Below are 276,416 nucleotides of genomic sequence, written 5' to 3'. Positions count from 1 at the left end.
GAATTATGCTGCTGCCAGTCATTGGAGAGCAACTATTTTATTCATTCATATTTGGCACGCTGATATGATGATCCTTGAAAAGACGTACTTCTGCTGATAATGTCAGGCTTGGGTACCTGTTGTGGAGAGAATCACACATACATTATCATGTTCTCTTATTTTCTTCAGAAATCAAATTGTGTGCAGTAAATTTCATCAGCTCGTTTCAAACCGAAGCACTCCTACAGAAAAGTCCACGTGCCTGTGTTCATACCTGTTTCCTTAGGACTTCATTCTTCCTGTTTTTCTGAAACATTTGAACAATGAAAGATGCTTGGGAGCTCGAAGCAACTGAGCACCCAACAACAGTGGGACACACACACACCACACATATAGGTGTTGCACTTTCCTCTTTCAAGCACAGCATTTAAAAGGTGTTGAATAGCTGCCAGGAGTGTTAAGCAAAAGCAAATGCTAACTCAGCCTTGGGAGCTATATCTGAAGCACACAAAGAACGGAAAGGGGGAAAGTTTCCTCAACAGTGGAGAAAATGGAGTAACCACAATAATGATAGATGTTATGCTCCTAGCTCCTAAGCAGGAAAATAGCATCAAGCACAATTTGTCATGCATTGCGATCTTTGGCCACATGACCTGGAACAGGGGTCAGCAAACTTTTTCAGCAGGGGGCCGGTCCACTGTCCCTCAGACCTTGTGGGGGGCCGGACTACATTTTGGAAAAAAATATGAACAAATTCCTATGCCCCACAAATAACCCAGAGATGCATTTTAAATAAAAGCACACATTCTAATCATGTAAAAACACCAGGCAGGCCCCACAAATAACCCAGAGATGCATTTTAAATAAAAGCACACATTCTATTAATGTAAAAGCATGCTGATTCCTGGACCATCCGCGGGCCGGATTTAGAAGGCGATTGGGCTGCATCTGGCCCCCGGGCCTTAGTTTGGGGACCCCTGACCTGGAAGCTGTATGCTGTATCACGAGATGAGCTCCACAACCCCAGAGTCAATCACGACTGGACCTAATGGTCAGGGGTCCCTTTACCTACGATATTTGACCAACTTTTACTATTTTCCCATATGATCTGGGTCTGGGTTTGTATAATAAATGTATTTCCAGTTTTCTGTGCACAATACCGAGAATTGTACCCATAGGTGGTGCTTATGTTTTGGGGAGATAATATTTTCAGAGCATTAAAAGTGCCAAACTGTGTGTGCTTGGAAAGTGCAATCCTTCATCCAGAGAGCGCATGCGTTAATATTGCGACTGCTGTGAGGAACGTCATTGCTTGAGTGTCAATAATGCAGTTTGAGTGGATTCATATGGTTTATGAAGCAGTTAGCGATGAGCAACACAACCCAAGCCTTTGTTTTCTCTATTGCATTCTGAATTATCTGGATGCTCCGCAGTTGCCAGCTGCACAGCCCTCCTTCTTAAGGAAGGGCCACAACTCAACAATAGAGCTCCTGTATTTCATGCAGAAGAGCCCCAGTTCAACCACTGGCATTTCCAGTTAAAGGGATTAGGTATAAGGTGATGTGAAGGGCCTGATAATACTTTGCTAGAAGATTGATATATAGTATAAGACAGCTTTTTACGTTTAGCTCCCATGCAAGAGTCCAGTGCTCATCTACCTAGAAAAGTACCATAGTTTTTCCACCAGCTTTTACACAGGGCTACCAGGAGGGTACAGCAAGGACCCAAGAATATGAGCTTTTGTTTTGATTTTTAAAGTAAGTTTCTAGTCTGTCTAGAAAGAAAGTTATGAAGCAAAATGTGCTAGTCTGGCAGCTCCCACCTATCAGTGCTTCTAACCAATGAGTGGCGTGATTGACAAGTGAGTCATTTGGATACAAGACAATATGAATTCCTGGGGTCCTAAACAGCTGTTGTTTGCCTAGTGCACTTTTACTGCTTCTGTCTTATTTTCTAGACGTTGGGATCTCTGTAGTTTGGTTTCCCTCTCACTAGCAACCAGTATGCATCTTTCCTAAGGTATACTTTTCTGAGATGAGGTACTCTCTATGCAGTTATTTTCTGCATATCCTACTTAGGCATGCCTGTGCTGTGCACTCATTAAAAACTCAATGTATCATTAAATTACAGTACAAAGGTAAAGGTAAAGGACCCCTGGGTGGTTAAGTCCAGTCAAAGCTGACTATGGAGTGTGGCATTCATCTCACTTCAGGCTGAGGGAGCCAGTGTTGGTCCACAGACAGCTTTCCGGGTTATGTGGCCAGCATGGCTAAACCACTTCTGACACAACAGGACACAGTGATGAGTGCCAGAGTGCACAGAAATGCCGTTTACCTTCCCGCTGCAGTGGTACCTACTTATCAACTCGCACTGGTATGCTTTCGAACAGCTAGGTTGGCAGGAGCTGGGTCAGAACAATGGGAACTCACCCTGTTGCAGATTCAAACTGCTGACCTTCTGATCAGCAAGCCCAAGAGGCTCAGTGGCCACCCACTCTCTTACTTACCGTATAATGGTGTATATGTCTACTCAGAAGTGACTCTTTTGTGTTGGACTTCCTCCCAGGTAGGTAGGTACAGGATTGTAGCCTAGGATTGTCACTAGGGGAAAAGCAGAGTTCTTGTGCCTTTAACAGGTGTGTGGTAGACAGAAATACGGCAGGTTAAGCCTTTCCTGCCGTAGTATAAAAATACAGTTGGGGGGGGGGGACTTAGAATCATAGAATCATAGAGTTGGAAGAGACCACAAGGACCATCCAGTCCAACCCCCTGCCAAGCAGGAGACACCATCAAAGCATTCTTGACATATCGCTGTCAAGCCTCTGCTTAAAGACCTCCAAAGAAGGAGACTCCACCACACTTCTTGGCAGCAAATTCCACTGTCGAACAGCTCTTACTGTCAGGAAGTTATTCCTAATGTTTAGGTGGCATCTTCTTTCTTGTAGTTTGAATCCATTGCTCCATGTCCGCTTCTCTGGAGCAGCAGAAAACAACCTTTCACCCTCCTCTATATGACATCCTTTTATATATTTGAACATGGCTACGGTATCATATCACCCCTTAACCTTCTCTTCACCTGTGTCTGTCAGGCATTTTATTACATGTGTAGCCACTGATTGTTGGTTCCTCCACTCCACCTGCAAAAGAAAACACAAATTTGCATATGTAATTGTTATGTAAATCTGCATCCTCTTTTGCAAGTAGGACAGAGGACCCGATCCTTATACAGTGCACTGGGCCCAGAAACCCCTGCTGGTGCTTTTACACGCGGGTATAATATTGCAGTATTGCCACTGAAAAATTACTTACATTACTTGTCACATTGGATGACAAGTCCTTGTGACACACTTTTCAAGATTGTGTGGGAAGAAAGCCCTTGCTATTTGTTATGTACTGAGCTGAATCCTAGAACAATAGGATTCAGAATCAGCGGGAGCTACCCAATCCAACTCCAGGTGGAAGTGAATCCGCAACCTGATTGGCCTGCTGGAGCAGCCAATCAGGCGGCTGGCAGAAGTGAATCTGCTACCTGATTGGCCTGTAGGAGCAGCCAATCAGGCTGCAGGCAGAAGTCAATCCACAATATAATTGGCCCACAGGTGTAGCCCTGAAGTAGCCAATCACGCAAGGCCCATTGTGTAAATAATGTATATAAGCAGATGGTTTGGGGAAAAGAGCTATTCGTCTTCTCTTCTCCTCCTTGATGACTATGAGCTGAATAAAGAGCATGAAATTCACTCTTGACTCCGAGTATATTTCACTGGCGACGAAGGTGGGATCCTGCTGAGCTGACCGCCACCACGCACTGCACCGCAGCACCGCCACCTGCTGCACCGCTGCATCGCACCGTGCATCCAGGCTTCAGCTCCAGGACCCAAGGAACCCAGAATGGCAACCGACAGCAGCTTCTCGCCATTCAAACCAGCATCAGGAGACTGGGAAGGGTACGCCGCCCATTTCAACTTCCTCCTGCAAGCGAAAGAAGTCACCAACGATGCCATGAAGAGGGCAACATTCTTCAGCGTCTGTGGAGAGGAGACGTTTGAAATCGCCCGGGCTCTCCTTGCACCTAGAGATGTCGCTACCGTCTCTTACAAAACAATAATGGAACGGCTGAAGGAGCACTTCTCACCACAGCCCTCGGTGGTAGCTTGCCGAAATGCCTTCTACGCAAAGCGGCAAGCCCCGGGGGAAACCATAACTGGGTTTGTGACCTCCCTCCGCCAAGCCGCCCGGTTATGCAACTTCTCAGAATTGGAGAACATGCTTCGTGACCGCCTCGTCGGTGGCCTGAGGGACGAGATGTTGCAACGACGCCTCTACGCCAAAAAAGACCTCACGTTCCAGATTGCTCTGGAGGAAGCCCTGGCAACCGAAGCCGCCGAGAGGTCAACGCAAGAGGCACGACCGGCCCCGCCATCCCAACCGAGGGTCTACCACGAAGACCTCACCGACGAATCCGAATCTGACAGGGAGGAAGTACACCGAGTACAGCGGCGCACTCAAGCAGCACACACACCACAGCAGCCTCGACGAGAAGGAGGGAACTGTGCAAGCTGCGGGGAGAACCACGAGAGGAGGACCTGTCGTTTCCGCAACGCAGAGTGCAGGCAGTGCAGAAAATTGGGACACATCGCCCGGGTGTGTCGGGCTCGACTCACCCGTCGACAAGCAGGTCACACGGCACCATGCACCAAGGCAACTCGACGGAGATCACGGACTACCAGGTATTCCAGTTGCCCCATCCCAGCACAGAGAAAATTTATATAGAGGTACAGATAGAGGGAGCCCCATGCCGCATGGAGCTGGACACGGGTTCAACTCTATCCATAATCTCGGCCCGAACATTAAGGGAACTGTGCCCTAATGGGGGTCCCAAACTAAGGCCGGCCCCATTCACCCTCCGGGACTTCCAGAAACGTAAGGTCCCTACTATGGGGGTGGGGACCTTCAGGGTGCAATATCGAGGGCGAAAGCAACAATTGGACTTGCTGGTAGTTAAGGGCCCCTACGTTAGCTTACTGGGACTGGCATGGTTTGGACCTCTGGGGCTAGCCGTTACCGGGGTGAACCGCACTAGCTTACAAGTGGACGTGGACGCCATATGCAGAGAGTTTCCAGGGGTTTTCGATGGGGCATTGGGACGATATACAGGACCCCCCATTGCCCTACAGCTAGACCCCGCTGTACGACCCATCAGGCACAAGGCCCGCCGGGTCCCGTTCGCCCTGAAACCCCGCATAGACGAGGAATTGGACCGGCTCGTGGAGCAAGGAGTGCTGGAGCCGGTGCCCAATGCCCCCTGGGAAACTCCAATTGTCACACCCGTCAAGCCTAACGGTTCGGTCCGCATCTGTGCAGACTACAAATGCACCATAAACAAGGCTCTCACGGCCCATGCATACCCAGTGCCAGTGGTCAGCCATGTCCTCGCCACCCTGGCTGGGTCAAAAATCTTTGGCAAACTGGACTTGGCCCAAGCGTATCAACAGTTGCCTGTGGACGAAGCCACAGCAGAGGCTCAGACGATTGTGACGCACAGAGGGGCATTCAGAGTTAAGCGGCTGCAATTTGGCGTTAGCGTGGCACCAGGCATATTCCAGAATCTAATGGACTCTCTCCTTAAAGGGATTCCTGGCGTCACCCCCTTCTTCGATGATGTACTGATCGCCGGGCCCACACCAGAGGAATTTGAGGACCGCCTCCGCTCCGTCCTGCACCGTTTCCAGACGGCGGGCCTCAAGGTGAAGCGGGAAAAGTGTTTACTGGGAGTGCCGCAGGTGGACTTTCTGGGATTTAAGGTGGACGCAGAAGGGGTCCATCCAACCGGTGACAAGGTACGGGCCATTTGTGAGGCCCCAGCGCCCAAGAGCAAGCCCGAACTTCAGTCATTCTTGGGACTATTGAACTTTTACCATGCCTTCCTTCCCCATAAGGCAGCGGTAGCGGAGCCCCTACACAGACTCCTAGATAAAAGGGCCCCTTGGGTGTGGGGCCAGCGACAAAGGGCCGCATTCCAGGCAGTCAAGGACTTGCTCATCTCGAACTCGGTCTTAGCACACTTCGACGAGAGGCTGCCAGTGGTGCTGGCATGCGACGCCTCTCCCTATGGCATCGGCGCTGTCCTGGGACACCAACTCCCGGATGGAAGAGAGGTGCCGGTGGCATACTTCTCCCAGACGCTTGCTGCAGCCGAACGAAACTACTCACAGATTGACAAGGAGGGTCTGGCAATCGTGAAGGGCGTAAAAAAATTCCATGATTTCTTGTACGGGCGGCCCTTTACCATAGTGACTGACCACAAGCCGTTGCTTGGCCTGTTTGCCCCTGAGAAGCAGACCCCCCAAGTGTTGTCTCCACGTGTCCTCAGGTGGTCAATTTTCCTTGCCGGCTACCAGTATGCACTAATCCACCGCCCTGGGAAGGCGATGGGCCACGCAGACGCCCTCAGCAGGCTACCACTACCAGAAACAGGCCCCGACCCAGCGCCTGCGCAAGAGGTTATGACACTGGAGCTGCTTCCCGACCGACCCATTCAGGCACAAGAAGTTGCGCACCATTCCACAAAAGATAGGGTCATCTCCCGGGTCCTGGACTGGGTGTGGCGAGGATGGCCCAGCAGCAGCCCCGGGCCAGAATTCGCTGGCTACACAAACCGCAAACATGAACTGTCGGCCCACAAGGGGTGCCTGTTATGGGGAAGCAGGGTTGTTGTTCCCCAGCCCCTCCGCAAAAGGGTCCTCACAGCCCTACACGAGACACACCCAGGGGTAGTGAGGATGAAGGCCCTTGCCAGGAGTTATGTGTGGTGGCCGGGGATTGACAGAGAGATAGAGGCCTGGGTCCAACACTGCCAGACCTGCCAAGAATCCCGCCCGGATCCCCCAAGGGCCCCAGTCCAGCCCTGGGAGTCCGCCCGACATCCATGGTCACGCTTGCACGTGGACTTCGCTGGCCCCTTCCAGGGAAAAACATTCTTCATAGTGGTGGATTCCTACACCAAATGGCTGGAGGTCGCACTGGTACCATCCACTTCTACGGCGGCAGCCATCCGGGTACTCCGTAAGCTGTTTGCGACCCACGGGCTCCCTGATGACACCCTCGTCTCGGACAATGGAACCGCATTCACGTCAGAGGAGTTCCAGACCTTCACAGCGCAGAACGCCATCCGCCACATCCGCTCAGCACCATTCCACCCTGCCACCAATGGCCAAGCGGAGCGCATGGTGCGGACCACCAAGGACAGCCTCCGCCGCATGACACAAGGGGACTGGGAATACCGCCTTGCCGCATTTCTTCTAGCACAGCACAGCACCCCAAGCACAACGACGGGCCGGAGCCCAGCTGAATTACTAATGGGCCGGCGCCTTGCAACTAGACTGGACCGACTTCACCCTGACAGAGCTCAGGATGAGGTAGTGGTGGGGAAAGGCAGGAACCCCCGGACATTTGTGGCCCAGGACCCAGTGTATGCAAAGAATTTTGGGGCAGGCCCAGCATGGGTACCCGCCACAGTCACCAAGGTGACCGGTCCCGTGTCGTACGAGGTACTAACGGAAGGGGGGCAATGTTGGCGCCGCCACTGTGACCAGCTACGGCGACGATTCCCAGGAGGAACCCGGGAGGAGAGCGGGACAGAGGGGTCCCAAGGGGACAGCAGGGCAGTGAGGCCTGTAGAGCGAGAGGGGTGGGCAGGGGAAGCAGAAGCAGTAGGCACAGAGGGGCGCCCCGAGGCTGGAAGGACACCGGAACCAGAGCTACAACCTAGTGGTTCAGTGGCGCCAGACCAGACAGCCCTGGCACAGCCAGCAGCCTCGGAACACGAGCCAGAACCAGAACCCCTGACCAAGGAACACCCCAGGCCACAACGCACACGGAGGCGGCCAGCAGACCTTGGGGACTACGAATGCAACTTCCCGGGCAGGACTGGAACTTAGAGGGGAGGGGTGTTATGTACTGAGCTGAATCCTAGAACAATAGGATTCAGAATCAGCGGGAGCTACCCAATCCAACTCCAGGTGGAAGTGAATCCGCAACCTGATTGGCCTGCTGGAGCAGCCAATCAGGCGGCTGGCAGAAGTGAATCTGCTACCTGATTGGCCTGTAGGAGCAGCCAATCAGGCTGCAGGCAGAAGTCAATCCACAATATAATTGGCCCACAGGTGTAGCCCTGAAGTAGCCAATCACGCAAGGCCCATTGTGTAAATAATGTATATAAGCAGATGGTTTGGGGAAAAGAGCTATTCGTCTTCTCTTCTCCTCCTTGATGACTATGAGCTGAATAAAGAGCATGAAATTCACTCTTGACTCCGAGTATATTTCACTATTGCAACCAAATAATTATCATTGTTCCTAGATGTATGTGGAACATCCTAAGCTCATTATAGTAATTGCTACAGCTCTATATCATTCCTGCCATACAAGAGCACAATCTAGGGCTTTGAAATTATTTTTCCCTAGGTTGAAAAAAAGTCAGATTTATACTCAGTAGGCCTATTCTAGACAGCAGTTTCCGGGAAAAGATTGACATTGGATCATCATACCTGCTTTCAGTGTCCAATAAAGCTGTCACCTTTTCTTACCAAGGTTCTTAAAATCTATTGGCGCTTGCCAGTCAGAAATCCAAAAGGAAAAGCTTCTTCTGCTCCCCCATTTTTTCATTTTCTTGTCATCCCATCTCCACCCTAGGAAAAGTAGCTAAATTTCTGTAGCAGGTTTGCCACTGGAGGCTTATTGTTACCAAGTCAACAGAAAAAGACTGTGGCTCTGTACACACTTTAAAGTGGTTTTGGCGCATCCCATGTGAAGTGTAGGTGGGTTCCCACAAGGCAAGACTGTGTGATAACAGCAAGAACCTTTATTAACAGAACTGGACAACAGGGGCAAAGCAACTGCTTATATGCATTTCTGGAGGCCTGGGCCACTCCCACTCCCAACGTGATTGGCTGTCCAAACTTCCAAGCTGCGAATCATGACTCAGAGTTTAAGGGCCAATGGCAAAGGGCCAAAACTTGAAATGTTCTGTGATTGGATATCATGTATCGAATCAGAACACAGGGGCTCAGAATCCTTAGTTGAGACTCAAGGTCAGGCAAACATAGATCACCTAATACGTAACACCACAAGTGCACCTTTTTGTGGCATCCACAGGACAGTGTCCTCATCCAAGTGTCGGTCCACACTTCCCACCCTTTTGATTCAGATTTTCCTGATCAGTGAAGTTATTTGGTAAGGAAACAAAATCAAATTCACTATCATATATTACCCAATTGTGGGTTTGCTGAAGTGCATTTGTGTGGTCAGTTTTTGGGTGTGTGAATGAGGACTGTGTCAGGGACAGAAAGAGTTTAACTCTCTTCCACTATCCCACCTCCAAGGTTGCTTGGGCCTCCTTCCAGCTGCTGTTTACCTAACAAAATCTGTTGCATGTTTATTGCAAGTGTCACATCCAGCTCAGTGCTAAAAAGTGCCAAACTGTGGTCTTAACAATGTTATTTTTTGATACGAGCTTTTAGACATTGATTCAAAGAAAGCTTTCTCAATTTAAATTAAAATCATCTAGGTAGGTAAAGGTAAAACCTATCTAAAAAGAACTCAGACCTATGCCCAGTCTCCTGAAGTGTTTGTGGTAGCTCAGAAACTTAATTGAGGTACTAGCATTCACCATGTTCCATAGAAATGGAACAGGCAGTTGCAAAGTTCATGCTGAAGCATCTTGGTATTCTGAGAAGCGTGGGCAGTAGTTTATTGCTGAACAGCGGCTGCTAGTCAGTAAAAGGGGGGGGGAGAATGCAAGTTTTCACATAATGTCACATATCTTAATAAAAGAAATAATCTCAGTGCACAGACCTGGGAGCTTCAGCTTGCCCAGGTTTCATGGCTGAATACAGATTAGAACTCATTTGATACTCGCCAAGATGTTGTGGACTACAAGTCCCATTAGCCGTAGCCAGCATGGTCAATGGTCAGGAATGATGGGTGTATGTGTGTGTGGTTACCCTTGGTAGAGTGTCAAATGAGGCGCCTTTTTCCTCATCCCCACTCAGCTGTGAAAACTCACAGTCCCGAGGCTACTGTTCAGCTTGATAAACCTCACAGAATTGTTGTGAGGATAAAAACGGCAGGGAACCGTGTAAACTCGAGAAGAGCAGGAGAAAAGATGGAATGTAAATGTAATGGAAAAAGAGGAAGAAGAAAGCAATAATAACAAACAAGCTGCTTTGAGCATGCCTAGAACAGCTTTCCCTCGTTCTGGGAACAGAACCAGCCTTCAAGCATTAGATCCCAGGCTGTTGGAGATAGCTCAGTCAGTAGAGCATGAGACTCTGAGTCTCAGGGTTGTGGGTTCGAGTCCCATGTTGGGCAAAACATTCCTGCATTGGAGGGGATTGGGCTAGATGGCCCTTGGGGCCCCTTCCAACTCCACAGTTCTATGATTCTAGGATTTCAAAATAAAATCCTAGATGGGGCAAAGTAAGTACTCTAAGCTGGCCATCCCTCCCCCTGCTGGTCTCATCCCAGCTATTGCCTTGCTGGGCCTCCTATGTTTCAATGCATAACGGATTGAAAAACACCACCCTGAAATGTACTGCTTTGGGTGATTATCTCTTTATTTATTACGTTTTGTATCTCACCGTCTCTCTGATAAGCTCAGAGCAGCATAGAACATCCCCTATTTTATTCTCGCAACAACCCTGTAAGGTGGAGAGAATGTGACAAGTCCAAGGTTATCCAGTGAGTTTCATGAGTTTCTTTGGTCCTGGCCCAACACTCTAACCATTATAATACACTGCCTCTCTGATTGCCCAGTTTCTTGGGATCACTCTCAGGGGAGTTCTAAAAATCTCGCCTCTTTGGCTAGTCTTTCTGGTTCTTTCTTCACCAGAATCATCGCTAGGACTTCCTTAGAAAGTAAGTTTAACAAGTTGTCACGACTGATTTTAGCAGCTCTTGTTGACACGCTCCTGTAACGATAGTGACATGTCTTTAGAAATACAGTGGTACCTCGGTTTATGAACACAATTGGTTCCAGAAGTCTGTTCATAAACTGAAGCATTCATAAACTGAAGCGAACTTTCCGATTGAAAGTAATGGAAAGTGGATTAATCTGTTCCAGGCGGTCCGCGGAGTACTTAAACTGAAGCGTTCATAAACTGAAGCGAACTTTCCCATTGAAAGTAATGGAAAGTGGATTAATCCATTCCAGATGGGTCTGCGGCGTTCGTAAACCGAAAATTCATAAACCGAGGTGTTCATAAACTGAGGTTTCACTGTAAAGAGAAACTATTTGCATGCACACACACCTGTCCTTGGGATAAGCATTTATTTTGCCACTGATGAAATAAATATTCTCACAACACTTCAGGAGTGACATTGTACAAATATTTTGTTCATCTCTGTGCTGGAAAGCAGCCCATGTAAGGAAGGCCTGGCAATCAGCTGGCTCCCTGACCTTGAGGGCTCTCAGAGACATTTGGGCACTTGCACCATTGGGCAGGGTAACTTATTAACAAAACCTTTAGACTTTAAAGCTTTGCACCTGAGCAACTGCTTTGGACATGTAGGCCGATCTCATTCACCAAAATCCCAGCAGGTCAACTGGCTGTTTGCCCTCTAAGAACAGGGTTAGCAGGATGCAAATGGGCATGCTACATTTGGTGCCATTCATCAGCCAGAGGGGAAACAAGATATTATATTATGTGCCACAACACAGCCATCATTTGGACTCGAGGTACACCATGGCATTAATGCCTGACACTAGCTGGGGATCACTGACTTCCTTCTATTCTGTAGCTAATTTTTTTAAAAAAACTACATTTACATTTCTTAAAGTGGAAGACTGTCTCATTAAAATTATGCATGATGTGGTTTTGGCAAAAAAAAAAGCCTGCCATTTTGACAAGCAGGGTGTGCATGGAGGGAAGTTCTATATATTTCAGGAGCTTTTATGTGTGGAGGAAAGAGGATTCAATGGGTTCTGGATTTTCCCGGATTTCAAAGGCAGAACTGATGTCAACAATTTGGGGGTTCGTCTAACAAGCTTCGGGGTGTCCTGGTTTTTACTTTTTGAAATATGGTAACCATCCCCTGTACACAGAAATGCCCTCCATTTTCATGGGGTCCCTGCTGGCGGCATGCCTTATGAGGGTCGGTTCTGTCCCTATTGCAACATTACCCCAAAGTTTAGTAACCGGAGTACAGCTCCAGCTGCAAGCCCTCTCCCTCCAACTACCAGCTGTGATCACTGAGGTCACTGGAGGGAGGAGAAGAAGCAGGCCTGCCATTTACCTTAGATCCATCTCTGCGACCTGCTGAACTTTGTAGCTAAGAACAAGTGCCTGGGTTTTCTTTTTGCTTCCACCCAATCCTTTTATGTTGGGTCTTTCAGATTGTAAAACTGAGGGCAGGGACTTTCTTATTATTGATATTGTTATTGTTATTGGGATGGGGGATAAGCCTGTTCTCTGCTTGTGGTGGTACCTAAATCTGGAGTGAAGGATACTTCCCCACCCGTTCGTTACCCATTGCCCCTGTGTACTTATTTCGCTTGACACATAGAACTCGGTTTCAGAAGCCACTGAGAAGCACCCCAGTTCATATCTACACAATCCCATGCCTTTCCACTAGCTTCATCTGTTTTCAAGTGGGCACACTGTGGAGTAATGCAGAGTCCCCGGAATAAAAACAGTTTCCCGAGAAGCACTTTTCAGGGGCGAAATATATGCATTAGATCTAGATTGTGCGTAGACCAGGCATCCCCAAACTGCGGCCCTCCAGATGTTTTGGCCTACAACTCCCATGATCCCTAGCTAACAGGACCAGTGGTTGGGGAAGATGGGAATTGTAGTCCAAAACATCTGGAGGGCCGAAGTTTGGGGATGCCTGGCGTAGACTGAATAGGGGAAAAAACCCCACAAGTATCCATAGTCTCCGTTGATTCTAGATTAAAATGCCACATGTATGCAGCCAAATATATTTGTTGATGATTGCGTTTCTGTCTTGGGCTTCCAGTGAGAGCTTAGAGCAGCCTTTTATTGTCTGTGAGGTAAGTTAAAGGTAAAGGGACCCCTGACCATTAGGTCCAGTTGTGACCGTCTCTGGGGTTGCGCACTCATTTCGCGTTATTGGCCAATGGAGCCGGCGTACCGCTTCCAGGTCATGTGGCCAGCATGACAAAGCCGCTTCTGGTGAACCAGAGCAGCACATGGAAACACTGTTTACCTTCCCGCTTGGAGCGGTACCTATTTATCTACTTGCACTTTGACGTGCTTTCGAACTGCTAGGTTGGCAGGTAAGCTAGATCCGGAAATAACAGCCTGCCCAAGGCTACTCCACTAGCTTTATAGCTGAGTGGGTTTTCCCCCTATAAAAGGTACCAGGCTTGCTGTTCCACTGCAAAGTACCACTGCGAAGGCACCTTTGTTAGCCTAAGTTGCACTAGCACACACAAATCTATTTTAATATCAAAGTAAAATAAAAAAAATTCCTTCAGTAGCACCTTAAAGACCAACTAAGTTTTTATTTTGGTATGAGCTTTCGTGTGCATGCACACTTCTTCAGATACCTTCTTCAGATATCAAAGCTTTGACTTCACACTTGTCATGTGCTTCAGCAGATGTTTCTCCACCAGCATCAATCTGGGGATCACTGGGTAGATTTTGCCATCTCTTTACCTTCCACAAACCTTTGAGCTCTTTTGTTCTGTTGCTGAAAATCACAAAGCCAAAATCAGATTCTTAATAGGTAGGCCTGGTAGGCCTCACCTTTTAATTTATCTCACATTGGGAGTTCTAATTAAGGATGGGTGAATCTGTCAGTTTTGAGCTGAACCAAATTTCTCCTTCATCCCTAACCAACACCCATATGTTCATGCTAAACATATGAAGACACACAAATTCACATGTGGCATTTAATACAGCTGGGACTCCTGCGTGCATGGGAAGCCTGATCATGTGGAATGCCTATGGGCAACCAGCTCCTCCCATTTATGCGCCCCTTTGTAGACGTTTGGCATGAGTGCACAGGTGCAGCGGCTGGACTGGGCCAGGGGTGCAACCTTTCTTTTCTCTTATCCACACAGGGGTGAAGAAAGGGGTGTGTGGTGGGGGCGGTCTGCCCCAGGTGTCACCACTGGGGGGGTTGACAAATTGCCGGGGACACTCACTGCGGGACCTGCAGCGCGCCCGAGCCATGCGTCTCTCCTGGGAGTGATGCGATGGCTTGAGCGCCAGCAGGCTCCGCACTGCCCCAAATGGTCCGCCCACCGCCTCCCCCTCAGCTGTAGGGTGGCTGAGTGGGAGGAGGAAGGCAGACTCTGGAGGCCCCGTGGAGCGTTCTGCCCTGGCTTGCCTCAATCGGCTTACTCTGCCACTGTATCCACGCATAGGTTTTATGGGTGATTTAACAAGTCAGTAGAGCTTTCCATCCGTTCCATTAAGCATTATGCCTTTGGTTCTCCCACCTCCATGTATCAAACTATATTACCGTCAGTAGTTTAGACCAAATAGCACCCACTCAAAGGAGTTAAAAATAGCCTGCGTGCCCCCTGCTTTGTTACTTGGGAAACCAACATGTTGCTGTACATCTGTGTCGGTGGAATTTCAGCCTGCATTACCCTGCTTCCTAAACTCGATGTGATCGAGGGATCCATGGTTCTGTTCTTCTCATGCATATATAAATAGGGAGATTGGCCCCGCCCGCCGCTCTGGTTTCTTTCTTTTTATTAATTGCTTTTCTTAAAAGCTTTTCATGGATAACAAAGGTACCTATAACATCGCTGTTTTCAGTTCATAGAGTCAGTGACAATTGGTGTGTGGGACATTGCTATCATGAGAGGTGGGAGAAAAGAAGGTGGGGTTAAGATGTTTCCTTCTTTTGCATAGCGTATGTGCAGGGGTTTTGAGTCTGTGTCCTGTGAAAAGGTTCTTCATCTATTCATTTATTAGTTTACATCAAATTAGCCATATTGATTGCAGTGGGGCACATGGACGAAAGGAGCTGAACCCTCTCACTCTGTTATTCTGGGTACTTAATTCCCACCCCTATTCTGAACCCTTCCCCTGAAAGACCCTTTCAACGCATTCATTTATAGTTGGACAGGGCAGGTACATGAAGAACCATACAGGTTGTCCTCTTTCCATCTGTCTTAGGGTACATCACAAGGTTGCCCACACCCTCAAGTTGTACAAGCTGAAAGGTGTCTCAAATCTAGAAAAATGATTTTCATCTCCCCCCCTCTATTATTATTATTATTATTATTATTATTATTATTAGAAATGATATACCACCCTATACCTGGAAGTCTCAAGGCGGTTCACAGAATAAAATCAAGATATAAAATAGGCATAGGCAAACTTAGCCCTCCAGATGTTTTGAGACTACAATTCCCATCATCCCTGGCCACTCGTCCTGTTTGCTAGGATGATGGGAGTTGTAGTCCCAAAACATCTGGAGGGCTGAGTTTGCCTATGCCTGATATAAAACCACAAAATACACAATAAAAATAAAAACAACAACCCAAAGCCCCTCCCTCCCCAAAAAACACATTTTAAAAGGGCATAGGATGTAAATCAGATCAACCAAAGGCCTGGTTAAAAAGGAACGTTTTTGCCTGGCACCTAAAGGTGTATAATGAAGATGCCAGGCAAACTTCCCTGGGGAGAGCATTCCACAGACAGGGAGTCACTGCAGAGAAGGCCTGTTCTTGTGTTGCCACCCTCCGGATCTCTTGTGGAGGAGGCAAACAAAGAAGGACCTCAGAAGATGATTTCAGGGTCCGGGTAGGTTCATATGGAAAGAGGTGGTCCTTGAGGTATTGCGGTCCTGAGCCGTTAATATAATTAACCACCACGGCAAAAGAATACTTGCCCTCTGTAGTCTCCACAAGAAGATTAGCAGTATTTATTTATTTATCTACAGCATTTATATCCCACCTATTTCTCCAAGGAGCTTGAGGCGGCTCTCCTCATTTACAGTACTTTTAATTTTTCTCCCCACTCCAAAAATTATATAAGGAAAAATTACCCAACTTGAGAAATAAGTATTATTTTTCTTTGTCTTCAAGACAGCCTGCCCCCACCCCACAAAAAAAATTATTTGCATGTGCAGTGGGGAGTAATATTAATTGAAAGTGGAGACCAGAACAAAGAAAAAGAAAAAGATTTGCAGTGATGGAACATTTAGATATCCCTGCTCTGCTATTTTACCTTCTGAACATCAGAGGGAGCCAAAGGAACAGAGTCTTGAGCTTCTTGCAAAAAAGAGAGAGAAAAGATATGAAAATAATGACCTGGTTATCCCGTGCTTTTAAGAAAAGGATGACACAAAAGTGATGCAGCACATATGTGATTCATGAAGACTAATTTGAGACACTTGTGTTGATGAGAAATCTAATCTTTTCTGAAACTACAAGCAAAACCGCAATGCTGGTACTATTTGTCAGTGCCCAAGTCTTTTAGGGCTATAAGCCACCATGTCTATGTTAAGTTTAACTCTGATGAAATAAGAGTTTATAAGATGTCTCTATAAGGCATCCAATAGGGATGGGTACATCCAACTCCTGTTTGCCCAGGAGGAAAAAGATGCCTTTTTGGAGCATCAGAGTGAATACTCAAGAGTCCCTGTGTGCTTGGATTCATGTTAGCATCTCAAATGCATATTGTAAATGGTCAATTGCAAGAGCTGTAGAACTCTGCGATGTCACAAGCTTGAGGCATTTATTTTCAGTTGGTACAGTTATGGCATATGGTGCAACAGACAGACCTAGAGAGCATCTTAAAAAGCAGAGACATCGCCTTGCCGACAAAGGTCCGTATAGTTAAAGCTATGGTTTTCACAGTAGTGGTGTATGGAAATGAGAGCTGGACCATCAAGAAGGCTGATCGGCGAAGAATTGATGCTTCTGAATTATGGTGCTGGAGGAGACTCTTGAGAGTCCCATGGACTACTAGAAGATCAAACCTATCCATTCTGAAGGAAATCAGCCCGGAGTGCTCACTGGATCCTGAAGCTGAGGTTACAATACTTTGGCCACCTCATGAGAAGAGAAGACTCCCTGGAAAAGACTCTGATGTTGGGAAAGATGGAAGGCACAAGGAGAAGGGGATGACAGAGGACGAGATGGCTGGACAGTGTTCTCGAAGCTACCAACATGAGTCTGACCAGACTGCAGGAGGTAGTGGAAGACAGAAGTGCCTGGTGTGCTCTGGTCCATGGGGTCACAAAGAATCGGACACGACTAAACAAGTAAACAACAACAGTCTTAACAGTTAGAGCAGCAGGTACATTGTGTTGCGCTGCTGTCTGCCTCAGAGTTAGGTAGTCTGTAACAGTTTAATCTATGTAAGGGTGAATCTACACAGATATAGATATATAGATATATATAAGACAGCGTTTCTCAAACGCTGTTCCGCGGCACACTAGTGTGCCGCGAGACGCTGGCTAGTGTGCCGCGAGACGCTGGCTGGTGTGCTGCGACGTGCCGCGACGAGAAGGGCGATTTGCATTGTCACGTGCCTGGCGGTCGCCAATAGGCAGCGCTGACCCGCCGGAAAGGAAGCTGGCCGGGTCACGACGCGGAGCGAGCGCAGCTCTCAACAGCCACCACCACGGGAGGGTGGTTTTAGACAAACTTAAAGAAGCTGGCTGGATGAGCTCAACCTGAAACTTGCTGAGCAAAGGATTGTGCTGGCAGAGAAATCAGCGGCTTGTGAAGCCTTATTACAGGAGATTGCAACCAACACAGCAATTGGCAAGTGTTTCTTACAGTCATAATTATATAGTCAATATAGGGCGGCACAGAGTTAAATTTTTTAACTTTTTTAATGGCGGTGTGCCTCGTGATTTTTTTCATGGAACAAGTGTGCCTTGGCCCAAAAAAGGTTGAGAAACACTGATATAAGATACCGGTATATACACGCTGTGAAATATATATGAAATTTGTCATTAGCTCATCACTGCCATCTAGTGTCACATTTGTATAATGCACATAAAACATTATATTTGCAGTTGTATAGCTGAGTCCTAAGACATATTAGCAATTAAAGTATCACCCGCCTACACTGTATATTTAATCTGCAACTGCAAGTACACTAAGTAAAAGACGCAAAGGTAGACACACTACCCCAGAGGAGCATGACATGTCCCCCTCCAGAGGTGTTAAGCCCTCCACTAACACCCCATACACCCCAATCATTGAGGCAACCTATTTCAGGCAATTTGGGGCTTTAAACATTATTACTGGCTCTTTAAATTGAGCTTGGAAGCAAATTGGTATCCAACACAATTATTATAGGACAGATGTAAAATGCTCTGGACCAGCATGTTCCCATCACCATCTGGTGAACAGCCGTGCATTGTATCTGAGCTGTCTTTAAAAGCAGCTCCACAGAGAGAGCATTGCAGCAGTCCAGCCTGGATTGTGCATGCGGCCAGATCTTCCAGAGGGTCCCTTGGCATCCCCCCTGTTGCTGAATGAACAATATTGATTTGCCTTATTAATCCTGTTTTGCTTTTTTGTATGTTATGGGTCAGCATAGCTCTGGCTGCAACATTACACAAGTGCCTCAACTTTTTCTCCTCGAGGAATGCTGAGGACAGAAACAGCAAAACTGTGCCAAAGGCAGCTTTGCGCCTACTTTGAATTTTGTGCATTTGCTGTAGTACATAGTTGTTGTGTTTTGTTTCTCCTCCCTTCACAGATATTTTGCAGGATGGGGCGTGCGTTGGCTTCAGAGAACTCAGTGGAAAGAACATGAGAAACCAATGACCACAAAAATAACACTTGGGTGAGGCTGAGCCAGCCTGAGATTTGAGATGACATGTCACTTAAAACCGTGGAGTTTTCTGTCATGTTGATTTTATTTGGGTGTTCTTTTTACACTTAAGAAAACAACAACAACCCTACTTGGCAGGTGTATGCTGTGAAGAATGCAAACATAACCGTTTAAAGTGTCTTTGATATTCACGTAAATTGCAATAAATTGGTGTCCAATATTAAAGTGGCTGCTCAGACAGAAGCAAAGTTCTTAACCTGAGGTACTATTTCTGGGTTAGCGGAGTCTGTAACCTGAAGCGTCTGTAACCCGAGGTACCACTGTACATAGGGGGGATCAATTGTAGTGAGTGTTTAAATGACATGCAATGAAAGAAAGAAAGATAACCTTAAAACAGGCAATTCCTTCTCTCACATGCAGCAAGGAGTGTCTGTTCTGGGAAGATGCTTGTGTGTGTGTGTGTGTGTGTGTGTGTGTGTGTGTGTGCGCGTGCGCGCGCCTTTTGTTTCAGAACAATTTTTACTCCAATGCAAATTCAGGCAAATTTAACTGATTGATTAATCAACTGAAACTCATGAAATTATATGATGAATTTGTATTTAATAAGGGAGCGGCCCTTGTGTACTCTAAAGCAAGAAATTTTTTCGATATGCTGCAAGCAGCAGTACAGGTGAAATTTGGTCACAAATCTGTGGCTCTGTGTGATGAGGCCTCCAGTTCCCTGCTCCTGGAAAAGTTAAGGGAAGCATCCAGTGGCACACACAGATTCCTAAAACACTACCATCAAGAAAAGGGAGAGCAACTGTTTATCTGGGCATCTAAGGGGACAATGCAATGCATAGTCTCAAATTGCAGAACAGCAGATTTAGCCTGGATAGCAGAGGGAAAATGTTACAACCAATTGGCAGTGGAAGAAGTTTCCCAAGGAAGTGGTTCAATCAACTTGCTGACTAAAACATATCACTCACATGCAGATTTTGAGTCTAGACAATTTATCGGGTACAGGGGTCGGTTTGATGACCACAAAGTCTTTTCCAACTTTGCAGATTCTGCAGTTCTATATTTGTGGGAGAAATGGCTTTCAAATGATAACTCGATCATCCGGTGCGATATTATCTTTATCCTAGTGTGCACTAACCAACTGATCTGGACCTGGGAACTTGGCTTGTGGGCTAGAAAGCTTCCCCCCACCCCACAAGCAAATCATCGAGGGCAGCCTCAACACCATATCAATCCTGATTCTGTACACTTCATTGGATACGATGACAACTTTCTTCACTTTCAGTTGCAAACGGGACCTTGGAATCGCACATGCTGTCAGACAATCGGTGGGTGGCGTTTCTCCAGCCCCAGAGCTGGTTATGGCCATTGCAGGAGAACCTTTCAAGACAAGGCCCTGGAAGGCCTATTTCACAGAAGCAGAAAGTTGAAATGAACTAGTTACTCATCAAATCTAATCCCTTGTCCCTAGTTAGGATCTGGCACATGTTATCTCCCCTATAGACTAAGCTATTAAAAAATCCAAACATGGTGCACAACAAGGACTGAGCAGGAGTGTGTAAAGTCTGGTTAAAAACATAAGAAGAACCATACATGAACAGACCAAAAGTCTGTTCTGATCCTATTTTCCAATTTTCCAACCAAAAACCCACAATAGAGCATGAAGGCAATAGTGATCCACAACTGCTATCCCCAAACATTAGACATTCCCTATAGTCTCTGTGACCAATGGCCCTTGAGAGTCCTATCCCCAATTAATCTGCCCAACCTCCTTTTAAAGCCTTCTAAGATGAAGGCTATCAAAACATCTTATGACAATGAATCCCATAAATTAAGCATGTCTCATGTGAAGAAGTTCTTACTTGTATCATTATTTGTCACAGGAATGTGCCGGTCAGTAATCGCACAGTTCAAAGATGGAGTTAACCCGTTATTAGCAAAACACAAACTCTACAGGCTTGGCTCTACAAGCCTAATGAGCAGAGCAGCTCATTCCTGGTGGTCTTCCTCCATGAAAACCAGTTGTTGAGACTAGAAATCCCACCACCTCAGAGTCACCTAAGTCCTCTCCTAAACAGGGCTTTCCCCAAGCAATCTGAGACTGCTCCTGCATAAAGCCCAACCTCTCCTTCGCCCTTTCCATGCCTGTTCAGGTTCTGGGAGATAACCAGGGGTAGGAGCTTGTTGCAGCAGGAGGGGGAGACACCCGTGACTCTTCACCAGCCTGACTCATCCCTGCCTCTTGGTCTCCTTCAACCCACTCTCCTGCTTCAGCTTCTTCCTCTGATTCCGTACTTCTCTCTGCCACAGACTCTCCCAGCTCACTAAGCCCTGTTACCTCTTCAGCTTCTGACACCTCTTCCTAGTCTTCTCTTGCTTCTCCCTGTGACTGCTCATCACTGTCCCACCACAACTCCCTGGGCTCTGAGCATTCTTCCCTTGATGGTTCCCCAGCTAGACCTCCCACCATTTGTCTGTGTCCAACCAGCCCCTGACATTATTTACCAGAATTTTATCCTGCCATTCCTCCCAGAGGATAAAAATTCACTGTGATAACTTGCATAATCAGAGCTTCCAGAAATCTGTATTGCACCCTTCCAAAGGGCTGTGCCTTTTAAGATTAAGCTTGGTCCCAAAACAACATCAGCAGCAACAACAACAAAAAGTGACAGAGGAATCCAATTCAGCATCTGCTGGGGGATCCTCAGGCCCCTGGGATCAGTAACTTTTTCAAGAATGGAGATGCAGAAAACCATGGCTATTTCGTACTGTAAATAATTTTCTTTTTTAAGTGTATGCATATACAGTTTTTATTTTTAAATCCTTGATTTAGGAATTACCGTATATTATGTATTTTATTTTACCTTCCATCATTTGTTCTGGATTTTTACTCCCAAGGGAAGACTTTCTAGGGAGAAATATAGGCAGCTTGTGCTACTGTAGGGTAAGTCTATTGATAAGACTTGAAAATCTTTTGAATAAATTCATGGAGCTTCGCAATGAATACAAAACCAACAAAGAGTACTTAGGGAAGGGCTTGTGAATGTCTAGGTTGCTGCAGCTATTCAGCCCCTGAACAACGATCAGACATACATCAAGAACGCTGTGTTTGTCTACCAAGGCTGGGGAATTTCTTTCATTGCATTCTTTTCAGCCCTTTCGAGAACAAAAATCATGGCTATACAGAAATATTCCAAATAGTTTCTGCTGCAGGTGAAAGTTGGCACATACTGTTCTTGCTGAAACTGCACACAAACTCCACTCCACATATGAACAATCAAAGTGATTGTAGATGCCCCGACTTGATGTTTTAAAGAAAGTACATTTTGGGACAATGTAAAAAACAAAATCTTTAAAGGAAACTTTTTTAAAGGCAAGAGTATCACATGGCTATTATACTTTTTCTCTCTCTCTTCACATAGATGATCTACCTAAAGTTGTAGCAAAACAAGCGTTTCCATCTCATTTCTTGAATGATGTCATACTTGGCTTTTCGCCACACAGAAATGATCTCTGTGGGGAAATCATCAGGTGTACAGCATGTTTATTTGAATTCCAGTAATTTGCAACATCACTTCACAGTTCTGCTCTGCTCCTTGATTTCAGGTCTAACTTAGTGCCCTCTTTTATATCCTAGCAACTTCCATGAGATTTGTCTCTCACACAAAAACTATTGCTTAATTTGAGAAGTCTGGAGTGGATGAAGTGAATAATGTTTATATATAGCGGTCAGATGAAGAATCAGTCATTCTTTAGCTTCTTAATCTTTCTCTCCTCTCGTTTAAATCTTTTTCTGTTCCTTTTTCTTTATCTCTTACTCTTAATTTCTTAATTTCTTCCATTCTCTTTTATTTCTCCCCCCCCCTTTAGAATAATGTTTTAATTTGGACAAAATAAAAAGATAATTGTATTTTTCTTTACCATAGTGGTACCTCGAGTTAAGAACTTAATTCGTTCTGGAGGTCCATTCTTAACCTGAAACTGTTCTTAACCTGAGGTACAGTGGTACCTCGGTTTATGAACACAATTGGTTCCGGAAGTCTGTTCATAAACTGAAGCGTTCATAAACTGAAGCGCACTTTCCCACTGAAAGTAATGGAAAGTGGATTAATCCATTCCAGACGGGTCCGCGGAGTACCTAACCTGAAGTGTACTTAACCCGAAGCATGGGTGTAATTGGTTCCGGAAGTCTGTTCATAAACTGAAGCGTTCATAAACTGAAGCGAACTTTCCCATTGAAAGTAATGGAAAGTGAATTAATCCGTTCCAGATGGGTCCACGGCGTTCGTAAACCAAAAATTCATAAACCGAGGTGTTCATAAACCGAGGTTCCACTGTACCACTTTCTTTAGCTAATGGGGCCTCCTGCTGCTGCAATTTCTGTTCTCATCCTGAATCAAAGTTCTTAACCCGAGGTACTATTTCTGGGTTAGCGGAGCCTGAAACCTGAAGCATCTGTAACCTGAAGCGTCTGTAACATGAGGTACCACTGTGTGTGTGTGTGTGTGTGTGTGTGTGTGTGTGTGTGAGAGAGAGAGAGAGAGAGAGAGAGAGAGAGAGAGAGAGAGAACTGCACAAACATTTCAAGACTCCTGTCTCTATGGGATGTTACATTGCCTCTCTACCTCTCTTCTCACCTGGATTTGTGGCTTCCCATGGCTACTGGGCCTTTGTATCCTACATGCAACTAAGGATGACTTGGAATGGGATATATGCGTGTGTTTCTGTCTTTTTTCAGAATAGTTTGAGGGGCTTGCAAAGTGGAGTGAAAATGTTCCCGCATCCAGAATGAGGGCAGGAATCTAATGTCTTAGCCAAATCTGAATGGTTGTGTGATGATGTGAGGTCAACGCATTGTCGGTGAGATCCCTTATTGACTTGGGCTGACTCAGGACGAAGGCTCTACTTTTTTTAATTCATGATGCAAAACCTGCACATTTGGAAAAGAAACTGCTGCAAACAGAAGTGGAAAAACATGCAGAAAAGGTAAGCAAGGTTGTGTGTTTTTGCCCCAGCCAATCAGGGATCCAACTGACAGTGTATTGACATCACATCTTCACATAGCTAATCCTTGTACATGCAGTTCTATAACTTTCAGACCAGAGCAAGCATGTTCTCACCAGAGAGCAGATAGTTTTCCAGTTCCTTTTCCTTTTATTCTTTTTCCTGTTGCAGGAAATTAAGTTGGGAACGAAGTGTGCACTAATGAATAAGTGACAAGGGGATCTAGAGTTCAAGGACTTGAGCCTTATGATTGACAGCACCCAAAACTATTTTTCTGTGAGAAGCAAGAGGAGAGGAAAGGTTGACATGTCATTTAAAAAAATATTATCAACCCATCGATTAAAATTATTATTATTATTCCCTCAAAGAAGCACCCTAAAAAGTGCTGGTGACTCACAGGCATAACTCCACTAAGTGGGTGGGTGTGCCAGCACTTTAGCAGCTTTCCTATTAATCTCTTGCTTCAGAGGACACAACCCTTGTCTAGCTGCTACTGCCAACCAGACACATTTCTTTCCGATGAAAAATGTCTCCTTCATCTAGGCCAGCCTTCCTCAACTTGGTGCCCTCCAAACCCTGTTGGCCTACAAGTCCCACCTTCACTGATCATTGGCCATGCCAGCTGGGGCTGATGGGAACTGTAGTCCAATAACATATGGAAGGCATTAGGTTGAGGAAAGTTCATTAGAATTCCATGGAAATGTCCCTCTCCATTTTTTGGCTGGCTGTACCTTTGGGGCGCAAGGAACAAAAGTAGGTTGACCATGTGGAATCCAAGACTTAGTCTTTCCTCATCACTGGCTTCTACCAGGATTGCTATTTTTCATAAGAGCTGCAGCTGGCTTGTGGACAAGCCGAGAGCAGTGCACTGTGGGTGCATTTGAAGAAAAGCCTGGATGTTGTGGCCAGAGGCGGAGCTAGTTGCTCTGGCGCCCGGAGCGGTGCACATGCTGTTCACCCGGGGGCAGGGCGAGCGCCCCAGGGGGGTGCCACCCACTGCTATCCTGGATTGTTAGATATATTGTAGACTGTCCCCGGGACAGGTGAGGCTGCTGATCCCTTATTTTCAAATCCGAAAGTTGACAGCTATGGTTGTGGCCACTTCCTCCTCACCTCCATGACCCCACAGTTTTCTTGAATAAGGTCTAGATGCTATTGCTACTTGTTGACAGTGTCTCTCTTCCCAACCAAGTCCAGGTGGAGTTCTGGCATCCCACAGTAAGCAATGAGCAAAACAAAAGGAAGCGGATTGTGGACATTTCTATTGCCCTGGAACATAAATCAGGCAGATTGCAGGCATGATGAGAAGACTGAAAATGGGAGCTGGATGATTCAAGAGGAGGAGAGTGAGTGATGAGGGGAAGGGATGGGGTGGAAACAATCAAACCTGGTAAATATGTACCACTTGGCATAAAAAGTTTAATCAATGGGGACAGAATTCCTTGGCAAAATAACCACTATTTCAACTGTATAAAATACTTCCACATTTTATCAGGCTGAGCAACGCTGTATGCATCGGTTATTGCAAATTCTTTGACACAAGCTTGTTTCTTTTTGTTCCTCTAAATTCTGCCCCTCTGCTATTGCATTTGATCTCTCCACACTGGAAAACAAACAAAGGGTTTTCAATGAGTGCCATGCCAAATCACTGTGAGGTTTCATAGAAAAAGAGAGCTGGAAGGGACCTCAGGGTTCATCTAGTTCAACCCCATGCTGATGCAAGAAATGGACTATAGTACTACTACTGCGTTCTTGGCTAGGTCTACACAGCTATAACAAACGCTCTGGAAAAAACCGTTATAAAGCTCACAATTGAAAATATTATTGAGTTGTGATTTCAGCTCCACAGCGCCATCTGGTGTCACAATGTTATAACACATTTATAATGCTGTATTTTGACGGAGTCCCTTGACAGCTGGCCCCTGCAAGTCTGCTACTCCTCTGGACTACCACAACCAATCCTTTAGAAATTGTAAAGGAACAATGTGTTCTTACAAACCTGTTCACTTCTAAGTGTAATGCAGGACTCAAGAGTTTTGGTAGATGGATACAATTCTGCAGGTGGTGCCTTGGGAAGGAACTATATACAGACAACAATATGTGCTGTGCTATTGGATGAAGAAAACCTCACTTGGTAAAGCGAGATTTATTTCATTCACATGCTAGTGAATTAGAATAGTGGCTTAACACAGACTGGCCTGTATTGGTGGTGGTGGAGGAGGAGCACAACAATATTTGGCTGGGTCAAAGTTTAGCTGGCTGTAGCAATCAGTCAATGACAGCGTTGCAACTGGTGCGATTCATGCTCCTGATTTAGTGCTGTCTTTTTGGCCATCCTTGTATAGGTTTGCCAAGAGAAAGGGGAGATTGTGCTCCCTCCTCACTCCTTTATTGACTCTGCGAGAGACAAAGCAAAAGACCAACAAAGGGGGCTCCCTAAACAGAAATCCTGGCTGCAGCAGAGGGATGCTTGTTCCATCTGAGTTCCACTTGTACGAGTATTTCAAGCATCCCACAACTCCCTCAAAGTCTTGAGATTCTGTTGTTATGGACTTAAGCTTTGCTGGGTTTATCAATGTATAGTTTCAGTATTATTTAGGAAGCACTGAAATTGGTTTTGATGAGCTCCACTTTGGTGTTGTATTGGTAAGGAATGAGTAGGGGAGAATCATTGAGCATACCCTTCAACATTTCTCTGATGAAAATAGAGACTTCCTATTTCATAATAATAATTTTACTATTTATACCCCACCCATCTGACTGGGTTGCCCCAGCCACTCTGAGCGGCTTCCAACATATATAAAAACGTAATAAAAAATTAAACATTAAAAAAACCCTCCCTAAACAGGGCTGCCTTCAGATAGTTCGGGGGCTGGATAACTCCATACCCTCCAATATTTCTCCAATGAAAATAGGGACGTCCTAAGGAAAAGCGGGACATTCCGGAATAAAATCAGAAACTGGGACAGCTTCTGTAAATCCAGGACTGTCTCTAGAAAGGGACACTTGGAGGGCCTGTTGGAGTCCATGTTTTATTGTTATTGATAAACATCGTTGCAAAATTATGTATAAACATCAAAATATAAAGCAGGCGATGATAAGCAATAGTAGTTCTTAAATGTTTCTTTTTATATAGTTTAAGCCTCAAGGTAGTTTAGACAATAGGCGAATAAGAGGAGGCTGGCAAAATTGTGGATAATGTGAAGAAAATGAACAGAGAAACGTTTTTCTCCCTGTCTTATAACACTAGAACTTGGGGACATCCAAGTCTATCAATGGCTTCTAGCCACGATGGCAATGTTCTTCCTCTGCTTTTGGAGATAGTATGCCTCTAAATGTCAGTTGTGAGGAGAATGCCAGACCCTCTAAGTGTCCCTGTTTTCCAGTTTCCCTCTGTTTTCAGGCTCCCTTTGGGCCTCCGGTTAGCCACTGTGAGAACAGGATACAGTACTGGATAAGATGGGCCATTGGCCTCATCCAGCAGAGTTCTTATGTTTTTCATGTCTTAAAGATTTTAATTGGATAGCATTTTTCTTAAGACCAAAGTACAATGGTACCTCAGGTTACAAACACCTTGGGTTACAAACACTTCGGGTTACAGACTCCGCAAACCTGGAAGTAGTACCTCAGGTTAAGAACTTTACCTCAGGATGAGAACAGAAATCGCGTGGCGGCAGCAGGAGGCCCCATTAGCTAAAGTGGTACCTCAGGTTAAGAACAGTTTCAGGTTAAGAACGGACCTCCAGAAGGAATTAAGTTCTTAAACAGAGGTACCACTGTATTACTAGCTGTGTGTATGCAAACAGTTCAGCTAGCAGGTGCACGGTCAAGCAGTTACAGGTAGGTAGCCGTGTTGGTCTGACGTAGTCAAAACAAAATTTACAAAATCCATCCAGTAGCATCTTAGAGACCAACTAAGTTTGTCATAGGTATGAGCTTTCGTGTGCAAGCAGCTCCAGCTGGTAGGAAAATTATGTACAGCAACAACAGAGCATATTTATACCATTTCATACTGAAGTTTTCTCCAAAATGACCTGTTTGTCCCTAAATTAGGCTCACAGCATCACTATATCGTTATCCGTAAATAAGCAAAGAGAGACATGTCGTTCTAGATTTTTTAATTTATGAAGAAATTCAGTTTTTAGTTAGATGTTGAAGCAATAGTTACCAGTAGAAGCATGATGCTAATCATGCCAGTGTTGTGGGTTCGATCCCCGTATGGCACAGCTGCATATTCCTGCATTGCAGGGGGTTGGACTAGATGATTCTCAGGGTCCCTTCCAACCCCACAATTCTATGATTCTAAATTTTGAATTAGAAATTTTGACAAATCTTAGCTTCTGCTACCACCTGATTATAGCAAACATACACAGTACTCGGCTTATCATATTTACACGCTTCCTACACAAAATGTATTGACCATTAACTGATTAGCAGAACTTTAACCTTGAGTTATAGCTTGAACACCCACCAAACGTCAGATAAACATCTGACCTCAGGCAGTATCATTTGTACCTCACCATTTCTCAGATAGCTCTCTAATCTTTAAATGGAAGGGTTTTAACTCAACATTTTTCTCTGTTTATAGAAATTATAAGTTTGCAATTTAAGTTTAGATAAGCGCCCCAGAATTCATTATCAACTTACTTTGTGTTTCCTGGATGCAATCACTGCCTTGTACTTTTCCACATCTCAAAATTATTATTAAATTGTTTTAAATGGCACATGCTTAGAACTGCCCATGTCCCTTTGATTTTTATTTTTTTAAGGCAAAAGCAGTTTGGGAGGATAGAATCTGGATCCAGGATATGATGCAATGGGAGAGAGTTTTCCTGTGTCATTTTTCTGCCAAAAATTGCCCCCTCCCCAAACCTTTGAACGCAAAGCTACCTTATACCACTTTTGACTTTCTTGGGCTACTTTAGAAATGCCTTGCTGGCTTATTATTCTTCCTAACTGGTGTGCTGTTTTAAAATATAAAATATTTTTAAAAATCTCAAACCAGGCTGAGAGTATAAAATGTCTTAAGGCCAGTCATAGTTTGCCACATGAAAGAGAGCTTATTTATTTCAGTGCCCTGGCACAAGAGTACAAGGCTGTGCCAGGGTATAAGACTAAATGTACTACACCTGTTGCAAAACCAGGGAGAGTTTAAAATTACGTTGGATTAGACTCTGTTTTCTTCGGGAATCTTTGAGTCTGCTGACGGCAGGAGTTATGAAAGAGAACACTTTCCTGGAAAAACGCTGTTATTCTGGAGTCTGAACTTTCTCTGCACTCTGTTCCCCTTTTAAACTTTAATAATAATAAAAATAACATTCGAGCTGCCCTGAAATTATGAACCTGTTGGATTAGCAGGGCTTCTTGAAACACAAATTAAATCTCTGCCCCAGATGCCTAACCTCCCAAGTACCTGTCACTATGACTGGTGAGCCCCAGTACTGGCCTAGGTGGTCTATCTGCTTGGTGGGGCAACTACAAAGTTTTGAAGATGGCTTCAGCCTCTTCCTCAACACCCTGGTCATTTTAACGGATTGAGGGCCTAGCATCACTAGGAGGTAACTGATGCATGGTTATGGGGAAGATATGGAGGAGATAGTGTTAGGAAGGGGATAATAGGACTGGTAAGATGATCTGTAACCTGGAAAGTAGGTCATTGGTTGTGTTTTGAGCCTTACAGTATCACAGGGGTGAGGAAATATTTCAGGCCAAGGGTGACATTCTCTCATGAGTAAGGATGTCAGGAAATTCTGTTGGGAATGGAAATGGAAATTGCCACAATTTGCATGTTCGTTCGAGGTCAGAAACAGACACCATGCAAGTGACTATGAGGGGTGCGACGAAAGTCCTTTACTTTCCGTCTTATAACTTTGACCTCTCAATTATTAAAAGCACTAACAGGGATTTCTGAGGTAAATCAAACCTCCCACTTATCCCTCTAGCCTTTCTTTAAACCCTCTAGCACTCGTGGGTTTACAAAAATAAAAGAGAGTCCTCTTCCAGCCTAAACGTGGCCAGGTACCTACAGACTCGGGGCTCTAAGTAAGACTGTTCCTATGTGTACTCAGATAAGGGTTTCACTTCACTAGAAACTCCCTTACTGTAAAGCTAGCCTCCTTCCTGAGGTAACTTAATTATCATCCAGAACTTGTCTCCTCCTTTAGCCCCCCCCCTTTTCTTGGTGCACTCTCAGCCACAAACTAACCTTTCTCCTCTAAAAGGCAGTTTTGACAGTTTAAAAGAGTTCCCCACCAACTGGGTTCCTGGATACCTTAGCTGGAAAATGAAATAGACGATTACTGGTATGACACTTTAAAGATGGATATTTATTGGCTTGAATCTTAATGGTTGCTTTCTGGTATCATTTGTACAAACTTAATTTCACAGGTAACGTTCTTGGTAATCAAATAACAGAATACCTATCAACTACTTCATCTACTCTAAGTCTACCTTCTTCACAACCACCCAAGCTCCCACACAAAAAACAACCCTCAACCGCCCACTGACATAACGGTTCCCCTTTCCATTTCCGATAGGTCGGTTGCGAAAAACAAAAACATAAAATAACAGTTTCAAATTCGCCACAAGGGGTATTCATATTTTGTACAATGAAACATACTATGTGCACTGAGAAGCGAAGACTTTCCAGCATTGCTTTAAGGACAATGTCATAACACGCAGAGCAGGGCTGGGGAGCCTTTTTTCTGCTGTGGCCCATGTTGTCTTGTGCGTATTCTGTTGTTGTTGTTGTTGTTGTTGTTGTTAATTGTATTTGTACCCTGCCCATCTGACTGGGCAGCTTTCAACAGATATAAAACCATAATAAAACATCAAACATTAAAAACTTCCCTATACAGGGCTGCCTTCAGATGTCTTCTAAAGGTTGTATAGTTACTTATGTCAGGGGCTGGACTGAGGAGGAATGGTGGAAGTCACACATGCCTCTCTCTGCACCTTCCCGGGAAGAGGAAGACAGTATAGATTTAGAACAGTAGTTTGCAGAAGGGCATAGTTCAGAGGCTGATGAGGGAAAAAGCTGGGAAATATTGGAGGAGCAGGGGGAGCAGCAGGAAGAAGAAGCACAAGGGGAGAGTAAGCTGGCAGTCTCAGGGTCTTTGGAGAGCATTCCTGAGCCCCTCCTCTCCCAGAACTAGGTGTGCACTGAGGGTGATAGAACAGAAATCTCAGAGACAGAAAGCACTGACCAACTGGGGCAGGAGTTACGTAGATTAGGAGGGGCTGAAGGGGTGGGACTTTACTTTGAGCAACGCCATCATTAACGGAGACAGCGTTCCTTTGTCTCTCTGTGTGAATACTGAATAAATTACATGGTAAGAACTCTTTTCGGTTATCTGCCTTTTGACTGCCACCAGGGGAGGAACTGTAATTCCTTGAAGCCTCGATAGAGCCTTGACACATAACTCCATACCCTTCAACCTGCAAGAGATCGGTGCCCCAAAAAAGGACTTTTGAGGGGGCAAAATCATGAGATCGGGGTGCCCCAAATGGCCGCTGTGCTCTCGTGTGAGAAAATGGGATGTCCCAGTTTTCCTGGGGCAGTTGAGGGGTATGAGAGAGTCAGGCCCCCAAGTGGTGCCACAACTCTCCAGGGTAGGTGTGAGGAGGAGGAGTATTGTGAAGACCAAGGAGGCGGTGTGTGATGTTGGGTGAAGGTGCAGCAGAGACACCTGGAGTAAGGTGCACAGAGGGACCATCGCACACTGAGAGGAGGCCAAGGCCAAGAGGAATGAAGAACTGCTAAGAGCACCCAGATCCAGGACAGGTGCTTTGGGTGGAGGGAGCTGGAACTTTCTTGAATTTGGTGCTGGGCCACAACACAAGGGCTCCCGACTCTTGATGTAGTGGCATGCTGCCACATCCACGTTATACATTTAAAGCCAGTATAATATCACTTGTAGCAGTCGTGGCTTATCCCACCCCTAAGAACCCTGAAGACTGTAGGCTGTTGAGAGTTGTCAGGAGACCCCTACCCACCCTCACAGAGCCACAGTTCCCAGAGTGGTTTAACAATCCATCTCTCTTCCCACAGAGCTGTTCCAACTCCTTGCACTACCGCAGACTTAAGCTGGCAACCGGCCTTGTTCCTATAGATTGAGATGCTGCACTCGTGTGAGGTAATAGTTTCCCCACTAAGGTCAACGGTGTTTTCACAAATCATAAAGCGGTGTTGCCATTGGCATTGCTCAATGTGGATTTATTCAGCACTGACATCTGGGCTTTCTTGGCTTATGATCATAAAGGCGTAGATCCTACTGATGCCAAATAGCTGTCCAAATAGCTGTAGATAATTGGGCACCATCTTTTATGGGTAGTTCTTGCACTTATGAGAATTTTCTAAATTGGGGGGGGGGGGGAATTATGTATATATTTTCCTCCAGGACCATTTGCTGGGCAAGCCAAAACACCTATTTTGGCATTATTCTGCAAGATGTGCTTCACCATTTTGTAAAATGAGATTTTCCTTTGGAAAAAGAAGATCAGTGAAGGCAATCAACATCAGCCACAGGTTCCTGTACCTCTTTTCTACACAGCCAACACCCCACAGATTAGAAATCCTGCTTCATATATTCCCTCATTGTAGCTCTTTACCAGACATACTCCAGTTGTAACTTTATCCATTATAATTTACAGCTATAATCAGAATAATAATTTAACCTCATTTGAATGTTCCTTTTAGGCCCATAAGAGTAATTATAGAGAGACTTGATTGCTATTTTTTACCACAGTCTTGCAAACTACCTGTGAGAATCTAAAACAATTTTTTTCTTTCTGTTTTTCTCCTGAAGGTGGTTTAATTATTGGTGTTTTGCTGCTGCTGGTTGTCGAGTTTAATTAATTCTGAGTGGGTCAGTTGTTTTATTAGTATAGATAGATGCATGTTTAGACCTTTAAACCTCCCCCTTAAATAAATTCAGACAAGACTCAAATTTTGGTTTGGTTTTTGGCAGAATTTAGGCCACAACTTTATTGATTACAGCAAGTGAGTGGTTGCATAGGCTCTGGTTCGACTAGCTCCCTGCATCATTGCAGGTAGCGCTGACCCAGGGTTCCAGCATAGGTCAGCCTAGGGTGAACACCCAGCTAGGCAGAAAGCCAGGAACAGGCTATGTCCACCACCCAGATGTCCCCCTGGACTCAGGCACGGGCACAACCCCCTCACAGGGTTGACGAAACCATTGAGTCCCTGGATTCCTTTAATGGAATACCCTCCACATAGGGATGGCGAGAGCATTCCCCCATCCCTATCACCTGAACCAGAGCCTATTCACCACACGAGCCCATGCTTGCCACCAACCACTCACACCTGTAACCAATCCCTTAACCCCACTGACATGGAGGTCAGCCAAAAATCATTCCCAATCACAGACAGATGAACCCCATCAAGCTGGTAAAGGGACGCATTGCGAAAGGTAATGCCCGGGTGGTGGATCACCATCCCGCCCAAGGCCAGAACCTTCTTGGCCAATGCGCTCTGGCCCTCTCAGTGGCAGCTGGGCAACAACTTCCTCTCCATTCACGTTGCTGCAGCAGTTGCGACCAGAAAATTTTGAGTCCAGGAAGGGCTGCTTTCACTCCTCCAAGTCCTCCTGCATGCGGGTCTGCAGGCTTAAGCTGGGAGCTTCTGGAAAGGTTGTTCTCATCCAGCTGCACCACCATTGCCACAGGCATGCCTTCCGCAAACACCTTCGCCTGCACCATTAGAAGAAGCTCCTCCCAACGCATTCCACATCTGGACACCCAGGAGATGCACACGTGGTCGGGGAGCCCGAGCCTGTGTCCGAATCCAGACTCCACCGCCCTCCTGCCGGCCCAGTGGACAATGCTGTGCCCGACTATCCAGACGTGCAAGGTGGGCGGACCAAGGAATGAACAAAACATTAGCAACTGCACCTCAATGCCGCTTCCGAACATAACCCTTGTATGCTTTAGATTTCCAGCAGCCCAGATCTTTAATCCTGTCGACGGACAGGCCCCGATGTGCAGCAGTGGTAGCTTCCCCAATACGGAAGGAATGAGGTGCGAACTAGCTTGCTGACAGGCCACATGCTGTGATTGCCTTACGCATAGCTGCAGCAAATTGATGCCTCCTTAATAAGGACCCATCCTCATGGACCAGAAAGGGACCATCCCCAGGCGGGCGAAGTGACAGATATTTCTTGGCATCCTTAATTGGACAAGGGCCGGGCTTACCAGTGGCAGCCAGCCTCATCAAGGCGCCTCTGCCCAACTGGTCAGTTTTTGAATTGCGAATAATGAGCACCAGCTCAGCATCAGACAGCTGAGCATAAACAAAGAATTAGAAAATACCGTACTATGAGATTACAGGTGTAATGTAGTGTGATTACATATTATCATTAGCTCTTTTTTCCCAAAACATCAATAATAAAATTAGTCTGCCTTCCTTCACATGCTACATAATAGTTTAAATGAACTACTAAAATAATGTTTCATGTAACCAGTTAGTTATTGCAGACTATTTTTCTTGCCACACTACAGCAATCTTAGCCACAGGCAAAAGTTGGGTAATAATTTCTAAATTCCCAACACAGAATTAGACTGAAACACACTGTCTTGGACCAGGGTTCTTCCGTGGTTTTTTTTGGTGTGTGTATGTGTGTTTATTATTAACTAGCTGGCCAGGCCATGCGTTGCTGTGGCTCATCCCTGTGATTCCCCCCACCCTGTCCCGATCCATGACCTATCCCATCCCCTCCTACCCCAAACCCACACCCAGGTGAGTCCCCACCTCCATTCAGCCTAGTCTGTAAAGGTGAGCCTCCATTCGGCCTAGTCCGTAAAGGCGAGCCTCCATTTGGCCTAGTAGCTGCAGTACCAGTGTAGCCTCCAATAGAGGGCCAAGGTTTTCTAGCTGTAGTACCAGTGTAGCCACCCACTAGAGGGTGCTGTGTTGCAACCACTTCTGCCTTCTATTTCCCAGCTTCCCCAGATGTCCACTGGAGGGACCACTCTTTTGTACAGAAATCCAGGTTTCTACCTGTGCTAGGTGTGTCATCTGGTCAATGTAAGTGGATGGTTACATCCCCACATGTGACTCTGATGTTGTGGGCAAAGTTGAGGGCGATCAGGCAAGCGGTTGTGGAGAAAGGTGCGGAATAACAAACACACACCATATATATATATATATATATATATATATATATATATATATATAATTATATAATTATATATATAATTATATATATATATAATATTTTCCTCGTTTACATTCATTGTAACACACATGCGTTGTTTCTTTCTTCAGGTTGTGTTTTCTACAGACCAGTTACATTTGTTGTAACACATTCTATTCATGTAAAAACACGCTGATTCCCGGACCGTCCATGGGCCGGATTGAGAAGGCGATTGGGCCGCATCCGGGCCCCCGGCCTTAGGTTGCCTACCCCTGCTCTTGGGCTTGCTGATCAGAAGGTTGGTGGTTTGAATCGCTGTGACAGGGTTATCTACCATTGTTCTGTCCCAGCTCCTGTCAACCTTGCAGTTCAAAAGCACACCAGTGCAAGTAGATAGCCTGAAAGCAAGATGCGCGCCACAACCCCATAGTCGCCTTTGACCGGACTTAACCATCCAGGGGTCCTTAGTTTAAGGAGAAATTTTAACGGGGTGGGAGTGGGGAGAGAGAGGGGTGGATTCCCTGCCACATCTGCAGCCCTGCCATCTCTTCCTGGCTAGGGAGGCAGGTGGAAGGCAGTTTTGTGTTTATTGTGCAGGGCCAATTCTAGGCTAGTACAATGTAGGGCCCCAGATCGGAGCAGCCCCCAGGAACTGGGCTGGCTTTGGCTCCATCGGCTCCATCACCAGCTTGGCTCTGTCACTGCCCCACCAATAAATCATCCCATTTCAGGGCAAGATGTCAGCTACCACAGAGGAGGTCCTGGTGGCGGTGGCGGTATGTGGTCAACCATGCTTTCGGTTGTTCCATGGTGGCAGATCCCTCACTAGTGGAGTCCGACACTTGCACCAAATCCTAACACCTGTCAGCAGCGCAGATTCGGGAATAGGATTGCTCTGCCTGCCTGGATTCAGTACAGTGAAAATAAATCTAATTCAGGCGTCCCCAACCTGCAGCCCTCTAGATATTTTGGCCTACAACTCCCATGATCCCTAGCTAACAGGACCAGTGGTCAGGGATTATGGGAATTGCAGTCCAAAACTTCTGGAGGGCTGAAGGTTGGGGATGCCTGATCTAATTCATAATCATTATAGTTTTCATTCACATTCGTCTTTTATCAATTGCAGTGGATACCTTTACTATTGCCTTCTTTCTCGCTGTTTTCTTCATTTCTTGCCAAGTTCATGACACAACATAATGCTCCTTGGGCTCATTTCATTACTTTAAAGCAAATAAATTATCTGAACTTGTCAGGGTTTATTGCACTGAGCGAAGGTGGCGTCGAGAGAGAAACTAATGGGGGGGGAAAGACGCACTTTGGGGACCCTGTACATGACTTAGAAACTATCAGAAATTCTGCTGGCTGTAAACTGATACCTGTTGCCCTCCCAACACCTTCCTCTTTACATAATGGAAACTAACAAATCTGCCAGCAGGTTCACATCAACAACGGGAATTAGCCAAGGAAACCACAGCAGAATAAACTCCAAAAACACTGCAGCTCAAACCACTCTGCTGAGTTGCTTTTTCAATCAGGGAAAGGATTTCTTTGCTGAAGGCTGGTGTTCTTAAAAGCCCACTAAAACCTTAAATCACAACAAAACCACATGTTTTCTCTAGTTCTTTTCCCCCCCAAAGCAAATGTCTTATGGGAAATGACCTTCCTTACCATGACTCATTGGGACGTTTGAAGCTTTCCCTTTTTCATATTTTTATTTTCCCATGGTGCTATCAAATCTAAACTACTCTCTTTTTGGGTAGATCTTTGGTTGCTATAATGTAGTCATATCCACACAACATCATGTGCAGATTGACTTGCTGGAAAAAAATAGTAATATCCCAGACAAATACCCTGTTTGGGCCCAGACTATAAGCCTGCAGAGCACAAGGCAAAGTCAAGAGGAGCCTGCCTAGCCTTGCAGTGAAAAGAGGTAGCACAATTCAGAGTCCAGAAGGTTAAAAACCTAGCGCTCTTAGACTCTCAAGCAGAGCCTGATGACTGACTACTGGTGCTCTGTCCTTCATGTGAAATGATGGAGACTTTAAAGTGGTACCACTCTAGAGTTCTGCCTTGTACCATCAACTGAATGGTTTTGGCTTGTATTGATTTGATTTGATTTGATTTATATACCACCCTTCATCATAAGATTTCAGGATGGTTCACAGAATAAAATACAGGAAAAAAACAAGTAAATAATTAAAAACAAAACAGCAAAACAATTACAACCCTCCCTTCCCACAAACACATTTAAAAGGTTGTAGGATAAATCAGCCAAAGGCCTGGTTGAAGAGGAATGTTTTTGCCTGCTGCCTAAAAAGCTCTCCACAAACGTGGAGCCACTACAGAGAAGGCTTGTTCTCATGTTGCCACCCTCCAGAAGCACACATGGAGGAAGCACACAAAGAAGGGCCTCGGATGATGAATGCAGAGTCTGGGAAGGTCTATATCAGGAGAGTCCTTGAGGTATTCCGGTCCTAAGACTTTTGTCTTCTCTGATGGAGACTTATTATTTTTTCAGCATGCAACTTTGCACTTTATTATATAGAGAGGAGCCCAGCTGATAGATGAGTTAATTCAGACCACATCTGAGGTGCAGTTTCCAGACCTGGGGGTCTGGTAACTTCATCCCTCCTCTTCAGAGAGATGTTTGTGAAGTTCCATCTCAAGACTAGGTTCAGTGGTGTCATGAGACCTCCTGGACAGATGATCCTCTGTAGAGATAGATTATTATCACAGGAGTTGATACAACAAATCCCCTTAGGCTAGGTCACAACAACAGATCTGCTACAAAATGGAGAAGCATTGATAGAGTGAGATTAAGTTAGGACAGACTTGGCAGTTACTCTACTAGGGGTGACAGAACTCTTCGGGAATTTAGTGTGGTATGTCTGGCACCAATTGCTGCCCCTATTTCGCCTATGTATCTGCATAGATGGAAGAAGGAAAGGTCAGAATCACACCCCAGCTATTCTATATTCAGGCCTCATGGGAGTTGGAGTCTAAAAACACAGGTTCCTCATCCTTGATACAGGGAATAAATGTTTTCAGACTCCCCCCCCGCCCCCCATTTTGTGTCTGTAATGAATGAATGAAGTTTGGATTGCCTGACTGCAACTGTAGGTATAAGAATTTCTATTGCTTATAACTTCATTCTGGCCTTCCTTTTGTGATTTGGGGGTGGGGGTATAGAGGGATATCCTTGGTTCATTGCACGCAGCAGCGACCTGCCTCTGGAAACGTTTCCCAGCATATTTCGTCTTGGCTTTGTTCCACCTCTACAAGTCAGTTTCCCCGTTTCAATATCTTTTATTGCCATGCTTCCAAACACACTACACAAGCCTCAAGAGGTGATTTATAGGGAAAAATCATTAGAAATTCAGCTGCAGCCCAAATGAGCGTTCACCTCCTACAAGACATTTTCTCATGCAGCAAGTCGTTACACGGTCATATGCTTGCATGCTTAATGTTTTGTTCAAACAAACAAATGATTCAATCTGCACAAAATCCCTTGAAAACCATTCAGTTCTTGTAGTCATGCTAAAACGTATATCCTGCTGGAGGAAGCAGACGGTGAAGACTTTTCCCAGAGTGCCTGAGAGAGGGTTATATATGGATGTGTAATATTTGCACTGATGGCCAAATTGTACCAGCTGCGTGTACGTCATGCCACTGCTTTGATTTTTACGGCCAGAGGCAGTACCATCCGAAGGCAGCATGAGAAGATGTTAACCCTCCAGAATAATAAACTGCCGGGGGGAAAAGATTTCTGTCACTGCCCTAAAGGAGGTTTGGAAAGCATACAGCAGGGATGGGAAACCTCAAGCCTGAGGGCTAAATAAGTGTCATGGACTGGTTGAATGCAGAGAAACCAAGAGAAGAAAGCTCAGAGCCTGGGGGATGATGGTGGTGGGACAACCATGAGTGGTCAGAGGAAGAAGACAGGGAAAAGGAGGGGTCAGAAGCAGAGGAGGCAACAGAGCTTAGTGAGCTGGGAGAGTGTGGCAGAAAGAAGTCCATAATTAGAAGCTGAGGCTAAAGCAGGAGGGTGGGACGAGAGATGCCACGAGGCAGAGATGAATCAGGCTGGTGAAGAGGCACAGTTGTCTCCTCCTGTATAAGCTCCCCTCCCCTCATCTCCCAGAACCAGAAGAGGCATAAAAAGGGCAGAGGAGAGATTGGTGACACACAGGCACAGTCTCTGATTGCTTGTTAAAAACCGTGGTGTGGTGAGGAGGGGACTTAGGCCGCTGTGAGGAGGTGGGGACCTTCAGTCTCAGCAACTGGTTTTCATGGAGGCAAGACCTACCAGTGATGGGTTGCTTTTTCTTTTCTTTTTTGAAAATGCCTGCTCTAAAGGTCATATCTTACTAAACTAGGGATTATGTAGCTATATCTGAAATTTCATGCATATCAATTAATATCTTGACCCTGCTCCACTGAATTGAAATTTCAGCCTTCACAACATAGGAAAATGGCCAAGTAAACAGCTATTTTCATGGAGGAGGGTCAAGATATTAACTGATATGCATGAAATTTCATAGAAGGGCAGTAATTGCTCCTTGATAATTTGTCACCCCCCTCCATGATGGCACCTGGGGCAGACCAACCCCCCTTCCTACCCCCCTGAGTGTGTGTGTGTGTCTAGCCCCACCTGCATGTGACTCCTGGAATCTTGACCAGAAAGAAATGTGGCCCTTGGGCTGCAAAAGGTTCCACACCTCTGACAAACAGCCTAGGGATTGTTTGGGTGGTGCCCTTGATATTACTAGAGTAGGGTCTTTTTGTGTGTGTGACTCATGATTCTAGTAGCACAGTTGTAGGCAACCTGGTGTCCTCCAGATACTCTTGACTACAACATCCACCGTTCCTACCCATTGGCCATGCTGTCTGCGGTTTATGGGATTTGTGGTCCAGAACTTCTTGAAGGCACCAGGCTGCTCACCCCTGATAGTAGCACATCTTCTGCTGGTAAGAACTGGTCCATGGCTGGCTTTTTGCAGCAGGTGACTGATGCACTCATATTTGGTTCCTCACAGCATCATTAATCTTTTCAACATAAACAGGCACAGATTGTGAACTTTGGACTTCTTCAGATTGCTACTATATTCTGTGTTGAATAAGGAACTAGGAACCAACTTTGGCATGGCCAAACACCACATATAAAGCTTTTGCAGACTCAGCAATTGTGTCCTTTTCTTATCTGATTTAAGACCTTGTCTAATCAAGGTCAAGCAGGGGTGTGTGTGTGTGTGTGTGTGTTTGTGTTTGTGTGTGTGTGTGTGTGTGTGTGTGTGTGTGAATTCAAAGCTATTTTCCGAATCCAAACATTTCACTTTCTCTCTAATAGAATATATTTGTATTATATGTCTATTCCTCTCTTCATCTAATATCACATGCCATCAGACAAATACATGAGGACATTTTCCTGGACTATGTTGTCCTTCTGCTTACTGGAATGACCACAGAATGAAAAAACAGAAAGGCATTTGCTGAGTACTTGTGATTTGCAAGGGGGGAGGGAACTATTACTGGAATGACCACAGAATAAACAAGTGGGAAGGCATTCATTTGAAGCTATTTATGATCTTGAGAGAAATATTAGCCTGGCCTCTTGCCTCTGTGATGTGATGCTTGTGATCAAGAGGTTCACATACTGAACTTTGTTTACAAGGCATCACATCAGATGCACAAGAGACGACAGACTCGGGAATGGGGTTTCTTTTATTTCCCTTTTCTCTTCCAAATTCGCTGTTGGTTAAACCACAGAGCCTAGGGCTTGCCGCTCAGAAGGTCAGCAGTTCAAATCCCCACGACGGCGTGAGCTCCCATTGCTCGGTCCCTGCTCCTGCGAACCTAGCAGTTCAAAAGCATGTCAAAGTGCAAGTAGATAAATAGGTACCGCTCCAGCGGGAAGGTAAACGGCGTTTCCGCGCGCTGCTCTGGTTCGCCAGACAGAAGCAACTTAGTCATGCTGGCCACATGACCCGGAAGCTGTACGCCGGCTCACTCGGCCAGTAAAGCGAGATGAGCACCGCAACCCCAGAGTTGTCCGTGACTGGACCTAACGGTCAGCGGTCCCTTTACCTTTATACAACAGTCTGGATCCCTGTAAAGTTGCACTTTGCATCTCAGTGGAACCTTGCTACTGTATACCTTTAATCCCTTAATCCTCGGCCTAGGACAGGGATGTGAAAGTGGCCCTTCAGATTTTTGAACTCCAACTCCCCAATTCCAAGGCCAGTGGTCAGGGATTATGGGAACTGTGGTCCAACAACATCTGAAAGGTCATAGTTTCCCCATCCTTGACCCAGTGGGTGCACGTCTTCCTGCAGGTAGTGGAAATGCAGTCTGAAGAGAATAGAATGTCAGAGCAGCAGATTCTTCATTAGGCGTTTATTGTAGTGTTACAGGCCACCCCAATCTCTGTCGCATGATGCAAGATTCCAGGAGTCTTGGCACTTAAGCAGGGTTTGCGTTTCCTTTGGAATGAGGCACAGCAGAGACTGTAGTGTCTTTAAGATATATGGTTTCAGTTACACCTGTGTCTACTGTGGAGAGAGTTCAGAGCATTCCCATCTCTAGAGAGGCTTGCTTCCTGCAGGAGCGCAGTTTTGGATTCCAGGGCAGCCAAAATGTCACCTCTGTGTCTCTGCTCCAGCTTGTCTCGGCCAGCCGCCAAGAGTCTGCCGAGCCCCACTTCTCCCGCTTTTTAAGCCTATTGCAAAAGGCCACAATTTTTCCTGCAGGTTGCCTCATCACCCTTGTAACCCTGGAAACCCCTGTTTTCACAGACTCAAGGCTCTTCCTTTGATGGGTTGATGACTGCCCATCATTTCCTTCGTTCTCCTTAAAGGCTTCTTTACCAGGAAATGCTCTGGTCAGGGGGGGGGACAGCTTACCCTGCATTTTTGCACTGCTAAGGCGTCTCTCACTCAGGTGAAGACTCAAAGCATTTAGTAATTCCAAATATTTAGTACTCTTTGGCATTTGCTAACTCCAAGAATTATGGGTGCCTTTGCACTCACAAACTCTGGGATTCAAACACACAACCAGGGCTGTCTTTAGCGCTGGGGTGCAAATATCCGCCCAGTGTCCCCAAATTACCACGGATAGTGTTGGGGTGGCCATAGCTGCGCACTGCCAGCCATCCTGGAGGGGGGCGCAACTCTCCCCTATGCCGCTGTGGGAGAGCGATCCCCACAGAGGCTTGTGAGTGAAGTTGCGCCCCTCCCAAGCCTCTGCAGGAGGAGAGTGATCCTCGCAGAGGCTTGGGAGACTTGGGAGGGAAGCTGTGTGCCCGCCAGCCATATAGTTGGCGGGGCGCAGCTTCCATCCTAAGCCTCTGCCGGGATCGCTCTCCTCCCGAGGATGTTTGGGGGGGAAGCTGCATGCCCGTCGGCCTTATGGTTGGCAGGGCGCAGTTGCCGGGCATGCAGGGAAAGGGGATGCTGCTGGCAAAGCCGCGCAGCTCCCCCACTTGCTGGGGCTCCCCTGAGAGGCCGTCACCCTGGCGCGACGCACCACTGAGCCCTATGGGAAAGACGACTCTACACATAAAAGTATCGTAAAGAGGGTCCCTTCTTCTCCCCTCATAATAATGCACCTACAATGTTACTTTAAAAGATCTTCAATGCACTTGATAAGCCAAGTATCTTGATGATGATGATGATGATGATGATGATGATGATGATCACAGAATGAAGTGTGGACAGTCCATTATAAATCTTCCACTAGTGCACTTTTACTGCATACATTACATGTTGCAGAATACACTTGCCAAAAGCACCCCAAACCCTAGTCTGAAGGAACTCATAGCCTCTCCAATATTCTTCCTGCGGCCAACTTTAGATGAATAGTAGCTTCAGAGGCAGTAGAGGTCTGCATTGCCAAATCTTCTAATAATGTTGCTCTTTCCCCTTTTAATTGCTTTTAAATATTTCCCCACAGGGACGACTGGCTGACAAAACAAAGCTTTCTGTCTCTACAGAAATCAGTTTTGCAAAACAATTAAACATGGCTTGGTGGTCCCCCTCCCATAAGGCAGACGGCAAATTAATAGAACGATTCAGTATTTTCATTTCAGTGAGTGTTGAGCAACATGCTCCCACACTGTTCAGAAGAACTGGGCAAGCTTGTCTCATTTGTCATTTTTCAGCACTGATTATATTTTGCCCCCTGCCCTGGTGTTATTAACAGGGTCCATGTTTATTAATGCAGCCTTGCTCTATAGAGAAGAGTTTACTGTCCCGCAAGTGCAATTCATTCCACCCTCCATTTTCCCTAGCCAGCTCTTATTCTAGCTTATCAAATATATGAGCTCTTCCACCATCATGTCCAGCAGTTGATAAATATGTCTGATTTACTGCTCGCCAAATATTCCCACCGCCTTTTCCATTTCAGTGTTTTCTCCCATTTATTTTCAGCCACTCCTCTAGTTCACTTTTCCTCCCCCTTAGAATACTGCATATTAACGGTGGGGGAGGGGGGGTTGGCTTAAACTTGAACCAGAACAGCAAATGCTTCTTTCAACCAGCCAACTAAAGAACATACCCAGTAGAGCTTACTGTAACATTTTGGGGTGGGAATTTAGCACAGAGCATCACTGATCATTCCACATTGAGCTCTCGCATGCAATGTACATGTCTAGAGTTGGTAACGATAAAGGCCTCTCCCTTCTTTCTTTGAATGTGACATTTATTTGAAAATGCCTCTTGAGATCGTTAAAAAAAAAAAGTGCAGTTGCAATGAACAATCAATCAACCCAGGAAACATTTAGCTAACAGCTTATTATAAATAGGGTTTTTTTTGCTTGAAGTTCTTCTTTATGCTGAGGTAATACATAAACTATGTAATTAATTAAGATGTACATGTTATTAAAATATTTTAGGCCACCCTTTCAGTGGTTCCACCAGAATGTAATAAAAATAACAGGAATGTATTGATATGCATTTAAATAAGTACGATTTAATTATTCATTTTAGATTTTAAAGGCAAATGTAAGCCTAACAGAACTATTTCTATAAATATTTCTATAAATAGTTCTATAAACTATTCAAAACTGGAGCAACATTTCTATAAAGCAAACATAAGGGGGCAATTAATTGTGGCATCCTATTTCTATGACTGCTATCCTATGATTATTTAGGCGCCAATGATTTGTGGCCATCAAGAAGTGAGTGGGATACTTTTAATGTATTTTGGCTTTTTGGTTTTAATGTACCTATGCGGGAGTTTGTTTGTTTGGCTGTAAGTTGCTTTAGATTGCTTTGGGCAGGATAAAGCAACTAACAAATTCAATTAATAATCATAATCATAATACCATTCAGAACTCACCTAACAGCAGCAACAAAAACTGACCAGCTCTACCCCCTGCATATGAAGCTTTGTGCAAATCTTCCTCTGTTGGGAACATTCATTTATTTTATTGAAATGGTTCGTGAAGTTAAGACTTTTCTTTTTAAAAAGTGTACGGTAACTCAACGCAGGATGATATAAAACATTTACGAGACATACTTAATGCATCCGCACAGCAGGTACAGGCTACCTGCCAAGTCTTACCTCAGTTAGACTGGATTTATTTATTCTGGCTTGAGCTTTCTAGATTGTTCTTTTCCCACCCATTCTAGAGCAACATTGTTTTCCAGATCCTGACTTTGAAGTGTAAATGGATATGATTTTCTGGTTTCACCCATTGCTTAACTCAGGAGATCCAGATGTTTGAACTGGGGATAGCAGCTGTTCTAAAACGTTTCCCTCCATGGACCTCTTGAACACTGCTGTGGGACTCAGCAGATCCCTTAATAAGCTGCTGCATTATGATCATCGCTACAGACCCTGGGCCAGGCTGCTGGGGATCCTTGAATAGCAAATTGTTTGTACATTATCAGCAGTGTCTTATTCTGAAAATCAGGACCCCTGAGCCAGGGCCTTGTCAGTAATCTGGTCAGAACTACAGTCGTACCTTGGAAGTCAAATGGAATCCGTTTCGGAAGTCCATTCGACTTCCAAAACGTTCAGAAACCAAAGCACTGCTTCTGATTGGCTGCAGGAAGCTCCTGCAGCCAATCGGAAGCCACGGAAGCCCTGTCAGACATTCAGCTTCCAAAAACAGTCACTTCCGTGTTTGTGGCGTTCAGGAGCCAAAACATTTGAGAACTAAGCTGTTTGAAAATGAAGGTACGACTTTACTCTGGTCTCTTATCAAGGACACATTGATTTATTAACTTAATTTTTACACTGCTTCATAACATAAGATTACTTTATATAGTTGATAACTCATGGTAGTGCTCTCCTTGATTATTTCATATCCGTTCCCACAGGCCACATGAATGACACATCCAACTACAAAACTTCTAGGTAGATAAAATATTGTTCAAAACTATCAAGAACTTGAACGAGCATCATTCTGATCTTCTTCCTAGACTCCTATGGAGGGTGGGAAATGGAGGAAAAATTTGGAAGCTTGGTTTCCCCAGATCTCTACATGGCTCCCCATTCCCCCTCCCAGTTGGCTCCTCCCTGACTGGACGAAAGCTATAAATGCTCCCATTTCACATGAGCACATAGCTTGGATGTTGCATGTCTCTGCTCAGAATACGGAATTAGCACAATTTTGGTAACAACGGCAAAAAGGTACTAGCCAAAGATAGTTAATCATGCTTAAATCCCACTAAAATCAACAGGACTCTAAGTGTGCCTGAATCATTCTGGATGACACCCAATGAGTGCAGAAAGGACCCATAAAACTGCCTGCAGAGCAAACATTATTGTTTTGACTCTCATCTAGAAGGGTGATGGGTAAAGGCAAATAATATCTCCAAATATTCCCAACTAAGGAGAGCATAGGGAGACAGTGGTATTTGATCACATGATGAATGTTTCCTCATCTGTCTAGCTTATAATATATCATTGAAATGGCAGCATGCCTGGTCTTTGGAGAAAGCCTAAGTTGCACAGAAAATGGTTTATATCTCTGACTTGTGGCCGCCACATTTATGATGTGCCAAACAGTAGTGTGGGAATGTTTGCAGTCTATTGGCACTTGTGCAAAAAGAGCAAAACAAATGTGCAAGAGGACCACAGGAGTTTTATGTTTTGGCAAACCCAGATGCTGATCTTACAGACCCATTAAAGGTCTTGGGGCCTTTACAGAACCATCAATTAGCATTCCCATATATTTCCATTGTGTGCTCCAAAGTTCAAAATGGATGTACTCAAGTTTACCTTTTCATAACCTCACCCACAACCCTCCTTCTAATCCACACATGCAATAAACACTTTGCTGGAATATTCTGATTTTAACAGCGCACCTAATCTAGTCTTTGCAATGCAAAAATATACTTGGTATAAATGTAATGGACAGTGCAGCTAATGGGAAACAACTAATTCTGCTATGAAAGGAAGGATTTTGTGTTGTTCAGAATGCTATTGCTTAAACAATTTCAGTTGTTAAAACGAAACTGAAGCTTTGTTGAGACTGAAGAAAACCATTTAACAATTTCATTATAAGCTATCATCAAACAATCAGAATCCTCAAACACATTTAACTTGCATGCCAAATGGAACAAATTGGAGACTATGGACTCAACCCCATTGCCAAAGAAAAATCACTCTATATGTGTTGTTTATGCATTCTAACACTGTGACACCAGATGGCACTGTGGAGTTCCGTTTTTGCTAACCCGATTTCTCATACGTTTGCAACGCATTTAACTGAAATGCTTCTTTGATGTGTCTAAATCCAGCCTATGTATATCCACAATAAATAGATACATCACTTTACCCACATGATCATTAGCTATTGCTCTGTTATCACATGTAAAAAAATCATCACTTTAAAAATAACTTCACAACAGATGTCATTTTAATAACGCTAGAGTAACAGAATTATCAATGTTCTAACAGCTGAGCTCTTATGTAAACCTCTTAAAGGTTTCTTATGATTAAAGCCGTATACAAATTCTGTTCAATAATACATAAATAGCATTGTCTAAGCATCACCAACCCCTCTCCAGTTTCCATATACAGTTGTACCTTGGATCCCGAACACCTTGCAAGTCAAACATTTTGGCTCCCGGACGCTGTAAACCCGGAAGTGAGTGTTCTGGTTTGCAAACGTTCTTTGCAACCCAAATGTCTGACGCAGCTTCCGATTGGCTGCAGGAGCTTCCTGCAGCCAATCAGAAGCTGTGCCTTGGTTGTCGAACGGACTTCCAGAATGGATTCCGTTTGACTTCCGAGGTACCACTGTATGTGCTCACCTAGCATTGTGGAGATGGTCAAAAGACCTGGTAGTTACTGATTCCCTAGGGCTGCAATCTAGTATCTTGTTAATAGTTTTTTGGGGGGAGGGGGGAATAGGCTATACTGTATGCCCTTGTAACCCCTGGATCCAGCAAGTGTTAAAATATAAGGCTAGCTTCCTGAAGAGGCAATCGCCTGGGTGATGGGCCATTAAGGTTAAACAAAGGAAAGGGGCTGTGGTGTTTTCATTTTGTCATTTGATGGCCAGTTTTCCCTTGTTAGAACAGAATATCTGACTGAAGATCAGAATATGGAATATAACAATTCATTTATAAAAAATGAAATGGATAACATTTTTTACACAGAATAGGCCACTGCAACTGACCATACAATCCTGGGAAACGACGATAACAAGGTTGCTGTCTTCTGCCGGGTGTAATATTGTGCAGAGTTATTCTTCCCTTGTACAATTTGAACCGAAATCGATGGAACAGATGGGTAAGTACAAGCATATTGCAAAATGTAGGCGGGTGAGATTGTGAAATGCAACCCTGTTGTAATTTCAGAGTTCCTAAATAAAGATTTTTTACAGCCCACATTGTTTGGAGATATGAAGGTTAAAAACGTTTTAGTTACATGCTTGAACCTTTACCTCTATAGAGCTCTTCTGAAATGCAACAAACTTGTTTAGGTAATAAAAACGGGCCTACAATGGGTGCTAGCATTTTGTGGGTCATATACTGTACTAAGGCTAGGAATTCATGGATCAGTCTATTTCTGATCCATATCACTTATGTGTCCACTCATAGGTTTGTTCTGTCCCCTTTTTTCTTTAATCTGCCTTTTTAAAAAAGAAAAGAAAAACACACACAGTACTATCAAAAAGTCAAAGTGGAATGTACATTTTCATATTTCTGCTCTAAAATGCACATCTCTAAACATATTTTATCTCAAAACACACTTTGCTAAATGCATTTTGATACTTATTTGTGTTTTGACCTTTATTGGTTTTTAAAAATACATCACAGTTATCACTCTCCATCAGAAATGTACACAAAGGAAATAGTGAAGTGTTGGAAATAAAGTAAAGTTATATCATGAAGTATTGAGACTTCCATCCACCCTAACATGGGTCCTCTACATTTCTTTATTAACTGCATATTGAATAACATCTAGTTCAGGCACCCCCAAACTTCAGCCCTCCAGATGTTTTGGACTACAATTCCCATCTTCCCTGACCACTGGTCATGTTAGCTAGGGATCATGGGAGTTGTAGGCCAAAACATCTGGAGGGCCGCAGTTTGGGGATGCCTGGTCTAGTTTATATTTATCCAATATTTCCATAAGTTATGTCACATTGCAGTGCAATGTGGCATTTTGACACTTTTTAGCCACGAACGGTGTCTCAACATTCAGAAAAGTGCAAAATCTGAAAAATAGGTGTGTTCTGATCCACACATTAGTTCCAACCTGTGCATCAGGGGTGTGCAGTTCAGGTTAGTTCACAAAAACCAAATTCCTCAAGCAGCGCTGTCTTTAGCATATGCACCGTCAGGGTTCAAAGATCTGCCCAGCACACCCAAATTTACTTTAGCGCCCAAATTAACTTTTATTATGCTTATGTCAGACACCACGCTTACGCCTTATCTCTTGTTTACATCCTGACAAGTGCCGCCGCTGTGAATGACAAGTCTTTGGTGGATGAGCGCACAAAGTCAAAAGTCCTTTAGTGAAACAGTAGGTATACATTTCAGTAATCCCTAGGTATATATGTTTTTTGTTTTTCTTGATCAAAATTATTTATTATTTCATAAGAGGTAGATAGTTAACAGTTTAGGCGGCTTCAGTGGTGGGCGCTGGGCGCCCCCCAGAATTTGGCACCTGGGTGCCCCGCACCCCTTGCACCCCCAGGGTAAAGACGGCCCTGTCCTCAAGCATCCTTGGGTACAGTCATATAGAGACATCCAGGCTTCTGCACCTACCTTCTGCACGTGCCTTATGGATCAGTTCATGTCCCAACTGTGCTTTCTGCCATCGCCATCCAGCCCATCCGCCATCAGAAGCTATTCAGAAAATGCCAGGTGCCCTTGTGAATGGCTGGTGGAGCCATAGTTCAGCTATCAGAATCCTCTAGTCTTGTGTCTTCCAGGTTAGCATCTGGGACAGTTCTAGATACCAAATCTCACCCTCCTTCTAAGTCAATGTCACCCTCATAAACACTAATACTTTAATTTTAATAATCAATTGGCCAGTTAGTTTTATTCCATTTCGTGGAATCTCTCACCCACCAAAACACCCCCGTTTTCAAATAAAAGGATGCAAGGGAAATGCTGCAATAATACTTTTGGCTGACCACATGCATATTGACATATAAATACAAGTTTATCCCTAGGTAATTAATTCAATGACCCTTATCATAGAACGATTAACGTGGCGCAGTAATTTACCCTGTACAGTATAAGGCCTCAGGGGACCATTGTGGCTAATTAAGGAACTTTGAGTCTTACAAGATATGATATTACAGAGATTAAGTTCACTGATGCAGAGATCAAAAAGAGGCTGTTAGATGAACAATTCCTGCCAGTGCGTAAAATGTCCCCCTTCTCTCTTTGTTCCCAAAACTCTTTGAAAAGCTCATTCCTAGACACTTCTTTTTTTATATTTTTTTTGCAGAGTCCTAAATTGTGCTCTCTTTTCCTGACAACTTTTCAATCGCTACAAGGCTGCTATCTATCTCAATTGTATTTAATGTTTTAGTCTTGAGATGTGGCAATGGCTATCGTTACCTCTGGCTGGATCGCAGATCCTGAGTAATCTGGCGCTGTCAAATGGGGGTGGGGGGGTGGGACCATTGAATGGTGAGGAGCAGGGGAGAGAAAGAAATGTATACAGGCAACCTGTGCGCTCCCCCCACTGCATGCTTAATTAATGTTTAAAATTTGGTTGAAACAGTCAGTTATATCATAACTCCGTTGTAAAGATGCGACGCCAGATGGCGCTGAGGAGCAAAAAACTTTGTCTATGTGATTTCACATAGGGTTTTTTTCCTTTTGTTATAACGATCTAATTTTTGAGTTATTTGTAGCGTGTTTTTTTCCTGTCTGTAGATCCAGCCCAGGTCAGGTTGACTTGGATTGTTCCGGGTTGAATCAGACCCAGAATCAGATCATGCACAGCCCTTCTTGCTCCTATTGTGGAACCATCAATGCTTAACAAAGTATTTAGAACAGAAGCTAGTTGTCTGGCTCTTCCAGTGTACTTACCGTAGCATCTACTTTTGGCACACTGCTGCAAGCACCTGAAAGGAAATATTAGTGTGGATATGCCCTAGACTGGATCGTAGTATATCTGAAGGAATATCTCCACCCTCATTGTTTAGCCCCGGACATTGAGATCCTCTGAGAGTCTACTAGCAGTTCCCTCACTGTGAGAAGTGAGGTTACAGGGAACCAGAGAGAGGGCCTTCTCAGTAGTGGTGCCCTCCCTGTGGAACACCCTCCCATCAGATGCCAAGGAGATAAAGAACTACACAACTTTTAGAAGACATCAGAAGGCAGTCCTGTATCGGGAAGTTTTTAATGTTTGATGTTTTATTATGTTTTTATATGTGCTGGAAGCTGCCCAGAGTGGCTGGAGGAACCCAGCCAGATGGGCAGGGTATAAATAATAATAAAAACACTATCCACTTGTCTTGAGGGACCATGGAATGTACCTCTGGGGGTGAAGTCAAACCGCTGCCTTAGTAGCACCAAAGTGACCTCTCTAGGACACATGCCTGGGCAATGTGTATGGAAGTCCTGGGCTGCCCAGACGACAAAACTATATTCTTGCCTTATCCTCAATGATGTGGTCCAATGGAAAGCAGAACAATACATTTGGCACCAGCTTGGCTGCAGGAGTTGCCGGAAGGTGGCATACAAGGTGTCTTATGGACTCCACTCCAGACTTGTGTAGGGTTTACTCCTTAGCCTTTTCTTCTACTGAAGATGTCTTGCAAGGCAGTGGAGGTTTAAGACCAGTGCTTTCCTTCTTCTATATGGGCTACCTTCCCTGGTTGATGAGCTTCATCTGCCCCTCACTTCCCTTTACAGCATGTGCAGAAACTGCCTTCTTGACCATTGGACCCACTATTGGTCTCGTTGACTCAATCCACCAAAGCCTGTCCTCGTATGGCAGAGGAAGTCCCTAACTCGCCAAGGGTTTGAGACACATCGACTACCTTTACCTGGTTTAGGCAACTAGTCAAAGCCATTTTGGGGCTGTGGCCGCTGTCACATGCTGACAGTTTCTAGGAGCCACAGGTGAGAACTGAGTGCAGCGTGCGGACCAAAGGTAGACAGACTACCCCAGAAGGAGCATGACATGTCCCCCACCAGAGGTACTACCCATCCCCTAACACCCTCCACACCCCTTAGTGATCATAGCTGTGCATAATTGACTCATGTTCAGCTGGATCTGCCATGCACAGGCTCTCTCCTTGTGGGCACTGAAGTGTAGGTGGGTTCCCACAAGGCAAGACAGAGTGATAAAAGCAAGAACCTTTATTGAACTAACAGAACTGGACAACAGGGGCAAAGCAACTACTTATATACATTCCTGAAAGCCTGGGCCACTCCCACTCCTGACGTGATTGGCTGTCTAAACTTCCAAGCTGCAAATCACGATTCAGAGTTCAAGGGCCAATGACAGAGGCCCAAATCCTGAAATGTTCTGGGATTGGACATCATGTATCGAATCAGAACACAGGAGCTCAGAATCCTTAGTCCAGACTCAAGCTCAGGCAAACACAGACCACTGAATGCATAATAGCCACCACACTGCCAAGTACTGATGTGACTTGAAGCTTGCAAGCAAAGCCTATCAGTCGGTAGAAGAGCCTGTTAATTAATCCAGGCTTCTCCTTCCCGTTTTGTGGATGTGCCCAACACGGAGACCGACTGTGAGGAATATAAGCAATTGTGATGCAATTAATCCCACTTAATTACATTGTTTTTAGATGTTAACATAGGCTGCCTCTCTTATTAGGCAAAACGTCGCTACGTAAAATTCCAGTCACACATAATAAGGCTTTCTCCTTCTCCCACCGAGGCTGCAAATGTACTTTTAATCATACAGTGGGTGCTAAAATCCTTGTGAGTCATCAAGAGTTCTGAACATTGAGCTCCGATAACATCAGACATTGTGTTCTGAGCAATTCTGTTCTAATTTATTATTAACACACTACTAGAAAATGCCTTTGAAGCTCCCAAGCAGTAAATCATGCCAAACACACCAAATAGCAGCGACCACAGCAAATAAATTACAGTTTCCAAGTTCCAAAATATTCATCATGGTGCTGTGGGAAGAACGAGGAAATAATTGCATTACAGAGCCACCCAGAACCCTTGGAAGTCGTATCACCAGCCACAGGGTTTATATAGATTTGTTTTATTCTCGGCTGAGCACAGGAACACCCAGGTGAACATTCTTGATCAGTTGTGCCCATCAATTGCAAATTTTAAAAAATGTAAAAAAAAATGTGTATATGAGAATGAGTATATTTGTGAGAATGAAGAAACTGGAGAATGTTTACTATTTTTAAGGGTGATGGTTCTTTAAGTGGTTGATGCTGGGATAAAGTGATTCTCTGCCCTTCCTCCTTTGATGCCACAAAATAACATTCCAGAACAAAAATGACATTTTGACACTTGTTGGACTAGAGAGGAACTGAACTTACCGGTAGAGGGACCAAAACGGACCTATTCACCCAGCTCTATGCTTAATATTGGAGCAAGTCCCATGGAATGCAATTGGTCTTACTTCTGAGGAGCATAGCTGCCAAGTTATCCCTTTTTTTAAGGGAAATTCCATTATGCTGAATAGGCTTCCTCACGAGAAAAGGGAAAACTTGGCAGCTATGCTGAGGAGACATGTATAGGATTGCACTGCTACTCTCTATGCCCCAGATGCTCCGGGGTATCGAGGTTCCATTATTAGTATTATTAGCAATAATAGCATTTCTACTATTATAGACTCCCTCCTCTGGCTCAATGGCTCAAATCATATTACCTGCGTGCAGAGGTCAGGGTTTGAGTGGCAACATTAATTAAGGCGGTTATTGCTGCTCTTGTGGTCTGTGGAATAGATACTTGCACTAGCAACTATCTGATTATTTTTTCAATCACATTATGCACTTGCATGCCTATACCCCGTAACCTGGCTCCATATAGAAATATCTGCTCTGCAAACCTTCAGAGCAGAATCAATGACTCTTTTAACCATTTTCTTCAAGGAATGTTGTTGTTGTTTAGTCGTTTAGTCATGTCCGACTCTTCGTGACCCCATGGACCATAGCACGCCAGGCACTCCTGTCTTGCACTGCCTCCCGCAGTTTGGTCAAACTCATGTCCGTAGCTTCGAGAACACTGTCTCCAACCATCTCATCCTCTGTCGTCCCCTTCTCCTAGTGCCCTCAATCTTTCCCAACATCAGGGTCTTTTCCAAGGATTCTTCTCTTCTCATGAGGTGGCCAAAGTATTGGAGCCTCAGCAATTAGAGTGTAGCAATTAGATTAGAGCTGGGGAGTTCTAGTCACAAATCCTCATGCAGCTTTTAAGCTTGTTGGGTGATAGCCAGTCACCGGCTCTCTCATTCTAAGCTACCTTACAGGGATGTCGTTGTGCAATCATAAAGGGAGGGATCTTTGCTGCCCTGGCCTTCTGAGAAGGAAGGACCGGATACAAATGCAATACCAAACAAACCCAGAATGATTTTCTCCCACAGCCTGTTTTATTTGCATGATTCTTTGATAGTGTAGCAATGCATCAAAAACATTCTCAACTCCTGGAACAAAATGTGCCTTTTTCCTTTTTTACAACAGACACTCCCTTGTTTAGGAAGGAAATTCTGAATGAGCATAATGAGTTGTACATCCTGATTGGTTTTCAGCTTCAAGATCCCCCCCCCCGTCCCCTCCGGATTCAATGGCTTGCAAGGATCTGATTTGATAGGTGAAGAACAGTGAGGGCATTAGGACCAAGAAAAAAGACACACACACACACACACTGCTCTGTTATGTCTGGCAAAGTGTGTACTTATGTGTGAAACTCAGCCTGAGTAGTTTGCATCAATTGATCTTGAAGCATCAGAGGAGAGGGAGAAAAAACTGTCAACTCTGCTTTCAACAGAAAGTCCTTTTCCTCTGCATCTCTGACAACATTTGGAATTTATTTCTGCTGTTGCAGCCAACCCGTGGAGGAAAACCATCAAGACAATTTGGAGTTGTTGTTTTCCCACCCCCCTTTCAGAATTAGAAGGAAATCAGTTCAACTTTTAAGATACTTTTAATGGACTTTTTGGCCGACTCGTCGCATTTTCACCACAAACAGAAACAAAGCTGGAACTCTGTACAATGACAAGAGATCATTCTTCTGCTAAGCGAATCCATCTAATCTGTGAGGTCTCCTTCCCAAGTAAATATAGCCATTCTAAGAGCTAGGGTTTTGTTCTCTCTGGATGCAAGTAAAGGAATGAAGCATCAGCGGTAATATCCAAAGAGGATGGAAACCTGTTGGCTGGTCCCCCAAGGGGTTGCAATGAAACCAGACAACTGCTCCACGAGGCATGTGTGACTGGCTTTTAACATGACAATCTGTGTGACTTTGCTACTGGAACTATGTACCCAAGGACAAGATGCAGGTATGGGCCACCGAAACTGCAGTTTCTCTTGCTGGTGCTAATGCTGGCCTTTCTGCTGATGATGGCAACAATGCTGAATCCACCCGTTAAAGATCTGAACAAGGAGATGATACTCCAGCTTGCAAGGTCTGTCCCTAAAGAAGGCTACCGTGTGGATTTTGGTGAAACTCAAGAGATCTTAGATGCTCAGGAGGACAGCCAGCAGAATTTGCCCCTGGAGGGGCTGTCGCCTTTCATCTCCCTAAAGGAAGATGAGCTCTTGGTGGCTGTAGAGTCACTCACAGCCAAGAGAAACCATAGCAGAGCCATGAAAGGATACCGAATGGTCGGGCAGCAAAACAGAAGGCAAGAGGAGAGCAAACAGGTGCGAGGACCCGAGTTCCTGCTGAAATCTCTTTCTCTGCAGGGTGGAGAAAGGACTGGGGCAAGTGAGCTGGCAATAGGTGGCCTGGAAACTTATGGGTTTAATGAAGCACTCAGCAAACAGATCCCTCTGCACAGGGAGCTACCTGAGGTACGGCATTCTTTGTAAGTAAAACTTCCTAATTAACCTTAACCTTTCCAGATCTCAAGAAACAAAAATTCTTTCGCCCCTCTCTGGAATGCAGATCTCTTTTATCTCAGCGTGAGATTTATCCCTCCCTGTCCCCAAAACAGTAGGATTTCTTTCATAATCTGCACCCTACAGAGCACTGTGTGTGTATGTGTTTGCTTAATAGTAATAATAATAATAATTTATTTATACGCTGCCCACTCTGAGAGGCTCCCAACAGAATATAAAAAAAATAAGATAAAACATCAAACATTAAAAATATTCCCTAGATTAGAATGGAGGTTGTGGCAGAAAGTGTCACCCAGAATGAACAATATAAAACTTGGAAGGAAACAGCTTACATTTTGTCGCATCACCCATAACAAGCAAAAATAAATTTAAGAGCAACTGTGGAATTTAAGTCATTGATACACTGTGATGTGGGTTTTTTGTAATTCTCTTTTCTGACCCTTACATAATACTGGCAAAACTTATAGTTTCCGATATGTCACCTTGGATATACCAGTTCAGACACAAAGGAATGAGCAACACACTGTTTGGGGAAAGTTAAAGAATTCACCACAGCTGCTTCTGCTCCACTTTCTTTAGCAACTGAAGGAATTGTACTCCTTCAACCAGGTGCATAACAAGTTTTAAATCTGAGTGTGCAGTTTTGCTGTTTAATTAGGTGGGCGGTGCCCTCTACTGGGAAATGTGGGAATGGCAGAACATTTTGAAGAAAAACGCTTTTTTTAAATAGCAGGTGCACGATTTGGGTGGTAGTTCTTTCTTGCATCTAGCAACCAGTAACTATAGATGTGAGTGGCCAAGGTGTGCGCGCATGACATCCACCTCATATAGAAAATGAAATGAGTTTATTCTATTACTAAATGACACTTGTACAGGAAGTAAACTGAGATATTGTTTAAACAGCTTATAATCCGGTTTTACAATATATTTAATTCCCCCGCAGGAATCCTTGGCTTATAAGCAATACGGCTACTTAGTAAACGTATTATGCAAAACAGTAGAAGGATTGTATGCATCATATATAATCTTTATTAAGTTCTGTAATGCCACAATTAAGGACTTCATGGTGGAACTAGCACAATACATGAAAGTCAGGAAAACAAAACAGATAAACTGATACCTTTTAAGAACCATTTCATGCAAACTTTTAAGTTGCAAGAACACTGTCAGAGAAAACTCAAATGGGAAGAAACCTAGAAGCTCAGATTCCCCAATCCGCTGATACCTGTAATGGCCATACAATGTTTTTGAAAAGGTTTCTCCTCTAAGTTATCTCAAAATGTGATACCTTTGACTGCTGATGCAAGGCCATCCCTAACATTAGGTAAGAAGCAGCAGATTGCAGGTTTTATCAGCTCTACTGTTGCATAAGAGCATACATGCATGTGGCCATCTATCTTCCATGAGTTCTCACAGGTTATCCTGAGTCATACAAGCCAATTTTCACATCACAAGGCTAAAGCGGAGCCACAAAGGCATCTCCACCCATGAAATTGTATATTAATAAGGTGTAAGGTAAAGGTAAAGGGACCCCTGACCATTAGGTCCAGTCGTGACCGACTCTGGGGTTGCGCGCTCATCTCGCATTATTGGCCGAGGGAGCCGGCGGATAGCTTCCAGGTCAGCATGACAAAGCCACTTCTGGCGAACCAGAGCAGCACACAGAAATGCCGTTTACCTTCCCGCTGTAGCAGTTCCTATTTATCTACTTGCATTTTGACGTGCTTTCGAACTGCTAGGTTGGCAGGAGCTGGGACTGAGCAACGGGAGCTCACCCCGCCGCAGGGATTCGAACCGCCAACCTTCTGATTGGCAAGCCCTAGGCTCTGCGGTTTAACCCACAGCGCCACCTGGGTCCTCTTTAATAAGGTGATATTGTCCTAAATGAAAAAGGATAAGCTTTGATTTTTACAGGAAATTGAAAACAGTCACTTGTTTTAAGTAAAGCAATATATACTTGCTGGCTGGCATCCATTCACTCACAAGGGGTGAATAATGGCAGCATTATAGCTGTCTTTGCATTACACATGGCATAGGATTCTAAGGATTTAATTATGCAGATGCAGCCAATTTCTGTTTGGCTGGCACATGCTGGGATCAGCACTGATGCCTGAAACAAAAAAATACTCCACACACTTCCTGTTTAGTACAGTGGTTCCAACCTAGCAGTTCAAAAGCACGTCAAAGTGCTACAGCGGGAAGGTAAATGGCATTTCCGTGTGCTGCTCTGGTTCACCAGAAGCAGCTTTGTCATGCTGGCCACATGACCTGGAGGCTATACACTGGCTCCCTCAGCCAATAATGCGAGATGAGCGCGCAACCCCAGAGTCGGTCACGACTGGACCCAATGGTCAGGGGTCCCTTTACCTTTATGTATAAGGTAAGATAGCCAGGCACAAGCCTGGTTCCATGTAATTTGTAGGGCTGTATTTAACAGTGAATTAATAATAATAATAATAATAATAATAATAATAATAATAATAATAACAACAACAACAACAACAACAACAACAACAATAATTTCCAGTGTTTACATTTTGTCCTTTACACAGGTGCTTGAAGCAAGAACCCAGCCTCAGTCGGCCTACAGCAAGTGTCATTATCGGCTTCCATGATGAAGCCTGGTCTACTCTCTTGAGAACAGTGCACAGTGTCTTGGATACAGCCCCGAAGGACTTTCTCAAAGAAATCATCCTCGTAGATGACCTGAGTGAGCAAGGTAGATCCTTTTCTTGCTCCCACAGCCAGACTCTTCCTAACAGATGTCTGCAGAACACGGTATTTAAAGGGCCATGTTGGATAAATCGGGTCCTCCCTACCAAGAGGGCACGGTGTTGCGGTGGGACCTGGCAATCAGGCCTTGTGTTGTGGGTGGGAACATTGGAGCAGCCACAACACCCTATTGGTGGTCCTTCGATCTTGGGAGCAATTGGGCAAGAGGGATGCCAGTCAAAGCGATCAAGGGACCACTATATTTCCAGATGCACGTGTCCCTGAGCTTCCTCTTTTGGGCTCAGTGCATCGGAACACCCGCCCACCTCTCCCTATATTTAGGGCTTGCACTTGACTTTGCTATGCCGTCGTGTGTTGCCTGTCGTTGGGACAGGGGCACAGCAGAAATTTTCCCCACTTGGCTGATTGGCTGGTGCCATTTGGGTTTCACCTGCTGCGTAGCAAATCGTCACAACTTGTAAGGTTGCAGATAGGTTCATGTGGATAGGGGTGGCAGGATGCCTAGCCATCCCTATCCATTGGGTATTCCTTTAAGAAGGAATCCACGGACTCATGGTTGGTCTTCCCCGTGCGGGGTTGTGCCCTGAGCCTGAGTTCCTTCTGGGTGGAGGCCTAGCAGACCCCCCTGCTTGCCACTGTCCCAGGTGTTCACCCGAGGCTGACTTATGGTTGGTGCCCAGAATCAGCGCTGCCTGCAAGGGTGCAGGGAGCTAGTCGAACCAGAGCCTATGCAACCACTCACTTGATTTGTAATCAATAAAGTTGTGGCCTAAATTCTGCCAAAAACCAAACCAAAAATTTGAGTCCTGTCTGAATTTATTCCTAGGGCTGGTTAAAAGGTTTCCACACGCAAGCAGAGGAATGGTTTGGTGTGTTCATTCCTTTAAAATTCACATTGGCTTCTTTTACTTATTGCATTTAATTATAGTGTCTATGGACCCCACCCCCCACAGAAGGATATTCTGTGCAGAGTAGCACTGCTAGGGTGATGGGCCTCTTGTGGTTCTTGGTGCCTTGGCAAATGTCCAACCTTCCCATCCTCTGAAGCTTCCATTTTATTTCTTCAGTGAAGGCAGTTCAAACTCTCAGTTGCATATCATATATTTTGTATAGTGATTTGTTGCTGACAGTGATGTACAGGCATGTATGAATTAGTCCAACAACTAAGGAAACGATATAGAAATTAGTAAGACAGACAGGTAGATAAACAGGCAGACCAGCAGGCCTAGACATTAAATAAAGCTCCTCTGTGCTTTGTTTTCTTCCGACTCTGTAGATTTCTGGGTCAAAAAGAAAAAAGAAAAGCTAGCCTCTGGAAACATTGCAAGCTTGGTTCTTAGAGAGACCTCTTCAAACTCTGAACTAAAATCCAAACCCTTGCTATTTTAATGGCAGGATTTCTGAAGTCATCCCTGAGTGACTACATCTCTAAGCTGGCAGGTGTGAAATTGATTCGGAGCAACAAAAGGCTGGGGGTTGCCCGAGGCCGCATGCTTGGTGCTGCCCGAGCCACAGGGGACGTTGTGGTCTTCATGGACTCCCACTGCGAGTGTCACAGAGGTTGGCTGGAGCCTCTCTTGGACAGACTAGCAAGCGACAGGTAAAATGATTGTTTCTCTCCCCCTGTTGTCTTGGTTCATTGTTAGGGGACAATGGTTGCAGCCTAAAGGGTTGCCGTGGTAGAATGACTGATGCTGATCACAGAACACACCCTCCAACATTTCTCCAATAGAAATAGGGACATCCCCAGCCACTCTGAGTGGCTTCCAACCTATATAAAAACATAATAAAACTATACAGGGCTGCCTATCTTCTAAAGGTTGTATACGGTAGTTACCCTGCTTGGCTCAGGGGTTGCATAACTCCATACCATCCCAACATTTCTCTGATGAAAATAGGGACGTCCTAAGGAAAAGCGGGGCATTCTGGGATCAAATCAGAAACCGGGATGGCTTCTATAAATCTGGGACTGTCCCTGGAAAATAGGGACACTTGGGGAGTCCGGCTAGATCAAGCCTAAGGCCCATTGAGTCCAGTGCTCTGTTCTCACAGAGGCCAACCAGATGCCCTTGGGAAGCCCAGTTGTCACAGCACTCTCCCTGCCTGCGCGATCCTTCAACTGGTATTAAGAGGCACACTGCATCCAACATGGAAGAGGAGGGGAGATTTGCTTAAACCTACCCAGGCCTGCCAATTTTCCTCTACAGATGCCCCTCTGGCTGTTTTTTTCTGAAACTAGGTTTGCTTCCCATTTGAGAACCAGTCCCAGTGATTCTCCTGTGAAAGTGCCCCTCGTTAGTCTCCTAAGAGAAATCTGGGGTTGGCAATCACCAGTTTCCTTTATTACATTGCATTCTGCCCTCTGCCTCAAGTTCTGCTCTCTTCCCTGGCTGCCATTCCCTCTATAAGCACCGTTGCTTATAGAGCCCAAATGCTCAATACAGGAGGGCCAACAGACTAGGGGACCCTGAGGTTTGAATAAGTACAAAAAATCTTAAGGGGGGTAAACTAAAACGGGGGGACCATTGAGGGCCAAGCATCTGTTCAGTGGTCATGGAATGCTGGCTGGCTGTTGAGGAGGTAGCAGAAACACAGCTGGAAGGGGGAATGGAATGGAATGGAATATGATGGTGGAGGGTGTGGCTGGCTGGAACACTGAACAGGAGAACTCCATGCTGTAACATTTTGTTGCAGGCCACATATATGTCATTTTTAAAAATTGTTTTCTACATCTAGTATTCACTCATTTCAAATTACGGTGCCTGGAGATGTGAGGTGCTTGGCTGCATTTGGTGTTCAGAGGGCTGATAAAATTTTAAAGAACTTGGGAAGCTTCTTGACAAGCAAAACACCCACACCCTGCACACACACATATATTATGTTCAATAATAATTCCATACTGTACAGGCACACTATAGAATGGGAAACCGAATCATATATTAACAAAATTAATTAGCATAATACATGTTACCAGAAGGGATTGTATGCGCAATGATATTAATTCAGAACATGAATCCAGCAGGAGTTTCGACTTTTGTCCAATTAGCATTTTGGGGGAAAACAAAATTGCAGGCTTGTTGCATCATCATCTTTTAGATCTCTCATTTCCAAGGCTTATGAAACATTCATAAGCAAACAGCCTCAGAATTTCTGAAAGAATGCATTAGTTCACATACAAGACACTGCTAAAGCAGAAAAGAAAAAGCAGCAAAAAAACCCAGCTTCCTCATGTTATACACTTGTTAGACACAATTTGTTCGTGCTTCTGCTTCTTTACAATATCCCGAGAGACAGTTCAGGAGGTAAGCATGGAGTGCCTACGTTGCTTGACCTGTTAATTGTAAAATATTTTTTTCCATTGTCTGGTCCAGAAAGGCCACACATCTCCCAGTCGAGTGTCAGGCCTGGGAGACTGGTGTAGAGCCACACTGCCCCAAGCTTGGTGCTTAGCAAGATGATTTCAAAGCGTCTCAGTAGAGAATCAGGTTCAAGAAGGATGGAAGGCATCCAGCTGGGGCCTGCTGCGTTTCTGTGCTTGAGGCTCAGCTGGGAAGCCTGTAAACACCATCTCTGGTGTGTTAAGCTTGGGAGGTTGACAAAGAGCCACATCAGTTGTCTTTCTCAGTCTGCCATCTACTGCTTGCGAGGTTTCCAAGCGCAAAAGTCTCCCAGCTGCATCTATGGAGAGAGTGAAGAGTGCCCTGTTGTTTTCCTCTGAGAAATGGAACCCTCCTAGCTGAGTGTTAGGACAGGGCAGCAGGCTGCCTTTCCATTCTGACATACCAGAGATGGGGAATGTGTGGCGCTTCAGATATCCCTGTGACTTTTCACCAGCCTGACTCATCTCTGCCTAGTCTGGCCTCACTCATCCTATCCTTTTGTTTCAACTTCTGCTTTTCATGCCTCTGATTCTGGACTTCTCTCTGCCACAGACTCTCCCAGCTCTCTGAGCCCTTGTCACCTCTTCAGCTTCTGAAACCTGCACCTCCCAATCTCCTGCCTCTTCGTTGTCCCACTACCAATCCCCAGGTTTTGAGCTCCCCCCCCCCAAGTGGTCACCCGGATGGTTCCTCCCACCATTCCTCTGTGTCCAACCAGTCCATGACCTATGGCATGGCCTATCCAATGGGTAGACAGAAATCCTGGAGTGGTACCTTAGTTCCCCAATGGCTTAGTTGTTGAACAAATCGGCTCCCGAATGCCACAAACCCAGAAGTAAGCGTTCAGGTTTGCGAACGTTTTTTGGAAGCTGAACGTCCGACACAGCTTCCGATTGAGTGCAGGAAGCCGCGCCTTGGATTTCGAACAGTTTCGGGAGTCGAATGGACTCCCAGAATGGATTAAGTTCAAGAACAAAGGTACTACAGTCATACCTTGCTTTAAGTATGCTTCGGTTTGAGTACTTTCAGTTTAAGTACTCTGTGGACCCGACTGGAACAGATTAATCCAACTTCCATTACTTTCAACGGGAAAGTTCGCTTCAGGTTAAGTACGCTTCAGGTTAAGTACAGACTTCCGGAACCAATTGTGTATTTAAACTGAGGTATTTGGTCCGTCTGTCCCTGGCCTGAGCAGGTGCTGTCTAAAACGTTTTGGAAGCACTTTTTTTCTTTAATACAGTAGAACTTGCAATTGTCACCCCCTGACAAAGACACTTGCCAAAATGCCCTGGGCTATTTAAATACAGTATATTCATAAAATGTGTTTTGGCATCTGCTGAGGTTCAAGGCCTCTCTTTCCTTTCCTTTTTTGGGTGGAAGGGGGAGAAATTTTAATGCTGCCCTGCTTTTGTTTTGGTTTTCATACATTTGGCATTTCTTTGCAATGTGTCCCTATGCAAAAAGAGATCCTACAAAACATCGGCTTTATGTGGTTCCAAAGGATGTGGTCAGTTTGCCCAAACAGCGAGCTGCATCTGGTTTTAACAATATACATACCAGAGCCATATGAGAAAATCTACTTTGAAAAACAAATTGAGGACAACAGATATGATTTATTGGGGAATGTTCTTTGTCCTTTTCAGAGTGTTGTATAAATCAATAACAATAACTATTAAAGTTTATTTAAGCTTTAAAAAAAGATGAATTAGTTAACTTCAATATTTATATTAAACCTCTAAGAATAATGGACAATGTTCATGCTTATGTAAAAACAGGGGAAGTCATTTCATTGCCAATTATTTTTGATTAAAAAAACCTTTTTTTTTTAATGAACTTCCATGTTGCTGGGCTAGGTAAAGGTAAAGGGACCCCTGATCATTAGGTCCAGTTGCGGACGACTCTGGGGTCGTGGCGCTCATTTTGCTTTATTGGCCGAGGGAGCCAGCGTACCACTTCCGGGTCATGTGGCCAGCATGACTAAGCCGCTTCTGGCAAACCGGAGCAGAACACGGAGACGCCGTTTACCTTCCCGCCGGAGCGGTACCTATTTATCTACTTGCACTTTGACGTGCTTTTGAACTGTTAGGTTGGCAGGAGCAGGGACCGAGCAACAGGAGCTCACCCCGTTGCAGGGATTCGAACCGCCGACCTTCTGATCGGCAAGCCCTAGGCTCTGTGATTTAACCCACAGAGCCACCTGACCATTTCACATGCTCGCTGGGCTGCTGAAACTAGTAGTCCAACGACATCTGGAGGGTCCTGGCATATTCCAAAGCAAACGTTTGAAACAGTCCCTCATGATCCAAACTCCCAGCTCAGTTGCCTGGAACCAGTGTTGCTAATGGCATTTTGAGATGGGGGGAGTTAGAGTCCCCCCTCACACTGCCTGATTCCATAGAGTAACATTAGCAGATACTTGCCAGTATTTTGTGCTCCATTTTAAAGTGTTGAGGAGCTGTTGATTGCCTGCCAATTTTGAAGCAATAAATAAATAAATATGAAAGGAATTTAAGAAGCACCTGCCAACTTTCTTCTTATTTTCTTTTGGAAATGGATGCCTTTGTAGTAAATTCACTATGAAAAGATTATATTCTCCTGCAATTATGACAAAAACAGATGCTTTCAAAAGAAGCACTTAAGTACAAACAAGAGGTAAGATAGCACAGCTAATTTTATTATTCATTTTAGCCCTTTGATTCTGTAAAGTTTCTCTCTCTCCCTCTCTCTCTCTCTCTCTCTCTCTCACACACACACACACACACACTTTTGGTTTTGCTCTATAAAAATCCATAATCATTTGTAGCCAGACTGGACTTTGAATCTTAACTGGTGTAAATTTGTTTTGTGTTCATTTTATTTCCATAGGATCATGCTGATTTACAACCAGAAGATTTAATAACGTACATCCCCCCCCCCCAGCTTAAACATTGTTCCAGCTATGCTATCACATTGACTCTTTGGGAATTTGGCAAATGACATACAGAGAGAAAGATTAAAATACATTCATTTTCCATTCCTTTCTTGACAACTCATCCTTAAACCTTACAATCCTTTCATAGCTATAAACCATGGGAATCTGGCAATCTTACTATTCTTGTAGCATTATCTTCATAAGAACATTTTAAATCTGTAATTTAGTGCTTTCCCCCCTAGAAAAATAAGTTCTGGTACTCACCATGAAGTTGTTGCAGTAAATGCCACACTTGTTAACAACAAAAAGAGGAGCCCGTACTGTGTGTGCTTTGGATACCCCCAGAAAAAAAAGCAGAAGAAGGAGATATGATATCCGCTGAACTATTTCTTCCTACAGTCTCAGGGTTGTATCCAGCTAAGTGCTACTCAGCCCAGACCCAATGAAATGAATGGTCCTTCATCATGTTTATCTATTTCAATGGGTCTTCTCTGAGTAGCACTAACTTTATATACAACTCTCAATGCTTTTCAAATGCAATTTGTTTTCTTGCCCAATGGTCAATCATTAAGTTATAGCCTTTTTACCGTGTTTCTCATATTTTAAGGCATCCCCAAAAAATAAGCCATGACAGGATTTCTAAGGGTTGGTGAAAAATAAGACATACCCCGAAAATAAGCCATGTCGTGTAGCCCCGACCGAGCGAGAGGCGAAGGCGCGGGACCCAGCAGGAGCTCCCTGCCTGCTTCCCCGAGCCGTCGCGCATCGGGGGACAGAGCCGAAGATCGGCGGGCGCTCCTTGCTGGGCTTGACAAGCCCGGCAAACAGCGCCCGCCGATCTTCGGACCTGTCCTGTGTGACAGGCGGGGGTGGGGGGGGAAGCGGAGATCGTGCTCCGCTCTCCCCCCACCCCCGCCTGTCACCAAAGATCGGCGGGCGCTGTTTGCTGGGCTTGACAAGCCCGGCAAACAGCGCCCGCCGACCTGTGCTGTGTGACAGGCGGGGGTGGGGGAGAAGCGGAGATCGTTCTCCGCTCTCCCCCCATCCCCGCCTGTCGCCGAAGATCGGCGGGCGCTCCTAGCTGGGCTTGACAAGCCCGGCAAACAGCGCCCGCCGACCTGTGCTGTGTGACAGGCGGGGGTGGGGGAGAAGCGGAGATCGTTCTCCGCTCTCCGCCCACCCCCGCCTGTCACCGAAGATCGGCCGGCGCTCCTAGCTGGGCTTGACAAGCCCGGCAAACAGCGCCCGCCGACCTGTGCTGTGTGACAGGCGGGGGTGGGGGGGAAGCGGAGATCGTTCTCCGCTCTCCGCCCACCCCCGCCTGTCACCGAAGATCGGCGGGCGCTGTTTGCTGGGCTTGACAAGCCCGGCAAACAGCGCCCGCGTGCACTTTATTAAAAAATAAGACATCCCTCAAAAATAAGCCATGTCGTGTTTTTTTGAAGAAAAAATTAATATAAGACATGACTTATAATATGAGAAACACGGTACTACAATTGCTTTTGCATTTTTTAAAATATTCATGAACAGTAATTACATTTCATGCACAACTTTTGGCTTAAAAAAAAGTAACAACAAATCATGAGTACATCATATCAAATGGTCAAAATATAGCCATCAGGGCAGAGTCATTTGGCCTATTTATTAAAATATATAAGGCATGTCCCATTATTCTGAAACAATCTCTGCTGTGTTCTTTTTTCCTCATAAATTTTTATATTCCGTAATCTTATTCATTAGCATGGAATTCCATACTGTATTTTCCTTTTCCACTGGCTAGAACTTGGTAAAACATCTGGTCTCCCCGCTCTAGACAATGACATGCATCTGTGGTAAGTGCAGTCATAGAATCATAGAATCGGAAGGGGCCCCAAGGGCCATCTAGTCCAACCCCCTGCAATGCAGGAATCTCAGCTACAGCATCCATGGCAGATGGCCATCCAACCTCTGGTTAAAGTCCTTGATTAATACAGTATGTTCTTTCGTAATCTGCTCTTTTGTTGCTTCTAAGAAATGTGGTTCCATTTTTGATAATAAAATAAAAGAATCTGTCATAACAATCATTATTCTCAATACTGTTACCCATTCATTAATTTATATACTTCCTAATGTCTGGACTGCATCTGCATGTGCTTGAGAAGAGACCAACATTGACCAGGGTGGGCTGACTCCTGTTGGTGGCTGATGGCCATTGTCCAGAGGCACCATTGTATAGGATCTTGTCAAGCGTCAGAGGATCCAACCCCCATGGTTGCTTTTACCAGTTGCTTTTTATTCAATGTTCACAGAGAGAGGCTTAGAAAGGCAGCCTCTTGGAATAATGGCGTTGCTCCAAGTAATTCCCCTGTCCCCTCCTCTCCCACATCCTCATTCGTCATCCCTTCTACGGCTGGCGCTGAGAGCCCTTTGCTCTCCTATTTTTAAGGCTCGTTGGGTTCTGGGAGATGGTGGGTCTAGAATGCTTTCTAGTGATAACGTGTCAACCAGCTGCTCCGGCTCTGCCTCCTCCTCCTCTCCCATTATTCCCCAACTTTTCCCCTCATCTTCCTCTGAGCTGCGATCTCCCTCAAACCTCTGTTGTAATTCTGAACTGTCTTCTTCTCTGGAAGGGTCAAACTGGGGAGGCGGTCTCCATCATTCCTCCTCTGCCCAGTCCCTGTCAGATCTGCACCATGGTGACCCCCTCTTTTCTGTCACCACAACCCATAATAATGACCATGATGCTTTGCATGATGCTGCGTCAGCCGAACGTAGGGATTCAGGAACAAGTTGAATGCAGAAGCAATTGCCTAACGGTACAGCTGCCTTCTGCCTGTCGCATGCCATTATTCCTGGAGCAGGATGACAGCAATGAATAGTCTCTGGTCATGACTTGGGGAAGGGGACTAAACCCACCTGGGTGTTTACAGAGATGCTCACTTTCAGACAATACCTCTCAGCGCACCAGCAAATCGTCAGTGTCATCTTGGGATTCATCCTGAATTCAGTAGGGATAGAATTCTAATTAACCGGTTTTTCGGTCCCATCCCCAACAGTTAAGTCAGCATTCTGCGATCACTGACCTTGCTCAATTTGTATTGGGCTGATTTTTTTCTACCCTGGTTTTTTTTTCCTTAAAGATTTGTTGCGCTTCAAGAAACCCAGGGGGTTCCCCTGAGGCTGCTATCTTCCTCTCGCACATGTTCAGCAAGTTCAACAAATTATCCGTAAAAATGAACAGGACATTTGTCTCTTTCCAGAAGACGGATTGTCTCTCCTGTCATCGATGTCATTGACTGGAAGACCTTTGAGTATTATCACTCTGCGGGCCTGCAAAGAGGTGTTTTTGACTGGAAATTAGATTTCCACTGGAAGCCACTGCCAGAACGCGAAAAGAAGGTACGACAGTCTCCCATCAGTCCCATCAGGTAATGGTTCACCACCACCTATTGCTGTTACCTCTAAGAATCAGCTAGCAAATCTCTCCCTTAGCTGCTGGGGAGAAGGTCATCTTAGAATTTTGAAGTGTCAGGCATAGCTCTAGTGTCTTTAGCCCAAACGTAGCAGAGTTTTCCTGCACAGCGCAGAAGCTAGTTGAGGTGGAAATGACTAGTTGGCTAGACGCAGAATAACTATTTACAGGATTTATTAAAAGAAAATAAAACCAGCAGAGTTTCTGCATACAAAGCAAAGCAAAATAAATCCTTTCTCTCTCTCTCTCTCCAACCATATACACAGCACTTCTACTCCTAACACCTAACGAGAAACAACTGTGCTAGCATTCCTAGATAACAGAGTTCAGTGCTGGTCATTAACCAATGAGAGAGCTGTTTCCAGGCCAGGCAGACCTTGGCTTCCTGCCAAGAGTAAATTGACACTGCCTTGAGTTAATTGTGTGAAGCAAGAATCTGTAAGTTTCCCATGAGAACCAATTAACAGAAACTGTTGATTGATCATATATCTTCTGACTATTATTTTGAGGCTTTTAAGGTGTTTCTTTGTGCTATGCTACTTCTCTATGCATTAGGAAATCCAGCAGAATGAAATATTTAAAAATGAAATAAAATAAATCTAACACATTTAAACATTCTCTAGGAGTCCAGCAATACCCGGGATAGTAGTAGCAGTGGACCGACATTATTTCCAAAATACAGGGGGTTATGATTCTGACATGACCCCGTGGGGAGCTGAAAATATTGAGTTATCTATAAAGGTAAGCACTTGAGATAAACACGTCTCATCCTTTTTGATAATCATGTTTTGACATGACATATCCCTCAACAGTTGTCGGGAAAATGGGACATCCCTTTCTTTATTTTTCGTCATCATCATCATCATCATCATCATCATTTATTCAACCGTCAGCCAGAAAAGATACAATTCTCAGTACAAAGTTAAAACATCTAAGACATTTAAAAACTAAAATAAAACATGGGCAGCACTAATAAAGGCTATACAGATAAACCCGCATCAATGCAGCTTTCTTTATTTTTGTGTGACGGCATGGCAGCCATTTTGAGCGGTGTGGTAATCTTGCACGGCGCCCTAAAAACTGCAAAAACCTGCAAAAAAGCACATCTTTTGGGGCCGCGATCTCGCATAACGCAGAATAACTGCCGTAGGGCAATCGTAACACAAAATGGCTACTTTGAATGCATGGCCATTTACTGAAAGGATGAACTGAAGGGAAAGTGCCCAGGGATCACTGGCTTCCTGTCACCATCTTCTTTCAGCTAAGCCTGGGGCTTAAAGGGCATTGTTGGACATGAAACATACTCTCGGCAGCAGCAGTAGGTGTTGCTGAGCCTTGCGGCAGCTACTGCGCAATGGGCTCCCCAATGTTGGGTGGAACTCGGCGACTCTGTTTACATCCATGCCAAGACAGGATCATGTTTTTAAATCGAAATCAAAAACAAAACTTCACTTCTGTTTCAGGCCTGGCTCTGTGGTGGCTCCGTAGAAATCCTTCCATGCTCCCGGGTGGGACATGTCTATCGAACAGGCATACCATACAACTTTCCTGCTGAAGAAGCTGTAGAGAGGAACAAAATCCGGATAGCTGAGACCTGGCTGGGTTCATTTAAATATCTCTTTTACCAACAGGACAAAATGGCACGCTTAATTGAGAAGGTAAATTCCTCAGAAGGAGTTGCTCTTGAAGGAGAGCCAAGTTAAAAGATTAAATTCTACAAAATATTGTACCCTTCAAATTTTGGAAACTCCTTTCCATGCTCCTTTGTTTTTTCCTACTTTCTTTTGCTTCACTTCATTTCTTTCCCATTTACTTTAATGAAACTTCTTCAAAATAAATGTTCCCAGAAGATCGTTCCTTTTACATGATTTGTTCCATTTACATGATTTGGGCAAATCATGTATTGATGTGGCAGTCACATAATCCAAAAATTCATGTTAAGGTCTCATTTTTAAGACCATGGCTGGATCTACACTGATCTGTAAAAAAAACTATTAAAAGATGTAAAAAAGTTATATAGCTCTCAATGCAATTTCCCATTGCCGATGGATCGCTGCTCTGCAGTGCCCTCTGGTGTCACATTTTTATAACACATTTTTAACGTTATAACCAACCAGTTCAAATTCACCCCAGATATTTGTGTGTGTTTAATTGAAAAAAGAATCTGAGTTTTCATAATTATAAGAACAATAACAGTAATGTTAACTTGCGGTGTTCAATGAAAGGTAGAAATAAACTACAATGCAGTGTGAATTACTAGTGCAGATATTCAAATATATATAAGGGTGTTTAATAACTTCAAGGGACGTGGGTGGCACTGTGGGTTAAACCACTGAGCCTAGGGCTTGCTGATCAGAAGGTTGGCGGTTCAAATCCCTGTGACGGGGTGAGCTCCTGTTGCTTGGTCCCAGCTCCTGCCAACCTAGCAGTTCGAAAGCACGTCAAAAATGCAAGTAGATAAATAGGAACCGCTACAGCAGGAAGGTAAACAGCGTTCCGTGCACTGCTCCGGTTCGCCAGAAGCGGCTTTGTCATGCTGGCCACATGACCTGGAAGCTATACGCCGGCTCCCTCGGCCAATAATGTGAGATGAGCACGCAACCCCAGAGTCGGTCATGACTGGACCTAATGGTCAGGGGTCCCTTTACCTTTACCTTTTACCTTTAATAACTTCATAACTATTCTATGTACTCTCCACAGACTGAGAAGCTGAACTGCACAGAGCGTGTTCTACTGCAAAAGAGACTGGGATGCAAAAGTTTCCAGTGGTTTATCTCAGATGTGTATCCTGAACTATACCCACTCCAACATGGACCAAGATTTTCAGGCAAGGCAAGTGAAATCTATACTGCTGTTGAGGCTCATTATTAAATCGAACTTTCTGGCAACTGAACTTTTTAGTGTTATTATTTATGTAAAGTAGGGGTCGCCAAAATTCTGAGGCCAGTGGACCCCTTTAAATTTTTGAGAAAGTGCCATGAGTGGCTGCCATGGAGGTGCAGCATAACATTAGTTGGCTACCACATCTAAAAGAGCAGAAAGACAGACAGGACACAAAATAGTGCAGGGGCACCCCTAATCAGCTCTCCCCCCCCCCAAATCAATGGAAAACAACACTACATCAGTCACTGCCATACATGCATAATGATAATCACAATTTTTCAGCTGTTGATTTTTTCAGTGTAATCCAATTTAAAGATGAGCCCCACTGAGGTCAATAGTACTCTGACTTCAATGGTACTCACCTAGAGGAAAATTGCTGGATGGTACAAAAGTATGAAATCATTTGCTCCAAGTTGATGAAGCTCTGTCCATAGTTGTCATACCAGATTGCAGCCTAAGTGAAATTGTGAGACTAAGTCTGCCATTCTGTACACGCTTTCCTGGCAGTCAGTTCTACTGCACGCAACAGGGCTTACTTCAGAGCAGACATGTGTATGATGTTTGGGATTTCACTGTTAAAGAGAGCAGATGAAACATCAGCCATTATACTAAGAGGTGGAAACATAATCAGGTTTTGGAAACAAAAATATGGTATTGAGAAGGTTAATATTTACAATCTCAAGAATTAAAACGCAACACTACTTTGTTAAATTTCCATATTTGAAATGAGATTCCACTGTGCCTCTCTAATTTTGAAAAAGCTAATTGCACACTATGTTTAGAGGTGTGTATCAACCACAAATTGCCCACAAAACACTAGCGGGTGCATCAGCTACCACTGTGGTCTGGCACTTTTGGCCTGTGAACCAAAATAGGCCAACTAGACCTTCTCATTTGGCCCATGAAGCCATGCCACACCCACCTGCCCTACACCTGTTGCCATATATGAAGCCTTCCAAGGAACCCTGATTCAGTTTGGGATTCATCTGAACGTAATGCACACTCTTATTACTTATGTTAAAATACAAATGATTCTGTTCAGTCCTTATCATATGAACTTATTTAAATTTGCCTTGGTATGCAATGACTTTGATCAAAAATGTACATGAAATCTACAATCCTATACACACTTACCTGGTGGTACGTCCCATTGAAGGCTATAGGGCTTACTTATGAATCACAGACATGCACATATAAATTGGATTGTAAAACTGATGCACAAACACACACACAAATGATAAATGTAAAGGGGAAATAAATATCTTTTCAACTCAGTTTTTGCTTTATTTCATATCAATATTTATTTACAGCTGTACAATACCGGGGTTGGACTCTGTGCAGAGTACAGAACTCAACAGGATGCTGGTGGTGGTTGTCTTGCGCTGTCACCTTGTAGTGATAATATCAACCAGGTAATTTGAGTTTTCAAAGCATGCACACAATTATATCAAGTCAGAAAAAGGTTCCAAGATGGGGCCTTTCAAAGGTACAGTATTCCTGGCCTCATTTAGCCACATGGGATTCTTTATAGGCATAAGGACTTCCCATAAATTTTGTAAATGTGAATTCTGAATCCACCTGAAGGAAGATTGCAAACATGGCCTTCAACAGTTGCTACTTCACTAACTGGAACTGGGCCCCTTCTCCCCCCACAAAAGCCAGTAGAACCAACCACCTGGTGAGCCGGAGAGAAAGACAAAGCCCATTGTCATCACTGCCTCTTTTATGGTTGCAATGTTATGTCGTGGATTGCAGTGATCCTGTATTAGCTTTTCTAGGAGACTTTGTAAGCTGAATAGCAGGAAACAGACTAGGATTACAGCAAAAAGTTGCAGTGTGAAGTGCTGTTGTTTTGATTCTGACCACTACATTTCACACCTTCCTCAATAAGTCAGCCAACAATTCTCTGTAACTGAGCGCACTCCTTCCACATTGGGCTGCTTTTATTTTGGTATTTCCACACCCTTGGTGCCATTTTGGCCATATCTGCAACTGCATTCACAACCCAATCAATCACCAGAAACAAATAACAACAATGTGTGTTATGTAGAAAAGTGTGTTAATGAAGCAACACTAATAGGATTGTAGGAGAGGAACTCATTCGAAGTGTGAAAAAAGGGGATAAAAACATTATAGGGAACAGTTTCAGAAACGTAGTGCGAGTCCAAGAAATAATTGAAGGGAAATTGGAAGGAAGACTCAGACGAAGGCCCATATATAATCATATACCGTATTTTTTCGGACCATAACATGCACCGGACCATAACACGCACCTAGGTTTTTGAGGAGGAAAACAAGGGGGGGATTTCCCTGGTTTTCCTCCTCTAAAAGGCTGGGAGGGGGGCGCTGGAGGGGGAGCGAAGGAGGCAGCGGGGGTTGGCGGGGAAGAACGAGCAGCATCCCTCCGCTGCCCTCGCTGAACCCGGCGGAGGTGGGGGGAGGCTGATACGGTATGTGAGGTGGGGCTTACCTGCCCCCCCAAATTTTATTCAAGTTGGAAGAGGGAGGGAGGGAAGGAAGGGGTGTGTGTGTGAGAGAAAGAGAGACAAGGAAGGGAGGGGTGAAAAAGAGAGAGAGAGGAAAAGAGAGGGAAGGAAGGAGGGAAGGAAGGGGTGAGAGAGGGAGAGGGAGAGAGAAGGAGGGAAGGAAGGGGTGAGAGAGAGAGAGAGAGAAAGGGAGGGAGAGGGAGGGAGGGAAGAGAGAGATAGAAGTAAAGAAGGATGGATAGGAGGGGTGAGAGAGAGAGAGAAAGAGAGGGGGGAAGGAAGGGTGGAAGCTGGGAGGGCCCCCTTCTGTCTCTACTCTCACCTCACTCACTGTCACAGAAGCAGCCCGAGAGCCAGTTTCCCGCTGCTGGGCGGCTCTGGTGCGGGGCTCTGGCTCTCGCATTCGCTCCATAACACGCAGCGAACTTCCACCTTCCGTTTTAGGAGGGGGAAAGTGCGTGTTATGGTCCGAAAAATACAGTAAAGTACTGTATATTAGGGAGGCTGGGAAGCAGGCAGAGATATACGTGGAGCTGAAAAGAATGGAGAGTTGTCAATGTTCAATAATGGGAAAGGAAATGAGAGTGATTCACCTAAAGTTACTTCCATAGGCTGGTTAAGCTTACAACTGGAGTCTTTCCCCAGCTCTCGCCATTATTCTATGAGAAGTTATCTGTACCACCACAATAAGCTGCAACATCAGTTAGTGTAAGACAAGTGGTTTAGAACTGCATGACTTGCTGCTAAATCTCCCTTTGTTTTGTGCTAGTTTGTGACTGGTTAAAAACAAACCCCCACAAAATTTTGCTATCTTAGTGGCTGAGATCAGCACGTACAACTTCTCCAACTCCTTATATCACCTTTTTTCTAAGCTAGTGTTCCTGGCTTCAGGTTTTGGTTCGCCTGCCCCACATCTCACACCCCAAAGGGAAACATCTCATCCCTTTCATATTGGCTTGGGTGCCATGCGCAAAAAAAGGCATTTCCTTTTGTCATTTGGTGCCTATTTTAGCAAGCACAAACAGGAAATTATGTCTTTTAGCTCCCCCACCCCACCCCGTTCTCCAGTTGTGTTGTTCTTTTGCTTCTTTAGCACGTTGAATACAATGGCATGAAGGAAATCTGTTTTGGTTCCATGCCCCAGCTTTGCTTTGATGTCGAACATGAAAAAGTTGTCCTTCAAAACTGTACGAAAAAGATGGAAAACAGCTCACAGCACTGGGATATGAAAGAGGTAAGTGCCAAGTTTGGCTCAAGGCTATATTAGCAAAAATAGCTTGATGGGTCAAGGCATCCAGAGGTTTGCAAACATTTCTATTTTTATGCCACAATCCTTTCATCGGCTGCATGTAAACTATGTGTCCCAAACTAGACAAAGGAATGCTGCGCAGATCAAAACTGGGATGGCGTTTTTCAACCTGATGTTTGAGTAGATATGAGCATATGCCCTCATCACAGGAGTGATAAGGTGTATGGCTTGACCACACCAACCAATCAGCAGTGAAACAGGCCAACGCACTACAAGCCACTGCAAATCCATTAAGAGCAATTCCTACATTTCTTTGGGACTCTGGCAATCATGCAGAAATACAATAAACAAGGTGCTTACGCTATTGTTTTATTGTATTGACCATTGTTTTATGCCACATGCTGTGCCCCGAGATCAGTTCATATATGATGGGATAGAAATGTCATAATTGAAAACAAAAGATAGTGATTTTACGTGACTGATAAATAGTGTTGATGATAAGCCTAACATTATTTGGTCTTTGTTCATGTGCAGAATGGAATGATTGTCCATTTTCTTTCCGGTAAGTGCATTGGGGTCATGAAGACAGACTTTTGTCTACAGAAATGTAACAAAGAGGCCAATCTGATGTGGCGATTTGATCATTCATACCATGTCGATGAGAGATGACTATGAAGACCTCCCTGAACCCCATTATTGCTTCATCCATTTGATTCCAAGGTGCAAGAAAAGGGGAGCTGAGTATGTTTTCTTGGAACAAAAAATGGACAACATAGCAGATGCCTAAGTCATGCATTCCCACCAAAATTTTACCATAGTGTTTTGGTATAGCAGTGAATGCCGGGTTGATTCCAGGAAACAGGAGATACAGAAGAGAAGAAATTACTTTTGTTTATGCTGCTTTCAGGTTGCACAGAATGCTTCACTAGGCAATATGGAAAGATATCATAAAGACCAGCTACACAGATGCAAGATACTGAGATATTTTTCTTTCAATGAATCTTATGGAACAAACTGCCAGAAGGCACATGTTTAATTTAGTATGTTGTATAATTTATGAAAAGTAGGTTAAAACTATTCTTCTTGAAACTGGAAAAAATATTTTCTGGAGAGCACCAGTAGGACTCAAGTGGAGGCCTCACGAGCTAAACAAACATTCCTGATCAATATATTGAAAATTACTGCCAAAGGTTCCTTAAATGAACATCTAAAAACAATTCTGTATATAAAAACAATTAAAACAATTCCAACGCAGATGTATAACAGGACAAAGGTATGTACTTAAAAGGCTTGTTGAGAGAGGAAGATCTTCAGCAGATGGTGAAAGACTAGAGACAGTGCTTATGTAATGTTTTACAGGAAGACATTCCAAAGGTTGGGGGCCCCCCACACTCAAAGCCCAATTTCTATAAGGAATGGAAGAGACCACCTGAAAAAAAATGCCCCAATGAATTTTCTCATGTTAGTCTTTGTTTGCCACTGAGCCCAAGGAACACAGTGGGAGAAATCATGTCCAAATACTTAGATGTGGGAAGATTGTGGTCGTAGCTTTGCCAGGTCAATGTCAAACACCAAAGCCAAATGTCTGGGAAGGTTTTTATGCTGATGTAAAACTAAATTAATTCAAATGCATAAGATGATTTCAGATTTAAGCATATATTGTTGTGTGTGGCAAATAGGTCCCCACTTACTCCATAATGGGAGTTCAAGAGAACCTGCAGAATGCTTGTACTGTTCACATCATGGATTGCATATAGTCTTTGGTTAATTTATCAAAAGTAAAGCCCTATTTTTGCAGGCGAAGATGACAAAACTGACTCAACCAGTGAATGGGAGGGGCGAAACCAATGAGACAAAATACGCTCCTGCTTTGTTTGGTATGGAAAAGAACCAAGGACACAGCACGGCTACTTTTCTTTATTAAGGAAAATACAGTGAGCAAGGAAAACTCGGCTTTCCTGAGTGGAAATTCTACATTTGGGTGATCTTTCACGATCTGTGTGGGGCTGGCAAACAGAACTGCTGAACGAAGTTTGGCTTAACTTGGCAGGCTGACAAATCCTCCTCTGAAAAGAACTTTCAATTTTGGTAGCATAGTGACAGAATTTAACTGGTTCAGATCACTGAATATATCAACGTATTTTATGGACTTCTAAAATGTTTTCTCAAAAATGTACCAACATCTGAAGTCTGCGGTACTGCAATCTTTAGCTTTGGAACTTCTTAGATTAAGAACCCTGTAGAGATTCAGAGAGAATTTGCTCGTCAGCTTGGGAAGTGAGAGCTAATCAAAGTGAAAAATCCATCTTTTCTGGGCAGGCTTCTATGCTTTTGCACAGCAGGCCAAAATGTATCTGGTCAGTCTAACTACACATCTAACTACATGGGGAAAGCCTGGTCCCACGCATGACAGTTTAGATGAGATTCCCAAGCTTGCTTCACTTTTACTGCCAACACAGCAAGCAGAAAATCAAAGTAGGTACTAAATAGTTCTGCCACTATGATATTCAAGGGTCAAATAGTGCAACAACTATTCTGATGAACAAGATCCTTAATTTTATAGCTGGAGCAGAATGTATGATGTTTTGTAAAACCTCATTTTCTACACAAATCCATCACATTAAAGCAGAAATATTAAAACAATTGAAGAATAGCAAGTTAAAGTTCATTTAAAATGCAAAATAAATATTTTTTTACTTTTCAAACGTACAGTATTTGTACTTTAAAAGTATATCAGTCTACAAACTTTCAGTGCCACCTATTGGCCACCAGAAGCAACTGCTGTTAACAAATGGAATTAACAGCAAAGAAACATATTTGATTGATGACAAGTTGTTGGTCAGAAAGGAGATCTCAAAGTCTTACAAATGCACAATGTCATTCTGCGTGATTGCAAGTTAATAGATTGCTTGATTCTAAAGATTCTTCTAACTCCGCTACTGGATTATTAGTGAAAAACAGTAAAAATGAAATCAGTGTGTGCCTGTCCACAGCTCCAAGATTAGGAATTTAAATATTAAATTGTAAGCCTGAAGGATTTACAGTTGTGTGGACAGGACATCTAATAATTTAAAACCTGATATTTAGGTGCACTTATAGGAATTCAGGAAAAACAGATTGAAGTGGAAGTCATCAGGGTAGATATTTTTCAACTCAGAAAGTGTCACCAAAATCTCACATCCTGAAATTGCAAGCCCAACTGAAAAGTCCACTCACAAATCAAGTAAGGCAGTGATGAGGATTATAGATACAAATATAAGAAGGAGCAGTAACTGGATCTCTCTCTAGGGAGACTAGCTGATGTGGCATATATAAGAACTAACAGTTTACATAAGTTTAAACACAATTAAGTCAAGCCAACTGAAAACAGGTACGGGGAACCTGTGGCCCTCAGATGTTGATGGATTACAATTCCCATCAGCCCTAGCAAGTGTGACCAATGGCCAAAGATGATGGGAGTTGTAGTTCAGCAACACCTGAAGAGCCGCAGGTTCCCCACACCCGCTGTACAGAAAGATTTGGCTCCATATTTGAAAATACCAGGTCTGGTGTTAAATTTTTTTACAGCAACCCACTAAGGAAAATAGAAATGTCATTGTAAGCTATTCAGTTTGGCAAGACAAGAGAGTTTAGCATGATGCAGCTTTGCAGAAAACAAAAGATCATCAAGACAATTGGTATAAGCTTGACTTTAACAAATTTGGCCTCTAATACAGAACCCCTCTCTTTTTTTAAAAAAAGCAGCATAGTCTTCTTGCTCATATTATAGGATCTAGCCATTCGATCTGTACACCACATAGAATAATCCATTGTCCGAGAAGTGCGACAAGCACTTCTAACACTTTCATGTACTGTGGACTGTCACCATTTTCAATCTCACATGTGGAAGATTACTCCATGTATTTAAATATATTAAGAACTTATGCACACAAATACATGAAATTTTTTGACACATCAGTTCTTTTTCTCGAGCTGTTGATGAAGCTGATGAGAAAGAGCAAGTTGCTATGCAGAGTCTCTTCAGAACAGGTGTGCTTACATCTTTCTGCCCAAATTTTCCAGGAACAGCAAAGTTCATCAAACGATCATCAGCATTTAACCAGTTCTTTGTTTGCTGGTGGTGCAGAGACTTCTTCGCCACACATAAACTGTTCCTAAAATAGATATTAAAAAATAGGTGTCATATATTTTCTCAGCAGTCACTGGCACCCTCGACTAAAATTCATGCTGAATTTGTGGTCTCCCAAAATGATTACAATTATATTTTGCAAGCAAATTATTTCGCCAAGTGCATGGATGTCTCAGAAGGTGAAAACTAAAAATAATGGGTGATAACAAGTGTCACACGAGTCTCATGCCATTAGACTTCCTCTTCCTCTACTTCCCACTGTAGCCCCCTATTCACAAAATCTCCCAACCCGTTAGAGCAGATTTTGGGTGTGCATGGGAAACTGCCGAGATGAGGAAAGAAAGGGAAAGCCCTGTAGGCTAAAGGGTAAAATCAGTTCTGATGGCTGGTGAACACATTCAGATGTCTCCAGATGACTCCAGATGTCAGGATCCTAGGGCTTCCATACATTTGTGATTTCAAAGGCAGAATTGATGTTTGGGGGGGATTTCTGAAAGGTACCGCTTTTTCCCGGATCATGGCAAGTGAATTGGGGGTGGGGTTACATTTTTTTTGGTGTTTTTGTGGGGGGGAAATAAGCTGAACAACTTTGGGTCTTCCTTTAAAAAGTTCAACAGCTTTCAGGGTGTCCTGGTTTTTACTTTTTGAAATATGGCAACCCTATTAGATCTAGACCAGCTTAATTACACTTAGTTCCCACTGAAATTAACGGGATTTAAATGAGAACAGCAGTCTAAAACAGGGTGATTTAAATCAAATCGATTGAAATCATGATTTAAATCTCTAGTCAGTACGACTTGATTTAAATCATTATTTTTTTACAGAAAAACATTCCTGCTGGTATAATCTTAATATTTACAACCAGATGAAGGTTTCATTTTTGGAATAATAAATTTTCAGAGTAGTTTTTACAGTTATATCAAAAATTACTGATTTGGTTATACTATTAGAAATGCATAGACAGATAATTATGAAATTATTGTGAGGTTTAATAAGGTAGCTGTTTATATTTGGACAACTTTTCTGCTGTACTTTATTGGAAGGAGAAAAAAATCATTTCCTTAACAATTTAAACAACTTATTTAACTAAAACGATAACATTATAGCATATGTATATCCATGTTTGTTAACTGATGTTGTTAAACATTTTTTTTTAAAAAAAAAACAACTTAGACTGAGTTTCAGCACACATGAAAAACTTAAAACAAATCCTTATTTCTTGATGAATAGCCTTTGGACTATAATGTAACTTAAATAGAAAAATATCTTTAGAAAGATTTTTCCCTCCAAAAGCATTTTATTTTAAAAAATCCGGCTCCCTCGGCCTATAGAGCAAGATGAGCGCCGCAACCCCAGAGTTGGACACGACTGGACCTGATGGTCAGGGGTCCCTTTACCTTTACCTTTATAGCACAGTTTACTATAATTCTCCAATACTTTACATTAAGAACAAGAATAAATTCATACAGAAGTAAATAGGGAAAGGCCGTAGCTCACTGGTAGAGCTTCAACCTCTGGCATCTCCAGGAAGGGTTGGCAGAGACTCGCATCAAAAATTCAGGAGTGCCACTGCCAGCCACTAGATGGGTCACTGGTTCACCCATCTAGCCAGAGCTAGATGGGCCACAGGATTCGGCTCAGGATAAGGCAGCTTCTTATGTACACATTTATGAGGACAAGCACCTCAGGTTCCCCAGCCGATTTCTCACCTTATCGTAGATGACTTTTACTATGAGTGAGCAGCTTGGACAGGTGGCTACATCTTCACCATTCTCCAGATCCTCCTGCAATGACACACAAGTCTATCATCGCCTGGACAGGGCAAAGCAGTAACCAGTCATTCTTGAAGGAGACGAGCACTTCCTTGTTTGTGCTAAGAGTATCAGCACAATTCAACCCTCTTGTCAAAGGCTAGTTAGATCCAAGAGGCAGAGTAGAGAGCCATGTAGAAGAAAATGAAGGGTAGAAGCAGGAGTAACACTCTCAGAGGAAACAGCCCCGTCAATAATGCCAGATCCAAACCTTCTCCCTATGGACCATGTATGAAGGCACTTCTGAATTCAGAATATAGTACACGCGTGCGCACCCCACTCCGCTTACCCGCGTGATGAGGAACCGGTCCCCGCAGGGACACGGGTAGCTGTAGGTCTCCGTCTCCTCATCGAACTCGAAGTCCTCGATCTCCACTTCGTCGTGGAAAACAGACATGCCCCAGACCGGATCTACCGTCTCTCCGATGACCAGCTTTCTACTAACGCCGACCGGGTGCCGCTGGAAACAGGAAAAAAAAAACTACACGCCGCCATCTTTGTCCCGGGTTGACGCCACACAGGCTCGCTGCACCAATCGGCTGTCAGGAAGAAGAAGAAGAAAAGCGAACGACGTCACTCTCGCGATGTCTTGGAAACCAATCGTAGATCGTTTGCACCCTAGAGCAACACATGTTCAGAAGGAAAAGGAAAAAACCTATATCGGCTGCACGTGAGTTCGAAGCACCCGGTTAGTGTTTCCGCCTAGTTTCCTGTGAGAGCGGAGTAACGTCGCTCTGTCCCTCGGCGTATCTATGGTGAAGCCCTTCTACGCTTTCTTAAAGAGCGGGAAAGCGAGTTCCGATACTGGGCCGGAAGTGCCGAAATCATTGCGGCGGACTTTGGAAGCAAGATGCCGTTGCTCCGCTTGTTGTGCCGGAGAGGAAGTGGCGGTGCGGGGGCCGGTTGCTCGTGACTGGGCCTATTAGGCTGAGGCCTTCGCTAGGCCCGGCGGAGCGTCCCGAGGAGTCTGCGGGCGGAGCCTCCCTTCGCGGGTGAGTCTGAAAAAGGACCCGCAGGAGTAATGAGGTTGTGGCGACCCGCGCCCTGTCACGCCGGAGCGAAGCCCCTTCAGGGGAACTTTTACTGGGCTTACTTTGGATGTGTTTATTTATTTTATCGCATTTATATGGCACCATTTTTTTTAATCCGAGGAGCTCGAGGTGGCGTACATGAGTCTCCCCGCCCCATAACCAGCCCCTACAACAACCCCGTGAGGTAGGATAGAGCGAGGGAGTGAATTATTGGCCCAAGGTCACCCAGGAAGCTTGGTAGCCGAGTCAGAGTGTAAACCTGAAGGAGTGTCTCCACCCCCATCGTCTAGCCCAGGCACTGAGGTCCAGCTCCGAGGACCTTCTGGCAGTTTCTCTTACTGCAGGAACAGGGAAACAGGCAGAGGGCCTTCTCGGTAGTGGCGCCTGCCCTGTGGAACACCCTCCTATCAGATGTCAAGGAGACAAACAGACTTTTAGAAGACATCTGAAGGCAGCCTTGTATTGGGAAGTTTTTAATGTTTGTTGTTTTATTATGTTTTCATATGTTCTGGAAGCCGCCCAGAATGGCTGGGGAAACCCAGTCACATGGGCGTGGGTATAAATAATAAGACAGTAATAATAATAAATTATCTGTTTGTCTGGAGGGGCAATGGAAGACATCTGAAGGCAGCCCTGTATCGGGAAGCTTTTTTAAAAAGTTTGTTGTCTCGCTGTGTTTTTATATTATGTTGGAAGCTGCCCAGAAGGATTGCGGCAACTCAGTTGGATGGGTGGAGTATAAGCAGTGCTCCCCCCCCCCCCAGGAAAATACAGTCATACTCGTACCATACTCTGTTTCAGTGTATCTGAAGAAGTCTGCATGCACATGAAAGCTCATACCAAAATAAAAACTTAGTTGGTCTTTAAGGTGCTACTGAAGGAATTTTTTAATTTTGTTTCGACTCAGACCAACACAACTACCTACCTGTAACTCGTACCATAGTTTGTGAACGTTCTAAAACGTTTTGGCTCCTGAACTCTGCAAACCCGGAAATGACTGTTCTGGTTTGCAAACTATTTTTGGAATCCAAACGTCCGACAGGGCTTCAGTGGCTTCCTATTGGCTGCAGGAGTTTCCTGCAGCCAATCAGAAGCCGCACATTGGTTTCCAAATGTTTTGGAAGTTGAACGGACTTATGGAACGGATTCCGTTCAGCTTCCAAGATAAGACTGTAGGTGCACCGGTACTCACCATGAAGTTACAGTAAGTGCCACACTTTTTAACAACAACAAAGAGAGCTGCCGTAACCTTGAGTACCCTCTGAAAAAAAGCACTGAGTATAAGTAATAAATTAATTAGAATTAGAACCCTGGTCTCTCCCAGGTCCCAGACAAACACTAACCACTACACTGCCACTGGCTTTTTCAGACAAAGCTTTCCTCCCCCCCCCTGCTCCCCCACACTGACACAAGAAGAACCTTGCTGTGTCAATCTGTAGGTCCATCCATCCGTCTGTTTGTTTGTTTACATAGTTTTTTACCCCTTTTCCTCCATCCCCAATTTATCCTCACAACAACCCTGTGAGGTTGGCTAGGCAGAAAGATAGTTTATGAAGGGGATGGCTGAGTGGGGATTTGAACCTGGTTCTAAGCACTCCATACTGGCTCTCCCATCTACTCCATCATTCTTCTTGCCACAGTAGCCAATCAGATCCTGAAGGCAATTGGTGCCCCCCTTCTGGCTACTCCTGCCGAAGCTGGTATTTATTGGCATTCTTTGTGGTTATTGCTGGGTTTTCCATATACCCCACTCCCTGTTCAAAAAGCACTTTGTGTTTGTAAAGTATGGCATTGTGAATAGCTTTTATTGTGTTCGCCTTCAGGAAAACTTTGAGGGATGAGCCAGTATTGGATGAAGAGCCTCTTTTTTATCTCTTAGTAAGAGTGATTTGTCCTCCAGTGGGCTGTAAACTGAAAATTGGAACTGCAGGTTGGTTAAGTTTAAGCAGCTCTTGCCTACATTTCAGCCTGATAGCAGATCATTTTCAGTGTCTTGTCAGTCATAGTTGTTAATGAGCCATTTCAGGTGATAAAATTAGTCCAGACATAAGAGATACATGAGTGTTGTGGTATCTGAAATAAGGTGCATCTGTGCAGTTCAAAGTTTGGTGTTGTGGCTGCACTCATTCTCTCTCTCTCTCTCTCTCTTTCGTGTGTATAAACTCAGGGATATACTTCTGAGTAGACGTACATAGGATTGGGGTGCAAAATAGCTTTGTGGAATGTAGCCTGAAAAATAAACTAACTGAGCACACACAACATAGAATCAGAACATTATTATTTTTAAAAAATAAACACGGCTCACCTAGTCAGTTGTAGTTCTCAAATGCATCTGTACCAGAAAGGTTCTGACTGTCTCTGGAAAAATGTTTAGGCTCTGATCATATCTTACCTTGACATCTGGCAGGTTTATTTTCCAATATATTTCTTTCCCATTATTTAAAATAGGCATCTCAAGTGACTTCATTTGGCAAACTCTCTTCTTGCATCTGTCATATTTTGATGCAAACAAGTAGGGCTTTGCAGAACTGAAAATAATACAAAAGATGGCTGTCTGCAACACTGTCATTGAGATGTGTTACTTTCAGCCTGCAATCCTGTACAAATATCTTTATGAGTAAGCCCCATTGAAATTAGTGGGGGTCTATTCTGAGTAAAGATACTTAGCGTTGAGCAGTATGTACACTACATTCCCACAAGTGAAACAAATATTTTTCTATGTATGTGTCCATAGTACATTGTTCATTTGCTTTCTCTGATTCCCAGGACAGATATAGTGCTCACAATATGCTATCTATGGTTAGGAAATTTTTAGCATGTATTGGAATCATTAGTATCTTATCCCTTCTTTTGCATGGGTTTGCCCCCCCCTTCCTTTTTCAGACTCCGTGATGCATCACTGTTCAAGATAACCATGCTCAGACCACAGTTGGTATAGTTGTAATGTTGCACCAAGGAAAGGAAGATTTATACATGAGATGAAAGGAGGGTGGTGAGGCAAGAAATATATGGGTCCCAATCAGCTCCATTGTTGCAGTCATGATTTTGAGATTAACAGCATTACATCAGTATTGAGCCTGAGCACAGATGTTGGATTATTCTTTGACAGTGCAGTCCTATACATGTATCTACATAGGAGTAAGTCTTATTGAGCTCAATGGAATTTAGAATTGTAGAATCATAGAGTTGAAAGGAACCCTGGTAATTATCTAGTACAACCTCCTGCAATGCAGGAATATGCAGTTGTTCCTTGGGGATTGAACCTGCAACTTTGGTGTTATCAGCACCATACTCTAACCAACTGAGCAATCCTCTCGAGAAAATGTATATGGAACTGCAACTTGAGTTACCTATTAGTTGAAACTAGTTTCACATACTGTATCTTAAAATCCAGGAAGAAGAATAGGATTCTGTTCAGCGTTTATCTTAGAAAATAAACACTGTTTTATATGATCTACCCATCATTCTTGTAAATGCATAGCAAGATTGTAATTATTTTAGCTAACTTGCAGAGCCAGTATCTTTTGTCCTTGCTTACTTAATTTAGCAATTTAGCAACCACATGTGCCCAGAAGTGGTGATAAATGTATACATGCATCCCCACCTGTGTTTGAATATATCTGTAACAAAGTGTTGTGAAAGCTGCCAGCATTCATGAAAGAGATAGAGGAAAATGTGGGGGAGAACCGGACAGGTTTGTTTGTTTTATTAGCCAAATGTGTTTACATTATAAGAGAGCTCTGGAGATTTGATGACTTAAGGAGACAAGGAGTCAACCACTAAGCTATTCCCAATGACATAATGACTCTAATACATGTGTATATGAAAGTTCACAGGAATGGATCTAAATCATACAGAAGAGAAACCTCGTCTTGGTTCTTGAAGTGGCTGGTTGTTCTAAACTGCCTCCTTAATGTCATGGAAAGAAACATTTGGGATTTTGGGTGGTTATTGCTTCTTAAAGTAAGAGAGGTTAGCCACCAGCAGATGTCACTAGTTGACACAAAAAGTGTTGCACAGCATGTTGCAGCTGTAAAGGCCTATACAAACGATTGCTGTGCACGTAACACACTTGAAAATAGACTACAAAAAGAGTGGAATATTAAATGCAGTAGTTGTGTCTGTGTTATAAAGCTGTGAGTTGGAACACTATACAAATGTTGTGATCTTAAGCATGTTGGCTTTGCACTAAGTGCTATTGAACTTAGTGGAACTTTTCGAAAAGTGAAGAGGATTGAGTCCTTAACATCTGAGGGCTCGTTTTGAGGAAGGCTGCACCAAAAACACCATAAATGAGCATTTCTCATGAATGCTCTTCCTCAGATAATTTTGCAAGGTAGAAACCATAATGACCTTTAAACAAATCTTGAAAGGATCTTCACTGGCTGGATCCCAGTACATTTCTAAGCACAATTCAAAGTGTTGATACTGACCTTAAAATCCCTAAATGGCCTTGGCTCAGTATATCTGAAGGAATGTCTCCACCCCTGTCATTCAGTCTGGACACAGGTCCACTTCCAAGGGTTTTCTGGCAGTTCCCTCACTTGCGGAAAGTAAAGTTACCAGGAACCAGGCAGAGGGCCTTCTTTGCGGTAGCACCCTCCCTGTGGAATGCCCTCCCATCAAATGTCAAGGAGATAAAGAACTACTGTACAGAACTTTTAGAAGACATCAGAAGGCAGCCCTTTTTAGGGAAGTTTTTAATGTTTGACATTTTATCATTTTACTGGAGGCCACCCAGAGTGGCCAGATGGGTGGGGTTGAAATAGGATAGTAACAGTAATAGTAATAATGACGTATAATCTTTAAAAATGAAAATGAAAAATTGAGTTCTCCATTAATACCTGTGCTATGAATCCTCAAGGAGTCGGATTTTGTTTTAGTAAGAGGTGGACTACTGGGCTTGATTCATCTCCATGTGGTAGTTCTTGTGTGCTTTTCTATTGAATTAGCCCCATCTGCTCTGGGGGTGACTCTGAAAACACACTGGATTTAGCGTGCATCGCTCAGTGTTTTATGATGAAAGCACATGCACTACATATGTATTTTCATGTGTGAAATCTTCTTTGTGCCGAGAACCCATATCAGAGCAACATGATGCTTGCTAAACAACTCTTTATACCAGTTGTGGGAACCTGGAGACCAGGTGATGCATTTGGGCCCCCCTCCCCAATTTCACAGCCCTCTGGGGGTTGTGGCACAGAGATGGAGAGATGGGGTTGCATTGAAGTTATGTTAGCCTAAGATGTTCGACTTAATGTTTTTTAAAAATATTTAAATAAAAGGATAGTCGCCATTCAGGAGCCTCCACCTCCTCAGCAAGGGTGACACGAAGCAGTGGTTGCCAGCATTTAATTGGGTTTGCCTCTGTGTTCAAGAATATTCAGTGGTATCACTCCTTGGCCTTTCCCCTCCCAGTTCTTGTGCTCCATTGCGCGTACACAGACTGGCTTGTTGTACATCAACACACTCCCTAGAGGCTTTTGTTAACTTGGAGACACACACATAGTGATGAGAAGAATCTTGTCCCCTGGCTAGGTCTTTGACTGAAGCAGCTGTAGTCTAAGAGATGTGTTTATGATGTGAGTGCCTGTTTCATGGAAAGTTTCTGTGATGTCAGCACTTGTCCAGGAATGAACTCATTTCATTTAGATCACCAAGCCAGCAGCATACTTTTTGTGATCAAGGTAACTCCTTTTTTAAATATATGGAAAATATGTTATTTTTTCTCTCCTTAGAGTTGTACAGGTCTGCTGTTTGACACTATTGTCAATACTTGCTACTTGAACAAGTATTTTTAGAAACTGAAAAATCAAGCGTTTAAAAAAACTGTTAAAGAAAACTACAATGGTTAACTGTGCCATTTTTTTTAAATTGCAGGTGCTTATAAGACTAGAGAACACTATGGTCTGTGCTGCTGTTTTTGCTATTCCTGCATTGCTAAGAAGTACTGCTGGAGTTCTTCCCATTTGTTCTTCTGTCTTACATCTGAAACATGCGGCGCTATGTTATTGCACAGTAAATGGGTAAGATACTTGTGTCCTCTAAATACTAAAATACATGTGGAGAGAAATGGAAATATCCCCATAATACATTTACTACATTTCTTTAAATTTATATGTCACTTTTAATTTCAAAAAGCCCTGAGGGGTTTGCAAATCACACTGTCATTTACATAGCAGAGCAAAATAAAACCATAAAAACATATTCACCCTTAAAACAGCAGCATATGGGAAACAATCCCATGGAGTCTTCTACAAGCCAGTTTTTCCAGAACCTAATTGGTGACAACCTCAAGAAAGCTTGAAGGGATACATTTTTAACACCCAGTGAAACCGGAGTAAATATTATGACTTATGGCTTGGTACGTTTCACAGAGGATGCTGCAGCCAAGAAGGCCCTCAACTGAGTCGTCACCCCTCGGGGCTCAGCTGGCAGTGGCACCCCAGGAGGGTTTTCCTCCAGAGATCTCGGTGGCTGGGCTGGCACATGGCAGGGGATGAATATTTGGGTCATTTAGGGCTTTAAAAGCTCATGGCAACAAAATGGGTTTAAAGGTGAACAGGCAGGGAGTGCAGATTGTGGAGAACAGGTGTTCCGATGACTCTGAAATGGCATGCTGCTCAGTAATCGATTGGCAGCCTTCGACACCAGTTGCCGTTTCCAAGCCATTTTCAAAGGCAGCCATGTGTAGAGCACATTGCTGTAATCCAGGCTCGAGGTTATCAGGGCATGGATCACCATAACAAGGTCCAGGAATGGTCGTGGCTGCTGAATCACCTGCAACTCAAAAAAGTGTATTTGGAACTTCAAAGATGGATCTCAGAGTATGCACTCTTGCTTCAGGCAACCCCATAACAGTTTGTCCAACCACCTCCTAGATTCAGGAGCGGCCCACCAGCAGTACCTCCTCTGTCTTGTCAGGAGTCCGCCCTCAGTCATCCCATTATTGTTTCCGGGTACTCATTAAGTATTTTCATAACCTGATTCTGATTGAATGAAGTTAAACTGTACGGCTGGGTGTTGTCAGCATACTGATGGCACCTTGCTCCAAATCCCTGGATAAAGTCTCCCATCATCTTCATACAGATGTTGAAGATTAGAAAATCTTATGGATGATAAGTCTATGAACCGTGATAACTAAATGGAAGCTCAATATTCAGAAGTTCTATACCTCTGAATGTTGGACCCTAGGCACAAAATGCCCATTGCCTATATATTTGTTGACTTCCAAAGGCATAATGATGGTTACTGTTGGAAATAGTGCTGGATTTGACGGACTTTGTCTCTTCTGGCAGCTCGGTCTGTTCTTGGCCTTAGAATTTTGCTCTTAGTGACTAGCGACAACTGAATCTTAACTTTAAACAGGTCTTCAATGAGCTTTTTTATTTAAGCTATAGAGTAAAATTGGGTAATGATGGGTCTTAATTTGTCTTTTATTCGAAGCAACATGAAGTCAAAAAGAAAGCCAGATCATCTGGAGAGAACAGCACATGACTTTCGGCAGGAGGTTGGTATCATACAGCCATGTGGCAAGGAACTTGGATAGGTTTGATGGAGACTTGGCCCTTCTCTCTGCGATTCCATTTTGTTTATCATCTTTTTGTGATTACACGGTTTCAAGATGGCTTATTTCTAACAAGCAGTAGTCAACATTAACACAGTTTGTCACATCAGACAAAGCGACAAGCTGCGGTTAAGGGAAAACGGAAGCAAAAACTCCCAGACTCCTCATGACTATGCTGGAGGAGCATAGTCGGTTAAGGGAAAACGGAAGCAAAAACTCCCAGACTCCTCATGACTATGCTGGAGGAGTATGAAGGGAAATAAGGGACAGTCCTATTCTGCTTCTTAGCTCTAGCTTAAACCTGTTTCCCATAGCAACTTTGCATGCAGGATCTAGTCATGGCTATAATATTTTTGTCCGCAGATTAGGTCACAGGTTAATGTGAACAGGGTAAGGCTAGTCATTTCCTACCCTGGGGCTTCACTGGGGCTAGCATGAAAGCCGTAAATGATTTAACTAGCGTGACTGTTCTTTCGTTGCTGTTGTTTGACATTGTCTGTTAAAGTTATATTAAAAAAAAGTGTGTTAGCTTTTAACTGGCAAATGTCCTGTTGTTTTACTGGACAGTAGACATGTTCAAATATTTTTTTAGGGAGAAATTCATTTCCTGCCATGTGTTTTAAATTAAAATGTAGCTTGGTTACATTTCATTTGTTAGACGCCAATCCTGCTGGATGGGAAATGACAGAGTCTTAGCTGAAATTTGATGAGATTATGGTATTGTTGGTTTTTTGTTTTGTTTTGTTTTTTAAATCTCTGTACTTTTGGACCTGCACGAGTCATCTGAAGAACCTGGCTTTTCAGAATATTAAAATATCTGTAGTGAACACAATAATTCCAAATAGTAGTTTAGAGTGTGCAGGCTGTAAAAGTCAGGAAAACGCAGCAGAGTTAAGGAGTGATCTAGACTGGGGCCTTTGGAGAGCCCCGTGGTGTAGTGGTTAGTGTTCGACTAAGACTTGGGTTTAAAGCCCCATTCAGCAATGAAGCTTCCTGGCTGACCTTGGATCAGTCACTGGACCAGTTTGCACACAAATTTAAACCATAGTTATGGTTTAATGAACACAAGTGTTTTGCTTTACCACTTCTCCTGACTGTGTCACATGGGGGAAGAAACAAAGTGGAGTCAAGCAAACCTAGGCTTGTCAGGGCTTGTGGTTGGTGCAAGAGCCTAGGCTCAGACATTACTAGACTCTGGTTTGTTTAAGTGACACAATCAGGAGCAACAATGGAGCAAAGCCTGATGGTTTGATGTTACATGAAAAATAGCTGAGCATTTCTCAGCCTAAGCTACTGTACTTCATTGTGTTGCTATGAAGTTAAAATGGGAGAGAGGGGAACTGCCCAGAACTTATTGGAGGAAGGCAGAGGGTCTTCTCAGTAGTGGCACCCGCCCTGTGGAACACCCTCCCATCAGATGTCAAGGAAATAAACAACTAGCTGACATTTGGGAGACATCTGAAGGCAGCCCTGTTTAGGGAAGTTTTTAATGTTTGATGTTTTATTGTGTTTTTAATATTTTGTTGGGAGCCGCCCAGAGTGGCTGGGGATCCTCAGCCAGATAGGTGGGGCATAAATAAAAAAATTGTTATTATTATAAATAAAGTTAAACTAAATTCCCACTATTATTACCGATTTGACCATCAACAAACTTGGTTTCCTATCCATAGAAGAGCACAGTGATGCTGAGATCTTAAAATTGATACAGGACCCCCCCCCCGGGTTATGAGAGTTAGCCAGAGAAAGGCATCAGAATGAAATTCCTAATCCTTGGGAATAAAAGAACTGCAAGGATACAATCCTAAACGCTTCCTGGGTAATAAGACCACTGTACATAGACTTACTTCTGCATAAACATGCTGAGGGTTGTTCTGTAGATGTCTGAGTCATTGTAGAACCGGGGGGGGGGGTGGATTGAGACTCCTAGTTGCCTCATTTCAATATTGGTAATAGATGACTGGAAGGAGGTTTCGGCATGTGGGATATTCTCACTATTGAAAATATTGGGATTCTTTTTTGAAACAGTAGTGGTGGTGTATTGGTAACAGTGATTTTTGTATTTTAGATCATTTCCAAAGCAAAAGTGTGTGGAATCACCAGCGAATCTGAAACAGTTAAACGGCTTCGCCTGGCAGTCACAGATAAAGAATTTACTTTTAAAGCAGGACAATGGTAAAGTTCCTTCTTCTGGATTTATTAAACAAGAGGGGAAACTTTTGAGGGCAAGCCTAATTTTTCGAGACATTTTTGCAAATTAATCCAAGCAGTCAGCTTCTGTGGTATTCACAGAGACATGGGTTTTTCCTCTTCTCAGTTTTCTATGAAACAGCTGGTAAAAGTGGTTTGGGAATTTGTCCAAATTTTATCTGTATGGAAAACATGGCCCTGCTCATCAAATAGAATAAACCTCAATTATAACTCTTTTTGCATCACCCCAATTTGTTGCTTTGTGCTACATTTTCCCCCGAGAGAGCTGTATCTTAAGAATTCCAAAAGCACACTTCACATATAAATCTCCTGGGCGACAGAGTGCTTTCTGTGCGTGTTGCAAATGATTTTAGTTAATATCACCACGTGTTGCAGGAAAAACCTCTTTTGAAGACTTTCAAAAGCAGGTTGCATTACAGCATGTGGGAAGCCACTGTTCAAAAAATGAGAAAGTCAGCAGTTTCACAGGGAATGCCCTGTGCATGTCTCATAGAATCATAGAGTTGGAAGGCACCCAAGGGTCATCTAGTCTATCCCCCCACAATGCAGGGATCTCAGCTAAAGCATCCATGACACATGGCCATCCAACCTCTGCTTAGAAACCTCCAAGGAAGGAGAGCCCACAACCTTCTGAGGGAGATTGTCCTACTGCCAAACAGCTCTTACTGTCAGAAAGATTTTCCAAATGTTTAGTCGGAATCTACTTTCTTGTAACTTGAATCCATTGGTTTGTGTCCTACCCTCCAGAACAAGAGAAAACAAGCATGTTCCTTCTTCCATGTGACAGCCCTTAAGCTATTTGAAGGTGGCTATCATAACTCTATTTAGTCTCCTCTTTCCTAGACTAAACATACCCGGCTCCCTCAACCGTTCCTCATAAGGCTTAGTTTCCAGACCCTTGATCACCTTAGTTACCCTTTTCTGCACACATTCCAGCTTGTCAACATCCTTTTAAAATTGTGGTGCCCAGAGTTGGACACAGTATTCCAGGGGTGGTCTGACCAATACTTTGGATCCTGGCTACAGAGTTGGATCTAAACATATACTTCTGCACAGGGTTTTACACACTTTGCGCACTAGAGCATTGTGCAAGAGAAGTGAAACTGAATCCAAATACATTAGTCCACATTTATAAGAACTTCCAAAACTTCGTGTTCAAGTGGAAGCATACGAACCATCCTGGACTCTTACTGTAGTTTTGTGCAAGCTGTTTTGAAAAATCTTGTTAGAAAAGGACTAATGATTATTTTCCTTCTGCTCACATTTCCTCGGATCCAATTCACAATTTTGGTCTCCTTATTGCCCAGTGCACATTAGAATTAGATGTTTGTGGTGTATTGTGCAATGTTTTCAGGATCTGTGAGTTTTTTTCTCTAGACAATTCATTTGACACTTTGTAGGCTGAATTGGATTCTGCGCTTGTCAGGTTGAGGAGTTCCTTCTCCCCCCCCCCCCCCGCCCCATTTTACTTTATTTTTGTTGCTCCATCTGGCGAACAAGTTTCATAGGAATCGAACTTTATCTGTTAGGATGCTAATAGCATGAGCAACTAGTTCAATGTTAATTTTGCAGCCTTTTACATTTAGAACAAGAAAACAAGATGTTGATTGCAATAATTCATGTTTGTGGAGCAATTTGCAGCAGCCTTTGCACATGTGCACAGATGCATACTAAATTTGTGCTTGCTGGTTCTTGGAAAAACATTTACCCTTCAAAAATGTTTTGGTAATTATCATACTGAAAACTGGATTCTGTAATTATAATTACTCTTTTCATTATCTTCCTTTTAAAGTATTCTAATTCTGTTTGGCATGCTAACTTTCTGCCAGTGCAGCCCGTAAGTGTGATTGTGTTCTAATGAGAGATACTAAGAACTAGGCCACGAGAGAAAAGGTTAATCGGCCTACTTTTGTAATGAAGTGGCAGGGTTTCTCTTCGTAATGCAAACATGCACAACTCCTTTGCATAATATAAAAGTCACATAGCCGCTTCCAAGGAGCTAATATTTTGTTCAAGATATGCCTACTTCGAAGATATGTCTGCCACCACAGCTGCAGCTTGCCAGAATCTGCATAGCCGTATCTCTTAGACTGTTGCATGCTTCAGTCTCTCTTGAATAGTAGTCTAGGGAGATATATAGTGAAAGATACTATTCTTCTTTTGCTTTAAACTTCCCAGCCTACTTATTATAAAACTCTACTGCTGTTTGACTTAACAACTGTTTCCTTCTTAAGTAGCTTTGTAAATAAGCCTGCAAAGTTTATGGGCCCAGAAAAATGTTTATTAGTTTGCCTGGGAGGCTAACAGATGAAGCTTGCTGCATTTCTCTGGAAGAAGAGCTTCCCTTCACTGGTAGCCCACTTGGTTTCCATACTGGGTGTAGAGGAGGCACAAAGCACTCCATCCCTCTTCTGCTAGCCCACTTGCTCACTTGCATGCAGTTCCTTGTCACCTATGGCAAGCAGGTGAATGATTAAGCACAGGGCTGCTCTAAAGATTAAAGAAGCAATATGAGTGTTGGTGTTTCATAGAATCATAGAACTGCAGAGTTGGAAGGGACCACGTGAGTCATTTGTCCAACCCCCTGCAATGCAGGAATTATTTTGCCCAGTGGGGTTTTGTTCTTCAAGTCTTTCATGCATGGATTTTATAATCCACAAAGAAAAACCGAAAGATGGGATATCTTGTGGTATGGTGGGTAGGTGGGTGCAAATTAAGACAGCAGCTTGATCCACACTCAAGTTGCCATTATAGAAATCTATGGTGCAACCGCCTTTGGAATACTGTGTGCATTTCTGGTTGCCTCTCCTCAAAATGGAAATTGTAGACTTGGAAAAGGTTCAGAATAGATAAGCCAAAATGATCAAGCGGATGGAGCAAGGAAAGGTTGCAGCGCCTGGGCCTTTTGAGTTTAGAGAAAAGGTAAGCAAGTGTTGTCATGATAAAATATTCATATGATTAAGTAAAAGGTAAAGGACCCTTGGATGGTTAAGTCCAGTCAAAGGCGACTATGGGGTTGCGGCGCTCATCTCACTTTCAGGCCAAGGAACCTGGCGTTTGTCCACAGACAGCTTTCTGGGCCATGTGGCCAGCATGACTAAACTGCATATGGTGCATGGAGGACTGTGAGGGTATGCCACTTACCTTCCCACCACAGGAGTACCTATTTATTTACTTGCACAGGGCATGCTTTCGAATTGCTAGGTTGGCAGAAGCTGGGACAGAGCAACGGGAGCTCACCCCGTTGCGGGGATTCAAACAGCCGACCTTCTGATCGGCAAGCCCAAGAGACTCGGTGGTTTAGACCACAGCGCCACCCGCGTCCCCTCATGTTATTGTGTGTGGGTGGCATGGAGAAAGTGGATAGAGATGGGTTTTGCTCTCATAACACTGGAACTCATGAACATCCAACGAAGCTGAATATTGGAAGATTCAGGACAGGTAAAAAGAAAGCACTTCTTCACACGGTGCATAGTTAAACATTGGAACTCACTCCCACAGGAGGAAGTGATGGCCCACCAACTTGTAGAGCTTTAAAAGAAATTCTCGGAGGATCAGGCTATCAATGGTTCCACTTAGCCTTCAGGGTCAGAGGCAATAATGCCTCTGAATACCAGTCGCCGGAAACCAAATGAGGGTCTTGTGCTTGGGTCTTGCTTGCATGTTTCCTGCAGGCACCGGGGAGAAATTCCATTCATACTGATTTTCTCACCATGCAATCATTGCATGTATAAGTCCCATGGTTGTCAGTGATGTTTACTCCCAGAAGCGTGCACAGGGCTGCAGCCTTAAGTATCCAAGCAAATATGAGCAGGATCGGATCACACAAAGTAGCCATTGTCCTTGCCAATTTGCCAGCTTTAAAATGTAGAGGTCCTCGGGTGCCCTGAAAGATTTTACAAAATCCCAGCATTAACCTCTCTGCTTGGGTGATACACAGCTTCATGTAAATAAATGTTGGAGGAGCCCAACTTCATTCAAGTTAAGGGGAACCTTGTGATTCACTTTCATGAAAAATTGTGCAACTATTTGCCCTGGACGCAAAGTTGACACAGAAATGAGTTTCTGCACATAGATTCTGTTTTAAAAACTGTGCAACAGGCTGTGTGTAGAGCAGGGAAAGCAGATACCAATCATGAAATGCACGTGGGGGAGAAACATTTGAAAGAAAAGCGATTTTTAATGGTCCTTGGGAGGCGTTCCAGCATATATTATGAAGAACCACTTTCCTCCCCTCCTAATCAGGTTTCTGTTCATCTTGGGTTGATAGGCTGTTTTATATAGCACTTGTTAGGTTTAATTATGAATAAATGCATATAAATATCATTTATGTGCATGCAATTATATACAATATCTATAGCTTTCTGTGTGGAATATGTTACAAGCTCTTGCTGGTATCTGTAATTAGTGAAGCGCTTCCGTGATACAGTCTAGCAGGTTAACTGTTAGGGAATTCGCTTAAGCTTGAAACTGTTTCGCAGGTAACTTAAACTGCAGTATCTTAATAAGACTAAATGGGTCTTGCTTCCTCTGTTTATCACTGTCGTAGGCAAACATAGGGTTTGATGCACAGGTTAAGAGCCTCTTGAAGCAAGATTCTGGAGCATCTAGGTGGGCAGGTGCTTTTCAGCAACCTTAGTTTGGTCATTGTCATATTTTAAATAGGCTCTCGTTCTCCCAAGGCTGCTTTAATGGTCCAATTTGGCTATTTAAAGGGACCTTGTAACAATTAGTACCAGTAAAAATGAATAACCAACTGAGATGAAAGAAAATGCAGTAAAGGGCATCAGTACACCAACAAACTAAAGCAACGAAAGAATGCAATGTTTTTGTTTGCTGGTATAACTAAAGATGCAATACACATTTTGAAGTTACAATTGTTGAGTTACAAAGAAAATAACTGCATGTTTAAACCCCTATGAACATACCTCAGCATTGTAAAGTAACAAAAGCCACCAAAATGATCTATAAAAGATTTAAGACCGGTTCTATTGTACAGAACCACAGTGGTGAAACAATGGCATGGTTTGCACCAGAGCCAGTGTGGTGTAGTGGTTAAGAGTGGTAGACTCGTAATCTGGTGAACCGGGTTTGTGTCTCCGCTCCTCCTCGTGCAGCTGCTGGGTGACCTTGGGCTAGTCACACTTATTTGAAGTCTCTCAGCTCCACTCACCTCACAGAGTGTTTGTTGTGGGGGAGGAAGGGAAAGGAGAATGTTAGCCACTTTGAGACTCTTTCAGATAGTGATAAAGCAAGATATCAAATCCAAACTCCTCTTCTTCTCTCACACATAAGTACAACCTTCCACGAATAGGGCCTCAGATGGTTTTTTAAAATATTATTTTATATAATAGTTGCCCAAAGTATGCACATATACACACTCTCACAGAGGAAATTTCTTAAAATGAGATTGTGAATTAGCTAGCGAAAATACGCTCTCTAGCTCCTGCCTTTATGGAATTGGTAAAGTGCCAATGGGCAAATTTGCACAAGAGCAGCTTTGAGGCATTCCAGTGATAATTGGGAAGAGTATTTGTCCTTACGAAGGGGATGGGAGTTGTTGGTTTTAATGAAGTACTAGCTTTTGAACAAAACCCAAGCAAGTAGGGCACTAAATACAGTCACAGGTTAAATACCCTGCCCAATTTGTCCTAAATTAAACTGTTCAATCATACTGTATAGTGTTAACATTTAGCAGGTGAATTATTTTGCCACTAGAGGGTGCTATAATGCAGCTTGGAAAGTATCATTTATAAAGGGTATCTTTTTTTTTAACCTCAAGGTAACTAGACTTCATATCCTGTGAACTCCTGTATGTAAAAATAAATAAATTCAAAGCTCCTCGCTACTCCTAGTTGCTGGTTTAGAAAAATAATTGAGTAGTGTTGATTTTGGCAACATAGTGAAAAATTTGCCTTTAAAACTTAACTCGTCCAAAATGGTTGATTATGATGTGGAAGCAGACTTCTGTAGCTGAATGAATGTAGTAGTGTGGACTTGACTTTACAGAGTAAAATGCATACCACACTTGGGTCTGTACACACCCGTCTCCTTGGGAGATCTCAAGAAGGCTAAAAGATGGGATGTTAATACCATCTGTGCTACATCAATAAGTTCCTTTCAATTATACATCACTACAGAAGCATTCTATCTGGCTGCACCTGAGGGGCAGGTAACACCGCAAGGTCCATTCGGTTGGCTCGGCTGGGACCAACTACCATTTGCTTCCTCCCTCCCCTGATGAAACTGTCAGCTCCAGTGGCCCTCCCTTCTGGTCATTATTATGATGTGACATTTTGTAAGAATTGGAACCAGAAAACAAATAATGTGTAAGATACATTCAACACTTGTCTTAATAAATAAAACTACTTTACAAAGTTGAAGAGATAACAAATTGGAACTTTAGTTTTAAATGGAGGATAAAAAAGAAATTTGCTTTAGAAGACACTGAGTAGAGGACTTTTCTTTCTTGAATCTGTTTTTTCTCATAGGGTAGACTTCTTTATACCTGGAGTTGCTGTAGTTGGCGGATTCTCAATATGTTCAAGTCCTGGTCTGCTGCAACAAGAGGGAGTTTTGGAACTAGCAGTAAAGCGAACTACACACCCTCCAGCTCATTGGATTCACACTCAGGTATTTATAAGCTAGTTAGTGCTGTTAGTTGTCCTCATTTTTTAGTGGTATTTTAAAAATTATTCCACTGTTTCAACTGTTCTAACTCCCCTTGAGATCAGGTGAATGACAATCGTTTAATAGTCTGTCCAGACTAGCATTCAAGTCAAATTTCATTTCAGTTTTGTACCTCCTTGTCACATGCTGCAGTGGGAGCTTTAAGTTCTTCTACAAAGGTTTCTCGTCCTTCAACCGATAGGTGTAGTTTCTCTGCAAAAGCATTTCCTTTTCTTTGAATTGAAAGCTTTACCTTTTTAACGCAGCCCACTTTTGAAAACTAAGTTTATGCAATTCCACACACCGTTCTCCTTCCTTTGTGCATCTGGTCCAGTATGCTGGGAGTGGGGAGCCTTGAGACTGGTTTGTAAAATAGCCACCTTTAGCTTGTGTTAAAGCAAATTGGCAGGTGACCAAGGCACATAGGTGTGACCCAGATTTGCAAATAATAAAAGTGCAGTTCTGAAAATAAGGAAGAATGTTGGGACATTGGCCAGGAGAAAGGGCAGCTGTAGGATTCTGACCTGTATATAAGCGTGTATCTGTATATAAGCTTGTATCTGCTGGAAATACCAGAAAGTAAAGAAAAGTGACTGGTGTCAAGACGTGTGGACTCCTGTCTAACACGAGTCCCTTTAACAGAGCAAATACAAAGGTCTGCTGTGGTGGTCTGGAGCTACACTTACTGTGGTTATGTTTGTTGAGTATATCATACTTGAAACATCTCTAAGCTGCTAATCAGGGCAAGCAAGCCATCTTTCATAAAAGCATGCTTCAAGAGAATACCATTTTTTATTCGGGGGATTACTTTTGTGCTGTTGGAATCAAGAGAAATATGCTTCTCTCTCGCTGACGATTGTATTTGTTGACTAACATTTCAGTGTAAAATCAATGCCGTCTGATCACTTGAGCAAAAAGCATCCCCGAGTGGGCCCTAATCCATGTGACCATAAAAAGTGCTCCTACTGTTCTTAAATAGGTTAGTTTCATGCGCCATTGGAATTTCAATAAAATAACTCACTTTGAAAGATGTACTGGGGAAGTATAGAGCCAGTGTTACTGGACCACACATGCTAATACAAATCCTTGTGGAGATTTCCTATTGATTTCCCTGTTGCTCATTAGGGACCTCTCAGAACCTAACTTCATAATTATCTGCCTCTGAGGCATCTCTTAGGAGTTTTCCTTCCTTCCTTCCTTTCTCTACTTTAATTTTTTAAATTAAATTCATAGTGGCAAAGCACTGAAAGCAGTTAAAGGCATTAGCTAGTTCTGGGGAGAGCATGTCAAGACACTGGGATTAATGGTGATCTAGAATTGCTGATTATTATTCAATGTTTTTTATTATTAAAAAATCTATGTTGTATCAATTTGTAGCTTTTAAACTGGGCATCTGTATCCCTAAAATGAGCACTGTCATCTGAAGAGATTGCAAGCCTATGCCTTTTAACAAAAATGTGGCATGATTATAGAGCCAGTGCAACTAACCTTAGATATTTCCATTGCATATGATTATGTGGTACGCTTTTCTTAAATTACCTATGTAGTGGATTGTGAGATCTAAACAATACAGTAAGTGGTTTTGACTCTCTAGGTAGCAGTAAGGCATCTATCTATCATCTATATCTATCTATCCATCATTTTATTATACTTTTTATTGTTAACTTTGAGATATTTTAATTTTTTAAAGGGGTGTATACTGTGCATTTGAAAATAGTTATAAAAAGAGTGGCTGGACTGGTTTAGAAATCATTGAATTATAGACAAGGCCTGAATCAAAGAGAGTATCTGAATAAGTGTGCATGTACACAAAAGCTCATACCAATGACAAACTTAGTTGGTCTCTAAAGTGCTACTGGAAGGATATTATTATTATTATTATTATTATTATTATTATTATTATTATTATTATTCAGGTAGTTTGCATGTCTAATGGGCTCTTGTCTTAATCTGAGCAATTTTTATTGTGTATGCAGATAAATATATAACTATAAATTTCAAAGTACTTTTTTAATGCAAGATGCAGAAGGGCACAGTACTGTTCAGTTTTATTCCCCTTTCTGTGTGCAAGTAGAACATGTTTAGCCTCGCTGATTCTCTGGGAGTGTTTCCACTTCTGATGTTTTATTGGGTGGGGAACCTTGGCATCTTAACCCGTGTGCAGAGTTCCAGTCATACAACAGGGCTCCCCCCCTCCCAATGCAGTTTCCAGAATCCCTGAAAATGGCAGGGGACTTTGCATAATGGTGTGGGTTGCAGAAGCGGTGAAAATTTATTTGCTGGTGCAAGGGACAGCTCCCCAATTTCTGCTTCCACTTGTGCTATGCCTATTGATTCCCAACCAACTATTTCAGTGCTCGAGTCCAACATGACAAAATTTAATTTTCTTTTGACTTCTCCCACTTTCAGTAGTTAGAAAATGTCAACTTTTTAAACAATATGTTCAACAAATATTTGGCCATATCTTTTAGAAAAACCTTCATGTAGTTCATCTGTTTCACCCCAATGAGGTCATTCCACATAGTGCTTACTTAATGACGTGACCCATGTTGACCTGAGCTGCGTCAGTCCAGATTTTTTTTTCTGCATAATTTGATTTTCCCTGGAAAGGGTGTGTGCACTTTTTTATCCCAGATCCACTCCCGTGTGGCTGTGATTGGTAACCCTTTTTGGCTACCATGTCGCCATAACAGCTGCAAAGATTGATTGTTATGATTGTAAGCTAAACACTGAAATGAATGCAGGCTTGCTTGTTACGTTTTTTTGGAGAACACGGACAGCATTTCCTTTTAAAAACCCATTACCACTGCAGAATAATTTCTTCCCACTCTCTAACATTCCTCTTGGGAGCATTCATCTAAAAATTCAGCTGCTCAACTCCTGGGACTTTCGAATCCCTTACTTGCGGTCCCAAGATCTCTGAACATCACGCTCCTTTGTTTTAAGCCAGTATCGTGGAATCGGCGGAAGAATGTAACCATATATCGTTATCACTTGGAGCAATCTGCCAAATGACATTCTTAACTTTGGAGAATTTGTGTATTAGAGAAACCTAACTTTTTCTTCAACCGCGAGGCATGTAGGAATGACTTTTCGGACACTGCCCTGTCTGATTTACTTTCAAGCCCTTAAATCTCTCTCTCTTTCTCTCATTTTCTTTTCTCCCTTAGTGTACACTTGGCTCAGAGGTGGCCTTGCGAGTGGGAGGCAACTTCTTCTTTGATCCTCAACCTGCTGACGCCCCTGCAAACCTCGTGCTGGTAGCCGGCGGAGTTGGAATTAACCCCTTGTTTTCTATACTGCTCCATGTCGCAGACCTTCAAAGAACTCGAGAGAACAAAGGATCTGGCTACAAAATGGGAACGGCAAATCTGTTCTATTGTGCAAAAAACACTCATGAGTTGCTCTTTAGGGTAGGTTGCATTAGATGATGATGAGCATTTGTACCCTGCTGTTCAGCCAAAAGGCTCCAGAGCAGCTTGCAATCAATTAAAACAAGATAGCCGCGAGCTCAAAAAAAAAAAAAAAAAAGCACGCAAGGGAAATGGACAGGGAGGAAAGAGAGGAACATGCATAACACACAAATATATATATCCATCATTTGCTTTACCCCAGAGTTTGCTTGGGTTAGCTCTGAGACTGATTGGGTAGAGATGAGCAGAGAGGGGCATCCTTTGCTAAGGTAGCTGGTCTCAGTCTCTGCTGCCTATTCCTCCCTTGGCAGAAGCGGTCATAGTCTGCCACTCCTCAGTCAACACAGCCACTGGAGTATGAAGGCCAGCCAGGGGAGGCCGCTCTGGACACGAGCTGCTGCTGCTCCTCCTCTAGCTGCCCATCAGACCTTTGCTCCAGAGGCAGTGGCCTGTGGAGAAGTTGAACAGAGTCTGGGAGGGGCATTTCTTTCCCACTGGGCATGAGAAGCCATGTTCTCCTGCCAAGGTTTCCATTTTCCTTTTTCATCCCTGCTGCCAGGTCACATGTACGTGTTTCCTCCCTCTGCATCTGCAACTGCGCTAAGGGAGGAGAAACATTCACGAGAGTGGGGCAGAAAAAAAGTGGCCATCTCCCAAAAGCTTTTTTATATGTTTGGATGACATTGTAGGAAGTATTCCCCAGCTCTCTTGGGCAGTAGGAGATGAGAAAGTTCCATTACCCTTTGCTTGAACAGAGTGCTGTGTTCTTACACTCGTCTTCAAATCTGTGGGGTTGGGACTATGGCATAGAAAGCATCTGCTTTGATTTATCGGGCTGTGGCTTGAGCAAATATCATTCGCATTCCAGAAACATATCCTTGGTTTGACGAACACATTTCCTGGAAGAATCACATGCAGTTTCCATGTTACTGAGCAGAGTTCACCAATCTGTGAAAATCTCCAGCCTTACATCAAGGGTATGTACTGTACATTAAAAAAATTCACTGCATTGTGAGTTAGCATTAAGGGGACATAACTCAATTTGATTCTCTGGTTGCCTTTTCATGTACATAATTCTGGTCCGAGACTTAATAAAGAGTCTCTATAATCCCTGTTTTATTTCTTCAAAGGTAATTCCCATTTTTGTCAATGGGCTTTCTCCCAAGCAAGCTTATATGGGATTACAACCTAAGTGAGAATTTTGTACACAAAGTTGGACAGCTTCTCTACTACATTCAGTGATCTTGTGTCTCCTAATTCTCATTTACCATTATTTCCCTACAACTTTATATTTTTCTTGGTAGTAACTAACTTGATCGTGTTTCACCTTGTTTCACCTTATGCCATAGCTAGAAAATTTTGACCTCTTCCTGGGGTTTACTGTTAAGGAGAACAGACCTTTGTCTTAAACAATAAATCTAGTAAGGACTGCAGTAAATTTGTTGTAAACTGCCCCACGTAGCTGAAACAGACCTAGCTGTTGAATAATAGTGGTTTCTTTTGAGTTATTAAATAGCTTCATAATTTCCTGTGTTTCTTGTGTTCTGTATTAGAAGGAAGAATATCTGCAGATGATCTAGAAAAACATATCTCCACGGATACTTTGTGGTATATCTGTGGTCCACCTGCAATGATTGAATCAATCTCCAAAGTGCTAGCAAACCTTGGTGTGACTCAAGATAAAATTTTCTTTGAAAAGTGGTGGTAGCACACAGCAGTTCTTCAGCAGAAATTAAAAAGAAAGAAAATGAAATGCATGCGCGCGCGCACACACACACACACACTATAATATATACACCCTGATGAATGCTGAGAGTTTGCACAAAGTGTCCTTTCCCCTTTGCCCCAATGAGATCTTTATCTATGAAATTATGTTAACTTATTATAAACCTTTATAAAATGTACTGTGTTTATTTTTGTATCATGACAAACTGGTGTGTGTGTGAGAGAACTGTAACCTCTAAAAGTAAATAATATATTTCCTTACACATTTTCTGAACTTTTTATTATAACTATAATGTTTGGGGCAAGATGGGACAGACGTGGGCTGAAGGCCAAGGGGAGACTCAGGCATATCGAGAGAGAACTGCACACAGGGGTAAGATCTACCTTTGATGGAGGGCTTTTTCTTTTGTTGTTTTCTTTTTTTAATGTTTACTTAGTTTTTTTTAATTGTATCATATGCTGAAAAGTTTCAATAACATTTTTTTAAACTACAAACACTGAAGTTCTGCTGTTTGTTTCCTCTCTTGATTGCTGAAGAGAGAAGCCCACTGCTTTAAAAATGGCTTGTCTTCTCAGCAGCATTGAAATAAGCAAAACTTTGGCTACACATTCCAGTTATTGCATGCTACTTCTTCGGTGACCTCTTAAAGCCATGGCCTTAACTCATGTGAGTTTATTACAAGCAGTGCAGGGGGTAGCAGTGCAGGGGGTAGCTGCTGTGCATTTCTGTGTGCCAACAGTGTGCAAAGTACAACTCATGGAATTGAGCGTACTCAGATCCTGGATTCTCTGCTCATGAAATGGCTATTCTTGTGAAGTCTTCAGGAGTGTACCATCATAATAGAGAAGAGCATAAGAAAACCGATTACTTAGAAGGAAAATCCATTGATTTATGTGGGATTTGCTTCCAGCTAAGGTGTTCAGAACTAAGTGACTTGGGTAAACAGGTCTGCATGCTAAGCTACCTAAGACTATTGTATCCTTATGACACTATATAAACCAAGAGGAAAGCAGCTAATTTAAAGGCTGCTGTGTCACTTCATATCCATGGCAATTAGGGACTAATTATGTAAAATGCCTTGAGGCTACCAAAGGTGTTAAACTGATACCATGATTTGGTGTTCTAATGCTTAAGCATAAGCCTAATTACCTTGATGTGTTTTCTGTTTCCTCTGTGTAGAATGCTATATGTCAGCATACTCCCTTTCCATGAAATGGAAGGGAACTTCTGTCTGTTCAGCTTTGGTGGAAAGAGGACTTTTTAACAGAGTTGCAAACTCTGTTGGCTTTTGCTGCTTTGACAGACTCCTGTAGCCCATCGGGCATTCAGTTGCCCCTTCACGGACACTGTGCCAGGGACTCCCCAGCCAACACGTTATCAGCATGAGTTTGAAGTGGCCTACCTTACTCGTGTGTTACACTAAAAGAGCAGCCCTGGTCATTTGACAAAGGAGGTAGGCTCACTACCTCCATATATTTAGATTGAATGTCTGGAGGCTTATTATGGAACTCCCTGTCACAAGGTTCCATAGCGACTAGCCATCTATCCATGGTTATTAGTCATAATAACCTCCAGATTTGGAGAGTCATATTTCATTGTATACCATTATATACCTGCCTCTGGACTTTACAGAGGCTTTTGCTTGGCCAGTGGGGTGAACTGGATTTGATGGACCTTTGGTCTAATTTGTTGGAGGGGTCTTATTTTTTATACATTTGGTTATAGAATGTTAGTGGTCTTTCTTGGTGTAGCTACTGTTAGTTCTCGTTAAGTCCTGGAAACTGATTATTTATCCCATTTAGTTTGAAAATGTTAGAGATTCTGTGAGCGCAGACCACTAAACTTAAATTTGTTTATAATGTCAGTTTTAATATTTTTAAAAGTCCATCTGCTATGTCCTGATTTTCTTCCTTACGTTACTCCTGTTAATCACTTACGTTTCTTCAAGTCATTTGGAATGACTAATATACTTGTTGTAGGTGAAATGAATGAGATGCCAACTGGTCAGAGCAATTCACACAGTATGATTATCACAGATAAGCCTTCTATAAATGATGAGTTCAGGAAGGGAGCAGTGAACTTTTGACATAGATTGTGGCAGCTAAATCATTAATAAATCTGACTATATCTTGATGGTATAAACATCTCTGGAATTTAGTTATTGCAGAAAGAAAATGACACCTAAGTTATGGGTCTCTAAGGAACAGGAAGAACCTGATAATTTCCATTCATTATGGTGGGTTTTTATTTCATATAGTTTAGTTTCAGGTTTACAGGTATCTCTGTGCCACCTAAATAAATATGGCTGTCATGATTTTAGATGGTTATTATTTAATATATTTAGGTTTTGTATACCCTGCCTTTAGTTGGCTATATTACTGAATTTTTGTTACTGTTTACCGGTAGTTGCCAATGTGGTTCCATAATAACTAATTTAAAAACATACTTTTTTAAAAAAAGGGGGGCTGCAAGCACAATTGAGAAATATTCTGGACATGTTTTGTGTAACATGTCCAGCACTGCGAACACAGCCAAGGAATTGTTTTGTAGCGATGGATGTCTGATCAGAACCTTCTGCCCCAAACGAAAAAGGAATCTACACATTAGCTGCATGCAAGCCTTTTCCGGACGCTTTGCTTAATATCAGAGACATGTCCCATTCTTTAATGTTGACCAGTCAGTCTGATCAACTTGCAGGAACTCATGGGAAGGAGGCCTTGCGGTACATTGTGCCAAATTCTTTCGAGTATTGTGGTTGTTTCAATTCTCTAGAGTTCACCAGCCAGAATGGAAACTTAATGGGGCTGATGGCAATTATTCCAGGCACTTCAAGTTGGGTTAGATTCTAGTAACAGGCCCTTTGTACACTAAACAGTGCTGATGACTACTTTATAGCATGCAATTTAAAAACTTTTTTAAAAAATCAAACTTGAGGGTGTTAATATAAAAAAGTCTGCTCAAACTCAAGAACCAGTTTAAAACATTGGACAAACTCATGATCTCCATGTTCCAGAAGTTCCTACCTCCTTTGGATCTAAAAAGCATTTTGCCATATGAAAGATGGAATTCTGAAATAAATTTTCAGCCCCCCCCCCTTTTTTTACTTACACATTGCACCATTCCATAGCTGCTGGCAGACTTAAATGGCAGTACTTGCTCTCCACTGTTAGGCTGTGGAAAGAGAATTTATTCTGATAGCATTAGCTCTCCTTGATTTCCAATGAGCCAGTGTGACATGTCAGTACCCCTATTTGAAAAGGGGGGAGAGGAGGAAATTGCTTGGCTCAGTGCAAGAGCATGCAGGGAGTGGAGCTCTTGTCAACTCGTATAAATATTGAGGGTGCCTTTTTCTTTGAAATGCCAATTCCGATCTTTTTAAATTCTCTGAGCCGGAGGGAATTAATCTTCCTGAGAAAGGAGATTATCTATGACAGTAGCAGTGTCAAGCCTAAAGTGGAACTATAAACCAATGTTCTGTAGCCACCTCTTAATACAACTCCTTTACCTGTGATTTTAAACAGTTGAAAGAAAGGTGGAACATGATGGCTGACCCATTTGGGCTACAGTAGAGCAATGATGAAGCAGTGGGTTCCTGCACAGCCCAGCTTTCTTCCAAAATGCCAACAGATACATATCCAAAAGACCCCACGCTTTTTACGGCCAATTTCTCCCCTCCTCCATCATGCCCCTGCTTCTGTCAGTCCTTATACGGACTGACTACTACAGGAATAATGGCTTGTCTCTTTAATTGAGGATGTCACACACACCTAGGAGTCTGTAAAATGTGTCAGCGAGATGACACTAGGAACAGGCGCAGGGTTCAAGGACTCTTAATTACGGAAATGGTGTCTTCTCTTGCGAATTTCAAGCCTGCTATCGTAAGTACTGTACTGTATAAACTTTAACAACACAAGTATTTCAAATAAGGTGTTAACAACCCTATTTCATCTGGAATATTTTCTCCGAAAGAAAAACAAGATCCCCATGCAATTGCAGCACTGACTTGCTTTCTCTGGGCTCCTCACTAACTAGATATTTTCCATTGATGCTTTACTTATGAATCTTTAGGGATTTCTTCTGCTTCTTAATGGTCTAATAGAGTAAGCATTTTTTAAACAACTGCAGGCTACTATAATTCATTTGATGTGAAACTTCCTTGATTGGAGAGGATGCAAGATTATTCATACAGACTAGTACCGTGACTGCTCATTTATCCTACAAGAGAGTCTGATGCAAGTAAAAGCATATCATGTGTGAGATAGCAACAGTCACCCTGACTTGACTTGGACTGGGGTTTACCAAACATAAGCTTCATCTGTGTAATAGCAAAATGCATTGATAGTTCAAAAGCAAGAGTATTTTCCACTTTGATGGCAAACCATGACTTGGGAATGGAGTGAATGTGCCCTGCTAGTGTGAAGCAGCCTTCATTGAACCCCCAAAATGCATTTTAAGCTCCTGAAAACTAATGTGGCCTGTTTAGCATAACAGCTGTTTTAAAGGGCAGCATCTGATGGTGCTGTGTGCTTGCACACACTCTCATTCTGCTTCTCCCTCAATTCGTAAGACTTCACACTACTTTTGCAGCTGGAGAATTTGGGCAGACGGTGCACACCTATCTGCTAATAGCAGGCTGAGTGGTGCTTGCAAAAACTCCTTAATGTTTCTCCCAAGACATTCCTTATTTTTACCTTGCAATGCAGAAGCCACGTGCATTTCACAAGTAGGAGCAGATGGGAGATAAGGAATCCATTGCTCGCTGGTCGAGAACATGAGTTGCATTGCGGAGGTTAAAGACTCAGACCTCAGCTAGGATTAAGAAAATTGGAATCTTGCTCCCTGAGCTCTACTCCTTTTGGGTAGATAATAGCATGCCAGTTCTAACTTTATGACCTTCAAAATATAGGAAGTTGCCTTATATAAACTTGTGCCCTTATATTCTAAGGGCACAAAGGAATGGAGCCTGTACTCAGTAACATAGCATAAACGCCATCAGTAGTGGGACCTTTTCAGCTCTTCCCATCTTTCCACCTCCCTTCATGTGCTGCTTTTAGTGCTTCAATCCTGGTTAGTTTGAACCACCTGTTGTACCTGCATTGCGGCTTAATGTCGGCTTGCTAATCAAGAGCAAAATTAAGAGCTAGGCTGGTGAACCATAATTAAACTACATAACCCTTTTGGAGATGCAGTGGGGAATTGTAGTTCAAACAGCCCAGGATAGAAGCATCAAAGCCAGGAAATAGAGGAACAATGGGGACTGCACTTGTTCCTGGCCTCATAAATAAGGAACTGAACTGGGCTTAAAAAGTCCCACCTAGATTTCTTTTATTTCAGGTACTTAAGAACAGCTGCACACATAGCTTCCATTTTCTGTACAATGAGGACTCTCTGACAGTTATAGCAGCAGCTGACCTAAGGCAACATCCACCATCAATGGAGAGATACAGGTAGCTAAAGCCAAAGATAATATAATTACTAAGTTGAACCTTTTTCATTTTCACTAGCAGTATCTTGGCAACTACAGCTATATGAAGTTGATGTGGAATTAAGGAAACTTACATCAGCATCTCACTGCAGACTCTCTACACCACTCTTGAGACACAATCAGTACAGGCACACCTAGGCAGGTCTGCATGGAGTAGGTACCATTTGTATGAACTGTTTTCCACCCTGTGGGGGCTGGGAGGGCAGCTCCTTCAGTTTGCTTGGTTGTGGTGGGTCAAACACAGAGAGATGCGATTGTGAACATCATGCTGGCAGCGTATGCAGCAGTCGCAGAGGCATACTGATTCATACAAACAGCATCATTGTGCTATTGGCTGGAGCATGAGCTCTCTTAACAGAGCCGCACACTCCCGCAGACAATTGTGGGAATCTAACATATCAGTATAATTGTCTTCATTAGTAGTTACGCAGTCACGTAAATATCACTGGCTCTGATGCTACCAACACAGGCTGCCTTCATAAAAATTAAGGATATGGTATTGGCTCTGTCTTCTGTCTGCATCTTGCCCTTTTCCGTGTGATGTATCAGTTTCATAAATTCAGGCACACATCTGCACCTGTGCAATAATTTCCATCTAGACAGTAGGGGTGTGTGTGTACACATACATACATAAATGCATACATACAACATTGTGACCCCACTCCCATCACAACAACAAAAGGCTTTAAGCGTCTCATTTTCAGTGTTATTTGCAATTATTTATCGTAGGATTTAAGAGTTTCAGATGGTCATCTTTAATAGTACTTTTGTTTTTAAACCAGGACAGCTGGTTGTCCTCCTCCAGTGAGTGTAAAATGCAACTTATTTGTCACTGTATTACTATAGATGTATTTCTGCAGGGGTGGTGCCCATTCTCACTGTATTTCCATCTATCATATTAAAACAGACATTTGGTCCATTACTGTTCTTCAAGAAAACAGACTTCTGAAAGTCTGATTCAATCAGTTGTTATTGCAACTGCCATGGTTAATATTCAAGAATTAATTTATACTTTGCCAGTTAAAAAATGAGGTGTGGTCCCAGTGCAGTGATCGTGGGACAGAAAATGTCAGCAGCCTTTGAAGTATGCATTTTTAAAAAGAAAGTTTTTCTATCTAGTTAAATTAAGATTTAAAGGGAAATAAAATTTTCAAAACTCCCATGAGAAGGCAGGCAATGGTTGGTGTTATCTACACACATTTGCACTGGTTACTTTATTGGGGATTGTATCCACAGTAGCATGTGTAACTAATTTTGGGCAATAGAGCATTCCTGCCCTCTCCCCACTGTAGCCCCCCATGCCCCTCAGGACTTGTAGGTATTCTGGAATGGAGAGTGTAGGCTGCAATTTTTTAGGATGCAGTAAGAATAAGCTTGGGACGCGGATGTCGATGTGGTGAGCTCCCGTTGCTTGGTCTCAGCTCCTGCCAACCTAGCAGTTTGAAAGCATGGCAAAAAGTGCAAGTAGATTAAAAGGTACCGCTCCGGTGGGAAGGTGAATGCGTTTCTGTGCACTTAGTCATGCTTGCCACATGACCCAGAGAAACTGTGCGGAGCAGACAAATGCTGGCTCCCTCGGCCAATAAAGCAAGATGAGTGTTGCAACCCCAGAGTCATTTGCAACTGGACTTAACCGTCAGGGGCCCCTTTACCTTTACCTTTAAGAATAAGCTTGGCCATCATTCAGAATAGACAAACTGATATTTTGCATCTATCTGTTGGTAGAGCATGAGACTCTTAATCTCAGGGTCATGGGTTTGAGCCCCATGTTGGGTGAAAGATTCCTGCGTTGCAGGGGGTTGGACTAGATGATCCTCAGGGTCCCTTCCAACTCTACAGTTCTATTATTCTGTATATGACTTTTCAACAGTTGGAAGTAAAAGAATGCATTTGTGTTTTTACCTGTTTCTTTTGTTCACAGTCTCCCTTCTGAGATCCTGATAACTTAGCAGAATAGTAAGGTAGAGATATTCTGGAGAGTGTTTGTAGATAGAACCGTAGCTTGTGTTATTAAAATTCTAAAATGGACCTTTAATACAGAAGGTTAGACATCCTTCCTGTACTTTATTTTAAGGCATCTATAAACTTGATTAAATGTTCTATAGATGTCTTAAATAATTAGCCAATAATAAATAGAATCTGAATTCTGGGTGTATTTATAGGGAGATAGCCATTTTGCCAAAATGTTTTAACACGGCGCAGAACCTCTACCTTGGGGGTGTCTCCATGGCAGATGAGGGTGTACAGTCATACCTCGGTTTACGACCACAATTCGTTCCGGGGAGCCGGTCACTCCCCAAGAACGTCGTAAACGGAGTGGCTCTTCTGTGTGGGCGCGAAGCGCCGATAGAGCGCTTTTGCGCATGTGTGCGCTGCGCAGATCGCTTCTGTGCATCCGCGCGCTGCAGAACCTGGATGTAAACACTTCCGGGTCAGCGGCGGTCGCAAACTGATCGGTCGCAAACCGCGGCAGTCGTATGACTGTAGAACAGAAGGAAAAAAGAGTGACAATATAGTTGTTGTAGGAAAGAGTAAATAATAAGAATGAGTGGGACCAAAGTCAGTAGAGAAAAATGACAATGGCATTGCTGAGGCTACAAGCCTATAATAATAATAATAATAATAATAATAATAATTATTATTATTATTATTATTATTTATTATTTATACCTCGCCCATCTGGCCGGGTTCCCCCAGCCACTCTGGGCGGCTTCCAAAAAAACAGAAATTCTAAAATACAGAAATCCATCAAACATTAAAAGCTTCCCTAAACAGGGCTGCCTTGAGATGCCTTCTATGCGGCTTGAGACCCTCGTACCTACAGGACGCCTCTCCTGGTATGCCCCGCGGAGACCTTAAGGTGCACAAACAACAATACTCTGGAGATCCCGAGCCATAAGGTAGCTAGATTGGCCTCTACTAGGGCCAGGGCCTTTTCAGTATTGGCCCCAACTTGGTGGAACGCTCTTTCACAGGAGACCAGGGCCCTGCGGGATTTGTCATCCTTCCGCAGGGCCTGCAAGACAGAGCTGTTCCGCCTGGCCTTTGGGTTGGACTTAGTTTGACCCCTGTGTTTTCCTCCCTCATGGCTTGGATTTATGGACTACTTAAAATGAGGCTGCACTTTAAAATTTTAAAATTGTATTTTAATCTGTATTTTAATTAATTGCTTTTTATGTTTTATTGTAATTTTATTGGTGTGAGCCGCCCTGAGCCCGGTTTCGACTGGGGAGGGCGGGGTATAAATAAAATTATTATTATTATTATTATTATTATTATTATTATTATTATCCAGCTAATAGACCACAGGAGCTGATAGGGATATGCTCTCCATTTGGAGCTAGCAAGGGTTTGCAGCCCAAACCATTGGTAAATACTTGACAGTTAACATAGCTCTTAGCCTTATGTTCCTCTCCTAAACCAAAGACACAACAGTCACGTCTCTTGGGGTTGTGCTATAGGCACCCAGCGGCAACCACGAGAACCACTGCGAGCAAACAAAAAATGCAAAATGAAAGAACTAGAAGAAGCTAAAGAAAGGTAAATGGGATGGGGGGATTTTGAACAGGGTAGATCTAGCTTGTTTAGATTAAGAACCAGGAAGTTAGCCTTGATGCTGCTACTGTGTTGGTCAAAGAAGGGGTTGTGCACCTTAGGATGCATTCACAGGACTAAAGGGTACCTACCCTTCCACCAAAATCTGTAGACTAGCATTCTAGAAGGGTCTTAACAAAGGCTCTGTGCTTCTATACAGAGATCATGAAGAACAGTAAACTACTGCAGGAATTAAAAGATTCACAGCTTTTAAGAGTATCTAATTTTGTAGTGTCACTGATATATATTTTTATAGATTATGGCACAGGCTTATAAAAAGGTACCGGTAGACACAAAGTTATTTGTATTTAAGCAGCAATTAAATGTAAGATTGGGGCATGGATATTTCTTGGTTGCTTCAGGGTGAGATACCCCTATCTAGAATTCCAAGAGTAATTAAAGTTATTTACAGTCCTGTTTTTCTAATATTCAGCTAAGTTGCTGAAGCCAAAGTAAACATTCCGCAATTACTTGGGGGAGAGATTTAAACTATCCTTCCATTATCTTTTATGCAGCCATTTGAAGTGGTACAGCTTTGTTTTAAAGTGTTCTGCAAATTGCAGTTTCTTGCAGATGAAGCTGACAGTTTAAAAAATAGCTTAAGTATGCATGATGTGTACCTAGAGACCATGTTTTATTGAGTCAAAATACTTTACAAAGAAACTAATGGGAACTATCAAACATAAATCAGCTGGTAAAGAAAAGCAGCTGTATTGTTTATAGACTTGTGAGTTTGAATTTGCGAAAGGACAGAAGGCATTTTCAAAACACTTTACAGATTCTAAACATTGCCCAAATGTGAACCCAGGTGGGTTCTCAGTAATGCAACTACAATGTATACATTAAAGGTGATTGAGAATTAATATATATTCGAGAGCATTTAAAAATTCCAATAACACAAGTTTTATTGTAAAGATTAATATGCCTGAAAAAATGAGAAAAATAAGTGATTTTACGTCATGTACTATCAGTAGGGATGGGCTGAACAGCAAATTCCAACCTGTTTCAGTCTCATTGAGGCTCCATAATAGGTTTTATGCAGATTTTTTGAAACAATACATGGGAAGTCTGCATTTAGACCATGTGCACTTTACTACGTGAAACAGGCCATTCTCTATGCAATGCATTAATTTCTAAAATGTGTGTTTCTGTGTCCACCTTTTGCAGACTAAAACTGCATCACAAAATCTGGAGAAACACATAATCAGGCTGAGTTGCCTTCCAATCTGCAAGTAAATTTGGAACTGTTTTATTAGGCCAGTCTGCTGTGAAAAGTGGACCAAATAGCTGACAACTAGGGATGGGGAAGGCATTTGAGAAAATGGTGTATTAGTTTGTGCATTTCAAGACCACAGTGGCTTCTACTCACCTAATGTTTGCTAGCAGATAATTTCCTTGAGGAAAATTCTCAGTAAGGACTCACCTGCTTCCAATACAAGTAGGTGATAAGTGCCCGGGATCCTCCGGTTTATGAATATACACAAGTTAACCAGGTTGTCTTTTACATGCATTTTGTTTTATGATCTGTTTTATGTGACATGTTGATTAGCAACATAATCTTGATTAAATGGTAATCCAATACACTGAGTATGAATGAGATTCTTAAGCATATAGAAAATCATTGCGTTCTCTTCCTCTCTCTGCCACTAGTGGTTTCCCAGACAAAAACACTTTATTGCTTTAGATTTTTTTTTGCAAGAGATTAGTAGTTCCAAAGGCATACTAATAAATGTGTTTAAGACAAATACAATTTATAGCCAATTCTTTAAAGCTTCTTATATCCTGAACTCCCATTTCACAAAACTGAATAAAAATATGGTGCACACAAATTATACTTTGTTTAAAAATTTGAACATATAAAGCACAGGACATAGTTTCTGTTTGGTTGAAAAAGCAGCTCAACACAGTTTCCAATATCCATGGGTTTTCCAGGGTGCAGAAAAAGCCTGAATAGGTTTGCATACATTGCCAAGTTGAAAATGCAATAGGACTAACATTTCCACTGTGTACCTGTAGAAAACCAGCAATGTGAAATCAAGTGAGTTCCTTACTTTGGCAAATAATTGCCTCTTTCAGTCGAAACTGGTTTCTGTTGCTACTGCCCCACAGCTCCAATCAGTGTCAGTTGCAGTGCAATGATCTTGAAATATTTGGCCCTCACAGTTTTCATGCATGCCTGTCTTCTCCACACACAAGCCTCCTCCATCTTGTTCAGCATTATGACCTGCATTCCACTTTTCTGCAAACACTTCATTGTTGTAGAGGGGCACGTCTCCGTACCCAAGAGTTTCGGTTCCTCCGTCTTCAACAGCAGCCAGCTGTTGATCTGAGATTACTGGGAACTGCAAGCCACTTTCAGTTGTGCAGAACTGTGTTTCTGAATTTCTTGCATTTTCTGTAACTTCTAACTCTTGCATTTCTCCTGTCTGGTGCCGCTCTTTGGCACTTAGTTTTGCCTTCAGAGATTTCTTGGCTTGCTTCTGGTGTCTATCTTCTTTGGAGAACCTCCAATGAAACTGCAAACAGATACAGTGATAAAGGTTATGTTAAAAGAGAGAGAGAGAGAGAGAGAGAGAGAGAGAGAGAGAGAGAGAGAGAGAGAGAGAGAGAGAGAGAGAGAGAGGCACCAGCAGAAATCTGTTTAAATTCAATGCTGAATGTTAATTTAATAAGTGTGATGAGACGAGACAGGTTGTGGGTTTCTATTTTTAAATAGGAGCACTTTTTAGGAAAGTGAAATAGCTTGGCTTGTTAGCTCTCCTGTAGGTACATGCTAAGCTTCTCTTAGAAAACAGCAATCTTCTTAAACAGCACATTTTGATCTGCATTTTAAAAATGTGTTAACCTCCCCAATCTCTTCTATGAACTAGAGAAAGTTCAGTTCACAGAAAGCATATGTAGGGTGTTTCCTTCATATATGGGAATGGGGAACTATTATGCACCCAGTTTTGTGCATCTTGCCCACAGTAAATGAATGAACAGTTGCAGCACAAGGTATTGTCCTCCTGCATCCTACCCTCCAAACTCAGACATGCTGTTATATTTTTATTTTTTTTTTGAAAGCAAGCCTGGGTAAGGCACACACACACACAGCCATGTTGATTAAGACAGCATTGCTTTTGGAAAAATATGCTTGTAAGAGGAAACCTTGCCAGTTATGCAAACAAGTGTTTGAAAAGTTCGGTATGTACACTATTTTCAAAAACCAACATGCAAGCCCTCTTTGAAACCATTTTAATATGAAGTTCACTCAAGTAAGTACACTGACTGTATCTCATGAGCATGTCACATCTGGCAACTGGAGATGGTAGGTACACGGTTATTTCACTACAGTGGAACCTCTACTTACGAATTTAATCCGTTCCAAATGCACATTCGTAAGTAGAAACATTCGTAAGTCAAAACGATGTTTCCCTTAGGAATGCATTGGGAATGGATTAATTCGTTCCGGGGCCTTTTTAAAAAGGCACTTTAAAGGCCAGCGGGAGGCAGCGATGGGCCCGATCCGGCCCTTGGCCGGATTGGCAGCTGGGGGGGTAGTGGGAGGCCAGTGGTGGCGGCTGCAACGGCCCGATCCGGCCCTATGGCCGGATCGGCAGCTGGAGGGGCTGCGGGAGGTAGCGCGAGTGGCGGGAGGCCAGCGAGGTAGCCCAGGATTGGGCCCTCGCCGGCTCCGCTACCACCACCGCTGCTGAGCCCTGAATTGCAGCGCGGCGGGGGCTTTTCGCCGTTTGCCTTCCCCTTGGTTTGGGGAAGGCAAACGGCGAAAAAACCCCGCCGCGCCGCATTCGGCTCCGTCCCCCAGGCACTTTGTCTCGGGGAAGCAGGCAGGGAGACGGCAAAAGCCGGAGAAGCTGCGGGCTGTTGCCGTCTCCCTGCCTGCTTCCCTGAGCCGTAGTGCATTGGGGGACAGAGCCGAAGATCGGCGGGCACTGCTTGCCGGGCTTGACAAGCCCAGCAAGCAGCGCCCACCGATCTTCAGCTCTGTGCTGTGTGACAGGCGGGGGTGGGGGGGAAAGCGGAGGATCGTTCCTCCGCTTTCCCCCCACCCCCGCCTGTCACACGAAGATCGGTAGCGGAGCCGGCGAGGGCCAGATCCCGCGCGAGGCTGGCAGCGGAGCCGGCGAGGGCCCGATCCCAAGCGAGGCTGGCACACATTTGATCGTAAGTCGAATAAATTCGTAAGCCCGCCCCCATTTTTTCCCTTCATAACTCAAAAAAATTGTATGTCAAGTCATTCATATGTCGAGGTGCCACTGCATTGCTATTATTATTTCACTATTCTACCATAGCTGGCATAAGGCATTAATTTATCCACATGGGTGGATCAGCTCACCCATGTGCGTGTGAAGCGGGTGGGGTGGGGTGGGGGTTTCACATCTATAGGAAATGTGCTTTCATTTTGTTTTTTTAAAAAAAACCCAAACACAGGAAAAATACGGATGAAAAAGTATGTCTGAAAGTATGCTAAGACTTCTGCTTATTGCTATGATAACTAACCTGGGCCAACATCATGCCAGCATGTCCACCTCATTCCCAATCACATAATCTCTCATTTCATCGCACAGAAATGCTGACACTGACTTAAACCAGCACACAGATTATATATTTCCATTGCACTGTTACCATTTCATCAAGATTGCTTCCTTCTGTTTATCTCCAAAATACCTTCAAGCTACAGAAAGATACGTGTGTGTGCATGCAGCTGCCCAACTTACATCTATATAACTTCCCTATCTATATAAGTCACTTTTTAAAAAGATTGTTTTTAAGATATAGTTAAACCATGCACATTTAATAATTAGAAAATAACATTATTGAGGCCAGAATGAACAGAACGACACAACAGCACTATATATAGTTGGATGCAAAGTCAACCCGGTGTGCTTTGGTTCTTTTTTGAAGGTTAAAAGTCACAAATGGAAAAGTTTGTTAGCTTGTAGTCCTACACTACACCTAAGTATATATTCTGTGAGTGACAGCAATTGAACTACTCAAGAGTTATGTGGAAAATCAAGAATTATGTGGAAAATCTAAAGCTGAATCCAAGTGGGGGTGGAGAATCTCGTATACCACACAGAATCCAGCTCTCTTGCTGTAATGGGAGAAAGGAGGATGGGACCTCTCACTTCTTTTTTCTTTAGTTTAACAACTCAAGACATAGTTCAAAAGTGTTCCGCAAATCTTTTAAACCACAGCAGTGTTAAACAAGCTGTTTCTACTGATGTGGAAAATCAATTAGGCTATGGCAGCTTTGCCAAAGCAAACACACAGAGCAATACAAGGCCATATACCTTAGACTGTTTCTTCTTGGTTTTCTGGGGCAGGAAGGGTCTCTGAAGAAAGACAATCTGCTTAGTAGCCAAATTCCCATCCCTATATTAAACAAAATATATATATAAAAACACAATTCTACAAATGACTTCCATTTATCCAGAGCGTCCTTTAAAATTCAAAGAACATCTCATAGCCATCCATTGAAATCAGTGTTTAACAAGATCCTGAACACAGTGTCCTTTGCCAGACTAAAACACCTAGGATTGGCACTTAAAACATTCAGCTCTCCAGAAGCCTCTTTTTCACTCATGTTTATTGCGTTGTGATACATTCCGACCATGGTACAGTATACACTTTGTCTGCCAAAATGTTTTGGAGTTGAGGTACAAGCCCTTAATAAATGAGTCAGTCCACGTGAGGGATGTCTTTGAACTGCAATGGATCTTAGCAAAGAAACTACAAGGCCTATTATACTGCTGATTATCATATTACATAGCTGTGCAACAAAACTCAAAATAAACTAAATACATAGATTGACCCTTAATTCAACTGAGCTTAAAGGCTCCATGGGCAGGTCCAAGAGACCTTGTGGGCCAAGGAGGGAGGAGAAGAAACACAAGCCTGAAGAGCAAAGATGACAGACAAGGAAAGGCTGTTTCATGTGCTATTTCTGCATGTTTACATTGGTGGATTTGACAAAAGAAAATCTATTCCCACTACAAGGTGATTTACTGCATGAAGGAGAGCTATGGGAGATACAGTCTTCTTTATATATCGCCCAATGTGTATTTTTATTATTGTCGGACAACGCAAATTCAGTGGGCCTTGCCAAGACATGGGTTAGCTCGCAGCTAGAATGCATGATTCATGAACAAACCAGGATCTGTGTGAATCTGTACCAAGAGGGAACAGCCTAAATGAATTCTAGATAGCTGTGCTAAGCTCTTGTATCAAGCACAAACGAGAAAATAAGTGTTTCATGACACCTTAAAGACTAATGAACATTCAGGGACTAGAGCAGGCATCCCCAAACCGGCCCTCCAGATGTTTTGGCCTACAACTCCCATGACCCCTAGCTAACAGGACGAGTGGTCAGGGATGATGGAAATTGTAGTCCAAAACATCTGGAGGGCCAAAGTTTGGGGATTCCTGGACTAGAGTCTTCTTTGTCATGTGCATAAAGAACAGGTAACATCCCATTTGCGCGGGGATTGCATTTCTGGCCCCCACACGTGTCTGCGGAGCACGCATAAGCCCATGCTGTATTTGGGCCACTTCCAGGTCTGCAGTGATGATCGTGTGTGTGGTTGGCATCAATCAGACATGCGTAAAATGGTTGCTACCTGTACATGACAGACCAACAGATGTCTCTGCATTTCATGGCCTTTAGGCTCCACTGTTCACACTCCCCCACTGCCACAATAGGCATGTATCTGTCAACCAATAGACTTCTTCCAACTGATGAAGTGGGCTTTAAACTTGTTTGTTTAAACTTTGGTATTTAAACTTATGCTGTAAAGTGGCAGGCGAACCAGGTCACTGAGATGAAACAGCATCTGAGAGGTGAAAGGGAATGCTCAGCGCCCACCTTCAGCAGGAAAGGAAAGTTAAAACCATTGGTTAGCATCAATTATCTGAAACGGGACTTGCGTCTGAAGCCCAGATACTCTGCACAGCCTGCCAAACACCTCCCGTAATCGCCCTGCTGGGCAAACAAAGAGGAGGAACTGAAGCATTTCATGCTCGTACCATGATTCTCACAGTTATGGGCTGCTTTAATGCACACAGATAGGGACCCCATGCTATGAGCAAGGATGGCTTTTATGACTGACTCCCAAAGGCTTTTTCTGCACTGTACCTGTTTGTCTTTACAACTGGAGTGGGAAGCACACAAGTCAGCTGCCAGCCATATATGGCGAGAGAGTTCAGCAGGGGAACGTAATCTGCCTGCACTCGAGCCCCCTGGGGAAGAGAAATTAAGCCGTTAAGAGTTAAATGTGAAAAGCAAGGCTATTTTATAAAGGTTGTTTATTTATGGGTGAGGATAATTTCTGCCAGTTCAGCAAAACAGGAGAAGAAATAAATACTGGAAAACAAAAGGAATGAAGGGTCATTTTTCAGTTCTTGCTGAAGGGTTAAATAATTTTGTTTAAACAGTAGAAACACATTTCTTTCCATGCTCCAAAACCTTCCGTGTGGCAGCTGATGAATCAGATCAACAGGACTAATTCATTTTGTTTTGTTGGAGATCCCCTGGATGAATGGCCTCCTGCAATATTAGCTGAAAGAGAACAATTACCTCCTTCCAGACAAAAGGGTATTCAAGCAGTACAAAAATCCAGCTATGCTAACCAGGGCTAATTCTGCTCTGATGCTGAGCAATTCTGTTAAAATAAAGCGAGCAACTCTTTAAGTTTACACCAGTTGAGCCCAGAGAATAGCTGCTCCTTTGATTTCCAGAGCATCTCATGGTGTGTTAAATGACATTATGGTGGTAATGAGTACAGGTCATTTGCATCCAGCAGCATGAAAATATGGATGCGATCCATTTTATTCCTTTTGTCATGCACACAGACACAAGAGCACAGCCTGTTTGTTATGTTTCATCAGCAAATGCACGGGTGAGATAAAAATGGTACCTTTCACTTTAGAGTCTGGCTCTGCCAATTGTCTCAGCTAATATACAAGACCAAATAATTCCCTGCAGTGAAGGACAAAATGGCAGCTATGACAGACCACTCCAGAGAGAGGACTAATCAACAAATTTTCGTCTTAGCTTTACAAAATATGCTCCAGCTCACTTACAGTATTATAGCTCTATATCAGTCTTTCATTTTTTTAAAAAAGCTGGGAAAGCATTTTAGTGCTACTTATCAATTAATTTTTTTAAAAAAACATGCCAAGCAATGTCATTTGCACTGCTGTGGATGGAACATAGTGGGATGTAAACATAGAAAACGCACAATATCCCCAACAATGTGAAAAGTCAGTTGCAATTCTACTTGTACCTTATAAGAGAAGAGCAATAGTGCTAGAAGCTATCTATCTGGAAGCAGTCACAATTCACTGCATTAATCCTCACAACAACCCCCTGAGGTAGGTCACCATTACTCCTATTTTACAGATAGGGAGCTAAATTTTGAACCAGTGGCTTGTCCTGGGCTACTTGTCGCTTCTGCTTTGCTATCATGATTTTGGAATGAAGCTCCAAACCCTTCCCTTATTTTCACTCTTGTTCTCTCTCCTTCCCCAAAATTCATTTTGCCTATCACTACCTGCTTTGTCCACCTGATCATAGAATCATAGGACTGTAGAGTTGAAAGGTATCCCATGGGTCATCTAGTCCAACCTCCTGCAATTCAGGAATCTCAGCTAAAGCATCCATGACAGATGGCCATCCAACCTCTGCTTAAAAACCTCCAGTGAAGGAGAGTGAGTACATTCCACTGTTGAACAACTTAAGCTGTCAGACAGTTCTTCAGCCTATAATTGTATTAGCTTTTTTTGCTGCTGCATCACACTGTTGACTCATGTTAAGTTTGTGATCTACTAAGATCCCTAGATCCTTTTCACATGTACTACTGGCAAGCCAAGTGTGGTGCAGCTGGTTCTTCCTGCCTGGAACCTGACATTTGTCCCTATTGAAATTCATTCCATTACTTTGGGCCCAGTTCTCCAACCTGTTAAGGTCATCTTGAATCCCAATTCCATCTACTGTGGCATTAGCTACCCCACCCATCTGGTGTCATCTGCAGACTGGATGAGCATCCCCCCCAATTCCTTCATCCAGGTTGTTTATAAAGACATTAATGCTCAAAAGGAGTAACTTAAGGAGTCCAATTTAAAGACCAGAAATACCCAGAACCTCACTGATCGCAAGCAGCACACTGGATACAGATCTGTTTGGCTTTCCATGAAGATGTAATATAAGACTCCTCAGAAACAGCTGGCAGGACCACCATTTATAGGCAGGTCTATGAAGAAAAAGGGGGTTGGTGAGGGACGATCAGTATCAGCATAAATATGACCCATTTCCTCTAGAGCATAGCAGGATGCGTCTGACAGCTATCACAATCACAACAGGATAACACTGCCTCCTATATCAAGACCCCGTAGTATCTTGCTGCCAAACAGATTTCTTTCCTCTTGATAAGTTTTTCAAATAGCCCAAAGCCCAAGGGTCCTAGTTACAAGGGAGCACTACCCATTTCTGTCACGGCACACAACAAGATGTCAAAGCCTGAGACTAAGCCATTCTGGCAAATTGGGGCATCCTTTTGGCATCTGCAGAAGCTGAATCATTTCAGTGCTGCACGTTTTTTTCTGCCACAGACTTTTTTTTTTCAGTGACACAAGGCTGTAAAATCCAAACTGGTCTCACTTGTCAAACCAGCACTCTCTTCAAGCAGATGCCGTCCTAGACCTTCGTACAAATTCAGGAAGAAAAAAAAGTCAAGCGCTGAGCTGAGCTGAGCTTCAAGTTCTTTGAACATCTATCAGCTCGAAAAAAGAAAGCAAAGGTCAGTTTAAAAGAGCAGTGAGCAGATTTCTAGACAGCCAAGTGCTGCTTCTCTCCACATTTTACTACAAAGTGTTGCTGCCATTACAATTGTCAAGTTGCCCAGCCTGCCCTGTAAATTGGATCCTGTTACAGGCAAGGAAGTATATTTTCATTTGGTTCAGATTAAGGACCTTCCACAACCCTTGGGAATCATCAGCCTCTCCTTAGCTACAGTGCCAAATTGCTGAGGAGCCCTTACTCCTGGAGCTATGTGCCATCTGGTGAGTCTGCCTCCCCTAAAAGTAATGGGACTTTGGGGGCTTACGCCACAGCAAGGCCACTGAGGATGCCCAGCTGGGCCAGTTGCTGATGGCAGCCATATTATTTCACTCACAATGCCTCAGAAGGCAGCTCAACTTAGGGCCACAGAGAAGAAAAAACACAGGTGTCTTCAGGAGTCCAAAAGGCAGCTGTCTGCAGTGGAACCTGCTGAAATGCTAGACCCCATCAGCTGCCTAGAGGTGCTGTGGGGTGGGATGGGATGAGGGCTGCATCAAATTGACTAAAATACCACCCAATAGCTGAACAAGGGAAAGTGCATTACTTAGGAGCATGAAAAGTTGCCCATATACCTATCTGTCCATCAAATTCATTGGCAGACTGGCAGTGGCACCCCAGGATCTCAAGCAGAGGATCTTTCACATCACCTGCTGTCTGATCATTTTAAATGAAGCTCTCGGGGACTCTACCTGAGACCATCTGAATGCAAAGCATGCTCTCTGCTGCAGAGCCATGCTCCCTTCCCAAGTCTGAACAGGTCAACCAGTTTTGTCCAGCGACAATGTAAATGTGAGAGGGGAAAGACTGAATTGCTTCCTACCAGAGGGCAGTGCCTTTAAGCATTTATCCTTACAGAAAGTACCGTTTTGGCCTCAATATAAGCCTCAATTTTTTCCCAAATTCCAACCGTGGAAAGTTAAACTGCGGCTTAAATTCACGATCTTACAAAAATTGGCTTTTACAATATCGCTGCTGAAACAGACATACGGTAAAATGGGTGTGAGTGCTTGCAGAATTTTAAGGGAACAGCTTATATTCGGGTATTGTATTTTTCTCTCCCCCAAAAATTTTTTTTAAAGGTGCGGCTTATAGTCAGGTGCGGCTTATATTTGGGTCAATACGGTAGCTCCAGGTAAGGAAAGTAGAGAAAACTGTGTGTAAGTTGCCGTGTACATGTCATGAAGCAGCAGCACATGGGAGCATCTCACAAAACTAACTACATGCGGTTTTCTTGAGTCCTCTGCACAACCCCGCCACATGCCTAAGTGCCTTATGTCAAGGAAACTACCTATAAAAGTTGTATGTATGTCTTTCGCATTTATTTCAGGGGAAATAAAAATGGAAGCTTGATCAAATGCCGCCAGCAATGATCCTTGGAGTAACTAGAATGACAAATGAAGAGGGCAGAAACAGCATGTAGAATACACTGCCTCTGGAAACTCAGCAAAATATGTGTGACTTGCAGCTACGATGATTCACTGTGCATTGTACCGAAATCTGAAAGGTGACAACGTGACAGTTTAGGCGGCAGCGCCCCCCCCCTTACATAAAATTCCAAACTCTACCATGCGCTGTGGTTAAACCACTGAGCCTAGGGCTTGCTGATCAGAAGGTCGGCGGTTCGAATCCCTGTGATGGGGTGAGCTCCCGTTGCTTGGTCCCAGCTCCTGCCAACCTAGCAGTTCGAAAGCACGGCAAAATGCAAGTAGATAAATAGGAACTGCTACATCGGGAAGGTAAACGGCATTTCCATGTGCTGCTCTGGTTTGCCAGAAGCAGCTTAGTCTTGCTGGCCACATGACCTGGAAGCTGTACGCCGGCTCCCTCGGCCAATAATGCGAGATGAGCGCGCAACCCCAGAGTCGGTCACGACTGGACCTAATGGTCAGGGGTCCCTTTACCTTTACCTTACCATGCATGTAGGACCTAAAATAAAATGCTAGGGTATATCCTTACGTCCTGGAAGGAGGACCTTCCCTTATGATTCCTGCCAGCTTGCCATGCCCTTCCTTCAAGATGCCTCCTCTTATCCCCAAATTCTACCTTTTTTAAAATTTATGCTGTGAACCACCCTGAGATCTACGAACGAAGGGCAATATAATAATAATAATAATAATAATAATAATAATAATAATAATAATAATAATAATAAATTAATAATAATAAATTGACAGTTAACATTATATGGCTTCTCAGTATGCCCAGTTTCCATTGTTTTCTTTTTAAGTATATTTGTTCTTCTGAAAACCTCAGAGCATGTCGGGCATGTCTTTTTGTTTTTTGCTGACTCCATTTTGGCTCCATATTTGTCTGTGCTCACCACCTGCGTTTGCTATTAGAGGAAGTGATTCAAGGGCACTAACAACCCAAACATTTAAAATGACATTTCATACTTATCATTGGAGACAGCAGAAATGTTAAGTTGTAACACAATCAACACGTAAGGTGAATCTATAGCAAAAGCGTATGATTATTATTTTTTTAAAGCTCAAGTAACAAGAAATGGTCAAAACCTCGAGACAAAAGATTTTTTCTTTTTCGAAAAGCATAGTTGCAGGGAGTTGAGGGGGGGAAGATAGTGTGGGCTGATCTACAAATCAAACTGAAAGACGTTTCCTTCTGTGAGAGAGCAAGCGAGCAAAAATTTAATGAACTCATTCTCTCATTCCCCATTCTCCTGCAGTTGATAAGTAATCTCTGATCACACCTTGAGTGTCAAAAACCAGAGCATGTTGAGATGGCTGTTTTCCTGTCTTGCAGCAGATAAAAAGAATTCAATTTTACTTATGATTTTGTAGGTTTTTTTTCTTCTTCTCTCACTCAGCAATAGTCTAGCTCATTAGGAAAAACTAGAAAGCTCTGCAATTTGAGAAATAAGAGGGGGAAAATATCTAGGCCAAGTCACTAGAAAGGAAAACAACCTGCATTAGCAATTTTATCTTTTTCCTTCTGCTGCAGATATAAAAATAAAACAAAATCGAGAAACAAACAAAATAACAAGATCTAGAAGCCATACAACACAGGGGGAAGCTCATTTGCAGCAATTAATTCCCCATGCAGGTAGACTGAAATTATAATTTTAGAGTTTGAAGCGATGTAACTAGCTATCCATCCACCTCGACCACTTGTTTGTTGAAGAAAGATAGCAATTCCGCAGCGTGATGCTCCCCAGACATTCTGGACTATGACTCCCATCATCCTTTACCATTAGCTAAACTGGCTGCAACTGATTAAATTGTAGTCCAAAACATTCTAGAGGACACCACCATGTCGGAGAAGGCTATGGCAGCATATGACAACATAAGCAGCCCTGATAAGTGCCTGATAACTTCCATCTTTGAAACCACAAAGAAAGGCACAAACCACAAACTAATACAGGCAGTGGGGCCTATGGATTAAACATCTCTCCCCCAAAAGCTGAAAAGAAAATAGGTTCTGACTCAAGTTTCCCCCCGTTCTTTATGATGTTAGGGAATGCTCAGCACACACAGATGCACTGGACGCTCAAGGCATTTCCTGAAATGGAAAGGTCAGTTCTTCATTGTGTCGAGCTTCTTTTATCGATCTCAGCTTTTCCACAACAAGAATCTGTAAGGCTGTGAGCACACTAACAAGGGAGTAAGTCCTATTGAGCTCACTGGAACAGCCTTCTGAGTAGACATCTACAGGATTGTGCTACAAATCCGGCGTGGGGTGAGTGGAGCAGAAAACCAGTGTGATGGGTGGGAATACCAATGGAACAAGCACCCTGTCTCCAGCATCAAACAGATAATACTTTTAATACTGGCAGTGTGCCAGACGGTGTACTTGGAAAGAAAGATAGAGTCACAGATATGCTACAGCAGGGGTCAGCAAACTTTTTCAGCAGGGGGCCGGTCCACTGTCCCTCAGACCTTGTGGGGGGCCGGACTATATTTTGGGGGGGAAATATGAATGAATTCCTATGCCCCACAAATAACCCAGAGATGCATTTTAAATAAAAGAACACATTCTACTCATGTCAAAACATGCTGATTCCTGGACCATCCACGGGCCGGATTTAGAAGGCAATTGGGCCGCATCTGGCCCCTGGGCCTTAGTTTGGAGACCCCTGTGCTACAGTGACCTATCCTTTGCACCGCACCACGCTGCCTCCAAGCAAATGGGTCTACGTTGCTACAACACCTCATTCACTGCCCTGGCATTCAGCAGCATACTATTAAGACAAAATGAAGATCCTGAGTGGGAGAAGGACCATAGGGAGCTAGGGCTTAAGTCAGTTAATTTTAGCCTCTGGATTCAATTATCTTACTGGTGATGGTTCTGGTGGGGAGGTGGACTACTTCACCTACTTCAAAATGTGGCATCTGATTCCTCGTGCATTTTCGGCCCTGCTTGCTTATGCTACAGAGTGTGTAAACAAACCTTACACTAGAGAAAAGCTCACCAGTTCTGCCCCCCCCCTTTCATTCCAACAGAACCAAACCTAAGGTGTATGCTCAGATTCTTGAAATCTCTCCCTGCTAGGAAATTAGGATGTGCAGAACATTAAACTGTAGAAAAATAGCATCTCTCAGTCATTTAGATTGCAGTTATTAAAGAATTTGGCGGTAAAAAGCTATACGCAAAACCATGCATTTCAGCTAGGCTACTTCCAAAGGCCCCAAATCCAGCCAGTTCAGAAAAAATATTGGCATTATCTTTGCTTTGTACACTGTATCTTGAGTGTATTCTGCTGAAGGACAAAGCTGGCTTGGTGTTATTTGCTTTATGAATTAAGTAGAGGGCAAGTCCCAGTTTCCCAACACACACATTTGCTATTTCACCCCAACACTCTTCCTACATGGATTCACACACACACAAACTTCTTATCAAGTAGTTGCAGGAATATTAAACTGGAGTGTGCCTGAATTTGTGCCAGGGTAACCCTTTACCCTTTACCTTTTTAACCATGCTTGGTAGTAATAAAATTCTGTACATTTATGTAATTCCGACATACAAATTATAATGCACTTTTGCATTCAGTTGGGCCAGTGTTCACAACATTCTGTTTTACTTAGCATTTTAGTTTGAAAACCCAAGTTCCACTATCTCTGCACTTCCTGCAAGATTGTATAGTTGAAGGAAAGAGCCTCTAAAATGTATGATAAGCTCAGAGATAAACAATGGCGAAAACAGCTTGAAAAGGGAAGTTCTTTTTATTCAGATGTCTGTTTACTTTCATACCCCTTACTTAGTACAAACACCATACAAAAATGGTGTAAGAAATGATCCCTATGTTCAAAGTGCAGCACTTTCTAACATTAAGGACTGAAACTGCTGCCAAGCTATGCTGTTACATCTAACAGCCGTTTCTGCAAAACCTGATACTTGGCATTCTGAGTATTTCTAAGCTAAACAGAAACACGCACACATCAAAAAAGCCTTTTAAAGGAAAAAAGCCCCAAAACACATTGCTCAACAACCCCTTTCTCATCCATATAGAAAGAGAAGCCCAAAGGGCACCTACCAAAATCTTCTCCCACCTTCTTTCTAGGTCACCTTCAAACAGCATCCACGACCTTTCAAAGGGCTGCATTTCACGCTCATCACTTTTGGCCCCCTGTTGCTTTAAGCATGCGTAGTTTGTTCAGCAGCAGGCATCAAACTGTGTTGCTCAAGCCCAAACTCACCACACATTTAACAGATCAAGAATGAAGGCCAAATCAGAGCTGGCTCTTCATAGACACTTCCAGAAAGAACAGCAGATCATCATATTTACCGGTACATCACTCCTGCTCACCCACCTCGCAAACCCCAAACCCCTCGTCAGTAAAGAGCTCTGCTTTATGAATGCTCCGCAGCAAAAACATGGCTACACAGTGGAATCATTTCCACTAGGCAATCTGCCATCTCAACAGATTGAAACTGTGTACTCATAACTTCGTGTCAAAATGCTGAAAATGCACAGCAGCAGCAACCACAAAAAAAGCACTCCAATGTCTCCAGAAGAGCTAGAGAGAGACAACTGTCACCACCACCTAAATTCTCTAAGTCACAGGAAGTATTTCCAGAGGAAACCTTCACTCAAGAAATAAAGTTTCACCAACATCGTGCAGCCAGTGAATTATTTTGCAGAACTTGCAAAAGAATCAGCTTGCAAAAGAATTATCTTCTCTTTTTTTGGTGCAAAAACATGACAACAGGCAAGATGTGGGGAAGCAAAGAAAGGTTGTGTAGGCTCTGGGTAACAAGGGACTTTCCTATGCAAAGAGAATTAAAATCAAAGAGGTTTCAATGCTAGATCACACGAAGTCTAGTGGAATTAATGCAGCCCAACATTTATAGGGTAGAAGTAATAGGGCAGCTTAAGGCATGTAATCATTAAGAGGCTCCTGCTCAAAAAGGCAAGAATGCCACAGTTTGTTCTAAATTTTAAGAGTTAAATAACTCAGCACTACTGCATCCTGTCTATTACTTGGCAAGGACTACATACTGTGACAGCTGGAAGCTTTACATTCTCTCCTCAGTGACATTTTGCACACATACCGAGCGCATCAGAGTGTTGAACATGTTCCCCTTGCTTACACTTGGGAGGCTCCTCTGTTGTTAGAAATTAAGCACGCTGTGCTTTTTGTCCATATGGAGATGCCAATTCCTGCTCAAACTTGATATAATGCACACAAACACAGTTAAATGAAGTTGTGAACGAAAACACAACCGAACTTACACGGCTAAGTGCACTCTTACGGCAGGACACACACACACAATTATTTGGGAGAATCCTAAGGGGCACTTAGGTGTTTCATGCCCAAGAGGAAGGGAAAGGAACCTTACGGAAAGATTTCACATTTAGCAAAAGCTCTACTGTGCAACCTATGCAGACTGAGGGTTTAGTCTGAAGGAACACAATGCACCCAGCTTGCTAATGCTAAGCAGGTCTGGGTCTAGTCAGTGCCTGGAAGGAAGATGACATAAGACCCTATATATGTCAAACTGAAAAGGTAAAATAATGATTTATTCTTACGTCCTATAATTTTGTATGGGTGGGGGGCACCCTTGGAAGCTGATGGACCCAATTGGTTTTCTGATGCCTCCTGCATGATTTTTCTGCTAATAGGACTGGTAGTTCTGATAACACACTAGTCAGGTTCAGGAACCAGGAGACACCCTGCGTGATTAATGCAATCATTCCTAGATCCCCAGCTTCTTCAGGAGAGAACCCATTCAACTTTGTTTACTGAGGAGTTGAAGGAAATATCTAGAGCACTGAAAGAAAACTTATATCAAAACTTACTAAACAGGGCCCAGAACTAATTTTAGAAACCAACATTCTACTTCACCAGCACTATTGTGTTTTGTTCAGGTAGACTGTTCTAAGTAGTGGACCTCTATATTTTAGCCCTCCTGGGGATAGTGACACTCACAGCAGTTTGTTATGGTACACTTTGTAGATAAGGGACACAGCTGGCACTGTGGTCTAAACCACTGAGCCTAGGGCTTGCCGATCAGAAGGTTGGCAGTTCGAATCCCCACAACAGGGTGAGCTCCCATTGTTCAGTCCCAGCTCCTGCCCACCTAACAGTTCAAAAGCACAGCAAAGTGCAAGTAGATAAATAGGTACCACTCTGGCGGGAAGGTAAACGGCATTTCCGTGTGCTGCTCTGGTTCACCAGAAGTGGCTTAGTCATGCTGGCCACATGACCCGGAAGCTGTCTGCGGACAAATGTTGGCTCCCTCAGCCAGTAAAGCGAGATGAGCACTGCAACCCCAGAGTCGTCCACGACTGGACCTAACGGTCCTTTACAAGGTACGTTAAGGTACTTGTGTCAGTTCTGACTCCACAGTTAGAGAAGACATGGACACAACCATGATTCCTACTTTTTATGTTAAACTTGTGCAACTTAAAGACAGGATTCTTAAAGAAGTGAGACTATCCACTTGTCTTCTTGATCCTTCGAGGGTGAGACTGGTATCCTTCTGAAAAGAAGCTAAGGGGGCTGTCTCAAAAGGCAAGGCAATCAGGCTACTTACAATGTAATTCAAACACAGGGATAGAAAGAAGCATGGTCCAGTGATTCTGATCTTTTTTTAGTATGTAGCTCAGAAATGCTTCAGGATTCAGCATTACCACATGGCAGCTGGTACCCATTAGGTGGGGAGCGGGGAGGCAGAGTATCTAAATGTAGGCAGATCCAGGAAGTTGCAATAGGCAGAACTAATGGGAAATGGGGCACTAAAAGGCTGCAACCATGTACACACTCACATAATAGAAACTCAACTTGAACACAGTGGGACTCACTTCTGAATAAGATGCATGGGACTATGTAACCCAGTCTAATGCATGCTTACTTGGAAGTGAGTTCTGTTGAATGCAGTAGGATTTGCTCCCAAGAAAATATATATATTGGATTTCAGTCTTAGGATTTCCTACCCCCTTTTTTTCTACTGCTGCTGCATCTTTAACAGCAGCCTGACATGCAGAAAGTAAACAGGCGAAACACTCCATAACATGGCCATATAGAAAACAGCTTCCAGTCTGAGCTTCTGTATGCATACTTAAAACTGTATTTGCTCTTAAACCCCCAGAATGCCTTGTATAACACTCTCAGATGCACTGGCTACCAATCTGCTTCTGGGCACAATTAAAAATGCTCTTCTTACCTTTAAAACCTTATACAGTCATACCTTGGGTTATGGCCGCTTCAGGTTGCACGTTTTTGGGTTGCGCACCGTGCTGAACCCGGAACGGGTTATTTCCAGGTTTCAGCGCTTTGTGCATGCACAGAAGCACCGAATCGCGACCCGCGCATGTGCAGATGTGGCGCCGCAGGTTGCGAACGCTGCGGGTTGTCAACGTGCCTCCCGCATGGATCACGTACACAACCCGAGCGTCCACTGTATAGTCTAGGACTAGAATACCTCTTTTCATGATCCTACTTGGACCCTGTTGATTATTCCCTTATCATCTGAAAAATGGCAGATAGCAACATTATACAGCTGCAGTTACTAGAACAGCCTTTCTCAACTCCCTATGTGTAGTTAAGACTACAACTCCCATCATCCCTGACCACTGGTAGCTAGATGATGGGAGTTGTAGTTCAATAACATATAGGGACCCAAGGTTGAGAAAGGCTGTACTATAGAATGACCTCTCCAAAGAGATCCATGTGTCTACTTTCTGATGTATCTTTGCATGAACAGCTAAAACTTACTCTGCTGTCCAGCTTTGGCTGTTTCTTAGGCTGTGTATACTCTAAACTTCAAAGCACGTTCTTTCCCTCAATTCTGGGCACTGTAGTTTGTTAAGGGTTGCTAGGAATTGTATCTTTGTGAAGGATAAACCACCGTGCCCAGAATTCTTTGAGCGAAATAATGTGTTTCAAATGTGCTTTAAAGGTGCCGCGTGAATACTTCTATTTCAAAATTGTTTTAAAGTTTTCGTGAGTTATCTTGAAACACACAGAAAAGCAGGTATAAAGGTTTTTAATATACTGCTATTACTAATAATGATTTTAAAACAGACTGAAATAATTTGGTATAAATGTGTGTAAATTTGCTAGAATTGCTAGCTCTGGAGTTAAACAGGGATAAGCAGATGTAATATAAAAGTTTTTCCCCCCTTTTTAGGAGCTGCATGCTTGATGTTAACCATGCACTTAAACACTGAGTTGATTAAACACGTAGCAAGAGCCAAATGACCTGCAAAGCACATTTGTGACATTCTTTGTAACTATATGCATTCTACTTCAATGATTCCAAAAGCTTTGCAATAAACAAAGGAGACTTGACTGGCACCACAAAGACCCTCATAAAAAAATAAAGTATTCACATAAGAAGACAGAGATATACCTTTGCAGGGTGGAACCGGTGTTTTTTCTCTGCGTGTACTGATGGTAGGGGCATACCTGCCAAGTCCGGGACGTAAAGATCCGGGATCGGCAGCGCGCGCATGACCGGAAGTTGCGTGACGTGACTTCCGGTGGCGCTTTGCCCTTCTATGGGCACCAGAAAATGGCGGCGCCAGCGCCAGAAGTCGCTTCCGCGCATGACCGGAAACACGTAAAAGCGACTTTCGGCGCCGGCGCCGCCATTTTCTGATGCCCATAGAAGGGCAAAGCGCCACCGGAAGTCGCGTCACGCAACTTCCGGTCATGCGCGGAAGCGACTTCCGGCGGCGCCATTTTCTGGTGCCCATAGAAGGGCAAAGCGGCACCAGAAAAATGGCCGCCGGGCAGAAGCCGATTTAAGGGACAATACCGGGATTTTTCACTAAATGGGAGACCGCCGGGAAACGGTAAGAAAAAAGGGGTTTTCCCGGCGGAAACGGGATACTTGGCAGCTATGGGTAGGGGGGAAGGAAACAAAACAAAAAAACCTTTCCCTCTCTGATGCCCCTTCTTAGCTACTGTTTTGAAAAAGCTGCAGCAAGGGTGGGGACAGGATGAAAGCACCTTTCATACATTGTTCAGCATATATGTAGGAAAATGAAACGTTTGAAGCTGCTCAAATATCCCAACACTAGTTAGTTTTATCAGTGCAATGTGAAACCTCTTTTTAATAAGACATGAAAAAACTAACTGGGTAACAAATTAAGATAACAACTAGACCTTTCACTGTTTCCCCTAATGCTCCTTTGAATAGTCCACTGGGATTGCTGAGAGAATAAATTTTAAAAGATTGTAAGAAATCTTGGATACTGAAAATTGCTAAATAAATTATTGCTAATAGACGCAGCAAGCAAGATTTTTTTTTATTAAAAAAACCAACTATTACTTTCTCATTAGATTGTGATTCAAGATATTAGGAAACAAACAAAAGCAAAACAACACACTTACTTCCAGAACGGTCCATTGTTCTACAACAATAGCATCATAGCCTTGTATACTCTTGTTGTCTTCCACGGAAATATCTTCAAAGATGAACACACCATCTGTCATCCCCTGGAAGGAATCTGTGCAGAAACAAATCGTTTCTATAAGCTACACAGTTAGGATATCCTATGAACAATTTTAAAGTGTGTGTGTGTGTTCATTATCACAATCCTAATTTCTTCTCAGCATGTTATTTGCAAAACATAGGGAGAGAAAGACCCCCGCATGCTCCAACTATATTAAAATAAATGAGACTAATAGTAGGTGTACAAACGAATCCTTTGTATGCAGTGCTGCGCTGCTAGCAACCATTATAAAACAGAATTGCACTTATTTTTATTGGCTATTAACTCATAAAAAGTTACGTGCACATGCTAGCTTGGTGGTGGACACTTCTGGAGCTTGAGGCATTTCTTCCCTTCTCCTTGACTAGTATCTGAGGCACTGACCTAGCCAAGAGACATGGCCATGGCAAGAGATGGGATCGTAGGGATATCAAGCATGCCTTACAACTTCTCCGTCACTGGATTCTGTTCCTCTGCATATGAATTGTGCTTCCTCTTTTCCCTGGAAACTGCAAGTCTGCAGTAACATCTGCACTGGGCATTTTCTTTGGAAGCCAACCATCATAGATGCAACTGAGTTGTAGCTTTCAATGCAGCCTTTGTTTTAGGAATGGTCAGAATATTTAATGCATCCCTTTGCTGTTTAGGGAACAAAGTGTTGCGGTCAGAATTTCTCCACTATCCCGAATCATTTGTCAGGTGATTGGTGTATTGGGCATTGCTAGTTTGGATGAGGTTTTTAGGAGGACATCTCTGTAGCAAATAAGTGTTTTCTCATACAGTGAACCTTTCGAGTCAAGATTTTCCAATTACTCTTGCCTTCCTTGAACATTTTTGATGACCGCACAAACCCTCAGCATATTAAATGGTGGTGGTGACCCTGAATTTGGGGTGTTTTGCCCCCTCACTTAAAAAAATCTCAAGTGTGCCATACATGGGCGGCACTGTGGTCTAAACGACTGAGCCTAGGGCTTGCTGATCAGAAGGTCAGTGGTTCGAATCCCCATGATGGGGTGAGCTCCTGTTGCTCGGTCCCAGCTCCTGCCAACCTAGCAATTTGAAAGCACATCAAAGTGCAAGTAGGTAAGTAGGTACCGCTCCGGCGGGAAGGTAAACGGCATTTCCGTGCGCTGCTCTGGTTCACCAGAAGCAGCTTAGTCATGCTGGCCACATGACCCGGAAGCTGTCTGCGGACAAACGCCAGCTCCCTTGGCCTATAGAGCGAGATGAGCACCACAACCCCAGAGTCGTCCGCGACTGGACCTAACGGTCAGGGTTCCCTTTACCTTTACCTATGCTATACATATACAATGCCATATAAAGACACAAGAAAAAACTCCCCACATACTATTGCATGAATGGGGGGGGGGGAGATGCAGAAGTGTTTGAAAAACTGCAAGTGTCCATAGTTAACCTGGCATTGATAAACAATTTAATGGATTTTACTGTCGAATACCTGCTCATGCACAAATCCTAGCATTCCCTTTTGGAAATACCAAAGCAACTCAATTTATTATAGGAAACCCCATGCAATAGCCTGCTTTTGAGTAGAAGCATACCTGCTTTAGTAGCAGTCATCCAAAAAAATATTGAAGCTCTTACCAGGGCTATTTGCAGCATCAGTCTCACATTAACTATCACATCTATTTAACCCCTCTCCTCTCCAGAAAGCCCCCTTTTTTGAGCAGTTAACTTGTTTTCACTTAGCACATAATTAATCCAGTGGATTCCAGCACATTACATCAACACAATTAATTTCAAAAACTAAATGATAAAGTGATGGCTCATTTGTACTAATAACCAGCTCAGCATAGCCTTCCATTCCATTAAAGCTAAAAACTGCTTCTAATCTGCCCATGCTTTGGTATAATTTTTCACCCTTTACCTTCACTAAGCTCATGGAAAAGGTTAATCCACCCTCCTTCATGGGAAAAGGTTCCATTATCACTGCATTTTTTATTAAGGTAAGATGCTCTCCCACTGTGCTCAAAAGGCTATTTTCACTTGGGTATATAAATATTTGATGATGTTCTGCTGGGCAAAATGTCATTTTAATGTTCCTGCACATGATTTACAAGATGACTATGGGAAAGGATTTCTTATTCTATTATGACAGCTATACTAGTGGGAAGCAATGTCTCCCTGTGTTGTTTGTTGTCTTTGAACTATTAAACGTCATGCACAAAGCCTAACCTTTACGTTATTGTTATTGCTGTGGAAAAAAATCACTGCCACAGGTACAACAAAGAAATGTGCCCTCCACCTTTGCCTCTGGGCTGATGCTCACCAACATATATGGGCTGTTTCCCACTAACATTTCCCACTAACATGTGACAAAATAGGTGCATGACTGTTGTCATGCACAAGAGTTTATATATATGGGACACACATTTCTTAAATGAAAGATATAGAAACTTAACCCCGTGCAAAGTTCCTCCTTATCTTAATCCCCCCCCCAAGTTACTTGCTTAGTTTCTATACTTAATACTAGTCCTTTCACTTCATGATGGCATTACTTAACATTAAAGGTTACAAGAAAGTGGCAAAATGTCCAGTAGGATTCAGCTAATAATTAATTTGTGATTTTTATATTTATTTAAAATCACATTGTTCAGTCACGGTGTCATAACTATACTATCCCACCCCATTCCCTTCCTCCCCAGAAAGAAAAAAATTAAACAGAAAGGAGAAAGCATAAACACACATTTGAGGAACAATTTGGTAAAAGGTTGAAGGTGTTGTTATTCTGTGATAATGTAATTCTGTCTAGGTTGCAAAACCAATACTGTATATTCCTGCATATAAGACTACTTTTTTAACTCAGGAAAATCTTCTCAAAAGTCGGAGGTCGTCTTATACTCCGGGTCATATTTCTTATTCAGTGAGTATATCCCAAACTCTATATTTTAGCTGGAAAAGTTGGGGGTCGTCTTATACGCTCAGTCGTCTTATACTCCGGAATATACGGTACTTAACTTTCTTCTATGGGGTACAGACTCTTACACTGTCTTGCAATGCTTACAGTTCTATATTAGGTGCAACTACATTAACTTCAGTTTTCACAACCACAGGTAGAAAGGCACCTTTAGGAAACAGCATGTTCCCTAAGAATGTATTCTACACATTAGCAGCACATCTCCCAAGTTAAGTGTAAACTGATCGCCCTATTCTGGTTGTTCACAAAGTAAACTCTTTGTGCTCATCTTGCAACCCCACTATTGAAGGCATTTTAACTGCAGAATCTGACATTAGGAAACTCCCCCAGAGCCCTGTTGTTATGTAAATTCACTTTTTAATGTGTAAACAACAGAATAATACTTCTCCTATGTTGCATTTGGGATATTAAGCAATACGCTGATAAGGAGCCAGAAATAAAATGTTTGCCCTTAAGAAAAACAGGCCTAATTGGTCTGTATCAGGCCAAGTGACTCATAGTTTCAGAACTGCAGTTTATACATATAAAATAAATGGTCATTTGTTTCTGAGAATGTTCAGTCGCAACTTACATGGGTTGCCAACAAGCTAGAAGAAAGCATTCCATCATGTGCCCTTTGCTGTGGGATGAAAAAATTAAGCCTGGCTGTTAATTTCCCCATTTAATTTTAACAAGGATAACTAATTTCATTGTCTACTCCACAGGCAGCAGCGTGAGATGGAGAAGAGCCTTCTAGAAGCTGCCTGTGGCTTGACTTTGGGCTGGACCTGAAGACCCGAGTTTGCAGGAGCGGAGAGTGAGGGTGTGTCACTGATCTCCTCACACTTAATTACTTTAACATTCCAAGCAGCTGCTCTACAGCAGGCATAGCCAACCTTGGCTCTCCAGATGTTTTGGAACTACAACTCCCATAATCCCTTGCTAACAGGGCCAGTGGTCAGGGATCATGGGAGTTGTAGTTCCAAAACATCTGGAGAGCCAAGGTTGCCTATGCCTGCTCTACAGTATCCCCCCACCAATCCTCTGGAGCCAGATTTCATAGGATGTAACACACTGTGGGTATAGGGGGGGGACTGCTGATCCCCATATACAAGCGCCTTCCACTCATGCGGTGGGATTTCTGGATCTAATTCCACATTTCATGACTCTCACGTAAAAATATGTGATACCGCAAGTTGCTGAATACTTATCCAAACCTACCAAGAAACTTCCAAAAACACCCCCAGCCTAGTCTAATGAAAGTTAAATCTTTGTATGGTATGTATTTATAGACTTGTTTTCTGTGTTCTATGTTAGTTGCATTATCTTTTGTCTCAAAATATAATGGAATTAATATCCATGTTACTGCCATAACTACAACCAACCAGTACAGTGGTACCCCGGGTTACAAACTCTTCAGGTTACAAACTCCGCTAACCCAGAAATAGTACTTCAGGTTAAGAACTTTGCTTCAGGAATAGAACAGAAATTGTGTTCTGGGGGCGCGGCGGCAGCAGGAGGCCCCATTATCTAAAGTGGTGCTTCAGGTTAAGAACAGTTTCAGGTTAAGAACGGACCTCCGGAACGAATTAACTTCTTAACCAGAGGTACCACTGTAGTCCACACGGTGCTTCAGAGTGATGAGAGGCCCTGACCGGGAGATTGTAACGTGACACAGAAGAAACAACATTGGAAGGGGTGGGAAGTGGAGGCAGAGGTAAACAGGAAGGAATAGGGTGGCAGTTGTTTCAATTGCACATGCTTAATCTTAGGTACAGGTTAAGCTACTAGAGGGCATGGGACAAAGGGGGTTGCTTCAAAGAGTTCATGGAAAAGGTGGGCTTTGAGAAGAGATTTGAAGGAAGTAGGAAAGGTAGCATTGCACAAGCATTCTAGAAGGCAGTTTCAACCATAGGGAACAGCAAGGGAAGAAGGGCTTTCACATGAATATCACACATGGTAGCAGAGGCTGCTCTATTAGGATGTATGCCTAATTTCAACAAAGGCATGCTCCACCAATCTCAGTCTGGCCTCAGTCAGCCCCCACCTGCCTCTCTTCTTCCTTACAACCAGTCCAGGGTTACAGCAAAGGAGGAGGGTGGGGAGGAAACTAAAATTATTTGGCTCTGTCTATTATTGGCTGTGGTTGCATCAGTCATTGGCTCTGTCTCTGTCTACAGTTGGCCTCCTGTCTTATGCCCCGCCAGTCTCAATGGACACCAGCCACCACTGCACACACACACCAACTGAGAAGTGGGCCCTAGTCCTTGGAAGCGTATGTCAAAATAAACTTGTCTAAGGCTACCTCACTAGAATGTGGCAAGACTAGTTATATCTTCAACCAGACTGGTAGCAGAGACATTAAAATGAGCAATATGAACAATATTGGGTTCAGGGGTATGACACATAATGCAGCAGCCCGACCGAAGCTAAGCAGGTCTGCATCTAATCAGTGCCTGGAGAGAAGACTGCCTAGGATCTTCATGAACATTGCCTTGAGTTCCCTAGAGGAAAGACAGGAAGACAAACAAAGCTTTGTGTTTAAAAACACACACAGAGAGAAGCAAAAAAATGTCAAATATCCATGCTCAGAGCTTTAGCTCCCAAGCCAAATTCTAAAAATAACATTTTTGTTTCCTACAATAGCACCAACTAACATATGGCATCTAGCACAAATACATAGGCTTTGGCCTTTCATTTACACAAACTGCTGTTTGGAAATCTTAAAGATATATCAAGACTGTGTATATTACTATTTCTGAGTAGTCAAAAGAATAAGCAGAGTTGAGGTATGTAGCTCAGCTAAACAAAAACTGACAGATTTGATAGAGTCTCATCCTTTTCACCATGAGTGTTACAAGTCAAGATTTCTGTGTTCAGATTGTAAAACATAACAGCTTCCCATTTCCCTGTCAGAGCACAACGGAATGGAGATAGCAGATGAGGAGAGCTAGCAACTGCAGAATTAGTTTGTGGTTGTGGTTTACAGTCACCACTCGTGATAGAAACATGTGGTGGTGAAGAAGAAGAAGAAGAAGAAGAAGAAGAAGAAGAAGAAGAAGAAGAAGAAGAAGAAGAAGAAGAAGAAGAAGAAGAAGAAGAAGAAGAAGAGAGGAGGAGGAGGAGGAGGAGGAGGAGGAGGAGGAGGAGGAGGAGGAGGAGGAGGAGGAGGAGGAGGAGTTTGGACTTGATATGCCGCCTTTCACTCCCCTTAAGGAGTCTCAAAGCGGCTAACATTCTCCTTTCCCTTCCTCCCCCACAACAAACACTCTGTGAGGTGAGTGGAGCTGAGAGACTTCAAATAAGTGTGACTAGCCCAAGGTCACCCAGCAGCTGCACGAGGAGGAGCGGAGACGCAAACCCGGTTCAACAGATTATGAGTCCACCGCTCTTAACCACTACACCAGACTGGAGGAGGAGCTGGAGGAGGAGAGGACAGAATGACATTTGAATGTGCTGCATCAAAAAAACTATGTGTGTGTTTGATGTTTAGTTATTAAACATCAGTATAACCTGTATAACCCCAGGTAGTGTGGTTGCTGACCTTGAGCCAGACATCCTGGAGAGTAAAGTCAAATGGGCCTTAGAAAGCACTGCAAATAACAAGGCCAGTGGAAGTGATGATATTCCACCTGAGCTATTGGAAATTTTAAAAGATGATGCTGTTAAGGTGCTACACTCAATATAGTTTGGAAAACTCAGCAGTGGCCAGAGGATTGGAGAAGATCAGTCTACATCCCAATCCCAAAGAAGGGCAGTGCCAAAGAATGTTCCAACTACCGCACAAATGCACTCATTTCACACACTAGCAAGGTTATGCTTAAAATTCTACAAGGCAGGCTTAAGCAGTATGTGGACTGAGAACTCCCAGAAGTGCAAGCTGGATTTTGAACGGGTAGAGGAACCAGAGACCAAATTGCAAACATGTGCTGGATTATGGAGAAAGCTAGAGTTCCAGGAAAAAAAAGGGACCCAGGTGGCGCTGTGGTTAAAAACCACTGAGCCTAGGGCTTGCTGATCAGAAGGTTGGCGGTTCGAATCCCTGTGACGGGGTGAGCTCCCGTTGCTTGGTCCCAGCTCCTGCCAATCTAGCAGTTCGAAAGCACGTCAAAATGCAAGTAGATAAATAGGAACCGCTACAGCAGGAAGGTAAACGGCGTTTCCATGTGCTGCTCTGGTTTGCCAGAGGCAGCTTTGTCATGCTGGCCACATGACCTGGAAGCTATACGCCGGCTCCCTCGGCCAATAATGCGAGATGAGCGCGCAACCCCAGAGTCGGTCACGACTGGACCTAATGGTCAGGGGTCCCTTTTACCTTTACCTAGAGTTCCAGAAAAACATCTACCTTCTGCTTCATTGACTATGCAAAAATATTTGACCGTGTCGACCACAGCAAACTATGGCAAGTTCTTAAAGAAATGGGAGTGCCTGATCACCTCATCTGTCTCCTGAGAAATCTCTATGTGGGACAAGAAGCTACAGTTAGAACTGGATATGGAATAACTGATTGGTTCAAAATTGGGAAAGGAATACGACAAGACTGTATATTGTTTCCCTGCTTATTTAACTTATATGCAGAATTCATCATGCGAAAGGCTGGACTGGATGAATCCCAAGCCGGAATTAAGATTGCCGGAAGAAATATCAACAACCTCAGATATGCTGATGACACAACCTTGATGGCAGAAAGCGAGGAGGAATTAAAGAACCTTTTAATGAGGGTGAAAGAGGACAGCGCAAAATATGAAAGAGGAGAGCGCAAAATATGGTCTGAAGCGCAATCACCTCCTGGCCCCATCACCTCCTGGCAAATAGAAGGGGAAGAAATAGAGGCAGTGAGAGATTTTCCTTTCTTGGGTTCCATGATCACTACAGATGGTGACAGCAGTCAAAAAATTAAAAGATGCCTGCTTCTTGGGAAAAAGCAACGATAAACCTAGACAGCATCTTAAAAAGCAGAGACATCACCTTGCCGACAAAGGTCCATATACGTATACGAATAAAAAAATAAAAAAATTCCTTCCAGTAGCACCTTAGGGACCAACTAAGTTTGTCATAGGTATGAGCTTTCGTGTGCATGCACACTTCTTCAGATACCCTCATCTGTCTCCTGAGAAATCTCAGGTCCGTATAGTTAAAGCTATAGGTTTCCCAGTAGTGATGTATGGAAGTGAGAGCTGGACCATAAAGAAGGCTGGTCGCCGAAGAATTGATGCTTTTGAATTATGGTGCTGGAGGAGACTCTTGAGAGTCCCATGGACTTCAAGAAGAACAAACCTATCAATTCTGAAGGAAATCAGCGCTGAGTGCTCACTGGAAGGACAGATCCTGAAGCTGAAGCTCCAATACTTTGGCCACCTCATGAGAAAAGAAGACTCCCTGGAAAAGACCCTGTTGGGAAAGACTGAGGGCACAAGGAGAAGGGGACGACAGAGGACGAGATGGTTGGACAGTGTTCTCGAAGCTACTAACATGAGTCTGACCAAACTGCGGGAGGCAGTGGAAGACAGGAGTGCCTGGCGTTCTCTGGTCCATGGGGTCACGAAGAGTCGGACACGAATAAGCGACTAAACAACAACAACAATAACATGTACTTATGGAAGTGCGTTGTTACTCACTCAGAAATAACATGCATACTTCATGTGGTTCTTTCAGATATTGGTATGCACAACAAAGCCAACAGGGAAGAAAAAGCTGAATTTTATTTTATTTGCATACACATTGGTGTTTATGAGTTCTTTAGGCAAGTGACGACTGCAGAACGAATGCTATCACGCAGCAAGTGCTTGAAAATGTTGGTGTTCCCAAACTATCACTAATTGTATATAGGCCAGGAGGATTGGCACAGGTGGCACACTCCAAGACAACACCTGCAGCATTAAACAGCCTCTTCCTAAGAGGGACCTTTTGCCACCACATCCTACTGCAGTCACTGGGGGAAGCAACAGCCTGGACATAACAAAGAACCTCTGCTCTAAATTTCACCAGCCTCCACAGCAGTACTTTGAACTACTCGCTGCAAAAGTTCATCTCAGTCCAATGATTTCTTGCAGCTGCCATATCTTCAGCAGTTCTACCAAGCTCCACGGCTCCTAATGACTTTTCCATTCATTTCTGTCAGAGCTCAGCCCTGACCAGGACCACAGAGGAGCCTCAACTGAAGATGAGACGCACACCAAGTTCAGCCACACCAAGGAGCCCAATGTCATAGTTGAGCAGCCCAACTTACTCAGCCCCCAAGAAACCTCTGCTGCCCCCTGCCAAACCGTAATTGCTTCATCCACAGACCATCCCTCTCCACACCCAATTCCCTGGTAGCAGAGGTGGAGTCAGGCCCAGCAATAAGCCCAGAATTGATGGAGGAGTGCGTGCCTGGCAGTTAGACCTTCATTATTTGGGGGGGGGGAGTACTCGGGAGGAGGGAGAAGACAGAGAAGGATCAGGTATGTATTGGAACCCAACAGATGAGCAGGAAGGGAAAGCATCTTCCTCAGAAACTGTAAACATCCCAGGGTTACTGGGGAAACAGTTCCCTACTAGGCTTCCATAGGCAACTCTAGCTCATCGTTGCTTCTGAACCAAGGCCAAGCCAAGAGTGCAGGGGAGACCAATGTAGTACACTATCCTCCCCCCCAAAAGGGAAAACCCATGATAAATTGGGAGGAACAGCTGGGAAAGCTGCTGCCACGGTCCCTCTTCCCAAGAATGTTCCGCTTGAGGCAGCCATTTCACTCTTCCTAATGGTTTAGAAGCCTCTCGACACTGAGCCTGTGCATGCATATAGTTTACACCAGGCAAAGGCAAAATCAGTCCTCCAGATGTTTTGGGACTACAACTCCCATGATCCCTAGCTAACAGGACCAGTGGCCAGGGATGATGGGTATTGTAGTCTCAAAACATCTGGAGGGCCGAGTTTGCCTATGCCTGGTTTACACACATACTTAATGGGCTCTGGTTTGAGGCTTTTATGCAGCCTACCTTTAATTTTAAAAGATCCATTGTCACAAAACAGCAAAGAAGTTTTGCAGGAATTAAAACTCAGCAGCTTGAAAATTTGCAAAGGTGCTGCTGCTTCAAAGACTGTTCCTGATTGACACCAACAAATAATTCGCACTCAGTATGGCATGTAATTTCAAGGTGTAATTAGCAGAAAGAGGGAATGTTCCTTTTTGCTAAGAACCTATTTGAAAGAGTGGAAATTGAAGCAAGAGAATGAGGTGCTACGTAGGCACATCTGCCTCATTTCTTTGATTTCATACTAAAAAAAGTGTTCCTACCACTTATATATAATGAATATTCTCACGTTTTCATGTTCAGGTTCTGAGCAATTTTTGCGCATTCTAATAGTCACAAACAAAGAGAAAGTAGCTGATCTTTTAAACGAATGAAGTATACATAGCTGCCAAGTTTTCCCTTTTCTCACGAGGAAGCCTATTCAGCATAAGGGAAAATCCCTGTAAAAAAGGGATAACTTGGCAGCTATGGAAGTATATAAACAGAGTAATAATCTTGCAGGGAAATTTCATACCATTTATCATTCCAAGACTGAAGATGGCATTCACCAACGTGCTCCCTTTCCGAAAGTGATCTGTCATATGCTCCAGCCAATTGGCTTCTAAGCTGCAAATGCTCTGCCCATCGCTGGTGATTCTCACAGGGATTGTTAAACTGTAGTACTGGCTGGATCTCTGCAAAGCCTTTGGCTTGTTGTAGACAGCAAAGATTTCCGTTTCTAAAAAAAAACCACAACCATACAAAGTGCTGAAATAGCAATAACGATAAAAGCAATGAAAATAGTGCACCCTCTCTCTAGGGTACAGTCTGCCAGCATAAAGAAGTAACACATTAATAAGCACTATTAACTGAGCTTTTCCCATGTATAATTAAAACATTACTGGGTCATTAACAAAAACTGTTTTTCCACCGTGCTACAAAATGACCTGTATTATTAAGCAACAAACTAATAATTTTAACCATAACGCATTCTTGCCAACTGAATTTGTATGACCAAATAAAGCAGGAAACAGATTTGGAAGGCATTAGCAGGTCATAGGGCTGACAAAATCAGGAAAATACAGTTGAAGATGAAAACCATGACTGCGTACTTATACAAAATATATGCATCACATGTAGCACTTTGTGATGTATCACCTTGATACACCTTAAATCCATCCTGCTGCTCCAGGCTAATGTAGCCATTGTTCTGGAAGAACAAGTGAAGTTCCACATGGCACACCTTTCACATTAATTCCCATTCACATTAATTGTTTTCTATTCGGTTGTGTATTTTTTGATGTGGTTTATGTATTGTTTGTTGACTTTTGTAATTGTGCTATTGCTGTATTGTTTTGATATTCGACTGGAAGCCACCCAGAGAGGCTGGGGAGACTCAGCCAGATGGGTGGGGTACAAATAAAAATTATTATTATTATTATTATTATTATTATTATTATTATTATTATTATTATTATATAATTCCCACAGAGGTTTCTTGCAGTTAAGGGCCACTTTGTTGTGAGAATACTAAAGCACTTTTCCTATTCTGTGATTACTTCATGACGTCTGGCACAGGCACGCACACACACAGAGTTAATGAGATTTTGGGCGGCACCAACAGAACCATAGTTTTGAAGTAACAGTTCTGCATGATTCTCACTACTCATACCACATCTGGAGTGCTGTGTGCAGCTCTGGATACCACACTTTAAGAAGCATAGACAAACTGCAACAAGTTCAGAGGCCAGCAAATGAAGGTGGTCAGCACTAAACAAAACAAGTCCTATAAGGATAGGTTGAAAGAAATGGGAATGTTAAGCCATAAGAGGAGAAGCCTGAATGGGGACCATAGCTGCCAAGTCTCCCGTATTCCCTGGGAAACCCCCGTTTTTCCAGCCGTTTCTGGCTGGCAGCCCGAATTTTTAAAAACCCTGTAAATCCCCCGGATTCTTACTGGCCCAGGGAGGCTCCTTCTGCGCATGTCTGGAGTCTCTGGACATGTGCAGAAGCGATTTCTGGCACTGCGGCCATTTTGGAAGTGGGCAGAGCATGCGTAGAAGCGACTTCTGGTGCTGCTCTGCCCAGTTCAAAAATGGCCGCAGTGCGACTTCCGATGCCGATCCCGGATTTGTGGCGCTCATCTCCCATTTACTTCAGGCTGCATACTTTAGTAAAGTGATCCTTTTCCTCAAAAATTGATGAGTCCTATTGAGGGCTGCATTTGCCCACCCAGGGGATAAGCTTCCCCATCCCTATTCTTCTATACTTTTGCTACATAAAGTGAAACTAGCTCTTTTCTTCAGAGGTTTTTGTTTGCTTTTCTTCCCTGTTTCTGAGTCTCTCTTTCTTTCACCTTGTCACCAAGGTGTTCCTGAACAGCGAGCTTAGATTTCTTTTGTTAACTTCAAATGCTAACCTTATTTTACTGAACAAAGTAAAGCTTGTAGTTGCCCCTTCCTTTCCCCCCAGTTCTCACTTCCTGTGAGAGAGAGCACCGACTCCTCTTAAAAGAGACATACACTTTGCAAACATCTCTTTTTATAGGGCACTATAAGATCAATAAACTGTTCAAGGAGGGAAAAGTACTTCCCACAGGAGGCAGATAATGATTTTTTTCCCAAATAGAAAAATATATGCTTTAATTAAGGCAGAAACAAAGTATTGTGAATACTAACAAGCTTTCCAGACAAGCTGTTCTTAGGCATTGAAATAAACACATTCACATTTAATGTACAAGAAAGGTTATTCTATTAAAAATCTCTTGTTTTTAATAACTATTGTACAAAATTGTTCTGCAGGAAAAAGACAGCACATGTATATTCCAATTGGCCTTGTAGTAACAGTAGTTATTTAGTCATGCCACATAACCCATGTTAACAGCATTTTTTCTCAATTTCCAAATAAAAAGCTTATGTTCTATATAACCTTTGATTTAAAAAAATATTTCCCACTTACCCCTCCCTCCTTCCCACAAAAAGGTTTCAGCATGGATCATAAAACTTTGTTTAATGGCACACTTATTAATTCATCATCACAGCTTCTGGTAATGATATTGTGTCATGTAAAAACAAGTACAGCAGACCTGCAGGATCAAGCAGGATCTATTTAACCAAGCATCCTGTTTCCCATGATGGCCAACTAGAAGCCTATGGAAAGACCACAAGTAGGATATGAGGGCAATCTAATGCTCCCACTTGTGTTCTCCAACATTGTGCCTCTGATCCTGGAGGCGGTATACAGCCATGATGAATAGTAACCATTAATATCCTTGCCTTCCATGAATTTGGCCACCCCCCACCCTTTTAAATTCATCTAAGTAGGTGGCCATGACCACAGCTTGTGGTAGAAAATGACATAATGGGCAGATGGTTGCGTTTGTTTCTCCAAAGGAGACATACACACACGTACAATTCAGGGGCCAATAAATGAACCAGTAAGTGGGCCCAATAAAGGAATGAAAACTTGCATTTTAATTTGTCGCCTTAAACACTAAACTGTGAAGTTTGATATTCGAACGGAACAGTGAATAAAGGATTAGAAAAACAGAAAGTTTTTCAGTCAGGAATTAGCAGAATCAACAAAATGTGAATGTTAATCTGAGCCTAGAAGCATTGAGATGTGCAACAAGACTTGATCCATTATTGTCATCGTTATTGTAGCCCTTTAAATGTGCTCAGTACATTGCAGTTCTTAGCTTGTTACAACAAACCTATGAAATGGACTATATATGATGAGGTTCTGGTATCGGTGTTGATATTGCTTAAGCTGTTTATTTATCTGATCCTGTTGATGTTTTTTTGTTTTATTCCTATTTTACTGCACCTTGACCAGGGATCTCTTTAACAATGAAGCATGGATTAATTTTTAAAAAAATAATAAAAAGAAAGAACGTAAGAGGTCAACGGCCAATCTAATCCAGCATCCTATTCTCACAAAGGCCAACTAAAGGCTCATAGGAAGCTTGCAAGCACTCTGTCAGTGGAATTTGTCTAACCCTCTTAGAAAGCCATCAAAGTTGGTGAAAATCACTACCTCTTGGGGAAGTGAATTCCATAGTTTTAAGTATGTGCTGTGTGAAAAGGTATTTTCAGACAAACATACGAAGCAGTATGATACAGAACCAGACTGTTGGTTTCTCTAAACTTAAGGCTGACTGCTCTGTTAGGAAGTCTCTTATTGTTTAGAGTACAGGACTTGCTATCTGGGTTCTCTTTAAATGGATATTCCAGGGCCTGAATCTCATGCCTTCTGTGTGCAAAGGACATGGCTCTGCCAATAAGACACAGGCATCTCCCTCCTATGTTTAAATTTATTTAAGAAGCAGGACAGAAGGATAATGGCTAGGACACTTCCTATAACTAAGAAAAGATTGATCTCCAGCTCACTAGTTCACAAATCTATAACCTACAACAATTAAAATAAATTGCATAGCATAATCTGGGGTGTGTGCATTGCCATCTGTTCAAAAAACAACCCAAAACATCTTTAAAATGCCTCTATTTTGTTTTACAAAAATCAAACAATCACTTTATAAGGGAATTTGGCACAAAATTTTGTAATGATGGAAATTTAGGTTAAAAATCACATTCAAAAGGGTAAAACAAGAATAAAGCACTTCCTTGCCAGATTCCGAAACTGCTTTTTGGGTTCAGGTGCATTTTAAGAATTTGGATCAGACAGTTTAAAGAAAATTCTGAAGAAAAATGCAGGGTCGCACACATGTAGTTTGATCCTGTAGCAGTGTAGCTGAAAAAAAACCAGTGTTAGAAATCTTCAAATTCATGGTATTTCTCACTTTAAAATGTGTGAATGCAAATTAGTAATAGTGGAATATGATTCTTTTACACGAATAAAAGATGGATGTAGAGATGCTGATTAGGGAAAACCATACAACTGCTGAGCCAAGATTTATATAGATCAAGAGGGTTGTTTTATCATTTTTTTAGTTGTAGGAAACAGGATAAGGATTTTTCCCAACCAAGGACTTTACAATTCAACATACACATATTAAAAAGGAGCCCAATATTATTTCAACATAAGCAATTATGTTTAAAGACTGTTGTAAAAGGAAACATAGTTATATTCTCACTAAGAAGTTAAGAATACACTTGTGGATAAGATATAACATTCTGCAAGTCATATGTAAGGTCACCGAAACACATGGCTAAGTAAAGACCATTCAAAGTTACAAAGCAGTACAAAACAAAGGGGGGAAAGTGAAAAACAAATAGTGTCATTAGAAGAAGAAAAGTCAGAACTCTGGAGCAGAAGATATAATGAAGTCCTCATTAACAAAGTCTGGTTTGGCAAAAAATCGACTTCTGAAAAGGAAAGGGGTGTGTGGAGAAAAGGTTGCCTTGTAAAAGATAAGGCAGATAATACCCTGTGCTCACATGGGAGGAAGAAAGATCATTGCCAAAACTGGAATAAGTTTTCCAGGTTAGGAAAAGGAAGTGCTGAAGAAAACTGTGGTCACAAAGGGATAATAAAGAAATCAGATGCAGTGTGGGAAAATATTTTGGTACAGGAAGATACCTCCTTTTCTCATCCACACACAAATAACAGAGCACACACCCCGAATTTGCAAACTGTTAGCAGGTAAAAAAGTGTATCCACAAGTAAAAGAAATAACACCCTAACAGGTCATCGGAACAGTCAGAAAATATATTGTTTCCCTGGTTTCTTTCAAGAGGCATTCCTGCAATTTGTTCCATTTTATCATATGCAACTTTGGTCCTGTCTCCTCTCCACACTGCACTCCATGCTCTTAATGCTTTCACTGTGACATCCTACCTTATTTCTGTGGTGGCAACCTGTTTTAAACTGTTTTTTAATAATGTGTTGTAATCTTGCTTGGGACCTTGGGATGAAGGACAGGTAATAAATTATAACCATCATCATCTTTGACACAAAAATCAGAAGCGGGTTGCAGAATCATGTGGTCCCCCAGTTCCTACAAGCACCATTTCCTCCCATTCTCACCCTGCCACCCTTAATCCCGTTTAAGAGTTGCAATTTGCATCAATCTTAACCATGGTGTGGAGTCAAATGAGTTTAATCCCAATTCAGAAAGCTGTGCAAACAACACAACTTAAAATAATTTACTGGTGATGTTAACATGGAAACAAACAACAGCTCTTGAAAAATGGATTTAAACCAGGCATCCCCAAACTGCGGCCCTCCAAATGTTTTGGCCTACAACTCCCATGATTCCTACCTAAGAGGACCAGTGGTCAGGGATGATGGGAACTGTAGTCCAAAACATCTGGAGGGATGAAGTTTGGGGATGCCTGATTTAAACCAACTACCATAGCTGCCAAGTTCCCCCTTTTCTCACGAGGAAGCCTATTCAGCATAAGGGAATTTCCCTTAAAAAAAGGGATAACTTGGCAGCTATGCCAACTACAAAAAACAAAACAAAAACCACAACCTAGACCGAAAGAGAAAACTGATAGTAACTGAAATATACTCTTAATAATCTGGCTGTTATTTCACCCTTTAGCTTTGCTAGTCTCTACTTTCTTTGTTTAAAGTTCACAAATTAGTTCATGGCTCTCTTTTTAAGACTTCACTTAGCCATGCCAATTCCCCAAAACAAAAAGAGACAAATCCATGGTTCTTCTGGGTACATTTATTTTGGTTGCATTTTAAAGAACAGATTTTTAAGGCAATTTCTGCTAGAAATCCTGCACTGGCAATATATGGCCCAGGGCTGATCTTTGTTATCCTGTTTTCAAAGAAACAGAGGAGGGATAATAGAGATCAGATATACAGCAACATACATACATAGCATGTTTATCTTGTACACACTTAAATGCATACCAGCTTTTTCTGGCCGCAGTAATGTGAACAAGCCATTGATACAGATTTATTGAGTTGCTTATGTATAGAATTTTTGCATGGCACCCCAATCTCCGAGCGGTGTGAGATTCCAGGGGTTCCAGGCGCTAACCAGGATTTGTGAATCCTTTTGGGAATGAGGCACAGCAGAGACAGTGGTGTCTTTATTATAAATGGTTTATTTACAACCTGAGACTACTACCGGTATGCATATACAAGCTGAGCCAGCCTACGACTTAGAAGTTCACAGCAGTGAACCCCTCATCTCCCATTGCCACAGCCTTGGATTCAAGAAGAAATCAGCCATGGCTTTCTCTCTTCCTTTCCAGCCTGTAGGTATTTTCTCTAGGTCGCAAGGCAGCAAACTCCACGCTAAAACTCAGGTTTGTCTTTCCAACTATCAGAAAACTAGAGGAGGGGCCCCACCCATTTGTCATCTGGCACAGAGCCCCCTTTCTTTTGTTCTCTTAATGACCCATCCAGGGAAATGCCCTCGCAAAGTGAGATACATGGCAATAAATGACGGCTCAGAAATGTCAGTACCGGTAAATTGCAAATGTAGCTGTAATTGCAGTTTAAAGCAAGGTTCCTCAAAATAACACGTTGGGAAGAATGAAGTCTGTAAAGGGTATTCTATGCCAATTTACAAATTAAGGTGCTGCTGTGTGTCTATCACACAAACCTGCTTAAAAGCAGAATCATGTAGGCAGTTACTATAAACTAGAACAGAAGATAGAAAGTAACCTGAAAATCCTGCCAGATGGGCCTAATTAACAATTTCAGAATAACTTAATAAATCTTAGCTGTGTGGAAGAAATTATAATGCAGAAATGTGTGTGAGTATCCTCCCTCTAGTTTGAAGGAGAGATCATGTGGGATTGAATCTTCTAAGGGAAACATGGCAAAAAAGGGTTTTAGGTACCGTATGTGTTTTAAAACAGTTGGCAGGCTCTATGGCGTTTTTCTTTTTATATAACACTATATACAATTTTATACTGAATTAACATCTTGCAAGAGATACTGTGTAGAAATCTAATAATCTATGTGCTTGTTTTGAATTAATGTAGCACATTGGGCTTTTGTTCAAAAATGAATGGAAAGGAATTGGTTTTTGGGTTTTTTTTTTGCTGCTCTAGCATTAGAAGTAGTAATTTTGCTCTCAAGTTACAAGTTATTAAGCAATCTTGAGAAACCAAGTCCAAAAAGGGGGGCTGTAGAAGTACTGACTATACCTTGTGATTAAAATAATAATAGTAGCTGGCATCATCACAATTATTCACAAGCCTTCCAAATTTGAGCTCTTGTACTACTCTAAATTAGTATTGTGAAACTGACCTACACTACTGTACCTCTGATATATTCCCAAATGCTTTGAACTTTGTATCCTCTCTCTGGGAATTTCAAAATTCCCTGGGAATTTCCACTTTCTATCAGCAAGTAGTAAATGGAATTAAAGTGTAATCTGGAGGTTAGAGAACATCAGCTCTGCAGGGAGGAAACAAATCCAGAAGGCAGTGGACCAATTTTAAATTCCTTTGGTTAAAAGCAGGGATATAAAAAGTGGAGTCTGTTGAGCATCAACTTTTATGACTGGCAAGTTGTAACCTGTTCATAAGTGATCTAGAATTAGGGTTTAACTTGCACAAAAGTGGAGAACAGACACGGTTCCAACAAAAGAGGTAGGGCATCATAAACTGCTGGAATACACGGAACTAGTTGGTATGAGTAATAGAATAGAATAAAATAGAATAGAATAAGAAACAGAGATAAAAAAACTTAATGAGGATTGAATGTTATATATAGAATATATGAAAAAATATTCTCAAAAGACAATCAATGTAGCAGGATCAGCATTAATTCAGCAGCGTAAGTTATGAGATAAAGAGAAGTAGAGATGAAAAATTAGAAGAACAATAAGATGTGGATAGGTTGGAAATAGAAAGGAAACCAGGGAAGGAGTGGAAGGGAAGTACCGTATATGAAAAGAAGTCCCCCCCCTTTTCTTATCATTCTTTTTTTAATTTTCATTTTTAAAAAATGCAACAGTTGTTGTACTAATGTTGATATACCAATGAAGAACTGTAATAGAAAAGCAAATAAAAACAAACTGAAAATGCAATAATAATAATAATAGAATTAGGGTTTAACAGTGAAGCAGTCGTGTTTACTGATGACACCAAATTGTTCAGGATACTGGAAGTAAAGACAAATTGTGAGGCGCTCCAAAAGGATATCACTGAACTGGGTGAATGGGCATCAAAATGGCAAATGTGGTTTAATATAAAGTGATGTACAGGGGGGAAGGGACTACTCACTGGTGAAACAGAACCCTTGCCCCCACCCCTGAGGATCAATTCAGCTGACAGATGGGCAGGATCATCCACCTATCAGTCACTTGATGCAACTGTGACCTTGCTCATATGTCAAAATTGGCCCATAAAAATCTGGCCCTCCAGGCCAAAAAGATTCCCCAACTGTGGCACATCCAAACTATGAAATTTGTTTCCACAAAATGTGGTGATGACCACCAACTTAAAGAGGTTTAAATGGGGATTAGCTAGTAAGGCTGTCAATGGTGTTAGGAACATATGGAGTTGACATACTGAATCAGACCACTGGATACATCTAGCACAGTATTGTCTACAGTGACTGGAAGCAGCTCTCCAAGACTTCATGCAGTAAACATTCCCAGCCCCTATATGGAGATGTCAGGGATTGAACCTAGGACTTTCTGTACACAAAGCAGATGCTCTACCATTGAGTTACAGCCTTAGCTATGATTGAAAGCCCCAAGCTTCTGAATACCGGTTGAGTTCCATTACATTATATGCTGCTTGTGAGTTTCTCATAGGCATCTCCTTGGCTACTGCAGGTAACAGAATGCTAGACTAGATAGGCTCTTCTCACCTTATTTACCTTTCCTTTTATTCCAAGCTAATTCTTCCTCTAATGCTCAGTGAAAGCCTGCTTGGTCCAGGAGATGAAAGCCTTGGATTCTTAGAACTGCTAGGGTAAATGCTAATACTACAAAGGGTCCATGATAAACCTACTTACATCCTAAGTACCCTGTTTATAACATGGGCATTGCGACACCTTCCTGTAGCACTGCTGCAAGAACAAAGAAGATTATAAAGTGTTCTGCATTATTAGCAATGAAAATAAATGGCAAAACACATGAGTTTATTCATTAGTACAGCAAGCGGCAGAGAAACTGGTCCCAATACAACATCATGCTAACCTGCCCACAGTAGATTTGGGGGACAAACTTGAATTCTCACCTTGAAGTTGCCCTCCATTTTCTCCAGCAGAGCTTAAACTGAGATGTTCAATGACCTGCCCTTCACCTCTCAAGTCTTCATTGGGGTCCACACACTGGTCAACATTTTCCTCCCTTGCTGCTGGGAGTTTGCATCCATTAGTGCAATCTGCTTTCTCATGATCTGATGAAACACAATCCTCAGCAGAATCTGATGGGTTTTTATCACCTTTTAGTTCCCTGGAGCTGTTGCTGGTGGATATTACAGCACTGCTGCTCTTGGAGTTCATTTCGGAAGCATATTGAGGTATTATTCCAACAAACCTCAAGCCCCGACTTGCTGCATCTTGAATCTATAAAATCCAAGAGAGATTACATTTTAATTTACAAGTTGTCCTTCAGGAATAGAAGTGTTTCAAATATACCACATGTCAAGTGAAGCTGTGTTATTTTATGGTATAGATTCCCTACCCCCCTCCATACTGCATGAAAAGCCTCACTGGGTTTGTATACTGCATTCCAAGGAAATCTGACATGAACTCCTTTAAGTATTTTTTTTTAAAAAAAATGTGAAAACACAATGGTATGTATTGTTTATATATTCTTTGCATACCTTCAATGAAAATGGAATATTTCTGCTTTGTTACATTTATTCTTCTATTTAATAATGTTCATATAGAGCAAAGAAATGCAATGTGCCACTTCTCTTACAAATTTCAGGCTATCCCTATTTTTTCCTTGCACCTGCCTTTAAAAAAATATTTCTATCGCCATTCAGATTCAAATTTAAACTACCATGATAAACTGAAAAACAACTGCAATATATTTATATAAATTTTTAATCCTCCACCCCAGAACAACTTAACAAATATTTAGCTCCTTAAAAGTATTGGCATACATTTATTGTTTCAGAAGGTTCTTCTAAATAACTAGAAGCTGAAATACAGGGAAGAGCTGGTGGAGAATATAAAAGCAGAAGGCACTAAGAGAAAAGCTTATTAAGAAATAATAATTTTAGGTTCCTAAAATGGGAACCACATAGTGCTGACTTCAGAATTTAGAACTGCAGATAATTCATGATTCTAGGAAAATAATAAAACCCTGGAAGTATAAAATGCATGAAAGAGGAAGGAACCTGGTATTCCTGAAGGTAATAATACTGAAAGCAGAACTACAAACCATAACCATGCAGAAAAAGAACATAAAGAATCACAGAAAACAGATGTGATTGTACATGGTTATTTTCATGACCTGGGGTGAGCTTACTGGAAGTGGAGGATCAAGGGTTACTAAAGTACAAAATAGAGATACAGAAGAAGTTCTTCAGAAACAATAGCCGTTTTACAAGATGTCAGAAATGGAAGAAATAAAGTCAACCTTTTTTAAATCTGAGAAGTAAAAACCTGAGACATAATAGCTTGGATCCAAAGAAGCATGGACAAAATTCTGCTCATACTACTATCAAGCATTTATGCCCCTTTCCTACAACAGGCTTGAGCATCCTCCAGAACCACTTGTGATAAAGCAACAAGCGGGCAGCTGGAGATAGTAAAATTGGCAGAACTGAGAAATTCCTACCACTGAAGAATGCTGGAATGCTCAAGTTGTTCTTTGGTTACAAGCCTGTGGTAGATTTCCTTGCTTTTTGGCACCCAAATCTGCCTAGCTGTGAAAACTAAGGATTAGAGAAGTTAATGAACAATGAAAGAGGAAAAACAAGTTACTACAGAAATGAACCAAGAGAAGACGGTGTGTAGTTTGTTACTATGATAGAGGTGTGTGTGTATGTGATTATATCCCCTGTCATCCAGAGCTGACCTGCTGGCCCCAACCACCATGTACTTCACTGAGGGTTCAGCAATAGAGCACAGACTAATAGAACCCAAGGCTTGATTTTGATACTACAGTATAATGAAAATATACAACTGACAGGCTGCTTCTTTCAAATACAGGTAAATTCACTGCTGTGAGAAGAGGCGACACAGTGGGAAAGCTACATTCACTCATAATTAGGAGTTCAAATAAAACCCCATTACAAAAATAAATAGTATTAGAATGAGATGGGTCTTGTCTCTCCCAACCAACCACTTTAAGCACGCAGTGCCAATGTATTCTGTTATTAGAGACCAAAATAAAGACAATGCAAGCTTTTTCAAATGCAAATAAGGTGGAATCAATTCTCCGCCTGAGCTGCATGCTGACAGAGATGGCAGTGTAGAGAAGCAGTCATTTTATTCAATCCCAAGGTGGGGGAAACACCATAGGAAACTCATTCTATCTTTCCCCCAAAATGTTATGAATCATCCAATTTCCTGATGGTCATGCTACTGTGCTAAATACATACAAGACACCTGGATGATGGAAGAGACAACTTCCTCTCTTACACTATTGTTACAGTTTATTTGCTGAGCTGTGTGAAGGCAGGAATTGAAGCTTGCTTCCCCCGGGAAGCCAGGAGGTCACAGTTGCAGGATTTTGGAACCAGAGTTTCAATTTGCTGATACAATGCCAAGGTGATGTGAAAATCACAGTGGAAGCTCTTTGTCAAAATTAATAGCCTAGCAGAGGTAGAATTTCAGCTTTCTAATGGAGAAACAGTTTGATGAGCCCCTGTACCACAGAAATGGTCACAATCTGTTTTATGAGTATCATAGCTAGGCCATGGGACGCGGGTGGCGCTGTGGGTTAAACCATGGAGCCCAGGGCTTGCCGATCAGAAGCTCGGCGGTTCGAATCCCCGCGACGGGGTGAGCTCCCGTTGCTCAGTCCCAGCTCCTGCCAACCTAGCAGTTTGAAAGCACATCAAAGTGCAAGTAGATAAATAGGGAAGGTAAACGGTGTTTCCGTGCGCTGCTCTGGTTTGTCAGAAGCGGCTTTGTCATGCTGGCCACATGACCTGGAAGCTGCACGCTGGCTCCCTCGGCCAATAACGCGAGATGAGCGCCGCAACCCTAAAGTTGGTCATGACTGGACCTAATGGTCAGAGGACCCTTTACCTTTACCTTTAGCTAGGCGCTAGGCCATAGATACTGGTGTTCCAGATGAGCCAGGGACTGGGAATCAGGAGAAGCAAGAAAACTGAACAATTCTAGGCATTATTGGGTGAGACAGATTTTCTGGATCGGTTTCTATTTTTTATTTTATTTTCATTAAAAAATAGCAACTTAGACCATGAAAATAAGGGAGTAATTTGGGTGTGAGGTCATGACAAGAAGCAGTTTTTGGACATTTAGTCCAGAGTACACACACCTTGCCTACCTTTGCAATGCACTTGCCTCCATTCACTCAAATATCAGTGGATGATGAAGCACTTTACTGCTAAATATATCCTACTTCTGCTTGAAATGGGGGTAACCTTTGTTACCCCAGGATTAATAAGGTGATGACCCAGGTAGCAAATCCTGATGTGTAGCGATTTTAGACAGTCTGTTGATTGAAAAACCACTACCTGCTCTAGTATGCTACTATTGGACCACAGAAGCAGAAAGCGGTTTGGGTAAAAGTTCGTGACTGGTAGCAATTTCAGAAATTAATATCAGCCCCCTCCCGCCCCTGGCATTATACAAATAATTTGCAATGCATTCATTATTTGTCTGCAATTAAATCTTGTTCATATTTTGAGCGCTAATCAAAACTGCATTTGCATAGGAGCATGCCAGTCCTCCTATGAAACAGAATTTCATTTGAGGTAGTGTAGCATAAGAATTAAGAGCATGAGCTAGAAGCTCCCTATTCAGATTTGAACTTGAACATGGGCTCATCTTAGGCAAGGCACTATGTTTAAGGATCAGCCACCATTCCCATCTAGAACATGGGGATAGGACTACTTGTTCATCTTAGGATTGCTGTGAAACACTTTAAGATGATATTGCTACTACTACTACTACTACTACTACTACACTATTACATTATTACTACTACTCCATGGTTGTGAGATGGTTGGTCTCTGTCTCAGGAGACAATGGGTGGAGTGTGCCTTTGGGGGTGTTGGAAGGTTGCAGCGCCTGCTGTGGCTACAGAGACAAATATGGGAGAGACGTGTTTTGTTGCAGCTGGGGCAGATGAAGACGTCCAGTTCTGCAAAATGGTTGGATGAGCATCTGTAGAGCTTCCATTACTACTATTACTGCTGTTTACCTACAGCAGCAGCAAGGAAGATAATTGCACCACAGGTTTGCAATGATTGGATAGCCTTAGAGACCACTCATCAAACTACTCCAAGCAACATACATGCTGAGTACACTGAAATACAGCAGTATCCATAGGCTCTGGATGATGTTCCCTACCCCCAGGGAACCCTTTCCCCATCTATTTGCCTGCTGAGGAATCCATGCATGTCACAGAGGGTTCTGAGACCTATTGCCTTAAGCAAACAGTGTGCACCCAGAATGGTCTCAATACCTTCCTGCAGATGTAAGATCAGACACTCAGGCATGTTGACAGCTAGCATGAGATTGCAATGTAAATTAGAACTGAGCCTCTTGGTAAATCTCAAGTGACTTGAATCAGGAAAAATCCTTTTGTTTTTGTTTTTTTTAATCACACTACATGTGTTAATTGACTTACCAAAGCCAGGATGTTTATGTTATCACAAACTATTTTATAAATGGTCAGTTTTAAGAAGATAATGATTACTGTCAGTATTTTCAACATTCCATTTCCTCAGACCTCCTTGTTTACAAACACACACACACACACACACACACACACACACACACACACATTCATGTGTATATAGTGGTGCCTTGGTTCTCAAATTTAATCCGTTCCGGAAGTCCGTTCAAAAACCAAAGCGTTCAAAAACCAAGGCACACTTTCCCACAGAAAGTAATACAAAACAGATTAATCCATTCCAGACTTTTAAAAACAGCAATTTAACATGAATTTTGCTATCTAACAAGACCATTGATCCATAAAATGAAAGCAATAATCAATGTACTGTACTATAAAAGAAATAAGACAGTATTGTAGATGATAAAAATTAAAATTACATTTTTTTTCTTACCTGCACTGATGATAGTCATTGTTTGGATGGGAGGCTTTTATCCATTTCTGCAGTCACACAATTAATCAATCAATCAGTATCTGGACTGGGTTCCACACAGTCACAAAAACAAATTAAGCGAAAAAGCCTCTAAAAACACAAAATAAATAGCAAAAACAAAAGCGCCAAACTTAAAACTGTTCCAGAAGTCTGTTTGACTTCCGAAATGATCGGAAACCAAGGCGCAAGTGCCCCGGAAACAATAGCCGCATCAGATGTTCGGCTTCCAAAAAACGTTCAAAAACCGGCGTTTGGGAAACAAGGCGTTTGAGACCCAAAGTACCACTGTATAAACACCTGGAACGCAGGGATAACACATAACACATCTGATGAAATTGACTGAAGTCCATGCAAGTTCATGCCAAAATAAATCTGTTAGCTTTAATGGTGCTTCAAGACATATCCCCCCCCCCAGCAAGTGCAATGTTCTAGATAAGGCAGTTAAAAGGTTTGAAATTCCAGCTCAGCCCTGAAGACAATTGTATGGCTCCAGATAGCTGGCTCTCAAGCTATGTACACAATAGCATTTACTCTGGCTCCAGCGTTCTTCCACCACTGGTGTTTGAAGTTTGGTACACATGATGTTGGCACGATCCATCTATCCTGCAGCTTCCTGAGAAATAATGCTGCTTGCTGCATTTCCCCTCAAACCAGCTTCCACCCGATTCAAAAACATAAGCCACATTCACTTTGCAGTTAAGCCGAAGTGTGCACATTTGAAGCAGCTGCTGCACATGCACAGATGACAGCTTCATGAATGGGTCTTGGGGGTTGCAGGCACAGGGAAACCAAACAAGTAATGCACACTGAGTAAAGATGTCCCCACCCCGTTGTGTACAGAAATGTGCATATACTGCATGAAATGCAGCAGAGGCAAATGACCTTGCTGCCTTTTAACCTATGAATATTTACATAGCCTCAGTCTAGCCTACCTCCAACTCTCTATGGCAGTAACATGGGAATGCCCCATATTTGTTGCCATGAGCCCCTTCAAGCAGAGGCGGGGACACATGTTTGGGGCAGCTTTTCCACCACTATCCATGTCATCAAGGAAACCTTTAAAGTTTCCTAGGAACACAATTTTTTATGACCACTGCAATAATATATGAAATATCATAGCATAGGTAAGAGGCTAAGTTTATCCTCAGTAGGTTTCAATGCATTGGGTAAGAATCTTAATTTTAACAAGGAGAAAGCACTTATGACAGTAGATTGGTATTCAGTCCACTTTCAAAGGCAACTAGTCCATACCATATGGTTCAGGTTAAGCTGTATATTTTAAAGAAGCTTAGTACAAATAAATTAACTAGCAGTTAAGCCACAGGGATATCAAATAACCTCACAATTCATATTATGTGTGTGCTTAGTGAAATTAATTTCTACACTGCGTGGAGCTACACTCTATATAATACAGTATGAACTATATAGTAATAAAGTACATTTTATTGACGTGAACAAAAAGTTCACTGCACACTGCCATGAAACGAACAGCTTTTACTTCTGAGCTAGCATTAAACTTTGGAATTCATTTACATTTATTTTTGAACCAGAATAAATATATGATCCTGTCTGAACAGAAACAGATCTTCTAGATTAACAGCAGATTTTACAGGCAGTGCATCATACTTGGCCAAATTTATATTTAAAAACTGAACCACTGATACACAAATGCAGAGAAGGTGGGTCTATTACCAATAAGACACATGGAGGCTCCAGCTTCAGAGGCACTATTGCTCTCTACAAGGTGCTGCAAAGTCAAAAGTGCGGATTAATTTTACTGATTTTCTGTATTTGCTGAAGGCTTTGAATCAAACTTCGGCCCTCCAGATGTTTTGCACTACAATTCCCATCATCCCTGACCACTGGTCCTGTTAGCTAGGGATCATGGGAGTTGTAGGCCAAAACATCTGGAGGGCCGCAGATTGGGGATGCCTGCTTTGAATTATAACATTTTTAAATCTTAAAAAAAATACTTTTTAAAAAACCTTTCAAACTGACCCTATTTCTCAAGCAGCAAATACATTTAAGAAAGCTGCATGGAATCTGTTTAACTATAATATTTGCCAGAGTATGTGCTACATTCAAGGCTTTGTCTCAAAGATCTTCATGCAGCAGTGGGCTGCAAGTAAATGATCTGTTTGCACATTCCTTTTTCTGTGGTTAGCTCCGATAGCGACATAAGTTGGTTGGGGTAGAAAAGAACACCCTCATTCAATCTTTCTCTTCCTGCTTCTCAATCAAGTGATTGGTGCTGAATGAGCCAAAATTTATTCGGGGGGGGGGGGGGAACATGCTTGCTGACACCCAGAATATGCTACCACAATTAACAACAAATGAAAGGATCTTCCCAAGTAGTATGGAGCCTAATGCAGTGTGGCTGAATGAGGTGTCTGCAGTCACTTAGCTTTTATAAGCTAGGTATACTGTACAGTGTGCATCCTTATAGTCTGTCAAATCTTTTTTGGCATACCAGATTTTGGAAGAATTTATCCCACACATACACTTGGCTCTTGGGAGAAGCTGGAATATAAAATAATACCATTCAACTTTGGCATGATAACAGGAAAGGTTTTCCAGATTGGAAAAACATTAGAAAATTGTGTGCCTTTATGTGCCAATCACCACACCAGATATGGGCTGGATCAACATAGTGACGGGAGGCCCCCATCAGGGGCCTTAGTGCAGGATTGGCCATGGCATTCCCCCAAGCTCTGGTTGGGGTCCTCTACCTGGCTGGAATCCTAACTCTGGTCACCCAGTAAGACCTTGCTAGCTTGGTTGCACCTCAGCAGGGTTCAACACTGGCCAACTCCCATGGAACCGGCTTGGTGTGGTCCAACCCCAGCTAATCCCATTCCACCAACATGGGGCAAGTGGAATGATGAATAGATCCTGTCCCTACTGCTATATCAACACATATCCTGCCTGCTACAGTCAATAAAAGATTTGGCTTGATTTCATCCCAACACCTGGTGTCCTGTTTGGTCATTGCTGCTGTTCAGGGTCACAGAATGTGCCTACCTGGGCAATTTAGAATGACATGAAATACCTTTAGCTTTTAACTTTCTTGTTTCTACTGCTTCAGATATATTTATAATAAAAAACAATTTTTTGCTGCTATAAACTTTAATAACTTGAGCATATGTAATAAAAATTGTCTTGAATTAAAAAGCAATTGAGTACATTAAATGTATAAGTTCCCCAATGCTAATAAATAAATTTATAAATATATCCCTAGCTGCCGGATAACTTACGTATCTCAAGAAAAGCTAACAACTGAAACATTTGGAGTTGACCAGTCCAGTCCTCTCTGTTCATAGTTTTCAAGTGGGTTGATAGCATCCATGAGCACAATAGCAACCACTTTGTGACAGTTTTGCAGCAGCAGAAAGTCACCAAGACTGGGGCTATGCAATGGGCACTAAGTAATATTTTGTGTTCCAGAAACAATCTATGTAAAACTCTTGATATAAGTCCACAACTGGCATTTGAAGGAATTGCTCAACTTTGTACTAATATGATGATTCAATTTTTCAGCTCAAAAACAGACACAGCAAATGGGTAGTGTTACCCTTTCAATCTCATTGCCTTATTTGTACATCATAAAAAGTACTGACTCACCTCACAGCAAGGGGGGGGGCACCTAAAATTGGACTATTGTAGACAACTCTATCTCAAAACTACATGTATAAAATATTAATGATGGCAGCCTAACCTCACAGAGTTGCAGAAAAACTGAGAGGATAATATTGATTGTATTTGGGTGAAGACTGTTGACAATAGTCAAACTACAGTTAGGCAGGTACTTAAGAAAGGTAGGTGCTAACCTTCAAAAATGGTTGTTAAACAGCAAAAGAGAGGTCAACGCATCAATTTAGATAGGCAGGGGAAAGGAAACTTTATGTGAATACAGCTTCTGGACTGTTGGTGAAACAAAATTTTGTGCACAATACCACCTCAGATAATAGTGAACTGTGGGGGTTGCATATACAGGATGTACATATACCGGTATGCATTTCAGATAATGTACAGTATTTAAGATAATTTCCCAAACCAGTGGTGGGAGTGCATTGGGTACAGAGTAAAGGGGGTGAGGGGGTATACACAACCAAGTGCACACTATACCTTTAAAGCACATTCAAAGAACATTCTTTCCCTCAAAGAATTCTGGGCACTGTAGTTTACCTTTCGCAAAGTTACAATTCCCAATAACCCTTAATGAACCACAGTGCCCAGTCTCCATGCCTCGTCTGCCCATCAAACTTGAACCTATGGCTAGGTGGACAGGCAGCTTACTGCTCTTAATATCATACGAACAACTTTGAATTAAGTTTCTGACTATCACTCCAATATGTTTGCCATGTGTCCTTTGAATGCCTCCAAGATCTCATGTCCAAGATCTCATAGAAGGAATGGGCATAGTGGTGCAGCAGCAAGACAAAGGGTTTGCTTTGTTTTAAAATAGTAATTAGAAATAGAAGCAGATGCATCAGTATTGTAACTGCATTTAAATATTAAAATGCAGAAGTGATTTTAAAAACTGTTTATGAAATAAGTGAATAGGTTTAAGACTTTTTTTTAAAAGGAAGTCTTCTTAAACCAACTTTTTATTTTGACTTAAATCTCTACAGCTGCATCAATTCCTGGAGCAGGCTTGGCTTATAAAAGGTAGAGAAACCTCAGGCAATATCAGAACACAACAGTATAGAGTGCAAGAATAGACACTGAAATCTGTGCCTAGATGTTATTAATTGTTCACAGACTGTTATTTTTCTTATCAGTTTTAGTCTGTATGTTACAATTATCACATCATATATCTTGTACGTGCTCCATATCAAGTATTCCACCAAGCACCACATAAATGCAGCATAACAATGTAATAAAATGAAGACACATGGCTGACTTAGAAAGATGAGTGTTCCAAACTTCTCTTAACTGTTTTGACGCCAGCAACTGGAATTTCTTGGCTTCCATCCAGGGCAAATGTTCACTCAAAAGCTACTAGTATGCACTAATTCAACACAGCTTGCAGTATTTTAGATTGACTTGGGTATTTTCACAAACTAATCATTAGAGCAAAGTGGTTACTTCACTAATACCTTAAAGACAGGGTTGAGATATGATTCATGCTCCAAGAAAGAATGCAGGAGCAACAGTTTCTGTAGAAATGAAAATCAGTATTTAAAGCAGGGAAGGTCAACTTCCCCTGGTATGCCCCGCGGAGGACCTTAAGGTCCACAAACAACAATATTCTGGAGATCCCGAGCCATAAGATGGCCAGATTGGCCTCTACTAGAGCCAGGGCCTTTTCAGTACTGGCCCCAACTTGGTGGAACGCTCTTTCCCAGGAGACCAGGGCCCTGCGGGATTTGTCATCTTTCCGCAGGGCCTGCAAGACAGAGCTGTTCCGCCTGGCCTTTGGGTTAAACTCAGCCTGACCTCTGTGTTTTCCTGCCTCATGGCTTGGATTTATGGACTACTTGAAATGAGGCTGCACTTTAAATTTTAATACTGTATTTTAATCTGTATTTTAATTAATTGTTTTTATGTTTTATTGTAATTCTGTTGGTGTGAGCCACCCTGAGCCTGGTTTTTGACTGGGGAGGGCGGGGTATAAATAAAATTTTATTATTATTATTATTATTATTATTATTATTATTATTATTATTTTTGAATGGACACTATTATCAGGAAAAAATACATCCCAAACTATAAAGTTCTATAAAGTTCATTTACCTGGTACAGGTATGGAACATACATTTAGATTATACATAGCCACAGTCTATGGGGTGCGGTGCTCATCTCGCTTCAGGCCGAGGGAGCCGGTGTTTGTCTTCAAACAGCTTTCCAGGTCATGTGGCCAGCACGACTAAACGACTTCTGGCACATAGAACACCATGACGAGTGCCAGAGTGCACAGAAAAGCCGTTTACTTTTGCGCTGCAGCAGTACCTATTTGTCTACTCTCATTGGTATGCTTTCGAACTGCTAGATTGGGCAGGAGCTAGGACAAAGAAACAGGAGCGCACCCCATCGTGCAGATTCGAACCCGCTGACCTTCCAATCGGTAAGCCCAAGAGACTCCGTGGTTTACACAGCGCCACACATGCTAATTAAAATTTGGTGGGGGTAAATGAAATTGTTCTTAGAGCCAGATTCAGCCTGTGAGTTGCTAACTGACCACCCCAATTTAATGTAGCAAAGCTATTTCTGGATAAGGGATTTTTAAAAGTTGTGTCCAGCATGAAATTACTTTCTTCTGTCCTGATGTATAGGAGATCTTCTTTTGCTTTTTGAAAAAGATAAAATCCAGCCACAAATGTTAGTATTGCTGCTTAGTATGTATCACCCAATTAAAAAAAGAAAAGAATGGACAACACTTTTATAAAAACAAAAACAAAAAACAAATACACCTAATGTCTATGTTTGTGAGATTGTCATACATCTTGACGGGAAATATATGTAGAACAGAGATCACCCTCTTCAAACAATTTCCTGTTAAAAGTTACACAAATATGCTCTGACAGGTGGCATGCCAACAAAAATCTTCAGGCAAAAAGTACTGAGAAATATATATATAACACCATGGCAAATATTGCTGTGAAATTGTGGCTTACTTACTTACACATTCAAGCACCATCATTCTTCATTAGTATTTCTCTAAGGCAATTTGTCAGAAACTCAGAACCCTCCCATTGACTTTTGCGTTGTTTAGAAGGTTCATTTGTGAAGAGACACTTTTAAATTTGAAAGCAACTTTTCGGTTGTCCTTGACATTTTTCATAAATTGATACAATTCCTTGGTTAAGAATTTGATGTGAACATATGTGAAAGAGTAGGTTTTGGAAACTGCTCCCTTCTTTAGGATTCATAGAAGACTCTGAATTACAAAGAATGAAGCACAGTTTATTTTTAACTATAGGCTGTGATCTTTCCAAAATGACTATTTTCACTTGTGTTCATCTTAAGGAAAAAAAAATTGATTATCGGATTAAAACTTCCATGTAGCTGGTCTACTACCGGTACTACATCAGCCTGCAGTTATTACAATAAACTGTACACTTTACTTTGCATCTGTTTTCAAGGATATTAGCAGCCAATATTATAATTTTAAATTACAACTCATGATCAAAGCAGATTTCTAACACATTTATGCCACATATGTTAATTGCGGATACCAGTTTATCCCATATGAAAGCTGGGGACTATTGCCATAGATACAAGTAAGGATGCAATCCACAAAGGGTCTGTGCTGCAACGGCTCAATGATCTATGCAAAAGGCACAACTACAAGTTTGGATACTGCATGGTACAACAGCTGTGCAAAAATAGTTGATATTAAAATAATAATAATAATAATAATAATAATAATAATAATAATAATAATAATAATAATAAATTATTATTTGTACCCTGCCCATCTGGCTGGGTTTCCCCAGCCACTCTGGGCGGCTTCCAACAGAAAAATAAAATACAGTAATCTATTAAACATTAAATGCCTCCCTAAACAGGGCTGCCTTCAGATGTCTTCTAAAAGTCTGGTACAGTGGCACCTCGACATCCGAATGACTTGACTTCCAAAGGTTTCCACTTACAAAGTCGGCAAACCTGGAAGTCTTTTCACCGCGTACGCATTCTGTGTCTGCGCAGAAGCAGCGTGTGGTCGGCGCCTGCGCAGAAGCACAAAATTGCGCTTCGCGCATGCGCAAAACGTATGCTTCGACAACCGAAGGATTCGACTTACGAAGAGCGCCGCGGAACGGATCGCCTTCGTAAGTCGAGGTACCACTGTAGTTGTTTTTCTCTTTGACATCTGATGGGAGGGCGTTCCACAGGGTGGGCGCCACTACCGAGAAGGCCCTCTGTCTGGTTCCCTGCAACTTGGCTCCTCGCAACAAGGGAACCGCCAGAAGGCCCTCGGTGCTGGACCTCAGTGTCCGGGCAGAACACTAGTTACTAGTTAATACTAGTTAAAGTAGCAAAAATGGTTCCAGCTAATAGGGCATTCTGGATTTCCTGCAGAGAATGTTAAACGGCTGTAGTAGTTGTGTGGTCTACAGCAGATGTGGCTAAGAGATGTTGCTGGACTCCAAATCCCATCAGCGGTAGTCAATATGGCCAATGACCAGGGATTATAATCCAACAACGCCTGAATGGCCACATGTTAGTCCATGGACTGAGTGCCAAATCCTAGATACCAAGAATACATGGTAAGGGGAGTAAAGGTAAAGGAACCCTGGACGGTTAAATGGGTGGGGAGGCTGCCAATGCAGGTCTGCTGATTTTGTTCTAAGGCTGGTTATATACCAATTATATGTATATGAGTGGAATACAGTGTTTCATCACTAGCAGAATTAATGCAGAAATTAACAGCTCTAACACGTTCACTTCGTGAACATAATGTAGCTATAAAGGAAGCTACATAAATCCTGTTTCCAAGAGACAGCAGCTGCTCAAGTTTTAAACTAAACACTACTACCATCAAGATTAGCACATTTCTTACTGAAAATAAATCTCATACCTAAATATTTCTTACAGTTGGGAAGTTCAAGTTCATAATCTTTATTTTTCAGCCTTTTCCCCATATATTAAAGTTCGAGTATCCATAAGGTAAGTTCAAACTGAAGAACTACCCAAAGCACTAAACCTCCACTACATTAGGTCTGAGTTCTGCAAGAGTATTACAGAAGATAAATAACACATGCTGCTCATTTGACAGTGACTCCTTAAAGTTCATAAAATGGAGGTGATATTGTAAACATATCCATTTAATATTGAACTCTAAAAGCCCTCTTTTGTAGGTAATGAACTAAATCTGGTCTCATTGTCCAGAAATATATTTCTCCAGCACCATGCACATAGGAAGTTTCAATTGCAATCTCTGTGTTGTCCTTATAGAACTCGGGAGAGAGGAGGATGGGGACGAAACTCGAATTAGTTGGCTCAACCTATGATTGAGCCATCTATAGTCAGTCTCCCTGTCTTCTGCCCTACCAGTCCCAATGGGCTTCAGCCACCACTGCCATACACTTGGATGAATAAGGCCTGTCAGAACACAGTCGCATTCAATAACCAACAAATGATTGCTTTGTGCCTCATCCCTCCATTCAATTCCCATATTAACAAATTAAGGCTTTACAAGGTGGGTAGCCTTGCTCCTACTGCCCACTTCAGGAGTGCTGATGCTTTTACCACCCACAGTAGTAACTGCATGTTATGCAGAACAGGTGGGCAGCATTTTTCCTGCCAAGAGCCACATTTTCTTGGATGTTTTGAATACACAACATCAATCTTTGCTTTTCAGCACTGAAGGTCTCCATACAAAATCTGGATTAAAAGGAAATGTGTCCCTAATATGTGTCCCAATGAACAAATAATTGGAACACATATTAATACAACATAATCAGATGTTTGCTTCAAATTTTCTTTCTAGTCTCCAGGGGGGAAAGCCCTGGAATGCTGGGGCCATGTACTATACACATCTACCACATCTATTTTTACATTGGCCAGGAAGATGAACCTTTTTAAAAAGTCCGTGGGACAAAGATTTACAAAAGCAAATCAAGTCCCCCTGGGGGCACCATGGAATACTTTTGCTACAATCACAGAGTGACTTTCTGAATACCAAAGTTATACTGTAGAGTAAAAATAAATGTAAGTTTTTTTAAGAAGTGTAACCAAGAACATATGTTGCTCTTCACACCATGATACCTAATATACAATGTGCACTATTTTCCACAATCCTTTGTTTTACATATGCTTTCAAAACATTATTGCCAAAGACAGCTCGCAGCAGGAGCACTCCTGACCAGTCTTATTGCTTTATTCTAGATCATATCTATGTCAAGATCCTTAAACAAAGAGATGGTTTCTGTTTGCTTTCTAAGTGTGCGGAAAATAAAGCCCCAAGCAAAGTGCTTTGAGAGAAGCCTTTATTATGAAGTGCAAAGAAATAAATGTAAAAATGCTCTTTTGTAAAGACTTTGAGGAAAGGACAAATGTTTCCCTGAAAGACAAGAATGGTTTCAAAGCGTTTCAGATCACTTAGATAGCAAATCCTTTGGGCAATAAGTAACATTACAGCAGGGTCATTTCAGACTTTCCTGTTTGAAGGCCTGAAGCAGTTTTTGTTCCAATTTTCTCCATTAAAAATAATAATAATTTGCTTTAAGACAAGTTAAAAACTCAAGATGTATTAGGATCTTTTTGTGAGAAATGACGACTAATGTCTCAGATTATTGAACAAAAATGAAGAATGCATTCATAACAGGAAACTTTTATAGCAAATGAACAGCACAACAGTTTTATCACACTGGCCATGTGTTAAATTTAGTTTCTTGCTGGACTGCGAGCGAAGAATTATATATTTAAACAATTAATCAGAAATTACGGAATGCAATGGAAATTTACACACACACACACACAAACACACACACACACACACACACACACACAACCACTGAATGTTTAATGAAAATGTTGGGATACAGTCATTTCCCTGTTCTGTGTTTTGATGAAATATTATTCACTGTAGATAAAAATTGTTTTTATATAGCAGCAGACGCCCCTTTCCCATCTGTTAGAATGCATGCACGTTCCCAGATGCATTTTTGCTCTTCCAAGAACAATAAGGGTTACAGTGCCCACAGATTCATAATATATTTTAAGTTTTCAGCTAATTTATCTTTTACACTTAACTAGTGATCAAAACCAGACATAACTTCTCCATGTAAACCACAAGGGTATTTTATGCATTTGAAGTTATACTGAACTCAGTGGGTGTGTATGAGTGTTTAAAATATAACTTCTCCACAAGTAAAATCTTTGACATTGGTCTCAGAAAACCTTTGATCTTCAACTTCTAAATGTGACATTTGTTTAGGAGTGGCTAAGGACTTTCTATCCTCCTGTTCTCATTTTATGTAGGTTGCTAACACACACACACACACACAAACACACACCATGTTACACACAACTCACAGTAATATTTAAAGGTCAATTTCCCTCAAACTCATCAGCACAAGATCACAATTCCCCAAGCGACTGTAAAAAGGCCACAGATTAATTCAAGGGAAAATGAGAACTCCGTGAAAGCTGTACACAAACGAAGAAAAAGTATGCAGCTGAAACTAGGGGAGATCCACAGAGCACAGTAGTATTAGCAGGGGTAATCAATGTGTGCTGAGCTACAACTGTCATCAGCCTCAGTCAGAATGGCCAATACAGTGGTGCCTCGCTAGACGAATGCCCTGCTAGACGAAAATTCCGCTTAACGAAAGGATTTTCTGTTCGGAGGTTGCCTCGCTACACGACAAGATTTTCTATGGCCACCGCTTCGTCCTGCGCCCCTCCCCTATGGGCGGTTCGCCCTGCCCCTATGGGTGGGTTGCCCTGTTCCTGAGCGTGCCGCCCTAGGCGCCTAAGCGGCTTCCTCCACTGCTAGTTCAACAACATCTAGAGGGCCACAAGAACTATCTGTGGAGTAGAGAATAGTTGCAGATATAAAAGTTAATCTGGGTACTGAAGAAGCGCCACCATGTTATTCATAGAGGACATTTTTCTAATACAACACCACAGATGGCTATTTTCAAAGTGTATTTTTAAAAACTTGTCAGTTTCAATAGTCATTAATTTGCTACACATAATTGACACATGCAAAATTCTAATTTTCATTAGAATAACACCTGTTCTAAAATGATACAGCAAATATCAGATATGGAGCTAGCAATGACACTCCTGATAATTAATGCACTTTTTTCCTGATGTGGAACTTTACCACAATATTTGATAGAGGCTTTCCAAAGGTAACACACCATATGGGGCCGGGGGGGGGGGGAATACAGAGAGAACACATAGGAAATAAGTTACCTTTCTGCACTGCTTGCAAGCTGATAAAGGCACCTGGCTGAATCTTGATTTGGGGGGGGGGGTATGGGGGAGAAGAGAGAGAATAGGATGCTAGCCTAAGCAGGGACAATGAAATTGTTCGCTCTGGTACAGGTGGGAGTGAGGAAAGACACAACAGATTAGGCACGAGTGGTGAGGCATTGATGGCTTACAGTGAGTGCTCAGTATCACCTACTTCACTATCCACCGTGAATCCTCGATTAGTTCCGGGAACCCCTGGAATCTTGCACTGCTGTGGGATTAGGATGGCATGTAACAATACATATGGCTTATTTTGATTCAGCTAGTGCAGGCATCCCCAAACTGCGGCCCTCCAGATGTTTTGGCCTACAACTCCCATGATCCCTAGCTAAGAGGACCAGTGGTCAGGGATGATGGGAATTGTAGTCCAAAACATCTGGAGGGCCGAAGGTTGGGGATGCCTGAGCTAGTGTGTCTCACCTGATCTTCTGCCCGAAAAGTCTGTGGGCCCAAAAAGCTTGGGGCTGAATTGCATTAGGCGTGAGCAATGTAAAACAGGGCTTAATATTGCAACTTAGAGGAAAATAGCCAATATCAGTATCACTTACATCAGTCCTAATTTTTAGAACTTGATTTCAACAAAACACACGAATATACCAGAAAGACAGAACAATGTGTTCCATAGATTTGGGGGGTGGGGGTGGTAAACATTAGAACCTTAGTATCAGTAGTTCCAAATGCAACTATGTGTACTGTTATTTGCAAATATTTTGCTTCTACTATACTTACTTTCTTTATAAGATCTGGCATCTTTGATTTATCTAGAAGGTGGTCTGAGGAGAAGCAACTTTCTATCTCTAAGGTATTTCCTTCACTGACAGCATCATTTCTCAGGGATCTGAAAAGAAAAAGAAAAGACGACTTTTTCATAAGCAGGTGACAAGTCACCAAAAACTAACCCGTTCTATACATATCTCAGACTTACTGTAATTCCTAGACAAGCAGTGACACAGAACACTCAATTGTGTAACAAGAACTCTGAGATCAATGCATTTCCTGTAATAGTAAGAAATTATTAAAGAGAAAACATGAGTGTCTTTTGAAACAGAGGGCTAAACTAGAACTTGTTATTTAAACATTGTAACATACATTAGGTACCTTAGAACATGAACTGCATGATTAAATGTAAAAATAGAAAATAATTAAAATTCTGTCTTTTTTATTTGTTTAAAGGGAAAACTTAATAAATAAAATACTACCCTGTTGTCATGTACTGCCTACTGCCTTAAAGCCATAGTCCTAATTTTTTGTCACACATTGAAATATCACCCTTCTTAATTTACCAGCCAAGTTGTTTCAAACAGGAAGAAGAGCACAAAATTGCTGCTATGGTTTTAAGGGAATTGCAAAGCTCTGTGCTACTTGAGCCAAAATGGTAGCTTCATATTAGCTAAACAGCAGGGAGAACAACATACAATCTTTTGAGTACTGTATTCCGAACTGATCAGTACCAGCTGTCAGATACTCCAAATGCTTGCTCGCTACAGATGAAGGTGGTCCCTAGGTACTTGCAAAGCTTCTAACACATTCAGAACTATGAGACTGGTACAGTGAAGAGTGAAAATGACTGTTAAGGCAGCCTAAGACTGCAGTGTTTCCTGTGGGACATTATAGTGCCCCCCCAAAAGGTCACATTTTTATTTTACCCTACAACGTTAGGACTGTAAACAACATGGGACCACTCATGCCCACCGTTAAAGGGGAAGGGTAGGCTCCTTTTCAGATTTCTTGGGATCCATTAATTTCCTTTTCCAGAGGTGGAGGAAAAAATATTTGTAGATCATTCTTTCTAGTGCCATGTCCATTAGCTATGCAGCAAAATGGTGCCCACTACATTTGAAACAGTGGTGGTTTCACAATATTTGGGGGGTTCCTCAGGCATGCCAAATATTTGTGTGGATTTTTTAAAAAAAGAACAAAAGGAAAGGAAAAGAAAAGAAAGCGCAAAACAGCCTGACAATAACTGAGGTTATCAGAAGGCAACGGAGGTTGAGAGTTTGTTAGAAAAAGAAGAGGAAGTTGCCTTAATTTTTAAAAATAGCAGATTCTCAGTTGGAAGGAACATCAAAGGTCACCTGATCCAGTCCCTTGCCAATGAAGGTAATCCCCTGCAGAAACATCCCTGAAAGAAACCCAGAGTCTGCTTTAAAAACCCCTAATAAAGAAAAGCCCACCACTTTCCAAGACAGCTCAGTAAATTGGGTTGAAATCTACTTTCTTGAAAAGTGAAGGTATTGATTTAGGTCCTACCCTCTGCATCAACAGAGAACAATCAAGTCCCTATGTTATCCTGTAAGCATGCACACATGCACATGTATATGTTCTGAGCTGTGCAGTTCCTAATCCACCCTTCTTGAATGCTCTGAGGTTATCAGTCCACTCTGAAGCTAAAAAAGACTCATCCCCCCTGCAATTCCCTGTGTAGCCTCCAAACTAGTGCTTACTATTATTAATATATATAATTCACTAAACAGATACATAATTATTGCTCAGTCAGAATCAGTATGCAACCATTGCACTGATTTACCTCTGAATTTATACCAATTGTGGCCTACCCAGACTGAAATGCTCTGTTTTTTTACTACTAGGAACCGGATCTATTTGTGGGGGGGCAGGGGTTCTTAAATGCCTAAAGGGCACCAATTGCCATATTAAAGGCATAGCAGTGTAGGCAAATAAAATGTGTGTTGATGCAAAGCGGAAGCCTTGACAAAGTGTGTCTTTGACAATGCTATGTAACAGTGAGGCAAGGGAAAGGAGACAGATCCAAGACCACTGACTGATTTGCTCCCCCACTCCTCAAACAAGTGTTTACAGTACTTATCACATCCTGGGTAGCATGTGTAGAGTGCAGAACTGCCTGCAGTGTCCCAGACATTAAGTGGAGGTTCTCTTCTACTTCTCCCTACAACCACCTTTTCTGCTGGTCATGAAACCAGTCTGCATCCTTGGAAATAAAGGGACAAGTTCCACACACTTCTGAAAAGTGCCAGTATGATCAAGCACAGTGTAACTGTTAAAAATGAACACCATAAATACTTCTATAAAAACATTGTGGCCCAATGTTATATACCATGTTTAGAATGTAAGATTTCTTAGTGTGTTTTTGACCAGTATGAGCAACAGAAGTAAAACCCCACACATACATTAAGTAGAATAGAAACATTGCCACCCCTCCACCTCTTTCTCCATTTTCTTCCTAATGTAACACTAATGTCTCAACAAATGAAACTGATCTGTAGAAAATGTAACTTGAAAAAAGAGACATTGCACATACTTTCGTAAACCAAGAAATCTTTAGTAAAAATTACGTTAAAATAAAGATAGAAACCCACAAACTCCATAGGCGCCAGCTCCCTGGCGCCCTCGGTGTCTGAGCACCCACAAATTTCGGCACCCGGGCCATGCACGCTGTATGGCACCCATGACCCCAGGCACCCACGGTCGTGGGGCCAAGCTGGCACTCCTGACAAACTGTGTGTGGCTTTGGCAGAGACGGTCATTATTTGGGGTCCTTACTCACACACCTCTCCCTGAAGTTCGGCGAAATACATAGAGGGCTTGGGAAGCTATGAGATCTATTTTCTCACTGCTTAACATGAAGAAGGATTTCCTTTCCCTCTTCTGTGAATGTCATAGAACTTGGGAGAGATTTAGGTTGAACAATTCTTTCAAATATTCATGTTTTAATTTATATACATGGCAGCAAAGGAGGAGGAAATGGTTTAAAGAGGAACTTGACTTCCTGTTGTATTACCGAAGACACTCACCTCTCTAAAACCAAATACACAAGTGCTTGGTCCGTAAAACTTGCATTCAATGAATACAACAGATCGTGCAGAATGCCAATGTGATGTAACTTTCAAAACCATTAACAACTTCAAAAAGGGATGTCCATGTGAATAACCATATATATTCTGATACCATTACTCAAAACGGCTTCATTAAAAGCAGGGGAAATCTGCTAAGACTACAATCTGAGTAATTCTGTAAAGCAGTTTCAGGCTTCATAACTGTTTGCACTGCGACTTGAAGAATGGCTTCCGATACTGCGAAACACAGGGTGGACAGGAAGCGCAAGTGTCTCCGTAGTGTCAGAAATAGAACTCCTACACCTTCCTCCAGGATAAAAGGTAAAAGTTGTATTTCAGATGATACAAAGAATTGCAGGGAACAGGAAGGGCACGGCATTTGTGCTTCCTGTCTCCACCACGTTCTCTAATGAACAAAGCTGCTTGAAAGGAGCTATGCATAAATGCTAGTATGTACTCTTCTATTAGTGACCCTAATTCTACTACCTTACTGCTGATGTAAGAGAAGTGTGTTTAAAATTGATGCATATTTCATACACAAGGAAAGAGCCAGAGCACAGTGGTAGAACATATGTTTAGTATGCAAAAGGTCCTAGGTTCAATCCCTGGCATCTTCAAGTAGAGCAGAAATCCTGTCAGAAACTCTGGAGAGCTGCTGCCAGTCAGTGTAGACAATACTGAAGTAGATGGACCATTGTTACAATTCAATATAAAACAGCTTCCCTTGTCTGTATGCTTAAAAGGCTTAGCTTAGTAGCAGCCTGACAAAAAATACACAAACATATTTTAAAATTAGTTGTAAGAATCAGTATACAGGTGGCAACGGTTTAGGCACATCCAATTGTCAAGCAATTGCTGATGTGTGAGCCCTTCTAGACCCAGAAGGGGGGGGGCATAACAGGGACATGGCATAAGGGGCAAGGGTGCTTGTGCAAGCTCCACTGAAGCATGTAGGGGCTGGGAACGGAACCCCCATGCAAAATTGTCGCTGCTTCTGTGCGTGTGTGTATGTGTATATACATGCTGCATCCAGTGCGAGTCCTAATGAATTAATGAACATTACTAACTTAGGCCCATCCATTTCAATGGGCCTACTCTGTGTAGGACTTATCTGGATACAGCCCATGTATGTGTGAAACATCTGTCTTTGGTTACTCACATCCTGGCCACATCCAGATGAGGCGCCTGTAAGACTCTTTACACAGATCTACCATTATCAGTAGCTTCAATTAGTATTCCTATTTTATCCTTCTAAAAACTCCATAAGGAAGTTTAGAATAAATCAAGAGTATAGAATCTGGTCTTCTGAATGCTGTTGAACTACAGCCTCCCATCACCACCAGCCAGCATGGCCAATGGTAAGGGAGTTGTAATCCAGCAACATCCGGAGGGCCAAAGGTTCCCCATCCCTGTATTAAGGAATACTAACTTGCTCAAGGTCATTTATAAAGCTTGAAAAAGAATTTAAACTCAAGTCTTCCCTATTCAAATTCAACACTATATACATCAGTGTTGGGGAACCTCTGGCACTCCCAGATGTTATTGAACTAAAACTCATGAAAGATGACCATCATTGTCACTGAGCTGAAAACACTCAGCACCAACACTGCTGCTCTACAGGAGATCAGACTCACTTCGAATGGCAGCCACCGAGAGAAGAATGACACCTTTTTCTGGCAAAGAGGGCAGCCAAAACCATGCATTCACAGCACAGGTTTTGCAGTGAGGCTGGGAGAGCACAGAAAGAAGAAACATCATGGTGCACCTGCATCACTCCATCCAGACACCTTCATCTGCCCCAGCTGCAACAAAACATGTCTCTCCTGTTTCGGTCTCTACAACCACAGCAGACATTGTAATTCTCCAGTGGTTTGACTTCATGCTTAAATGCACACTCTCCCACTGTCTCAGACAATTGCCAACCCCCAACAACTCCTGTCATCCCTGGCCACTGGCTATGCTTGTAGGTGCTGATGGAGTTGTAGTTCAGCAACATCTGGAGAGCTGGAGGTTCCTTTCACCCGATCTACATCCTCATACTGCCCTATGCACTCTTCTTGGACACTACCATAATGAGCTATAGCGTCCTATGATTCTGGTGGCCTGAAGTGAACCATATGACACAAAATAGGTTTAATGTCAGGCAAACCAGAATTAGACTGAAAAGGACAAACGTAGCAATTAACATGGTATTTCAAAAAGTTCAAACTAAAAAAATGTAAAAGCTTTTGCTAAAGGGAAATTTAGTGATATAACGCAAAAGAATTGTTCTAGCACAAGGTAAACATGATATAATTCACAGAACAAGGTATGTTGAACAGTTATGCAAAACACATGAGGGCAATTATGTGATAATCAGAAAACAAGATGACCAAGTTGGTCATAATGCCTTTCTGAAGCTCCGGAGACCTTTTTGTGATCCTGCTTCATTCATTCATTCTCTCTGTGTGTGTGTGTGTGTGTGTGCATGTGTGTAGGCTACATATAGCCCTCATTTTCTTATTCTGGCCTCTTTACTAGAACTGAAAGAAGCTTGTAAAGAAACATGCTTTGTAATAAGCTGTCACCCGCTAGCAATTCCTCTTCTGTAAGGGGTTTTCCTGAAAGTGTAAATCAGTGTGAATCAGTTCTGTCATGTGAGAATCACTGTGAACAAGCAGTCCCGAGATTAAACCTCACATCTGCTGCCTCTTCATAGCCATCTCAAAAATCCCCATCATCATTCTGAAATCAACCTTTAGAATGCATTTCATAATTAGAGCACTCCTTACAATGCAACCCAGCCTCTGACCACGGCCTTTTCTGCACATTACATGCATGGTTATGTGCTATTTCTAGATGCCTGGGAAGCAACAGAGGCATAAGGTGATAATGAGCCAGTTCTGATGCCACCCTTTGCAGCTTCTTCTCTGCAAGAGAGTGTGAGAGAGTAATCACATCTTTCCACCTAAAAGCATCTTTGGACTGTCCTTAGTTCATGCGCTTGCATTTGATTTCTCCTACTTCCATAACTCTAATGGTCAAAAGACAAATGATGATGCATGTGTCATTAGAAACTATACTGGGTTATAAAATTTAACAATAGGCAGCGGGGGCAGGATAGGGATGGTTTTCATCAGGTCTGCAGCATGTGGAGGAGTTTCACTCTTTCCACCATCAAAGCCACAGTGAAAATCACCTACTCCCAAGCTGCTATTAGTCTTAAAGTTCCCAGTGGCACCTATAATTAATAATAGTAGGTGTGGGTGCAATTTTATTTTTATTTTTCAGAACTGAAGCTGAGGAAGGAACAGTGAAATTTCTCCTCTTGGCTTGCTGCAATCCGGGGGGGGGGGAATCGGTGGGGGTGGGCACACCAATTATTACCTTTTTAAAAAGTTGATATGGTTTCTAATGACACATTTAGTTGCAAACAGTCGGTTTCTATCTTCCTCTTTTCTTTTTTTGTAGAGGAAATACTGCAGCATATAGTGATATCCTGCAGAATCTCAGCACCGTCTCCCTGCCCCCACCTCAAAGCAGTAAACACAATTAAGAACATTATTTAACAGTTACAAAATTCAAAGCCAAGAATTTTTACTAATTAATAATTGGAATATTATTCAAATCATCCAATGATCAGAATGTTTTACAAATGTAATTCTGTGGGTTCATTAACTTTTCAGCAATGTGGCTTGAGTTTGAGGAATGACTGGCAGGTGCAAGAGGGGAAAGTGCTTGAGGTGGAAGGGTGTAAAAATCTGTGGAACCTCTGGAGGGAATACTCGTGGTACCCTGTCTGAAAACCACTCCTCTAAAATACTGACAACATGATACTACATCTGAAACACAGGAATGAAACTCTAGAATATTTAAGTGCTGTAGGGTACGAAAGGGAGGCATAAAATATGCTGGGGGGGCATGTTACTTGATAAGCATGTTATTTGAGGTGCCTTTTTGCTCAATTAAATAAGTGCAGAAATAAAACCACACAGTTTCTGTTATGATTATTTTCTTTTTTTAAAAACCGTAAAAATCCCTTAGTCTATAGAGTAAGAGAGTTTGCATATACTCATATTCTGGGATGCCCACAATCACCGCACCGCACCTAACTGAAACTAAATGTGTTCAGCTGTAAAGACTGTTTAAAAACTTCTTAGGAATATATTTTAGCTCACAATTGAACACTGAAACATTAACAGTGAATAGCACTTCATTCAGCTAGAAGGCAAACAATCCCACGGTCAGTATTATTTAAGAGAAGCGTCACTAACCTGCGTATCAAACAGCGACCCAAAAGCCATTTCAAGTATGTCAAACACCACCTAAAATCTCTGGGACTTCATCAATGTACTTGCACCTTTCTCTGTTGGTCGACAATATATCCCAGAATTGATCACTATGTTTTATAGTGTATGCAAAGAAACATAACATGTATAGGTACTCTGTATGTGGTGACCTGTAGTGAGAAAGTATGTGCCTGCAGTATAAGAAGAAGGAAAACAATAGTTGGGCTTGTGGAGCACATGGTGTCCCCGCACTAAGTGAGGATGAGCTTAGAAGAAACTCATGTTGATCTCTCCCAGGTGGGGTGGGTCTGGGCTCACCTGGGCTGGAGTGCCCAGGCAGGAGGGGACGGACTGGCCAGTACTGAAACACATTTTGCACATCTACTAATTATTGCACTGGATTATCCTGAGATAGGGGGCAGGTTCATATGCTTAACACCATTTGATCATGAGAAAAGAAAAGAGCGATTTTATCCACCACCACATATACTGTATGTCCTGAAAAATAAGCTCACATAAAAGCATGCTACCTACTACACTCAGTAATGGTCCAATTAAGAATTCCATCTGATCTCTTGCTCTGTCTCTCTCCTCACATTTGATCATTGGGGGGGGGGGAGACTGAGGATTTATCCTTAGATCCATCAATATTATTACAATTCACAATGACTGATTAATTGTAAAGTTGTTCCTAACTTAGTACAGTTTAAACAAAAACAAAAAATCCTTCCAGTAGCACCTTAGAGACCAACTAAGTTTGTCATTGGTATGAGCTTTCGTGTGCATGGACACTTTTTCAGATACACTGAAACACCAGTGTATCTGAAGTCACCAGAGTCACCAGATCCCCACATATAGTGAGAGGGTGGGGAGGGGCAACACTCAGAAGGGTGGTGGGAAACTGGACTGTTTATGACTGCATTTGGTCTTACAGGAAGAATTTATGACTGTTTTCGACTGCAATTGGTCCCACAGGAAAAGCAAGGGGTGGCTAAAGATAGCTTTATCATGTACAGTATAATGAGATAAGAATCCAATGTCTTTATTCAGACCAGGTTTCTCCATGGTTTTAAGTTTGGTGATAAATTGCAGTTCAGCAACGTCTCTTTCCAGTCTATTTCTGAAATTCTTTTGTAATAAGACAGCTACTTTGAGATCTTGTATAGAATGTCCTGGGAGATTGTAGTGTTCTCCTACTGGTTTCTCTGTCTTGTGATTCCTGATGTCAGATTTATGTCCATTTATCCTTTGGCGTAGGGTTTGGCCTGTTTGTCCAATATAGAGAGCTGAAGGGCACTGTTGGCATTTGATGGCATACACAATGTTAGAAGATGAGCAATTAAATAGTCCTAAGATGGTATGTTTGATGTTGTTGGGGCCAGTAATGGTGTTGTCCGAGTGTATGTGGCAGCAGAGTTAGCATCTGGGTTTATTGCAGGCTCTGGTACCAGTGTCCATGTTAAGTCTGGTGGTTGTATTATTGTGGGTGAGGAGTTGTTTAAGATTAGGTGGCTGTCTGTCGGCAATGTAGCTCGTTTATTTAAAACTGTCCCCATGTATGTACGTCAAGAGCGAAGGGGACAATAGAGGACGAGATGGTTGGACATTGTTCTCGAAGCTACGAACATGAGTCTGACCAAACTGTGGGAGGCAGTGGAAGACAGGAGTGCCTGGCGTGCTCTGGTCCGTAGGGTCACGAAGAGTTGGACACGACTAAACGACTAAACAATACAACAGTCACCAGAGATGACTGTATCAAGTCAGTAGCAACACAGTAGAATTGGCATCCATTTCAGTGACACTTTTCCAAGATGGAAAAATAGAGTTTCTAAGTCTTCAACTGTCAGCTTACAAATAAGCTGCAACAAAAATCAAAATACCAATGCCAGCACATATTAATTCAATGATTACATTATTATATGCTATACATTGCATATAGTGAATAAAACCATATCAAACAATCCTGATTCCAGCACTGCAAAAAATGGGGGGGGGGGGGAGGCAGAGATGCATGTAGTACTTGTACAAGGGAATAAGGAGAAACCATACAATTCTGGGTGTGTGGAGAGGACTTAGCAGAAACTGTGCTGTGCTCCACAAATAAAGACTAAAAGCTTTTTATCACATCATGCAATTTGTCAGAATTCGTAATCAGGACTGCTGAAAATAGCAGGAAGTCCTAGCTAAATTCTTAGGGCATGCAAGTTCTGCTAATGAATTTGCACTTACAACTGAGCCTCCAGTAATCTTAAGGTTTTTGCATATGCCAGATGAAAATTAGCACTAGCTGCAGCCTCTTCAGCAAAATGTCAAAATTAGACATTTTATTTCCACCTAGCTGTTTGGCTACAAGCAATCGGATTTGTGATAAAATGCTCTGCTTAAAGACTAAAATTGCATGCGCTCTCTTTTGTTTATCAAGCTTCTTATTAACACAGGCAGTTTACCCATCATAGCTACATGTTTTATATTGCACATAACCAAAAAGGTAACAGCTGTCAAACTACATAGCCTCTAGTGTCAAAGTATTGCCCACCTTAGTTTATTCTATTCCCCTCTCTTTTGTGATAGCAGCCTATTTACATTTTTGGCATAAAAATTCATATTGGAACCAGATTGCTACAACTACCTCTTCTTCTTTTTTTCTTAATGGAAAACTGCAGCATCTGAGATTTTGATTAGGCCACCACTGTCTCTTGTGCTTACTCCCACAATGATAACACATTGATAACTTCTACCTATGTGGGTTACTGTGGAAACAGGGTTAGCCAGGCAAGCAATGCACCTCAGTAGTCTGAGCATACCCTCCACCTTTACTCCTTCTTTCTTCTTTGGCGATCACTCATAGCCGAATAAGATTGTCTTCCATGAATATGGTATTAGTGATGTGTCCATAAGTGACTGTGGAGGCCAGTGCTGGATCCACATGTCCTTCCACAGTGGGGACATACAGTAGGTTTCCGGGCGGAAGATGATCATGGTGAGGATTTGCCAAATGCACTGGCAGAGGAAGAGGGGTGTGGGGGGAGCGCACTGTCCCCGACAGCGCAATCCAGGTGGGGTGCCATTGCGGCTGCCCCCTCACCCGTGCTGGGTGCCACGCCCCCAGGATGCGCGCACACACACACACACACCCGGGACGCGCGCCAGCCCCAGCCCTGCCTGCTCCCCCCCCCCGGTGCCGGAGCATGAAGCTCCGCCACTGGCCAAACGTGCCTTCCTCTTCGCTCAATTCTCCCTTTCGTCCTGAGTTTGTGCATCTTCAAAGTCCATGACGCTTTTGGTAGAGGCTATTTTCCAATTGGAGCACTCACAGGCCATTATTTCCCAATTATCCATGCTTATACTGCATTTTTGTTACTAGGTATGTTGGAACAACCCGCATGGGCTTAAATATTCTGTTACTGGTGAAGAAACAATAGTGGGAGAAGCAGCCGCCACACTGGTGAAAGAACACTGAAAATGGAACACCTTCAGATCCAACACTCATTTTGTCTCCCCATTCTTAATGCTAGTTTCACAAAAGGAGTCACTACCAGCAACTGTACATTTCTTCCCGTGACTGCATTAGAAGCAGGGTGAGAGGCTATGCATTATCTGCCCATTAAGGCTAGAGGCTGGTTTTCTCTCTTTGTTCTATGGAGGAGAAAAGCCCCATTTCTGAGCTTGCTTCTGATCATGGATGGATCTAGACCGATTCTATGTGCTTGACTTTGTTTCGTTCTAGGGCTGTTGTTGTGTTTGGACTGTAAACCTGCCTGCACCGGTGAGAGACTTTAATCTACTGGGAAGCATGACATTATCCACATATACAGGTTTCTTATAGAAAAAAAATTCCTTCTTTCTTTACACATTAAATTATTTACTGTTAAACAAAGCAATCTTTCCTTGCTCCACCTGGAAACAGCACAGGTAGAGGAAAGACAGAATCTTCGCTCCCTGATGCGGGTATTGTTGTGAGGTATTCCTATCCTATGGGATGAAATGGAGGTAGGGTCTCACCTGCTCTTCTTAGCCCCCCCCCACCCTCCCAATCAGTTGTGCTTCCATTCACTGCCTGGTGTTGAAATCTGGGCATCTCCCCCCCCCCGGGTGTCCTATTCCTCTCCTCACTTTCCTGCCTTGCAGATCTTCCTATGCACCCTCCTTCCTGTAGTCCTGGGACCCCCCTTCACCCAAATGCACGAAGACTGGGTGTGGGAGCTCATCAGATCCAAGAAGAGGGTACCATGCAGAGCTTGGGAGTGACAGGAGCCACCTCACTCTGGCCAGGAGACCGGCAGGAAAAGGCCTTTTGAGTTCAATGTCAGTTCAAGGCCATGGAAAAGACTGTGGGGGTGGAGAGGGGGAGAAAATAGCATTTCCTCTGTAAAATGATTCCTCCTTCCCACATTAATTTCCTCTCCTCTCTAGGAACTGAGTCAGCTTATTTTTAACCCTTGGAAGGCTAAGCTGCAGAGGAGAAAGCTTACACTGCACCCATATGGATGGTGGTTTGGCCTAGGGGGCAGCTGGTGTGTGGTCTGCAGCAAGGAGGGGTCACTGACATTTGCCTCCCCTGTAATGAAAATAGAAGGGCTGCATTTCAATCAATGTGAAATGCAAGACTGACTTCTCCTCTGAATCCTCCGCCTATGGCCAATTGACTTAAGGGACGAGCAACCACAAATATCATCTAATGGCAGTAGCCATTTTGGCTTTTTTTACAAATCATATTTACATGGTAAACAATTCTTCTGCTGATCAACTTCACAAAAACTGAGATATCTCATGTCCTCAAGGTCTGAGGTTTAACCAACTCATGAGGGCTTTTAAAAAAGTTCTGTCTCGGAGACTTCCGGTCTGCCGCGCTGGAATGGAGGCGCAGAAACCTCGCGCTGCGAGGTTTCTGGCATCGCGGAGGGGGGGGGAAATCCGCGGGGGCACGCGGATCCCCGTAAATACCCCTGGTTGAGCGTCCAGGGGGCAAATTTTGCCTGGCAGAGCTCCAGAAGCGACTCCTCAGCTGCCCAGGAAGCCCGCAAGAGCTCCTGAGAGCCAGCCGAGTGGCAGTCGCGGGAGCCATTTTAGGCATACCATCGTTACCTCCAAGAAGCGAAGCTCCGAGCCTCCAACCTGCAGGCGGTGGATTCTTCCTGAAAAAGTTACGATCTGGACGAAGTAAGTTGAAACCAATCAATTTGGAACAAGAATTTGGCAGTGGGAGGCGGAGATTAAAAAGGGAAGTCATCTCCCCCCGATTGAGTAATTAAAGATCGCAGCAAGCTAGAAAACCCAGAAATGCTGTAAAAAGAACTTTTTCCTGAGGCAGAGTAAAGGAAAAAGTAAGTGGTGTATTTATCTCTGCAAAAGACTGAGATCTAGTATTGAGAAAAGCCCCCTGCGAGCCTGGAGTCGGGTCAAAGGAAAGATCAGCCAGTCTGCTGAATGACGTCACAATACAAAGGAATGTGTCTGGCTGAATGTGAGAGACTGAGAGCTGTAAACAGTGAAAGAGGACTTGTTTTGCCTTGAGGCTGCTCAGTATTGACTCTGAGGAAAAGAAGGAGTAAAGAGAGAGATTTTGACCAAGTGGGACTAGATTCCTGGCTTTTTGCTTGTTTGTTCACTTTTCATTTTTATTGGATCAAAACATCAACTCCACTGCCTGTCTGCACAAAGATGGAGGAGATTTTAGACAAAGGACTAGGAGAGAAGGTTTCAGAGAGTGGACAGGAAGTCACACAGTGGGACTTAATATTGGCAACAATTTTGGATCTTACTAAGCAAGTGAGTATCTCCAAGCTTGATGTAAATTTCCTGAGAGAAGAGACTGTCGAGACATTTGTTTCTGACTTTAAAACACAGGAACTAACAGAAATAGAAGATCAGGAGAAGGGAGAAGAAAAAAGATTGGAAGACCAGGACCGTGCTGGAGTGACGCATGTAAAAAACCTAGAAGAGGAGAAAGATAATATTGAAGGACAATATGCTGAACCAATGGACTTATTTCCTGAAAAGAACACTGTTCTACTGGTGGGAGGGGTGGAACAGGGAGGAAAAGTAGGAGAAAACACTGTTTCACTGGTGAGAGAAGTGAAACAGGAGAGGGTAAAAGCAAAAAAGCACCCCAAAAAAGAGGCTGGGAAAATCAGTGCCCCGGTGAGAGAGGGGAGGATGCAAACAGTTGGGGGGCAGAAAGATGATGAAAAGGTGCAAAGATATAAAGTGATGGGATTACAGAAGAGGGGGGCAAGAGTTCGGCAAAAGTTGGTATGGGACAGACTAGGGGTGGGTTGAGGGGTTCTGGATTATTTGGTATTGTCTGAAATAATATGGTCTGATCTCGGAATGTATTAAGGATTGTATGAAGAACCTGGCTGATACATCTGGAGACTTCGATTTCAGGGAAGGGGGGGCGGGAACTTTGTTGTGTGGGTGGAAGTAAATGGGTAATAAATTTGGATGCGAATCTTATATATTTTTGGGTAAGGGAAAGAGATTAGGGATTAGATAATAATAATTTTGGAGAGAGGATGTTAAGAGAAAAGAGGTCAAAGTATAAGGAGAATGGATAATAGCAATGAAAAAGTTGAAACTTAGAAAAAAGAATGTGAAGTTAGAATGGGAAAATGCGAGAACTATTTTTAACAATAAGAACTCAAGAAGGGGAAATGAGGAAGCCTGAATCTGTTTTTGTTCTTGTTTTTTGTTTTTGTCTTTTTTCTTTTTTTTGCTTTTCTGTGCCTTTTTCTTTTTTTCTGTATTTCTTGTTAAAATCTAATAAAAATTATATTAAAAAATAAAAAATAAAAAAGTTCTGTCTCACTCCTAATCTCCTCTGGACATTGGTTGCATTAAAATGTGCTGCTTATTTGCACTGAAATGAAATCAAAGCAAAAATAATAATAATAATTCTCTTGATGTGGTGTGTCTATATTTAGCAAGAAAATTATTTTATAGGTGTAGTGGGGGTTGAATTCTAATATAATTGCAAATTTTCAACTTCTTTTTAAATAGCAATGCCTATATAATACCACCAGCTATACAGACAATGGAAATGTGATTATCAAAACCAAATGGTTTTTCTAGATGCATGTTAACAAAATAAAATTATTACACTAAAAGACGACAAGAACAGGCCAGCCTCTCAGACTTCTGCCCAGGATTGGTTGTTTCCTGGTGACAGTGTATTCCAAAATATGAAACACATTTCAGCTTGTTATCCTCAGATTCTGCTGCCAAGCTGCAGATGGATCATAAAACACGCAAAACATGCTAAGCCTATGAAAATACCCAAGGCTTGCACAGCAAATATTAACATGACACTGCTATTATTTCCTGATCTAGGTCAAATCTCAGCAGGAAATCTCATTGTCTATTTTTATTCCCTGCTCACTATCTTGAGCTTTACCTTTCTGTTTTCTTGATCAGTACAGCCCTGAAGATTTGTTCCTGGGGAGTCCTCTCATTCTCATTAGTTGGCTGCACAAAGGGATGGACAGCAGCCAAGATGAAACCCTGCTGGTACAATTCTTGCAGCTGAGCAGGAAGATCACGCAAGGAAGAGAGCCTGATTGCTGATGATCCCAGTAGCTCAGCTGGAACCAAAAAGAGAAAGACTGATAAATAAACCTGAATTATATTATGTAAGCATTATGTTGAGTTTTTAAATATCTACATTCTCTTTAGGAATAAAAAGGCTGCACACACTTCTGCAAAGTAGCTAAATACGGTACATACCTGTTGGGTGCATTTGTTTATTTACAGTATATATTAATGGCAACTCTAACAACAATAAGCATAAGTCAGCTATTAGTAGCAGTAATGCTAAGCCCAAAAGAAAAAAAAGAAAATACTGTTTCCCTAATTTATGGCTCTAGATGTTATTCTGCAAACATCCACACCAGATCTTTCAAAAATTTCATTTTTTGCATTTTATTAAAAAGGGCCGTTTTATACACATCCTGTTACAGGAGGTCGTATACCCAACCTTTAATATTAGGCATCACCAGGGATCCCCAATGCTGCAGAATTATTATATTGGCTGTTAACATACTGCTACAAAACCATCTCCCCTGTTCTTCCACCAGACCCTACTTAACCAGTATGTGACCAATTACTTGATTCACATCTCCAATATCCAAGGCCTTCTCCACAATTTTTTTTTACAATAGTTTAAACCTCCCTCCAAAAAGGTGCAATGGCTAAGGACTGTGGCCAAAGTAGATGAATTTCACATCTCCAACAGCTATCAGCCAGGATACCTAAATGCTTAAATTACATTTCATTTGCTGCATTTCTAACCTGCCCTTCATCATAACTGACCTTTAAAGCTATAATCTTTGCATCTCCAGATTTCTTAAACAAAGTTGTTTTAATCACCCTACCAACTTAAGTAAATGTTACTCATAAACTAAGAAGACACCTAAGACAGCAAAAGCTACATCTGCAAAGTTTTAGTAAAACAAAGGTTTTAAATACTAAATTCCTCTCATATTCCTTAACAATGTTTGTATTTCAGATTACAATGCAATTATTATTTGGGTAAATGCAGTGTACAAAGGGCAAAGCCAAATTTTGGGTTTTTGTGTAAACAACAAAAAAGTCCCTGAGAGTCCAGAGGCCAGAAGAGCTTGCAATCTAAAGGTGATTCATCAAATACTCCAGTCTGCATTCTCTCTCTCACACACGCACAGTCTGTCACCATGTTGATTCCATTTCTCAGTGTTTGCCTCTTTAATTTCCTTCCTACTCGTACTGCTACAAATAGTGATCTTGAGGGAGTTTCAGTGTACCTAGCTACTATTCAACATCAACAAGAATAAGAGCTTAAGAAAGGTGTGCAGGTTCTTGAAACAAGCTCTTCTTCTACCGTATGTAAAACCCTCAGGAATACAGTCTGCATGAAAGACAGTAGGCTCTTTAAAAAGTATTTTTTTCTCTCCTGCATTTCCCATAAGAATGTATGGCTCTCTCTTTCTGAATAATAAAAGAAGAAGTTATAATAAAAACTAATACATATTCAGAACTAATAATAAGAGGCATAATTTAAATAATAATAGGATAGGTAGCTGCTGCCCTATACTCCTGCCACAGTTTCTCTTAACCTGCAAAAACCATATTCCAAGAATATACAATGGAGCTTCTGATTGAGGAGCACAGGACACAACATCATTATTTCTTTAAATAGAGAGGGAAAAACTGAAGAAATGCATATACTGAAGAATAATACAACTCACAGTTCTGTCACAGCATACAAATGAAGTAAAATTCATAACAAAATCCACTAAGTTATGGAATGCATGTGCTGTAAGATATAAGTAACCAAGCTGCCTGTCAAAACAGACTGACCCTGTGCCAAGCATACAAAACAAATTTGGATGTGGGTGTTGACAACTTTAATTGCTTTTTTATTTTTATTTTATTCTTTAAAAAAACAACCTTTCTTCCTTTTTTAGCACTGCTCAGAATTTTATTCAATTTTGTCTTTGTCTTAGAGAAAAGCATTCTGTTCATGCAAGGTGTGGCACCCAATTTTTACAGACCTGTCCTTCCTATTTAACACCCCCCCCCAAAAAAAAACAACCCTGCTTCTGACAGTTAGGGGGGTGGCTCTGAAACAGAGAACTGTAGATAGGCGCAATCAGCAGAAAATATTTTCTCTCTCTGATGATACAGTAGTACACCCAACTGTTGGCACCACTGATTACCCAAAGTCAATAGAAGTGTTAGCCACCTCAAAAACAGGTGTGATCACTGGGTATCCCAGTAAAGGGGTATACCTGTAGTTGGAAGTCTCTATCCAAAAGCCAAGGCAATTTTGCACATCCAGGTTCTAAACTCTACACACAGCAGCACAATGGTTCACACTCTGAGAAACTTGTCTTTTCATGAAGATGTAGAAATATAACCTTGGGGTCAGAGGGAAAACAGGTAAGTGGAAGTTTCTAAATAATAATATTTTATATGAACCTACCTATGCCACATTTCTAAAAATGGTCAGAGTTTGAGAACATCTGAAGGAAACACAAATCTGAAGGTTCACACAAATATGCCACAGCCTTGCTCTGGTATATTCCTAAAATTTAATATGTATCACTCTAGACATAAAAGAGGCAATGCTCATCTCCTGATTGCCCTCTAGCAAATATTTTGTATAGATAAATAACAGAGCAAGGGTATAAAACCATGTATGTGAAACTTTCCCCTTGTAAACGGAACACCTCATAACAACTAGTTCTAACTAGTCCCTAAACCAAAAATGAATTATATGCAGGCAGGATTCCAAATTCATTACCCAAGTTCACATATCACACTAAGTCAAACCATGGCTTAGCACAAATGTGTGGGCTCCAGAAAAGAAGACTGTGCCCACTGAACTCCTCCCCAGTCATTTTGCTGCTGTGCTATGCTGAGTTAAGCCATGGTTAAGCTTAGCGTGTCATCTGAACCTGGACTTGTGATTTAAGTCTTACAGGCAAACCATAAACCACAGGACAAACCTTGGTTACAGGTCATAGTTTGTTTGGAGAGAACTAAACCAGAAGCCCAGATTCAGACAACATACTATATAGCACAGTACATCAGGAAAGCAGCCAGAGAAGACCAAAGCAGCAATTATCTTCTCTCTCCAGGAGTCTGTCCATTTACTTGCTCAAGTTAAGTCATGGTTTGACTTAAGAGTTACTTGCAAACCAGAAAAATATCTACAATGAGTAACTAAATGAACTTTATCATACTCATTACTCTATGCCTTCCTGGGATACAGATAAATGTATTAGAAATGGCATCACAGCAAAATAAGCAATATTCTAAACGGCTATCATGCTGAAGAGCATATCGGCCTCCTCAGACTAAGCCCCAATCCTAAGCATCATGATCCAAAATGAACAGTCCTTATGTTTACAGTTACCACCACCGACCCCTCCATATATAGCCTGATTCACACATAACCTTAAACTATGTTTTTTTAAAACTATGGTTTAGTGTTATCTGTGAACCCAGCCCAGCAGCTTAATTATAGTTTGCTTCCTGTCAATAAATCACAATACTGTATGAAGTTATGCCTAGTTGCTGGCTTACAACCTTGGTTTAACTATGTCTTGGTGTTACATGTGAACCAAGTACAGTATGCTTCCTTAGCCACAAGTTTCTTTGACCAGATCAAATGCTTACCAAACTACAGACATGAGCCGAGCGGGAAATATATGGAGAACTAAGCCATGGTTTGCATGACTATCTGTGGGTTAACTCGTGGTTTGCTAAATAAACAATGACTTGGTATTTTGTACAAACCAGGCCATAAAGAACTCACCCTCTTTTTTCAGGCATACATTGTTGACATCTATTGATTGCAAGATCAGCACTACTTTTCAAAAACTTGCTTTGTCAGTTGAGGATCAAACCATGACAAGTAATCAGATGAGTTTCTAGGTTGGAATAATAAGGCAGGGATAGCATTGTTCCTAAATAATAAATAGCATTGCTATTTAGTATGCTCAATAAAACTTGCAATCTACTTTTAATCTTATCTAGTGTGGCGCAGTCTGTCTCCCAGTTTCACTCACAGATACATTTACTGTGAGTTATTGTGTCCAGGGAGCACTGAAAAATAAAGCCATTAACAATTCCTGAAACAACCACTACTACATTGATTGACGTACTAAATTAATGAGTCTGGATCTACCTAAAATCTATGTCTGCTGTGTTGCATGAAGGAAGCTATCCTAAACATGAATACTATGAAATAAACCTACATGATAGTCTTTTTAAAAAACAAACAAACAAACAAGAGATAGGGAGTGAGAACAGAAAGGTTTAACCATAGGCACACAAAACCTCAGAGACATTGACTGAGACTAGGATCCAGTGACAAAAAAAAGACTAGTAAATATTTCATGCTTTTTTCCTTGATATATTATGTTAAGTGACATTCCCAGTTTCTCCTTTAACTTTGAAGGAGCATAATAAATAACACTATTAAACAAATCAGTATTAAATATTCAAGATAAATCTGGAATTTCCACAAAGATGAATTCCTTGTGCTTACTTTTATTATAGTATCTAAAACTTTAGAGAGAATAAACAGGGTACTGGAAAAGCATGAACTGCAAATTAGGGAGTACATATACTTTTGCCTCTTCATATTAGAAGGGTCATCACTATTAATGTTCAGGAACATTATTACCCAAACATGTAATAATTAGGTAAGACAGTTAAAGACATTAGAAAAAATGTGTATCTCAGCAGTACAGTATAAGATTTGGCTTACACAAGTGTATAATTTCAACATAAATTATTTTCCTCCTTGCCTTTGTTCTCATTTCTTACTAGTTGAGTAGTTGTATTGGGGACAGAGAGATTTCCCTAAAGTATATTTAAATAATATGATCACACACTGGCTAGGAAGATGGTTTATGGCTTTTCTCATGGGACAAAACAGTGATCAACCAAAGCCCCTAAACTGCACTATGCCCAGTTTACAGGCCTGCTTTTTCAGTTTATTATATGTTTCAGCAAATACCATGGAATATCAGCTAATGCAGCAACTATGACGAATACTTTTAGCAGCCACCAGCAAATGCTTAACAAAAACAATCTAGAAAAGAAGCTGAGCCAGAATCTGAAATAAAGGCAAAGTTCTGATAGACCAGGAGAGGACTGAGCTCAAAGAACAACAAAGAAGATGAATATCTCACCACACAAATATATTCCATCTCCTACCTCAGTAATTATTACTCTTGTGTACAGGTGGTACCTCGGGTTGCAGATCAGATCCATTCTGGGGTGCCATTCGCACCCCGAAAAGTCCGCAACCCAAGCGGCGCTTTCGCGCATACGCAAAAGCACAATAAAGAGCTTCTGCCCATGTGTGAAGCGCGCAGAACACTTCTGTGCATGCGCGCGCGGACAAACCCGGAAGTAAACACTTCCGGGTCCGCTGCGTTCGCAAACCGGAAAAAAGCAACCTGCAGCGGACGCAACATGTGGTATGACTGTATTACCCAATAATTTAGAGGGCATTATTTTACAACTACTGTACGTATTATAAGCAGAAATAAACACATCCAAGTTGGTATAGAATTTCCTTAATACAGTGGCAGCACTCACATATGTTAAGCCATGGCTTGTTTTAAACATTGTTAGTTCAGCAAACCTTGAGCCATGTGAGATATCATCTCACAGATGAGTAAACAAGCCATGGCTTGTTCCTCCAAAGCTCAGTTTGTTTTCCAGCTTGATTGGGTCAGGGTAGCCAAACAAATCACAGTTAAGAACAAACCCAGTTGGATTCTTGTGTCAGCCCCATCGTTCTGCCCAGACACTGAGGTCCAGTACCGAGGGCCTTCTGGCGGTTCCCTCATTGCGAGAAGCCAAGTTGCGGGGAACCAGGCAGAGGGCCTTCTCGGTACCCGGATGTGAGGGACAGGGGATATCGCGAAGTCCCTCCCCTCCTGAGTTCAAGCCCGTCCCCGAGCAAAGGGGAAAGCAGGGAGAGTTCCGATTCCAGTGGGGAAGCAGGAAGTCGTGTCCGAGGCTCAGGCAAGGTAGAGGAGCCAGGGTCCCAGGTGGGACAGGAAGGGGCAAGCAAGGGGGGAAGACCCATCCCCCCAACTCCAGAATTACGCAGGAAAAGGAGGGGCAAGAGGATGGGTCTGCCAAAGCTTTTGTGTTGGAGAAAGACGCGCCAAAAGCCATTAGGAGGTTCTGAAACCGACTGACCACATCACTCCGTGTAAATAGCAATGACTTGAGCACTGTAAATACGCAGCACCAATAAAAGAATAAAATGCAGAGCTGCGTGGCGTCGTTACTCTGAAGTAGTCCACTCCGGCCACCGTGACAGCAACCTCCTAATCTTTTTTTGGGCTACTTTGGAGTTGCCGGGATGAGCGTGTCAGAGGCGGAGAAGTGGCGGCAGATCGCGGAGCAAGCCCAGCTAGAACTGCAGCAGCTGTCGCTGCAGGCGCAGGGAGAATTGAAGGCAGCTAAAGAGGAGACTAAGAAGGTCCAGGACGACCGGCTACAACTTGCGGAACAGGTGAGAGAGCTTCAGGAAAAAGAGCAGCAATTAAGGGCGGTGGCGGTAGACCTCCAAAACAAGCTGGATGCAGAGAAAAACAAGGCGGGAGGGGCACCCCAAGTCCAAGTGCTGCCAGGAAGGAGAGCTGGGACCCTAGTTAGCAAGTTCAATGGAGACCCGAAGGAATTTCAAGGCTTTGAGACTGAGATTGTGTATGCTCTTGAGCTGCACCACGATGAGTTCCCTGATGATGAGCACAGAGTAGCGTTTATTGTGGAGCACCTTACCGGGGCAGCCAGGGAGTGGCTAAGACCGTTAATTGCAACAAGGAATCCTTGCGTGAAGAATGTCAAACTATTTCTAGAAGGTTTGAAAACGATGTATTCGTCCGATAGTCATATGGACCAGACTAAGGAGGAACTTCATAATTTACGCCAAGGAAATATGACAGTTCGCGCGTATTGGGCGAAATTCACCATGCTGGTGCACAGATTGGGGTGGGAACTGGGGTCCCCCCCAATGCAAGCGGCGTTCTACTTGGGGTGGCATGAGGAGGTGAAGGATGAGCTCTCGAGAGGTCCAAAGCCCAGTGATATGGATCAGCTGAGCAAAGCGGCTCTGGCGGTGGGGGTGAGACAGGAATCCCGGTGGAGCGACAAACAAGCAACGCGCGCAAAGCGGGCTTGGTTCCCACGGTCGCAGGAGAAACCACTCCCCCAACAACCCTTTCAAGCCACGCCTGGGGCCAGCCAGGACCAGGAACCCATGCAGATTGATAGCGCGCGCGCGCGGGCTTTTCAAACCCCAGCGGCGCCAAGACGCAAGGAGGGAAAGGGCGGGAATTGCTTTCTCTGCAACTCCCCCCAGCATCTCGTCAGAGACTGCCCACATCGCAGGGAGTGGCAAGGCAGGGCGGGAACGGTGGTGCCCTCCCCCACTGACGCAGCACCACAGCAGGGAAACGGGAAAGCCTGGCTGCAGGAGACAAGGGGCAGCAGCCAGGCACAGTCAGCAGACAACAGCCCCAGCCCACCCACCCGCACAGAGAGGAGCAGAGCCAGCCCACCCCTCCCAGAGCAGGAGTGGTTCTAGAAGTCACGCTAACGCTCCCAAATGGCTATCCCCTGACGGTCCTTGCCTTAATTGACAGTGGTGCCTCAGCGAACTTCTTCTCGAGAAACTTTGCAGAAGAGCACCAGATCCAGCTTCTGCAGCTGGATTTTCCCCTTCATGTGGCAACCATTGACGGCAGAGAGCTGCTGGGGGGGGCCATCACTCATCAAACCCCCCCCATGAGAATGACGGTGGGAAGGCACTCAGAGACACTGGCATTCAACGTCACCACCATCTCAGACCCCCCCATCGTCTTGGGCATGAGCTGGCTGGCGCGCCACGACCCCTCCATCAGTTGGCACCAGAGATGCATCACTTTTGGATCGGACTTTTGCCTGGAACATTGCATGCAGCACCAACCAGGGGAGGGGCCTCCGATAGCCACGGTGGCCACCATGCACGTCAAAGGGGGTGAGGCGATACCCAAGCCGTACTGGGACCTGCAGGAGGTCTTCAGCGAAGCGGAGTCCGACCACCTACCCCCACACAGGCCTTTTGACTGCCAGATCAACCTGGTGCCAGGGGCAACTATACCCCCAGCCAAGCTGTACGCCATGTCAGACCAGGAACTGGAGGATCTGCGCGCTTTCATCGACAAGAACCTCAAGCGGGGGTTCATCAGAGAAAGCAAGGCAGCAGGGGGCAGCCCGGTCTTCTGGGTGGACAAGAAAGACACGCAACAGCGCCGCCTGGTGGTGGATTTTAGACGGCTGAATTCGGTGACAGAGCCAGTGGCTTTCCCCATGCCCAGAGTGGATGATCTCCTGACAGCAGCACGCAGGGGCAAGATTTTCACCAAGCTAGACCTGAGGGGGGCGTACAACTTGATCAGGATCCGGGAAGGCGATGAATGGAAGACCACGATGTTCACGCCTCTGGGCTCTTTTGAATATCTGGTGATGCCCTTCGGGTTGCAAGGGGGCTCAGCCTGCTTCCAGGCCTTCATGCACCACGTCCTGGGGTCCCTCCTCTTCAAGAACTGCCTGGTCTTTCTGGATGACATCCTTATCTATTCCAATGACCCAGTGCAGCATGTGAAAGATGTCAGGGAAGTGTTGCAGCGCCTGAAGGAGAACCACCTGTATGTGAAGCTGGAGAAGTGCAAGTTTCACACCAAGGAGGTGGACTTCCTGGGCTACAAGCTGTCAGACAAGGGGCTGGCGATGGACAAGGACAAGGTGCAGGCCATCCTGGACTGGCACAGCCCCAGGACGCGCAAAGATGCCCAACGCCTACTAGGCTTCGCCAACTTCTACAGGAAGTTCATCAAGAACTTCTCTCGCGTTACGGCTCCCATCACTGACTGCCTGAGAGGCAAGCAGAAGTTCAGGTGGACACCAGAGGCGCAAGCAGCGTTCGAAAGCCTCAAGAGGGTGTTCGCCTCGGACCAGAACCTGTTCCACGTGGTCCAGGACGCGCCCCTACGCATTGAGACAGATGCTTCTGAGAAAGCTGTGGGCGCCATTTTGTTGCAACTGGACGCCAACAGGGAGTGGAGACCCTGTGCCTTCTTCTCCAGGAAGTTGACACAGCCCGAGCGCAACTACACCGTGTTTGACAAAGAACTTCTTGCGATCCACGCTGCGTTCAAACATTGGAGACACTTCCTGGTGGGCGCCAAGCACCCCATCCAGGTGTGCACAGACCACAAGAACCTGGAGTTCTGGAGAACTGCCAGGGTGCTCAACCAGCGGCAGATACGGTGGGCAGAGTTCTTCTCGAACTTCAACTTCTCCATACACTACATCCCGGGAGAGCAGAACGTCAGGGCGGATGCCCTCTCCCGCAAGCCAGAGTACATGGAGGAGGAGGAGCCACCAGCCCCAAGGCACATTTTCCCCCCGTCGGCATGGTCCTGCGGAGCAGCAGTGGTGAGCGAGGCAGAACTCACAGCACTGACGGCAGCGGATGACTTTGCCAACCGCATCTTCAGAGAACTGAGAGGGGGGAGGGAGCAGGCAAAAGACTTTGCAGAACGCAGAGGGCTGCTTTTCTACAAGGGGGCACTGTACCTGCCCACCACCCAGCTCAGACGTACGGTCCTCAAACAGATGCACGACAACCCAACGGCGGGGCATTTTGGAAGGGACAAGACCACTCACCTAGTCATGAGACACTTCTGGTGGCCAGGGGTGAGGGAAGATGTTCGAGACTATGTACGGGGCTGTGACACCTGCCAGCGGGCAAAGGTGGTCAGAGCAGCGCCACCAGGGTTGCTGGAGCCCTTAGCCACGCCACACAGGCCGTGGGAAGTGCTGTCCATGGACTTCATCACAGATCTGCCTTCTTCCCGGGGTAAGACCGCAGTGTTGGTGGTGGTGGACCTCATGTCCAAAATGTGCCACTTTATACCGTGTGCCAGGGCAGTCTCTGCAGAAGAGACAGCCAAACTGTTTGTTGATCACGTTTTCAGACTGCATGGATTACCTTTAAGGGTTATTTCGGATCGTGGCCGCCAATTTGTTTCCAGGTTCTGGCGGCGGCTCATGAACCTCCTGCAGGTGGAGGTCAGCTTGTCGACGGCTAGACACCCGCAGACCAACGGACAAGCGGAGAGGGTCAACGCCATTCTGCAGCAGTACCTGAGATGTTACGTCAGCCAGAGGCAAACGGACTGGGTGGATCGCCTGCCACTAGCAGAATTTGCCTACAACAATGCAGTGCACGTCTCCACAGGGGTGTCGCCCTTTAAGGCCAATTACGGGCGCGACCTCAGATCTTTCCCAGAGAGGGAGGGGGAGGAGGAGGAGGAGGGCCCACAGGCGGAGGATTGGGCAGAGGAACTGGAGACGGTGCACCAGCAGCTCAGAGAACACTTGGAGAGGGCCAAGGAAGCGTACAAAAAGGGGGCAGATCGCCACAGGCGACTAGGGGAGGTCATCAGGGTGGGGGACAAGGTGTGGTTGTCCTCGGAGGGCCTTCCCACCAGAGGGAGGTGCAAAAAGCTGGCACCCAAAAGGCTGGGCCCCTTCACGGTCACGCAACAGGTAAACCCGGTGGCATACAGGCTGGCACTGCCAGAGGACATGAGGGTGCATCCAGTGTTTCATAGATCGCTGCTGTCGCCGTACAGGGAAAGCAGCAGGCTCCGAGACAGCGAACAAACCCCCGAGGGAGGGGGGGAGAGGGAAGGCAGGGAGCAACTCAATGAGGCCACGGCCATCCTGGATTCAAGGTGGGGGGTGGGGGGACTGGAGTACCTCATGGCATGGGAGGATGCTCCACCGTCCCAGAATGAATGGGTCCCAGCCACTCAGATACAGGAGGAATTCTTGGTGGAAGAATTTCACGCCCTCTTTCCCCACAGACCCAAGCCCTGGCACATGGAAAGGGAGGGGGAGGAGGAGGAGGCACGGGAGAGCAGCTCACCATGGCGCTGGGAAGCGGAGTTTGAGGAACCAGAGGATGAGGTATGGGTGTCACCGAGATCCACCCAGTCAGAGGAAGGAGCAGATTGGCAGAACGTTTTTACCCCCACCAGCTCTGACGCCACGGACTTTTTGGGATTCCCGTCCGCCCAGGCGGAAGGGGGGGGCTCGCAGGACTGGGGGGAGGTATTCACACCAACAGGCTCGGAGAGCACTGAGTTCTTAGGCTTCCAGTCGTCACCGACACATGAGGGGGGCCTGGGGAGGGGTGAAGGAGAGCTTGGGAGGGGGGTGGATGTGAGGGACAGGGGATATCGCGAAGTCCCTCCCCTCCTGAGTTCAAGCCCGTCCCCGAGCAAAGGGGAAAGCAGGGAGAGTTCCGATTCCAGTGGGGAAGCAGGAAGTCGTGTCCGAGGCTCAGGCAAGGTAGAGGAGCCAGGGTCCCAGGTGGGACAGGAAGGGGCAAGCAAGGGGGGAAGACCCATCCCCCCAACTCCAGAATTACGCAGGAAAAGGAGGGGCAAGAGGATGGGTCTGCCAAAGCTTTTGTGTTGGAGAAAGACGCGCCAAAAGCCATTAGGAGGTTCTGAAACCGACTGACCACATCACTCCGTGTAAATAGCAATGACTTGAGCACTGTAAATACGCAGCACCAATAAAAGAATAAAATGCAGAGCTGCGTGGCGTCGTTACTCTGAAGTAGTCCACTCCGGCCACCGTGACACCTCCCATCAGATGTTAAAGAGAAAAACAGCTACCAGATTTTTAGAATACATCTGAAGGCAGCCCTGTTTAGGGAGGCTTTTAATGTTTAATAGATTATTTTATTTTATTTTTCTGTTGGAAGCCGCCCAGAGTGGCTGGGGAAACCCAGCCAGATGGGCGGGGTATAAATAATAAATTATTATTATTATTATTATTTTTTTTTATTATTATTATTATTATTATTATTCTGACCCATTGCCAGATATAGTTAAAGCAAACCATGGTTTATAAGACAGCAAGTCATGATCAGCCTCCTGGGCTGGATTAACATTTTAACTCAAACGATAGTTATCCCAAACCAGGGATGTCCTACAGGTCCAAAAAAAAAGCTTTGAGTCTTCCTCCCCCCCAAAAGCTCAACAACTATGGTGAATACAATGGACAGATAACTGCCAGTTTTTTTTAATCAGAGTAGATTGCAGTCTCTTGGAAGTTGGACATCCCTGTTCTAAACAAACGGCTTAGTGTTACATGTGAACTCTTGGCAAGCAAAGCAAGGCCTATAAGCAGCTACATAAGGCTTCTGCCCCTGGCCTATGCAAATACCATAAAAGTACCCCCAAAATCAAATTCCTTCAAATTACCAGACTGTACATACCTACACTTAGAAGGATGCAGGTATAAGGGAAGGGACAATGGGAAATGGAACAGCACCAAAAGAAAAAAAAGTAATCCCAGGCCAGCAGTAAAAAAGAAAAGGGGGACAGGCCAAATACTAAAATGCAATCTGTACGGCTTGGAAATAGGAAAATATCTGAACCCTTTTATTGACTACAATAATGCCCAAGTACAACAAAATTGAACTAGTCAATTATACAATTATATATACACATTTGGAATATGTGGATGAAAAAGAGAAGACCTGTCCATATTTCATTCAAATATTCACCTTTGCGGATAGAACTGGATATAAATTGTCACAAAAAAGCTGTGAACTGAACATTCCTTGTCAGCAGTTCATGCAAAGTGATACAAGGAAAACTTACTAGAAACAGCAACTGTACATTTCTATAGATCAGATGTACGGTAGCTTTTCTTGAGAAAAGGAATAGCTTTAAAAGGGGAAGAAATGCTCTCATTAGCTTCTGATTTCAGCCACAGTTCTTGATCAATGTGCGTACGTTTGACAGGTGTTCTAAGCGACAAACTTCTCACCAGCTTCTCATACACATTCATTGCACAAAGAGCTTCATATCAACTGAGGGGGGAGCTTTCACATGTTGCAAGATACATAAAAAATTAAAGATTTCAGTGCTGTGAGGAGTCCTACAGATGCCACATATTTCCAAATGAAATGATAAAAGGAGTTAATCTGAAAGAGAATAAACTATGAGGCTTACAAATTAAGTTGATAGAGTTTGGGGAAGTTAATGGATGAGATAGATGCTAATAAAATATAAATAGGCATCAGCCTGCTGCTGTTACGCTTTGCTGGCTGAGCTCTGCATCAGTACTCTCACTTAAAAATTGTTCCATGACACAAGAACTGACAAAGGGTGCTAAATCGTATGAATTAATTTGCCACCAACCATTGTACTGTTTATTAAAATGCAAAACAAATTAACATCTACTTGCATCCTAGATCTCAAAACTAAAGAGAGAAAAGAGAATGGCACAATAAGTGGTCTCTTGTTAAGCCGCTGTTGTGTAAAGTTTGGAACTGTGTCAGAGTAATTTTATTATTTTTATTTTTTGGTTTTTGTATTGTGTTATTTATTTTGGAAAGCTCGGCTCAGAAGCAGCATCTGTCTTCCTCTGTAGTCTTGCCTCTTTTTTAGCCAGCTGGGTTGACTGCCTTGATGAAGCTTTTCAAATGATCAAATGACTAAAATTAAAACATATTCTCCAAGATTATTTTCATTGTTCTTCACCACATGTTCACTGAATAAAATACTTCGTAATTGTCTGACTTTTTGTTATCAAGCTGCACTCCTTGCACTTCCTGTCAGTTTTGTTGTAGCAAATTTGGTGAGCACAGAGGAAAGAAGTGAATGGGTGAGTAGATAACAAAGTATTTGGTACCACACAGTCTTCAGAATAAATTGCCCATGTACTTGAAAGAATTGTTCCTTTACAAGTTAGCCTATTACTCAGAAATTACATTATTTTAGAATTAAAAAACTTTTTTTGAAGTTTATTTGCCTTTCATTAGTAGCACTCCATAAAATAAATAAGACAGTCACATACAGCACAAAACACTATCAGAGCCAGATGACAACATATCCCATTAGAAAAGACAAAAGGATAATTACTTTATTTATGAATAGACAGTAATGGTTAGAGAACCAAAATTAGCTGTCACATTAAAAAGAATGAAGGCATTTACTGCTCAGTAGAAAGATCAGTTTATCAATATGTAATAAAGATTTATAGATGCTGCCTGGAAACTGAAAAGATTATCTATTCTTTCCTATTATTTTATATTCTTCAAGCTACAGGTCTAATTATAGACCCTTGGCCACCTGTTGCATGCAACTGTAGTTTTATTTTTTGTTACAGGGAAAATTTACACTGGCACATGCAGACTGAGAAGTCTGTCATATTATGCGTTTCCTCTCTGCATAACACCAAAGTGTGCTTCCTCTCTGCCTAACACCAAAGGGGAAAGTTGTGCATTTTGAAAGAAATGTCACGGTGTCTGTTAAGAAACTCCCATCTTTTATAGAGAAGCCTTTTCTCCCTTACGAAAAATCCCCCCCTGAGATGTGCAGCCTTGCACACATACCTGGACATGATCTTAATAAAACAAATATTTGATTTTAACCCTCACCTTAAAGAAAAAAGAAAAAAAGTATTGATCTGCTATTTGGGTTGAACAGATCTCTTTAAAGTCCGGCCCATTTCCGACATTAAAAAATGATACATTGCAAAAAAACTTTGCACAAATATTTCAAACAGCTAGCGGCCCCCACAGCAACCCTAGTGGGTTCAGCATGGTTGCTTTACCAGCTATGAAATCCCTTTCTGCTACTCTCCAGTTTCTCATTCCAATAGCTACCGATCATGTGACAGATGCAAGTTATGATTTAAAATAAACAGTGATGTTTATTTTAGCTACTAGGCCACTTTCTCTGTATTATCAAGAACTTAAAAGACCAAATTTAGAGGCTTATCATAAAGAAGCCTCACAGGTACAGCATGCTGCCAACTTTTAAAGAAATGTGGTATCATAAATTATGCTTTGCCCTCTATAAAATCACGATATGGCTCTTACTATAATAGTTTATCACAACACAATATCAGGCTAATAAAAAAGCAAATACCCCTACAATAATTTCTCTAAAGGATATGTTGACCCTTTTTTTAGTTATGCCTGTATTTCACTCAGTCTACTCTAGGCAATGATGCAGAAAAAGAGTTCATGGTGTTTAATTTCATCAAATTGCAATGTTTAAGTCCTTTACTTTATACAACTAGCATTACTCGCTCAAAATAGCAGTTGAGAAAACAAATGTAAGGGATTAAGGGAGCTATAGGTTGAGAGAAACAAGATGTTAAAAAAGCAACAACTAGGGCCCGCACCCCTGCTCACTTCACTCGCAAAAGCTACCCCTCCCCCTTAAACCTCACCAAATTTCTGCTCACTGGGCTGGGCTGCCTAACCGCAACCATGTGAACTGCAGTGTGATGACATCCTTAGGAAAATATGTATTCAGAGAGAAATGAGCCACGATTTCAGCATAATGTACTAAGTACAGAAAGCAAGAACGAAGGTCTATGCAGGTCTGTACAGAAATAAACCTTACTGAATCTAACAGGCATTATTCCTGATAAAGTGTGCAAAGGATTCCAGCCTGAATCATCTAAGACACGACAAGTTGCAAGTGAAACTGTTGCTGAATGGGAAGACAGCTTGATATTACAGTACGTAGTAAACTTTTTTCAGAAAAAGCTACATGTTCAGCTGTATACAAACCAGCCTACCATCCTTATAAACAATTCATAAAATTCTGTGTTCAAACTGGCCTCTGGAACAAATATATCTGTGAAAAGGGAAGCCTGTTTCCAAGGGGATGATCTCTAGATGAATGAAGTCCTTCTCCATGAGTAGGCCTAATGATATAATTGAGGCTACTTGTAAATCATCATCTCTACAACTGCATTCTCCAATATAGTTTGTCACTTTATGCTTCTTCCTTCACAAGTCCTGTTGATTTCCCTTACCTCCCTTACCATTTTTGAAAGCCTACTCAACTACACACACGAAACATTCAAAATTGTAAATACTTTTACTTGAGATTGCACCAGAGATGTGGAAAATGGAAAACGGGGATCAAACTCCCCCTAAGATTGGCCAGGGGTGCTGACACACCACCCACCCCGATGATAAGGCAACAAAAAAAGGAGACAGATACTATAGTCAAGGCTAATCGACAAAGAGAGAGGAGGAGCCTATTTTCCAGGGCCTAGCAGCCAATTGCACCATTTGCTTGCTGTGCACTGGCATCAGAATTTTGCTGTAGAGAGAGGGAGCCAAGCTGAACTGAGAAAGAGGTGGGAAGACAGAGCTGAGACTGATAATGAACACTGGACAGTGAGGTTTTAGTTTCTCTTGCATGACAAAAAATATATATACACTGTGTCTTCTCAGTACAGATGCCCTGTTTTCACTAGGCCCCTGAATAAACGGGAGACTTGCCAGGAGTAACCAAAGCAGTATCCAGGTCCATTATAAGGTCAGGCAGGCAAGCAAGCAGAGGCGACAACAAAGGTCAGGTGAGAGGCAAGGTCAGAGCAGTCTGTGGCCAGGCCTGGAAGAGGTAGGAGATCCGATGCTTAACCAACTACCTCTTCCATCCAATTTCTCCTGACTCTCCTTTCTCACCAAAGCTCCTTACCTTATATCCCAAGTCTTTACTAAGAGTCTTCTTGCCCTCTGGAAAGGTTTTTCAGAGTGGTCAGAGAGCTGCTGGGGAAGAGATAGGATGGAGAGCTTCTCTTGCATCTGCATACCGTACTTACTTGATAACCCCATGCCTATTTGCTGAATATTATTTGTTAAAACCATGCAGCCTAGAAGAATTAGCAAATGAGCCAAGTACAGAACACCTGATTGAAGAAAAGCTGTATTGCTCAGCCAATCAAAAGTAATTACATTTTTTCCCTGGCAAATCTGTAACTGACAGTCACTAAAGTATTTTTTTTTCTTCCATGAAAATAATTTCCTCAGCACTTGGTGGTTTACATTAAATCTTAGTCAAAAAGACAAGATTCCCCATCTTCTCTCAGTAGGGAAGCTGTCACCACTTGGTGTAAAAGATTTTAACCATCTGTCTATCATGCAACAGTTGCGTGGGTGTTCCTAAATTCCAAGAATTACAACATGGTCCATTAAAATGAACATATTGGCCATTATGTCTGTATCTTGATTTGAAAATTCACCTAATGTAGTTTTAAAAAACAAAGCAAATGTCCAAATTATTTATACGCCTCTACAGCAATACAGAAACGTGTGTGCTCTTCTGGACAAATTACTGGGGCTGAGCAACCAGTATCCAGGTAATTGTTCAACTGTAACTAACCTGAGTTAAACTGCTGTGCTTCATGAAATACAGGTCAGGCAGGCATGCACTAGGATCTGCCAAACACATGGTGCTTCAATACTGGAAGGAGAGATCACTTCCCATACAACAATGGATTAATGATCAGTACTCCCTGTCCACGTCCAAGCTGGCAATGCATCAATGTGAACAAAGAACAATACAATAGCATTTGGTCAGCTTTTCTTCAGACTTATACATCATATCTGGCAGTTCAGTATATTTGTATTAATAAATTATATAGTCAAAAATGTTTCCTTTCACGAATTGGACTTCGTTTTTATTTTTACTGGCATGTTACTTCAATTGTAGTCATCAAAAATTGTATTAATAAAAAATAGTCGAGAAATAAAATTGCTATGCCTTACTCTCAATCTCCTTACCCTCAGCTATCAGTAAAATGGGAACCACAATGTACTTGATGTGACTTGCCATTACACCATTTCTGCTGTGCACAGGAATGTGACACCTCTAGTTTCTTGCGAAACATATTCTCTTTTTACTAGTGCATATGCACGTGTAAATAGAATTTATACACATGTGTACATACCAACCACAAAGGTTTATTCCACAATGCATTTGATAGCTGTCAGAAGCACCACAAAACCATTATGGTTAAGTGAAAATAATAGTCTTAGCTCAAAGCAGAGTTCTTCGTCCATCACACATAAAACAATGCTCTTGCAAAAAACCAAGGGCAGATTTATTAACTCATCAGAAATCAGAGATAGCAAACGTGGCACCCTCCAGATGTTCTTGGACTCCATAATCCAGTAACCCTAGCCAGCATGGCCAATAGTTAGAGATGGCTGGAGCTGCACCCAGAGGTGGAGCTAGCTACTCCGGCACCTGGAGCGGCGCACATGCTGTGCACCCAGAGGCAGGGCTAGCTGCCCACTGGGGCAGGGTGAGCATTCCAGGGGGTGGCGTGGCGATGTCACACACCCCCGGGATGACACCCAGGGCAGGCTGCACCCACCACACCCCCTTCCTCCGCCGGTGGTTGCACCAGCGGTGGAGCGTACACTCCTGCCACCTAGTACTGTACATGCATGCAGGGCACGCCTCAGCAGTATCCTCACACGGCACTGCCCAGCTTAGAAGAGGGACAGCAACGCTGCCGTGACTCTCCCCCTCCTCTCTGCCTTCCGGGTCAGACCTGACCCAGCAGCAGAGCTGCGTCTGGGAATGAGGGAGCTGCCTGCTCCCTCCTGCATGCAGCCCAGTGCAGGAGAGGCGCGGCAGCTCCCTTGCACACCAGAGCCAGGCTCCAATGAGGGAGCCTGTGGGGGGGGGTGCCTGGTTGTGCCTCCTCTCAAAAATGCACCCGGGGGCATGACCCCCAGCCCTCCCACTACACCCCTGCATAGCACTCCAACATCTGGAGGGCACCAGATTGACTACCCTGGTTAAAAACAAAAATGACGAAAACACATAAAGCAGCATGCAGCTTTCACTGTGTTGGGGGCAAGGACATAGTGAGAGACAAACTGGGAAGAAACAATCTTTCCACTCCCTAAATTACAAAAATAAACCAGCACTGGAGAAGTCTTCAGAGGCAATTACATGCTTTTTCACCAGCTGCTGTATGGATGTTTCTTGCTAAAGTGTTGTTGTGCTCCAAATGAGCTGCTGAAGGGAAACAGTACTAGAGTATTGCCTTCACATAAATTATTTTGTTTTTTGCTCTGTATATGCTGTCATACCTAGTACAGTCCCTGCCCTATGCAAGAGGCAGCAAACTATAGGATCACATTCTAAACTCCTGGGGGAATTATCTTACAAAACCTGCCCTGCGACTAGGATGCATAATAGCCACATCCGCAGTCCTTTGGTAGGAGCAGCAGAGTTGACCTACATCAGCGTTTCTCAACCGCTGTTCCACGGCACACTAGTGTGCCGCGAGACGCTAGCTGGTGTGCTGCGACGTGCGGCGACGAGAAGGGCGATTTGTATTGTCACGTGCCTGGCAGCCGCCAATACGCAGCGCTGACCCACCGGAAAGGAAGCCGGCCGGGTCACGACGCGGGGCGAGCGGGTCACGACGCGAGGCGGGTTAGCGATGTTTATTGGCGGCCGCCAGGCACGTGACAATGCAAATCGCCCTTCTCGTCGCCGCACATCGCGGCAAAATTTAGACAAACTAAACTAAAATTTAGACAAATTTAGAAGCTGGCTGGATGAGCTCAACCTGAAACTTGCTGAGCAAAGGATTGTGCTGGCAGAGAAATCAGCGGCTTGTGAAGCCTTATTACAGGAGATTGCAACCAACACAGCAATTGGCAAGTGTTTCTTACAGTCATAATTATATAGTCAATATAGGGCGGCACAGAGTTAAATTTTTTAACTTTTTTAATGGTGGTGTGCCTCGTGATTTTTTTCATGGAACAAGTGTGCCTTGGCCCAAAAAAGGTTGAGAAACACTGACCTACATCACCCTGTCTTGCACCATTCTTCCTCCTGTGGGTATATCCAGCTGAGAACAACCTACCCTCTTAATGTCAAACTGCTGAAGGAATGGCATTTGGTAAAATTGTGGATTATTTTCACCCAAGCTCAGTATGTTCACTCTGTCACTCCGCCCCTATTATCCACTGCAGGCACAATGGATTCAGGAAGGGTTGAGACAAACAGGTTAGATGAAACACTGAATGCAAGGAACTGAAGCTTAGATATGCTTATTTTCTTTATGTTCACATCTGCTTTCAGAGTAGAACAAGGAAATTAGGTAACTTCCAACACTGGAAAAAGAAAGAATCTAATCAATTATCTGCCAAATCAGCATTTTAGGAAATATGGAACTCTGCTACTACCTAATTCCTAGTGGTAGAAAGTAAGAGAAAGAAATCAGACAATAAGTCAGTAAACCCAAAGCTGAAGCAGAAGACGAACCATCTTCTTAATGTAGTGCATCAAAATTATTTGTAGGAAAACGGTAATCCCTGAGCAACACAAATTGTGTGTTTTAGCACATGTTAAGGCAAGCTGAGTATGTTTAAAAGCATACATGTAAAGCAGAGAGAAAGCATAAGTCACCAGCTGGTGGAAGCTAGTAAAAGGTAAAGGTAAAGGGACCCCTGACCATTAGGTCCAGTCATGACTGACTCTGGGGTTGCGCGCTCATCTCGCATTATTGGCCGAGGGAGCCGGCGTATAGCTTCCAGGTCATGTGGCCAGCATGACAAAGCCGCTTCTGGCAAACCAGAGCAGCACATGGAAACACCGTTTACCTTCCCGCTGTAGCGGTTCCTATTTATCTACTTGCATTTTGATGTGCTTCCGAACTGCTAGGTTGGCAGGAGCTGGGACCAAGCAACGGGAGCTCACCCCGTCACAGGGATTCGAACCGCCGACCTTCTGATCAGCAAGCCCTAGGCTCAGTGGTTTAGCCCACAGCGCCACCTGGAAGCTAGTAGAACACTATTATTGTAAGAATCCCAAGATTCATCACTTTGAATGAACCCTATTTGCATGTTGAGTGGAGCTGCAACACAGTTAAATGATAGCTGCTGCACTAAGTTAAGGAACAAATTGGTACTTCAGGCACATTTTACTCCCACCTCAGTCACCAGCAATAGCCTGGGTGCTGGATCACCCTTAGCACAAGTGCCACTAGGTGCACAGGATGCAAAAAAGGAGACTGAAGTTTGGAAATCCTCTGTGAAGATTTAAAACTGTGGAGGCCAATTCTGGATCCACACGTCCTTTCACAGTGGGGACATAGGTTTCCAGGCGGGAGCTAAACTATAGCTGTGCCAAATGCTTGAAACCGTTAAGCTTTGCAGCAGAGATCCCGTACTGTAATTCCTATTAGCTACAATGTTGTTGTAATTCCTATTGGCTACTACTGAGATGAAAGGTTTGTAAGCTACAACACCAGCAGCTTTGATCTTAATTGTCTATTTAAAATGTGTGTCAACCTTGCATATTTGGGTAAGGGTTAAAAGGGGGGGGTGTAGGTGGCAAAACCAATACAGTAAAGAAGCCTGCCTTGTGTCCATGGGCAAGGAGTTACAGACTGTAGACGCTGCCACACTGGAAGATCAATTCTTTACAAGTGGCATTGGCGTTGTGTAAAAGTGCTAGTTCTGCAGAACTAATTCCCATTAGCAGAACTAATTTCCACCAGTTCCACCACATCTGGAGGGCACCAGTTGGGTAAAGCTGATGAACATATAAGGATACATGCTAGGAAGCGAAGGCCAGATTTATTTATTTTTTAAGTCTTTTGCTTCACCCTTTAGAAAGTTTACCACTGTACATATGGCGAATACACAAGCCATGTAAACTGTGAACCAGCCCAGAAATTTAGAAACCAGTGTGCTGAAGACAATAGTATCAGCCGTTGTCAAATAGCTATATTTAGTATGCAGACAAAAAGCATTCACTTTTATAACCAATGTGGTCATTAACTGTTTAAACTAAACTTCAGCTTCGCCCACCCCAGCAATAATTCCCAAGCCACTCAATGGAGCAAGTCTACTGTGAAGCAACCATCTTAATGACTGGACTCTACAAGCTCTAAGATGCTACATACATCCAAGGCTAAATAAACAGCTCCCAGGTTAGTTTCCCTGAAATTCTAGCCACAGGAGAAGCCAAGACCTTGAATTTTTGAAACAGGGATAGTTGGCAAGACTCCTAAATAGTTCTCCTAGAGAGTTCAGACTGTGTGTGGAAGTTTGTCTGAGAATCTCTGAAGACTGTCAGGTGTGAAGCAACTCCCCCCTCCCCCAAATGAGCAAGAATTCCCCCCCCCCCAAGCAAGCAAAGAATGTTAATGCCACCTCTGAAGCACTGAGGGCCATTTCTACAAATCCAATAATATCTACAGGAAAAGCTGAAGACCAGCTGGGAAGCTTTTAGCAGCTTGGGTGTAACCTACTGTTGCCTCAGTCCCACAAAAACAGTTGGCTGTAAACATTTCTACCAACTCAAGCCAAGACTTTTAATAAAACATTCCTCTTCCTTTTGTGTATATAGCATCAGTGGGAGAAATTATGCAAACTCTTTTTCACAGCCCATTTAGGATTTAGTTCCTTCATATTCTTCTGATTTTGACCATCTTCTCTTCTTTATTTTTTTTTGGGGGGGGGCTGTCAATATATGTTGATATGTTAAAATGTACTTGAATTAATCAAAAGAAACATTTTTCTTACAGCACAATCCTAACCATGTCTACTCAGAATTGAGCTCTATTGAATTCCATTCCCGGGTAATTGGTGTTAGGACTGAAGCCTTGGTTTCTTTTTATATGGAGTTAAGCTTTAAAATAAAATTAACCCAAAGTGAGTTTTACACATTTGTAGTCTAAATTGAGCAAAGATGACAGAAAGCACTTTAGACTAGGAGTTAAGCCCCCATTTTATTCCTGTTTTGAATCCAACCCACTCTGTTGCTTTCTGTGCAACTCACAGCATCTGGATTACATTACAACCCTTTCCACACACACCACCCTGCCATTCTACTTACAGATATATAAAACTATCTATAGAGTATTATATTTCAGCTTTGTCAGCTTTGGACGATAGAATAAACCCAATATAATTCAACAGATTTAAGCAGAAATTGGTTGAATTTTAAGTAGCATTAAGAACTACCTTGAAACTGGATAAAAACTGGGATTTTTTAAATCTCCAAAGTACTTATCTGCCATACATCACTGATATATTCTTATTTCTTTTGCTGTATAATTTAACCATACCTACTGACTTTATAACAGATACCCCCAGAACAATTCCTTTCTTATCCAAGCAAAAAAAAAATACAAATGAAAGCTTAATGCTAGAATTAAGTAAAGTGCATTTGTTGTTAAGCTTGTTTTCAAGAGAATTACAATAAGAAAAGTCATAAATCTAAACTGTGTTAATGCAAACCAAGGTTTTTTTCCACTTGACTATATGCTCAACCAGTGAATGTGACCACTTCATTTGTTAACAAGTTATTTTTAACACTGCACATGTTTTTTTTTTAAAAGTGAGGAAGAGGAAATAGCGCTGAATGGGCTAGGAGCAGTGTAGCATGCATAGACTTGCATTAGATTTAATTTTCAGAACAGTACTAGTCAAATTTGGGTTAGAAACAGCAGCAGATGATTATATAGCAAAGCCAAAGTTTCCATGTACAGGAAAGTTAAGGTTCCATTTACAGGAAAGGTGAATGTACTGATATGTTATCTCTTTATAATCTCATACTCAATCAAATGTAATTTTAAAAAAACAACATAGCAAGTCAGCCTATGGAAGCAAAGGGGAACAATAGGACATTCCCATTTGTTTAATGTGGGTGCCACAACCTATGAATGATGGTTAAGGCTATTTATGGTAAAAGCAACAGGTACCAACACAGAGAACGAGACTGACTCCATGCTTATTTCTGACTCCTAATGCTGGTCTTCACAAAATGCCTCAGAAAACGTATACAGTTCATCCTGGTTCTATGACATTGAATGACAGGTGGGTTTCACCAGATGGAAACAAGCCCATGGCTGCCCACTTATGATCTAGGTCAAACTGTAGAAGAACTGAGTGAATGACAAGCTAAGGGGCAATCTAGATTTGATGTAGACAGGAGTGCCTGGCGTGCTATGGTCCATGGGGTCACGAAGAGTCGGACACGACTAAACGACTAAACAACAACAACAACAAGATGTGATGTGTACAACCTCTCTCTCTCTCTCTCTCTCTCTCACACACACACACACACACAGAGAGAGAGAGAGAGAGAGAGAGAGAGAGAGAGAGAGAGAGAGAGAGAGAGAGATGTCTATCTAACTCCTATAAATTCTGATGAGATGTAGAGAAGGATGCAGTGACACCACAGACAACCTCTCCAAAGAGGCTTGGCTGGTGTTTTCTGAATGATCTTCTCAGCACCAAGTGAATATCTTTTTATTCACACAGGCTCTTTAACTATGTTTTAAGTCCATAGTGTAAACCATTTTAATGCTGCCTCTATGCAAGCAAGATTTTTGTTGTCTTTCATTGTTTAACTATTATTTTATATATTGTGTTTCAATATTGTGTTTCAAGAGAATGTTCACTGATGAGCAGCTATATAATAAAAATTTTTTAATATCAATAAAAATGTGAGGACAAAATATGCTGCTATTTACATAATGCACTGAGTATGCAGAGATGAATTTGGGGTCAGGAATAGCATGTTGGCTCACACATCCCTTTCCCATTTATTCAAAGAAAAGTGATTAGTAGTGGTATATTGTGTACTGGAGTCCAAACAAATGTTCACACTTTAAGGCACTGCAAGCACCTATATGTTATCCTACTTAACTAGTCAAAAAATGATAGCTAGCTCCCTGTTAAGCATACACTAGAAACCTCCAACTTCTGTCCCTGGGGCGCATATGATGGCTGATATTTTACATTATTTTATACAAAACAGGAATAAATATCAAACCTATTTTACAGTTGGAAAAGCATAATAAGGCAGAGCATGATACTATGTCAAAAAAATGGACAAAAGTTATATGTTAATATTTTCTCTGCTTATTTATCCATATTCCTTATCAACATGAACCACAATAACTATCCTAGATAGAATGTTTTTAAAATCTAAAAATAAAGAATAGGCTTACCATCACTTAAAGTTGTAAATTCCAGGAAGTGATATTCATAGAAAATATCTATTTTGGTTTCTACTTGAGGCCTCTTCAAAGTTGAATAGATGTTACCAGGCCGCTTTTCATCATGTTTTTCCAACTTGTTCAGTCCGCAACCCATTGCAAAAACTGGTGACAAAAAGGGAAAAACACTAGTTAGTTCAAAGTATATCACCCACCATGAATAGTCTGCTTGGAATCACTGTATTTTCTGTAAGCCTTGAAACAGCATGATTAAATGGTTCAGACATTTAGGAGCTATATGTAATCTAATACATCAAACACACTTCCCATTTAGAATGAATTGTAATTATTTGTTATAGTTACAGCTCTCAATTTTTGTTATGCCCTACAAAACAGTGTAAAACATATCCTCAATTAGTTTTACATGTTGTAAAACAAACAAACACAACATAATAATACTTTGAAAAATGCTGTAAGCCTAGAACGCAAAGTACCTATTACACATAACAAGCAGACTTGTCAAGATGCAACAAAGATATGATGTAGTAACTTGCAGCCCACCGTTTGCACAGGCTCTTAAACACTCTCTCCACGATTTACTGTAAACAATAATTTACTGTTACATCAATATGATTAATGTTAACTAGGATTGTCATTGTAACCATGGTTTCAAGGTGGTTTACAAACCATGACAATGAGGGCAATCCTGGATTGTTTTAAACGTATTCACACCCATGCCAACTGATTAAACAGTTAAGGAAACCATGGAAGGAAGGACAAATGTGCACATGGGGAGAGGATACAAGTCCACAACTTTGCAAACCACTGTACACCCCATTATGTTTGCACTAGACCTATGCCTAGTAATGAGATTCTGGCCACAGCAAACAAGAAATCAGAGTATCCTTAGTCATCTTCAGTTCAGAACAAGACCAAGAATAAGCAAACACTGGAAACCAACACATGCTAAGTATTAGGAATATAGTTTTCAGCAAGGGTGCCAACTTGAATAAAATATGGGGGGGGGCAGGTAAGCCCCACCCTGCGTAATTTATCACATGATGTGGTGCATGCACACCATTTGAATGGCAATGCACATAAACTTGAGGGGCAGCCCCCTCAAACATTTTATTGGGCGCATGAAGACCCCTCGGCCCCTAGGAGTTGGCTTCTATGGTTTTCAACATGAATAGTCTAAATATGCATTTTTGTGCCATTCAAAATTTAAAATCTAATGTTTAGTTTCTAGAAAAGGAAAATGGTTTGCTACAGATTGATCTATGAAGGAGAAGAACTGCTAGAAACTATATCAGAACATTTTTAGGGATATTGTTGTTGTGCAAGTATCCCATCCCTTTTATCAAAATACTCTTACCAGGATGTTACCGAACCACAGTTGCACAGATCTGAGATCCTGTCCCCTGAACAAGCAAAAGCTCTGCCAGAACCTAAACACTTGTGTAAGTAGAGGAGCCAAAATTATGCCAGATCTTTTAAACCAATTTTCTGGAAAGACCCGCACAAGAGGATGTTGGTAGGAAAAGGGGCATGCACTTACTAAAATAATCAAGCATATTTTTAAAAGATCATTTTCTTATAAATCACTTACACAAATCTTGGAAGACCAATAAGCTTGCACAGACCCAAGGAGTGAAAGGCACTACCAATTCTGGCCAAAGTCTGGATCTGCCCAAATCAGGCTGATCTGGGTGGATCCAAGCTTTGGATGGATCAGGCTGAGACAGCCGTAAATTGCCCTGGGTTAGATCAGCCCACCCAAAGCAATCCAGGGCTCCCAAAATGCAGAGTGATCAAGCAATTGGTGGGGGTAGTTGTAAGGAGAACCAGGCAGCCACTGCAAGGTTTAAAGAGCAGCACAGGGCTGTTTGCAAAAGGGCTTTGAAACAGCTCTGCACTGTGCTTTGGCTATGTATGCTTGTGCCCTTTAAGGGAATATGCTCACACAGCCAAACTTAACTCTCTGCTCACCAGCTGCTGAGTGGAAGGTTCAGTCCCGCTTTATGCAATGTGGTGGCATAGGAGCAAAGGAGATGTGCATCTCCTTCCCACACCAACTGTATCTTTAATTAAGATTTTTAAACCCGATTAAACAAGCATTTGGGTGGGGGAGGCAAGCATTGTCTTCTCTACCACTCCCCTTCCCAACTAAATGTTTAATAGGGTTTTAAACCCTAATTAGAGAATAGGGCTGGCCCCTGAATGGATTTGCGCCTCAAATCCAGGACAATACAAAGTGGTGGATTGGGCCCCAGACTGGATCAGGGTGAGGAGCTTGCACATCCCTAACAACTACACAGAGTAAACTCATTGAATGTACGTTACTAACTTAAGTTCATTAATTTCAGTGGGTCTACTCTGAGTGGAACCTACTTGAATGCCCAAAGCATTTTTAAACTCCAAATACTATAGCACAAGCTCTCTTATACCGTATTTACTGACGGAGGGGAAAACTCATATTTTATTTAGATTAACAAATTACTCCTCCATGAATCCAATGATCGTGAGACTCTTAAATCATTCATATGTTCAACCATATGGATAAAACAAGATGGAAAATCTATCTCTGATTGTATAACCGTTAACAGAATTAATATAAAGATACACATGGAGCACCAATTTTGAATGAATAAGCAACATAAAGGGCTACAATTGAATTATTTCTAATGCCTCTTGAGTGATGAAGGAGGGTCACAACAAGAGCAGAACATTGTCTTCCCTCCTTCTGAGATTTAAAAATGAGAACACTCATCTCAGCAATCAGCCAACTCTGAAATCCTTCATTTATCATGTCCAAGACACACTGGAAACTAGTTTGAATTATCTTTCTAAAAAACTTTTAAAGCAATAATTTAAATATTTACATAGTTATATTGATATTAGTCCACTAAGCATTAAACCAAATATAATACATAAATACATACAGCTGCAGGGATGACAGGATGGGAAACCTTTGTTCCTTAGGACCTTAGCCATTAAGTTTGCAATGATAGTGTAAAGTGAAATTTCCCAGAATCATTGTGTAGTTTATATATCATATTGGAGCTACTACAAAAAAATCTGGAAAAGTTGCAAAAGGATTAAAGAAAGTTTCCACAATAAAGAGGAAAATCTTCTAGACCAAGGGAGGAGGGGCACAGAACCTCAGGCAGGGGGAGGGAATGCTGTCCCCAACCTCTCCATCTGGCCCTCAAGACTCTCTCCATGCCACACTCTTCCTCTTAATAAGCACTCATTTCTGGTACTGCTTCACACGGAATACCATGCTAGCTCACACTGCTGTGTAAAAAATCTACCAACAAGAAGTTCAGACAACATTACAACAAACTAATGTTACTACACATTTCCCAATGCATTATCCTTTTACATTCCTTATAGCAAAAGGTTGAGTTTTGGAGGGAAGCAGATTTGTTGCACAGGAACGCCAAATCAACTTAGTTGTACAACCTGAATTTGCTGGTATGTAACTGAATCCTGCTTGTATTTTTTTTAATATACAGTAGTACGGTAGTTTGGAAACACTCCTTGAGCATTTTTGCCTGGCTGGAACTCTGAGAATACTTCTCAATTGCTTGCTAGAGGACAGAGAAGAGTCATAGCTGCCAAGTTCTCCCTTTTTTTAAGGGAAATTCCCTTATGCTGAATAGGCTTCCTCGCGAGAAAAGGGAAAACTTGTCAGCTATGAGAAGAGTGTGTGCAGAAACTGGCGTATTGTAAAAAAAATAAAAATTGCATTTGTCCCACCCACTTTCACCCTTGACCCTGCTCACCACCGGCATGCAGCCCCCAGCAGATGGCCCAGATGGGAATGTGGCCTTTCAGCTGAAAAGGGTTCCCTGGCCCTGCTGGCCCTTGTTGTCATTAGCTGAACAGTAACATCACCTGTCCCTGCCAAACCTACACAGCCACGTGCTCCTGATTGCTCTGCCCAAGAATAAAAAGACCTTTATTTCTGGTGTTTTGTTATTCAAATGTAACTCAAATAAGGGTGCCAGGGACCACCCCACTGCCCCTGGTATTTTCCTCCTCCATGGATGCGGGATCCATGAAGATAACTATGGGTAACTATAACTATAACCATGGATAACTATGGCCATGGAGTTAATGCTAAATACATTACTTCTGGTAAATGACTGACCATAGCTGCTAGAGGGCCATGAAAATTTGTGTCCCAAGCTTTTAAGACTCATCTACCTATGTACTATCTGAAGCTAAAGGGGTGTATTGGTTGCCAGATAATAATAATAATTTATTATTTATACCCCGCCCATCTGGCTGGGTTTCCCCAGCCACTCTGGGCGGCTTCCAACCGAATATTAAAACAGCACAGCATTAAACATTAAAAACTTCCCTAAACAGATGTGAATCCCCCCCCGGCTCTCCTACCCCACTACCTGTACTTCCCTTTTTCATACCTCACCCAAGATTACTTGAATTGAGCAATTTACATACTACAGATGCCATGCTAATGTCTAAATTGTCCTATAAAAATATATACACAACTATAAATAAAAATACATATGTACTGTATATAAATATATCTTGGCTGTTAGTCCTGGGTAGGTTTGCCAGACTCAATAGTGGACAGGACTTCTGTACCTTTAATTGCCCTGCTCTCTTTTGGTCTGGAAACCAAAGAGAAACCAGCAGACCCTTTGTTTAATTTCCAAGCAAAGGGTCTGCTGGTTTCTCTTTAAGGTTTTCAGACTCAAAAGAGAGCAGGGCAATTAAAGGCACATAAGTCCTGTCCACTATTGAGTCTGGCAACCCTAGTCCTGGGGGACCTGCTCCCTGCCTTGCAGGGCTTTTTCCACCTGGTCTGGGAGGGCAAGTCCGTGACTGACTCCAGCTACAAAAAGTAGACTCTGTTGAAGAGGGTTGAGACTATCTTGGCTGACTCAAAGTGTAGACCCAGGTCATCAAGCCTGAGCTTCCACAGCCACTGTCTGCCATGAACCAGCATTGGCAGGACTGGCAGCAATAGCAGCGGAAATGTTATGTTTGTATGATAATATTTTATATTTGACATCCTTTAGTAATGTTTTCTTTTGAAATGCTTAAGGTAATTTTTTGTTGTTGTTAACATTTCTGCGTTAAATGTGGATTCTGTAGTTGACTTCCTTTGTAATTTTTTTTGTGAAATCTTTAAGATAATATTTTAGTTTTCTTTTGATTATGCTGCTTTGAATGTGTAATTTGTACTTTACTTTCAAAAAAATGCCTGAGATACAGCACATTGCCTTGCAAGACAGAGAGCAGGTGAATGGTCCCGCCACTGATGAATAAGACAAAACTCATGCCAGTTTTTCTCTACTAATTTGCCTTGTCCGCAACTATTTCCAAGCTTTCTTGCAGATTAGATTTAATTCTTTACACTGTATATTATATTACAACAAACCAGGTGACTCATAGTTCTACATAGAAATTTATTCTCTGCTCTGCTAATAATGTTTGGATACTGTCCTGCGGGTGGAAGGAAGAATGTATAGTTCAGAGCACAAATGCTAAACTTGTGGAGAGCTTTATAGCAGGTCATGTGACTTTCTATTCTCCGTTAAATAGATACATACATGAGCTGCAGTCTTGGGAGCAGAGCAAATAGAACAAATCTACATTTACCCCCATCTATTCACTAGTAGGGACCCAAGTGGCGCTGTGGGTTAAACCACAGAGTCTAGGGCTTGCTGATCAGAAGGTCGGCGGTTCGAATCCCTGCAACGGGGTGAGCTTCCGTTGCTCAGTGCCCACCTAGCAGTTCAAAAGCACATCAAAGTGCAAGTAGATAAATAGGGACCGCTCCGGCGGGAAGGTAAATGCCATTTCCGTGCGCTGCTCTGGTTCGCCAGAAGCAGCTTGTCATGCTGGCCACATGACCCAGAAGCTGTCTGCGGACAAACACTGGCTCCCTCGGCCTATAGAGCGAGATGAGCGCCGCAACCCCAGAGTCGGACACGACTGGACCTGATGGTCAGGGGCCCCTTTACCCATTCACAAGTGTACAGAAAAGATCAAGTCTGCAAAATAAATGAAGAAAAATGAACATATAAAAAGGCCTAGCACAACAGGTTATCTAGATAGAGAGCCATCATGTTTTTCGGGGGTCCACAATTTTTTCTGGCTTTGCTGCAAGATAAAAATTGTAGCCTCCAGCTCCAGGCCCCACCCCCTGTGCCCTGGTATTCTCAAGGGAAAGGATGGGTGGGACTGTGTGCTGTTCAGCATTGCTGCCCAAAGGTCCACAGGGTGCCTTCAGGGTGTCTCCAAGTTGGAATGGAAGCTGGCTGCTCATCAGGCTTGCTAGCAGGTGATACCACACCAGCCATTGTGAGTGGATTTGCTGAAGCCTGATGATTTTGAACTTCAAGTTTGCCAAAGGCCACGTCTCCTTAGGATTAAATAGCACAAGATATGCCACAAGCCTCAATGGAAAGAGACATAGAACAGTAGCACTGAAGCTCTGCACTCCTCTACAATAAAAAACAAATAACAATTGCAAGATGCTATGTCAGTGTGTTTAATGGTTAACCCAAGAACCCTCCCACGATAGTTCCAGGAACTGCATTACATAGACACTTGCAGTGATGTTGCAGTATAGTTATGCTGCATCAATTATGCATGCAACAGATTAACTTGCATTTCTAAAGTGATATGGAAAATAGGAGTGACAGAGAGAGAAAAAGGTAATAAAGCTTTCACACTTGAAGCCACTATAGAGAATTTTCCTCAACATTTGCCATTCCTTATAGTTGCAGTCCAACTACAGTATAGCTAGACTTTAGCCACCCCTGGCTTATACACATGCACATATATTCAAAGCTACATTGTTTCCCCACTCATGTCATGATAGGCAGAGAACACCAGAGCTCAAGTGCTGCAGAACAACATTTTTTTCCTGGTATTTTAAAGCTGAATTTGTCAGATGCCTCCAAAGTAAAAGTAGCAACAGAAATTAAAATAACATTTGGAGATGCTAGCAAATGTAGTCACATCTGTGACCAATAGGATTGTGTAGCAGTAATACATCTTAGAGCTTATATCCCAATATAAAAAGCTGACGCTAATAGATTGGAAACTACTGTGTAGAAAAAGGCAAATATAACAAGGTTGCCCCAGATCCTGCACATTTTACAAGGATGAGAAGTGTCAACACTACAACTACAACGTTTTAAAGGTCTTTGCAGAAACTGAAACATAGATAATTTATCTCTACTACATAATAAATACCGGTATTGATTGGTAAACATTCTAATTGTGATTGCAATCCTCTGCACAGTAATACTCTTATTGTACTGTTTTGATTCCAACAGATTTGAAACAGCCTAAAACATAAGCAGTATTGCAGCCTGTATTAATATAATATACAAAACAATGATTAGTCAAAGGAAGGGAAGTAGAATAAGTTTTTGTTTAAATTAAATAAAATGCCCATTAGATTTTACAACTAAAGACTATAACTTTCAGTATAATTAAATATTAGCTGAAGCAAATTCTTGAGAGATTTTATTTTTAAAAAAATCTATCACCCAGTTCACTCAGCTGGCTTGATTGTTCAGCACTGCCTTGCAGAAAGATCTAGTTCAATTTGTTGCCCCAGATGGGATTAGAAAGTGCTGCAGAGTTACCATGCTGACTCCTATGAAGGAATCAATGTTGCCTTACATCACTTAACGGCAACCCTCTGGCCAATCTAAAAGCATCACACATGAGCTCAAAGGGGAGTCCTATTCAGATTCCATTTTTCAAAAGACTGTGATGTACTGAGAGCCTCAAGAGTCAGGACACCTCCTGGTTCAGAAACGGATGCAATGAATTGCTGTGGTGGGAGGAAATATACTACAGTATAATTTTCATTTTCCAGACAAACATTCACATGCAGCCAAAAGCATTATTATTCACATATTTGCTATGTCACCAGAAGATCTAATACTATTGTTGCCCCATTAATGCCTAACAGCATTCTATCTGCGAAACAAAAAATGTGCAGATGCAATGCAAACATTATTTAAAGACGGACAGAACATCGTTTGAGTGGAGAAGTCTATTATGACCCCTTCTATTTAATGATTCTATTGAAAAGCATTTATAGCATAAAGAATAAGTGAAGCCTGCAGCAAGATGTTGCAATGTTGGCTAACCTCCTAACAGGAATGCTCATGTTCAGAGTTTCAGCCAGCAAGCTATGTCCCCTCAGTTTTCTTTTCTTTTCAGCTGACCGCCAACTTTCTGTGGCTACCGGTCCTCATAGGGCCATTGTTGCTGATGCTGTTTTAGAGTTTGTTGTACTTCTGCAAATGGGTGTGTGTGTTCCTCTTCTGCTTCTCAGTGCCCCCATCTTGACTCAACTTTTGCTGGAATTTTATCATTTCACAGGGAATAATATCCCAACCTATGGAAAGCATTTCCTTCACTCATAGAGTTATCTGGAAGAAGCTCTCCTCATCCTCACTTACTTCAATAAAGATTCCTTGCTACCAGAACCAGAGTGCTATTAAACTATTTTATAGATTTCAATGCTAGGTTCACTGGGATAGCAAGAGTGGAGACAGGCAAGATGATAGAAAAGGGAGAACATCTCCCTTGGGGTCCCTTCCAACTCTACAATTCTATGATTCTAATAAATTTTATACCTGCACCCACTCAAGTTAAATGTGTTTGTGGCCAAAGAAGCCATCTTAAGCAGTTGGATTTTTTTCAGCTCTTCCTTAATTCAAATCATTGTTCATAATACAGTACACGTACGAAACCTACTGTATCTATTGGAATCAGTAGCTCATGCCAAAGACAATAGGTCACTATTCATCCTATATGACAATAACAAAAAGTTGTTGGTTATAGAGAAGCTTCTCCTATCAGGCAAAATGAGTACGTTTACAGTATCGTGTCAAGCGTGTTCTGAAAACACTAAAAAAAAGTCCCTCCACAAAAAAGCTAGTTAAGCATGAAACTGCGAGGCAACAAAGTGCTGTCATGTCTCAGGGCCTTACCTGGTCTATCATGACCTAAATTAGCAGTCTGTGTGGTACAACCACAACATCCTTTAGATATGGGGTGGTTTTGTTTTCAACACTGAAAAGATGGTGTTAGATCCAGATGTAATCATGGTTCAAGTAGACCCTTTGAAATCAATAAAACTTAACATTAGTGATAACTAACTTAAGTTCCATTGCTGTCAATGTGTCTACTTAACGATTTATGTCTTGATCCAATCCAGTTTTTGCTGTGTGCACCTCTAAAGAAATATAGAGCTGGCTTTTAAGTCTCTCTCACACACACAGAAACACACACAAAACTTTACCTAAATGTATCTCAAATAAAGCAATGCCAGACTCAAACAACAGCAAATGCTGTGCTGGTACTGCCTAGTCTGGGCTAGGGTCAGGCTAAAAACAAGGAAACAAAATGGACCAGTTTTAACTTTTTGGAGGTTTTAGATTTTTTTGAAAAGTAAATGTGTGAATGCTCATTTGGTTGACGGAGGCTAAGCAAAAGCCAACAGGAGCCTCTTGAAGGGGGATGGAGAACCTGTGGCTCTCTAGATGCTGTTGGACCAGCTCCCATCATCATCATGGCTAACAGCGAGGGATGATGCAAGTTGTAACTCAGTAACACCTGGAGGGCCACAGGTGCTCCATGTCTGCTCTAGACAGACTGAAAGATTTCCACTGGTTTCATGAAACTTGGGCGAAGAGCCTCAGGTTTGGCCCCGAAAGTTCATATTTATTTTTCCTTGTTGTGGAAGTTTATGGTTAGAGTCATTTCCAGACCTTTCAACTGACGTCCAGCACTTTTGATGAGACCCTCACCAGAAAAGGCATCAAAGCAGAATATGTACTTCACTGCCTCGTTATGATTCATGAGAGACTTTCACAGGGATGATACCAAATGACAGTGAAAGACACTGTTTCCACCCAACATTTCTGCCTGTCCTTTCAGCTTATACCACCCACTGGGGAAATATAACATCTTTAGCACAAGCTGCCTGTGGCAAAAGATTAAGGTTAGTGTATGTGTGTGCACATATGCATGTGTGAGGAAGAGAGGAGGAAATTAAGCCCGCATTGTTGCTGTACACCAGTAAATGTGGTACATTTTACACTTATTGATGACATTCCCTCTCTCCCCATTTGTTTTTCGCAGGCTTTCTACCACCTAGCAATGTATTCCAGTAAGGGGTGTGGGCACACCTCCAAATTTACAATATCCAGCAGCTTAAATAGAGAATACAAACACCCGTGCTTCAGTGCCCCCTTCTTATAGTTGCAGACTCCTATAAATTAAGGTACATAGTACAGATAGAAGAGGACCATTTCCCTGAAACTTCCAAATGAGACAGAAATGCAAGAACACACCCCAAACACAAGCACCCTCTTCTCACTTTTTGTTTTTACCTACCCCAGATCTTTGAACAGAGACAGGAAAGCAGCAGAGACCGTTATCAGTCCTCCTAAAGCAAATGGGTTTTGTCCTGCCCAAGTGAGAGAGGCTTCTTCCCAAAGACAGCAAACATGCAAAGCAGGCAGGCAACCGGACCACCTCGTTTCTGTCAGGCGTGCATCTGGTTCGACTCCGGATTCAAAAAAAAACGGAGGGGTGGAATCCTTGGCTCCACTCCGAAACAGTCTCCCGTTGCCAGAAGCGTTCAGTCAGCGGAAGGCGGAGTTTTTTGCGCCAACGTTACCACTATTATTATTATTATTATTATTATTACACTACTATTATTCTCCAGAACAGGCAGGTCGCCCACGGCGCTGTTCTAAAAGCGTTCACACCTGTCCAGCAGGGTCGGGTGGGTGGGAGCTGAGGATAATCATCATAATATCACTTACTCGCTACCTACCTATCAGACACGCACACTTTCCTCTCCCGCCTAACGGTCTGAAGTTTGGCGAGGCGCTGTAAAACGCCTGCCAAAAAACGGAATCCGGATCCACGAAGGCAACGATGCGCCCAAACCGCCTGCCTTGGCTGCCCCCTTCCCCTCACGACAGCCTACCTGAGAGGTTGCTCCGGAGGGTCTTCCCCCCCACACGCACACCTGGGGCTTGCTCCCCTTCTCCCTCCTGGAGGCCGGAGCGGATCGACTCCTTTCACACGCCGCGCCTCCTCCCTTCCTTTTTCTCTCTCCCTCACAGCTCGAGGCGGGAGTCCGCCGAGCAGCCGCTCCCCGCGCGCTTCATCACCGCTGCGAAGAAAGTTTGCTCCTCTCTTGACGGGGCGGGCGGGCGCTCGGAGGGGCTGGCTTGGCGGCGCTTCAGCAGCAGCGGCAGCCGCCGGAGGAGGTGCAGCCGAAGCGGGACTGGGAGGCGCCTCGTGTCGGGCGGGGAGCGGTGGGCGCAGCTCCTCTCGCTCGGCCCCGGGGGGATCCGAGGCACTTCCTCTTCCTCCACCCCACCCCGCGAGAGAAAAATGGAGCGGAGGCGAAGCCTGGGGACGACGACGCCTTCCTCGCACGCCGGCAAGAAGTCAAGCTCCCAAAGCAGGGCTCCCCGCCCGGCCATTTCTCCCCGCCCAAAATCTGAGATTCCTCCCAGAGTTGCTACGGACGAGAAGCGCGCGGCCAATCCTAATCCTGCTCGTGGGGGATGAGCTCGCCTCCAAGGAAACACGCGCAGCTCTTTGCGCTTATCCTTTATATTTGTGGCCCTTTTGTGGCCGATTTATTGCAGCCCCCGAGTCTGGTGGAAGATAAAATACGAGCTGGCGACGTGTTACTGGAACAGTTGCGCCACCCAATTAAAAAAAAATAGCAAACTGAGGTTCTGCCCCCCCCCGAAAAAAGCCCCCCCCCACACAAATATCCTGGCCATGCCCATGTACACCTTGTATTTTATATTTCACGTGGCCCACTTAGGTAGGCCTGTATTGCCTGACACGCCCTTCGGAGGCCCTTTAGAGTGAATGTCGCTCACATCACGACCTGGGTCAAGGTGGGCAGGGACTGCTTGGGTGTGGCACCTTTGGCCTGTAAACTGTTCAGCGGGCCCTCTCCAAATCGACAACTGCCTAGGCCCCTGAAGAGCCTGCCCTGAGCGCTCAGACACTCTTGAGTCTGCTGCTTCAAACCATGACAGAGGCAACATGGAGAGTCGGGGTGGGGTGGGGTGCAGTGGTTAGAGCGCTGGATTCAGGCATGGGGAGACACAGGTTCAGTCATGTGCTGGGTGACCTTGGAACGGAGAGCCATGCATGCCACCTTGAGCTCTGTGGGCAAAGGTGAGATATCAATGTAATAAATAAATAAATCCAATACTGTACACCCTTCCACACCACGTCTCCTAACCACTAGCCCCCTTCTCTCCCTGCTTCCTTTCTCTTGTTAAGAAGAGCCCCATGGCCCATCTAGTCCAGTTTCCTGTCCTCGCAAGCAGGATCTGAGCATAAGAGCATTCCCTGATCCTGGGATTTCCAGCAACTGGAATTTTGGTTCCTTTGGAATTGCAACTCCTTCAGCACCCTGGTCTAGGGTCAAGAAACGTGGCCAGCACTGGATTTAGGGTAGTGTGGGCAATTATTCCACATATGGCACCAAGCCAAGGGGATGCTGTTGTTGTTGTTGTTTTGTTGTAAAAACACATATGTATACAGGTACCTACTCAAATGTGGTACTCTCAACCTGTGGTACTCTCAAGTGTTGTTGGACTCCAACTCCCATCAGCTGCACCCAGCATTGCCAATGGCCAGAGAAGATAGGCAAAATTTGGAGGGCTACAGTTTAGCCATCCCTGATGTATAGAACTGCAGGCTAAAAATGCTGTGCAGGAGCATGAACAGGGAGCCTACTATTGCAGTTGCAATGAATTTCAGCTTGCTTATTACTACCACTTGTCTTTTGCTTTAGGTATAAGGAGGTAGGTGAAGATGCAGAGTTAAGGCACAAAATCACATTGTCTCTGCAGGGAAAATAATATTAGTGAGCCTACTCTTTAGCATGGACGTAGCTAGGATTTTTGTTAGAGGGGGAAGAGCCTCAGATTTGTATTTATTTTTAGTGATTTGGGAGGGGCAGCTGCCCCCTGCCTCCCCTTGGCTACGCCCATGCTCTTTAGGCTTGTCATCTTACTAGCCTAGAAGTTAACAACTGACTTCAGGCTTCTTTCCATCAGAGAAGTCCTAGTCCCTTACAAACTGCTTAGATACATAAGTGTGTAGGAAACCTGTTGCTTTCTATTCTGCCTACATGGAGGAAAGTGGGTCCTACCATCTAGAAGTGGGGGTTTGTCTCATATGGCTCATGCTATGCTACCAAAACCACTTTATCATATGAAGAGCACTATTTGCTTTTTACTGCTGCAGGTACCAACATGTCCTGGACCATGGCTGATATACAGAACAGAAAATTACAGATTCTGATTCAAAACAGGTTTACTCAGAAGCAAGTTCCACTCAGACCCACTGCGCTTGTAAGTAAAATGTGTTTGGAACTACCGGTAGCCTAAATGCAAGGCTGTAACTAGGATAGGATAGACTGTACGATACTCTCACTTTACATAATAATTACCATCTAATTAGCCTTTCTAACCTTGCTGTCATGTGCTATGAAAGACTAACTATATAGGGCACAGGCTCTTCTAAAGGTTTTTACTCGCTGCCACCTCACAATAGAAAGGAAGCTGCATTGAAGGCTTATTGAGGGATAACAGGTCTCATTTGCAAATAACAGATAATCTAAATTATGCTGCCATCTAGCACAAAATAGAAGGAAAAATAAAAAAAAGCTGCCTAAAGGGAACACATTTAGAAAGAAGAGCATAAAACAGGCTCATGTCCTTCATTATGAAAACACTGCCAGGGAGCATACATTTCCCAGTCATTTTACCATCTGACTTTTTATTCTTCTTATCCCTTTTCTTCTTTCTCCCCTTGAATTTTCCTTTTGTGTTTGCACTGTTTTCCTCTCTCACACTCTTCCTTTACCTCATCATTTTCCCCCACTCATTGACTTGTCTAGCTTTCTGCCTATGCGAGAAAGCAGCATGCACTCCCAACAGGGGGGCCATATAATTGCACAGGTTTTTGATAGTGGCGTTAAAGCATCTAGGGAAGAGCGAAAGTGCAGCCTTTTCAGTATATTATTACAAGAAGTCGGGTCAGCAGCACTTCCAGCTCAATCTCATGGGCACTACACTAGTGGCTTCTAATATCACCCTGTGGATGGTTTTTAACATCAAAGGTGAAACTTGAGGAATATCTAGAGCATCAAACTATTAAAAGTTAAAATTTAAGAGATGTTTCCTAAAAATAAAGTGGATATATCATACCAAAATGAAGCTATTTATTGTGCACTTTATTTAATTCCTGGTATGAAGCACAATTTGGTCAAGCTTTATGTGATTGAGAAGACAATATAGAATATTCTGTCTAGCTCATGGATAATAATGTTATCGCAGCCACATAAAGAAATCATGTGTCGTAATAGTTACAGACGGAATTGGGTCTGAAATCTGCAGCACTTTTAGCCCTCACACACTGTCTTATTTGTAGGAGAGATTCCAGCACATACTGGGGAACTTAGGTTTGCACAATTAAAATGAATCAAAGCATTCCATCACCCTGGCAGAACAAATTCACTTTTGAAAAGAAGCAGATTTTTTGAGTCTAGGCAGGTGATGGAGAAATGCATTGGAAGTGTGGAATGTAAGAATCAGGGCCGGACCACCCATAAGGCAAGGTGAGGCTAGTGCCTCAGGTGGCAGAATCCACAGGGGCAGCAGATCTGGTCTCCCAATGCAGCCAATCCCAACAGAAACCAAGAATGTGGAGGGTGGGGGAATTTGATGCATCAGTTATGTGTACACATTTACTCATTTTTTATGTAGCGCCATCAGAGTGCACAGCATATCACCAAGTTCAAGAGGGCAGGTCCCTACTCCAGAGAGCTTACAGTTCAAAAACACACCGCACAGGGGAAGCAACAGAGGAAGAGGGGAATGGAGGCAAGAGTAAAGAGAAAAAATGTTCAGTTATAGTTTTTGTTATTAGCTCAGTTTTAATGGAGAACTTGGATTTTGAAGGGGAATTTCATGGAAGGATTGGGCAGTGGTTCTCTGCTTCTTATAGCTCTATGAATTTTAGCCTACATTAGTCCAGAAGAGCAACTCCTGTTTTTTTAATTCAAAATCAATAAAGCAGATTAGAATCCTTGCATCACCCATAAGCATACACTGAAATGTATAAACATTTATCCTTTTACCTGAGTGCAAAAGAATAGCTTAACAGGGCTAAGGAACAGGTAATCTGCTCTCTTTTTATTTTATGTATTTATTTTTACTATTACTAGTGTAGGATTTTGTTATTGTAGACTTGGCCTAGAGAGTAAGCTTAAATTTCCCCCCACAAAACCTTAATGCTTGTGTTGTTCCTTTCAAAAGGGGTCATAATTAGCCCCTCTAATTTTACTGTTACTAAGTATCAGATCTCTATGAGCTTAAAGCTGAAATAAAGTGATTTGGATTTAAGTATCAGATCTTTTTCTATTTCTAAATTATTTTTATATATAAGGCTTGTAAATACTCGCTTTTCTAGTGGCCTGTGCTCAATAAGAATCACTTCCAGTCAATATATACATCTTTTAATTTGAATACAGCTCATCCTGCCCCTTCTTCAAATTATTGGTATGTACAAAAAAAGGTAAGTGAACATAAAACAGCACGTATCTTTTTGCAAATTCAGTATTTCCTAACATGCACAAACACATAAATGAAGCTGAAGAAGTGTGCATGCAAACGAAAGCTCATACCAATTACAAACTTACTAGTTGGTCTCTAAGGTGCTACTGGAAGGAATTTTTCTATTTTATTTTTATTTTGTTTCGACGGCAGACCAACACAGCTACCGCCGGTACCTACCTGTAACTCATTCTACGTATACACATAGATACTTGTTCCTGATAACCACGTGATGGGAAAATGGATTTTCTACAGACCAGCATGCCATTCTATGTGGTGCTAAACTTCCTCTTGCAGCTCTCTAATTAATACCACGTAAAGGTAAAGGTAAAGGGACCCCTGACCATTAGGTCCAGTTATGACCGACTCTGGGGTTGCAGTGTTCATCTTGCGTTACTAGCAAAGGGAGCCGGCGTACAGCTTTCAGGTCATGTGGCCAGCATGACTAAGCCGCTTCTGGCGAACCAGAGCAGCGCACGGAAACACCGTTTACCTTCCCGCCAGAGCGGTACCTATTAATCTACTTTCACTTTGATGTGCTTTCAAACTGCTAGGTTGGCAGGAGCAGGGACTGAGCAACGGGAGCTCACCCCGTCGTTCAAACCACCGACCTTCTGATTGGCAAGCCCTAGGCTCTGTGGTTTAGACCACAGCGCCACCCGCATCCCTTATGTAGCTTTCTAGCTACTGTCAAATTGCCTTTGCCATTTTTACATTCTGGGCAGTGAGTCAGGAAACTGCAAAGACCTTTGCATGTCACTTGGCCCTTGGAAGAGCCATGGAGCACATTATTTGCAAATGAAACAAGTACATTCAATTATCAGCATAATCACTGGGATTATTCTGGGAAATATGCTTTTCTAAAAGCCTTAAAAGCTGCCAGCTAGGGAAGACAATACTAAGCTGTTTAGTTGTTGTTGTTGTTGTTGTTGTTGTTGTGTCACTTTTTAACCAAGGTAACTCAAAGCTACTTACAATATATAAGCACACATATACATTAAAACTGGCATAAAATACAACAAAAATCTAAAAGACAATTCCATTTTTAAAGAGCTGAATTAAAACATCCCACCCACTCAAGAACGTAATTAAAAGTCAAATGCCTGGCAAACAAAGAAATGAGCTAGATGAACTAATGGTATAAGTCAGGACAGGGCATTTTCCTATGTTCTTGTGTCTCGCATTGGGACATTTCCCTTGAGAGGAATGCAAACAAACTTTCCTGCTTTATTTGTGGCTTTAGAAGTGTTTGAGTTGTGGCTTTGAGCAGGCACAGATCTCAGGTGTGTCTACATTAGAGACCACAAATAATAAAGTATAACTGTCTTAACTGTTCTGATACCCTAGCAGTGAGTCAGTACACCCCAGGAATCTTTGTTTGTTATAACTTCTTGTGGTATTTGAAATCGTCAAAACCCAAGATACACTGCAGTGACCAGCGCAAGGAAAATGTCAGCTCCGTGCGCAGCAGATGTGAAAAAGGCAAATTTCATGTTGGGGGTCATTAGAAAAGGGACTAAAACTGCCAATATCACAACTCTGTTAATTTCTAACTATGGTATATAAGAATACTGTGTAGTTTTGGTTGCCACACCTTAAAATGGTTATTGGAAAAGGTTTCGACATTTTGGGTTTTTCAGTTTAGAACGAGGGCAAGTCAAGAGAGCCGCCATGGCGGAAGGGTATGATGTGGAAAAAGCTGACAAGGATAAGTTCTTCTCCCTTTTGCATAATACTAAAACTCAAGGTCATCCAATGAAGCTGAATGTTGGAAGATTCAGGACAGGGGGAAAAGGAAGTACTTCTTCACACATTGCATGGCATAGTGAAACCATGGTACTTGCTATAATAATATGCATACCCTCAAAGATTAAAATAGGGATGTCCTATTAATAATAATAATAATAATAATAATAATAATACCCTGCCAACTGACTGGGTTGCTCCAGCCACTCTGGGCTGCTGCCAACATATATAAATAAAACATTGAACTTCCCTATACTGGACTGTCTTCAGATGTTTTCTAAAGGTTGTATAGTTACTTATCTCCTTGACTTGGGGGGTTGCATAGCATAGCATGTAGTAATAGCATGTAGTAATAGTCACTACTTGAATAGCTTTAGAAGGGGATTAGATTCAGACTAGCAACGGTTACTTGCCGGTTACTTGCCACGATGGCCATACACTACCTGGAGGATTAGAGGCAGTATGCCTCTCAACACTGATTTGTTGTTAGGGAACAGCAACAGGAGAGGGCTATTGCCTTTGAGCCTTACTTGTGTTCTTCCCAGAGGTATCTTGTAGGCCACTTTAGGCAACAGGATGCTGAACTAGATGGGCCTTTGGTTAGATCCTGCAGAGCTCTTAGATTATCACATGCATAGAGAGCATCAAGAGCAACTGGGAAAATATAAGTTTCTTTATTTTGAAAATCTGCAAACTGCACCTTCATCCAAAACATGGATTACAAGGCAGTGCCCGTTAAAAAAAGAGAAACTCAAAACAAAAATAAAACAATTTTTAAAAATCAAAGCATAATAAAATCCAAGAAGGAAACAAACAAAAACCCAACCAGCTAAGGTAACACAGCAAATTTAAATAACACTCAGTGTTAATATACAGGTGAAACTCAGAAAATTAGAATATCGTTGAAAAGTGCATTTATTTCAGTAATGCAACTTTTTTTTTTACTTTTTTTTTTTACAAATGCTTTCTTCTGGAAATTCCACAGTAATAAAACAAATAGTTACAATAATACAAAAATAATCAAAAATAAACATAGCTATTACATTTCATTAATTACATTCCATTTATAATTGACCCGCCTAATGACAAATAATTACAATTACAACAAATAAAGGCTTGGCATATCTTGCTTTGCATGTCATGTATCTGTCTCATATACTGGTTTCACCTTTTAAGTTGCGTTACTGAAATAAATGCACTTTTCGACGATATTCTAATTTTCCGAGTTTCACCTGTACAAGACGTAATTACGCATTGTGTGCTTAACCCACTGGAAGAGATTTTAGAGGTGCATGAGGAGAGGACGGCAGGGGGAGGAGAGGAAGATGCCCCCAGTTAGGAAGGGGATGCACTGGAGTTCTGGCAATTCAGACTTTTCAGAGATGTTTTGCATGTGAGAGTTTTCTCATGCTTTGTGTAGAATGCTGGTTTTAAATTTTTTATTTTCCAAGTACTGGATAGCATATTTATATATAATTTAAAAAGTGTTTCCCCATATCTCTTTATGACTATGTACAAATTTATTAACTGCAACGGTCTAAATAAATTCCAAAGTGTGCTACTGCTCCACAACTTTTCTCTTCTACACAGCTATTAAAAGTACACAATTCCTGATCTCTTTGCATCTTGTATTTGCCCAACAGCTAGACTATTGACTTGCATTTCTCAGACAGAGCTCAAATAAGACAGGTAGCTCTTTCTTACTACAAGTTATTTTCCATGTGGTTATGTACTGCATTTGTGTTTGCCTCAGCAATCAGGATGTGGTTTCTGTATTAGTTATCTTTCAGTTTCACCTTGTTATCCCCCATATTTAAGCCCATGTGTGTATAGTCCTGCCACCTTCCCAGAACTTACCTTGACAGGGTAAGCTGAGGCATAAAGAAGCTCATGTCAAAATAAACCAATGGGTCTCTAATGCACTGCAAGCAACTCTTTGTTGCTAGACTAAGTCATGACAGCGCTTCTGAAATTTGTAGTAATACTTAAGCCTAACACCCCATCTGCTGGCCAGTGATTATGTTGCAGTAGAAGTACAGTATTCTAGCCCATGCTCCAAGTCAAGGAAATATGCATCTATTCTGTAACTTCTTATATTTCAATGTGCTATCATGCCAATCAGCAAGAATTCATTCTGTTTGTGAGGACCTAGGCTACATATATCTAAACCTATAAATCTACCAGAAAAGCAGTTACATTTTATCGTTGTTTGGCGATACCACACTCTGCTAATAAGCACATATTAAAATATTTGCACTCTGCCTTTTCACACACACACACACACCCAGACACACACACACACACATATACTCCAGCACAGCTAGCAATTGTTAAAAGCAATGTACAGGCAAAAATATTAGATTACACAAAACAAGGCTGGCAAACCTTGGGTCCAGGGGCCAAAATGTGGCCCTCCATAACTTTATATCAGTACTCTCCCTGAGTCACATCCCTCACTGGCCTTGCTTAGCGAGTGTTTGTGCCAGCTATAATATGCCCTTGAATCCTAACAATGGCAGGATGGAAGGTAGAGAAAGGCGTGTGCAGAACCCTGCCTACTTTACAGTGGTTGTGCTTTTTTTGCATTTGTGGCCCCACCCACCACTGGCAATGTGGCTCCCGAAAGGTTGCCCAGAATGAAATCCAACTCCTGAAATTTCACGAGCACACAGACACTGCCAACTTATAGAACACATTACAAGCAATGAAAGCGGCAGCAATCAACGGAGCCATGAAATGACGTAACCGCATTCTGTTACAGTGTCTGTTCTGGACACCCCAAAAGCACTTTAAAACAGAATCTCCTTGGCTGGATTCCTAAAAAAGAGAGGTGGGCCAAAGTGAACCTTCCTGGGAAGCTCCTCAGTTTTGTTGCTGCAGCACAGAAGGCCGTGCTGCCCCCGTAAAACACTAGTAGTTCATATGAGAAAAAGCAGGCAGTAACGTATCCTAGACCTAAAGTGTAATACAGTAGTCTAATCTGGATGTCATTAAGACGCAAATTACATCAACTCCCGTAGGTTTCACTTCTCAAGGAAGTGATGCCACGGGCAAAGAACTGGTAAAAAAACCCCACTTCTGGCCATTATTTTTGCTTGCGAACTTTCAGGTGCAGCCCTGGATCTGAAAGCACCCCAAGATGCAATCCTGAGTCTTGAGTTGGAGTGCAATTCTGTCTGGCACTGGATGTAAACCTCCCCTCAGATCAGATGTATTCCTAATCAACAGCATTTGTTTTGTTGGATCTATATGCCCTGCAATCCAGCAATCCTTGTGGCCACACTTTAACTGCTATCTGAAGTAGTAGCCACATTACAATTTAGTACATTAGAAGTAATCCATCCTATAATGGGACTGCTTGGCAACTGCTTTCTGCACAGGAAGCATCCTTAAACTGTTACACATTATATTAGACAGATTTATGGATGGTGTTCAATTCTGGGACATAGCAAGTTTGTTTTTAAACTTTCTAAACTTTTGGGAGGCAGCCTTTAAAAATGCCATAATGGGGGATGCATAACAGCTTCACTGAAATCAAAGCAGTGTATAAAAGTTTAAATTTTATCAAGGTGATCACATTCCATAACCGCAAGAGTTGCTGTGGGAACCAAATCTATGGTAGGATACTCTTGCTCTTCTAAAATATTTCCAGCTCATGATTACAGGATTCTTCAAATATATGTTCTCTTGCAAGTGTAAGTTATCTGAACCTAAAGTCCTGTATAAAATGTAAAGCTTTAAGTACACAAGCAAGTTGTTTCTGGCACACAAGGGTTTATGTATAGCTGCTTCTGATATATCAGCTCAGGACTGTGATGGGGCAGCTGGCAAGTGAAATGTGTACAGTATTGTTAGATGAGTTGACACCGGAAAGTACAGACTATAGTTGTTTATTTGTCTGTATATTATTCTTGCCCTAACTACAAGGTTGGAGCCCATGTAGATCATTTTATCTTGACAGACTTTGACTGCTGCAGCCCAGCCCCCTAGTATATTAGATGTTACATGTGGGTCTATGCATGGAGGCAAGTTCAGAGGTGTGCTTTTTTGAGATTATAAATTCTTTCCCACCCAAGTGGAACAAATTATGCCTATTGTTGCACTCTGTGCCTTGTTTGACTGACATCAAATGTACAAGCAGAGAACAGGACCAAAACATGTGGGGCAAAGTGGGGATAACACTATCCTAATGATTTCCTAATTGCTTTCTGGAGCAATGACTTCAGTTAGAGGCATGGGCATAGCCAAGGGAGGGTCAGGGGGCCAGCCGCCCCCCATCAGTTAAAAAAAAAAGCTGAGGTTCTGCCCCCCTAACAAAAGGCCTGCCCCCTCAACAAAAATCCTGGCTACACCCATGGTTAGAGGAGAAATGTATGAATTCTAAAGAATTTTTAATCATTCTCATGTTTCACCCACACAGTAACTGTGTTAAGACAAAGTAAAAGTACTGCTAACATGCTGTAGTTATCCCCTGGTTTTTAAGATTCACTGAAATTGATAGCCAATCACCGAATAAATCCACTTCAAAGAGTTTATTTTGTGGAATTCTTCTGATACAAAACTAAAGTTTACATAATTAAACAGTTTTACAAATTCTTTGATTTAAAGTTGGTGACCAGTTTTAAAAAGCACAAGATCACACTGTATTGTACTCATTCTTTCCACAATTTTAAGATATGGCTATTAGCCAAGATGGCTCAGTATATAAAAAAAAAGTGCAACTCACCAAGTATAATTAATACCTTTTAAGTTACATTCTTGAGTACAGTTTTAATTATCAGTTCTCAAACTGATAAAACTAAGCAGCACACACAGTGAATGAAGTCCCCATTGATTGAATTTTTAAGGCAACACTGTACTTATGTACTTCTGGCACTAATTGAGTTGCAACTGGATGTCTTCACCTGATTCAAGTACAGTTCTAAAAATACCTCTGGCAAAAAAAACTTCGTTTTTTTAAGTGTGAGCTGGAAGTAAATAAAAAGTACTGAAGGTACAAGTTAAAATGTTAGAAGCAACTGCCAACATGCAGAAACATACATATTTTAAAGCTTAGGAATAAACACAACTTAACTCTCTTTTTTAAACTGAACTCATTAAGTTTTCTGGTTAGAAATTTAGAACAGTGAAACATCTAGACAAGGTAAAACAAACACTTCTAGAAATAGATAACACACAACATTCTAACATGTCTAGAAATAGATAACATAGAATTCAAACGAACTCCAACTTGAAATAACTTTTGCCAATAAGGCTACATAATTGTCATGTGCGTTTTTATATATGTATGTATGTAATCTCTCTCTTTTAAACGCAATAGATGAAGCACTTCAGGTCAGTGTCATTAAATCAAACAGATTTGAGTACAGCTCTGCTTCTTCTAAAATGATGTGCCCTTTTCTCCTACAAAAGTGGCAAGGGGGAGGGAGAAAAAGAAGAGAGAAATTAGAGCACAATTATACTTTTCATAAAGTTAAAAAATTTAGCTTTAGAGAACAATTCCTTTTTCAGGCATCTTTTCATGTAAAGTATATAAAGAATGCCACTGCGAAAAGAGAAGAAATTGCACTGCTTTGACACATGCATCTTCTCATGAAGACAGCAAGTCTCCTCTTTATAACAGTATTTAAAATGTGGATGTGAATGAAGTAACTTGCACCATCTCTAGTGTGGCTTCCTTGTGGTGTGTGAAGCTGCTCTGAGATAACCATCGTCTTGTCCAAGGCTGTGCTATAAATCATCATTATCTACTGGTATTGAAATAACATCCTGATAAGTTATAGGTAGGTACCCATGCTGGTCTGACGTAGTTGCAACAAAATATATATAAAAATGTAGGCATTGCGCGCGCCTACACTGCGAGCCTTTCTCCGTAACTGCTGAACCGTAATGTAACAAATTTGGCGACAACATTCCATGCCCATCTAGGGATCTAGCATAAAAAAATATCAAAAAACCCACACTTTTCACACCTAAAATAATGATTAAACACAAAAAAGTGGCGCCCAAATTAGATGTCATCACCAGAAGCTCTGAAGACTCCAGCAGCATCCAACAGAACAGGGATGAGGCACAACAAAGGGGGGGACACGTAGCCATTGGGGGGAGGGAGAACCCTGAGTCAGCCAAAGTAGTAGTGGTGGGTGGGTTGGGACAGGGAAAACTGAGTAGGCCGCAACATTGCCCAGTAGGCCACAGGCAAAAACAAACAGAATATGGGCCTTTCACAGGGTGAGGGAATCACAGGGATGAGGCACAACAAAGGGGGACCCCATAGCCATGGGGGGGGGGAGGTAGGACCCTGAGTCAGTCAAAGCAGTGGGGGGTGGGGACATTTTCAGGGACACGCGTGGGTGGGGGAGTCTTATTTTTGAAACTTTACAGTAGGGGAGTCGGGGTTGGGACAGGGCAGGTGAGGGGACTCTGAAGGGAGAGACTGAAGGTCCATTAACAGAAAAAGGTCCACTTAACACAAAAACCCACAGCAATGCATGGCTGGGCCAGCTAGTAAATAAATAAAAATCCTTCCAGTAGCACCTTAGAGACCAACTAAGTTTGTCATTGGTATGAGCTTTGTGTGCATGCACACTTCTGGTATCTGAGCACACGAAAGCTCAAACCAATGACAAACTTACGTTGGTCTCTAAGGTGCTACTGGAAGGATTTATTTATTTTCGATCCTGATAAGTGTTTCAATAAGGCAATATACCTGTTAATGAAAGGTGGAGACTTAACAGCTTTCCAGATAGTTCAGCTGAACTGATACTATACAGATAATTTGCAGGTATGGTGTAGAGCTCAACTAATTCTGCAGAGCCTGCTAACAATCCAGGAGGAATATCCCATGCTAGACAATCAAAAGATCCAGTGGCAGAGTAAACAAAGAATGTAAACAAAGAACTGGAAAGCACTTCTTTCTTCCCTCACACCCCCACCAGTGTAAAAAACAGGGGGAAGAATTTATATTTTCTGGTGGTGTTTATGTTGTTGATTTCCCCTAAATAGCTTTCCTCCATATCAAAAAGGAAGCTTTATTTATTTAAAGGAGACTATCTTTTTGCTTGCTTCCTTGCTTGCTGAATAGAGAATTTGGTGGGATGAGGGCTTGGGGGGGGGGCTTTTTGCATGGGGAATGGAGGGGGGAGAAGATTTAGCTGGCTGCCTTATGCTGAAATGGGAGTTTGGGTACTATGTGAGAATGATGCATAGGGTGTTTTTCAGTAAGCAGTGCAAGCTTACTGAAAATTCTATTCACAAGCAAGCCCTACTTAATTCAATGAGGCTTACTCCCAGAAAGTAGAAGTTTAGTTGAACTCTGGGGGCTTATGCATGCACAGAATCCATTTTAAGGCCCTCCACACTGTCCCTCGGCTGCTGCAAGGAAGCCCGGCACACCCTTCTCCCTGCGGAGTACAGTCGGGACCATCTGCTGCTGGGTGAAGTGTGGCACACCTTCTGCCACTGCAGAGAGGTACAGCGGGACCTTCTACCACTATGGTGAGGCATGGCAAGGCCCTCTGCTGCTGCAGGGAAGTGCGGAGCACACTCTGCAGCTGCAGTGAGTTATGGCAGGACCCTCTGTTGCCATGGGGAAGCGTGGTGTACCCTCCACCACCACAGGGAGGTACAGTGGGACCCGCTGCCACCGCAAGGAAGCCCAGCAAGGCCCTCTGCTGCTGCGGTGAAGTGAAGTGCACCCTCCACAACCGCAGGCAGGTACGGTGGAACCCTCTGCCACTGTGGGGAGCCCCAGCAAGGCCTTCTGCCGCCGTAGATATATATTGTGATATATCGAGATATTTACCTGGTGATATATTATGATGTTGCAAACCATTTATCGCCCAGCCCTACCATCGCCTAAACAGTTGTATTTAGTAAGACCATTTCAATGCCAAATTAAAATGTGGCAATAAGGCTTATGAAGGCAGGTGTTTATTTGTAGTTGTCACTACAGTCAGAACACACAATTATCCTGTTTTCTTTAGGTCCCAAACAGGAGCAGCAGTAAACTTTAAAGGTTGGCTTCAACTTACTTTTACTCAGAATAGCTCTATCAAAATTAATTACCATGACCAATTTAGGTACATTAATTTAAATGGGTCTACTCTGACTAAGTTAGTTGACCCAATGCTTCAACAAACTAATAAAATTCAAGTGATTAAGAGTTGCTGCCCTAATGATTTAATCTCCTCTAGTAGTCTGCAATTATATTCATACCTTAAGATAGTCCTCCTGAGTTACAATATTGTTCCTCAATCTGTTGTCTGGATTACATAGACATGACACGACTGTCTGTATGCTTCGGTCCACAGATTTCTAAAGTAATTAAATTTTATTAGTTTATTTTCAATACAGTATGTACAAAAAGTTGTATGTACCAAGACCTTTGCTGCAAAGCTTGGTATCTCCAAAATCAGATCTTTATTTTTTTCGTAACCTTTATAGTAGCCACTTTGAAAGACACCACAGCACTAACACAAGATGCAAGTTTTATTAAAACCATTCCTTCTCTTAAAAAAAATACCCTTCAGTGAGGATTTCCTAGTGTTAAATAAATTATGTCCCAAATAGCAGTCTTGAAAATAGTCTTGTTAGATTAGGTAGATCCTACCAACAATAACATTATCAAAATCAACATCTGCTTGATTGCTGCATTCTGGAACTAGCAACTAGGTAAAGACAGAGAGAAGAGAACAAGAAATAACTTACAACCCCAATGTATCATTTGCTTAGGGGTACGGGGTTTGGACAGAATGAACAGAGTTTTTACTAGGTTTAAAAGTTACATAAATATAATGATTGATCTGGAATTCTATGGAAAAAGTTCCAATAAAACTCCAAATGCAGAGGTAACAAAATACAGTGGTACCTCAACTTCCGAATGCCTCAACTTACAAAGGTTTTGACTTACGAAGTCGGCAAACCCGGAAGTATTTTCCCTGCGCGCGTGTTCTGCGCCTGCGCAGAAGTGGTGTGCACGGTTTGCGCATGCGCAAAGTGCAAAATCTCGCTTTGCGCATGCGCAAAATGGACGCTTCAACATCCAAAGGTTTCGACTTACGAAGAGCGCCACGGAACGGATCGCCTTCGTAGTCAAGGTACCACTGTAGTAGCAAACTGCTGACCTGTGAATATTTACACGGTGGCGCTGTGGTTTAAACCACAGGGCTTGCCGATCAGAAGGTCGGCTGTTCGAATCCCCGCAATGGGGTGAGCTCCCATTGCTTGGTCCCTGCTGCTGCCAACCTAGCAGTTCGAAAGCACATCAAAGTGCAAGTAGATAAATAGGTACCGCTCTGACGGGAAGGTAAATGGAGTTTCTGTGCGCTGCTCTGGTTTGCCAGAAGCAGCTTAGTCATGCCAATAAAGCGAGATGAGCACCGCATACACCATCCAGGGGGCAGATGTGAAGGACACATTCCCCACCTCTATGGGACTCATCCTCCACTTAAAAGGTTGTTCAAACATGCAAACATAGAACTTCAAAATGGCAAATATATATATATATATATATATATATAGAGAGAGAGAGAGAGAGAGAGAGAGAGAGAGAGAGAGAGAGAGAGAGAGAGAGAGAGAGAGAGAGAGAAACCATGCTGGGGTCAAAGGTTTCAGCAGTAAGCAATGATTCATAGAGAAACATGTACGTCTCTGGAATAGAACATTCTACTCGGCGGAATACTACTGTAGCCCCCTGCCCATTTGAGGCATTTAATCATCTTGTGTAATAAGAATCAAGTAGATTCTGGTCTGGCCAAGGACCTCCAACAGCAGAAATACAAATCCCATGCTAACGAATTTATGCCATATTGCTTTTATCATTGGCATGCTACTTTCTCCAGCAATGGGGTCATGCATAGGAGAATGCTAAAATGTAAAGGCCAAGCATAGGACAAGATGCTGAATGAAGCAAGACAGCAGCCTTTTCTCATTTAACTCATTTAACTAGAGTATTTCTATTCACCCTTGGCCACTAAATACTTCAGGAACAGAGAGAAGCAATGCACACACACCCCTTTTTCATACTCTGCATTTCCTCATCTCTCATGTTCCCCTTTGAGGATGTTGAAAGAAATCATGGGTACCTTTTGTGGACTGTTTCCACAGGACTGTGCAGTCTCGGCCATAGAACACTCTGCCTGTTCTGCGCCTACCTCCAAATCACCACCATAATTCATGGTATAAGCCTATGTAAAATACGAAGTAGAAGAGTTAATATAAATTGACACTGTCTATTCCAGGTAGAATGGGAGTATTATATGCAAGCTATTATACGAAATTTTGAGCTTTTGCTCCCACATCAGTTAAAAGCTCAAAGGGTTGGATGGGCCATCCAGTAATTATAATACAACACACTGCTACGCACAGCACTCCTACTCTACCAGCTTCAGCACCTCTTGTAACTCATCATCCCTCCCCCCCCCCATCTACAGCTATGACTCACAGAGCCACTCGGGACCTTCCACCTCTACTACTCTATGCTGCTTGTTGTAACTATTGAGGGTGGCGAGATAATTTATTAGGTGCTGGACAGTCACTTTATTATGCATTCTTAACACACCTCAAAATAAGCTCTCTCATTGTTAGAATAGGTTAATTAAACAGGAATGTGGCAGCTATCAGAAAGGTCTGTCCTTATTCTTAAAATAGCTTTAACCTTAGGCTGGCATAAGAGCAACTATAGAACCAGTAGTCACCATGCCAGTGAAGATAAACAACAAACCAATCCCACAGGTTTTGATAACATAGTATTTATTCATTTTCATTTTTAAACTCTTTTAACATGGATTGAGCTGTATCTTTGTTTACACTGAAGCGTATGACATGGAAGAATTATATAAAATTAAAATAAAAGAATAAAAACTCAGATAAATGATTCTGAATATATTAACAAAGTTACGTTGAAGTATATATACAAAAATTATTACAGATATGAAATAATGTATAGTAATGGGTATTTGCATAGTTGACAGTAAATAAAAAGTATTTTCATAGAACAATAATTACAGAGTTGGAAGGGATCACAAGGGTCACCTAGTCCAACACCTGCAATGCAGGAATTTCGGTTACAGCATCCATGACAGATGGCCATTCCAACCTCTACTTAAAAACCTCCAAGGAATCTTCTTTCTTGTAACTTGAATCCATTGGTTCGGGTCCTAGCCCCCAGAGCAGGAGAAAACAAGTTTGCTCCAACTTCCATGTGACATCCCTATATATTTGAAGATGGCAATCTTATCTCCTCAGAGCCTCCTCGTTTCCAAGCCAATCATACCCAACTCCCTCAACCATTCCTCATAAGGCTTGGTTTCCATACACTTGATTATCTTGGTCGCCTCCTTCTGCACGTTCCATCCATCTTGTCACTATCCTTCCTAAATTGTGGTGCCCTGAACTGGACACAGTACTTCAAGTGTGGTCTGACCAAGGCATAATAGAGCAGGAGTATTTCGCATATACAGGAATTTATAGGAAGAGGGGAATGAGGGAGTGGAGGAGGAAAATAATAATCAAATATACACTTCATGCACGCCTGACTGTGCTGTCCAGTCCATAGATTTTTGTGGCTTTCTTGAAATGTCTAGTGTAAAGGATGGGATATAAAATTTAACTCTTAATTTTAACATGTGGCAGATGCACAACTTCAGCACTTTGCCGAAAAACAGACTGGGAACCTTTTTCAGCACTCGCGTCCACTGTAGAAAAATCCTTCCATTTTTAATGAGACACTATTGTGGCAGTACTTCAGTATCTGAATTTTTTTTGGTCAATTTAGTTGTTAGCAATGAAGCTTAAATACATGAAGTGTGACCCTCTTACCGGAGGCACAATATAGTTTCTGGGTTCTCCAGGTGGCCATTGTGGTGGAACCTTAAAAAATAAATAAGAGGTTTTAATATGCAGCAGCCTTTAGCAGTAGACAGTTCATTTATTTCAATTTTTTTTACCTCAAAGTGTTTTTTTAAAAAAAAATGTCCTAAGATTCACAATAATGCTATGTGTGAGCAGATATCTGAATGTATTTTCACCAAGTTTATGAAGAATCAGGATTTGCAACAAGCTGGATACTATAAACAGAATACATGATCTCTTCAAAGGGGCAAGAGGAGGAGAGAGAAGAAGCAAACCATGTCAGTGACAGAATTGGACAAGGATAGGGCACCAAGGGTTGTATCCAACTAAGTAATCCCATTGGCGCAAGGGCATTTGCCTTTGTAGCAGACTTTCCTCACTGTACAGGACATGCCTCACTGTAGCCAGCATTTTATTCTTTTAAATGTGAATACTGCCCTTTTATTTTAAGTATTGTCAGGATTATTTACAACAGACTTAAAAAAAGGTCCTATGCTTAAAACATCTCAGTGACCACAAAGGTAAAAAGGTAAAGGTAAAGGGCCCCCTGACCATCAGGTCCAGTCGTGTCCGACTCTGGGGTTGCGGCGCTCATCTCGCTCTATAGGCCAAGGGAGCCGGCGTTTGTCCGCAGGTAGCTTCCGGGTCATGTGGCCAGCATGACAAAGCCGCTTCTGGCGAACTAGAGCAGCGCACGGAAACGCCGTTTACCATCCTGCTGGAGCGGTACCCATTTATCTACTTGCAATTTGACATGCTTTCGAACTGCTAGGTTGGCAGGAGCTGGGACCAAGCAATGGGAGCTCACCCTGTTGCAGGGATTCGAACCGCTGACCTTCTGATCAGCAAGCCCTAGACTCTGTGGTTTAACCCACAGTGCCACCTGGGTCCCTTACTTAAAAAAAGGTCCTATGCTTAAAACATCTCAGTGACCACAAAGGTAAATTCAATGAAATATCTATTCAGATAGACTACCACCACAGCACTCAAGACTACTTTCATTTTGGTAATTGTTCTTATAACAATTTAATAACAAATCTAAAACCATTTATAGCCATTTATTCACAAATCTAAATCAATTTGAACAATCTGCCAGACATATTTAAACTAAGTATTCATCTAAAATTAAAGAGACCAGGCTGAAATGTATTTCTATTGAAATGTATTTGAACACAAACCTGATAGTTGTAAGCAGGCTGAAACCCTACAGGTACCTGTTGCTGAATTAATAAAGCTGGCGACCCGTAAGGATACGCCTGAAAGTTAAACAAAAAACAAAAAACCTATTGTTAGGCAAAAGTATATTCTTACAATGCAAATATCATGGGCAAAGTACCAGGTTAGCTAGTAAATGTATGGTCTGGTGTATACCCAACAGCAGACAATGACTTGTTAACCATGGCACAGCCTCTTCACCTTCATGCATGGAGACAGGAGACAGTATACTTCTTAATACCAGCTGTTGGGAATCGTGAGTAACTTGAGTGCCATTGTCTTTGGCCAGATCCAGCAGAGCTCTTCTTAAGTTATTTAAAACTTCCTATTTCTTGCTACATCCAAACTTGGCAAATATTTTCCTCAAATCACAAGTTCTTTTTTTATAACAAAAACAAGAAGCCAGGAAGCTTTAAATCTCCTCCCCTCACATGTAAAGGGGAGGATAACATGAGCCTGAAGTTACTGCTGGTTCATTTATGTTTAAACCAAATATGTCTCCACAGGTCTAAGATAAGTTTAGTTAAACCAGATTTGAAGTGGAAAGGACCTGCAAACATAACTGTATCTGAAGCTCTAATAGCAAGACACCACATAAAAAGGCTGCTGTCTTGAGTGAACTGACTAGTTAAGAGGGACATATGAGTTACGACAAATTCAAAGCTGCATTTAGTTTAGTAGAAAGCTTTGTTTCAAAAGGTAAAAAGGCTGCTGCTAGCACTTCAGCTATTTACTGTACCAAGAGTCCCACCCCATATGAAATAATTCATGAGAATCCCACCTTCCCCGATAGACATCTCAGAAGATTTACATGCTTCTGGAAAGATGTAAATATGGAAGATTAGCAGTTTGGGGTTTAGATTAACAGTTTATGTCATATGGGAGGCACAAACTACATAAATGTTCTGTGTCACGAGAATGAAGCCTTTACCCCACGTGCATTTTATGTTTGCCAGTTCTCATGTAATTTTTCAGAAGTATTTTAATCAGGGCTTTTTTCAGCCGCAACTAACTGGAACTGAGTTCTGGCACCTCTTTTTCTAGAAAAAAAACCCCCAATTTAAACATAGCTAAATGTAACCCATTCCAAGCCACTGCAACAGACAAGGAAGCAAGGAGTAATGGTTACAACATGCAACCCGGATTCTTGTAGTACTGCTGAAGTCACATTTGTCCACCATTTATGCAGAAAACATTAAATATTTAAATTCAATTTTTTTTAGTAATCCACAATATAAAATAGCTGTGGAGTGTTGTTCATTTGTATTAAGGCCCTTCTTTAGAAAATGTTACCTGAACATATTGTGTGACAGGACTCATCACAGCTGGAGGCTGCAAATATGCTTCCTGGTTGCTCCAAACGCTGTGGAACTGAGGTGTGGGTGAATTAATAAGCACTGGTCTCGGTGGCACATGATAAGCACCTTGGAAGACAAGGGAAGCATTGAGAACTTTCATATACAGTAAGCCCACAACTTACGTGGGGGTTACATTCTGGGCATAGCACCTAAAGCCAAAATCACATATAGTCAAAACACAATGGGTGCAATGGTGGGTCTGACTGTCAAAGTTTTTTTTTCTTCTTGGGTGCCCACCCCCTTTTCATTTGTGGGTATTTTTTAATTGCCAAGCGTGTAAGGCTGAATGCACACAAGCTAAATGTGCCTAGTTGCAAGTGTATTTTAAAATACAAGTTTAGGCTCCTTTATCCTGAAGAAATTGTATAGCTGGTACTGTAATATTTTTCTAGTTCCATAGAAGTCACAGACAGTACTAGCAGATATGCCACTGAACTACATCATGCACAAGAGTTACTCTTGTGAATGCACATGCACTATGTAGTAAATCTCATTGTCTTCAATGAGGCTTACTCCCTAGTGTGTTTAGGATTGCATCCACAAGAGGCAGTCAAACACACACCCTATGTGAACTGGGTGGGGCACTAGGATAGCATGTCTCTCTCCACTGGACTTATTAAAAGAAAGGAACTGCCAGCTGAGGAGAGTTTTGCCGTGTTGGCAGTCCCTGCTTTCCCCAAACAGGAAGCTATCACCGAAGGTTCTCCTGTTGGTGGAAAGCTTTGAAACTGTGTTTTAGGACAGGTCGCCAGTGGAGATCTTCTGAATTCAAAACTCCATGGATGCTTGGGCCTTTCAGCTATGTCAACCTGAAGAGCAATTAAGTCAGAAAACACCCATGAACACCACATTCTACCATGGCTAGCACAAGCAAGCAGAGCTTGGGACATCTCTGCAGGTCTTCCCTGCTGTCCCCTGGGAAGAATTACAAATGTGCTGTAAAAATATTTGGTTTTATCAGCAAAACAACACACTATGGTACAAATCTGTTTAAGTTATTTATGTTTAAATTCCATAATTATTTCTGTGATTTATACTTATAAATTATAGTAACAATATTAAGTTTGGTACTATTAAGTTTCACCTGATATAGTTGAACGCGTTTAAAAAGATACTCACATAGGTTTGGGTGTTTTCTTATTGCAGGTCCTAGTTTGAGTTTCTTCCCATGAAAGTTGATTTGTGACTGAAAAAAAGTGTTATGTGAGAGTTTGATCCCTACATTTTTTAATTGGGTTAAACATTGCAGACTATAGAATATACAAACGTGACAAGCATCCGCAACTGCTTTCATGGTATGTCATTCTAATTAGTACTTTCTCTATTATAATCTATTTATTCTAGAAGTGTTAACTGACAAATTGGAAGCAGCAAATATATTCTGTAAAATAAGCAAAAAGGCGGAACAGTACTGTACACATAAAAAAAGATTTTTAGTAGTAGTGTACTGATACACTAAACACATATTTCCAAAGAAGAGTTTCTTTTTAAACTTATTCGGGCAAAGAACTTTGATGTACCTTGATCTGGTGAAGCAGCTACAGAAGCTTACTCATTTCTTCAAAGAATAAAGTCAGTTATTCAGGAGTGATGTACACTTATCAATAAATCATTATTTTTCAATAGCAGTTTAAAACCTGCAAGTATTGTTTGATAATGCAACCATATCTAGAGGCTAAGAACCTACTGGTATGTGTAAACAAATTATAATCAGAAGTATTGCAGACTGATCACAACGCAAGAAGATACAGAGTTATCTGCTAGATGAACATTTGGAATGAGAAGCAGCAGTCTTTGGGTAGAAAGGAGACTCTTGAAATAAAGACAATTTGCATCCCACCTGAAACCAAGATCAGCCACTCTAATCCAATGTTCTCTTTACAAGTTGAACCCCTTACTGATCCCATGCCAAACCAGAACTAAACCCTTGGATATTGAAGATAATTCTCACATACAAGACATCCCAAATGGCAACTTACTTCTACTATTTTCTGTACATCGACATTGTCCAAAAATGACACAAATCCATATCTGCAAAGGTAAGTCAAAATTAGTTACAGTAGTGTAACCTTTCAGCATTAGTAACACCACTTAAACTGAAACTCAGACTAGAAGAAAAACATCAAGGCAAGTACAATCCCAACGAGATGAAGAATGGATGATTGCAGTTATGTTCCTGAATGTTGGGGGTGGAGAGACACTACTTATTTCTCAACTTGATTTTCACTTCCTTGTAATTCTCAAAGTCAAGGACAAGTTGATTTATTGATAGCCACATTGCTTCTTAATAAATTCCATTTATTTTGAAGATTTATCCCACCCTTTGGCTACAAGATCCCACAAAGTGGCTTACAATATTGATTAAACACATATGTATTATTTTATCTGTTGCATTTACATCCCACTCTTCATCAAATTGTCTGAGAGAGGAAAAATAAAATACTATAACAGATATAAAATACACAGCAGCATCAAATGTAAAACAAGAACAGTATTCTACAGTAGGCGATTACTTTAAACTCCTACCTAATCTCTTCCAAAGGCCTGCAAACATATTTAGCAGGACAAAATCAAAACACTATTACAATAAAATACAAAGACACGAGTTAAAAATCAGAGACACTAAAACCATTTGTAGTGTTCATGGCTGGAATTTACCAATTCACAGCTCACATAGATCTACGATGTACTGATATCTCTAATAGCAACTGATACTTCCTGTGCTTATCTTACCCCATTCACATTTACCCTAGCAGCTAATAGGCTAATTTGGTATGACTGACACCTTACTAATTGTCACATTTTTATCAAGGAAATCTACTCACCCCTTGGACACACCAGTTCTGTCTGTGATTATTTTCACTTCTTTAACAGTGCCATATCGTGCAAAGAAGCTCCGAATTTCTGTCTCATCCATCTAGAAGTACATTACACCATATGAACAAAGGAACAGTGAAAATCATTGCAGTATCATGAATCTAACAAGTATGGCTTCAAAATTGTTTTAAAAGTGTTTGCAGCAAAATAATTAACCCTCAGCAGTTTATGATCCTGCAGCAACAATAAATTATTGTTGCTTAACAAAGTGCTAGAAGCTGAATGGAGCCAATACGCCTATTCTATGTGCTAGCAATATGCTGATTGACAGTGTTCCAAACTCCCATTGTTCTAGGCGCATTTTGCGACAGGAAATTTCATTAGCGTGAGCAGTATATGAGCGCTGGGTGCCGTACTGCGCCAAGGATTTCAGATTAAAACGGCAGAGTGGAAGGAAAGGAGGACCTTTTTCTGCCTCTCCACCTCCAGCTACTCTCTGAAGACTGGAGAAGAGACCCTCTGAAGAATATTAGGGGGGTGCGCAGGGGAAGAACTAGACCATGTGAAAAATGAACATAATATTTCAGCTGCAGTTCATTCATTTTCAGCTTTGTATTCTTATTTAAAAAAGCACGCCAAGCATTCTGGTGTTGTGCCCATAACCTAGGTTCAAGTTGCCATTTTGCTACTAGATTTCATCTCTCAGTTTCTAACGCTGCTGATTGAGGATATCTTAAAACTTAAACAAGACTTAAAATAGCTAGCTTTAGTCAGTAGCATAAGAACAGAAGGTAATGGGGGAAAGGCTTGTATGATGAGTGAGAGAACTGGAATTATCCTTAGTACTGTATGATTGGCTTGAGCAGGGGGAGGTTGAGAAGTACTGAGTCTCAATGTAAGAAGGCAGCATACTGCCTAAAAGTTCTCAATGGGTTTCTGAGGCTTACTGCATATATTTTCTTCAATGCATCCAGAGCACAATATATTTCTCCAAGAGAAAATAAGGTTGTAAAAATCATTTCTAAAGGCTGTGCAGTTTTTTGAACACCAAATTAGAGCTATTTTGACTAAAGTAGTAATGCTACTAGCTCTCCAGCTGCATTTGAAGATCTTATGATTACAATGTGTCAAACATTTGCTCATACATACCGCTGTAGTATGGACAGCCACTAATTTTTTTTATTGTGGCAAGATGATAATTCTTAAGTCTGAGTAATGTATTTAAAAGCAGCACTAGTGATAATACCTCCACATAAAGCAACCAAATAGGGAACCTTAAGTAATATCTGGGCTAGAGTAGTTTTTCAGTGCAATCCTATGCATATCTAATCAGAATTAAGTCCCCTTAAGTTCAAAAAGACTTAGGTTCCCATAAAAGCTTATTGTGCCTTTATTGTGCATATACTCATCTGCCCCAAGTCCTCAAGACAGACCAATGCAGCAATTTTAACAAATCTTAATAAGCTCAAAATAAAAAGAATACATACCCGAATGTCAATTCCACCCACAAAAATGGTATTTGGCATGATTTTCCCTTCAGGCAGAACATAGCCTTGGCTTGTTGCAGGCAACTGAGCATTTTCTTCTCGGGTAATGTTTTGGGAGTCTTGATTTGCAGCAGACTATGAACAAATTTTATATACGATTTTATAAGAATTTTCACACTTGATTATTACATTTTCTGCTCTATGTGGATAAAACTAACATGCAGAACAGAATACCAAGTGCATTTTTCTAGCTAACATCAGGATTCTTTTTACCTTCACTTGAAGTTTGTCTGCAACATGGCTGTTTAGAATGTTGCATTGGAAAATTTTAAGTACTGTACCGCAAAAAGAAAAATATTGGTCCTATTGGACCCCAAAGTTGTTGACCTTTTTTTAGTTGTTGGCCTAAGAAGCGAGACTTTCAAAGGCTCCCCCCCAAAACCATTAACATTTTGTTGTAGGACCCTGCTTGTTTCCTTTATCTTCATTGTTCAGATGTCAGTGTCATTGCTTTTGTAGCAAAAACACCAGCACCCACATACAAGAGGGATAGTGGTATCCTCAGATTTCCTAAATGCAAAACACCCTCTTCTTCTTTTAAAACAAAAAAGCCTAAATAAACTCCAAAAGCAGTGAGGACTAAGAATACTCAGAAGCTGCAGTGCTGAAAGATGAAGTGGAAACAGAAGATCAGATAGGAAGCTGAATGGAATAGATAGATATGATCATAGAGAAGTTTAGGGAAGTTTTTAATGTCTGATGTTTTATTGCTTTATTAATCATCATCATCATCATTATTAATTTTATTGGGAGCCGCCCAGAGGGGCTGGGGAAACCCAGCCAGATAGGTGGGGTATAAATAATTTATTTATTTATTATTATTATTATTAGGAAATTTACAGCATAAAAATACAAAATGAGAACACAAAATACACACTAATAAACTGATAATGCCCTTTTCACAAAGAAGAAGAGGAGTTTGGATTTGATATCCCGCTTTATCACTACCCTAAAAAGTCTCAAAGCGGCTAACAGTCTCCTTTCCCTTCCTCCCCCACAACATACACCCTGTGAGGTGGTTGGGGCTGAGAGACTTCAGAGAAGTGTGACTAGCCCAAGGTCACCCAGCAGCTGCATGTGGAGGAGTGGAGACACGAACCCGGTTCCCCAGATTACATGTCTACCGCTCTTAACCACTGCACCACACTGGCCATAAATCAGCCGAAGGCCTTGTTAGAATCATAGAATTGTAGAGTTGGAAAGGACCCCGAGGGTCATCTCATATAACATTTTCGCCTGGCGCCTAAATTATCATGGAAAAGGGCATGGTTAACTGAATGGAACAGTGAGCAGGAGTGTTAAGCACTGGAACCTTTCATTGCAGATCCCACCTGTGCCTCTGAACACCAGTTGCTGCGGAATAACAAGGTGCATTCCCCTTAACATCCCCCTTCTGGGCTACATAAGCTCCTGATTGGTTACTGTAAGAAACAGGATGCTGGACTAGATGAACCATTGATCTGAGTCAGAACGCTGGCAGGGGATATTTAGTACCGGTACATCTCCAGCTGGCCCCAAGGTGCAGGTTGCCATTCGAATTGCAAGCCTGTTTCTCCTCCCTCCTCACCTGTAAAACCACTCCTGCTTTCGGCATATTTGTATGGACAAGAAGAGATCTGTGTACTGTGGGGTGGGAATTCCCCTGAAATACATACAGTAAGGCAGCACATACAGTATGCCATACAGTATGGCATTCCTGTTTATGGTTGGAGGGAAAGGGGAGAAACTGAGCGTACACTGAGGGGGCTATGGGAAGGCAAGAGGGCAGCCCAAGGAATGGGCCACGGCAAAGGCAGTTTCAAACGGAGGCCGGTGGCCGGGGCGGGAGTTTCCAAACTGTGCCTGTGAGGCAAAGTTGGCTAGGAAAGAGTGAAGGGAAGCCCCTCAAGGGGGACCAGCCTCCGCACCTCCTGCCAGGCTGGGGCCACCGCCAGCACCCGAGCGCCCTGTGACAGCCTCTTCCTTTACATCCTCCCTCTTCACCTCGGCTCCCCCTTCCACTCACCTTCTCTGCCACCTGCCAATACACACCTGAGATCCGCAGGTAGGGCTCCTGGGGGAGCGGGCTTGAGCCATCTAAGCTTCCTCTCTGCAAAAACAGTGGGGAAGCGGGAGGGGGCAGGCTGTTGCACATGACATGGAGCCTCCTGCCCCCACCGTCCCCCTCTCCAGACTGCTCGGCCTTCCTTTCCCTCCCTCTGGGCAGCTCTCAAACATTCCTCCAGGAGCCTCTGCATCACCTTCCCCCGCCAAAATCCCCCTTAAGCTCCCCCCTCCCTCCAAGCAGCTCTAGGGAAACTGGGTGCACCGAAGATGCTCCTCTGGGTCAGTGATGTCAGTATGGGGGTACTGGGGAGAAGAGGGTATTTGAAGTCCTCCAAGTGCAGCTGCTCGGGGAGGGGGGCAGTCTCCCCCCCCCATGCAAAAGCAGCCCCTGGCTTGTTCCCTGGGTGGAAGGAGCCGGGCTCGCCTGCTTTTACATAATAATAATAATAATAATAATAATAATAATAATTTGTTATTTGTACCCCACCCATCTGGCTGAGTCTCACCAGCCACTCTGGGCCGCTCCCAATCTAATACTAAAACAATACAGCATTAAATATTAAAAACTTCCCTAAACAGGGGTCCCTTCAGATGTCTGCTTATTGCCTTGACATCTGTTGTTCCACAGGGCGGGTGCCACTACCGAGAAGGCCTTCTGTCTGGTTCCCTGTAACCTCCCTTCTCGCAATGAGGGAACCGCCAGAAGGCCCTCTGCGCTAGATCTGTGTCCGGGCTGAAGGATGGGGGTGGAGACGCTCCTTGGCGGCGCACCCAGGCAGAGAGCGGCAGGCCACCTCCGCGGAGCCACCCGAGCATCGGTGACCCACTTTTACCGTGGCCCTGCAGCGCTGGCCGGGCTCCTGCCCCCCACCCCGCCCCAAGTATGAGCCCCTTCAACCGCCCGAGAGGCACCAAGCCCCGCTCTGCCTCGCTTACTTCCATCCACTCTCCCCGGACTCTCTGGCGCCCTCGTTCCCCGCGCCACTATCCTCAAGGAGTCCCTGGAGTTAAGTAACTACTAGACAGGTTTCATTCAAAAAAGAAACCAACCATATAATCACGTGAACAGGTGCCCCGCACACCCCGATGATATTACTGCCAACCGATGCTCATTATTAGACACTTCACGTTACTTAGCAGCGAACCCAAATTAAGACCGTTCTTTTCAGTCGCAAAGCGGCAGGCCCTGATGCGCGTGCGCACGAACGCGTCGGTAGTGCCCGCCATTCTTGCGCGTTTAGAGCCGCTCGCTTCGCGCTCCACACACACACAAAAGACGCATGCTCGAATTCAGCGTTAACTGATCCGTCGGAGAGGACTATTCTCTTCTAGTTCCAGACACCCAACAAAAACATTCGAGGAGAGGGGGAGGGAACCCTCCTTTCTTCCACCGTTTTGCGCGAGAGGCAGCGCCTTCAAATAAAATTAAAAAACTAATAATCGCCGCGCGACAAAATGGTGCCTTTTCCCCTCACCAACCCCTCCGCCTTCCCTTCTCGCGCTCTATGGAGGCCTTTCCGAGGGCTTTTCGCGAAGCCTTTCGACGCCCGCTTCTCTTCCCGTCCCCCGCACGGCAGCCTTGACCCCTCAATGGGTGCGGAGGAGGAGCCGCCTTCGCCCAAGCCACTATTTCGAGGCCGAGTCAAGCCGGCCTCTCCACCCCTCACAAAAGCTCACCTTGGCGCGCGCGCCACCAGATTCCGAAAGGAATCCCGTTACCGCTTCGCTACATGGACGGGGGGAAGCTCCCCTACCGGCCCCGGCTCCCTTTAGCCCTCGAGGTTCCCTGAAAAGCCATTCTTTTGCCGACGAAGTTAAAAAAAGAAAAGAAAACGTGGCTGCCCCTTGAAGAACTTGGAACACGCACCTTTTAACTTAACTTACCATCTTATAGGGCAAACCTTTGAGCTCGTTGAAATGGAAAACAAAGGCTTTCTCTCCCCCCCTTTAAATAATAAATAAATAAAAACACCCCACCACAACAACTAAAAACCCACAACTCCCTTTAAAACATGTCAGCAGCTGCTCCAGAAAGCGCCCTTAGAGAGAGACCCCGCCCACGGCTCTTCGCCACACCCAAAAGGGGCCAAGGCGGGACTTGGTCCTAATAATTTCCTCACCTTTCCTCCCTCCCCCCTTCAATTTTTAACGTTTATTGGGTTTATTTTTCAACCCAAGAGAGTCTGCCATATAGCGCTGTCACGTAGGAAGACCGTTTCAAAGATAACCCTCTATAAAAAGACACAACACCTCTATTTTACTTCCCCCAGCGCTGAGGTAAAACTTTAAAAGGGATGGGTTTTTTAAAAAAATTCGTTGGGGAGTGGGCGCGTGTTGCCGACCCCCATTTTTCTTCACCGTTCAGGACCGTCTTGAGTAAAATAAATAAATTTTAGAGACCTTCAATCGACTTGCACGTCAGCAGTTGAAAAGCGCCATTGTGAAAAGCGCTTTTTTAAACCGACACCCGCGCGAGGTTAGAGGAAAGGGGATGGTTGCGCATCTGTGTTAATCTGGATTAAAAACGTGTTTTCGTGTAAAAAAATTGAAATGCTTAGATGACCTACCTTTTCTTATACATAACAACTGCCCTTTTGCATAGTCACAGACACATATCTTTGAACATTGTTGATTATGCATAGAAAAATATCAGTGAAGCTGTAAAGAAGTGATGGAAGCCTAGCCCTGCAGATCAAGCTAAACACAGCAGTCAACCTGGAGAGGTGTATGTTAAGGAAAAATAAGTGGCTGGTAAGTGGTGTACCAAGCTATTCCAATAGGCAAAATTGATTTTTTTTTTCTGTGCAAGAGACAACCCCTGGTGCCAGTTCTGAGCAGGGACTGCCAGGCTGGGGTCGGAGTTAGGAATTTACAGCACAATCCTATGCACATTAATTCAGAATATAGGCCTACTGTGTTCAATGGGGCATAGTTCCCATAAATAGGGGGGGGGGAGCATGAAATTGCAACCTTTAATAATTACACTGCCTTTCAATTTATTTCCAAACACAGTGATCTTTATTGTTCCAATTTTAATTTGTGGGATTTTTAAAGGACTGTTTCATCCAGAAGAAGCAAGTCATATTACAAGTCACATTGCACCTCCAATGATTTTATTGCACAGGTAAGAAGTTTCTTGCTCTTCACAGTCAGAGAATACTTTTCTCTATTATTCTTTTAAAGAAAGGAATGGCACCGTATGGCCTATAGAAAAGATTGCTTGCTTTTAGGATAAATGACAATATGGGGAGGTATGACTTTTCTGTGATGGTCTTCCTAAATGGAGTTATGAAAATAAAGAAAGTTGTTTCCTAAGTAACCTGGTAGAAAGAACAGTAGGTGCTTCAATGTTCTAAAGAAACATCTGGATTCAAGAGGAACAATTGCCATTCTAGGGCTGACATATGTCTGGATTTTCCCAGACATTACTGGGATTTCAAAGGCAGAGTTGACGTATGGGGAGAATTTCTGAAAGGTGGCGCATTGTCCTGGATCTTAGGCAGTCAATTGAAAAAATGCGGGGCTTTTTTTTTTTTTTGCGTTTTTGTCTTTAAAAATCTCAAAAACTTTCAGGGTGTCCTGGTTTTTACTTTTTGAAATATGGCAACCCTAAGTTAGGCTGTCAAGGAACAGTGACATATCCTTCTTTGTGATACCATTAACATGGTTTAAAAGTCAGCTAGTCAGAGAGGTGTCAAGTGAGAACAGACAGAAATGAAGAGAGTCAGTCTAGGTTTGGCTGCTGTTTTGGTGAGAAAAGGGAGGTCTCTTATGCTTCCATGGACAGCTCACCTTTCTCATCTTCACCCCTTTCTGGAAGAGATGCTTTGGTTATTACAGAGTTGTTAAAATGACTGTTGATAATAATAGTATTAATTAATCTCCAAATAAGAAACAGAATATATTTTATATTTAAAAAGCAAGTCATAGTCAAGTGAGAATGGTCCATGATAAATAATTAAGAATCTGAAGAGGTAAATAAGTAAAAACTATACTTGTATTAAGGAATGGATGGTTTGTTTTCATAAAAATATTGGCTCATAATACTACTGTTTGGGGTTAATGGTTTATCTAAAGTTTGAGGAACTATAATTCAAAGTACTTTAAGTTTTGTTCATCACCTAATGGTCAATAAATTTTGAATTAAGGAATGTGTAAGCACATTTCCTCAGATAAATTTCAGTCAAGCTCCCTGGATGTTCTACTTTTATTTACCACTATCCCCACCACCAACAAAACCTAATTACTTGTGGCTATTAAAAGAAAAACATGAAGTCATTATCCTCACCAGTTTTTTTACTGCAGTACCCTCAGGCGCCACTTCTTCCTTGCTCAAGTCGGTAGCATACCTAAGCCCCTCCACCTCGTTGGGAGCCCTTGCACCACCTTCCTGTTCTTGCTCCAGCCATTCCTCCTCCTGCTCCCCCCGGTCCCCTTAGTTCCTGTCCCTGAGTGAAGTTGCTCCCCTCCCAGGGTCCCCTGCAAGTGGGGATATGTAAAAAATCTGACTTTTGTGTGGCTGGAATGAAGTGTGTTGTACAAATGTAAAAGTCAAATCCGTTGCTTGGTCACTTTTGCTAGAAGGCTGCTCATATGAGACTGCAGCCCTTGGTCTGAAAAGAATACCTCGCCAATTCTAAAGCTGCCGACAGCAGAAATGAATTGACTGCATAGGATCAGACTATAGTTTTCATCGCCAACAAGGTAGGGAGATAGAAAAGAGAACGTATGTAATAGTTATATAGATGAAGGAATTTCAGCAAGTCTTGACAGAAAATGCCTATGTACCTTGATTGTGGGCACTTTGATACTATGCATTACATATATAGTTTTTACATCTTCTGTCTTGAAAAACTCAGTTATATTTTATATCATAAAATATTATCATTAAGAAACCTGTACTATATATTCTGTCCCACTGAACAGCTTGGACTCAAATAATTTTAAAGTTGGAAGGCACCCCAACAGTCATCTAGTCCAAGCTCCTACAATATAGGAATCTGCAATATAGACTCCATTTCCTTAGTATTGCGAAAGAATGATGTCAATCAACATTTGATGATCTCCTTCTACTGGTCCACAATAGAAAGTGTCCTTTCATACTGCATCATGGTGTACGCTGGCTTGACATCAACAGAAAGAAGTGCCTACAGAGGGTGGTGAGTACAGCACAAGATATTATGGGCTGTTCCGTGAATCTGCTGGATGACATCGCAGAAGACTGTTGCCTCAGGAAAGTGAGGAAATTTATTAGGGATGATTCACACCCTGCCTGGCACTTTCTTTCTTTTTTAAATTAAAGATTTTCTTGATTTACATAAATATGTGCAATGTCTCTCCTAACATTTTTGCAAATCAGTTTCATTTGTTGAGACATTGGGAAGAAAAAGGGGGAAAGAGGTAGATGGGGGAAGGGTGGGAAACTGACACGGTCCTGCCCTCAGGCAAAAGAGAAGCATGATTAGTGCACCAACAGGGTAAAGAACAGCTTCTATCCTGGGCTGTTAGGCTGCTGAATGAAAAGATAACAACAGGGCAACTAACTTTCAGGTTTGGTGGGTGTGCGTCAGTAAACGAGGGGAATTAAGACTAAGAGAACTGAGTGGGAGTGCTCGTGTAATCTCACTGTATGCAAGTTGTACAAGTGACAATAAAGTATTTCAACTTCAATCTTGCCCACTGCCATCCCTGGATGGGTTCGAACCACCAACCTTCTGGTTAACAGCCAGATGCACTGACCACAGGTTAAATGTTACAGCCTAAATGAGAATACATTGAATAAATTATGTAATATACATTGTTTTGCTATGTCTATCAAATGCTCATATAAGTAACACAGCTTCTAAACGCAGCTAGGAAGGCAATAGAATTAACTTTTTAAAAATTAAGCCTGTTCTTTAATTTTCAGTGATTAGGCAATGGTGGGCATTCCATTTCATCCTATGCTTTGCTTCCTTCTTACGTAGCATTTGAAACCCTTCCAAACAAGAAACAAGAGTTAGTCCAACAAGAAAATGTAAACACTACATAGAAACTATTTGTGATCATTCAGAACAGCAGGAATTAATGATAATGCAATCATTCTGGCATGGGCAAATAAAATAAACATTTGTGTGGCAGAAAATCATTGTCTCTATTTGTAGTCAAATGAATACAACCAAACTTCATTATTAGTTTGCAATTCAACTATATCCCTTTGAAATTCTTCTGTTGGAAAGACTTCCACTGTTCTATCTTTGGGTCAGTATTGTCTATGTTGGCTGCTTCTCTCATTCTGTTCTTTGTTCAACCTACAAATTTGTAAATGGATTTTAACAAAAATACCATAAAGTAAAGGGTGCTGTTCTCCAAAGTAAACCGAGTCTGCAAAGGCTGCTTATTATGCCACTGCTCTGGGATGCAGAGCAGCACAATAATATTAAGTAACTGCTTGTGAAATGTGTAACTTCCAGAGGACTCCTATGAATCTTTTTCTTTTTTTGCACTTTGTGTAACAGGAATGTTCTAATGTCTACTATAGCTACAATCCTATTTAAGCATGTGGTAATTATGGTACCGGTAATTTAGAGGACGTGGTAATTTAGAGGACGTGGCTTGCTGATCAGAAGGTTGGTGGTTCGAATCCCCGCGATGGGGTGAGCTCCCGTTGCCCGGTCCCAGCTCCTGCCCACCTAGCAGTTTGAAAGCATGTCAAAGTGCAAGTAGATAAATAGGTACCGCTACAGCGGGAAGGTAAACGACGTTTCCGTGTGCTGCTCTGGTTCTCCAGAAGCGGCTTTGTCATGCTGGCCACATGACCTAGAAGCTGTACGCCAGCTCCCTCAGCCAATAACACGAGATGAGCGCTGCAACCCCAGAGTCGGTCACAACTGGACCTAATGGTCAGGGGTCCCTTTAACCTTTACTTTTACCTTTAATTTAGAGGAAGTCCCATTGAACTCAGCAGATGAGGCTGTATGTCTGGTTTAAAGAGAATGACAGGGATCCCTACCGCTGCACCACCGCACTGGGGGTGCCCAGCCATCCGGAGCTCCAGGGCCGGAGAGACCCAGGAGCAAGCGCAAAGGGGGAAAGAGGAGGCCCTGGCCCAGCTACCCCGCCATTGAGCTGCCACTACTACCACCACCACCGCCCCCGAGGGAGAGAAGGAGGGCAGACAGAGGCCACAAGGAAACACACGGCTGACCCCAGGCCCTGCCCGAGCCCACCTCCCCGTCCACTAGTGACCCAGAAGCAGACTGGAGCCCAGAGGGAGGCCCACTGGAAAAGACCTCGCTTTTTCCATTTTCTAATAATTTTTCTTTTTTCTTTAAATATAAATTTTCTTTTTAAAAATATATTTTTATTGTATTTTTTACCAATATTTTTAGTATTATTACCACTTTATTTCCCCACCCTCTTGTTTTCTATACTTTTTACTTTTTATAATTTTTTCTCCCTACATTTTTTTAAATCCCTTTTTATTTTTTTCCTTCCCCCATATCAATATTTCCATATCACTATCATCACCTCCATCTTCCACTTTTTAATACATAGACTCCCCCTTTGTTTCATACATTTTAACCCTTTAAAAAAACCAACCCCCCCTCTCCCCCTAACTTTTCAGCCCTTTTACTAAATTTCTACTGCTGCCATTTTTAGTGTGCCTCCAGATGTTTTGGGACTACAACTCCCATCATTCCTGACCACTGGTCTTGCTAGCTAGGGATGATGGGAGTTGTAGTCCCAAAACATCTGGAGGCACACTGGTTGAGAAACACTTACTTAAAACACACTCTCCACCCCCCCCAAGAAAAGGGGGGGCTTTTTTGTTGTTGCCCTCTTTCCTCACAATCTTCTCTATTTTACCTTTATCTCACTTCCTCCATCCCAGCACACATAAATGCAGACACTCAACTCCCCTTTATTCATCTCTTATCTTCCCCTTCTACCCACTTCTCACCCCCCATACCTACTTTTGTTTTATACCCTTTTTGTTTTGCTTGTTTGTCTGTCTTTAAATAGAACCCCCCTTCTTTTGCCTGTTTGTTTGTCTGTCTGCTTTTGAGGGGCGAGCCTTTTTTCTCCCCCACCCCCCTTTTTTAACACAAGACTTTTCCCCCACAGTTCCCTCTCTCCAAAATTTTTTACACATCGCTTGGGAAGACAGGCGAACTAATATCAGTGTACTGGAAGAAGCAAAGATCACCAGTGTTGAAACAATGATTCCTCAATATCAACTTTGTTGGACTGGTCATGTTGTGTGGATGCCTGATGATCGTCTTCCAAAGCAACTACTCTATTCCAAACTTAAAAATGGAAAGCGTAATGCTGGTGGTCAACAAAAGAGGTTTAAAGACTGTCTAAGGCAAATCTTTAAAAATGTAGTATAAGCACTGGCAACTGGGAAACACTGGCCTGCGAGCACTCCAGTTGGAGAACAGCCTTTATCAAAGGTGTCATGGGCTTTGAAGAAACTCTGTCTCAGGACGCAACGGAGAAATGTGCTAAGAGGAAGGGACGCTTGGCAAATCCACACTGTGATCAACTCCCGCCTGGAAACCAATGTCCCCACTGTGGACAGACGTGTGGATCCAGAATCGGCCTCCACAGTCACTTACGGACCCATTGTTAAAATCATGTTTATGGAAGACAATCTTACTCGGCTACGAGTGATCGCCAAAGAAGAAGAATTGCAGCAGCATACTGATACTAGTGCTGTGTCAAAATGATCAGTGCCAGTCACACTTCCAAGCAGAGGCCATCCCATGATTTACTGTATGAAACACTTGGAACATCTGAGGGGTGGGGAGGCTTCTAAGAAGCTTTGCACCTCCAAAATTTTCTTCCTCTGTTGACAAGAGTCAAAGGCTGTGAGAGACAGCAGCAGCAGCAGCTGCTCAATCAGGGAAGCAGATGCTTTGGCCGCCATTTCTTGGCTGGGATTATTTCCTAGGAGCATATTTGAGGATTGGGACAAGTATCATGTTATTATTATTTATTTTAAAAAATTACTGCCCTTCAGGCTCATGCAGAGATTGACTGAGGCCTGAAGCAGGAGCCTTACTATAATAAAGTTGTAAACGCAAACAAAAGATCAGCTGGTCCCTGGTGGGTCCCCCGACCAATTTAGGCCTCCAAGACCCAGGGCAAGTGTACCCAACTGCCCACCCCCCGCAGGCCTGCCGCCTTTCCCCCAAAGATTCCAGGACGGTTCACATCTTGACACTTTTGCTTCACTAGCACCTTCTGCATCAGCCACCAAAGCCAGACTCTAGTGCAGGCATACCAAAACTTCGGCCCTCCAGATGTTTTGGACTACAATTCCCATCTTCCCTGACCACTGGGAATCATGGGAGTTGTAGGCCAAAACATCTGGAGGGCCACAGTTTGGGGATGCCTGCTTTATTGAGTCATAAACAACAAGAGCAGCCCAGTGAAAAAGCCTGTGGTCTGTGGTCTGGCCTGCTTCCACAGACCAGGCGATTCAGCTAGAGAGTGGCAGTTGGGACATCTGAGGCCTGGGGAGTACTTACATACACCTTTGCCCCTCTGTAGTTAACTATTATGCTACTATTAACAGTGGTACCTTGGTTCTCAAACTTAATCCGTTCCGGGAGTCCATTCGACTGCCGAAACCATTTGAAAACCAAGGCATGACTTCCAATTGGCTGCAGGAGCTTTCTGCACTCAATCGGAAGCTGCGTCAGACATTTGGCTTCTGAAAAACGTTTGCAAACTGGAACACTCCCGGGTTTACAGCGTTCGGGAGCTAATTTGTTCAGGAGCCAAGTCGTTCAACTACCAAGGTACCACTGTATTTTATTGTATTTTAATTATTTTGTAAGCGGCCTCTGGAAGTTCAGAAAGTAGAAAGCATATAAATATTCTAAAGTATCCGAATAAAAATAATAACTGTGTAATGTTTCCCACATAATGTAGATGCTCATGTGATCAAGTCACATGTTAAATCAATTATTTTGTTTAAACAGTATATCCAGGGGGGTTTTCAGCCGGAAATCACCGGAACTCAGTTCCAGCAACTCTCAGGTGGGTGCCATTGCTCTTTATAAGAAAACAAGGGAGGCATTCATGGTGAGTTCCGGCATCTCTTTTTCCAGAAAAATAGCACTGAATATATCACAATTTTTGAAATGCTTATTGCAGCAAGAGCCTAATTTAAAAAACAATCTGGTTTAAACACAGGAAGCTGCTTGGTACCATATACCACACTACTGGTCCTTCCAACTCACTGTCTAACCTCATGGGGGCAGCTCTCCAGGTTTTAGGCAGGTATTCCCCAGCCTAATGTGGAGATCCCAGGAAAGGAACCGGGGGCTTTCTTCTGCATGTACTCTACTACTGGACTTTCCCAAAGAAAGGAAGACCCACACCCTGAGCATATTAAAATTGAATTTAATGTTTAAACACATTTTTGGTAAAATATTTTGTCATTTCCAAATAATGGCACACAACATAATTCATAATTCACAATACAGTAATATCACAAACATAGTTAAATGCTCTTTAAAAAGAAAAAGAAAAAATATGAGGGTGGAATACCTGACCAAGTTTAAGCATTATAAACAACATAATAAGTCATACACTGTGTTTAACATTGGATCCAGAGACTAGCACTTCAGTACAGGTACTAGGATCTAGGACAGAGACCTGTAACCCTACAGATATTGCTGGACTACAACTCTCATCATTGCTGGTGAGAGTTACAAGGTCACAGATTCCCCATCTCTGATAGGAATTAACTAAACAACGTTTGACTCCCTGTTAAAGCCCCTGTGAGTGGTCCTCAACTTTTGTGTTCTCTCAGTTATGAATATTTTAAACAAATTTCCGTCTGATAGGGAAACACTATTTCCTTTATTAACTACAGTACTAGCCCTTGCTTCTGGAAAGTTTTGTACAGCCAGCCCTGTACATGTTTAGCAGTAAATCCCACTTAATATAATAGAAGTTCCTTTCAAATATGGGTATGTGAGATTGATGGTTAATTAGTGGTTAATGATAACCAAAAGTTTTCAGTTTTCTAGATTTTAAAAAGGCTCTTCTTCATTTAAAAATAGTACATTTTGGTTGGTATTACAACAGGTTAGTTGTTGCTCAAGAGACAGATAAATTTTACCTGCTGCTTATATTTTGATACATTTTATTTCAATTTGTTTTTAACATTCTGCATATGAATTGGGTATAAACCGATTTAAGCTCAAATGTCCCTTAGGGCATTTTTTGTCTTCAACTCCTGTTCAGCTTTCTAAAATAAGTGAATCTCTGCCAATTTGTAGGGCTTCTTTTTATATTATACTCATTTTGTATCTTACTGGAAACATTTTGTGAAAATCAATATCCTGAGAATATAATTGGTGTTTTGGGATATTTAATTCAAATATGAGAAAACAGACGCCCAAAGAATTACATTTGCTTCATTAGTATGGAGGAGTCTATGAGGATTGGTTTTGGCAAGTATGTTAAATTGCCAAGTATATAAGATTGCATTGTTATACTGTATATGGAATATGCTCTTCACAACTTATTTGTATGGAAAATAGCTAGAACATGTTGGGGGGGCAGAATCAAGTAGTATTGAATTACAAGTTGACCAATTAACTTTTAATTTATGAGAAACTAAGGTATATCTCATTTCACCACAAGATGGTGTGTGATATCAGCATTGCTAGGATATGGATAAAAATATGTTGCTTATCCAGCTGGTCTATGAAGGCTTGTGTATTAAAAACGATATATTAACTGTTCTATAATGCTCTCTCTCATTGGCCTGCCTAAGTGAAGGGTCAAATCTCAGTTTCCCTATCATGTCAAAAGGATATATTGTTAAAGGCTGCAATCTACATTTGAAAAGGACCAGATTTCTCTTGATAGCAGTCTCCTCCTCTCTTTACACTGTGCATGTAACTTCTTATTTGTGAATTCATCTCTAAATGAAACAAGAATCAGTTTGGATAATAAACAATAGACAACAAGCTGTGTGCAAACAAACATCAAGAGTGTAAACAAACAACCTTCCAGACCTAGAATAACTGATAAGATTGTTACTAGTGTTGATCTTAATCAGGGGTCAGCAGCCTTTTTCACGGTCCACTGTCCCTCAGACCCTGTGGTGGGCTGGACTATATTTTGAAGGGAAAAAATGAATGAATTCCTATGCTCCACAAATAACCCAGAAATGCATTTTAAATAAAAGGACACATTCTGCTCATGTAAAAACACCAGGCAGGCCCCACAAATAACCCAGAGATGCATTTTAAATAAAAGGACACATTCTACTCATGTAAAAACACACTGATTCCCGGAGCGTCCGTGGGCCGGATTGAGAAGGCGATTGGGCCGCATCTGGCCCACAGGCCTTAGGTTGCTTACCCCTTAATCCTCTGTGATCTTTTAGCCCAATAGCTGATGTGCCTGAGAATTAAAATGTATTACCTAGTTCACCACAAAAGGAGAGTTAGTTGAATTGGCTTCTTACAACCACCTGTAATGCCCTGTACTTCTTTTATGTAGTTTCAAAATGCAGAACCTACCCAAAGGAACTACATTTTCAAACGAGATTTTATTTGTATGTGACTGACAATAAATTTGATATCCCAGTATGATGAAGAATGCCATAGCAAAGTTTATGCAAAAATAGTACTTAGTAAATATATAGTGTTATCCATTTGTGCTCAAAGCCTTTCATTTTACAAAGATTATAATGCCAACCCATCCTGTTTTAGATATGTCATTGATAGTGTCCTGATACTATTATGTAAAAAGTGAACTTTTGGAGTTACAAGGAGGAGTATTAAAGGCTTACCACAAGCCAGGAGGAAGCCAAGCTGAAGTCAGGCAGTATTCTGTATATGTCTAAATTATATAAATTAATACAAATTTATTTGTTTAATTGTGAAATAACTTTTTATTAGTTTTTTTTTAAAAAAATGTACATCTATCTGTCCATCTCCTTGCCAGATGACTTCTATACATCCTGCAGGTGTGAGCTTTGAGAATTGCGCAATGTATACGTTTACTGTAACTTTGAATCAAACTAGACCTTTGGCTATTTTTGTTGCTAAAAACAAAACAAAAATAAGATGCTTCTTATAGTCTTGCTTTAAAGCTTAATAACAGACTTCCATTATGTAAATTCTCATAATGTGAATTCTAATCTCCTACTTACATTGATGAAAAATGATACAATTAAGACTTAATTAAGAACTTGTGCTCATTTTTATATTGTTTTTAATAGTGTGTTAGAGTGTTTTTTTAAAGAGCAAAAAAGTAAAACAATTAACAACAGCTTAAGAAAACCAAGCTTAAGGGAGAAAAATATCTATAGTTGATTTAGCAAATCAATAAGCTAAACCTCAAGCCAAAGAACGGTAAAATAAATCAATGCAAAGTGTTAAGTATAACAAAGAATCCTGTGGCACCTTAAACACTAACAAAAGTTTCATGGCACAAGCTTTTCTTGACAGTACTGCAGTTTATCCAATTCATAGTTATATTGGGTTGTAGCTGTAAGCCACCTTTCATTGTACAGTAATTGTGGGTACAGTGACTGAAAGAATGACATTATCCTTATTGCCATGAGAGAAATGAATAGCTGCCATATACAGTCATACCTCTAGTTACGTTCGCTGCAGGTTGCGTACATCACAGGTTACAAACTCACAGAACCCGGAAGTGCCGGAACGGGTTACTTCCGGGTTCGGCTATTCACACATGCGCAGACGCACCAAATGATGTCATGTGCAGAAGCGCCGAATCGCACGGCAAGCATGCGCAGATTTGGCGTTTCAGGTTCTGTACTGCTCTTGATGCGAACGGGGCTCCAGAACGGATCCCGTTCACATCCAGAGGTACCACTGTAATCTAGGTCTGCTGCGGTGAGGCTGGAGGGCCGGCTTCCTTTGCAAGGCCTTTACCATCTGGCATAGGGGGCAGGGCCCGGACTCACTGGAACGAACTTTGGGGCATTGCTTGGGGGGTGTTCTGCTATTGTTTCCCTGCTCCAACTGTCTAATGTATTTTAAAAGGTGGTCAAGTAGCTTTTAATCTATGGGGTTTTAAATTTGGGTTGTTTTGTTGGTTTTGGGGTGGTTTTAAAGTTTAAATGGGGTTGTGGGTTAATTTATGGTAATTTGTGTGCCATTGTAAATTATGCTTTTATTATTTTCTAGTAGGTTTGTGGGTTTGTTTTGTTGGTTTTATAAGATAGATTTAGAGGGGATAGGTTTTGGGCTGTCCCAGGAGTGGGCCCTAACCAATAGGATGACTGGGCCAGGTTCTACAGAGGGTGGGATATATTGGGACACCCAATCTCAGTTATCATGGGCAGGAGGAGGAGTTACACTTGGATCAGACCATGTCATTACTGAGGAGGCAGGTTCAGTTATTGTTTGAAGACTATCCCTTCCTCCAGGTCTGGTCCTTACCAGAAGGATACTAGAATCAAAAGGGGTGACCCACATGATCTTAAGGTGCTGCTGCGCAATGCCAGGTCAATGATCCACAAGACCACTGCCATCCATGAGTTGATTGTGGATGGAGGAATTAACCTGGCGTGTGTAACAGAAACTTGGTTGGACATGGCAGATGGGCCTGTTCTTGACTCTGCTTGTCCGCCAGGTTTCTCTTACACACAGCAATCCAGGTCATGTGGGCGGGGGGGGGGGTGTTGCAGTGATTTTTAGGAAGTCATTAGCTTGCACCAGGCGTCCTATTGGGAAGACACAGTTTTCTGATGTAGTAGTTACAGGTAGTTAGCCGTGTTGGTCTGACGTAGTCAAAACAACTGTTAATGACTGATACAAGATCTCAAAGTAGCTGTCTTGTTACAGAAAAAAATTCAGAAACAGACTGGAAAGAGAAGTTGCTGAATTGCAACTCATTACCAAGCTTGAAACCATGGAGAGACCTGGTCTGAATAAGGACATTGGATTCTTATCTCATTATACATGATAAAGCTTTCTTCAGCCATCTCACCCCTTGCTTTTTCCTGCAAGACCAATTGCAGTCGTTAACAGTCATTAACAGGTTTACCACTCCTATCAGCCAATCACCTATTCCCACCATCCTTTTGAGTAATACTCCTCCCCACCCTCTGACTATACATAAGGGTCTGGTGACTTCTGTTTCAGTATATCTGAAGAAGTGTGCATGCACACGAAAGCTCATATCTATGACAAACTTAGTTAGTCTCTAAGGTGCTACTGGAAGGAATTTAAAAAAAAAATTAATTTTTTGTTCCGACAGTCTTCTGAGTGCATGTTCTGGAAGTTGGTCAATAGGGGCAGTACAGGATTCCTACTGGTGTACCGACGTCCCCACTGCACCAAGGATTCCTTGTCGGAGCTGCTTCAGGTTGTGGCGGATGTTCTGGAGACCCCTAATTTGGTTGTCCTAGGGATTTTAACATCCATGCCAACACGACCTTACAAGAGGCTGCTCGGGACTTCGTGGAAAGCATGGCCTCCATGGGGCAGTCCCTGAACAAGTTTGGCCCAACCCATAGCCGGGGACATGCCTTAGACCTGGTGTTCACCTCTGTGGATGTGGGTGATCTGACACTAATTAAATGTGAAACAAAAGAAGTGCCTTGGTCGGATCACTTCCTGGTGCAAGTGCAGCTAGACTTCTCCATGACCATTCCCCCCTGCAGGGAGGTGGGACTGATTAATAGACTGACACAAAGGTTTCTGTGTTGGTATTGTTGACTTCTCTTTTTCTCCAAGCAGCCTCTAATATTTTGTTCCTATTATGGACAGGGCTCTTCCTTTGGCATTTGAACTGAGAATTGTTGTCCTTCTAACTGCATAAATGGCAATCTTGGCTCCTCCTTTTATCGCCCTGCTAAGTTCCCAACATTAATTTGTACAGTAAAAGGTAAAGGTAAAGGGACCCCTGACCATTAGGTCCAGTCGTGACCGACTCTGGGGTTGCGCGCTTGTGACGACCCAGGTCCCACTCTACCTTACTATCACTGCGACACAGGAATCCAGAGGGGAAAACACCCACCCTCTTCTCCTGCCGCCTCAAAAATAAACCCCTTTTCCTGATGGGTTTCTAAGTAAGGAGAGCCTTCCAGCCTACGTGGCCTGGTACCTTAAGAAACTCTAGGCTGTCCCCCAGGAATAACCTCTTGCCTCCTGTAAAGGGTCTCCCTCAGTTGGATTCCCCCACTGTAGAAGTTTGCCCTAGGCACTCTGGCAACTTCTTGGCACCTCAGGTTACCCTTCTAAGCCTCCTCCGTGTAACTTCAGGACACAAACCACCACCTCCCTGCCTGAGGTGAGTTTGGCCCTCTCTTGAGTCACCACGGCTGTGAGTCCTGGTACCTCGCTGGAAAAATACAAACGGACCTCTTGTTGGCAAAAACAGAGATGAAGTTTTATTGTGTTAAAAACATAAGTGATTCTTTAACGTGTCATTTATTAATTAGCTTTGTTCCAGATGTACAAAATAAACTCAGTCAAACATTTAACTTTAAGTTTTCCTAGCCTCTTAACTGTCTTTATATAAGCCACCACATAACATCACACCACACCTTCCTCCCTCTCCCTCCTAACTGACCAAACCGACACTCCCTCCTTTCAAACCGGGCACAGTCCCGCCCCCATCAGAGTTCTATGCCAGTCAGGCTGGAGGTGGGTTAACTCTTTGCCAGCCGGGCAGAAATAAACATTTTAAAAGTGCTTCAATTTGTCACATATCTCCCCCACCACAAAGACATTGCGTCGGCTTGCTCTTAATTAAATAGAGCAATGCCAAAGCAATGGGCTTGGGGTCCAAAATACTTCAATGCATTCTATAACATTCATATTACAAAGTCAACTAAATTAACATCTCATAAACTTGTACACAGATAAACCATGTTTGGCATGTGTCAGATTATAACGCCTAAGCACAAATGTTCTGCTAGGGTTATCACCGTTTCATATAATCATTTGCACCATTCTATACCTCTCAAAAATACCTGGATAAGGCGTCCGCTATGATGTTTTCCTTCCCACTTATGTGCTTACCCTGTGTCTATTACATGAGTTGCTAGGCTGGTCCTCCCTGGGATGTTTGAGAAGATCTGGGCAAACTGAGCAAGGACTATTTTTAACTGCTCCTTTTTCTCTGGGGTCAGACTTTCATCGAATGACACCTCTGCTAGAGTTGTGCCATTCCCCAGCTCTCCCCACCCAGTTAAATGAATTCCTTGGGTCATCTTCCCCTTTACTTGTAACACCAACTTATTTCTGTCAAAATAAGGCTTAAGTAAATTTACATGAAAGTTTTTACATCGGTTCCCTTCCCCATCTAACTCTACCAAATAGTTCACCGCTGATATCCTCTCGACCACTTTGAAGGGACCGTCCCACGACATCTCCAACTTCTTTCGACGTCTTGTTCTTAACACGAGCACACTGTCACCGGGCTGGAAAGATCTGTCTCTTGCGTGTGCATCATACCACTGCTTCTGTCGACGCTGTGCCTGCTGCAAGTTGTGAGCAGCTTGCTCCCATAACTCTTGGAGGTCGCTCTGCAGCTCCTGTAGATACGTCACAACATCAGGGCTGTCGATCTGCTCCTCCCCTGACCACGCTGCTTTCATCAAGTCTAGGGGTCCTCGTGGCTGTCGTCCAAATAGGAGTTCAAAAGGACTGAACCCTGTGCTCTCCTGCGGCACTTCGCGATAACCGAATAGGAAGTGTTGTAGCCTCTCATCCCAGTCGTTAGGATGATTGATGGAATAGGTTTTCAGCATCCGGCTCAGGGTTGAGTTAAATTTCTCCGTCAAGCCATTCGACTGTGGATGATAAGCCGTAGTTTTAACATGTTTAATTCCACAAAGAGTTAAAAGCTCTTCCATGGTCTTGGACGTGAAGGATGTCCCTAAATCTGTTATAATTTCTTTGGGGAATCCCAGCCTTAAGAACACCGACATGAGGGCTTTTGCTACAGTCTTTGAGTCAATGTCCTTTAGAGGTATTGCTTCTGGATAGCGCGTAGCATAATCCACGAGGCATAAAATAAATTTATTCCCCCTTTTTGTAACTCTGGAGATAGGCCCGAGGATGTCCACTCCTACTCTGGAAAAGGGCTCAGTAATTACGGGAATAGACTGCAACAAGCCTCGCGTTTTGTCCGCTCTTTTGCCTGCTTTTTGGCAGATCACACAGGACTTGCAATACGCTTTGATGTCTTTGCCCATCCCAGGCCAGTAAAATCTTGCTTGGATTCTATCACTAGTCTTTCTAATGCCTAGATGCGCTGCTGAGGGTGCGTCGTGTGCCATTTGTAGCACTTGCAACCGGTAAGCTCTTGGCAACACTAACTGTTTCTTCCTTTCCCAAACAGCAGCAGTTTTCCTCCTCCTAGAAATTCTATACAGTCTTCCCTCAATGGTGGTAAATAAGCAGGGGTTCTCCACAGTTACTTCTGCAGTAGGACTTTGTGCTTTACCCCACAGCTCTTTTATAGTTTCATCCTCTTTTTGATCACTCAAGAATTGGGCACCGTGCTCCTGGACCACTGGCACGCTAATCAGCCCTTCATCCTCACCAGGCTCTATGGGTGACTCTATAATTGCAGGAGGATTACTCTCAGTGACTTGAGACTGTGACCTAGTTATCACTTGAATACGGTGTTTCTGACTAGCTAGGTCATTCCCTATTAAAAAGGGTACCTCCAATTCATTTAGGATTCCTACTCTCCATTTGCCACAAAATCCTTTGTAGGTAATATCAACTTCAGCTAATGGTACTTCAAAATGTGGGCCCCATATGCCTTTTAAACTATAGGACTGACCCTTGAGGTACTGCTCCTTTGGAACAAATTGGGATTTAACAAGTGAGACTTCTGCTCCTGTGTCCCTCAAACCTAAAAAAGACTGACCATTTAATTCAATTGGCTCCATGTAATCTTGGTTGCACTCCTGCTCAGCCCTCCAGACCTGTAAGACCTTAGAAGTAGTCTCAGCTGGACTGTCTGATTTCTCTGAGCCTTCTGTCTGAGGCGAGCTATTTTCCTGTGACTGCATTACCAGTTTTACTTGTTTAGCTGCAGTAGGTGTAGTTTGCGACTTAACCAGCAGGGGGCACCTGGCACGTACATGGCCCTCACGATTACAGAAAAAACAAGTGATTTTCTTAGACCCTGTCTTGTCAGAAACTGATTCCCTGACAGGAAAATTTTCTTGCCTGTCTTTATTTTCTCTGTTTCTCCATGGATTACCCTTCTGTGAGTGTTTTGGGAATGCTATTTCATTGAAATCTCCTTGTAGTTCGTCTAAGACCTCGGCAACCTGTGCCACAGTTTTCAGTTTTTTATCCCTCAAGAACCAACGTAAATTGCTAGGGATTTGCTTAAAAAATTGTTCTAAACAAATTAATTGTTTTAACTCCTCAAAGTCCTTCACTCCACTCCCTTGAATCCATCTGTCAAGTAATTTATCTAAGCGGCTAGCTAGTTGGGCATAAGTCTCTTTATGTTCCTTTTTTGCCTCACGAAAAGCCTTTCTGCTTTGTTCAGCCGTGAGTCCACATCGAACCCTGACCCTTTGCTTAAATACTTGGTAACTTGACAGCTCTTCTTCCCTCAGGTCAGCATAAATTTCACTTAGTATCCCACAAATTTGAGGTCTTAAATAAAGCATCCAGTTCTCCTCAGGTATTTGAAATTCCACACAAACGCGTTCGAAGGTAAATAGAAACGATTCGACATTATCATCTTTTCCAAATTTGGGGAACCTTTTTAAATTAATTGCGATACTATCATTATTAACTGGGCTACTAGTTAATTCTGATCGCAAACGTATCTCTTCAAGCTTCATTCTGTCCTGTTCTAATTGAACCCTTAACCTCTCGGACTGCATTCTCTCCTCAGCTTCCATTCTAGCTTTTTCCCTCTCACTTTCAGCTTCAATCCTAGCTCTTTCTCTCTCACTTTCAATTCTAGCTTTTTCCCTCTCACTTTCAGCTTCAATCCTAGCTTTTTCCCTCTCACTTTCAGCTTCAATCCTAGCTCTTTCTCTCTCACTTTCAATTCTAGCTTTTTCCCTCTCACTTTCAGCTTCAATTCTAGCTTTTTCTCTCTCACTTTCAGCTGCTATCTTTTCCCTCTCAGCTTCAATTCGGGCCATCTCAATTCGTAGTTTCATCAGTTCTACCTCAGAACCTGGGCTTCCCTCAGCCCCTTCCGTTCTTTCATCTCCTTTTGCCTCTCTGGGTTTTCTTACGTGAGTCATTTTCCTCACAGGAAAATCCTGACAGACTCAAACCAAACTAGGCGTGTGAGCTTTGAATTTCGATCACGACGCTGCCACCAAAAATGTGACGACCCAGGTCCCACTCTACCTTACTATCACTGCGACACAGGAATCCAGAGGGGAAAACACCCACCCTCTTCTCCTGCCGCCTCAAAAATAAACCCCTTTTCCTGATGGGTTTCTAAGTAAGGAGAGCCTTCCAGCCTACGTGGCCTGGTACCTTAAGAAACTCTAGGCTGTCCCCCAGGAATAACCTCTTGCCTCCTGTAAAGGGTCTCCCTCAGTTGGATTCCCCCACTGTAGAAGTTTGCCCTAGGCACTCTGGCAACTTCTTGGCACCTCAGGTTACCCTTCTAAGCCTCCTCCGTGTAACTTCAGGACACAAACCACCACCTCCCTGCCTGAGGTGAGTTTGGCCCTCTCTTGAGTCACCACGGCTGTGAGTCCTGGTACCTCGCTGGAAAAATACAAACGGACCTCTTGTTGGCAAAAACAGAGATGAAGTTTTATTGTGTTAAAAACATAAGTGATTCTTTAACGTGTCATTTATTAATTAGCTTTGTTCCAGATGTACAAAATAAACTCAGTCAAACATTTAACTTTAAGTTTTCCTAGCCTCTTAACTGTCTTTATATAAGCCACCACATAACATCACACCACACCTTCCTCCCTCTCCCTCCTAACTGACCAAACCGACACTCCCTCCTTTCAAACCGGGCACAGTCCCGCCCCCATCAGAGTTCTATGCCAGTCAGGCTGGAGGTGGGTTAACTCTTTGCCAGCCGGGCAGAAATAAACATTTTAAAAGTGCTTCAATTTGTCACAGCGCTCATCTCGCATTATTGGCCGAGGGAGCCGGCGTATAGCTTCCAGGTCATGTGGCCAGCATGACAAAGCCGCTTCTGGCAAACCAGAGCAGCACATGGAAACGCCGTTTACCTTCCCGCTGTAGCGGTTCCTATTTATCTACTTGCATTTTGACATGCTTTCGAACTGCTAGGTTGGCAGGAGCTGGGACCGAGCAACGGGAGCTCACCCCGTCACAGGGATTCGAACCACCGACCTTCTGATCAGCAAGCCCTAGGCTCAGTGGTTTAACCACAGCGCCACCTGGGTCCCTAATTTGTACAGTAGATGGCAGTAATTCTTCTCTCTCCAATGTAAAGTGTTTAAGGGCAAAAGATGAATAAACAATAGACCCCATGCCAAACCTTTGTGAAAGAACGAGAGTGAAAAAAGGGAATTCATTGTTGCCGATGAACACTTTGAAGTCCACACTCACTGAATTGGCTATGTGATTCAGGGATAGCCAACAAATCTTTTATGATATTTAAACTATCCATTATCAATACATGCATGATTGATCTGTGTCCGGATTAATAGTGTGTTCAAGAACTTGTGTTTTAAGTGACCTTGTTGATCTTGAAGCTAGAACTCCACCATTATTAATAATAAAAACTGTCTCTCTTGTAGGGTAATTAAAGGCAGGTGCATTTAATTATAGTGGATGGTGAAAAAATGAATACAGAATACTCATTTCCTAGTCAACTTGAATTTAAATATATACATTTTTAAATACTACGTTGTTTTACTCAAATAATGGTTATAAGGCACTAATGTATGTGTGGGGAGTTCCCAGTTGCCTTTTTCTTGAAATAGATGAGAAGTTATTCATTCTTCTTGCATTATTATTCTAGCATGGCAATGGTGCCCAATCTTTCCATTGGAAGATAAATTTTCAGTTTCATTTTAAACTAAATGAAATTGCAGTTGCCCCCCCAGAAGCAAAAAAAAATTTTTTTTTACCGTATTTTACGAACCATAACCCACACTTTTTCCCTCCGAAAACTGAAGGAGAAAAGTCGCAGCAGGTTATGGAAATCGGGCTGTTTTTGCCCCCTCCATAGATGCAGCCAGCGACAGGAACATAGGGAGGGCGAGAAGCAGCCTGAAATCGGGCTGGTTTTGCCCCCTCCGCGGCTGCAGCCAGCGACAGGAACGTGGGGGGGGGGGGCGGAGGAGCAGCCTGAGCTGGGGGTGGGGCCGAACGGGAGCTCCATCCTTCCTTCCCCCATCTTTCTTCCTTTTTTTTTCTCTCTCTCTCCCTCCCTCCCTTCTCTCTCTCTCTCTCACCCCTCCTTCCTTCCTTCCTTCCTTCCCTCTTCCCCTCTCTTGCCCCCCCCCCCCCGTTTTGATCCTGGGTACGCCCCTGCATCAGCAGGAGATAAAACAACTGGTGTGGGGCTTCACCCCTACCCATATCACTCTTCACTGGATAGCAGGCTGCAATCCTAGGCACACTTAGCTTGAAGGAAGCTCCATCAAAAAATAGTGCAGGTTACTTCTCAATTAACATGCCTGGCCTTTGGACACACCTTGAAGTGCTACAAACATCCTCTTTCCATGCATCCTCTTTCCATGCTTATGAGTAATGTATGGAGTCCTGCTTTTATATCTGTCCCGTAGAGAGATGTCCAAACTCTACTACATCCAGCTCATGCATGTCTCACAGAACAGATGTGAAAGTCACTGCTCCTGATGTTGGGAGAGCCCATGTTTTCCATGCAAAATGTTTCCAGGTTCAATCCCTGGTGCCTGCAGGTAGGGCATGAGAAAGACTCCTGCCTGAAACTCTGGGAAAGCCGCTGCTAGTCAGTATCAAAAATTCTGAGCTAGATGGATCAATGATCTGACTTGGTATAAGGCAGCTTCCTATGTTACTGTGTTTCCTGTAAGCGTTAAAAGAGGCAGCACTTGTAGATTACCAATTAAGCCACCTGGATTACTCAGTAGAACCTGCCCCACTTAGTCTGATAGCCAACCTTTTTGTAATCTTTGAATTAAGGCATTTGTCAGGAGAAAAGCAAAATAATACCATCTAGTAATGTACATCTCTCTCTCTCTCTCTCTCTCTCTCTCTCTCTCTCCTGGATTAACTATAAGTGTCTGTCTTGTTTGAAATATTAAATAGAGCATTCAGTAGTCAGTGCCTTGTAACCATCTAGGAAACATTTCTTTATTTAATTCATAGTCATGATATATATATTACAGTAAACTGATGCAACAGTGTTCAGCAAGTTAAAAAGAAAGAAAGAAAACAATTTCTATGTTGTTTTTCAAAATATGCCATGTATGTTAAATACTGACATCTCCAAGAAAAAGACTTCAAAACACACTTTCAATAATTCCTTGAGGTTTAATAATCATTTGATTTTGAAGTGTAGCTGTGTATCAGTATTAACAATAAACATACACTTGTGCTTTTTTAGATCAAAGAGAGCTTGTAAGACATGAGAACTGGAGGCAATTGCTGTCATCCTAACTTCAGGTATGTCTATGCGTTTAAGTTAGAAGTTGTTAGAAGACAGTAGAAGCACAGCAAAATGTACACACTAGTCCCGTATCTGAACCAAGACCCAGACATAACCAGTTTCTCAAGAGGATATTATTCTAACTTTAGAAAGAATTGGTAGGATCCTAGACTCTGTGTTGTTGGCATCTGTCTCGGGAGGTAATAGATTGTGTCTCGGTGGTTAAGGTGAAATCACTGGAGAATCACAGCACCTGCTGTGGCTGCAGAGACCAGTAACTCATAACTTCTGCCTCCAGCATTGCTTTTGCTGCATTACTAGCACCAAACTGACCTCTCCAGGGCACAAGCCTGGGTAGTTGTGTATGGAGCTTCTGGACTGCCCAAACGCCAAGATCCCCCTCTCAGCCTCATTGATGTCCAGAGGAAAACAGAGCAATACATTTGGCACCAACTTAGCTGCAGGAATTGCTGGAAGGAGGTGTATAAGATGCCATCCAAACACGTTTGGGGCTCCGTTCCGGATTTGTATAGGGTTTACTCCTTAGCAGGTTTACTCCTTTTCTTTACCTTGGGGTTTACTTCTTTTTCTTAAATTTTCCATTTTAACTATCAAATCAAATCACATCAAATGTTCCACATTATACATATCAAATAATCCAAATATTCTGCCAAATTATAATTTTGGTGGGACTCCCCATACTTTGAAACTTTGGATACTAGAGGCCCAAGTGGCACCCACAGCATACAGCACATTCCACCAGATGGTGCTGGTGTGCCAAATGCGACCCCTCCTGGACACTGTCCTGGTCATAAGTATCTGGTAACCTTCAGATCAGATTGCTGCAACTGTGCTGTAGGTGGGACTGCCTTTGAAGAGTGCTTGGAAGCTGTTGTTACTCCAAAATGGTGTAACTGCTGGGCTACAAACTGGGACCGGGCAATGGAAACCATCTCCCTGGTTTTAAAACAGCTGCACTGGCTGCCAGTCCATTTCTGAACTCAAATGATGATGAAAGCCCTATAGAGATTGGGACCTGGGTAAAAAAAGGACCACATTGCCCCACATAAGCTTGTCCATATGTCAGGTCATCTGCTGGCCTGCATTGCACCTTTACATATGTGGGTTGTAACACACATGTCCAACTCACAGGTGGACTCTGCATTCATTTCTCCTGTGCAGGTTAAAAGCTTTCTTTGTTGGGACATCATTGGCTTCTATGTACCGAGCGCACTAAAAATATACATCCTTGGTTTTGAAGCATTAAAAAAACAAAAACCAATGGAAAGTCATTTGCAGAGGGTAGCTGTCTTAATTTGTTGCAGCAAAAACAGTTATTCTGGCACCTTAAATACACATTTATTGTAGCATGAGTTTTCAAGGTCTACAGTCCACTTCATCTGATGCACTATGTGTTTGTTTATTATTACATTTTTATGCTGCCTTTCCTCCAAGGAGCTCAAGGTTGGCACACACAGTTCTCCCCTTCCCCATTTTTATCCTCACAACAGCCATGTGAAGGTAAGCCAACAGAGTATGACTGGCCCAAGGTAACCAGTGAGCTTCATGGCTGAGTGGGTACCAGTATTTGAACCTGGGTCTCTCCAGTCCTAGTCCAGTACTCTAGCCACTATACTATACTACCTTACCTTGGTATCTGAAGAAGTGTGCATGCACACGAAATTCATACCAATTTAGTTGGTCTCTATAATGCTACTGGAAGTAATTTTTTTAATTTCATTTTGACTATGCCAGACCAGCACAGCTACCTACCTGTACCTTGCCACAGTAATATAGTTGGTGGAGGGGGTTATAAATAGCGCGTTCACAGGGAAAGGCAACAAGCATATATGCAACAACAAAACAGTGTGCAAGCTTTTGAGTTCTCCAGAATGCTTCATCAGGCTAGATGATAAACCAAGCAAATGGGGAGAGAAGGGGGGTGGGGGAGTTAGCTGGTGGCAAAGCCATGAGTCTGTATCTTGTAATAGCCTTAAGAAGGGGGAATCTGGCAGACATTCAAATGATGCACTGTAGGTGCTTTGCATGTCTTTGGCTACACCAAAGCCTTTTGGGAAGGTGGAATCCACAACTTTTCCCATCTCTGGAAATGGAAGAAGCTGCTGTTACCCAAGTCTCTCTCCAACCTTAGGTGAAACACACAGATTCCTTGGTAGGTAGAAAACAAGAATAAAGAAAAACTGCGTAGTTTTTATATTAACAAAGGTGCAAGTCAGATTAGGTGGTTGGATAGGTAAATTTCCATAATTATGTGATTAACAGTGGTCATTCACAAAACAGCTATTGTTGCTAATGCAGATACTGGGATTAGTATGCCAATTAACACTGGTGGTGTAACAAAAACCCTTTTATCCTATTCAGTTCACAGATAATAGCAATGAACCTCTTAATGAATTGCTTCTTTGAAGTCCCTTTGCTCAACTACAGACACTTTAAAGTCAGTAGCAGAATAAGCTGGGAAGTTGAAAACCCTACTAGTTTCTGAATATATTGCCATTTCTGGTGCCAGATCTGTGCCCATTCTTTTAGGTAGAGACTAAACTGTTTGCCCTATGCAGAATGCAGAAGCAATAAATATAGCCTTCAAATGTTAGCTGTCCACCAAATCTTCTCCCAGTAGCATATAAAAAAAATTAAATGGTGAATAGCAGATTCAGGATAGAACCCCGCATAGCCCCAATTCATATATTCTTGTTGGTCTATTCACACACGTCTATTAATGCATTGGAAGCCTTTCCGGTATTCAAAACATACAACACAAATTTAAGAAAGTACCACTGGCAGTTATACCCTACCTACTGGTTTATTCTGGCCTGAACACATGTATTTTGTGAGAATTGCTATTTAAAATGTTATTCCAAAATTTACTCAGAATAAATTATGGAGATTTACTTTGAATTAATCCCTGTACATACAATGGGACCTAAGCCTAAGGTGTTGAGCATAGGATGGCAACCTTATAGAGTAATCCTAACCATGTCTGCTCATAAGTCTTACTTAATTTAATAGCGCTTACTCTCAGGTAAGTGGGAGTAAGGCTGCAGCCTTAGGTCTGATTGTTGAAGCATCCTCTGAGCATGCAAGCAGAGCAATAGACAGGTTTGTGCACGTGCAGGTTTATAAATTTTATAAAGTGTCAAGCAGTAACTTATATGTGCATGTCTGCCATCATGTATTAGTCACCATTGTCAAGTCAAATAATATTTTTCTGTAGTTCATAGTTCACACATTGGCTGAGAGCAAGTGATGAATATGTATGTATGAACAAGCCTTGTGTCATAGTGAGCCACAGAACATATTCCCCATTACATCTACCAAACACTAATACCAGGTTAAAATTGAATACAGCACCACACTTTGCTGAGTGATTACAAATATGATGATTAAGGCTGATATTGAACAGAAATAGGAAAATACAGTATGTGTTTGATTGATATGAATATTTATTAATATTACACAATTATATCTATCTATAATAAAGAATAAAGAATTGATGCTTTTGAATTATGGTGCTGGAGGAGACTCTTGAGAGTCCCATGGACTGCAAGAAGATCAAACCTATCCATTCTTAAGGAAATCAGCCCTGAGTGCTCCCTGGAAGGACAGATCGTGAAGCTGAGGCTCCAATACTTTGGCCACCTCATGAGAAGAGAAGAATCCTTGGAAAAGACCCTGATGTTGGGAAAGATTGAGGGCACTAGGAGAAGGGGACGTCAGAGGACAAGATGGTTGGACAGTGTTCTCGAAGCTACGAACATGAGTTTGACCAAACTGCGGGAGGCAGTGCAAGACAGGAGTGCCTGGCGTGCTATGGTCCATGGGGTCACGAAGAGTCGGACACGACTAAACGACTAAACAACAACATAATAAACATACAGGATTGCAAGTTAGCCATATGTATAGCTGTGTATTTAACTTTGTATTGTTTTTATACAACAATCCATTTTTTTTAATGCTAGGGTCTGCCAGTATATGAATCTTATTTATTTGCAAGGACAGAACACTAGAGACTCATGACATTTTTTATTTTGCTACGTGGATTTATTTTTATTTACAAACAGACATTGAGCACAGGGGAGCAGGCAAGCATCCAGACAGCTTGCAGTGGTCTGTAAAGCAGTATCAGTTCCCTCAAAAAACAAACACACCCTTTGTGCTCCTCTTCCCCAATCTCTGGCTCATTCATCCATATAGCTGTAAAACTCGGATTTCTCTCATTGGCTGCATCTCTACTCCTCGCCCCATCCTATGACATGAGTCTTACTGGTTTAGTAGCCCTCATCCATCAT

At 42.7% G+C, this 276,416-nt stretch overlaps 5 protein-coding genes across 11 annotated transcripts; 2 read left to right on the top strand and 3 right to left on the bottom strand.

Moving 5' to 3' along the window:
* The first annotated feature begins 54,135 nt into the window (after positions 1-54,135).
* On the top strand, positions 54,136-77,188 carry GALNT15 (polypeptide N-acetylgalactosaminyltransferase 15). Of its 2 annotated transcripts, none has more exons than XM_088654187.1 (10): positions 54,136-55,356; positions 57,943-58,109; positions 59,519-59,723; positions 67,654-67,821; positions 68,489-68,606; positions 69,329-69,523; positions 70,566-70,697; positions 72,059-72,160; positions 74,379-74,468; positions 75,018-77,188. In XM_088654187.1, the coding sequence occupies exons 1-10, from the start codon at positions 54,806-54,808 to the stop codon at positions 75,150-75,152; spliced, it is 1,863 nt and encodes a 620-aa protein (XP_088510313.1). In that variant the 5' UTR covers positions 54,136-54,805; the 3' UTR covers positions 75,153-77,188. The 2 variants fall into 2 exon arrangements, with proteins under 2 accessions (XP_088510313.1, XP_034984836.3); XM_035128945.3 differs by having other exon boundaries at positions 74,328-74,468.
* DPH3 (diphthamide biosynthesis 3) lies at positions 76,385-80,980 on the bottom strand. Its single transcript, XM_035128944.3, has 3 exons — positions 80,713-80,980; positions 80,322-80,396; positions 76,385-78,637 (listed from the first exon to the last, which is right to left on the bottom strand). The coding sequence occupies exons 1-3, from the start codon at positions 80,818-80,820 to the stop codon at positions 78,572-78,574; spliced, it is 249 nt and encodes an 82-aa protein (XP_034984835.1). The 5' UTR covers positions 80,821-80,980; the 3' UTR covers positions 76,385-78,571.
* A 257-nt stretch (positions 80,981-81,237) lies between these two features.
* OXNAD1 (oxidoreductase NAD binding domain containing 1) lies at positions 81,238-103,297 on the top strand. 3 transcript variants are annotated; one of them, XM_035128941.3, is made up of 8 exons: positions 81,238-81,415; positions 87,335-87,480; positions 88,901-88,964; positions 91,087-91,193; positions 97,721-97,862; positions 101,069-101,311; positions 102,180-102,288; positions 102,865-103,297. In XM_035128941.3, exons 2-8 carry the CDS (start codon positions 87,359-87,361, stop codon positions 103,017-103,019), a joined length of 942 nt encoding a protein of 313 aa, XP_034984832.1. In that variant the 5' UTR covers positions 81,238-81,415; positions 87,335-87,358; the 3' UTR covers positions 103,020-103,297. The 3 variants fall into 3 exon arrangements, with proteins under 3 accessions (XP_034984832.1, XP_034984833.1, XP_088510314.1); XM_035128942.3 differs by lacking the exon at positions 102,865-103,297 and adding an exon at positions 102,442-102,837; XM_088654188.1 differs by lacking the exon at positions 81,238-81,415 and adding an exon at positions 83,277-83,384.
* A 9,434-nt stretch (positions 103,298-112,731) lies between these two features.
* Positions 112,732-221,817, bottom strand: RFTN1 (raftlin, lipid raft linker 1). 3 transcript variants are annotated; one of them, XM_035128881.3, is made up of 10 exons: positions 221,294-221,817; positions 210,295-210,447; positions 185,303-185,489; positions 170,559-170,667; positions 152,880-153,210; positions 143,294-143,497; positions 132,751-132,866; positions 119,252-119,355; positions 117,411-117,492; positions 112,732-114,632 (listed from the first exon to the last, which is right to left on the bottom strand). In XM_035128881.3, exons 2-10 carry the CDS (start codon positions 210,437-210,439, stop codon positions 114,189-114,191), a joined length of 1,722 nt encoding a protein of 573 aa, XP_034984772.1. In that variant the 5' UTR covers positions 210,440-210,447; positions 221,294-221,817; the 3' UTR covers positions 112,732-114,188. The 3 variants fall into 3 exon arrangements, with proteins under 3 accessions (XP_034984772.1, XP_034984774.1, XP_060136671.1); XM_035128883.3 differs by lacking the exon at positions 221,294-221,817 and adding an exon at positions 220,693-220,934; XM_060280688.2 differs by lacking the exon at positions 221,294-221,817 and adding an exon at positions 219,285-219,305.
* A 10,411-nt stretch (positions 221,818-232,228) lies between these two features.
* On the bottom strand, positions 232,229-250,996 carry DAZL (deleted in azoospermia like). 2 transcript variants are annotated; one of them, XM_088654463.1, is made up of 11 exons: positions 250,432-250,996; positions 246,442-246,576; positions 244,963-245,054; positions 244,117-244,168; positions 243,257-243,323; positions 242,073-242,203; positions 240,743-240,820; positions 239,532-239,582; positions 237,797-237,898; positions 235,929-236,027; positions 232,229-233,114 (listed from the first exon to the last, which is right to left on the bottom strand). In XM_088654463.1, exons 1-11 carry the CDS (start codon positions 250,432-250,434, stop codon positions 233,061-233,063), a joined length of 864 nt encoding a protein of 287 aa, XP_088510589.1. In that variant the 5' UTR covers positions 250,435-250,996; the 3' UTR covers positions 232,229-233,060. The 2 variants fall into 2 exon arrangements, with proteins under 2 accessions (XP_088510589.1, XP_088510588.1); XM_088654462.1 differs by lacking the exon at positions 250,432-250,996 and adding an exon at positions 249,598-250,167.
* Between the last annotated feature and the right edge of the window lie 25,420 nt (positions 250,997-276,416).

Source organism: Zootoca vivipara, chromosome 11 (assembly GCF_965207765.1).
Source record: "Zootoca vivipara chromosome 11, rZooViv2.hap1.1, whole genome shotgun sequence".
In the NCBI taxonomy this organism is placed as follows: domain Eukaryota; kingdom Metazoa; phylum Chordata; class Lepidosauria; order Squamata; family Lacertidae; genus Zootoca; species Zootoca vivipara.
Note: the sequence above shows the minus strand (reverse complement) of the source record. Positions and strands in the feature narration are given on the sequence as shown.

Excerpts from the sequence above, each read along its gene's own strand:
- GALNT15 (XM_035128945.3), top strand. The coding sequence starts at position 54,806 with ATGTACCCAAGGACAAGATGCAGGTATGGGCCACCGAAACTGCAGTTT. Across the intron at positions 58,110-59,518 it reads AGATGACCTGAGTGAGCAAG|GATTTCTGAAGTCATCCCTG; the intron begins GTAGATCCTTTT and ends TTTTAATGGCAG. Across the intron at positions 69,524-70,565 it reads TGGCACGCTTAATTGAGAAG|ACTGAGAAGCTGAACTGCAC; the intron begins GTAAATTCCTCA and ends TACTCTCCACAG.
- DPH3 (XM_035128944.3), bottom strand. The coding sequence starts at position 80,820 with ATGTCTGTTTTCCACGACGAAGTGGAGATCGAGGACTTCGAGTTCGAT. Across the intron at positions 80,397-80,712 it reads ACCGGTTCCTCATCACGCGG|GAGGATCTGGAGAATGGTGA; the intron begins GTAAGCGGAGTG and ends GTGTCATTGCAG. Across the intron at positions 78,638-80,321 it reads TAAAAGTCATCTACGATAAG|GAACAGTTTATGTGTGGCGA; the intron begins GTGAGAAATCGG and ends TATCTATTTTAG.
- OXNAD1 (XM_035128941.3), top strand. The coding sequence starts at position 87,359 with ATGGTCTGTGCTGCTGTTTTTGCTATTCCTGCATTGCTAAGAAGTACT. Across the intron at positions 87,481-88,900 it reads TGTTATTGCACAGTAAATGG|CAACATGAAGTCAAAAAGAA; the intron begins GTAAGATACTTG and ends TTTTATTCGAAG. Across the intron at positions 88,965-91,086 it reads CACATGACTTTCGGCAGGAG|ATCATTTCCAAAGCAAAAGT; the intron begins GTTGGTATCATA and ends TTTGTATTTTAG.
- RFTN1 (XM_035128881.3), bottom strand. The coding sequence starts at position 210,439 with ATGGGTTGCGGACTGAACAAGTTGGAAAAACATGATGAAAAGCGGCCT. Across the intron at positions 170,668-185,302 it reads CTGATCAAGAAAACAGAAAG|ATCCCTGAGAAATGATGCTG; the intron begins GTAAAGCTCAAG and ends TTTTCTTTTCAG. Across the intron at positions 143,498-152,879 it reads AAATGGAGGGCAACTTCAAG|AAACGGAAATCTTTGCTGTC; the intron begins GTGAGAATTCAA and ends GTTTTTTTTTAG.
- DAZL (XM_088654463.1), bottom strand. Across the intron at positions 239,583-240,742 it reads AGCCTGCTTACAACTATCAG|GTTCCACCACAATGGCCACC; the intron begins GTTTGTGTTCAA and ends TTATTTTTTAAG. Across the intron at positions 237,899-239,531 it reads GAAACTATATTGTGCCTCCG|GCTTATACCATGAATTATGG; the intron begins GTAAGAGGGTCA and ends TATTTTACATAG.